This window comes from Procambarus clarkii, chromosome 93, assembly GCF_040958095.1.
Source record: "Procambarus clarkii isolate CNS0578487 chromosome 93, FALCON_Pclarkii_2.0, whole genome shotgun sequence".
NCBI classification, from domain to species: Eukaryota; Metazoa; Arthropoda; class Malacostraca; order Decapoda; family Cambaridae; genus Procambarus; species Procambarus clarkii.
In genome coordinates, this window is record NC_091242.1 from 8429395 (window position 1) to 8657473 (window position 228079).

General features: G+C 42.5%; 4 protein-coding genes and 4 long non-coding RNA genes across 17 annotated transcripts; 5 read left to right on the plus strand and 3 right to left on the minus strand.

The window, feature by feature from the left end:
• The first annotated feature begins 2284 nt into the window (after positions 1–2284).
• LOC123746810 (ileal sodium/bile acid cotransporter) lies at positions 2285–25006 on the plus strand. The gene is made up of 7 exons (XM_045728582.2): positions 2285–3074; positions 6428–6610; positions 9791–9962; positions 15366–15501; positions 17405–17486; positions 17841–18061; positions 21173–25006. Exons 1-7 carry the CDS (start codon positions 2622–2624, stop codon positions 21423–21425), a joined length of 1500 nt encoding a protein of 499 aa, XP_045584538.1. The 5' UTR covers positions 2285–2621; the 3' UTR covers positions 21426–25006.
• A 4149-nt stretch (positions 25007–29155) lies between these two features.
• LOC123746812 (hepatic sodium/bile acid cotransporter) lies at positions 29156–55241 on the minus strand. Its single transcript, XM_045728586.2, has 7 exons — positions 54439–55241; positions 45556–45738; positions 45178–45349; positions 34663–34795; positions 33826–33907; positions 31215–31435; positions 29156–29554 (listed from the first exon to the last, which is right to left on the minus strand). The coding sequence occupies exons 1-7, from the start codon at positions 54853–54855 to the stop codon at positions 29308–29310; spliced, it is 1455 nt and encodes a 484-aa protein (XP_045584542.1). The 5' UTR covers positions 54856–55241; the 3' UTR covers positions 29156–29307.
• Positions 55242–57375: 2134 nt separating this feature from the next.
• LOC123746811 (ileal sodium/bile acid cotransporter) lies at positions 57376–73408 on the minus strand. Its single transcript, XM_045728584.2, has 7 exons — positions 72519–73408; positions 67707–67889; positions 66501–66672; positions 65216–65351; positions 63636–63717; positions 63083–63303; positions 57376–59057 (listed from the first exon to the last, which is right to left on the minus strand). Exons 1-7 carry the CDS (start codon positions 72990–72992, stop codon positions 58619–58621), a joined length of 1707 nt encoding a protein of 568 aa, XP_045584540.2. The 5' UTR covers positions 72993–73408; the 3' UTR covers positions 57376–58618.
• Positions 73409–86538: 13130 nt separating this feature from the next.
• yata (N-terminal kinase-like protein yata) lies at positions 86539–135668 on the plus strand. Of its 3 annotated transcripts, XR_011226089.1 has the most exons (18): positions 86542–86932; positions 88196–88336; positions 90445–90567; positions 90958–91175; positions 93234–93324; positions 95895–96076; positions 99037–99169; positions 99839–100060; positions 102540–102632; positions 104550–104743; positions 110504–110637; positions 113449–113618; positions 113865–114032; positions 117663–117803; positions 120188–120328; positions 122241–122346; positions 123527–127296; positions 128539–135668. XR_011226089.1 is itself a non-coding variant. In XM_045728587.2 (17 exons), exons 1-17 carry the CDS (start codon positions 86819–86821, stop codon positions 123661–123663), a joined length of 2508 nt encoding a protein of 835 aa, XP_045584543.1. In that variant the 5' UTR covers positions 86542–86818; the 3' UTR covers positions 123664–135668. The 3 variants fall into 3 exon arrangements, 2 of the variants coding, with proteins under 2 accessions (XP_045584544.1, XP_045584543.1); XM_045728587.2 differs by having other exon boundaries at positions 123527–135668; XM_045728588.2 differs by lacking the exon at positions 113865–114032 and having other exon boundaries at positions 86539–86932; positions 123527–135668.
• A 3086-nt stretch (positions 135669–138754) lies between these two features.
• On the plus strand, positions 138755–145548 carry LOC138359859 (uncharacterized). Its single transcript, XR_011226090.1, has 3 exons — positions 138755–138998; positions 144487–144637; positions 145260–145548. It is a non-coding gene; the product is annotated as an uncharacterized lncRNA (long non-coding RNA).
• A 550-nt stretch (positions 145549–146098) lies between these two features.
• Positions 146099–154930, plus strand: LOC123746815 (uncharacterized). 3 transcript variants are annotated; one of them, XR_011226092.1, is made up of 12 exons: positions 146099–147198; positions 148676–148799; positions 150013–150131; positions 151774–151862; positions 152014–152232; positions 152407–152512; positions 152945–153036; positions 153201–153302; positions 153683–153831; positions 153985–154078; positions 154529–154624; positions 154795–154930. It is a non-coding gene; the product is annotated as an uncharacterized lncRNA (long non-coding RNA). The 3 variants fall into 3 exon arrangements; XR_011226093.1 differs by having other exon boundaries at positions 146106–147198; positions 152029–152232; positions 153683–153817; XR_011226091.1 differs by having other exon boundaries at positions 146120–147198; positions 153683–153817.
• Positions 154931–155062: 132 nt separating this feature from the next.
• LOC138359861 (uncharacterized) lies at positions 155063–169156 on the plus strand. Of its 2 annotated transcripts, none has more exons than XR_011226094.1 (7): positions 155063–155466; positions 155632–155723; positions 156239–156323; positions 156496–156591; positions 158100–158215; positions 165283–165378; positions 166375–169156. It is a non-coding gene; the product is annotated as an uncharacterized lncRNA (long non-coding RNA). The 2 variants fall into 2 exon arrangements; XR_011226095.1 differs by having other exon boundaries at positions 155632–155669.
• A 725-nt stretch (positions 169157–169881) lies between these two features.
• LOC123746816 (uncharacterized) lies at positions 169882–212568 on the minus strand. 5 transcript variants are annotated; one of them, XR_011226096.1, is made up of 4 exons: positions 212517–212563; positions 199141–199178; positions 187396–187525; positions 169882–170847 (listed from the first exon to the last, which is right to left on the minus strand). It is a non-coding gene; the product is annotated as an uncharacterized lncRNA (long non-coding RNA). The 5 variants fall into 5 exon arrangements; XR_011226098.1 differs by lacking the exons at positions 199141–199178; positions 212517–212563 and adding exons at positions 188859–189024; positions 190811–191264; XR_011226097.1 differs by lacking the exon at positions 199141–199178 and having other exon boundaries at positions 212517–212568.
• Between the last annotated feature and the right edge of the window lie 15511 nt (positions 212569–228079).

The following is a 228079-nucleotide window of genomic DNA, read 5'->3' on the forward strand; positions in this document are numbered from 1 at the left end:
TTATCTTAAACTGGTTGAGAGAGGTAGTCTTTAACATGGTTGGGAAGGTCATTCCACATTCTGGGTCCCTTGATTTGTAGAGCATTTCTAGTTTGATTAAGTCGTACTCTTGGAATATCAAAACTGTATTTGTTTCTGGTGTGGTGCTCATGGGTTCTGTTACAACCTTCAATGAAGCTTTTGAGGTCAGGATTGGCATTAGAGTTCAGCGTTTTATATATGTATAATACACATGAGAGAATGTGCTGTGACTTAATATCTAACATATTCAGAGATTTGAGTAGGGGTACCGAGTGATGTCTGGGCTCAGAGTTGGATATTGTCCTAATAGCAGCTTTGTGTTGAGTAATTAGAGGACGTAGATGATTTTGTGTAGTAGAACCCCAAGCACAAATACCATAATTGAGATAAGGATAGATGAGATAGTAATAGAGCGTTACCAGGGCAGGGCAAGGTACATAATATCTGATCTTAGAACGAATGCCAACAGTTTTAGAATTTTTTTTGCTATATTTTGAATGTGGCCCTTGAAATTTAGCTTGTTATCAATGCGAACACAAAGACATTTACCTTTTTACTTTGTTACTAATTTGGATATTGTTTATTCTTAGATTAATTTGATCTGAGGATTTATTACCATAGCCCGTGCTACTTGCCCCGCTCCTGTGCCAGGTAAGTCCACTACGGGCTCACCATAGCCCGTGCTACTTGCCCCGCTCCTGTGCCAGGTAAGTTACGGGCTCACCATAGCCCGTGCTACTTGGAACCTGTTCCGAGTAGCTGAATCTATAACAACAACAACAACGTCGGCGGATGCACTTCTGGAAGACTATTCGGGGCAGCGTTACAGTGTGCTGGTTTTAGGAAATCGATGGAGATGTTTTCCTGCTGGCCTCAGCGTTCGATGGTGAAGAACTTCGGTGTCCGAGGGAAGTGGTATCAAGGAAAAACGCCAAGCCATTACGACTATATAGCACTTGGAAGGGGTCAGGATAAGGATTTAGGATGGGACGGAAGGAAAGAAGGAAAACCACTTTAAATGGTCCCTCATATGGTGACTGTAGAGTCACATGGGAGACATCTCCCGTCACGCAGGGTGCAGTCGCACCTCCACAGATCCCCAGTATCAGCTCTTGATACTGGTAATGGCTCAAAAGGGCCACCACTTACGGGCTATTCATACCCGTGCCACCTTTTGGGTGGCTTAATGTTTATCAATCAATCAATCAATCGTGACTGTAGAGGGCGGCGGACAGCACCGATTCTTACAAACCCGTGTTCAGCTGTGTGGAGATCATGGGGCACATATGTAGCACGTGTTGTTAGCTGGCGTGGTGGTGTTGGACGAATGGCCGCTCGTAATTTCTGTTTGTTCTTGTTTTAGATTCAGCGACTCGGAACAAAAATGTCCAAGCATCACGGGCTATGGTGAGCCCGTCAGACTTACCTGGCACAGATGTGCATAATTTCTGGATAAAGGTGGGGTCCGGGGGCGTTAAAAGTGGCGTCGGGGTTAAGAGTTCGCCCAGTAGCCGCAGGCTGGACCCGTATATATACTGTATTATAGCAAAAAGAGAAGAGAAATATAAATATTTTCTAAATCGAAGAGTACCCAGTCTCCCAATCTTTATGTACCCAATCTGAACATCTTTACCATTGTGATCATTGATGTCTTATATGTGCTGTCAATCTGCTGTTTGGTGTCTATTAATCTTGTTTAAATTACTAATCAATCTGTCAATGTAATCAATCAGAGCTTTAATATATTTACTAAGCTCTCTCATCTCATTTTTCTCTTGCAATGTATCTTTATCATTTATCAATTCTGATAGAAATTACCTACTTAAAATTATCTGTTAGATTAAGGACCTGCCCGAAACGCTGCGCGTACTAGTGGCTTTACAGGAATGTAAATACTGTACTATCCAATGTATTCTCACAAACCCAATGTACCTTCTTGTATATATATAAATAAATAAATAAGAGTATTTTAGCATAGTACTTAAAGTTTAAAGTCTGGCTATTAAAACATTGCAAGTTTTCAAATGAGTTGCATTATAATCCTATTCTTCATTCTTCAAGATTTAACTAGTATATTACATGAATTTGAATTTGCTTTCGCATGCCTCACCGAGTACCATTAAAGGGCGTAAGTTCGCCGCCCCCTGGCCCTCGAGGTGTACTAGTGTGATGATAGTGTGTGAGGGATGCTGGTAAAGGTGAGCGCTGGCAAGGCTGATGAGATAATGTGCATATCACAGAATTTATCTCGAGCTACGGTGACTTAAGGTCGGCCTATCAGTAGCGTGTGCGGCCTGTGAGCGCTGGGATACGTTTCTACACACATAACATCAAGGATTTGTATTTCCTGTGAACATTTTTAAGCTCATATCTTGCTGCGAATACATTACTAGTTAAAAAGTACCTTGGTGATCTTCTCGTAGTGCAAACCCATATAAAATGTCCCCTATAGCTACTTCATGCTGAAATATATAAATTATTTGCAGAAATAACTAGTTTACATTTCCCTAATAACGTAACGGGATCGATTGCCTAATTAAATATTACGGTGGGTGTCGGTCGAACTACCGTCACTGGCTAGACTTGCAGCACACTCCCAGATGTTGCCATGGTTGATATTGTTGTTGGGGTGTGCGAAATTCGCTATTGGCGACAAGTCCCCGGAAACCTTATGGAGCAACGGGCACCTGGAGACCTTCCAGAGCGATGTTTACCTGGAAACCTTCCATAGCGGCGTATGGAAGGTCCCGGAGGACACGCCTCTCAACCTCACACTGTCTCTCGGGTTCAACGCCAGTGACGCCGTGTGCAGTGATGGACGGGACCTGACAGAGGCGTGGCTGGAGGTGACGGTGGTGCTGGACGAGGACTGGAAGCTGGACATAGTAAACAAGAGCGTGCAGTTCAGGGTGGCGGAGGTGTGTGCCAGAGTCAACAAGAGCCTGGCCTTCTCCGGCTACTACTGGGGACTCACCAAGCTGGCTTTCTTCCTCACCCACAACGACCTCGACCCTTACTTTACTAATGCAACCTTACTGAGGGACGATCTTAGGGTAGGTGACTTTCTTATTTTAAGTGAATATATAATAATAATAATAATAATAATAATAATAATAATAATAGTAATTTATTTACACGAAGGTACAATGGGTTGGTGAGGGAAGGGAGGGAATCATCAGGTGAAAGCGACAAGCCATTACGACTATATAGCACTTGGAAGGGGTCAGGATAAGGATTTGGGATGAGACGGGGGAAAGGAATGGTGCCCAACCACTTGGACGGTCGGGGATTGAACGCCGACCGGCATGGAGGGAAACCATCGCTCTACTGTCCAGCCCAAGTGGCTGGGCAATGGGTTGGTGAGATTACATAAGATTGGTATTTTTACATTTATGCAAAGCCACTAACACGCACAGCGTTTCGGTCAGGTCCTTTAACATATCAGGGAAAATGAAAAGGTACATTGTATCAAGGTTTTATATCAACAAATAACTACAGCGTAAGTTGACAAAGGTGATTACAATGGTACGGATATATGTCTTAAGTACTAATATTGGGGACTCGGGTATTACAAGATACTGTGAGAGTTTGAAGCACAAGGTAGGAAACTATGTGGGTGAAATTAGGTACTTTTTGGTTTTACTTTTGAACCGGGCATAGGTTTGACAATTTTTTAATTCATCAGGGAGTGAGTTCCAAAGACTGGGCCCTTTTATTTGCATGGAGTGTTGGCACAGATTTAGTTTGACTCTGGGGATATTAAAGAGATATTTATTTCTGGTGTGGTGCTCTTGAATTCTGTTTCACCTATCAAGAAAACGTTTCAGACATATATAATAAGCCACACTAACAGAGCATTCACAGCACCGTTCCTGTGCCAGGTAAGTCCACTACGGGCTCACCATAGCCCGTGCTACTGGAACTTCTTGTTCTGAGTAGCTGAATCTAAAACAATAACAACAACAACAACGAGACATTGTCACATAACTGAAGGATACTAAGTGTTTCAAATTCAAATTTTAATTGAATTTTGTCCCATGTTTGTTCTCCTTAGGGAAAGGGTAAGCATATGTAGTTTGGTGTGGTCAGTAATTGGATGAGAAACCGCGTGGATAGCCTCGTTTCTGATTAGGGAGACCTCGTTAAGCTTAAGTTAAGAGACTCCTTTGAAAGTATGCTTCCTAGTTTTTAACTCCTCGTATAATGACATGAAAAATAAGTATTAATTAGTATTAAGTTTTAGTCTTTAATGTTTTTCCTGCCCGAAACCCTTTGCGTAATAGTGGCTTTAGGCATTGTATGTACTAGCTCTATCTATAAATCTATCAATTTTTGTAAAATCTCTTGTATGTATGTACCTTACCTGAATAATACCCGAATGACGAAAAATATCAAGATCATTAATTACAGTCAGACTCGTCATTTAAACTGATTGATAGTTGCATGGTGCGCAGCTAAATTTCAGTTTTGTTAGAAAAAGCACATAGAAGACTAAAAAGGCATATAGTAGAATAAAGGAATAAAAAGGCATATAGTAGAATAAAGGAATAAAAAGGCATATAGAAAGGCAAACGGCATATATTCAGACCCTTCTGAAGATGTATTATTAAATACGAAAGTACTTATGAAAATTCCTGTTTAAATTCTTCCTCTGTGGTCTGACACTGTCACATATAGTAGTATAAAGGAATAGAAATTCATATAGTAGAATAAAGGAATGAAAAGACACTATTATTATTATTCACAAAGAAATCACACTGGAATGATATATAAATGGGACTGTGGCCGCGTGGGTTAAGGCTAGCATCTGGGAGTCACTAGAATACGTGAGTCATCTCAGTGTAGCATTTTTTTAACATGGCTCGCTATTTTTATTGATGCGATGGATCCATCTCCCACGAAAGGCTACCAATCTTATCTAGCATTGAGGTTAAATACGAGAGATAACTGATCAAGGACACACGTCTTTACCTCAGTACTGTAACTAACGTGTAAACATAACTATTATCTATATCAATTTTAAAGATTTCTTGCACAGGTTAGGTTAGCGTCCTTAGTTTCGTTACCATTTGTTTTTGCATATCATTTGAGGTAATCCAGTAATACAAAGCGTGAACTTTTTTTAGGGGGGTTCCGACAGTGGATTTTTTGTACGTTTTACCAAGTAGATGAGAAGGATTTGTTGTCTTTTTGCAGGCGATGAGTCACAATAACGTGGCTGAAGTATGTTGACCAGACCACACACTAGAAATTGAAGGGACGACGACGTTTCGGTCCGTCCTGGACCATTCTCAAGTCGATTGTTGTCTTTTTACTGGAGTTGCTCGTACTGCCTTATAGCAGATTGGCTATAGAGGCCATACTCTATAGTCGAGAGCAAGGCCTTGGATACCATAGTGGTGAAGTTTAAGTAAGAGGTAGCTATGGTTTACAGTATCAAAGGCCTTTAGTAGGTCAATGAAGAGGCCAATTGGGAACTCATTTTTTGTCCAGGGCTGTTGTGTAGATTATATTAAGCAGACTAATAATGGCATCATTGGTACGCTTTTGGGAACGGAAGCCAAGCTGAGACACATTCCATTACACATGGAATGGTATAATGTTATCACTAATCAAATATATTTCCTCATACTATTCTCGAAAAATCTTCCTCAGCTCTATGCCATTCTGCAGAAGAATCCCAAGTCGTTCCTGGTCTCCTCGACGTTCATCCGCACGAAAGCTCTTTGTATCTGTTTTTTACTTTAATTAAGTTTGTAATTTTTTAGACAAAACGGTTAATATAATTGACAGAGCGTAAACGTTGAGTCCTTCATGTTCACAATGATCTCCAGTCTCCACCCTTATATGTTCAGAATATATGCAACATTTCATTATTGTTTTAGATATTTAATTCAAGTGTCTGCTGGAAAATGGGGAGTTTGTCAGGCACGATTGCTAAACTCTCAAGCTTATTCTCAACCTTTAAATGTGTGAGATGCCGAACGCTAAACGCTTGCTTGAACGCTGAAGCTTCAGCGACTATTCTAAGTACTGTATCTAGTGGGCCATTTTTGGTAAGCACAACTAGTGCTGTCAGTTGAACCAAACGTCGAGTTAAAGAGTCCTAAATGTTCACCCCCTCCAAAGTATTTAAATATTTACTTAAATATTTCCTAAGTCAAATAAATATAAACTAAATTGTAAAACTATTATTATTATTAATAATTATAATTAAATAATTATCAATTAATTTAATAAATAATGATTATTAATAAATTATCATTAATTAATAGTCATTAATTTATAATTATTAATTTATTAATAACTAATAATTTATTAATAATTAATATTATCATCACTTATCATATGCATACTCTTATAAATTTTACCTCCCGCACCTCTTGTGTGGCTGTCTCCCCCGAAGATAACAGTGGACCGCAAGACACAGACGGTCGATATCCTCTTCATGTCCTTTGGGACCGTCTTCGTGCTCTTCAACAACATCAACATGGGCGCCCAGCTGGATCTGAAGGTCATCATGGGTGTTCTGAGGCGACCCGTCGGTCCCGTGTGTGGCTTTATCTCCCAATTCACCTGCATGCCCCTGGTGAGTGCATGTATCATGGTTTACCTTCACAAAAAACTAAATTTTTGCGGTATATATGTTCTCGCGTTAGCAACAAGAAACCTGGTTGATACCAGGTTGATGGGGTTCTGGGAGTTCTTCTACTCCCCAAGCCCGGCCCGAGGCCAGGCTTGACTTGTGAGAGTTTGGTCCACCAGGCTGTTGCTTGGAGCGGCCCGCAGGCCCACATACCCACCACAGCCCGGTTGGTCCGGGCTGTGTCAGAAGGTAAACCGGAGCTGCAGTTAAGGCAGGAAATTCTGTAGTTAGTTGGAGATTCTCAGACGGGTGTTCAAGTTTACAAATAGGGATGCGAGTCATTCAGAAGGGTTTGGAACATGCGCTTGCTGAACACCGACAACATGTTATCATACATACAGATTCGAGAATTGCCATTGAAATCTTGCAACAAGAACAAATACTGTGACAGCATCCATCTGATCACAAATGTCATATCATTAATGCAAACACTCAAACGTCAAACCCGTCGGGTACTTATCAACTGGGTGCCAAGTCGTGTGGGAATATTAGGAAATGACATTGCAGGCGAAGCTGCAAAACTTGCAACTAAGAGAAGAACCTTAGACCTTAGACCTGACCAATTCCCGAGCCTCCCTTCTATAGCCAGATGCAGACTACGACCATATGGATTGGACCCCCAAACAAGCTGCTGACCCCAGTCCCCACCAAAACCAGAGACGCCGACATCCATCCAGAACATCTAGGTCATCATTGCCTTAGCGGACAGAGTTGCGAAACAAGATTCCTTGTTCCTCAGAACAGTGAACGGGCTTCTGGAAACAAATAGCATTGCGCCTGTACAGGCACCAGTGACTGAATATGGAATTGCAGCCACCCAGACCGAAGTACCACGGCTGACGACAACTGCGGACACCTAGACGAACGCTCCACAGATGACAACTACGGGTACCCAGACGACACTAAAAACGCTACACAACATAAAGAAAGCAGGAATACTGGCGACACAGGACGAAGAGGACTACGCATCTTCAGGCGAGCATGTGAACAATGAGGATCTCTCCGGCGCAGATGAGTATGGCACCAAAGGTGCAGTCTCGACGTCTCATCGGGTACGAGCGCCCATGTTTGAGGGGTCACGATGCAATTGGCATTTTGGACACAACCACAGGTCGATACACCGCTTTCAGAAATGACCAGGTGATCAACATCGACTTAACGCGGAATATCATCGAGGGTCTCCCACGATACCTTACACTGTCGTCTATGGACACCCATGTACATACACGAAGCCAAAACAAGAAACCGAAGAACAAGAAAAAATAAGAGCCCTGAGGGCCCACTGAGATAGTGATGCTGTAACTAAATATCAAACAAGAACTTCTGGCTGCTACTCGGCCCTCTTGGCACTCCCAGTGCTCTTTGTGGTGTAATTGATTCTGCTATCTGTCCAAAAATCCTCGCCCTTGCTGGGTTGAGCCCTGGCTCTACTCTCTGCGAGGCCGAGGCTTCCTCTCCAGACTATACTTCCGACTGTCCCATTTTCCAGACCTCATTCATCCACAGATCTACAGTATCAGCTACTGATACTGGTAATGGCTTCAAACAGCCTCCACTTACGGGCTATTCATGTCCGTGCCACCTCTACGGGTGGCTTAATCTTTATCAATCAATCAATCGATCTGCATGACGCGAAACCGTCGCTCTACCGCCCTGTCAAAGTGGTTGGGAATGCATTGACAGATCTAAAAACAAGCGTCCTTAGTGCATATGTAGATCGTGCAATACGTACATGCTTTTATGGCAGCTCTGGCACAGTGAACTTGAACAAATCCGCCAAGTTATTGTGAATAACGAATACAGTAATAGAGAATTCAACTAAATCATTAGTACGAAGTTAAGTCGCCACTTGACTGGGAATAATCGGCCCCTATGAGAGGATACTCGGGCCCTGAGGGAAGACATTGTAGTGTATTATAAAAATACATTTACTCAGGCCTTTAAGAAGGATGAAAAGGCTATATGGGATATAATTGACAGGAATTGTAAACCATGCAGTGAAAATGCAAGGATTCGTCCTATCATTTATTATAACAACCTTCCTACAGCGACCCTTATTATGAGAAATAACATTTTTGCCTCCAATGACAAACTGAGCAGTACTAAAGTAATATATCAATGCAAGAGCAATTCTGGAGACTGTGTGCTCCGAAATGTATGCTATCTTGGACATACCACGAATACTCTGAGTAGACGTTTTACACTTTATTTGCAAGAAGAAGGCATTAAACAACATCACTCACAACACCATCCTGAATCGCCAGGACATACTGAAGGACACCACAATAATCACATGTACGTAGGAAGCTCTGTATACTTGATGCTTCGTTCATTCCAGAGCTGACACCAGTAGTCAACATTCAGGTGAATTCGACTTCGAGCATACAGTTATTTGATGGGCCACCAATGATCCCGAGGAAAGATAACAGACCCAGGATGGTTGTTGTTGTTTTAGATTTAGCTACTCAGAACGAAATGTTCATGTAGCACGGGCTATTGTGAACCCGTTAACAGACCCAGGAGATAACTGATATAGCTATCATGGGTTCATGAGTCAATTGTCATGGGTTCGTATCCTGGCCGGGGAGGATTTACTGGGCGCAAATCCTTAACTGCAGCCTCTGTTTAACGCAACAGTAAAATGTGTACTTGGTTGTAACAACGCTTCTTCGCGGCGGGGATCGTATTCCAGGGACCTGCCCGAAACGCTACGCGTACTGGTGGCTGTACAAGAATGTAACAACTCTTGTATATATCTTTAAAAAAAAAAAAAAAAACCTAGGCAACAATTACCTCACCCCATTCATCGACGCACCCTACGATTAAGTAGGCTAGGTGAATCATAGGATGAGGTAAACCCACATTTATAAATGTCTGGGTTTCTGAATGTAAACCCAATGACAACCCAGCTCCTGTGCTAGATAAGTCCACTACGGGCTCACCATAGCCCGTATTACTTGCTACTTTTTGTTCTGAGTAGCTGAATCTAAAACAACAACAGCATGTAATCCTAGTATACCTGTGACTTTAGTACATAGTGTGTACTCCTGAAAATGTCACATTGCTAAAATTATAAGTTTATATTTTATACACAACATAAATATAGATGTTTTTGTTTTGTAGGTGACATATATGATGGGGAATGTGTTGTTCACGGACCCGCTGCAGCGTCTGGGACTCTTCACGCTAGGCTGCAGTCCCGGCGGCACCTCCTCCAACTTCTGGACCCTCATGTTCGACGGGGACATCAACCTCTCCATCACTATGACCATTATCTCTTTGGTCGCTGCCCTGGGTTAGTGTATATAATCTTTTGCACCAAGGACAGAGCAATCGTACTAATATATTGCCGCTCGTCTTCAATTCTTTAAAGCGTTTATAATTAAAGGACCAGAGAACAGGAACTTAGGTGGTCTATATTCTGTTTAGACTAACAAGACACATGGCCATTGAAACACAGTAACAGTGAACAATACGTAGTGTCAAAAATAGAGTATAGAACGATAACTCTGCTATCAGAACTATAGTTTGGCTTCTGATCCCAAAAGAGTACCAACGATGCCATTATTAATCTGCTTGATATAATCTACACAGGCCTTGACAAAAATGAGTTTCCGATTGGATTCTTCATTGACCTAACAAAGGGCTTTCATGCTATTAACTATAACTACCTCATACTTAAACTCCACCATTATGGAATCCGAGGCCTTGCCCTGACCTATTCGATCCTATCTTAGTGACAGACACCAATTTGTAACAATCAATGATATAACCTCTCCCACTTTACCACTAACCGTAGGAGTTCCACGAGGCAGCATCCTAGGACCTCTCCTATTTCTTAAATACATCAATTATCTGCCTAATGTCTCTAACATTCTTAAACCTATATTATTTGCTGACCATACTACCCTCATCTACTCAGACCCCAACCCACACACACACACACACTAAATAATGTAAATAACGAATTAAAAAAGGTCCACTTATCAACCAAATTGGTTGGTTTGTCAACCAACAAACTTACACTAAACATAGAAAAGACCTACTACATCTTATTTGGAAGCAGATTAATAAATGCCATTCAGCTTCAGATAGACAATGTTAACAATAGCAATACAAATGATGGAAAGTTCCTTGACCTATACATAGACAAGAGATTTCAGCACCCACATACACCACATAACCAAGAGAGTATCAAAAACAGTTGGTATACTTTCTAAAATCAGATATTATGTTTCTAACTCTGGTCTCTGCTCATTATACTATGTGCTAATCTATCCCTATCTTACATACGGTATCTGTGCATGGGGTTCAACCACTGCAAACTACCTCAAGCCCATCATCACCCAGCAAAATCTGCTATCAGAACAATAACAAACTCTGTTTTCAGACAACACTCAGTTCCCTCCCCCTGTTTAAATCCCTAAACATGATAAACATAAACTCACTCCACATGTTCTCTTGTGTCATTTACATTTACAAAACCCTGTTCTTAAATTCAGATCCTGATCTGAAACTCTTCCTTGACAGATGTAATAGAACCCATAATCACCACACAAGAAATAAATATCTCCTTGATATCCCCAGAGTCAAACTAAATCTGTGTAAACACACTAGGCAAATAAAGGGACCTAGTGTATGGAACTCACTCACTAACGAATAGAAAAGCTGTCAGACCTACGCCTTATTCAAAAATAAAACCAAAGAGTACCTTATTTCATCCTCATAGTTTCCTACCTAGTGCCTTAAACTCGCACTGTATCTTGTGCTACTCAATCCCCCAATATATGTGCCTAAGCCATTCAACTTCACCATTGTAATCATTGCTATCATCGTATATCATGGTTGTTATATTGAACGCATATTTGACTACATTATATCTAGAAATAATCCTCAAATTATGCTACGTTGTACCTGTTGATAATTCTCAAATTTTTCTATAATGTATCTACTAATCTTCGTCAAATTTTATTACAATGTACCTGTAAACATTTCTCAGTTTTGCTAGAAATTACCTACTTAAAATTATCTGTTAGATTAGCATGATCTAGCATTAGTAGTTAGCATTAGTTAGATTCAGCATGTTTAGGAATTCAAACGGAGGGTCTGTGTGTTGTCTGAAGACAGAGTTTGTTATTTATTTATTTATATTTATAAATATACAAGAAGTTACATTGGGTTTATGAGAGTACAAAGCATTGATGATTTTACATTCTTGTAAAGACTCCACTAACACGCATAGTGTTTCGGGCAGGGCCTTAATCTAACAGATAATTTTAAGTTGGTAATTTCTAACAAAATCATTTTTTTAACACGTACTTTGCAAAAAAATTTGACAAAGATTAGTATGTATATTAAAATGAAATTTAAGGGTTATCAACAGGTACATTGTAGCATAATTTGAGGATTATTTCAAGATATAATGCAGTAAAATATGCCTTTAATATAACAACCATGATGTAAGATGATAGCAGTGATTACAATGGTGACGTCGTATGGCTTAGGTACATATATTCAGATTCTTTATTCAGGTAAAGGTACATACATTGCAGGTAAGTTACAAACATAATGTTGGATTTAAAGAAAGAGCTAGTACATCCAATACCTAAAGCCACTAGTACACATAGCGTTTCGGGCAAACGCTACCCACATATTGGGGGAGTGGGTGGCACTGGATACAGTGCGAGCTTAAAGCAGACTGGTTCAGCACCCCCATGTGGTCTACTAGGCTAGCTAGCTAGTAAGGCTAGCTCCTTCCAACAGATAAGTGGGCTCTCCATAGCCATTTGTGTTCTGAAAAAACTAGTGGTCCATAACTGCAAAAATGGATACAGGACTTCCTGCAACCCCAGAAACCCTCCTAGAGGCCTTCCTACATCGACAGAAACCCCAGGAGAGACCTTCCTGCATCCAGAGAAACCCCAGTAGAGGCCTTCCTGCATCTACAGGAACCCCAGGAGAGACCTTCCTGCATCTACAGAAACCCCAGGAGAGGCCTTCCTGCATCTACAGGAACCCCAGGAGAGACCTTCCTGCATCTACAGAAACCCCAGGAGAGGCCTTCCTGCATCTACAGGAACCCCAGGAGAGACCTTCCTGCATCTACAGAAACCCCAGGAGAGGCCTTCCTGCATCTACAGGAACCCCAGGAGAGACCTTCCTGCATCTACAGAAACCCCAGGAGAGGCCTTCCTGCATCTACAGAAACCCCAGGAGAGACCTTCCTGCATCTACAGAAACCCCAGGAGAGGCCTTCCTGCATCTACAGAAACCCCAGGAGAGGCCTTCCTGCATCTACAGAAACCCCAGGAGAGACCTTCCTACATCGACAGAAACCCCAGGAGAGGCCTTCCTGCATCTACAGAAACCCCAGGAGAGACCTTCCTGCATCTACAGAAACCCCAGGAGAGACCTTCCTACATCGACAGAAACCCCAGGAGAGGCCTTCCTGCATCTACAGAAACCCCAGGAGAGGCCTTCCTGCATCTACAGAAACCCCAGGAGAGACCTTCCTGCATCTACAGAAACCCCAGGAGAGACCTTCCTACATCGACAGAAACCCCAGGAGAGGCCTTCCTGCATCTACAGAAACCCCAGGAGAGACCTTCCTACATCGACAGAAACCCCAGGAGAGGCCTTCCTGCATCTACAGGAACCCCAGGAGAGACCTTCCTACATCGACAGAAACCCCAGGAGAGGCCTTCCTGCATCTACAGAAACCCCAGGAGAGGCCTTCCTGCATCTACAGGAACCCCAGGAGAGGCCTTCCTGCATCTACAGGAACCCCAGGAGAGACCTTCCTGCATCCAGAGAAACCCCAGGAGAGACCTTCCTACATCGACAGAAACCCCAGGAGAGGCCTTCCTGCATCTACAGGAACCCCAGGAGAGACCTTCCTGCATCCAGAGAAACCCCAGGAGAGACCTTCCTGCATCCAGAGAAACCCCAGGAGAGACCTTCCTGCATCTACAGAAACCCCAGGAGAGGCCTTCCTGCATCTACAGAAACCCCAGGAGAGACCTTCCTGCATCTACAGAAACCCCAGGAGAGACCTTCCTGCATCTACAGAAACCCCAGGAGAGGCCTTCCTGCATCTACAGAAACCCCAGGAGAGGCCTTCCTGCATCTACAGAAACCCCAGGAGAGACCTTCCTGCATCTACAGAAACCCCAGGAGAGACCTTCCTGCATCCACAGAAACCCCAGGAGAGGCCTTCCTGCATCTACAGAAACCCCAGGAGAGGCCTTCCTGCATCTACAGAAACCCCAGGAGAGGCCTTCCTGCATCTACAGGAACCCCAGGAGAGACCTTCCTGCATCCAGAGAAACCCCAGGAGAGACCTTCCTGCATCTACAGAAACCCCAAGAGAGGCCTTCCTGCATCTACAGAAACCCCAGGAGAGGCCTTCCTGCATCTACAGAAACCCCAAGAGAGGCCTTCCTGCATCTACAGAAACCCCAAGAGAGGCCTTCCTGCATCTACAGAAACCCCAAGAGAGGCCTTCCTGCATCTACAGAAACCCCAAGAGAGGCCTTCCTGCATCCACAGAAACCCCAAGAGAGGCCTTCCTGCATCCACAGAAACCCCAAGAGAGACCTTCCTGCATCCACAGAAACCCCAAGAGAGGCCTTCCTGCATCCACAGAAACCCCAAGAGAGGCCTTCCTGCATCTACAGAAACCCCAAGAGAGGCCTCCCTGCATCCACAGAAACCCCAAGAGAGGCCTTCCTGCATCCACAGAAACCCAAGGAAATGCCTCCCTGTACCCCCAGAAGCCCGAGAAGTCATACAAACATCATGCAGACACCTGGAGGTGGAGTACCTCACCTGGTGGAGGAGTACCTGATCAACATGCCGATGACGATGGGGGCGGTGAGGCTGACGAGCGCCAGGACCAGGTTTGTAAAGGGTATGTGTAGGTGGGTGTGCTCCTCCGTCAGGTTCTCCCCCAGCGTGAACATCCACAACGGCATCATCCCTGAACCTATTAACCTATTAACACTCTTTACTTTTATCTGTTAGGTTAAGGGCCTTTTTCTGAGAGGAGTAAGTCTGCCTGTCTGTGGTCGCAAGTCTGTGTCTGCTCACTGATGAATAATGAGATTTGCCCTTAAGGATATTAATTAGTAGTTAATTATATTAAGGTGAAGTTCAGCCCTTTGCTATTGTGTTTCAACCAACTCTGCCAGCTTGCTCGGTGAACTGGGTTAATATATATGTATTATATGGAGAAAACTGTAATATTTATTTATTGTGTGGAGCTTATTATCTTGAATTATATGTACCGTGAGGAAATATTTCTCACAGTTGTGAGGTAATTGTTAAAATTTGTTTAATATTACTTGTTTAGCTGGGAGATTCTTTTACCCTAATTAATTACTTTTCCAAAGAAACCTAAATGATTCTTGCATGCTTAAATTCAAATGATAATTAGCTAATTCTTTTAAACTAATACAAAAAAGGTGACATGCTGGCACACTACTGATGGTGGTTAAACCTCATTATTAAATTGTACCAGCAAACGTTAATGAAGAAAAATGTAGAGATTTTGACATCTGTTGATGTCTAAATTTTGATGTCTAAATGTAGACATCCCTCATTAATAAATTTGAATAACAGGCAGTATAACACCTACCACACAATGTCCCTGAATGTGAAGGCAGATGGCAAACTCCTCATGTTTGTGTGTCTGGTTCAGGGATGATGCCGTTGTGGATGTTCACGCTGGGGGAGAACCTGACGGAGGAGCACACCCACCTACACATACCATTTTCAAACCTGGTCCTGGCGCTCGTCAGCCTCACCGTCCCCATCGTCATCGGCATGTTGATCAGGTACTCCGCCACCAGGTGAGGTACTCCACCTCCAGGTGTCTGCATGTTTTGTATGACTTCTCGGGCTTCTGGGGGTACAGGGAGGCATTTCCTTGGGTTTCTGTGGATGCAGGAAGGCCTCTCCTGGGGGTTTCCGGGGATGCAGGGAGGCCTCTTCTTGGGTTTCTGTGGATGCAGGAAGGCTTCTCCCGGGGCTGCAAGAAGGCGTGTCTCTTTTTCTGCAGTTATTTCTATTTCTGCAGTTATGGACCCCCCTACATTTTTCAGAGTACAAATGGTTATGGAGAGCCTACTTATCTGTTGGAAGGAGCCTTATACCTAATAGACCACGAGAGGGCTGCTGAACCAGTCTGCTTCTTAGGCAGTAAGCATAGGAGTAAGAAGTATTGGACCATTCAAAAAGAGGGAACCGCTCCCTCATTATTTAAAGGTTAATAAAGAAGATCAGGTAACACCCATCTCTTATGATGCCTGGAGCCAATGATCTGTGACTGGTTGGTAGGCTCAGGGTATACGATCTTGATCTTGAAATCGGGTCTGGGGCGAGAGGTGCGTGCCATTGTAAGACCTGCGCCTCGGGAAGTGAGTGTAAGAGCAGTGTAATATGGACAGAGGAGGGATAGAAGAGTATGCGCTTGTGTCATAGATGCTAAAGAGCATTCTTTTTAATGGATGGACCATAGACGACTGCAGTATTTCTTTTTTTTGAGATATGTACAAGAGTTGTTACATTCTTGTACAGCCACTAGTACGCGTAGCGTTTCGGTCCCTGGAATACGATCCCCGCCGCGAAGAATCGTTGTTACAACCAAGTACACATTTTACTGTTACGTTAAACAGAGGCTACAGTTAAAGATTTGTGCCCAGTAAATCCTCCCCGGCCAAGATACGAACCCATGACAAAGCGCTCGCGGAACGCCAGGCGAGTGTCTTACCACTACACCACGGAGACTGTATCTGTAACTTATGAATGCTGATCCTATGTTCCAATACCAATAAACATTAAGATTATTTTGCCTAATTAGGAATTATATAGGTAAGATGTTTGCTATATATAAAACATCTATATAAATATTATAGATGTTTTATGTATAAAACATATACTGTATATATTAAGTATATGAGTATTAATTGTAATCCTATCTTGTACACTAGTAGGCTGGTCTTTCAATCGCTTGTTAATCCCCTGTTTTATTGCATGATTCAGTTGTCAAATTACCTTCTCAGAGTCATTTAATATTATCAGAGTATCATTGAGGTGATCATTACACGAATGGTGAAGAACAGGTGAGAGGCCCCCTGGTTCTCGTACGACTCACAAAAGTGACGTACTGTTCCATTTTCTGTTTGAGTCGTCCGACCTACTCGGTAAGGTTAGAAGAGGAAACTTTCACTGAACGTTTTTCATAACGTTTTGAAACTTTATGAGAATTTCCTGCCCATCTAACTAATCAGAGGACCCTTAACTTACTGTTGTTGAAAAAAAAATCCCAAATTTATTTTCATTTTTTTTTCATTTTCAAATTACGTCCACTTTCGGCCATACGGGCAAACGGCCAAAAGCGACGTTATTTTTAAGAGGACAGAGAGAGAGAGAGAGAGAGAGAGAGAGAGAGAGAGAGAGAGAGAGAGAGAGAGAGAGAGAGAGAGAGAGAGAGAGAGAGAGAGAGAGAGAGAGAGAGAGATAATATATATACAAATATATATTATCAGGGTTAGAGTTTTTATATATTAAAACAAATAAAGCAAGTGACAATTTATTTTTAAAGATGAGGAATGTTAATAATAAATACATGCTTAAGAATAATTGTTAAAATATTTAGGAAGAAAACGAAAACTTAATATTTCTCATCCTTAAGAGGTTCAGTGCAACATGTGTAGATTTAACTAAGATTCATTTTAGGTGGAAGCGACGGAGCTGGGCAGAGAAAGGTAGCAAGATTATCAAGCCTTTCACTCTCATGGTTCTCTTCTTCTTCATTACGGTGAGTACAAATATTTTCATGATGCCATTACTTTTGGTTTACAGATAGTAGGCATCCATCCGTCTCAGGAGACTATGGAGTTGCTCTCTGGTTGCCGGTATGGAGTGGCCTCTCCAGGGCGCATAGCCAGGATAGGGTGATATGGGAGAAAAGCTGTCACCCATTCAGCAGGTCCCCCTCTCCACGGCGCCGAAAGCCTTCGAAAAAATATATAGCTGGCATATTTAATAAGTGACGTGTATATATGATAAATATATCTGATATATCACATTGGCGTGATGTTTGGTGAATACAAAATCAATGTTTAGTGTGGCAGTTGGCCTCAGATGTTTCTTACCTACATGTGTGGTGCAGGTGGGAACGTTCAACTCTTACAAAGTGATGGTGCTGATGACGTGGCAGATGGTGGTAGCTAGCCTGATGGTGCTGATCTGCGGCTACTCCTTCGGTGCCACCCTCGCCACGATCATGTGCCTTCCCAGGAAGCAAATTATCGCAGTCAGTATCGAGACAGCCTTCCAGAACGGTGCTGTGGCCTTGATGGTCCTCAAGTTCTCCCTCCCGAGCCCCTACAGGTACCGCAAATTACCCTTTTACTGTAAAAGTTGTAGTTTTTCTTTATCATGATATAATAATTTCCACTGTCAAGGAAATTAGGAAACCTGTACTTTAGGCTTATCAAGGTCCAATTCCTCCCCCCCCCTCCCCAGGCCAACTATTGACCTTCCCTAGGATGCAGCTGTCATGGAACTGTTAGCCTAAAGCAGTACTGATCTCCCGTACACCTTAGCCCCTAATCTACCATATACCGAATAAAACACTATGACTGCCTGCAGTCCAGAGATAAGAGAAAGGAGATTAATACGCTCAGCAAAATGTTAATGACATTAAGTATTTAATATTCATAAAAGAAAACTGGGAATGATTATGTATACAACGAGGTGCCCAGCCAAAACCTCCAGTTCCAATCTGCAGATCCACTCTCTCCAAACTTCAGGAAAAGAAGTAGTTATTCAACTGTATAAATCCATGGTGCTATTTTTTTTACAGTAATCACTTGGATTACTGTACCAAGCATGTAAACCTCACCTTTAAAAAGACATAGCTGCTTTATAGAAAGGCGATCACCGGGCAACAAAAATCATTCCAGAACTAAGTCAACTCTCGTATCAGGAACGATTGAGGGCCACAGGGCTAACAACACTGCAAACCAGGCATGACAGGACAGCTCTCATTGAAACTGTTAAAATACTGAACAATTTGGTGGATGTTGATCTGGACCACTTCTTCAAAATGTCAGATGTATTTAAACAAGGAACAACGGTTTCGAGCTCAACAAGCCACAGTGTAGGACAGAAAACAGATGCTTTCACATATAAGAACGAACCAAATTACCAAATTAATTAATTCATTAATTAATTCAAATTAATTAAGAAGAAAGAACCAAATTAATTAATTCCAATAGATGATCAATATAAATCAAATTTACTTTACTTTAGGTGACCAATATAGATCAATAGTTTACTTTACTAAAGTAATTACACTATAGTAAATTTCTAAAGTTACACTATAAAAAAATGAAGTTGAAAAATAGACAAATTTTTGAATTTTTTGAATTTGAATAAGGGGTAAACCCATGGATCCCTCCCTTTTCTTTGGTTTTACTTCTTATATAGGCATAGAACAACTTTGGAGCTGCCTTTATATTTTGATCAAGTTTTCTTTCATATGCAGGCGATGAGTCACAATAACGTGGCTGAAGTATGTTGACCAGACCACACACTAGAAATTGAAGGGACGACGACGTTTCGGTCCGTCCTGGACCATTCCTGGACCAGAATCGACTTGAGAATGGTCCAGGACGGACCGAAACGTCGTCGTCCCTTCAATTTCTAGTGTGTGGTCTGGTCAACATTTTCTTTCATAGTTTTTTTTGGCTGATCTGATTTCCTAGGTGGCTAAATTTAAGGCCCTTGTGTATATCTCATAGTCTATGTGGTTCTTTGAGAACTGATATACTCCAGAGGTTGTGTTTATTTATTATAGCTCTTTTTACTGCCTGTGTCATCCATCTAGTTTTTTCATCTTCTTTTTATTGGTATTTATTTGTAAATAAATTCAGTGTTGATCTTTTTGAAGTATTCCTAGGATTCTTCCATGCCTTGATCTCCTACTAACTTTCTCCAGGAGGTATTTTGCAAGTCCTCTCTCATTACTTGAGAGTCTCCTCAAGGGTAGTCTAGATATTCATCATCCTGGATCTTTACAAGGCTTTCTATAACTGTAGAAACTTCCATCTTAAAATATTGTGATCTCAAGAAGGGGCGAGTTTTCCTCTGTATTTGATCGATCATGCTCTCCTCAGAAGTTAGCACAATATCAACAATGCTATTACCTCGAGTGGGCATGTTATAAGAAAGGAGTCCTGTACCAGGTCAAGAAATTGTTGTTCATTTGCTTGTGATGTTAGATTCACCTGATCTATTGTCTCGTGATTGAAATTACGGACTACTCATGCCCGTGCCACCTCTTGGGGTGGCTTAATCTTTATCAGTCAATCAAACACTCTCGTGATTGAAGTCCCCATTATAAGGGCTTGAGTTTCCGCTGCTGCATTGATCATCAACTTCCTCTACAGTTGCAGTGTCTATTATAATAATAATAATAATAATAATAATAATAATAATAATAATAATTTACTCACAAGAAGGTACAATGGGTTGGTGAGACTGATATTTGTACATTCTTGCAAAGCCACTAAAACGCATAGCGTTTCGGGCAGGTCCTTAATCTAACATATCAGGTAAGATGAAAAGGTACATTGTAGCAAGGTTTTATATCAATAAATAACTACAATATAAGTTGGCAGAGGTGTTTACTCTGTAGAATACTCCCACTATCAGTTTGCTACCATTGGACTCCGCAGATTTAACGGCAATTAAAAGCTTTAAACCTCTCTCCGTTTTTTAAAATTGGGATTAGAGCGGCCACCCTTCATGTTACTTTTGACAATTCTTAAGCTTAATATGTTTACTGAGTAAATTTGTATATTTTGGTAGCAGTCTTTCTTGTAAACATATGTACTCTGACGCGTTCAAGCGTCGCGACAGACTAGAAATAAAAATGATTTTTGGAGAATTGATTTTTCAATTACCATTGACAGTAAAAAGAAACATAAGAAATATTGAGAAAATTCGTGTTAGAATTATTAATCTTACTTTTTCGGTCATATTTAACAACATATGAGTAAATTTGTTGGAGGACCACTGTGTTTTTTCTTTTACTTGCTTTTAAGACAAATACTTATCCCTTAAATTTCCCCAAAATTACCTGAATTTACCTGAGGGACACCAATACTAGTGGCCTCGTCGAGGACAGGAAGCCGGCGGCTTGTTAAAGGTAACCCCCCCATTTGCCCTGATTATCTTTTCCAGCTGTATTTTGAAACCCAACAGAGTTTGGGCATTTACGGCTTCGGCGGGTAGGTGGTTCCATGGGTTCATATCCCTGTGGGTGAAAAAGCATCTCTTGTTCTTAGTCCTACATTGTGGCTTAATGAGCTTGAAACCATTGTTCCTCGTTCGTGTTACATCAGACCTTTTGAAGAAATTGTCCGGATCAACATCCTCCTTGTTTGGTCTTTACTTTTTTTTATTCAGATTAAAATATTTGTTTTCTATTTACAGTGACCTTGCTTCTGTTCCCATCTTTTCTACTATCCTGCTGGCTGGGCCGCCCCTACTTCTTGCGTATATTATCTACTACCTCTCACAACGCTTCTGCGGGTGTTGTGCTGACAAGGGGCAGCTCGAACACACAAATCAGCCAGGTCAAGAAGTCGTGGATTTAAAGAGATCAGCAGAGGACATTGAGAGCACGTCTGCTAGAGAAACGTCTGAATTCATCTCTGATGCAAACGCAAGAAGTTCGAAGCAATAATATTATTGGGTCAAATTTTATTACTACTGTGTAGTCTGAGGAAATTTGGCTGCTGGTTGTGTAATTTAATTAGCTTCTCCGAGTGACCCAGGGAACTAATATATACTACACAAAGTCTTCATTTGAAATTAACTGTATACAGTACTATTTATTTTTTAAGGTAAGTTGTTAAAATTATTTGCACCAGTCCCATTTCCCAGTGACATTCTGCTGCCGAGAACAGTAGTGTCTTTGTGTACTGTCCTTCGCCTGAAACACTCATAGTTTTCCATCAGTGTTTTCGTAATTAAACGTAATTTTTCTGGGTTCGAAAATCTTGTCAAGGCCTTGAAACTTTTTGATATACAGGTACATGTATTGTTTAATTACGAAAACACTGTTGGAAAACTATTAGTTAGAAAGAGTCCTCGTAGTGTTAATTGTGTAATTTACAAAGAGAGAGGACGGTCACACCCTCCGACGACCGACATGGCGACGACTGGAGGTGCGCACAGCGTCTTTCCTATAAATATTCACGATACCTTTGAGGGTTTTAAGAAACCACTGCTACATGGCACACATTTGGATCATGATCGTCACCCGGTTTTAGAGGAGGATCCAGAGGGAGTTTTCCAGGACAGTAAACATCACAGTAAGGCAAACAGAGTAGAGCGCAACGCTGCCATCGTAGAGAGGTAAACGAGACCATCCCGACCCCACGCCGCCTGAATATCAACATCCACCACTCAACCAATGTAGGACAGGTTCTCTTTGTTTGCAGACTTTCATTATTCCCTTTGATGACGAAGATAGGAGTGTTTTCGGAAATAGCAGGGCACAAAGTATCCTATATAATGCTATTCCCAAAATATTTAAGATCAAAGTGCACGATATTAGACCTAATAAACAAAGGAACTTAATCGCAGTGGACCACTAACACAGCGAGGAGCTAGAATTTTCAGACGTTACTGACATCTGTGGATATAAAGTCAGATGCTACCAACCACTAGGTGACCGATTAGCAAAATATGTAATCCGACATGTTGTAGACATTATTGCAGACGACATCAAGGCAGATGATGCAGGCTTCAGGCACATGACAACCTAGTCTTCGGAGTCAAAAAATGTATGCGTTGAACAAACGGAGAACTGAGTGATATAGGCACTGACCTGCTTACGTTTCTAGACTACTTTCCCCCTAATCTGGTTTGGATTAACGGCTTCCTCCATAAACTAGAGTTGTATGTATCACGTCCCACTCAGTGCTTCAGATGTAAAGGTTTTTAACCATACCTCGAAAATTTGCACCAAAGACATTAAATGTGGGAAATGCTCTGGTTCCCATTACACACAAGAATGTGCATCAAATATACTCACCTGCTCAACCTGTGGTGGCGATCATGACATTACATTCAAACCATGTCCTTCATACATAGCAGCAAGAACTTAGGTTCTCCCCACCAACAACCTGCAACACAGTAGTGCAGTGGTACAACCTAACTCAGTTCATCATCAACTGCAACCTCACACTCAACCAAACCCTTTGCTTGTACCTGATGTGTCTGTCACTGACAATCCTGCACCCTCAGAGTCCAACTCTCTCTCATAAAACGTACAATTGAGTTCTGATCTTGTTGAAAATCTTGTCACTCGCATTGAAAATGCACTAGAAAAGACGCTGGACCGACTCCTAACTAAATTTTTTACACAAGTAAACGAACCCATCCCTGAAGCTGAGTCAACACACCCCATCGACATCTACAGAGAATGACATCCGCCCTAACACAACTACCATTGCTAGAAACACATCGTTTGAACTGATGCTGGAAAACCTCCTAAGTGACATCGTAGCACGCCTTACCAAAATCACTCCCCAGGCTAACTTACCACAAACCCCCAACCACCGGCACAAAGGGTAAGAAACCCCCAGCTGTACAAACCTCCCAGCGACCCGGCATTTTGGCAAAAAAACAACAACACATAAACCACATTCTCCCACGACACATCCTCCAACCACTCCCAGATATTCAACACGGTGTACTACTGGCACGTCCAAGAAGACCGATGTAATCCCATCCTAGACGTTAAGATCCGAAATACGACAACATAACAACCCATCTTCAACCAACTTACCCCAATTTAACCTAACCTTATACACATTAACCCCATGCTACTTAATGTACTCTAACTTACCCTACCATAATCTACCTTAACCTATCTGAATTGCGACTAACTCCCAAACATACCTCGACTCACAATCTCAGTCTCTTGACTAAACCACACACATCGATAACTTCCAATTTCTGCCAAATTATGAACATTGATACGTCACCGTGAGTGCCGCATCTTTCAACCTCACCACTCGTGCAACCATCGGGAGGAAAAATCTTCATGCAAACTGCACATATCATGAAGAAGAAGTCATTTAGAAAATACCTTGTAATAGGGTCTATGTAGGGCAAACATTCAAAGATTTGAAATTTAGAATTTTGCATCATAAATACTCTGTAAGACATTGCCAATTGTCTAATGCTTTGTTCATTTGTCAGAAAGTTTTCACCAAATTGATTGGGAGAAGGCTTCTTTAATAACAAATTGTAAAAGCATTTTCCCCTAAATATATATATATATATATATATATATATATATATATATATATATATATATATATATATATATATATATATATATATATATATATATATATATATATATATAAATTTGTGTGGGGTACCACCAATGGTGCAATTGTGGGGACCCATAGCCTCAGAGAAGAAAATAAAGAGTATTCAGGGAAGACCTTGTGGATTCTCACTGAACACTAATATTTTCTTCTCCTACCACCCCCATTCTTTTGTATACAGTGTATACAAAAGGTATTTGTTTTATTTAAACTTATATATAACCAGGGTTCCATGCACTTTGACGTCTCCAGTACTTTAACCGTAAGGCCACACTGACTGTTCAAAAGAATTGGAAGTCGTCTGATCTTTAACCCAATTCCTGACTTTAACCTAGCGGTTAAAGTACAGGACACGCCAAAGTGCATGGAGCCCTGGCTGTCTGGGTTCGAATCCTTCGGAGGTGAGGAGTTTTCTGTTGCATATTGGCTTGGGGACCGTTCAAGCTTATCACACAAATGTTACTCACATGGCCCCAGCATGATGAAGTGATTTGATGAAATACCTGTGCCCCAAAAGGTCATCGAGTGATGTTGGGAATTGGGTTAAAGGTCAGACGACTTCCAATTCTTTCACTGTAGTTTAGGTATCATGCCACATAGTCGATGTGGGAAGCACGCTGGTCGATGTCTGGCAGAAACGAGACATTGGAGTTACGTTAACTCAGCTGCTCTGTTGGGTTAACATTTAGCTCCTGATGACTTGCTAAGGCAGTTCATTAAGAGTTATGGTGTCAGGTACTGTATCTTGTAGCACGGTAGTCTTATACTAAGTTGTTGTCAGTGTCTGGATCATTGAGTTGAAATTAGTGTTCATAATTTATGTTATTTTGGCTTATAAATTATCTGTAAAAAGACAGTTGTATTGCAGGAGTTTAAATAACTTTTATAATGTTTTATTAAATTTAACTATTGGTTTTAACTCTGGCTTTTGACTTTCTCCTGTTCCCCATATTCACATTGAAGTTTAATGCGTTTTTGTATGCTACGTACGACAAACAATCAGCTGGGTATGATTGCTATCTTCATCATTTGACAGTCTTTTGACCATTTGTGAAGTTCATGTAGATCTCTTTTTAAGGATTCAGTATCATTATCATTTCCCACTTCACCATACATCTTTGTGTCATCTGCAAATTTGAAGATATGGTTTGTAATATTCTCATCTATGTCATTGATGTATATGACAAAAAGGATTGGCCCCAAAATGGACCCCTGTGGCACACCACTTACCACATTTCTCCAATCAGATTCATTCCCATTTAGGTCGACTCTTTGTTTTCTTTCTTCCAACCAATATTTTTATCTATTCTAGTATTCTTCCATTTATTTCATGTGCTTGTAATTTCTTCACCAGTCTTTCATGTGGTACCTTATCAAAGGCTTTAGCAAAATCCATGTATAGTGCATCGACCGTAAGTTCTTTGTCTGAGTAGCTGGTTACTGTTTCCAAAAATGTGGGCAGGTTTTTAAGGATTTATCTGTTTTTAACAAACCCATGTTGTGTCGATTGTATAAGTTTGTTCACTGAAAGATGGTGAATGATTCCCTCCCTTAGGATTCTCTCCATGAGCTTGTAGATGTGTTATGTCAAGCTGATTGGACGGTAGTTCTCCGCTGAGCTCTTTCTGCCTTTTTTGAAAATAGAGGTGACATTTGCATATTTCCAATCTAAGGTAAATCCCTTGGTCAAGAGATTTTGTGGACTTTCCATTGTACCTTCTTGTGAATAAAATTGTTATTATTTTTTTATTATTATTTTAGTTTGTCAATGTTCTTCCTGATTGTGTCGCATGTTGTGGTTATATTCCTAAATTCAGCCTCTTCGCCTCCTTGAAACATTTGTGTGGGTGATGGGATGTCTTCTAACCATTCTAGTGTGAACACTGGTGTAAAATATTTATTTAAAGTGTTTTCTACCATTTTGTCGTCCATTATAGTTTGGTTATTCTTATCTTTTAAGTGTCCGACCGAGTTCTTTGTTTTGATTTGACTTCTTATATAGGTATAGAACGACTTTGGATCTTTCTTTATGTTTTGGGCAAGTTTTCTGTCGTAGTTCCTTTTGGTTGATTTCCTGGGTGGGTGAGTTTAGTGGCCTTTTATGTATATCATAATCAATGATGTCCGTCGTGGATGTTTACGTTCTCTGGAGGTTCCTCTTAGTTATCTATGCTTGTTTTACTGCCTGAGTCATCCATCTTGTTCCTTTTCTTTTCTTCCTCCTTTTTGTCACATATTTTTGAACGAGTTCCGTGATGACCTTAAAATTAAGGTCAATTAAGTTTTGCCATAATGCTTTTATGTTATGTTCACCTAATAGTTCCCTCCAGGAGATATTTTGTCGTTCCTCTCTCATTCATTGATAATCTACTCGATGATAATATAGAAATTCATCATTATGAACCCTTATGTGGGTTTCTGTATTTGTAGTACATCTTAAAATATGGTGATCACATGAGGGGATTACTTTTGTCTCTGCCTGAATTTGATCAATCATGCCTTCTTATGATGTTAGCACAAGATCTAGAATGCTGTTACCCCATGTGGGCTCTACCACCTGCTGTATGAGAAAGGAGTCCAGAACTAGATCTAGACAATGTTCTCCTGCTTGTGATGTTAGATTTACCCATTCTATTGTCTCATGGTTAAAATCCCCCATTATTTGGGTTTAGATGTCTGATGCCGCTTTGATCACATTTTGTAGATCAGTAGCTTCCTTTGCTGCTGCTGTGTCAGCTCTATAATGCCACACTCATTTTTCTACCATCGTGAGCTAGTATCTGAGGATCCCATGGGGTTTACTTCCTCATTGTTGGTTGAATCTAGGTCCTCAAATTTAAGAGTTTTGTTATTGTAAATATTATTCCATTTGCATGACTCGCACTAAAGTAAATAGGTTGGCTGGGATTTCATTCATATGGTTAGGCTAAATATATTGTGTGATCCCAGTAGTAAGTTATTATTGAGTGTTTGCTAGAATAATTCATGTTTATTAGTAAGACAGGACGACCAAATCACACAACAGAAGATCGTGTGTTGCCTTGAACACACCACTTGATAATAGTCCACGACGGACCGAAACGTCCGTCCAGGACCGTTCGTCGTCTCTTCATCTTCTGGAGTGTGGTCTGGTCATCATATCATCGGTCACGATATTGTCTTATTAGTTTTAGTCTTTAATGTTTTTCCTGCCCGAAACGCTTTGCGTAATAGTGGCTTTAGGCATTGTATGTACTAGCTCTATCTATAAAGCTATCAATTTTTGTATAACCTCTTGTATGTATGTACTTTACCTGAATAAACATTTGAATTTGAATTTTTTTTTGAATTGTGACTCATTGTATGCATTAGTAAGACAGCCATTGTTTGAATACTATATATAATAATTACACTATTTTGTTTAAATATTTTGTCGCGTAATAAGTGTTATTTTCTACAATTGTTTACGTCTGCAAAGTATAGAAAATTACCATTAATCTTCTCAAATGTTCATTTGGTCTTTGCCTTAGACTGCTTAGGGAAGCTGCCTTGAAGGTTACCTGAAGGCTGGCGACTCCTTATCAAGAGCTGCGACGATTGATGAAGATTAAACCACCCAAAAGGTGGCACGGGCATGAATAGCCCGTAAGTGGTGGCCCTTTTGAGCCATTACCAGTATCAAGAGCTGATACTGGAGATCTGTGGAGATGCGACTGCGCGCTGCGTGACGGGAGATGTCTCCCGTCAGAGAGCTGCGACGATTGGCTGAAGAAGATTAATAAGCCACCCGAGAGGTGGCACGGGCATGAATACCCCGTGAAAGAGCTGCGATGATTTGGCCTCTCAAATTTTACTTTGACCTTTGTCTCATACAGCTTAAGTAAGATGTTTTGAAGGTCGTCGAGTCCTTATCTAGAACACTGACGATTGGTCACAGCTCTAGATAAGGAGTCGCCAGCCTTCAAGACAACCTCCCGCAAAGTTGTATAAGTCAACGCTGAAAGCAAAGTCTGATGGAAATAGTTATTTTCTATACTTTGGGGGCATAAGCAATTAGAAAATATTACTTGTACCTCATGAACAAAGGTTATTCATGGGCCCATTAAAATGACGAGGAGCCCCGCAATTAATGACACACATTGAGTGGTAGTGTAAGAGTTATGTTACAAGGGAACTTTATATATATATATTATCGATTATACTTTATATAGTATTTATTTTCTCTTGTCATGCAAGTAAAGATTTATATAATTAGGAAAACTGACACATCTTGTTGAACTAGTCTTATCTTTGCCAGCTGAAGACCGGTTGTGGTAAGAGAAAACAACTATCCTTGGGGATAAAATGTTTTTTATCTTAATTTTATCCATGGGGGATAAAATTAAAATCCTGGGGGATTTTAAAATATGTAATAAGTAGAATTACTTTAGAGAGTGTTGATATTATCATAGTTGACCATTGAAAGAGGTACAGTGCTTGCCGGTCGAATAGATTCCTGACCATTCAGGTAAACTGGAGCTAAAGAAGGTTCCAGTAGCCTAGCGTCTGTTCCAACACTGCAGAACCACCAAGTGAATTATAAATAGCGGTGGATATCCAGGTGTATGTTTGCGAAACAGTGAGCTGTTGCTGCTTCTTGTGTGTGGCGAAGTTCCCAACAGGAGGTTCGTGGTGGCCGCCTCGCGTAATAAAGTTTTACATGCCCGAAAACGCTGGGCGTACTAGTGGCTTTACAAGATTGTAAATACTGTACAATGCTATGTATTCTCACAAACCCAATGTACCTTCTTGTATATAAATAAATGAATAAATAACATGAAGCTACACCCACAACCAGAGTAATCAACGTTTATGAAACTGGAGATGTATTCGGTCTGGTTATGTAGTAATAAGCGAGCCAGAAAGCTAGCCAAAGTTCGATATTGAGAGATGTGTGTTGCTGTCTACCGACAATTTTGGTCATAAGTTATTTTCATATTGTTAACATTCAAATGATTTGCTTCTGTAATTTTGGTGGATTTGAACATATGTTTTAACAGGTAATTATCATACATTTGATATAATTTGATTTTTTTTCAAATTTTAGTTGGAATGAAAAAATTTAAGTCGTCTAAATTATTTATAAATACTGTGTATTAATGAATTGCAAATTACAAGGTAACATATAGTACAAACATATACAATGTAACAAATCATAATTACAACAAGGACTTGTATCGGAAGCACACTGATCATTTCCATTTAATGTTCAACGTTTACAAGAAATTTTGTGCCCTCCCCAGCCTTGGTCTGGGCGTCAACTGCCGCTGCTGGTTGCTGCTTCAGTTGGTGGAGTTGGTGCGGCGTGTGGGGCGGGTCCTCGGGAGAGCCGCCGCTGTCGGGACAACAGCCACAGAAGTGCCGCAACACAGAGTAGACGCAGAAGGCGAGAATGAGGGGCGGGCCGGCCATGAAGAGCGTCGAGAAGATAGGCACCGAGGCCAGGTCACTGAAAAGAGGTCAATGTAATTAACATTGACAATCGACTTGAGAATGGTCCAGGACGGACCGGAACGTCGTCGTCCCTTCAACTTCAAGTGTGTGGTCTGGTCAACAATGTAATTAATATTTGTGTACGTTGTTATTCTATTCGCGGTTAATACAGAATCAAAATAATAATTAATTTAATAGCAATGAGGATATAGGACTCACAGTGATATATTTCATGTGTTGACCAGACCACACACTAGAAGGTGAAGGGACGACGACGTTTCGGTCCGTCTTGGATCGTTCTCAATCGACTTTAGAATGGTCCAGGACGGACCGAAACGTCGTCGTCCTTTCACCTTCTAGTGTGTGGTCTGGTCAACATACTTTAGCCACGTTATTGTGACTCATCGCCTGCATATATTTCATGTGTTTCAATATGTAATCAGAAGTCCATTCCAACTACCTCGCAAACAACTACCACTACTCCACCACTCCAACCACTACCACCACTTCAGAAAGTACCAACACTGTAACCACTTCTGATTATACATCATTTACGCTATTTGACTTTTCTAACAGTATCTTTTAAGTTATACTGAACTGTATTATTAATCTGGGTGAGTTATATTACTTATGTAACAATGTATGTCTGGCTTCTTCGGAAGAGATAGATATATTAATTCATATTTACACTTCATAATGGATCAGTGAGGAATCTCATTAATATCGCGTTGAATAAGCAACATTTCGTAACCTGAATAATACCAGTGATAATAACGATTTTAATATTACAAATAATAGACAACAGAAATCACACTAACGTGATATATCAATTAGAAAATCATCTGGAGCAATGAGGGGATTCGAACCATTAATCAGGGTACCTTCAGCCGCGCACCTTACCCCTGCACCCCGATATGGTATAAGTTATACACCACGTGGGATTCAACTCACGGGAGACATCTCCCGTCACGCAGGGTGCAGTCGCACCTCCGCAGATCTCCAGTATTAGCTCTTGATACTGGTAATGGCTCAAAAGGGCCACCACTTACGGGCTATTCATGCCCGTGCCACCTTTTGGGTGGCTTAATCTTCATCAATCATCGGATTCAACTGAATCCACATTGTCTCGATTCAGACGTGGCAGATGGTGATGGCCAGCGGCTACACCTTCGGCGCCATCTTCGCCAAGTGGCGGGTCTTTCTCCAGGAAGTCTGGAGGTCTCTACTGAAGCCCGTCCATGTTTTACACGTAACCCTCAAGCACTCTAGTGTAGGTAAAGTAGTTCATCAACCATACGTTCCAGTTTCAGATACACACACAAAAAAATCATACTAATGTGATACATCCATGAGAAAATTGATATATTATGCGATGGTACAGGGGTAAGGCGCGGGTGGGAGTATATACCTGATCGCTGGTTCCAGTCACCTCATTGCTTCTAATGATAATTATAACCATGATTGACAAGTATTTATCAAGTATAACAGTATTTATCACCATTACAATATAATTATATCATAACAATATAATGATAATAATTGTTGTTATTTATTTTGCTAGCACTAAGATCAGTATCAACGGGGCCAGCTCTCTGAAGCCTTGTGGGTGAGGAGGAAGCCTCGCGAGCTGGATCAACACCCAGGGACAACAACAAAATAATTTAAGTCAACAATACCTATAAGGACTCTCCAGGGAAAGTTTGAGGAGGACGAAAGCGACGCCGGGATTTTGGAGCGCCGTCTCGATGCTGACTGCGATGACCTGCTTCTTGGAGAGGCACATGACCTTGGCGAAGATGGCGCCGAAGGTGTAGCCGCTGGCCATCACCAGCATGCCAGCCAACACCATCTGCCACGTCATCAGCATCATCACCTTGTAGGAGTTCAGCGTTCCCATCTGCAACACAAAGGCAAGTGGTTAGCGCAGAACCCTCATAGCGTTTGGTCCTGGGTTCGACTTCAGGCAACGTTTCCTTACACCTAATGCCTCAGCTCGCCTAGCAGTAATGAGGTGCCTGAGAAGTGAGCAACTGTTGTGGGTTACTTCATAAGAGAGGTCAATTGTTGGCTAGGGAAAGCTTTGACAAGTCTAACAGACTTCTGGCCCGGGTAAAGGAAAACTATATATGCTGATATTGCTATTCAGTAAACTTACGCTCTAGGAACAGATAAGCAATTTACAGGTCATGTGTGTAGCAGCTGTTGACGTTACTGCTTATATAAAACATATCTGAAAACAATTATGATGTACACATTAAATTACATTCACACTAAAATGATGTAAGAACTTAGGTATTATGGTGCCTCATTCTCTTGCACAAGTATGAACACACATTTCTCTGTGTGTGAACAAGCAGAGGTCTTACTAAGACGAAACCCATTCTTACTTATTATAAACTAGTTTCAAGAGGTTTCAGTTGCGATACGTCAATCCATCATTACATCACTTAGTGAATGACTTTGAGAGTCATTCTCGCACCCAGTCAGCATAAGGACTATCAAGGTATATTTACCAATGTTGAAATATATATACAAATGTGTAATGAGATTGAGATTAGTTTGTATCTGTTTTATGTGCACAAAGAAATCATATTAACGTGATATGTCAATGAGAAAATTTGTAGATGCCATGAGGATTCGAACCTATATGCTTTGGGTACTGCCAAGCACACGCCTTAGACCACTACACCATGACATGGTGAAAGCAATGCAATCTGGGAATCAACTGAATCCTCTAGGGCAGCGGTCGCCAACCATTCGGACCTCACGGACCACTAAATTCACAATTTTAAATCCCGAGGACCACTAAAAGGGATTTTGTTAAAAAGATAAATACATTTTTAAAATAATGATCAAAGAACTTCCATTTTCTTTGGTGAATCGGATACTTTTGATATCGATCGCCTAATGCGTTTCTGTTCTCACAATTTTTTTTTTCTTTTTTTGGATATATACAAGAGTTGTTGCATTCTTGTACAGCCACTAGTACGCATAGCGTTTCGGGCAGGTCCCTGGAATACGATCCCCGCCGCGAAGAATCGTTTTTTCATCCAAGTACACATTTTACTGTTGCGTTAAACAGAGGCTACAGTTAAGGAATTGTGCCCAGTAAATCCTCCCCGGCCAGGATACGAACCCATGACATAGCGCTCGCGGAACGCCATGCGAGTGCCTTACCACTACACCACGGAGACTGCGTGGTGTAGGCATCGGTGTGGTGGTCATGTGGTGTACCCACATTGGCATCCTTAACGATATTTAGCGCCCTCTGATTATTCCCAACATTTGATGGTGCTACATAGCCTTCCCGGCTTGGTGCCTTCTGTTGATAATTACTTTTTTAAGTAATTTAATCCCCAGACTGGCATTTTTAAAGATACGTGTTATAGAGTCAATTGTCACACTAGTCCTCCACATATGTCAGTTGCCTAAATTATAAACTGTACTTGTGGTCGGTCTCGAGAGCCCATTGTTGATGTGACGATGTGCATTGAATTTTGAAACTAGTTCATTAAGGTTGTAACTTGCTTAGCTAAATGAATTGTGGCACTCCGTCCCTGAGCCCATTATGTGCCTCTGTAACACTCCAGTACTCACTATAATGAACACTCATGACTCACAATAGTGAACACCCATGACTCACAATAGTGAACACCCATGACTCACAATAGTGAACACCCATGACTCACAATAGTGAACACCCATGACTCACAATAGTGAACACCCATGACTCACAATAATGAACACCCATGACTCACAATAATGAACACCCATGACTCACAATAATGAACACCCATGACTCACAATAATGAACACTCATGACTCACAATAATGAACACCCATGACTCACAATAGTGAACACCCATGACTCACAATAGTGAACACCCATGACTCACAATAATGAACACATATGACTCACAATGATGAACACCCATGACTCACAATAATGAACACCCATGACTCACAATAATGAACACCCATGACTCACAATAATGAACACCCATGACTCACAATAGTGAACACCCATGACTCACAATAATGAACACCCATGACTCACAATAGTGAACACCCATGACTCACAATAATGAACACCCATGACTCACAATAGTGAACACCCATGACTCACAATAGTGAACACCCATGACTCACAATAATGAACACCCATGACTCACAATAATGAACACCCATGACTCACAATAATGAACACCCATGACTCACAATAATGAACACCCATGACTCACAATAGTGAACACCCATGACTCACAATAGTGAACACCCAGTACTCACAGTTATGAAGAACAGTAGTAAGAAGAAGGAGAACGGCTTGATAATCTTGGCTCCCCTCTCAGCCCATGCCGGTCTCTTCAACCTAAAAGAACGTCAAGTTAGCCCCCTCACACTAATGGCACGACACACACACGAACACAAACACTGTCACCCAGATTTGACAAGACTACAAGCTGTGCGTGGCCGTGTGTCGTGTCCTGTTGTGCATTATATGTCGTGTATAATGTTGTATGAGGGATGTATGTCGTCTTTTTACAAGTATCTATTAGACGTTTTAATGCTCTGACTCAACAGAAGTGGAAATACCATACACACACATATATATATATATATATATATATATATATATATATATATATATATATATATATATATATATATATATATATATATATATATATATGCGGAAAATCCACAGAGAAATATGAAATGAGGTGAACGTTTCGGCTTTGTTAAAGCCTTTGTCAATACCAGACTGACTGTCAGTCTGGTGTTGACAAAGGCTTTAACAAAGCCGAAACGTTCACCTCATTTCATATTTCTCTGTGGATATTCCGCATAAAATGATCAGTGTTTTGTGATCGTCAATTGCATATATATATATATATTCTACACGTTCTAATTTCGTTGTACGTCGGTATATATATATATATATATATATATATATATTATGGTCCTTATCGTTACTATAAGTACTACCGAAACAGGAGGAGGGGCTGAATTCTCTGGTCAGTCTCACTGACTAGGGAAGCTGCGAGAGTAGAAAACTTTATGTAAACTATTGACAGATATACGCAAGACTTTCAGACTATTAGGAAGTGATTAAGCTTCGACTACCTGATGATTATGCCGATGGTGATAGGGACGGTGAGGCTGACGAGGGAGATGGCCAGGGTACTGAAGGGTATCTTGATATCAGCGTCCTCCAGCAGCTTCCCGCCCAGCGTGAACATCCACAACGGCATCATCCCTGACATACATATATATATAAGCATTAGGAAGCACAGCATCAGGCCTGTTGACCCATGATAGGCAGTCAATTATGCATTTAAATGAACATGTTGACTGTAAACTTGGATTGTCTATAAAATAGCATGAGAAAAATAATGCACCAAGTACTTCAACGACACCTTATCCACCTGAGACAAAGTGAAGTCTACACAAGCTAATCCATCTATAATAACTCTACCATGCAAAAAGAGCCATTTATCTGTAGATCGAGACTCGCTGCCATTGCTAGCAGGCCGCACATGGTTTTGTTTCCTGGAAAACTTAGATTCTGAGCACCGACCAGCTCAAACCATTGCGGTTTTGTGAGGAAGAGCACCAAGCAAGACCCACAGAATATCTTATTTGGAAGGAAATAATACTGATTTCGTCTACAGTTGATGGACAAAGGACGTTGTTGATTATCTGCCATCCAGCTGACTGGTATTCTATGCAACCCAGTACAGAGGCAACCCAAACTGTCGTACCACACTCGTAGCCCATGACCATTTTTTTTGAGGACCATATTACTGACCAGATTACTTAGAGTTTTACCCTGAAGGGTGAGGCGATACCCTGCGGGCATCGCCACAAGGGGGCACCTTAGAAGGTGTACTGAGCCTTTTCAGGGAAAGGTAGACAAAACAGCTCAATAGGTGTTACGTATATCTGATTCCAACTGTGGAAATCATTTTACGACCTCCGTTGGAGGGAAATGAATTTCTCCAGGCCTAGGAGTGTCTCAGGCATTAGGTAGGGCAGTGAATCGGTCTTCACTACGTAGAGAGTTCATGGGGGAAGTCAAAGAGAGAAGCAGGCAATGGAGGCAGCTTTCAGACGTGGAGGGACAGTGGACCGAGGTGCAGCAGGCACCGAAGAAAACTGCTATCGAGGCTTCTCCACGTGCTTCTGCCAGCAAGGCACCAGACATAATGGATCTAGAGAGGACAACATTAGTCTCACTCCAGCCAGTGTCAGACAATGTACCTCTCTCCACACCCCAGCCACAGAACCACGTTGAGACATTAAAGGACACCACCACTCTCACACCAGATATTGTCAGACTGCACATCTTCCAAAATTCAAGATAATGCAGACAGACCACTTTCCTACAACAGGGAAGGCAATGAACAGGGAAGACAAAGAGGGTTAATCACCCTAGTCAGAAACACCATACCCAGCAAGAAAATAGACCCAGTTTCACGTGGGGATGGAGTAGAGGTATTAGTGAATATAGCTAATATTGAGCTCCTCATATACAACGTTTACAAGCCCCCCTAGACGTAAACTAGAAGCAGAGGCAGTGCTTGCCTTGGCGACGCACGAAAATGTAATTATTGCCGGGGATTTTAATGTTCATCATCAAGCGTTGGGTGCGACTGGGCCAACCAATGCAGATGGGCGCCATTTAGCTGCAGCTCTGCGAGAAGTACCTGAAATTACACTTCTTAACACTGGGGAACCCACTCGCATTTAAAGGGGTTCCCTTGATCTTACATTAATCTCAACAGCGCTCAAGCATCAGGTGAAGTGGGAGGTAGACCCGGTGATCACCAGTGACCACTATGCTACTGTCACAACACTAAACATTGAACGACCTCCTACACCACCTGCACAACCTAGGTGGAATTTGAAAATAAGCCAACTGGAATATATACCAAGAGGAACGTGAAAAATGGTATGCAACATACACGCCACCTGAGGATTTGAACATACACGAGACCAATCTCCAGGAAGCCAATGTAGCTGCTGCAAACAAAGCTATTATAATCATTATCTCAGGAAACAAAACGAAAGAACTATTGGTTCTATAGTAATGAAGTCAAAGAACAAAACCACAGAGTCAACATCTTCAGAAAACATCTAAAGAGGAACCCCACACCAGAAGGAAGAACTTTGCTAAGAGCGGTGATATCTGAAGCAAGACGAGTTTCTAGAGAGATAAAGGAGGCAAAATGGTTTGAGTGGTGTCAAACTCTAAATGAAGATAGTAGTCTTGGCAAGATATAAGGTCAGATTAAAACCATATCAGGTCGACCAGCCCGACCACAGGCATGCCTCAGCCTTTTTTTTTTTTTTTTACCACAAACGTGGCCACACATTTACAGTGCTAACCAGCATATATACATTTTCTTCTGTCCTCCATGGACAGGGTTAGAGATGTGTTAAACATATAGTTCACAGCCATTGCAGGAGGTTGAGAGACTTGCTCTCAAATTTGCAGAAAGAGCACCTTCATATCAGCTTCTTGCAATGGTCAGAAGGCAGCAGGAACAGTTAAAACAAGAGAGGTTGACAGCCATTCGTGAGAGCATAGCTACAAATGGCGAATGTGACTGTCCCTTTACCAAACAAGAACTAATCAGAGCCAAAAAAGGTTGTAAGGACACTGCACCAGGTGCTGATAACATTACATACTCAATGGTCGCACATGCAGGTCCTGCTGGAGAACACGTGATATTGTACGTTATCAATGCATCTTGGCAGCAAGACAAACTACCGACCTCTTGGAAGAAAGCAGACATCATTCAAATTCATAAGTTGAAAGAACCTGGCAATTACAGACCCCATTTTATTAATATCGTGCTGCCGTGGAGTAGAGTACTGTCTACGTGGAGTAGATACTACCAACTGCATCGCAACATTACTAGGAACAGTTAACTCAGGTCCGACTATAGTGATCTTTCTTGATCTAGAAAGAGCATTCGAACTTGCAAGCCCGCAAGCAATTTTACATACCTTAGTTAAAAAAGGTGTAAAGGGAAATATCCTAGAATGTATTCAAGATTACTTAAAGTCACAGGTATGCCAGAGTAAAGTTGCAAGGATAAGCGTTGGACTACCACTTAACTTGCATGAGAATGGGACTCCACAAGGAGGAGTCCTCAGTCCTAGTATATTTTTAACATCTGTTACATAAATAGATGTGGGGCTTCTATGGGGTACTGGTACTATTAAGGGGTAAGGGTAGTTAGAAGACAAGAGTATCAAATATGGGAGAGCTAAAAGGCCCGGCCCCCAAAATAAACTATCCACAGTAGTAATAACTTGCTACAAGACCATATATGTTAGTCTAAGGGTTGATCAATGGGCTCCCACACTGGAAGAAGAGATACTCTGTAATTCATGTACTTATTTATTAACCCCTTAACAACCCCCCATATACACTCACACCAATAACAATAATAATAATAACTTTACCACACTATCTTACGTTAAAAGCCTTGGTCCACATAGGCAGGATACAAGGTTACACTAATAACAAGCTAGGGTAAAGTACTACTGGATAAGCACTGAAGCTGGATGCAGCTTAGGGTAGTGAGACCATGTGGTACCCTAATACAAAACACAACACTTAGGGGTAAACAAAACACTGGCAAATACTAACCCCAGGTCTCACCAATATTTACTACCAGAGTAGGTTCACTTAATAATGCCCCGTACTTAACTTAAGGATACAGGAACTTCAGGTAAGGGAAATAAGTAAGAGGAGAAGGGAGAAGAGTAGGGGTGCAGCCACAGAGTAGGTCTTATCCGCACGACACCAGCCAGAGAAGAGAGAGCTAGCGACCAGCTGCCTCCCTCATGTCGTGGTGCCGGAAGGAGCCTAATTGATCGTGCAGCTAAGCACATTAAAGATCTTCCCCTATGCAACGTATTGTTACTTTATGAGTGATTAGAAAGTATTAGTAAGCAAAGTTGGTGCCTATGTTATTATTTAATAATCAACCCCCAGCTCAGTCTTTAAATGCTCTTTGAGAAACAATAATAGTCTTACGTCTGGCAGGGAAGATACAAACAATTGCCATTCGAGATGCCCAACTGTACTACCAGAAAGTTTAATAGCTCAAGTTTTGACCTCTGGTTTCCACTGGAGAACCCAGGGTCGTAACAACATCTTTATGGAAAACCTCGTTACCATGACATTTGTAGAAGGGGTTAAATTACTGAGCTATGCTGATGATATAGCATTAGGAATTACGGGTCCTTCACTTCTAAATAAAGCACAAGTGGCGTTTGATAAAGTAACATCTGAATGCAGCATTTTAGGGATAAAAATATCTGCACAGAAGTCTAAGGCAATGAGATTAAGAGGCAACACTCCAGACAGTCACCTACGCATTCAAGACATCAACATTCAGTGGGTTACACAGTATCAATATCTCGGAGTGTAGATAGATTCTAAAATGACATTTAACAAGCAAATTTAATATCTGAAGGAGAAAGCAAACTCACGACTGAATATAATGAGAGCAATCACAGGGCCCCGTCTAGGAGTGAGACACAAAGTGTTAAGAATATTTTACATACACGCCGTTCGTTCCCTAATTGATTATGCAGCGCCTGCCTTATTCACTCTTTCTCCTGGTCAGTGGGCAAACGTTGAGATTATTCAAAATGATGCAATGCAAGTCATAAAAGGGGCTCCCAGATGGACTAAAATACTGAACCTAAGACCAGAAACCAAACTAACGTCGATTGAAATAAGGGTAAAAGAGATTGCTGCCTGCATGTTGACCAAGATATTGATATAGATATTTGTATATTGATATAGATATTCTAGTGAACCTAGAATCAGTTCACTTAAAGATATAATCACTGGAGCAATAACTCGGGACAGACGAGCCTCCAATAGCAACAGGTGGACCCACTGTGCGATAAACAGCATCAACACATTCGATATAACAAATACAGTCACAGAGAGAGATGTTGACGAAATACATGGAGACTTTGTTATGCAAGCCCTTTGGGAATCCCTGCCAACAGACTTAAGATTATGGCTCTTGAAAGAAAAAAGAATCAGACTAATCCTCATCTGCTACATAATATTGCACAGATGCATATAGAAGCAAACTTGCCATCTGACAGATTCACATATTTCATATACGGATCAGTAGACCAGCAGGGACAAGAAACCGGAGCTGCAGTTAAGACAGAAAACTGTAAATAGTTGGAGACTCTCAAATGGGTGTTCAACTTTACAAACAGAGATGATAGCCATTCAAAAGGCTTTGGAATATGCTCTTGCTGAACACCAACATGTTATCATACATACAGATTCGAGAACTGCCATTGAAACCTTGCAACATGAACACATACATGATAACATCCATCTAATCACAAATGTCATATCATTAATGCAAACAATCAAACGTCAAGGTCGTTGGGTACTTATCAACTGGATGTCAAGTCATATGGGAATAATAGGAAATGACATTGCAGACGAAGCTGCAAAACTTGCAACTAAGAGAAGAAATCTAGACATTTACGTACCACAGAGTCTATCACAGCTTAAGAAAGTAATTAGAAACAGAGCAATGTAAATGATGTACAGTGACCACAACACAGCAGTTGCAACATCAGGATCTGCGGGTTGGTACAAGAATTCAACCAACTACGAACCACTTATTTTGATGAAAGGGAGCAGTAGAGCAACAGAAGTACATCTACATCGCATCAGGCTTGGATACCCATGTGCATGGGGAAATAGACTTACAGGTTCCAGAAGATGAGAGGAAATGTCAGCACTGTGGAGAAATGCCCGACAGACCACTGGAACATTATCTAACACAGTGCTCAGTTACAAACCCATTAGGATTATAACCGAGATTCAACAGAGCAGAAGAAGTTGTTAAACACATGGGACAAAATCTTACTGAAGCGACCATACGAGTCATAAATATTCATACTCCGCCTAAGCAAAACAGAAACAAGTAACGTTAGTGGGCCAGCCAGAGGTTTAGGACCCGCGCAGGAATATCCCTGCAAACAAAAAAACAAAAAATCTGTAGATCATGTAATAAAATCTACAGATATCTAGATGTTTCTACTGCTCGGCTCCGACTCAGATATAAGTATATCTGGGAGTTTGCATTACCTGCTGATATAGATCTGACTTACAATGTTTGCACACACTTGCATCACTGTGTGATATAATTCATATAAATAAATAAATTTTGAGATAACAAATACAAATGAGCAAGAAATATACATTTAATTCAAAATTATCTACTGCCGTAGATCGGGGGCTTGATGGGGCCTGACGGCTGAGTGGACAGCGTTCGGGATTCGTAGTGCTAAGGTTCCAGGTTTGATCCCCGGCGGAGGCGGAAACAATTGGGCAGTTTCTTTCACCCTGATGCACCTGTTCATCTAGCAGTAAATAGATACCTGGGAGTTAGACAGCTGCTACGGGTCGCTTCCTAGAGGTAACAAAAATGAGGCCTGGTCGAGGAACGGGCCGCGGGGACGATAAGCCCCGAAATCATCTCAAGATAACCTCAAGAGGAAGATAACTGTAGATTTAAGCCAATTATCTCCAGTTTGTCAAGTGTAGATAGTGGTGGCAGGTGATTACAAGCTTTCCACTGCCGCTGACTGAAGTGGTGTGGGTGTGCTTTAATTGCCCCAACTAACAAACACTCACTTTTTTTTTTTTTTTTTTTTGAGATATATACAAGAGTTGTTACATTCTTGTACAGCCACTAGTACGCGTAGCGTTTCGGGCAAGTCCTTAATCCTACGGTCCCTGGAATACGATCCCCTGCCGCGAAGAATCGTTGACAGAGTAACTTTGTAACAGAGTCTCCTGAGGACACGGTGAAGATAGTTTCATAAACTATGAAGATACTCTTAATATATTTGTTAACAAATGATGTGCTCATCGCTGTAACTTGTGTAGTTAAACGAATCTTTGGGCTTAGTTCCTGAACCTCTTCCACTACCGCTCACAGGATTCTATTATGGGTACATAATAAATGAACTAAACTAAGAAAAACAAAACGAGGTGGGACCCATTTAACCCCTTCACCCGTCATTTATTAATCAAACATCTATCCACTTTATTTCTGAAACTTGCTATAACCTGCACTTCCCAGTAATACTGACTGGGTACACATGCCACTTACGTCCACAACCTTTATCTCGTTCACATAATGATGAGCATCACTTGTATTGAGTGTTGTTATCAGTTACGAAACAGTGTACTATATCATCAGACATCACGATAGCCTTTTTTTAAAGTTATCATCTGAAGTACTCTTGGGTTTATCTTTTATGTTTGACAGACATCGGAATTTTGTGTTAAGTTTGACAGACCTCGGAACTTTGTCTTAAGTTTGACAGATCTCGGAACTCTGCCTTAAGTTTGACAGACCTCGGAACTCTGTCTTAAGTTTGACAGACCTCGGAACTTTGTCTTAAGTTTGACAGACCTCGGAACTCTGTCTTAAGTTTGACAGACCTCGGAACTCTGTCTTAAGTTTGACAGACCTCGGAACTCTGTCTTAAGTTTGACAGACCTCGGAACTCTGTCTTAAGTTTGACAGACCTCGAAACTCTGTCTTAAGTTTGTCAGACCTTGGAACTCTGTCTTAAATTTGACAGACCTCGGAACTCTGTCATGTTAGGACATGTACTACATATATGATATGTTTCTAGAATTAAAACAGCCCGTTTTTACTGGCGTTCCCAACGTCAGGAAACTATTGTACTAAAATGCCTTAACCCACTAGAGGACCCACGAACAGAAAACGGGACATTATATCAATTTTGCGAGCCGCTACCATTTTCTCGTAGGTTAATTCTTGACCTTAGGCAAAATATACGTCAAAATGCGACATGCTAACTTGTTAGCCCAACGCGGGTAACTGGTGGCTAGTGAACTATGATGTGGAATACTATAAAACTTATTCTAGTATATTTTAGAACTGATTTAACCATTTACAAAATAACGAAACAAAAAATAGCCTATTGTTGCATATAAAAAAAGTAAAAATATGGAGCAAATACAACTAGAGTAATCTTCAAGAATTTTGTTAAAGGTTTGGTTGAGTTCCTCGCTTAAAAGCAGCTAAGACACTAACAACATTATAGTATTTCAGGTGAGGGAGGGAGGGAATTATCAAGGGAAAGCGCCAATCCATTGCGACAATATAGCACTGGGAAGGGGGTCAGGAAAAGGATTTAGGATGGGACGGGGTTAGGGGGGGGGGAAGGAATGGTGCCCAACAACTTGGACGGTCGGGGATTGAACGCCGACTTGCATGAAGCAAGACCGTCGCTTTACCATCCAGCCCAAGTGGGTGAGATGTCCAGTGTCTGGCCGGAGTTTAACTGCGCATGCGTGACCCATACATCAGCTGGTCTTCCCTGAAACGCCTACACCTCCACACTGGTTACACGCTCCTTCAGACTTTCAGTAAGGCAGTCTTTGATATTTGTAATTTCCTGACGATAACAAACACATCGAATATAAAATAGGTTGACTGGGTCATAAGGCTTCGTACGTTTCTAGTTAGGAAAAAATTTAGTAGTTTTACGGAGTGGCAAATCGAGGAAAATAGGCTGTCGACTGTCATAACAATAGTTTAATAATGTTGACCAAACCACACACTAGAAAGTGAAGGGACGACAGTCGACTTGAGAATGGTCCAGGACGGACCGAAACGTCGTCGTCCCTTCTCTTTCTAGTATGTGGTTTCGTCAACATATTTCAGACCCGTTATTGTGACTCCTCGTTTGCAGCTTAATAATCCTTCCCAGTGAATTTCTCACCATTCACCAATCAGCAAACTCTACAATTTTTCTGCTTCACCTCACACAAGTGATATAACGAGGCAGACTATAGGAGTTACGGAAACCACGAGCTACTGTTATTAAATGTTGTCGAGCTAATACAGTTATTAGGCTCTTAATTACAACTTTCATAGCAATATTCAGTGCAGTTATCCCTCTAATTTCTCGAATTACGTGTTAATGTTTAAAGCTTTAAGAAAAGTGTTCCATAGCGGAATGATGAGTAAGCTCGAGCTATTCACTATAACAGAGACAGGAACAATTAAAAATAAAGCGAACTACAGAATCATATATCGTGAAAAAAGTACCAATGCAATAGCTCCCAGAGCAATTTGCACAGTTAAACATGGGAATTGGAGATTGTTTCCACTGTCAATGTTAGTATACGTATTAATTTAGAAAAAAATCTATGCAAAATTGTCGGTAAATACAATTCAGCAATAGCTCCAATACTCATATTAACAGAGTTACTGAACCAGTATTCGTTGCGACAAAGCAAGGCACCAACGGATTTCCCTGTAGGCACAGCTACCACGTCCTCTTTCTTATTAACAAATACATTTAAGCTCAAGAGTCACATTAAACATGTAAGGATTTACATAAACTTCTTGAGCTCGCATGTACCTCGTCCCTATGTATTACCACAAAGCTCGTGTGAGTTATGCTGTGAGATGACTTGTTTTAGTCTTAGTTTAAAATCACATATGATGCGAAGGATACGTTCATGGCAAATGAAAACATGCAGTAGTCTTCCCTATTAAGAAAATTGGGAAAATTGGTTACTTAACCTGATGGTTTTAGACCCATAAACGTTACTAGTTTTTTACTTAAGGCAATTTTTTATTTTAATATAATATTTGGCATTCAATTAGTTTTGTCTGCAAATACTTATAATATATAATCAACGAACATTTTTCGAGGTATTTATAAAAAGCATTGTCAGTCTCAATCACAATTAAATTTCTGTAAATGTCATAGCACAACTAAATTAATTTTGAATATTGAAATCTATGCTAAATCCTCTTTCATTATACGTAACTCATAAGTGTCAAAACTCAATGACCTTGAGGATACTTAGCGGTACATGGCACTGGCATATTTACCTGAGTTGTAAAGCGGCATCATGTCTTAATTCCTTAAGAATTTCCCACCATACATGGAATTTTAAAGTACAAATTAGAACTGACTTCATGGAGGGAAATCTACTTCATTCTATTTTGCTCTGATGAAGGCGAATTAGCCGAAAACGCATTAAGCCTTTTCTATTTTTCACATGTGGTTTTTCTGCATATCCACTCGACCATCACGACCGGTTATCACCTCTTTTTGTCCGGTCGTGATGGTCGAGTGGATTAAGGTGTCTTGTACAGACCAGTTACATTGCTCCTGGCAGTATGGGTTCGAGTCACTTCTGGGGTGTGAGTTTTCAGTTGCATATAGTCCTGGGGACCATTCAGGCTTGTTCGCATTTGTGTTCCTCACGTGTGCCCCAAAGAATGAGGTGATTTGATAAAATACTATGCCCAAGATTACCATCCGAGTGCCGGCGGAGGGGTGGTTCAAATAACTTCGGTTATCACCTCTTTTTGTCCGGTCGTGATGGTCGAGTGGATTAAGGTGTCTTGTACATACCAGTTGCGTTGCTCCTGGCAGTATGGGTTGGCAGCCTGTCCGCCGACACAATGAATTATAAATAACCTGGCTAACTCGTCTTTTGATAAACCACTTACATGCTAGCATGTTTCGTTTATAGAGCATGGCAATATATTAGGCGCTAAAATAATATACCCATTGCACAGACGGTGGAGACGGCGGTCATAGTGATGGAGAGGTTGATGTCCCCGTCGAACATGAGGGTCCAGAAGTTGGAGGAGGTGCCGCCGGGACTGCAGCCTAGCGTGAAGAGTCCCAGACGCTGCAGCGGGTCCGTGAACAACACACTCCCCATCGTATAGGTTGCCTGCACGGGTAAAGTACACGATTTGTTTCTTCTGAATGTTGCGTGTGTCATATAAATGATTTTCATTGAAGCACTGCACTTCGATTTATTAACATACAAAGCATAATGAACCAACAAAAGTGAGAATGACGGATGGAGATGGAAGGGAAGGTTGAAGAGTGAGAGTGAAATACAAATTTGGTCTTAAGGGTTGAAGCTACACTTACTAGGGGCATAACGGCGAACTGGGAGATGAAACCACACACAGGGCCAATGGGTCGTCTAAATACGTCCCTGATGACCAACAGGTCCAACTGGGCGCCCATGTTAATGTTGTTGATGAGCACAAACACTGACCCGATGCTGATGAAGATGGTGTCCAGAGTCCTGCTCTTGCGATCCACAGTGATCTGAAGAACCAAGTGCAAATGTTGCTTAGGATAATTAACTCGACAAATTAAAAATTGTGTGATTATGTACTTCGGTGTAAGGTCAACCAATTTATCTGTACCCTAAGAGAGAATGCCTGTCTGCCCAAAGTTGTAGTCCAGATTACTAGGGCTAGCCTCAACCAAATTTACGAGGGAAATAATGTCGGGTACAGGGCGGAAATAGGCTGGTCAGGGTAGGCCTATTATTGTTCCCTTCTTCCCTTTGCCACTTTTGGGTTGTTGTTGTTGTTGTTTATTTAGCTACTCAGAACAAGATGTCCATGTAGCACGGACTATAATGAGCCCGTAAGTGAGTTCGGTTATTCGCGATAACCTTGTTACTGTGATATTTGGGTTAAAGTTTGAATTGGAGGTTGGGTTTCCAACTTTTCTCCCGTTTCCACGTTGATGTTTTAGATTCAGCTACTCAGAACAAACAGTTCCAAGTAGCATGGGCTATGGTGAGCCCGTAAGTGGAGGCTCTTTGGAGCCATTATCTATATCAATAGTTGATACTGGAGATGGAGTCCATAAAGGCGCCAATCCAATCCAAGAGCAGGACTGCAGATGATGATTAATAAAGATTAAGCCACCATAAAGGTGGCACGGACATGAATGTAAGTGGAAGCTTTTTCGAGCCTTTACCAGTACCAATAGCTGATACTAGAGATCTGTTGATGGACGGGGGTCTCCATGGTGGTTGCTTACCATGTTGTTGTTTAAGATTAAGCTACTGAAAACAAAAAAATCCAAGTAGCACGGGCTATGGTGAGCCCGTAATGGACTTACCTGGCATAGGAGCTGGGCTGTGACTCCTGTTGCTTACCAGCTTTATGGACCTTTTCACGTTCAAGAACAACACAGTTTACACACCTCTCCACCTCACCTCAAGCCCTTGGGCAGCCCTCTCCAGCCCACCCAACCTACCATGCTGCCTCCCGCCACACAAACAAAAACCAAGATAAATAAAAAAAAACATTTGACCCCAACCCGCGGTGGATAGGCCACTGAACTTTTTAGCCCCCTCATTCTCCATCCACATCCTCTTTCAGAATTTCTATTCTTCATCCTTCTTCCTCCTCCCGACTTATCTATGCCCTTTGGACAGTGAAGCATGCTATACTGTTTTGTCTTTCAAACCTTAGAGCGCTTAGGTGTACTTTTTAGAAGGGAGTCCTAGCGGCCGTAGTCGGGTCTGCCTATCGAAGCATTCAAGCTTGGAATGCGGGGAGGAAAGCTACCGCCACTATCACTGGATCCTCCGACTCAACCATTTCCCCGAGCCTCTTGTTCTCCAGTAGGCAGATTGATGCTGCAAAGTCTGGAATTCCTAGTCCACCATCCTGTACGTTGGCATGAAAGAAGGCATTGGGGGTATCGTGGGGCAGTCGTAGCCAGCCAAGAGTGGCCTGCCACAACAGCCTATCGAGCTGTGCCAATTCAGTTTTAAACAAACGTCTGAGAACAAGTCGGTGGTTCATTTTGGGAATTAGGTGGTGTCTGTTGGGGTTTGAGGGGGCGCCTTGGTGATGTTGGTTAGACCCTCCTCAAACAGGGAACCATAGGATAAGCGTCTGCATCCGGCCCCGATAAGTATGCCCTAGTACTTGTATTCCTCCGCCTCACTCATAGTATCAATGACAGCGGTTCCGACAAAATATTCCCATCTGGTGGGGACTCACCATGTCTTTCGATGCCCAGCCATATTTAATCATAGCGTGCGCAACTTCCCTGCATTCACCTTAAGGCCACAACTATGCAGTGTGCGACAAATACGTAACATAAGAGGTTGTAGTTCGTTAGCCGTTTCTGCTACCAATACCAAATCATTGGCGAACGCCAGGATTGACATCTTTTCATCCCCAAGTTCGATCTCTAGCCCCGTCTCCTTAGCCCTAGTAATTGCCTCATCAATTATTAGGTTCAAGAGAAATGGAGATAGGGGGTCACCCTGTTTCACTCCCCTAGTGATCAGGATGTCCTTCGACTTCTCTCCTTGGCTGGAAATTACGGTTGAGTCCCGATCATAGCCCGACACGATGTATGTCCGTAAAGGCTTCGGAATGCCTTTGCATTTCATGGCCCACTGGATGGCCAGATGTGAGACGCTATCGAAACCCTTCTCCATACCCAGAAACGCTAGGTGCGTGTTGTGCTTTAGCGCAAGAGCCTCAGCTAGGAAGGCATCCAGAATCACCAGGTTTTAAGTACACCCATCCACAGGGACGAAAGCTTTCTGCCACCTGTCGATCCTAACTGCCTGAGAGTCTGCAGCTCAGAATCTTATGGAACAGCCTCACTATTGTAGATGAAATGGTTATTGGGCGATAGTGGGAATTCCGGAGCTTTTGATTTCGGTTTCTTTGGTATCAGCGCTGTCTTATTCTTACAAAATAGTAGCGGTAGGGATTCGTTAACTAACCACAGGTTAAACAGTTTTGCAAACATCTTGACTGAAATGGTCTTAAGGAGATGCATAGTAATACCATCTGGGCCAGGAGCTGAAGTCTTGTTTGCCTTAAAAGCAACAAGGATTTCCTCTGATGTAATAGGGGTACCCTAATTGCTGAATAACTGGATCACGATCACGAATTGGGCGGTGGTCCGGTGATGTGGGCCTAGAGAAGAGTTTCTCCCTAAATGTAAAGAGGCGTCCTGGCTCCACGATACGATACGAAGATCGTATTGTGGCGATATATGACAAGATACCCATTGGGCGAGCTTGAAGTGGGTACAGGTGAAGAGAAGTCGGTGAGAAAAAGCGCTGAAGTTGTAGAAAAAGAGCCAGGGCTAAACCCAGCTGCATGCCTGGAAACGATGCTGGAATAACCACTCAACTGGATAGGCATTAAGTCGAGTCAGGAAAGGGCAGCTGTGTCGGTGCTTCTTCATGCTGGTGATGACAATCTGTCTTCTGTCGGTCTCTTCATTCATGTTTCTTCTTTCTTCTTCATCTTCTACGTCTTCTAATGGTGTCAATCTTGAGTCTTCTTTCTTCTTATTATCTTGAGTCTTCTTTCTTCTTATCTTGAGTCTTCTTTCTTCATCATCCATTTCCTTGCTTTTGTTGGCGTCCACGGGCGACGGCTAATGAGTGGATAGCGCAGCGGTTGTGGTTTGGTTAAATCAGGATCGTCGTCCAGTGCAGGCTGTAGTATGGTTCCTACAGGGAATCTTTGTGGACATTTATCAGATGCCATTTGGAATCTGATAAAGATTAGTAGATATATTAAAGCACATTGATAGCTTTGATTGATAGCATTGATAGCTTGATTGATAATTTGTCAAAGATTAGTAGGCACATTAAAGCATATTGATAGCACATATCAGATGATAGCAATGATCACAGTTGTATGACTTAGGTACATATATATTGGGGGATTGGGTAGCACACAATATGTGTTCAATATAACAACCATGATATCAGATGATATCAATGATTACAATGGTAAAGTTATATGGCTTAGGTACATATATTGGGGGGATTGGGTAGTACAAGATACAGTGCGAGTTTAAAGCACTAGGTAGGAAACTATGAAGATGAAATTAGGTACTTTTTGCTTTTATTTTTGACTAAGGCAAAAGTTGGACAGTTTTCAATTCGTTAGGGAGTGAATTCCATGGACTAGGTCCCTTTATTTGCACAGTGTTTACACAGATTAAGTTTGACTCTGGGGATATCAAAGGGATATTTATTTCTGGTGTGGTGATTATGGATCCTATTACATCTGTCAAGAGAGAGAGTTTCAGAGCAGGGTTTTCATTTAAGAACAGGGTTTTGTAAAGGTAGATGGCACAAGAGAATATGCGGAGTGAGCTTATGTTTAGCATGTTAAGGGATTTAAACAGAGGGGCTGAGTGTTGTCTGAAAGGAGAGTTTGTTATTGTTCTGATAGTAGATTTTTTCTGGGTGATGATGGACTTGAGGTGGTTTGCAGTGGTTGAACCCCATGCACAGATGCCATAAGTAAGATAGGGATAGATTAGTGCATAATGTAGTGAGAGAATATCTGATTTTAGAGAGTATACCAACCGTTTTTGAGACTTTTTTGGTTATGTGGTGTATGTGGGTGCTGAAGTTGAGTCTCTTGTCTAAGTATAGGCCAAGGAACTTTCCATCATTTTTATTATTGATGTTAACATTGTCTATCTGAAACTGGATTGCATTTATTAATTTGGTTCCAAATAAGATGTAGTAGATATTTCTATGTTTAATGTGAGTTTGTTGGTTAACATCCATAAGTGGACTTTTTTTTTAATTCATTATTTACAAAATTATCTAATGTGTGCCCCCCTCCTTGTTAAATCCCTAAACATGCTAAACATAAACTCACTCCACACATTCTCTTGTGTCATTTACATTTTCAAATCCAATTTCTTAAATGCAAATCCTGATCTCAAACGCTTCCTTGATAGATGTAATAGAACCCATATTTACCATAATTATGTAAACACTCTATGCAAATAAAGGGACGTTTTCTATGGAAAACTTCCTAATGAATTGAAAAGTTGTCCAACTTTTGTCTTATTCAAAAATAAAAGCAAAAAGTACCTAATTTTATCTTCATAGTTTCCTACCTAGTGCCTTAAACTCTCACTGTATCTTGTGCTACTCAATCCCCCAATATATGTGCCTAAGCCATTCAACTTCACCATTGTAATCATTGCTATCATCTTATATCATGGTTGTTATATTGAACGCATATTTGACTACATTATATCTAGAAATAATCCTCAAATTATGCTACAACGTACCTGTTGATAACCCTCAAATTCTACTTTATTGTTCCTACTAATCTTTATCAAATTTCTTACATTTTACCTGTTAACATTTCTTCAATTTTGCTAGAAATTACCTACTTAAAATTATCTGTTAGATTAAGGTCCTGCCCGAAACGCTATGCGTGTTGGTGGCTTTACAAAAATGTATCAAGAATAATTTTTAATTTATAAACAATAAGAATTTACAAGAATTAATCAGTGCTTTGTACTCTCATAAACCCAATGTACCTTTTTGTATATACAGTACATAAATAAATAAATAAGATCAGCATAACCAGTACGGTGATATATATATATATATATATATATATATATATATATATATATATATATATATATATATATATATATATATATATATATATATATATATATATATATATATATATATATATGAATGGAGTGGAGTGACTCGAACCCGCATTCTGACGCATCCCAAACACCTACCCTAACCGACCCGACCACAAGTGTCGGGTATCTCATGCCGCAGCCCATTTTCCCTACAAATTTGGGTAAGCTAGCCCCAAGCATCTGGCCTCTATCCTTTGGACAGACTAACAGCCAGATATTCTCTTTTAAAGTATAAATAGATTCAGATTCAGATGTTTATTCAGGTAAGGTATATACATACAAGTGATGTTACATTAATGGATTGATATATAGATAGAGCTAGTACATACAATGCCTAAAGCCACTATTACGCAATGCGTTTCGGGCAAATATATTTATTTCATTCACCTGCGCTCTAGGAGACTCGAACCACAGACCCCACGCATGTGAGGCAGAAGCTCTATCGACTGGGCTATGAGTAGTGTTAATAAGGAAAAATTCAGAAGCAACTATACTGCTGCTATGCTGGAATGTTCAACTTTTCCTGACTACTACTGAAGCTCAGAGGAATTAGTGACCCACGCCCGCGTCTCACACGCATTGGGTCCGTGGTTCGAGTCTCCTAGAGCCCAGGTGCGGGAAATTTGTATTTCCACGGTAGTGTGGAGGACAAGTTATAGTTATTTACTTAAGCCTCCGGCACAATATTTTGGCCAATAACATTTCATTCACTAAACCTTTAGATCGCCGGGAATTCAAACTCAGGCCTAAAAATATGCCGTCCATCCTTCAAGAATGAAAGTGCTTCTTGAGGTTATCTTGTATTTACATTAGTTATTTCTTAATACGTGAAAAATTAGACTGATCCAAAAAATTCACGTTTTGTATTATTGAAAAAGCTCAAATGTTAGATTAAAATTTTTAAAGAAATCTAAGGAACCTAACCGAACCTTTCCAAACAATCCTAGGCCTAAAATTCGCTATCTTTGGTCTAATATAGTACATATATGTGCTATAATATTCCTCATGTCAAAATTCAATCCCCGATAAGCAACATGAATGAAATATATAAAAACCATTTTTCATAACCTAAAAACAAATTGATTCAAAGTTTGCTTTAGGTTCAAATCTTCCAACATCTATGATGACACGAGTCCCAAGACATGTCATGATAAATGTTTTATGTCATTACACAGAAATCACAATTGCGTGATGCATCAAATAAACAAATCCACAAGGGCCGTGACGAGGATTCGAACCTGCGTCCGAGAGCATCCTTTTGACTCCTTTTCAACTCCTTTTGACCATGTCGTAGCTCAGTCGATTAAGGCAGCGTCTGGGATGCTCTCGGACGCAGGTTCGAATCCTCGTCACGGCCCTTGTGAATTTGTTCATTTTATATCATATTCACTGTCATACTCCATGCAACGTGAATTTTTGTTTAACTGAAATCAGGGAAGAGAGGCTTTCTGTTTTCGTAAACAATTAATTGACAAGGAAATGGAGCATGGCTCAAGGTTTATTTACACAAGGTCATATGCGACAGCGATTTTCATGATAAATGATCTCTCCTCCCAATGGGCAGAACCCAGTGGGCAGAACCCAGTGGGCAAAACCCAGTGGGCAGAACCCAGTGGGCAAAACCCAGTGGGCAGAACCCATTGGGCAAAACCCAGTGGGCAGAACCCAGTGGGCAAAACCCAGTGGGCAGAACCCAGTGGGCAAAACCCAGTGGGCAGAACCCAGTGGGCAAAACCCAGTGGGCAGAACCCAGTGGGCAAAACCCAGTGGGCAAAACCCAGTGGGCAAAACCCAGTGGGCAAAACCCAATGGGCAAAACCCAGTGGGCAAAACCCAGTGGGCAGAACCCATTGGGCAAAACCCAGTGGGCAAAACCCAGTGGGCAAAACCCAGTGGGCAGAACCCAGTGGGCAAAACCCAGTGGGCAGAACCCATTGGGCACAGTCCAGTGGACACAACCCAGTGGGCACAACCCAGTGGGCAAAACCCAGTGGGCAAAACCCAATGGGCAAAACCCAGTGGGCAAAACCCAGTGGGCAAAACCCAATGGGCAAAACCCAGTGGGCAAAACCCAGTGGGCAGAACCCAGTGGGCAAAACCCAGTGGGCAGAACCCAGTGGGCAAAACCCAGTGGGCAGAACCCAGTGGGCAAAACCCAGTGGGCAAAACCCAGTGGGCAAAACCCAGTGGGCAAAACCCAGTGGGCAAAACCCAGTGGGCAAAACCCAGTGGGCAAAACCCAGTGGGCAGAACCCATTGGGCACAGTCCAGTGGGCACAACCCAGTGGGCAGAACCCATTGGGCACAGTCCAGTGGGCACAACCTAGTAGGCATAATATCTAAGAGAAGCGTTAACTCAGCACTAACTCACATGTTATCATACATACAGATTACAGAACCGCCATTGAAACTTTACAACAAGAACACATATGTGATAACATACATCTGATTACAAATGTCATATCATTAATGCAAACACTCAAACGACAAGGCCGTCGGGTACTTATCAACTGGGTGCCAAGTTATGTGAGAATAATAGGAAATGACATTGCAGACGAAGCTGCAAAACTTGCAACTAAGATAAGAAATGTAGACATTTACATACCACAAAGTCTATCACAGATTAAGAAAGTAATTAGAAACAGAGCAATGCGAAAGATGTACAGTAACCACAACACAGCAGTTGCAACATCAGGATCTGCGGGTTGGTACAAGAATTCAACCAACTATGAACCACTTAGTTTGATGAAAGGGAGCAGTAGAGCAACAGAAGTACACTTACATCACATTAGGCTTGGATACCCATGTGCATGGGAAATAGGCTTACAGGTTCCGGAAGATGAGAGGAAATGTCAGCACTGTGGAGAAATGCCCGACAGACCACTGGAACATTATCTAACACAGTGCACAGTTACAAACCCATTAAGATTTCAACTTAGATTCAACAAAGGAGAAGTTGTTAAACATATGGTTCAAAATCTTACTGAAGCGACCATACGAGTCATAAATACTCATACTCGGCCCAAGTAAAGCAGAAACAAGCAACACTTAGTGGGCCAGCCAGAGGCTTAGGGCCCGCCCAGTGGGCCAGCCAGAGGCTTAGGGCCCGCCCAGTGGGCCAGCCAGAGGCTTAGGGCCCGCCCAGTGGGCCAGCCAGAGGCTTAGGGCCCGCCCAGTGGGCCAGCCAGAGGCTTAGGGCCCGCGCAGGAATATCCCTGCAAAAAAAAAAAAAACCACTAAATCGACGTTAGTCTAGGATATTGTGTCCACTGGCCTGTGACTTGGTTTTGTAGTATTTTATGGAATTTATGAAAAGTTGTTAATTTAAATTATATTTCGGTAATAGCTGTTAATAGAAGCGCTTTACTAAAGAGTTAATGGAGTTTTCAGTTTGGGCCTTGAGCTCGCTGTTGCCAGGGGCCGGGTGGTTAAACAGTGTTGTCAACGGTGCAGAGAAGCACCAAGAAGAAACCAGACAATAAATTAGCTACGCCCGTGACAGGGACTTTTATTCCTATTTACTGTCACATAAGAAGAATTTCTCACCATTAAATCGTCCCTCAGTAAGGTTGCATTAGTAAAGTAAGGGTCGAGGTCGTTGTGGGTGAGGAAGAAAGCCAGCTTGGTGAGTCCCCAGTAGTAGCCGGAGAAGGCCAGGCTCTTGTTGACTCTGGCACACACCTCCGCCACCCTGAACTGCACGCTCTTGTTTACTATGTCCAGCTTCCAGTCCTCGTCCAGCACCACCGTCACCTCCAGCCACGCCTCTGTCAGGTCCCGTCCATCACTGCACACGGCGTCACTGGCGTTGAACCCGAGAGACAGTGTGAGGTTGAGAGGCGTGTCCTCCGGGACCTTCCATACGCCGCTATGGAAGGTTTCCAGGTACACGGCGCCTCCTGAACTCATGACCCCCATAGTGAGGGCAGCATAGCTCAATACAGTCAACAACCGCAGCAACATTTGGGATGGACTAACACTGAGTGCCGTGAGATGATAAACTGTTGACACTTGACAACACAATACAACGTATTCTCAGTAGTCAGACGCCAAATGCCGTGTCAAAATATTTATAAAAATATACCGCAAAGCAATAATATTTCAGAGTATGAACTTATTTTCTTAAACTTGACAGTTCAAGGCAAATTTAACGTGATATTTGAAGCAACCCAAAACGTGATGTCACAAAGGCAGCACCGCACTGCTCTTAATTAATAAGACAACGTCCTGAATACTGTCACTTGACAAGGCATCTGACCAAACTCTTCCCTCAAGTTGATAACGTCAGGGAAGGAGAAATCACTACCACCTGCATTCCCTAATATACCAACTCTGGTACTGAGGCTCTACTGGGAGAAGTTGTCTGATTATTGCGTTAACCTCCATAGAGATAAGCTTTTCTGTCCGTGAAAGCGTAGTTGTTTACTACTCATGATGAGTGGCAGTGTTTTAATAATATTTATATCTCTATAGTGAGACGATATGATAAAGCCCCAAGATCACATGATCTTGAAGATAATAGGTGACTATAGATAATCATGTATTTGTCAACAGGTTGTGAGTTCTCTTGTCTGTAGTTAACATTTAAATAGTATAAATTTGGTCACAGATTGATGGGCTAATTCAATAACATTAGGTATCACCTTTAGATATGTCATATGGGTTTTGAAATATAATTCATTCAAAGGTCTTTGATCACTTATATAACAGTTGCTCTTATCTAAAGGACATCTTCAGAAAGTCTCTTTGTATTAAGTTTAAACTAAGATTCCTTTTAATGTATGCCAGGGACAAACTATTTCATTGACAATGAATGTCAATGATAACAACTCGTATTTGTTTATTTTATTTATTTATATATACAAGAGTTCTTTCATTCTTGTACCCGACAAGGATTCGAACCACCATCACCGGGGAGGAGAGGACATAGTCCTTCACCCAACCAGGCCAAACTAACTCTTTATATATCGGACAACAAACGGGCACAGAACCATAGCGACAATGAAGGGAACAGAAATGTCCTAAACACAGGAACAATCTCTCAAGGAACGTCAGGAGTTCAAATAGTTTCTACACAAATGCTAGAAGCCTAGTAAATAAATTTGACTCATTATGTGTGTATGCTGAAGCTGAAAATCTCGACATCACTGGCATCAGTGAAACATATGGGCGAGAGAAAATAATAGAAGGGGAATTCCACCTCCCGGGATACCACCCACCATTCAGAAAGGAACGAACAACAAGAGGACCTGGATGCAACCAATGATGAGGAACTGAGCACTATGGGATCCTCAGTCTGTATGGTGCAACAAACTAGCTCAAGATGGTAGCCTAATAACAGTGGGGGTATGCTACAGGGATGACACAGCAGCAGAAGACGTTGCTGATCTGCATAATGGATACCTATGGATACCATCACATGTTGGCATCTCAAGGCATGACACTGTTAATATGCTTACTAAGTCAGCCTGCAGAAAACCAGTGGTAGAAATTGATATGGGTGTTTCATTAGCAGTGACCAAGAGAATACTTAAACAAATATCTAATGAAACTCTCACCGACCTAACAAATTCTCAAAGACCTGAAAGTTGTAGCATTAAATATTATGATAGATATCGTGAGGAGACATTCACATATGGGACTAATAGAACAAGAACCCGGCAATGTGATGTTATAGTGGCCAGAATACGCCTGGGATATAGACGTATCTGGCAGCTTTCTCAAAACCCAAATGTCGAGTACACAATGTGTCAACTTTGTGAAAGAGAAAACATGCACTCTCTTGAACATTATATTGTAGAATGTCCCATACTGACTGACTTTCGCCCTTCTGGGCTAAGGTATGCTGAACTCTGTAATTACTATATGAGTACTGGAACACTTGATGATATATTGGACTTGTATCCAAGATTGACCATGTAATATATCAATCATACAATGTATATATATGATGTAACTATATAACCTGAGCTTGTAAAAGCACCTTCATCACCTTCAGTGATTAAGTGCTTAATTGCACACTAGTTTCTTTATCAGCTATCTCACCCTGTCAGAGTAAATGAGACAAATGTATGTGAATGCATGTGTGTGTGTGTATATATATGTATGTATATGTGTGTGTGTGTATGTATATGTATGGGTATAAAGTATATATGGAAGCTGATCAGAATTACATTTCACCTTTGTGAATGTACATTAATGACACTATGTAAAAGACACATCTAACACTTTATGTAGGGCATACGTAAATTTGTGTATCTATGTATTTACGTATGTAGGTTAGCTTAGCATTTTAAAGCACCGAATCACCTTCTGTGGTTGAGTGTTCAATAAACCCTTGAACTATATGTTTAACACTTCTCTAACCCTGTCCATGGAGGACAGAAGAAAATGTATATATGCTGGTTAGCATTGTAAATGTGTGGCCACGTCTGTGGTAGAAAAAAAAACTGCTTCAGGATAATCCGATAAAATTATAAGCAATTATTTAAAGAATAATTTTATTGAGTTGTTTGTTCGGTATATTATTGCTAAAAATAGCACAATATGAGTAGATTTTTTTGAAGTTAAGGTTTGGTCTTCAAGTGGCCTTACAAAGTTCTAAAGACTCTATACCATAGTCTCTTTGGAACCTCAGAATGGATGGATTCCTTCGCAATTTTAATTTATGAATTATAAAATATTTGACAGCTTTCCCCAGATCTAAATTGCCATGAAATCTTTCAGGCGAGTATCTGAGCTTGTTGAAAAGAAAAGACATTGTTTGAGAGGAGTCTTGTAGAAACTGGTAAGAGTAATTATAATGTAATGTTTCCATGATTCACTGCTTAGCTCTTGTGAAAGTCGTGACATTCTTGTTTAGTCAGAGTTGATTTGTTTTTGAATTGAGGCAGGGTTTTTTTTCTCCCCTTGATTCCATGTATGGCTAACCATCCTGTGAGATGGGAATATGAGATGAACTTATAGCTAGCTTTTGATCTACACTGTGTAATCTTTCATATTGAATAGTGTAGCAGCACACTGCTCTGTATACCTAAGCTTGTTAATAAAAAATACAAATAAAAGGCAAGATATATATGTTGTATAGTTTCCCAGGGAAGGATTTTGTTTTCTATTTTTTTCTATTGCTTGAGCAAAGTACAATAATTGGAGCTGTAAGATATTTGAGGGACAATGCATGTTTTGCTCAGGCTCATATGTATATCAAATCTATTCTAAGGACCGGTTAATTTATTTGGTTAGATATAAAGCATGTCATCTGCATGAGGGTTAGTACACAAGGGCACCACAGTGGGGTACTGACCAGACACTGAATATTCTCTAGTCCTGAACCTATAGTAAATTCTATGTATATTCACCGATAAATTATTAGACCAGAATTTTTAATTCATTTTATCTGACTATAATTTATTTACTACATTTATTAGTCCGGGTATTTAGTTATGCAATTTTACTAGTTCAGCTTCAACTTTGTCTCAGTGTTTCGCTATGGTGATAGGATTTGGGTTTACCAAGGATGACAGAGCTTTCACAACTAAATCATAGCGCACACTGCAAGAGTTTTAGACTAGACGCGATTTTATTTTCAGTCGTATCATTTTCGAACAGTGACGGCTCTACTTTCTTAAACATAGCAAAGATCATTTAACGTTATCTTCATCAAGTGATCCTTACATAATTTAATTTTTGTCGCAATACAATACAATCTATCAAAGATACAGTACACTTACAAATTACTCTGTTTTTCCGTTAATTTTTGTTTAGTTAATCCCAATAAAACAATGACATGGCCACTTTTCTCGTTTTCTGTGTTCGTTGTTACAGAGAGAACATCTTTGTCTTTGGGTAGGAGCTTGACCTCGTACGGGCTCTCCTTGAACGTCTCTGGTAGGAGCTTGACCTCGTACGGGCTCTCCTTGAACGTCTCTGGTAGGAGCTTGACCTCGTACGGGTTCTCCTTGAACGTCTCTGGTAGGAGCTTGACGATCTCGTGCGGCGTCTCCTTGTGTGTCTCGTGCAGTGAGGCGTCCACCAGGAGCACGGGGGAGGGAGGGTCGGGGCAGCAGCCACAGAAGCGGCGGAGAATGGCGTACACGACGTATACGACTATCATGGGCGGACCTGTCATCATCATGGTGGCCATGGCTGGTAACGCTGCCAGATCACTGTAAGACATAAAGTTTGGTATTTTATTACACGGGTTCTCAACCCTATACCCGTCTGCATAATAGAACGTCGCATTTTGACGTATACTCTACCTAAGGTAAACAAAATTGTCGTACTAGAAAATGGTAGCGGCTCGCGAAATTGACATTGTGTCCCGTTTTGGGTCCTCTGGTAGGTTAGGAGAGAGCACTTTAGTACGACAATTTCTTGACGTTGGGAAACCGTAGGAGAACGGGCTGCTCAACCAGGATTTAATTTCAGGCGGGGGCGGGGGGGGATGGGGGGAGGGGAATTGGGACCACATACTCAAAATGTTGGACAAATTATCTTTCTGCAAACTACAATTCTGCTCACATGATCACATCACTCTTTATTATATGTCACATATTAAATTTAAAATCAGTATAAATATTCAACTTTTTATCTGTGGAAATATTCCACTTGTTCTTTTTACTTGTTCACTTTGAGTTCAAATAATTGAGTTTACTTGTTCTTGTTTTTCATTTACGGATTTTGGAGTCCATAATAATAATAATAATAATAATAATAATAATAATAATAATATTAATAATAATAATATTAATAATAATAATAATATTAATAATAATAATAATAATAATAATAGTAATAATAATAATAATAATATTAATAATAATAATAATAATATTAATAATAATAATAATAGTAATAATAATAATAATAATGTTTATTTAGGGAAAGTACATACATACAAAATGAGTTACATGAAGAATGTTGGAGTTGTAGGTGGAGGTAGTACTGTGTATACTATGCTAGGTGGAGGTAGTACTGTGTATACTATGCTAGGTGGAGGTAGTACTGTGTATACTATGCTAGGTGGAGGTAGTACTGTGTATACTATGCTAGGTGGAGGTAGTACTGTGTATACTATGCTAGGTAGAGGTAGTACTGTGTATACTATGCTAGGTAGAGGTAGTACTGTGTATACTATGCTAGGTAGAGGTAGTACTGTGTATACTATGCTAGGTAGAGGTAGTACTGTGTATACTATGCTAGGTAGAGGTAGTACTGTGTATACTATGCTAGGTAGAGGTAGTACTGTGAATACTATGCTAGGTAGAGGTAGTACTGTGTATACTATGCTAGGTAGAGGTAGTACTGTGTATACTATGCTAGGTAGAGGTAGTACTGTGTATACTATGCTAGGTAGAGGTAGTACTGTGTATACTATGCTAGGTAGAGGTAGTACTGTGTATACTATGCTAGGTAGAGGTAGTACTGTGAATACTATGCTAGGTAGAGGTAGTACTGTGTATACTATGCTAGGTAGAGGTAGTACTGTGTATACTATGCTAGGTAGAGGTAGTACTGTGTATACTATGCTAGGTAGAGGTAGTACTGTGTATACTATGCTAGGTAGAGGTAGTACTGTGTATACTATGCTAGGTAGAGGTAGTACTGTGTATACTATGCCTAAAGCCGTAAACCGTTTCGGGCAATATGTGGAAAAATACACTTAAAAACTGCAATAAAAATAAACTAAAATTTAACTTAAAACTAATTGAGATCAAAAGCTAAAACTGAACTGAGTAGAAAAAAAATGACAATAATTACATGTTTTAAGAAACATCAGAAATTGCAACTGAACAACAGAAATGATTTTAATGAAATAAACAGAAGCATATAATTTGTTAAGTTTTTACACGGCAGATAATAGCAGTTTTACAAGTACAGTCATTAATGATTAATGCTCAATAATAGCAAGATATGGTTGCCATTTAGAAGGTAAGGCAGGTCTCATGGAGTTGATCAGGTAGTACTTAGTTTTTCTCTTAAACTGATTGAGAAAGGTACAGCCTTTGACATGATTGGGAAGGTGATCCCACATTCTGGGTCCCTTGATTTGCAGAGCATTTCTACTTTGGATAAGACTCACTCTTGGAATATCAAATAGGTATTTGTTTCTAGTGTGGTGTCCATGGGTTCTGTTACAACCCTTTTAAAGTATGCCCCTTCGGTCTTCCGTAATTCTTGTAGGTACCAGATGCTCCGTTCAGGAGTACATCCTCCTTCATCGCCTCTGCAATAGGTTATCTTAAGACAACACATCGCATTGGACGAGAGGAGACCCGCCGTGACACTTGACTACTTGTGCTTGTGGGAGGTAAGTGCATGTTTGGACTGGCAAATGCCTCTCTGACGTCTACAACAGTGTGCAAGGCTTATATAATATCATGTCGTAATCACTGATGCATTCTCATTCAATAATAGAATATAATAGTAATCTTGTAAACTTGATAGAGAAGGAGGCATTTTAAGGAACCTCACTCGTGAGCTCACTTGGGAACTGGATGTGTTAATCTCTGTGGTCTCTCTCGATACCTCTTCCCCCCCCCCCTCCATGCTGTGAGATAAAGGCACACACACGAAAACCGGGATCCAAGAGTCAATGCTCGATCCTGCAGACACAAATAGGTGAGTACAAATAGGCGAGTACATACACCCCAACACCTCGACCTTCTCACCTCAGTGAGAAGGTGAGGATGTCGCTACAACACCCTCACTCTCGCTTATGTCGTGCTGTGAACGTTACCCCTCCTGTGGGCCCTGTTTCCTTTCACCAACATCCTTTTTCTGTACGGATGTCTCGCTTGCCGATTGTCTTTTAGGTCATGTTACCAATATTAATCCTCGTGCCGTTTCATCCTTGCCCCCATGGAGGATCCCATTTCCGATGTTTTGCAAAACCTTGACCCATGTGGCTAAGGCTTCTACCCCTCCTGCAGTTCTGAAACGCCTTTTTCTTGCACACTTTTCTTCACACTTCCGCTCTATTACCGTCTTCATAGATGCGTTTACGTCTGCCGACAATGTTAGGTACTCCGTGGTATTTCCTGACAAACCTGTATGCGTTGCCTGCCCCCCAGAGACTAACATCTTCACATCAAATCTTTGCGTAATTTTCTATACTCTTCGTCAACTGCTTTCTCGCATTCAACATTCATTCGTCGTTGTAGTTGATTCTCGCAGTGCCCTCATTACCCTGGAGTCATTTAATCCATCCTGTGGTAGTCGAAATTCAACATTGGCTGTTTCTCCAGCAAATTGTGTTATGCTGGATTCCCAGTCATATTCCTAGAAACTTGTAACAGCAACCATGGGCATCACACTTGAAACAAGTATCTATTTGCTATTCCAAGAGTGAATATTTCAATGACATTTCATGTCCTCTTAGAGCCTTGTTCTCCTACAGCCTTCTTTACTAATTTTACTAGACTCCTTTCTCTCTTTCTCGTCTTTGTTTTTCTTACTTTTCCATTTTTACTTTCTGGATGAAGCTTCCTGATGTCTCGGTTCCGATTTCGAATATTCTTTTGTGTGACTTCTTCTGTTCTGATTGAGAGTGAGTTGAGAAGGCACTCTCTTCCTCCCCTAGAACTGGAGTACCTGACGTGTTCGAGTGAGGGTGAAGCTTTTATGTCAAACTCTGCCTTAATTACTGAACCCGATCTTCACAGATCGACTGTTCTTATGGTAACGATTGTGGCGTGTATATCCACGATGCACCTCCCTGGAACGGCCCATTTTGTTGCGTTCCATGTCCCCTAATTCTCCCCTAATTGATGATGTCCCTGTCCTCCATGATGGGTATAGGAACTTAATTGTGCATGAAATTTTATTCTTGTTCGTTCTGTGCCGACTTCTGACCCTCTTTCAACTTCTTAGACTCGTGCGGTGGGCGACCAGACCCCCGAGTCGGACTGTGATGGAAGGATCGGGCTCCAAAACCCCGGTTATGTTGGGGACCAGACCAAGCTAATTCTTCGACTCCCGACTGAGCCTTTCCGCTTCCCTCCCACCTGCATGGCAGGGTTGAGCTCCGAAACCCCAGTGGTGACCACCTCGTCACTTGGAGTGGCTCCATCTCTCATTGTGACAACTGTGCATTTAACCCCTGTACATCAGAATCGATAAACAAATTACTTCGGTAATGGTAATGTCCCATCTATACATATCCCGTATGACGTAAAGTCTCAGTGATCACCTGTCTGGGCTGGGTAGTGAGAGCTTGAGGAGGATGAAGGAGACGCCGGGGTTCTGGAGCGCAGTCTCAATGCTGATGGCGATGACCTTGTCGGTGGAGAGGCACCACAACTTGGCAAAGATGGCGCCGAAGGTGTAGCCGCAGATGGCCACCAGCGTCCCCGCCACCACCATCTGCCATGTCATCATGGTGAACACCTTGTACGAGTTCCAGGTGCCCAACTGTAATATACGATGATGTATATATTAGACGACATATACATATGATTGTATATGTCGATTTGCAGACTATACTGGCATGCAGGTCTATAAATTGAAGTACCAGAAAAAAAATAAGCAACTGTTTCTGCATTCAAAATTTCCATTTTGTTTATGTAAATAACAATTATATATATGATTAATTATGTTATCACTTGATATAAAGGTTGAAAACAATAGTTTTTCAAAATCTGATACAAATGTATATATAACAAATTAAAGATTAAAGTTAATACAAAGAATGAGGTAGATAAGCAAAACAAGAAGGTGACTGAGGAGTCCTGAGGTTAACTCACAATCATGAAGAATAATATTATGACGAAGGTAAATGGTTTGATGATGCGACGACCCATCTCCGCCCACTGGGGCTTCCGGTATCTGTAACAAGTCGGGGGTTACACACACCTCACCTAGGTAAGTTAGGGCACTTTAGCTTACATTGTCTTAACACTGTATATTGCATTTGTGTTGAGCAGGAAATCAGGTGAATGTTACCAGGACTAATGTTGTGACGTTTTCTCATCCTAATTGCGGTCGTCTGACCTCTCCTGTTTGTCAGTCTTTCCTACTCGATTTTTTTCATTATCATGGCTCTATTTTTGTTTGTCTGCCTGTATATCAGTCTGCCTGCATGTTTTTCTATCTGACTACCTGTTTTCCATACAGGTCTGCCTAGTTACCTGGTTTCCTGTCTGCCTAGCTGTCTGCCTAGCTGTCTGCCTGCCTGCCAGTCTGCTTGTACTCAACTACCTTGTGGTTACCGTGTGACAGTTCCGAGGATAAACATCTCCGCAGGCGCTATTTTGTCCAGAATTGGCCCGACGTATGTGATATAAGATCCAAAATGATTTCGTATTTAAATTTCCAAAGACAGCTCTTATGCTGATCAAACTAACATACGCTGCAGACAATGTCTGTTTGCTGTGAGTTTTGGACTACAGTTTAGGTGTCATATCTACCACCTGGTCTTTCTCTGATTTTTGTACTTTCATCTTTTTTTTTTTCTGAGATATATACAAGAGTTTGTTACATTCTTGTACAGCCACTAGTACGCGTAGCGTTTCGGGCAGGTCCCTGGAATACGATCCCCTGCCGCGAAGAATCGTTTTTTCATCCAAGTACACATTTTACTGTTGCGTTAAACAGAGGCTACAGTTAAGGAATTGCGCCCAGTAAATCCTCCCCGGCCAGGATACGAACCCATGACAAAGCGCTCGCTGAACGCCAGGCGAGTGTCTTACCACTACACCACGGAGACTGGTCTACTTTCTTATACTTTGTGTCCAGCCTCCCGTGACCACCAGTAAGTTTTACTACACGTGCTTGAGATTAGTAGCCATTTCTTGTATCATTATGTCAGTTTGTACAGATCATCTTGAGGCTTCATTCTATTTACTTGCTATTTAACCCAAATAATATTTGGTTCATCATCAGCAAAGATTGGGAGGAATGAGTCGCGTCCCTTTGGAGAGACGCGACATGTTCACCTAGCAGTAAATAGGTACCTAGGCGTTAGGCAACTGCTGTGGCGTGTTTGGTCCTCCTGTTTTGGTCATCTTGGCTCTGAATAGTGTATAACGGTAGAGGTGATATAAAGTTATATTAATTCTTATATTTTAAAATGAAATCAGCAGTGATAGTACAGTAGTAGTAATAGTAGTTCTAACATAGGTAACAGTAGTAGTTTTAGTAGCAGTAGTAATAGTAGTCATAGCCAATAATGGAAGAACTAGTAGGAAGCAGTAACAGTAGCAGGAGGGAGCACTAGCTATATGCATGACAATAACAGTCTCAACAATGGTAGCTGATAATATCACCACCAATAAGAGTAATAGCACCAAGGCCACCCAAATCACCAGATTATAATCCGCATTACCTTATGAAGATGCCGATCCCCACAGGCAGCGTGAGACTGATGAGGGAGCCGGCCAGGTTGCCGTAGGGGATGCGCAGGTTGGCGTTCTCCTCCAGCAGCTTCCCGCCCAGCGTGAACATCCACAACGGCATCATCCCTGACACACACACACACACACACACACGGCAAGTTGCCTTAATTCTCACTTCTCTCATCACACGGTACGTGTGTTATCTCGTTCCTGATTTATAATCTTTTATTTTTGAGAGTTTTTTTTTGAGATATATACAAGAGTTGTTACATTCTTGTACAGCCACTAGTACGCGTAGCGTTTCGGGCAAGTCCTTAATCCTATGGTCCCTGGAATACGATCCCCTGCCGCGAAGAATCGTTTTTTCATCCAAGTACACATTTTACTGTTGCGTTAAACAGAGGCTATAGTTAAGGAATTGCGCCCAGTAAATCCTCCCCGGCCAGGATACGAACCCATGACAAAGCGCTCGCGGAACGTAAGTCAATATTGACTTATTAAATATGTGCATAGGTGACATACTTAACATAATAGATACCCTTAAAAAGATTCATAGAAAACACCGACCTTACCTAACCTTGTTAGTATCTTAAGATAAGCATCTTATTGCTTCGTAATTACAATTGTTACCTAACCTATAATAGGTATAGGTTAAGTAATAATTGTAATTACGAAGCAATAAGATGCTTATCTTAAGATACTAACAAGGTTAGGAAAGGTCGGTGTTTTCTATGAATCTTTTTAGGGGTATCTATTATGTTCAGTATATCACCTATGCACGTAGTTAATAAGTCAATATTGACTTTACGAATTTGCGAGAACGGGCGGAACGCCAGGCGAGTGTCTTACCACTACACCACGGAGACTGGTTAAGATTAAGCCGGTTAAAGGCAGGTCCTTAGGATTAAAGACCTGCCCGAAACGCTATGCCTGCTAGTGGCTGTACAAGATTGTAATAACACTTGTATATATAAATAAAATAACAAAAAAACTTATATTTCATGCACAAAATCAGTGATGGGAGAGGGTTTAGTGGGCTAGGAATACGCTAAGGGTGTATCCATTATATATGCTCGGGAATCGCAAGGGGTCCATCCATAATTATAGAAAATAAACAAGTAATATTAAATGTTAGAACCTGGACAAAGGTTACCTGATAAATGTTTCCATTAGTGCAGAAATTTAATATAAAAAATAGGAAATTTAGAAGTAGTTTATAGTCTGTACACCCGCGAACATTTTACCATAATAAGTTGGAAAGTCCCAACAACGCACCCATGGCAGCGACGGTGGAGACGGCGGTCATAGTGATGGAGAGGTTGATGTCCCCGTTGAACATGAGGGTCCAGAAGTTGGACATGGTGCCGCCGGGGCTGCAGCCTAGCGTGAAGAGTCCCAGACGCTGCAGCGGGTCCGTGAAGAATATGCGACCCATGATGAACGTAAACTGCAATAAATGGTAAAAACTTACAACGTGTTCTGTATTATGGAGATAGCTCGCCTTAGAGCTAATGGTGCCTCCTTCCCCATGTTTTTGGTTACTTTTAGAGGTAATATGTCTACAAGTGGCACATGTCTCCGTGGTGTAGTGGTAAGACACTCGCCTGGCGTTCCGCGAGCGCTATGTCATGGGTTCGTATCCTGGCCGGGGAGGATTTACTGGGCACAATTCCTTAACTGTAGCCTCTGTTTAACGCAACAGTAAAATGTGTACTTGGATGAAAAAACGATTCTTCGCGGCAGGGGATCGTATTCCAGGGACCATAGGATTAAGGACTTGCCCGAAACGCTACGCGTACTAGTGGCTGTACAAGAATGTAACAACTCTTGTATATATCTCAAAAAAAAAAAAATAAAAATGTCTAGATCCAGAGACCTTTCGCATTGCATTAGTCCTCCGCCTTGGTGCCCCAGTTCACACTGGGGATTTGCAACCAGGCGGAAGCCGGCATAAATGGCTTGTATGGTCTACACTGCAGAAGCTCCAAGGGTTGACATGCAAGACAAAGTGAAGTTAACGATATCATGAAGAGGAGCCTTGCCATAACCTAGTGCCTGACAATGAGAGAAGCTCATTTTCTAAAGGCCTAAAACCCTGAAGATCCAGCACTTCCTACAGATGGTATCACAATCTGGTTGGGCTCCAATTCAGGGCCTCCAGAAATTCCCAGTGGATTCAGTACAGTTCCGAGTTGGTCGGTGTTACGGGGCGCCCTAAACATTTCACATTTTTTTTCAGGACCCTGAATACATAGTTATATTTTCTCCTTATCAGAACATAACCCTCGTTTTTCAGTACATTAACTAATATGTTGCTAATAACTTAAGCCTATATACACATGGTTAATTGTAGAGAATAAGTCACAGTAACGTGGTTACGAGTTAATAAGGATCCAAGACGGGCTAGAACGTGGTCACTTTCATGTGTGAGTTGGGGCTTTATGATAATATTAGTATAATTGTTAATAAAACCAGACTGACCAGGGGCATGAAGGCAAACTGAGATATGAAGCCGCACACGGGGCCCAGAGGTCGCCGAAGAACATCCTTGATAATCTCCAGGTCGAGCTGGGCGCCCATGTTGACATTGTTGAACAGCATGAAAATTGACCCGAAGATAATGAAGATGAGGTCAAGCACGTGACCCTTCCTGTCTACGATGACCTGCAAGATGGACACGGCTTAGCAGAGTGCACAAATAATTCCCATTATCAAAAATAAATAATTCAATATAATCTACTGACTGGTTATATAGCCTGATATCGCAACACAGGTGTTGCTAAATTGTGTATGATAATATATATATACTTTAAAAGAGAATGTATGATTATTTGTCCAAAGTCAGAGACCAGACGCTTGGGGCTAGCCTCACCCACATTGGCAGGGGAATGGTCTGCAATGCGGGACGGACATAAGCTAGTCGAAGGAGCGTTAAGTTACATGCTTTAAGAAATATAACCTGTTATCCAACCCCCTTCGTGCGATTTTAATGAAGTCTGAAATGAAATCGGGATGTGATTCAGGTATATAAGATGAGACGGGGACAGGGAGGAAGATGAAAGGACAAGATACAGAGAAATAGACAGAGAAAGAACTAGACTTAGAGAGAACTAGAACGGTTTAGATAAAAAAAAAGACAAATATAGATATAGAGATAGAAAGATGGGTAGAGAGAGCTAGTTAGAAAGAAAGATAGGTGGAGCTAGATAGAGGTGGAGATAAACAAAGACAGATATAGATAGAAACTGAGATATAGAAAAATATATTTAAAAAAGATAGATAGATAGAGAGAGAGAAAAAGATAGAGAGGAGGCTAGACAGACAGACCAGGTATCTCCCTAGCATAATTATATGAGAGTTTGTCTATTCAAGGTTGTAGGCCAGATGCTTGGGTCTAGCCTCACCCAGCTTTGCAGGGGGAATGGTCTGGGGTACAAGACGGATATAGGCTGATCATGGATGCCAGAATTCAAGAGGGAACAGCTTGCTACGATCACGCTGTAGCCCCCACTCTGATTTTTGTTACACTGCCCGTCGGCTACACTTAGCTAAATATAATGAAAACAAACATTTCAAAACAAAAAATTCTTATGCTAATATACAACATTGTTAGCTGATCTCGGGAAAATTAAAAATTTTTCTGCTATTCATATTTTTGCCATAGCACCATAAAACATATAAATTCAACATAGTCCCCCCTCCTCGTCTCCCACCCCCTCTAATCGAAAACAGACCCACCACCCTTCCACAGATTCGAAGCCAAATGGGAACTATTTTATTCTTTGGAAATATTTTTAAAACATAAATCAATCAAATCAATTCTTTTACTAATATACAACGTTATTCACTGATCTCTGGAAAATTTCCAGAAATTTGTCGTTATTTATTCTTTGACCTGAGTGGCATAAAAGGTGGGATAGAGCCCTTAAGTCTTGCTCCTTGCCCCTGGTCAACAGAAGCACGTCCCACCTCTCTCCCTCTCACAGATCCGACGCCACCTTCTCTGCCCATCACTACTCTCCATCTCCACCACCACTTTCCCTACCTATCATTCCTTTCCTTACCCTTCATTGCAGTCTATCTTCTTGAGGTTATCTTGAGATGATTTCGGGGCTTTCAGTGTCCCCGCGGCCCGGTCCTCGACAAGGCCTCCACCCCCAGGAAGCAGCCCGGGACAGCTGACTAACACCCAGGCACCTATTTTACTGCTAGGTAACGGGCATTGGGTGAAAGAAACTCTGCCCATTGTTTCTCGCCGGCGCCTGGGATCGAACCCAGGACCACAGGATCACAAGACCAACGTGCTGTCCATTCGGCCGACCGACTCCCTTAACTACCTTCCCAACTCTTCACCGTCTTCCCTTACTGTTCACCATCTGCCCTACACGTCACCGTTTCTACCCCATACCACTTTCCCTACCCCTCCCCTACATCGCTTTCCTTCACCACCTTCCCTAAACTTCACCGTCTTCCTAACACTTCAACATCTTAAGGATCATCTGTTTTATGCTACTACAGCCAAAGTATGGGTAACAGATTTTTTTTAAATTTTCCCGAGATCAATGATAATGGCATATATTTTAATAAGAAAAAATGTTCTGTTTGTTTTTTCAAAACATTCAGCCATATGTAGCCAGCGGGCAGCTCCTAAAATCATTGTGGAGTCACAATGTGACTCCTGACACGCTCTTCACTCTTGAAGTCTGGCGATGGACATAGGCTGGTCGGGGTAGGCCTAAGTTAAATACTTTAAGAAATATCTGTAATAATAAAGACTTATATAGGTCTCAACCTCTATGTAATATACAACCTCCCTCTCTCTCGCCATTTCCATAGACTCTAAGGGGTGGGAGTGAAGTGTCTCAACTCTTTAATGTAATTACTATGCTATGTATCCTCACAATCCCAATGTACTTTCTTGTATATATATCAATAAATAAATAAAGTGTGTAATATGGCGTGTGATAAACGTAGAATTGTTAATAGCCTAAAATAATTTCTTACACCCATTCTCCTGAGACGATAGTAATTATAGCAATTAATTGGTCAAAAGTACCAATATGTAGTGATGTATTTCCAGTAAATCAATTTTTATACGTTTAATTGTATTGAGTCAAGATAAAATAAAGCTAAAAGCCAAACTTAAATATTCTTAGGGCCTAGTATAGCACATATCTGTGCTATATATATAGTAGGTCAAGGCACAGGAGAAATTAGGTTAGGTCTTATATTTATGTTGCGATTAAAAACGTTTCCAGTTTGTTCAGATTCAATAATACAAAAGTTAAGTTACTGGCGGACCACCACTACACATTTGGTACTTTCTGACAAATACTTAATATAAGTACTTTCGTTTTTGGGGGAATGGCTTCAATTTCTTAGGCCCATACTGCTGTTTCAGTGCTTCTTAATAATATATTTTTCTGAAAGAAGGGGAAGGACGAGGGGACGGCCTAAGAGGATGGGGACGAGAGGGGAGCAGGGAAGAGATGGGGGGTGAAGAGGGGGAATGAGCAGGATAGAGTTGAAAGGGTGACCCGGATTCAGCCGGGTCACCCTTCTATATATATGTCAATTAAAATGTCTCTGTTCCATGTTGTATGTGGAAGAGGGGAGAGGGTGGAGCAAGTGGGGAAATGGGGGAGATAAGAGGGAAGAAGGGTAGGAAAGGAGGGAAGAGGAGAAGAAATTGGGATGGAAGAAGGGGACAAAACAAGACAGGTGGAATGGGGGTCAGGAGAGAAATAGACTACCCCGGGTACCGCCGGGTACACCCTCCTGGAGTTCTGAAGCCAGATTCACGAAAGCACTTACGAGCCTATACATCTTTTCTCAATCTTTGGCGGCTTTGTTTACAATTATTAAACAGTTAATGAGCTCCGAAGCACCAGAAGGCTGTTTATAACAATAACAACAGTTGAATGGGAAGTTTTCATGCTTGTAAACTGTTTAGTAAATGTAACCAAAGCCGTCAAAAATTGAGGAAAGATGTACACGTTTGTAAGTGCTTGCGTAACTGCTTTCGTGAATCTGGCCCCTGGTCGAGGACCGGGCCGCAGGGACGCTAAGCCCTGAATCCATCTCAAGGTAACCTCAAGGTAACTTCCTAATACCTATATAGCAACAAGGGGAAAATGTCTATCTGTCTGGCTGGCTAAAGTTGGAAGCCAAACATTTTTGGGGCTAGCCTCACCCACATTTACAGGAGAAATGGTCTGGGTTACGGGACGGACATAGGCTGGCCAGGGTAGGCCTAAGTTAAATTAACAAATATTAGCAGTTATAGACACCCCTCATGCGATTTGGTGTGATCTTCCTAGAATGTTTAGTGATTGTAAAATATATTTTTTTCTGAGATATCCATACAGTTGTGTCAGTACTTCTTAATCATAATTTTTCTGAGAGGGGGTAAGAAGGAGAGGGAGGGGAGGGGAGGACGAGGCGTCGGACGAAGGGGATGTGGAGAAGGGGAGGGGGTCAATGGGGAGATAGGGTGAGGAGTTTGGAGAGGGGAAAAAGGTAGAAAGAGGGACGAAGAAACACTGGGGTAGAGAGGAAGGTGAAAAATACGGGTAGATGAGAGGGAAGATGGGGAAGGAGAGAGGGCGAGGGGGGCGGGATAGATGAAGAGGCTGAAAGTGGAGAGGGGTAAGGAAGAGGGTGGATGTAGGGAGAGAGTTGCAATTACAGTAACTTCATTACTGTAACCATCTTCACCACACACACTCTGAACTCACAGTTATCATCACTGTAACCGTCTTCCCTACACACAACTTGTTACACTGCAACCATCTACACTACACAGACTATCTCATAACCACCTTCATTAAATTACTGCCTTCATCTTTGTGTCCATAGTTAACCTTCATCACTATCCTGGCACCGCTGGGCTCCCTATCTACTAACTCTCCTACCCTTCACCATCTTCTCTTCCGTTTACCACCATCCTTACCCTTCATTACCTTCCATCACCTTCACCACTTTCCTACTCTTCCTCACTTTCCTTACCCTTCAACACCTTCCCTTCTCTTCATAACCTTTGCATATTGCCACAAGTATCTGGCCTTTAACTTAGAACACACAAACATCCATTGCCTTTATATATATATAGTTATAAAGTATAAATAAATATCTTTTAAAATTAATTGTCAGTACATATTAGGGCAAAATTCCCAAAATTCCAGCATTAAATATTTGTGGACTAAAAATAACTGGATCCACCACTATTAATATTATTTTTTTTCTTTCATTATTTCATGACTGTTATTTCGTTACGTATTAAAAGTCACCTACCCTAAGATCGTCCCTCAGTAAGGTTGCATTAGTAAAATAAGGGTCGAGGTCGTTGTGGGTGAGGAAGAAAGCCAGCTTGGTGAGTCCCCAGTAGTAGCCGGAGAAGGCCAGGCTCTTGTTGACTCTGGCACACACCTCCGCCACCCTGAACTGCACGCTCTTGTTTACTATGTCCAGCTTCCAGTCCTCGTCCAGCACCACCGTCACCTCCAGCCACGCCTCTGTCAGGTCCCGTCCATCACTGCACACGGCGTCACTGGCGTTGAACCCGAGAGACAGTGTGAGGTTGAGAGGCGTGTCCTCCGGGACCTTCCATACGCCGCTATGGAAGGTTTCCAGGTAAACATCGCTCTGGAAGGACTCCAGGTAAACATTACTTCGGAAGGTATCTAGGTAGACGTCACTGGAGCTCACGGCGCCTGTGGTGAAGCCTAGACAGCCCAGCACAATCAGCATCACTGGTGGCATCTTCATTCATATAACAATTCCAACGATCGATAAGATTGCTAATGTTTTGTTTGCTAAAGTAAAATCTGAGTAATTGTTTCTTTGCGAGCTACATAAGCCTTCTCTTTACTGATGTATTTGTAACACTCACTGAATAGAAATCCTGGTAGACCTTTGAGAATTGATGATCTGATCAACACATTGAGTTTATTAGATTTTGTCACCGCTTAAACGTCGTTTCCTGTTTAAACTAGCGTTTAGTCTGAGATTTTTCTCTGCACAACATCCAACATTCGTTCGCTTGATGGTTCGTTCACTTGACAGTTGTTGACGGCAGGCTGACCAGGATGGTGGAGGCTGGTGGCACAGGCTGCCCGTACTTGCCCCGGCGCCCTCACTCACCCGAACAACATAGACCCCCAAAGTCAACGGCTGTAATCGCAAGTACTGACTTATCATCGTGACCAATGAGTGATAAAGATTATTTTGCGATAGGATAGTATATAATTCTTAGCAATTACGTAAAAGCTTTTCGTTATAAATCGTACAGTGCCGATTCCAGTGGCTCTGTTATTGGACAAATGAATGGTTGTCATAGCATACTTTGGTTTAAAAGTATACAGTAGGTTCTTTATAATACATCTCATATGGTATATGAATTATAAAGATGTATAATGTATGCATTATACATCTTTATAATTCATCTATACATAATATATTATTATGTTGAGTGACATCCACAGAAACCAGTTAATTGCTGCGTTTCATATTCAGATATTATCTACATCTATTAGAGGAAATGTTTGATTGTCTGTCCAGGGTTGTAGGCCAGATGCTTGGGATTAGCATCACCCAACTTTGTAGGCGGAATGGTCTGTGGTACGGGATGGGCAAAGGCTGGTCAAAGTCGCCATAACTCAAAAGTGAACAGCGTGCCACGGTCACATACTGACCCCCACGACTGATTTTAGCACTGCCCACCGGCTACGCCTATAGCCAAATATTTGAAAAATACAAATTTCACCCAAAATTTCTTTCTTACAATAATATGAAAAATTATGCACTGATCTCGGAAAAAATAACAGAAATAAAACAGACGATTCGTCGTCAACTTCAAAGGTTTTTCTTAAGTCTCGCCTCTTTCTGAAAACCAAAGGAAAATTATTATATATTGTTAATATTTCACGCCGCTCGGCTCCTCCAACCGGAGATTAACTGCATGTCTGTTAGGCGCTATTATATTATTTTTGTATAAATGACAGAGATACCAAAGAGACAGTGACAGGCAGACAAAGACAGAGACAGACAGTTATTGATAGGCAGACACAAAGACAAAGGAAGAAAGGGGGGAGAAAGGGAGGGTAATGTTTGAAGAGAAGGAAGGAGAAAGGGGGAGAGAGGTGAAGAGGGGAGAATGGCAAGAGGTATGAGAAGGGAAGAGAAGAGAGAAGGGAATAAACTTGTAGACGGGGGATATGGGAAGAGAGGAGGGGAAGATAGGAGAAGAGAGATGAAAGAGGGGAGTGGAGGAAGAGGGCAGAGATACCAGGACGCAGCCTCGTGTCCCCACCCCCCACTTAGTTGCATATACTTGACTTCTTTGCCACTATCACGTATTTTATCAGTGCTCCTCAACCAAGCATACTGATGGCTAGCATTATTCTGGGACATGTTCTTATCTGCTTACAGATAATACAATTTAGAAAAACCTTCAAGATGTTATGGACAGCTTAATTGGTCGTATTTTTCAACACAATCAGCATTAACTTCAAGACTTGAACAGTGACTTGTTATTTTAAAAAGCAATTAATTTTGTTTAGTAATTAATTAATTAAAAGCAAATAATTTTGTTTAGTAATTAATTAATTAAAAGCAAATAATTTTGTTTAGTAATTAATTAATTAAAAGCAAATAATTTTTTTAGTAATTAATTAATTAAAAGCAAATAATTTTTTTAGTAATTAATTAATTAAAAGCAAATAATTTTGTTAGTAAATCTTGAATGTTCAATGAAAATTCTATGAATTCATTTTGAGACTGTTTACAAACATATTCTTCTGTGTTCTTCTTGTTCTTTGAATTATTCTTATTCTGAATAGTTATTCGTGTTCTTCTGTTCGTAAATATTCTTCCTCTTCTTCTTCTGAGTGAGCCGGTGGCTGAGCGGACAGAACACTTGACGCGTGATCCTGTGGTCCCGGGTTCGATCCCGGGCGCCGGCTAGAAACAATGGGCAGAACTTCTTTCATCCTGATGCCCCTGTTACCTAGCAGTAAATAGGTACCTGGGAGTCAGTCAGCTGTCCTGGTCGAGGACCGGACCGCGGGGACACTAAGCCCCGAAATCATCTCAAGATAACCTCAATATAACTTCTTTATAATGCTTCAGACTTAGTAATAGTACTAAGTAATAAGGCTCAGACTTGCCCAACGACTTGGACTGGAGGGTAGAGCTAGTCTCGTTTCTTGCAGGTCCGCGTTCAATCCTCGACCATCCAGGTGGTTGGGCAACTTTCCTGCTCTCCGTCCAATCCTAAAACCTTATCCTCTTATCTCTTCTAAGTGCTTGTCCTTGTGTTTCAAGTCCAAGTCCTTGTGTTACCATACAATGTATGGTATGTTACTATACCAAGTCCTTGTGTGTTACCATACAGTTACAGTGTGACATACAAGTCCTTGTGTTACCATACAGTTACAGTGTGACATACAAGTCCTTGTGTTACCATACAGTTACAGTGTGACATACAAGTCCTTGTGTTACCATACAGTTACAGTGTGACATACAAGTCCTTGTGTTACCATACAGTTACAGTGTGACATACAAGTCCTTGTGTGTTACCATACAGTTACAGTGTGACATACAAGTCCTTGTGTTACCATACAGTTACAGTGTGACATACAAGTCCTTGTGTTACCATACAGTTACAGTGTGACATACAAGTCCTTGTGTTACCATACAGTTACAGTGTGACATACAAGTCCTTGTGTTACCATACAGTTACAGTGTGACATACAAGTCCTTGTGTTACCATACAGTTACAGTGTGACATACAAGTCCTTGTGTTACCATACAGTTACAGTGTGACATATGAATCCTTGTGTTACCATGCAGTTACAGTATGACACACGAGTATACTGCTGTATTTAGCTATTCTCAAATAGAGGTTGCTTGTGAAGTGCAGAATTTCCTTGAAGCATTGCCAGGTACAACAAAAATTAAGGCTTGTGTTGCGTCATCTCGACGACTGCTATCGTTTGTGTTATCGTTAGTTCTTTTTAGTTAACTGAATGCAGAAAAATGGGAAATTTCGTTATCCTGTCGGAGATCCAGGCCAAAACGTGAATTTAAATAGATATTTTAGAGTGAAAAGGATGAACGATGCGTTTTATAAAGAGGAAATATTAGCTTACGTCAAAGCTTACGTCAAAGAATATAATTTTGAACTTTCAGTGAAAAGACGTTTTGATAAATTTATGATACAAATTAATAAAATTATATTTCCAACTCATCGAATTTTGGAGTTCATTTCCCGAATTCATTAGATGCTTCTGTAACATTTTACACTCCCAAGATGGGGCTGGAGTGCATGATATTTACCTGAATATACCTGAGGGCCACTAATACTAGTGGCCTCGACATGTACAGGAAGCCAGGGGCTTGTCAAAGCCCCCCCCTCCCCATTTGCCCTGATGATCTTTTCCAGCTGTATTTTGAAACCCAGCAGAGTTTTGGCGTTTACGGCTTCGGCGGGTAGGTGGTTCCACGGGTTTATAACCTTGTGGGTGAAAAAGCATCTCCTGTTTTCTGTCCTACATTGTGGCTCGTTGAGCTTGAACCCGTTGCTCCTCGTTCGTGTTACATCTGACCTTTTGAAGACATTGTCCGGATCTACAGCCTCCAAATTGTTCAGTATTTTAAAAGTTTCGATAAGATGTGCCCTTTCCTGCCTGGTCAGCTGTGTTGTTAGCCTAGTGGCCCTCAACCGTTCCTGATACGAGAGATGACTTAGCTCTGGTATGATTTTTGTTGCCCGGTGTTGCACCTTCTCCAGAGCAACTGTCTTTCTGAAGATGAGGTCTCCATGCCTGGATGCAATAATCCAGGTGGGGGCGCACCAGAGACTTATACAGTTGCACGATTACTTTCTTTTCCTTGAAGGTAAAGGTACGCTTGATTATTCCCAGGGTTTGGTTCGCTTTTTTACTGCCGCTCCCACTTGTGCAACTTTCAGTGATTAATGGATTCTGGTCCTTTTCTTCATCACTCTGTTGTAAGGTGGTGCTGTTAATTTTTTAGGTGTCACGTGGATTTTTATGCCTCACCTGCAAGGTCTGGGACATTAAAAATCATTTGCCAGTCATCTGACCATTTGTGGAGTTCGTGTAGATCTCTTTGTAAGGTCTCATTATCACCTTCACATCCCACTTTACCATAGATCTTAGTGTCATCTGCAAATTTGATGATGTGGTTTGTAATGTTCTCATCTATGTCATTGATGTATATGACAAAAAGGGTCGGCCCCAAAATGGACCCCTGTGGCACACCACTTAACGTTATGTATATATATATATATATATATATATATATATATATATATATATATATATATATATATATATATATATATATATATATATATATATATATATTATATATATGCGTCAATGACCCAGACGCTGGAGTGGCAAATTGTTGCCTATCAGATCAGATCTCTGATATGATTTGTTAAATTGTTTGCCTTATCTTTATATATATATTTATTTCCGTGAATGTAGCCTCGGAGGGCCGAGTGTGTCCTTCATGTCCGTCACTGTACCTCCCTCCAGGGTCACGAGAGCGGTCACGACCAGCTCAACACGTGCATGCCGGGACAAGGGGCCAGATTCACCAAGCAGTTTGGCAAGTACTTACGAACGTGTACATCTTTCCTCAATCTTTGACGGCTTTGGTTACATTTATTAAACAGTTTACAAGCATAAAAACTTCCCAGTCAACTGTTGTTATTGTTATAAACAGCCTCCTGGTGCTTCGGGGCTCATTAACTGTTTAATAATTGTAAACAAAGCCGCCTAAGATTGAGAAAAGATGTACTGATTGCGTAACTGCTTCGTGAATCTGGCCCATGGTGAGGACAGAGGCTACCCGGGAGAGTTATCTGTTGTGGGGAGAGGACCGCTAGTTTTACCTTGGGTAAAATACGATACGACCTCGATATAACCCTATTATATATATATATACACACAGGTTGCCTGTCCCCGCCCAACGCAATTGGAAGGATTATTTGGAGAGGATAGGAGCTGGGGTATGGTGATACGGTGAAGGAACTCATGTGTCTATTGGGAACATGAGAGACCATGCGTTCGCCGCCCTGCAGGAAGCCAGGCCGACGCTCTGTCCACCAGACCTAGTGGATATTGGCAAGTAGGTGTGTGTGATGTTGAGTTACGGGCTCACCATAGCCCGTGCTACATGGACACTTCGTTCTGAGTAGCTAAATCTGAAACAACAACAACGTGTGATGTTGCACAACCTGATGGAATGATGAGGGTGAAGGCTTACTGTGATGATGAAGCATGAGCGAGTGATGATAAAGGGAGATTCTGTTGATGCAGACTTACGGAGAAAATGACTCAAGATGATGGTAAAAAATATATGAAAATATTAATTAAGAAGAAAATAAAATAAAGTAAAATATGAGTTTAGAAGAAAACTTCATAAAACTGGAAGATATTACGAAAACAAGGAGACAGGCCGAGAAGACAACGGAAATATTAAAGACATACACGGATGAATATTAATCAAAATATGGAAAAGCTGCAGAAACTGATGAGTTATATGTGAAACTAATTGAGTGTAGTGAAGAAAATGGAATGATTACCTTGCGGTTACTTTACGGTCACCTTACGGTTACCTTGCGATGATTTCGGGGCTTAACGTCCCCGCGGCCCGGTCCTCGACCAGGCCTCCTGGTTGCTGGACTGGTAAATCAGTGTGTTGGGCGCGCGTGTGATTCACAGCCTGGTTGTACAAATTTGCCAGAAATCATGAGAAAACGGCACTGTGCCAAATCTATAATTATAAGAGAAAATGTGTAGCCATTTGGGGATACACGTTTTCATTTGGGGTTAGCGTTTTCTGATTGCATGACGAGTGTCAAGGGTTCGACTCCCGTGCTGGTAATTATGTAGGATTTGCTCCTGTTACGAAAACCAACGAATCCTATCAAGTAGTTTATCCTCCTACGGTTTCCCAACGTCAAGAAAACGGACAATTTAAAGTGTCCTCTTTTAACCTACCAGAGGAGCCAAAACAGAAAACGGGACAGTACGTCACTTTCGCCAGCCGCTTCAATTTTTCTAGTACGTCAATTTTTGGCCTTATGTAACGCATACGATCGAAATGTGACGTTCTTTGTAGGAGGATTGAATTTTGAATTTGAATTTTTTGAATTTGAGGACAGGTTGTATGAAGACTGAAATATGGGTTTGATTGTCCATAGAGTTTTGGACAATCTTTTGGAAGCCTGTTTACAGACTTCAATTTATTTCGTCTGTTATCAACGCCGATAAAGTTCATTCAACGTCGATAATGTTGAATCAACGTCGATATAGTTTATTCAACGTTGACAATCTTGAATCAACGTTGATAAAGTTCATTCAGCGTCAATACCGTTAATTGAACGTCGATAACGTTAATTCAACAGTCTCCGTGGTGTAGTGGTAAGACACTCGCCTGGCGTTCCGCGAGCGCTTTGTCATGGGTTCGTATCCTGGCCGGGGAGGATTTACTGGGCGCAAATCCTTAACTGTAGCCTCTGTTTAACGCAACAGTAAAATGTGTACTTGGTTGTAACAACGATTCTTCGCGGCGGGGATCGTATTCCAGGGACCTGCCCGAAACGCTACGCGTACTAGTGGCTGTACAAGAATGTAACAACTCTTGTATATATCTAAAAAAAAAAAAATACCGTTGATTGAACGTCGATAACGTTAACTCAAAGTCGATAAAGTTTACTCAACGTTAATACCGCTGAATCAATGTTGAGAACGTTGACTTAACATAACTCGAACATTTGTCCACTGGGAGAGAGAACGGGAGGAATAAGGAAAGGAGGGAAAGGTGGGGGAAGGAAATTATTCGGGGAAAAGCGCCAAGCTATATACGACTGTATAGCACATAGAAAGGGTCAGGATAAGGATTTGGGATGGGTCGGGGGGAGGAATGGAATGGTGCCCAACCACTTGGACGGTCGGAGATTGAACCCTGACCTGCATGAAACGAGACCGTCCAGCCTCAAGTGGTTAGGCAGAAAGATGGGAGGGAAAGATGGTTATGGGAGGGAGGGGGGGAGGGGTGGTAGGGAGGCTGGGAGGGAAGGAGCTGCGACCTTGATAACACGTGGAGTCTCCTTCACGCTGGCAGGGGAATTATTGTGCATGATGACTGGCGGCCCACTGCTGCCCCCGTGAATGTGGCCGTCAATTACTGGCCGAGGTCCACTATGGACCAGGTGCAGGGTCTTGTGGTACAGTGAGTCTCTTCATTTCTTATGCACCCCAGCTTAGAACTGGATAAGCACCTCCAAAGGATACCTGATCAACCAGGCTGTGACTCATACGTCAGGCTGCGAGCAGCCGCGTCCAACAGCCTGGTTGATCAGTCCGGCAACCAGGAGGCCTTGTCGACGACCGGGCCGCGAGGACGCTAAGCCCCGGAAGCACCTCAAGGTAACCTCAAGGTAACTCCATACACATCCCGTGGGCGGTAGTGGACAATGGTTACAGAGACACATATACATCCGAACAATTTTTTCAAAAGGTCAGATGTGACACAAACAAGAAGCAACGGTTTTAAGCTCAACAAGCCACAATGTAGGACTGAGAACACAGGATGCTTTTTCACCCTTAGGGTTATTAACCCATGAACCGCTTACCCGTCGAAGCCGTAAATGCAAAAACTCGGTTAAATTTAAACGTATAACTGGAAAAGATCATCAAGGTAAATGGGGAGACCATCGACAAGCCGCCGGCTTCCTGTCCTCGTCGAGGCCACTAGGGTTAGTGGCCCTCAGGTAAATATAACGAGCTTGGAATCTGTATCACCAAATTCATTCGAAAAGCGCTTAACAATCTTGCGAAGCTAGTTAAAAAAACTTAAGTACATCAGTAATCTTTTACAGCACAAGTGGATCAAGAAGTAACCCACACGTCGCTATACAGAGCAGTTTACATCTGCTCTGTTGAGCTTGTTGAGCTTGCAGCTGCAGAGAGTTTACTGTCATATACATACAGTAAGTAAACTTGGGATGTTTGGTTAAGATTTCTGTGAGTGCATCATTTTGAATCAAGTACTTACACATGTCTTGAACATTTGTAATAATATTCTGTGATTTCTTCACATTCACTTACATAGTAACGTAAGTATGAGAGTGACAAAGTTCACATTTGGTCAGTTTAGCTTCATCAGGTGGTGTAAACTCCCAGAGGTACTTGAAGTCAATCCTAAGCCTAGCAGCGGTAATATCTAGAAGTCTGCTGGCATTAGATATATAATCCGTATATGTATGGTTCTTCCTAGATAATAATATGATTATAGATGGTATAACTGGGTTGAATTTTGTTGTAGTTCCCGGTATTGCTGCCCTTAGGCTGATCAAAAGTATTCCAAGATCGTAATCAATTCTCTCTCTTTGTGAGCAAATGCAGGAACACCCAAGCCATAGATCACTAAGAACTCTAATTGACCCGGCCAGGATTCGAACCCATGCCGTCCAGTATCACCCCTAAACGTACACAGTACCGTGACCACCGCACCAATTATCGTCTATCATTGATCATTGGTGCGGTGGTCATGGTACTGTGTGCATTTAGGGGTGATCCTGGACGGCATGGGTTCGAATCCTGGCCGGGTCAATTAATGGTCTATATATATATATATATATATATATATATATATATATATATATATATATATATATATATATATATATATATGCGAACAAGCCTGAATGGTCCCCAGGACTATATGCGAATGAAAACTCACACCCCAGAAGTGACTCGAACCCATACTCCCAGAAGCAACGCAACTGGTAACTACAGGGCGCCTTAATCCGCTTGACCATAGCATGGTGAAATGCTATGCCCAAGATTACCATCCGAGTTGCCGTCGGGGAAGTGGCTCAAATAGCCTCGGCTATCACTTCCTTTTGACGGCCGTGATGGTCAAGCGGATTAAGGCGCCCTGTAGTTACCAGTTGCGTTGCTTCTGGGAGTATGGGTTCGAGTCACTTCTGGGGTGTGAGTTTTCATTCATATATATATATATATATATATATATATATATATATGCTAGGAGATATCCGGCATTGCCTGGGTCTGTCTATCTCCCATCTGTCCATCCATCCATCCATCCATTTATCCAACCATCCATCCATCCAGCCATCTATTTATCCAACCATCCATCCATGTACTAACATAACTATCATGACAATCACATATAATATAATAGTTCCCTCTTTCCAATTTGTGATTCGTCCGTGTATTGGCGGGCAGTGCAAAAAAATCGTGGTGGGGGTGTGAAAGTGACCCTGGCACACTGTTCCCTTTTGAATTCTGGCGACCCCGACCAGCCTATGTTCATCCCGTACCCCACACCATTCCCTCTGCCAATTTGAGTGAGACTAGTCCCAAGCGTCTGACCTCCAACTGTGGACAGACATCTCTTATATACATCTCTTATAGATGTATTTGAGTAAAGCTTGAATGGTCCCCCAAGCATACACCTTAGCGACCCCTTAGAGGAATCGAACCCAGCTCTCCCCACCAACAACACTGGAACGATGACCACTGCACCAGCGGTTGATTGATTGATAAAGATTAAGCCACCCAAGAGGTGGTGGCACGGGCATGAATAGCCCATAAATGTACCAGCGATCGTCTACCAACACTTATAGACGATCGCGGGCGCAGGGGTTCAACTAGTGTTGCTGGTGTGGTGTCCTTGAAGACACGGCAGCTGCCCCAAGACGAGAAGGCCAGTAGAGCGTCGTCGCCGTCTCCCCACGACCGCCCTGGAGGCCCGCCGCCGCGCGCTGATAAGTATGAAACAGGCAAGGAAAGGAGACGAGAACAAACAAACCTTTAAGAGGGCGATAAGTGCACCAACACAGAGCCTTGTGCCGAGGGAGAAGATCTTCCAGCCCTTTTGCCTCGAGACGACAGTATGAGACTGGAGTTCTCACCAGGAACAAAACACATACTAAGAAATTCACACGGTATAAGGAACCCTCTACTGCTTATGTCAAGAACTGTTCCCCAATTGACGTAGTTTGCTCTAGCATAGCTGTTGTTCTTGTTTTTAGATTCAGCTACTCTGAATAAAAGTGCCTAAGGAGCACGGGCTATGGTGAGCCCGTAGTGGACTTAACTGGCACAGTTGCGGGCCTTTACGTTCTGTCTCTCTAGCATGGCTGTTGTTGTTGTTATAGATTCAGCTACTCGGAACAAGTTCCAAATAGCACGGGCTATGGTGAGCCCGTAACTTACCTGGCACAGGAGCGGGGGAAGTAGCACGGGCTATGGTGAGCCAGTAGTGGACTTACCTGGCACAGGAGCAGGTCTACCATGGCGTCATCTTACATATTTATAGGGAGAAGTCATGAAACACTAATCGACGACCTCCTCAAGGGTCAGGTGGGAGACATCCCTCTCACCAAGCCAACCATGACAGCGCTAGTAGAATCCGCAAGTATAAGGAGTATCTTGTCACTAATTACCCCAACACTTTCCCTCTGCCCATTGTTGAAAACCTGCCGAGAGTATAAAAAACTCAGCGCATCACCGAGAATTTTACGGGCTATTATTCATGCCTGTGCCACCTCTTGTGGTGGCTTAATCTTCATCACTCAGCCAACCGAGTGATCATCATATGGAACGGTGAGCAGATGATCCATCACCAACATTCAGGTTTCCTATATTGTCCACTTAGTGCTTTATGCCACTGGGTGTCCGGAGCAGTAATGTTCTTCAATTGCCAGCAAAATGGACATATGAAACGGTATCATGCATCATCGCTGTGTTCTGGCCCCACAACCTAGCAAGTTGCTCTCGAAAATGACACGAGTTAAGCAAGGAAACAAATGACGGGGAGGCTAACAAAACTCCAATGAAATGCACAAGATAGGGCGAGGAGGGTGTTAATGCTCGGCATAGTGGTTGGAGCCGAGGACCACGCAAACACTCACTGGGCTCAAGCTCAGCTGGGACTGGCCCCACCTGCTCAGTGCAGCCCGCTGCAAGAACACCAGCTGGGCCCGACACGACGCTTAATTGATGAGATGACCGTGACGACAACCCCTCCCCACAGTGGTGCCACAGTGGTGCTACAGCACCACTGTGGGACGGCGGCCACACTAACAGGAGGAAACCAGTTACTACCAGTCTCCCTCGAGATAACATCGCTGAATATGAAACGAGAATGCAAATGACGGAAAACTATTTCAAGAAAATGAGTGAAAAAAAATACAAAATATTGACAGCACTTTCCGGGAGAATCTTGAGCAACTTACGGGAAATGTTTCAGAAAAAGTTTCCAATGATTACAATTATTTTGTGATTACTTAAGGCGCCAGATGCACGCCCTCGCCCCTTCTCCTGTCAGTAAAAGCATGTTGTTGTTGTTTTAGATTCAGCTACTTAGAACAAAAGTTCCAAAGCAGCACGGGTTATGATGAGCCCGTACTGGACTTACCTGGCACAGGAGCGGGGCTGTAACTGATGGGCCAGTAAAAGCTGTTCCGCCGGACTTAAAGACTAAGCCACCCGTGCAGGCCAGGAGTTGGACTTGGTTGTCAGAGGATATTGGAGACGCATGCCGTATAGGAGCATTTTATAGGTCATGGGAGCTCGTCCCCCATTACCACCCCCTGGCTATGACAACCCCTTGAAATACTACAAATACAAATAATCCCCATCAGAACCTAAACACCTAACCTAACCAGTGTCTAAATATGCACAATATTCTAATAAATCATAATATTCATTTATATTTGAGAAAAGTTTTGTTTTGAATGAACAGAATATTAATAAAATTGATGAAGGCGTCTTTGGGGTCGACCGCTGGATAGAATAGACTTGGTCTGAGGACGGGTTGGCCAGAGTGTATTCATACCCATTTGGCTTTTATCGACGTCTCCCCCACCAAGGCCGAATTACTGACCCCGCCCAGGAGCAACCCCCTAACAAACTGACTAACTCCCGAGTACCTACTCACTGCTAGGTGAAAGGAAATGTGCTCAACCATTTCTGCCCCGCCCGGGATTGCTAGTGCTAGTTTTATTTTGTTTAAGATGTTGAAAACCTTGGTGTATTATTGTAATCAGGTTGCTTATAGGCATCCAAAGTTATAATCAACTCTGTTCAAAGCAGATCCTTTAGTTAATTCAGCACTTCTGTACTGCACTCGGAGACCAACATGAGATGGAATCCACGTGAAATGGACCCTGTACCATCTTCAGTAATTACCCTGTTATCAGTGATTTCAGACCAAATGGTATGAGGTACATTGAGCGCTGCAATTACTTCACACACTCAGGAATATTGGAAGATATTCTTGTGCTGTACCAAGAGTTTGCTAGTGGAGACTAATAGATCAGTCTTACATTTCATGTTCTCTCCTGATTCCAAGTATGACTGACCGTCCTGTGAGATGGGGATGTTGGATGAGCTTGTAGCTGCTTTTTGATCTACCACTGTATAATCCTTCATATAGAATAGGGTAGCAGCACATTGCTGTGTATACCTAAGCTTGTTAATAACAAAAAAAAATATAATAATAATTTTGTCATCTTTGTGTCTAGCTGCGGACACGAACATGTTACAATCGTGTCTTAAAAGAGTGAGCGCATTTTACGGATGACGTAGAATCACTTGCAATTATAAATCAATAATTAATTACAGTAATTTTTTTTTTTTTTTTTTTTTTTTTTTTTTTTGAGATATATACAAGAGTTGTTACATTCTTGTACAGCCACTAGTACGCGTAGCGTTTCGGGCAAGTCCTTAATCCTATAGTCCCTGGAATACGATCCCCTGCCGCGAAGAATCGTTTTTCATCCAAGTACACATTTTACTGTTGCGTTAAACAGGCTACAGTTTTTAGACATGTATGCATTGGAGTGCAAGATGTATAGCACATATGTGGCTGCATTGTGGAGAGGGTCAGTAGTTCGTCACAGCTTATTATATACTCAGGCTTCCTATCCCGACAAAACGAATTACTTTAGACCCATGGAACTGCCTACTCGCCGAAGCTGTAATTAAAATTGCAAAGACAACACATTCTTCACTTCAACCTGCAGTTAGAAAATAGTCCTTAGGAACAATCGGGTAACATTTGACAATCAGCCGGCTTTCTGTTCCCGTTAGGGCCACAAAAGAGGTAATATGTGATTGTTCAGGTAATTCCTATAATGAAGGTTATCCAATATGGCCGCCGATTCCGCAACAAAATTCCGTTTTCTCTACATTGTAGCTCTGTTTTACCCTCAGCTGTGACAGCTGATTCTTTCATAGACTCGTTTTGATTACGTCAAACTCATAATATATTGAAATAACTACTTTTTACAAATTGTCAGTATATGATATACTTCGCGCAGTATACATGAAACAGAATCCATATTTTGCTTGGAAAAATATGAATGAAAAAGCTATATTTAAGTAAACTGGGCCACAACTTTGTGTCTGCAGCTAGTAAGCGAACTTACAAACTTTGTTTTGTGTGTGTTGGCAATTTACAGCAGGGCGGTCGTGGGGACTCTTGGTGCTTCAACAAATATTTTGCAAAAATCGTGAAAGATGTGGTCAATATTTTCCCGTGACCCAGCGAGCAACTTTCCCTACGAAGTTGGAGAAGAAATCGTGTGTGATGATAACAGAACAGTGTGGAAGCTTCACCGAGGAAAGAAACGGGTGATTGTTTACAAACACATTTGAAATGACTTTGTATATACATTTTAACATATTCTTAATGTGTGTGTATGTCAGCATTTGACCTAAATTATATGTAGCATGTAGAAAATGTGGCCACCAGTGGTATATTCATAAGAGATTTTTTTTTTTAATTTAGGATTTTGACGTGCTATATAGTCAATTATTTATATAAAAATAATAATATATTTACAAGAAGGTACAATGGGTTGGTGAGGTTACATTAGAGGGATATTTTTATATTCTTGCAAAGCCACTAACATGCATAACGTTTCGGGCAGACTTAATTATAATGTTTCGCATTACTTGTGTATTGTGTAGCCCAGAGGTCACAGGAAGGGTCAGCTTTGTAAGGGCATTTAAGGCATTCTGACATGGAAGAGTTGTCCCTTGCCAGTTGCTGCAAGCTGTACTTTTTTTTTTTTAGTGGATTATCCTCTGTTAGGTCAGGTTACATTTGCCATGTTTGACCTGGGGGTGACTTAAGCCAGACTAGATGCCCCAACTAACTATGTGCCGTTTGACACTTGACAATGCCAGATAAGTATGTCTAAAGTGCATACTTTGTGAAATAAGCAGAGAAAAAAGTAATACTGTATAATTTAGCACTGCTTAAAACCCTCTACCCTTTCCTAGGCCTAGCATGCGTCTCAAAATGATGTAAGAAACAGCCAGAAACTGCTGCCTTCTTGTTAAGGGAAGACAGGTACTGTGCGTGTTCAAATCACAGAACCTGATCAACTGATCTACATTGTTCTTACACTGATATTGTTTTGTAAATATCATCCAAGTTAGAGATGAGTATGTCTCGTCGAGACGAGAAAATATAGTACATTATGTGTGTGATCTGAATCTAGCAAACTAGAAATGACATTAGACATTATTTCACTTATTGAAGACTTGCAATGATGAGTGAACTAATGTGATTGATGAACACTTTCTAGTGGAGGACTAAAGAATTAAAAAAGTTAAATTCTTGGAGTGATGCATCAAGTAATAATTATGCTATGCACACGCCATAGATCACTAAAAACTTTAAATGACCAGGCCAAGATCAACCCCTCCCTCCCCTCCTCCCCCCCCAAAAAAAAAAAAAAATATATATATATATATATATATATATATATATATATATATATATATATATATATATATATATATATATATATATATATATATATATATATATATATATATATATATAGTATATTTATAAATATAAATAATTTTTCATAATTTCTACAGCAAAATGGAGAGGAAGTAAGTGTGTTCATATGTGATATAAGAGATGGCAATACATCGTACTTGGATGTGGCAAAGGCAGCCGTCAAGAAACTTAAAACACTTCGTCATCCCTGCATCCTAACCTACATTGATAGTTTAGAGGTATGTGTTTTTATCTTTAATGAATTACAGTATATTTTCTCTCTTTAACACAGTACTTAAACAAAGAAGGCTTAACATTGCACCACTTAAGCTTTATTATAGTACCAGTATGTGGAACTGTGTTATATCAGGTCTTCAGTTGTAAATATCAAGTCGTCTTTATAAAAATATCAGGTACTCTTTGTAGTAATATCTAGACTTTCTTTAATAATATCAAGCAGCCTTCATTAGAATATCAAGCTTTCTTTGTAATAATATCAAACCTTCTTTGTAATAATATCAATCCTTTATGTAATAATATCAGGTACTCTGATATAATAGATCACAATTATAGTATCAAGCATCTTGTGGTATATCATTAGGCCCTTTCTTAAAATACCAGCCATCTGCTATAATATCAAGTCAGTATTGATATAAATTCCTCAAATTCTTTGTATGTTTTCTGATAGTGGGAGATTAAAATAACTATGCCAATTTGTTATTAAATACTGTATGGACATAAAATATTTTTATTTCAGCTGATAGGATACATATATCTAACTTAATATGATACAACAGCTTTCATTTAATGCCTTTTTTCAAGTGTATTTGACGAGTATAAAATAATTTAAAAAAGCACATTAAAATAGGTGTTTTAAAAGTAAAAAAATTGGCCAAGAATAGACATAGTGTAGATCAGTGGTATTCAGTTAGCAGCAAGTGTGCCAAATCTCACCCTTGAGTCATTTTGAATTGTCCTGGTATTGCTGTTAATATTCATATTTACTTAATGCTATATTTAACCTATTTACGGCCATGCCTTGGGAGGAGGTAGGGTTAGGAAATTCTTTTGAGGGTGCCTCTACCCCCCTCATCTCTCCTTTTCCTTGGATTCAGATGTAGTTTTGGGCATCATCCCAAGTCTGTCTATTCTTGGGGAGGAGAGTTCCAGGAGTTAGGGGTATGTAGCTAGACAATGGGTACTATTTGACCCATGTTGGACAAATGTGTGTCATATGCCTGTGGAATGTCTTGCCATCTGGAAACTGGTGCTAGGATGTCTGGAGACATTGATATGCAACAAAACTCGAGATGATGCATTCATTGCGATGAAACTCGACAAAGACTGCAGAAAATACTGTACCTGATAAGCTGGTCAGGGATGACAATGGGATCGGATATTTGCATTTGTCCAATAGTAAATAAAAAAAAGGCATGCGAGAAATATTATAAGGTATACATGGCACTCGTGGACTTGGAGCATGCATGTGATATAAGAGAGGGACTGCACGATGTTGATGAAATGTTGTTGGATGCGGCAAAAAGTCTTCTCTTATAAATTAGATCAAGTGAAGGAGAAAATATCAAAATGTAACTGATTTAATAAATATGTCGGTAATACATATATGCTAGGGGAGGGGGACCCGTATGTATGCCCCGTCCCCAGGAAGCCTGGCCTTGGGACAAGGCCGTGGGAACGTTGAGCCCCAAAATCATCGCAAGGTTAAGAAAGGTTGTGTAGTGCATTTTGGATTGGATCGTGAGGGAAGTGTCAAGGTTAGAATTTTAGAGGACACAAACTTAATGTATGATAGAAATAAAAGGAGTATATAAGATGTGTTGAATACAGATGATGCCATTCTTCTCGCACATTATGATAAATGTATATGTAGATTACTTTAAGTAATTTTTTATATTTGAGGGATGACTGTCAAAGCAAATGTGGACCAAAGTATAATATGGCAAGAAAGTGTTGGCTGTGTGTGGGGTGAGGACAAGACATGGAGGGAACAAGGCTATCTTGAGGTTATCTTGAAGCTAAGTGGAAGTAGCTCATACATGACAACTCATAAGAAGGGCTTTACATCTAGCTTCTTAAAAGTGTTGGATATGATGATGAGGATAATTTGTTGGTGTACATTGATGTTTGTTGTTCTTGTTGCTATTGAATGTCAAGGTACTTTATGTTGAATATCTTAAACAAATAATTTAATGTATTGTTTTCCTGTATTTTTGGCAAATGCCTTCCAACCTCATACAAATAAAGATGAGATAATGATAAATATTGTAATTTTAAATTTGCTCAGTTATTCTCTTCTTATGTTTGAATTTGTTTATTTTCCTACAAGAGTGACAAGTTGGTGTACCTAGTAACCGAGCCTGTAACACCCTTGTTAACGTGGTTGAATGACGACTCTCTTACGGCGGCACATCGAGCCACAGCTGTTTCGTGGGGGCTCCTACAGGTCACTGTGAGTTTACACTTCTCTTGTTGCTAAGTGGTCAAATATATTTTTATTTTGGGCATCGTTTTTATAATTAAGCTCTTAGTGATGCCATTCTGCTTCCTTGCAGTGATACTTCATTGCATAGTTATGAAGTCAGTTATTGTGGAAGAATCTGGTCAGAGGGATTGGCTACAGTATCTGAAAATAAGGATATACTGTAATGACAGGAGAGGCTAAATATTTGTAATGTCTGATGCTTATTTCATGATGGGAAATATGCTGGTTGATGGGTAAACAGATTTTATAGTTAGTACCATCGTGTATGTGTGTATAATTATTGTAATATGTGCTTCAATCATGTGATATACTATTTGTGTTATTTGTATGTTAGAATATTTGTACATTTATTCACAGAAAGGACTGAGCTTCTTAAACAATGATGGAAATTTGATTCACTACAATGTATGTGCCAGTAGTGTATTCGTTACTCGTGCTGGAGAGTGGAAGTTAGGTGGCGTGGAGTATTCCAGCAGCGACTCATCCACGTTTCCTTTAAAAGTTATCCCAAAATTAGATGTGTACAACTCGCCAGAAAAGATTGATTCGTCTAAAATCTCCAGTAAAACTAAATGGTGAGGACTTACTCAAAGTTTTTTATACATGATATCCCTCCTTTCTCCTCTCTCTACCCAAGCACTTGTATAACATTATGTACTATGCAAAATGTCATCCAGAAGTCATATACAGTATACTTGCATATTATTGGCACTGCTTCATATATATATTCTCTTTGTAATTTTCCATAACCCTTCCATTGCATTACACAGCTGGGGTTGATCTTTCTAATTATCCATAAACTGTGTGACACAATTGGGAAAGTTTTTTAGTACCACATAAGATTTAAAACATCTACAAGAACATGGGGCTCACCTCTGCTTTCTCAGGCTTCCAGTAAACATGTCATCATGGAAAAAAATTGTGGACACCTCTCCTGGGTGTGAGGGCGTCAGTAGTGAGAGGTTGACCGTGAGTAGTGCATGCAGTAGTAGCAGCTCATAGCACTGCCATGCAGCTCTTGCCTACATCTTAACTAAATAATGATGGAATAAATAAGTAACTGAAATTATTTAGCAATGATAGTGTAGTAAAAGATCCCTGTGATTGATAACTATCTTGAGTTATCTTGAGATGATTTTGGGGCTTAGTGTCCCTGCGGCCCGGTCCTCGACCAGGCCTTCACCCCCAGAAACCAGCCCGTGACAGCTGACTAACTCCCAGGTATCTATTTATTTCTAGGTATCAGGGTGAAAGAAACTCTGCCCATTGTTTCTCGCCGGCGCCTGTGATCGAACCCGGGACCACAGGATCATGTGTCTAGTGTTCTGTCCGCTATGTACAAAGCTCAGATATTAGTGAACCCACACTGGTTATGATGTCCACAGCACAAAGCAGATATCCACACACACGGTCACAGTTTGGTGTATCTACTCCTCATGAAATGGCACCTCATGTTCCTTTAGAAAATAAACTTATGGAAAATGGTTCATATTCAGGATTTAGTGACCAGGAATCTAATAATAATAATAATAGCAGTGTTGTGGCTTGAATTAGCAATGTGTGCAGTTTACTTGGAGGGATTTTCCTGTGTCAGATGCCATCTGCAGCTGACTAACATGTGGCACTATGTTCTGCTTAGGTTACGAAATGACTACATGTAACGTGATGGTTCATTATGGTGCATACAAATTGAAATAGTTACATATAACATTTGTATACAGTGTAATAACAGAAAATGCAGTATGTTTTATGGTTCAAAGAATACAATATTATGCACATATTAGTGGCACAAATGTATCTGTGCATACCTTTGTTCTACATGTTCTGTGATATAAATAATGCTATTGATTGCCCATTGTATCATTGCACTCGAGAAAATAATGTTACCAGTACTGTAAAGAAAAAAAGGGAAAAAGAAGTCAGTGACATTGAAATAAATATATAAAAATATCATCATGGCAACTCCCATTCAGTGCCTAGTCAGGAATGACCACCATTGAAAAATTGCTCCATTAATGCTTGTGAATTGTGATTTCAAGATTTCTTCACTGAAGTGGCCAAAATAAGACACACAAATGTTTTTTCTGTGGGGAGCCCCTTCGGCTCCTGGAGCTATTGGACTAATATGCGATACATCAGACCAGGGCATTAATCAATGGAGTTCAGCCTACCGGAGACCATAAGCCAGAACCTGGCCCCCTCAGAGAGGCTCAGGGAGCAATGGCCTCTGAAAAACCTCCCCCTGTGGTTGAAGGTTTCTCTTATGTTATCGATTGGGATTAGGCACCAAGAAAGGTAGGCATAACAAAACAGACCCACATGGTTAGAAGAACATGTTACCCCCTCAATGTTCATGAAGACATTGAGTGACGGAGCTGGAAGATGCCATGGAGCCAAACCCCGAAAAGCCTTGAAACCCTGACACATGATAGGAGTCCTTGGAGCATCTAAGGTTCATGTTCAGAAGGGAAAATGTTACTAGGACTAATTTTCTAGTTTTTGCAGCTTCTTCCACTTGCTGAATTTTCTTGAGATTTTGATTCAGTATATCTCCCAGGTTTTTTCTTAAAGAGAGCAGGGCAAGACTTTTAAATAAGTATTTTTGGAATGTTTATATAATTTATTTTTTCCAGGGCAGCAGATGTGTGGGGACTTGGCTGTCTTATATGGGAAGTATTTAATGGGTATCTCGATCAATCCATATCTCTCAGAAATACTAGTAAGGTTAGTACATAATTGAATTATTCTCCCCAAAAATATATAATTTTAACCCATCCTCCTGTTTAGATAGTACTGTACCTATTGTGATGTTCGTCAATAGTCACGAATCTGTACTGTACATACTGTACTTAACTTTTAGACTAGACTATTTTGATTAGTAAGGAATTATTTTAAAATAAAAGAAAATTAAAAACAAACTTAAATATTCCTAGCGATATATTCCAGAGATCTTTTACTGCTAGAATCCACTCAGTAAAACATCTAAACTACTGGGACCGACTAAAGAGCCTAAATCTGTATTCCCTTGAGCGCAGGTGGGAGAGATACATAGTAATCTATACGTGGAAAATAATTAAATAAATAAATAAATAAATAGATATGTTTATTCAGGAAAGGTACATACATACAAGTGATGTTACATTAATGGATCGATATATAGATAGAGCTAGTACATACAATGCCTAAAGCCACTATTGAGGGGCTGGTCCCAAACCTGCACACAGAAAGAACATCACATGAGACCAGAAGACATGGCAGGATGTGCAGAATACCCCCGTTGAAAAGCAGAGGTGAGCAGGTACTCTGAGAGACAACTCTATCAACATCAGAGGCCTGAGACTGTTCAACACTCTTCCACTACACATAAGGGGCATAACTGGCAGACCCCTCACAGTGTTAAAAAGAGAACTTGACAAACACCTCCAAAGGATACCTGATCAAACAGGCTGTGACTCATACGTCAGGCTGCAAGCAGCCGAGTCCAACAGCCTGGTTGATCAGTCCAGCAACCAGGAGGCCTGGTCGACGACCGGGCCGCGGGGACGCTAAGCCCCGGAAGCACCTCAAGGTAACCTCAAGGTAGCCCAAGTATAACACACACATGTACTATATTATGCCTCAGATATTGTGTATTAGGCCTAGGAAGGTTAGGTTTGTTTAGTATTGCAATATAAGTAAAAAATAGTTTTCCAATTTGTCCAACTCAATTGTTCAGTTCAGATTTCTACTTTCTAATTTTGTTGTAAGTCGGTATATATACTATGGTTACTCATCCTACCAAAATAGGAGGATGGGCTGAAATATTGAACTTTGTTTTTCAGATATATCTAATTCTTTTGCTCTCAAAAGTGCATTTTTAGTGTCTAAGGAGGAACTGTAACATGCAGTTAGACAGCCACTTTGTGGTACTTGCTTTGTGGGGATCTTTTCAAATACTGTACTCCTCACAGGGTCATAATGGTATAAGGAAATACTGGAGGATAGCATCTTCCTGGAATGATCACTAGAAGGTCCAAATCATATAAACCCAAACCTCTTCCATGTCCTCCTTAACTAACTAGAAACCATCTGGCCAGCCTTCAATCTATCTTAGCTACCATCAAATGGTAGTTTAAATTAATGAGTTTTGGTGGATATAAACAGGAACTGCTTCATATGGCTAAATATGCTTTATGCACTATCCTTTATTCTTATGTTCTTATTTTTCTTGGCTGTTTGTGGAGATAGCTGAGTCATCTATTTCCCTTTTCTCCATTGTTTCTTTGAAATATCCCTGAAATTAGATGTACCGGGTCTGGGGACTTGTTTTGCATTTGCTTGCTCACATCCATTTCCTTCTCAGGTATTTGGAGAAAGTTGTTGGCTCTATCCTGGGGTGTTCTCCTCTGGGGAAGGAGGTGCACTAGAGCATTAGGATGTCAGAGGTTGATTCCGGGTTATCCTTTGTCCCTCAATTGTGTTTGGGACCGGGGCCCAAAGGATTTGATGCTCCGGATGCAAAAGATTTGAGTTGTTTTTGTTGTCCATCTCAATTCGATACATTTTGGCAGGTCCCCATCTATCCAATGATTAGGTTTGAGTGGGTCTGTGTGGGGCTCTTTTGTACCACTTTCAGGTTCTGCTGGTGTGGCTGAAGGTGGCACATGAAATCTTCACAAGATTGTCTTGAATTGTCCGAGTCATTTTTGATGGGAAATATGAGATCTACCCTACCACAACAACTAGCTGGTTTGGGCTAAGTGGTAGTTGGCTTGCCTGCTCATCAGGGTTCAGGTTTTTCCCAGTTGAAACAGTTTAGGTTTTTTGTGAACTGGAGAAAGTTGTCATGGGTGTTTTGAATTTAGACAGTTGTGCCTGAGCAGCCTCGCTTCTTTTCCCGACGGTGTCTGTTACGGTGGAGCATTCCTCTGTGTTGGATTTTGTGGGATGCCCTCCTCTCCTGTTACACTTTTAAGAATAGATTAGGTTGCCTGTTCTTTGGATATTAATCCCTCTGAGCTGGTTTTTACTGAAGATTCTGTATTGATTTTTTGATGGGTATTGTTTCTCTGCAGTCAGGCGTGTTGGGTGTGGAGTCCAGCGGGTTGTAATGGATTTTGCTTTGACATTTTCCTCTTCAGGATTTGTAGAGTTTAGTTCCGTAGTATCCTCGACCTCCTCCACTCCAGTTATTTACCGTTGATCGGCAGTGTTGGGGGTGGTACTATATTGTTTTGAATAAGATTTTTTGTTTGGAATAAGATATTTATTGCCACTAAATTTTATTTTAATTTTATTAATGGCTTTTTATTCAGATACCCAAGTCATTAGTAACGACATACACCCGACTTGTTGGGGCCAATCCTGCTGCCCGGCCGAACCCACGAGATGTTGTCAGTAATCTTCATCAGCCCGGGCAATTTTTCCACAACGATCTCATAGAGACTTTACTGTTCCTGGAAGAAATACAAATCAAGGATGCCAATGAAAAACACAGGTATGTTTTGGTAAGCCTACTTTACTGTTCATACATATGTACATGTGCAGTTAAACATTTAACCAAAATGATACAGTTGATTGATGTAATATATTGAGTGTTCATCATATCTATCTGGTAGACTAGATGTACTGTATTTCACATCTAGTTTTGAAAATAATGATTCTGATAGGTACTTTTTAAACTGTACTGTAGTGTAAATTTTTTAAGATAGTATATTGTAGACTTGTACAAGTCATTATCTTAAAGGGCTTACTTTTACAAACTAAAATAAATCAAACTTTTACTAACTGAAATATTGTCTAGGTAAATGTTTTGTTTTATACAGGTTTGCTTGGCAATGCAGGTCATCTGTAGCAACTCTGAGAATCAAAATTAAACAGTTGATAATTTTACTTAGGCAGATTTCCTTAAATATTAATTTTTTTACTTAAATTCTGGATTTCCAAGCTTGTAAAATTTGTCAAATTCGCTAATACTCATTCTAGTTGAAAAGGATTGATAAATTGTTTAAAGCCAGTCTAGTTTATTATTATTTTATTAAAAACTTTATTTCTGAGCATAGGCAATACTCCACTACCCCTGGGACATTTTGAATACGAGCCTGATCTAGTGTGACTTAATCATTATCCAAAACTGGAAATCTTTTCTAAATGCCTGTGTTAAGCCCTAGTGGAGGAAAGGGAATTTCTTTAGACACTGAAAAATTCTCAGACCTACCCTGAATGACCACCAGAAAGTATATTCTTGTACACCAAAGGTGCTCCTTCCAGCAATACTGTACTGGAAATCAGAGAAACCACAAAATGTTACTTATAATGACCAGTAACTAGTTGGTTACCTGGCCACCAGTTACCAGTGAGATTTAACAGTGCAGAAGTTGAAAACATTGGACATAACCGTACTGAAGCTGACTTGTGAGTCATAAATACTCAAACACAACCAAAGTAAGACAAAAATGAGTGACACTTAGTGGGTCAGACAGAGGTTTAGGGGCCTGTGCAGGGATCTCCCTGAAAAACACAAAATAAAAAAAACACTGTCAAGTATGCAGAAGCTGCTAGCAATCCAATCTTACTTCTTGGAGAGTTTTTCCTGTGAGTAGGGACCTGTTAGTGGCTGGTCATTCATCCTGAAATGATTTTGTCTTGTGTGCAATTGACCTGTACAGTACTTTAGTTAATGCTTCATGTGTGTATTCACTATCAGTGCTGGTCTCTTGATCTTGAGTGAACTAATGCAGGCAGTTTTGTTTTCTGTGCCATTCTGATAGTGCATTCATCAGGGATTTCTCCTCTTGAATGAGCCTTTCCTCTCAAAAGTACCCAGGAATCTGGTTCTATGATTAGGTGTATGCGCTCCATGTAAACTTTACAGGTTCCATTCTGTTTCAGCATCATTTGTGTATGTTCATGATTTGTATATCTCTCATCTCTCTCTTATAAGTGCTGTGGGACTTTTTTATTTTCCTGGCATTAAGAGATGGTATTATTCCTACCTGTACTACCACTCATTGGGATCTCGAAACCTCTATGCCAGTTCAACTTTGACTGCATCCTATATTTGATGGACTGAGTCTGTAGTGTTGAATTGTTTCTTTCCACTTTTAAGCTTGTGATTTGTTTCAGGATATTTCCCTTAGCATGGAAAAAATGTCATGGTATTGATTTCTTCAAGCTTGGGAGAGGGGGGAAGGAAGAGTTTGTCCCTTGAAGACCTCTTTATTCATCTTTTGAGCTGTTTAATGTGCTTTTAACCTTCATCATGCTATTCAAAGGCATTGATCTCCAAGGTCTGTGAAATATCACATCATTTTGGAAAATGGTGATATTTTCTGGGGGGAGCCCCTTCAGCTCCCTATAGCTATCCAGGCTGATATGTATATCATTAGACTTTAGCATTAGTCAGAGTGGATGGAGTTCTAGGCCTACCGGGGACCTCGAGCCAGAACCTGGCCCCCATCAGAGAAGCACAAGGAGCAATGGCCTATAGAAATGCACATGGGATTTGGAACATTCTATGTCTTCCATCCACTGGGCCAGGCACCCAGAAAGGTAAGCGCCTCAAAACAAACCCCTATTCTGGTTAAAATGACTAAAATAGACAAACGAGTGGACAGAACTCCCCAATGAAAACGAGCAGACAAGCATGACGTCACACGAGCTGTGCTGCATGTCTGTGCAGCTCCCCCCTTTCCTGGGAGGGGGAAGGGGGAGCCTCAGACCCACCGCGCTGGCGATCAACTTCGATCCCACCCTTCAGTTCTCGGCTGATGTTGGGGAGGTTCCCTGCCTGGATTTTCTAACCCTCGGAACGGGGCTTTCTGTTACAAGGAGTGGGGTTTTCCCTTTCCCCCTCCCCTCTGTGTATGAGTTGGATTTGGGTTCGGCTCCTCTCTGGGTTCGATTCCAGGTTTGGTTCATCCTTCCCCAGGTTCGTCGATGGCAGACATAGATTGCTCCAAACCCAATGTGCATTTGTATAGGCCATTGCTCCTCGTGCCACTCTGAGAGGTGGGGTGGGTGGGGGGGGTCCAGGTTCTGGCTTGTAGTCCCCTGTTGGCTTACAACTCCATGCACACTGACTGATGCCAAAGTCTAATGATATACAATACATATCAACCTGGATAGCTCTGGGGAGCCTCCGGGTCTCGCCCAGAAAATGGTGTTTCATTACATTCAACACTGGTTTTTTAAGTATATTGGCACTGTTGGATACTAATAAAGCCTTTAGTGTCATAAGCAATTAGATTTTAAGAATACAGTTTATTTTATTCAGAAATATAAAAGATTTTTGCTCATTTATATCATTAGAAATCTTTAAAGAGGAAAGAATAACATGGTATAGGAAAGAAATATTATTAAAGTACTGGAAAGTGGCAGTCATAGCAAGCATTATGCAATTTAAGATTGTTTGGCATCTAAATGGTACAGTAAGTTGTATCATGTTTCATCTTCTAGATTCTTTTCCGAGTTGACGCCCAAGCTGGATAACATTCCCGAGTATGTTGCCAAGAATAAAGTTCTGCCTGCTCTGCTAGCTGCCCATGAGTTCTCCAATGTGGGGTCTGTTGTGCTTAGTCCTCTTTTTAAGGTAAGGATCCAATATTGTGTAGTAAATATTATAGGACCTGTTGGGCTTGGTCGTCCATAAAAGTATTGTCATGAGGGAACAATGTGGTATGACCGGAGTTGCTGAATTAAAATATACAACAGTACTGTTTTACAGTATGCAGCTGTACAGTGCCTGTAAAATACTTTATATAACTTTGAGAAAGGTATTCTCTTTGCTTATCAGTCATAACCTTTGAGTGTCACTCAAGACCCTGAGTTAGGGTTTGACTCAGTCAACCCTGACTCCAAAAATGATATAGTAGTACATATAGCAACAGTTGATAAACATACAAAATTGAACTGTTGTACCCACACACAAAAAAATCACATTTTGTACTTTTGGAATACTGCAAATGGTAAGTTTAAAACTAGAACAGTAACTATAGAACCTATCTGAATTTGTTCTAGACATAATTAAGCAATTCTAGGCATAATATATGTAATCTTAAGCCTAATTTAGTACATATGTGCTATACAAGGCTTAGGAAGTTTAAGCTTGAATGTTGTCTTCTTTCTTATGTTCTCTGTGAAATTTATTGTACAAAGCTTTTTTTTTTTATATATACTGTATATAGCAACCCCTAGTTGCTATAAGTACTATCCTTATTGGGTAAGTGATTGTTTACTGTACATTTCTCCCTTTTAATAGATTGGCAAGTTGCTCAGTGAAGCAGAATATCAGCAGAGCATTCTTCCGTGTGTAGTTAAACTGTTTTCATCAAGTGATCGAGCAACTCGACTGAAGCTCCTACAGCAGATTGAATTCCTTGTAGAGCACATGAATCTCTCAACAGTTAATGACCAAGTCTTCCCTCAGCTGGCCACGGGGTTTTTGGACACTAATCCAACTATTCGAGAACACACAGTGAAGGTTAGTACAGTGTGTGAAGATGGTTAGCAACTGACCCAAGCCTTAAGATATTACCAAATCATTTTTAAGACACATTTTCATGAGAACTCATTTATTTGAAGACATTTACTTAAAATTTTCTTGATCACTGTTGAAATTTAATACTGGTGGTAGTTTAATTATGAGATTAATTTTCAGTGTACTGTGGCCTCTGACCTAAATTTGACTGTGGTACAGTAAAGATGTACCAGCTTTACAGATTTACAGATGTTTTGGCTCTTTTGGTTGCGAGTCTTAACTTTCCTTCACCTTATGCCTCACTGGGCTTCTTTCATTTTCTTCACCTGCTGGTCCATGCATTTCCTTTCTGCACCCTAGGATATTTTGTATTATATATTTGTCCTGTTTTCCTGGGGTCTCTTGGGGTGCTAGAGCAAACTCTCTCTCTCCCTTCTGTGTTATTTTTAAGAGCAGTTTTGTAGAGTTCTTGAGATTTGTTTCGGACAAATTTCACCTACATAGCCTAACTTCGGGGATTGAGGTTGGATCAGTTTCTTTGGCAGCGACCACTCAGTGACTTTAAATGTTATATGGACTGAATATGGGTTATATGGACTATATATGGGTGGACTGAAAAAAACATGCCTCATCCTTTCATTTATTGACAACAAAAACCACACTCACAAGTATTAGTTCCAGGTATTAACATAAGGTAATTGAAAACCAATGAACATCAACATATGAACCTAAGTAATATTTAATACTACAAATCACACTCAATCCTAACACCAGGGGGCACATGTTGGCTTGGAGAAGGTTTGAATGTAGTGAAATAATCTTCTGTGGGTCTTTTCGAACTGGATTGAAAATTATGTCCCTGAGGGAGCAGGAGCTAATATATGGGAGAAAGCTGATGACCAGCTCACTCAATGCCTTACTTTTTTATATTTTGTTTCAAGATTTTTTGCCATAGAATTCCAGTCTTGTAAATATGTTAACTTGCTTCTGTCACCCTCCCCTTCCTCTCCCCCAAGTTTTTTCTTAAATATTTTATATTTTTTCCAGTATAGTTTATTGGAATGTTGTTATGACCGGAATGAATCTTCTTTAGAATCTCAACTTCCAGTGGACTCAAGCTCAGTTCTTCTGTATTGTTATGAAATATTATATGAGCTGTTTCAGCTATAGAGGTACAGTAATATTTTGAAGAATAAAATTATTACTTTATAGAGTTTTTGTGAAAACTGGAAGAAAGTCATATAGCATTTATAGATTGGCAAATACTTGCAAATATGTTTGTTGAGATGGGCTGCTTGGCCAATGTATGTGTGTGTGTGTGTGTGTGTGTGTGTGTGTGTGTGTGTGTGTGTGTGTGTGTGTGTGTGTGTGTGTGTGTGTGTGTGTGTGTGTGTGTAATTACCTAAGTGTGGTTACAGGATGAGAGCTACGCTCGTGTGTGTGTGTAAAGTGAGAGTAAAGCTGGTAAAACGAAGAATTAAGAAGAGATTCGTATAGGAAGTGCGGGGTATAGCAGGGCATGTCCACCCATCTGGCTGGACAGCGCTTCGGATTTGTAGTCCTGAGGTTCCAGATTCGATCCCCGGTGGAGGCGGAGACAAATGGGCAAAATGTTTCTTTCACCCTGATGTACCTGTTACCTGGCAGTAAATAGGTACCTGGGAGTTAGACAGCTGCCACGGGCTGCTTCCTGGGGGGGTGTAACAAAAAGGAGGCCTGGTTGAGGACAGGGCCGCAGGGACACTAAGCCCCGAAATCATCTCAAGATAACTTCAAGCTATATGTTGCATTTGACTCTTAAGAGGTTTGTACTGTACTCTTTGCATATAATTGTCATTGAATTTACCATGAGATCTTACTAAAGACTAATAATTGAGGTACTGTATAAAAGGATTTTTGAACAGATCGAAAGGAGATGAAATATTGGAGTACCGTACAGTACATTTGTGAAATTGCAAACTGCAAAAATATGTAATAAGAGTATCAAGTTGTAAATAAATTTAATTTAAAAGACAATAAATAGGGCATTTGTGTCTTATGTAAAAGGATTGAAATGATGCCCTGAAAGTAGTTACAGAGGATTTATCAGAAATCTTACAAATTGTTATGTTAGGAATATTGGGGAGTTGTGGGAACATTTGAGAGTTGAGAGGCAAGCAGTTAACAATTCCTCAGAAGAGAGCGATGAGGGTTAAAGTTGATGTGAGGCACAATCTGTTGGAGAACATAGTACATCCAACTGTATTATATGAGAGTAAAGCATTGGTGTGGAACACAAAATTGACAGGAATACATACCTTGCCCACACACATTGTAGCATCATGGGAAACTAAGTGTCATAACTTAATGAATTGAGCTATATAGGTACCAAACAGTTTATAGCAAATTTACAGTCTGGAGTTTTATGGAGCCAGATAAACAAATTTGCAAGAAATTACCAAAGAATCTATTCAAACCTTTATAATTTGTTGCCATCTTGCAGTCAATTATGTTCCTGGCCCCTAAGCTCAACTACAATAACCTCAACGTGGAAGTCTTGAAGCATTTTGCACGACTTCAGTCAAAAGATGATCAAGTAAGTACTGTTGTGTTTTTCAAGTATGATTACATACAGTAATGTGTAGTATGTAATTTTCATGTTTATTCTCAATATATTTATTTGTTACTTTGATGTTGTCTTAAAATATTTTAATACTTAAATACTTACTCTCTGACTAGGCAATTTAAGTACTGTAGTGAAAATGTGCAAAACCCAAACCAGATTGGTTAGAGTTTGGGTATTTGTAAACTTTAGGAATATGTTCACAAGGAATTTGTAAACTTTAATGACTGTTTTCTTGTCCTTACAGTCAAGGGTTTGCTTGATTACAGTATTCTTAGTGTTTAATTTTTGTACCATTGGGGATTATCAATGACTGATGAGTTATTCTGGGGGCCCTTGTCAATCTGTAGCAAGCTTTTGTAATTAATATGATAAATATGATATATTTTATTGTCCCACATGTAAGGTTTTACATTTTTTAATGTTAAAATGAATTTGCGAATTCTTTGCTCATGCATTGATATATCATATACCTATGATATTGATATAGGTAATTTTGCATGGACACAGTATTTTCTTTCTGACTTACTGTTTTGTATAGAGCCTTGTTTCAACCATGATAATTATTCTTCAATTGTTTGAGAATAATTATTATTTATATCACTTATGTACATTACTATAAGGAAAACAAAAATGGCACATTTCAGATGATGGGATGTTCCAGACATGTTCCTTCTGGCCAAAATCTGTTTGTCTTCCAACCATCATATATGGCAGCACAGCATGTGTTGTTGTGAGAATGTCTTTGTCCACAACATGCTGGGAGATGCTCTCATTTTTCCATCAACATGGACAGAAAAACTGTCAGGTTTACTGCATCATCCATACAAAAGTGCAGTGGATCCTTGACTTGTCATGGTTCTAAATATTTGTGGAAGAGTTTTGAGTTTTTACTCCATTTTGCCCTATAATTTCTCATCTCAGACATCTCTGATGTCTTATGACACCCACAACTCCCTCACATCTGTGAGAGCGCAGGAGTCTGGTTCTGGTTCTCAGTTGGTCATGAAATGGTCATAGGCTCCTAGCAAGATGTTACCATTGCTGGAGTACCAGTGCATAAATTATGGGGAGCCACTGAAGAGCCCTCAGAAAGGGGTATTTCATTAAACTCAATGCTCAGTTTCATGGGTTCTCATGTTAATTTAATTGTATTTCTCCTTTATGCTAGGATTGCTTGAATAGCTTTGATAGATTCTTTTGATGTGAATGCTCCATGTCACACATTTGCTGAAACTTCAAACATTCATTAGCAATCCTTACATCACTACCGCTCCCCACACTGCCATTTCCCACACCTACTGGGCACTTTCCACCTGCTTTCACTTACCATGCACTACTCATTATTTATGGGGTGCAGCAAAGCAAGCCAACACAGACCAAAGAAACACACTGAACTGGTGTGAATCATAAAGGGTGTGTATTAGCAGTGTTCAGCTTTCGGCAAACACTCCCTACCAATGAAGACCAAACCACAACTCATAAAATGGAGTAATGATGACGTTTCGGTCCGTCCTGGACCATTATCAAATCTCTCACAACTTGATTATGGTCCAGGACGGACCAAAACATCGTCACTTCTCCGTCTTCCGAGTTGTAGTTTGGTCATCATTTCTTCAGCTACGTTATTGTGACATCGTCTCCACTCCCTACCAATATTGGATTGTCCACAAATGGATTTTACTTGGTTGTACAGAATTTATGGTATAATGACATCCAAATTAATGACAGCTGTTCATACAGAAAGAATATTTAATGGCAAAGATTAATAGAAGTTCTCATTTGATGAGCAAAGAGTTCATGTTGAACCTTCAGAGTGACAAGTGTTGTTTTAGGGACAGTATCTGCAACTTGTAAATTGTTTAATCTTAAATCTTTGTTAAATTTCAGGGAGGAATCCGAACCAACACTACAGTCTGCCTGGGAAAGATAACTGGCTACCTCCATCCAGATGTAAGACAAAAGTGTCTAACCTCAGCATTCACCCGAGCCATGAGGGATCCCTTTCCTCCTGCACGCACAGCTGGTGTAATGGCCATAGCAGCTACTCAGCAGTATTACCCTTTACATGAAGTTGCTTCAAAGTAGGTATTCTTTTTTTATTTATTCTAAAATTTATTTGTGCTATTTTAAGCATATAGTTGTACGTAGTTCTCTTGGTTATCTGAAGACCTCAGATAAACAGATAAATCTTTATCCTGTACATGTCAGAGTACACTGATGGATGATTAAATCTTTCAGTTCCCCAAGTGCACAAATAAACCTATATATTTTGGATATGTTGGAATCCTACATGTCACCACCTCTAAAGTCATAAGGATAACTACAGTAAGTCAAAAATATTGGTTGGAAGTAATACTTGATCCTAAACCAGTACGTTTCCTCACTGCATTTAGACCCCTTGCACTGATGTTATGCAAGTAGCTATTGTATGAAAATATAACAGCTGTGAGGGTAAATCCCCATTGGCCCTGCAACCCAGTTGTCGGACGAAGTGCCACGAGGGTCGGCCGTCTTGGTGTGCAGATTGTATGCTCCTGGCTGGACTTTCATTCCTCACCTCATCCGGAGCTCATCTTTGAACTCAGCTGGCTTCTTTGGGCCAGTGCGCCATGGACGTTGACAGCAAGTCCCAGAGAGGCAAACGTCTGTTGGAAAATGAGTCGGCTGATGCTTCCCCAGAGCAAGATGATAAGAGGATGTTTTCGCCTTCAGAAGACCCTCCTCTTGTGGTACCTCATTCCTCGTTTGCAGTTGTCTTAATCCAGTCAGCAACAGGCCAGTGCGTCTTTGCGAATCCTTGTACCTTAAGTGCAGCAATTGAGGCTTCGGTACATGTATTGTGGCCATATTGCCTGCCTGAGACCGTGCGTACCCTGGGTAGGGGTGCAGTACTGATGCTACATATCAGAAAGGAGGCTCTGTTGCACATCCGTGTATCCCCCAAACAAGTTGGGGGACTGGCCTGTCAGGTGCCGACAGGTATTGTCTCACGAGGAGTCTCAGGCCCGATATGGGAAGATTGGCCCAATTGACCCGAATGTTGAAGTGGATGACATCCAGGCCGCTCTGCAGGTGTTAGGGGGTGCATCAGCAGGATTATTGGAAGTTACCAGGATTCACGGAGCAGCAGGGCTGACATCCATGGTCCGTGTAATGTTCGATGGGCCCCTCCCAGACCGGGTGGCACACTACTCAGGACCTCATATGATGTCCAGCCCTACAACTTTTCTGTGTTACGATGCAATGCTTGTCATCTATTGGGCCACAGTCACCTCACCTGCCATAATGCAGCTCGCTGTACAAACTGATGCAAAACAGGCCATACAGACAGAGAAAACAGTGGGGTGCTCTGCCGCACGTCGCTGCCTTTTATGCCATGGCCATCACAAGGTTACGTCCAAGAGTTGCCATGTATATCTTGGGGTTCTCCAGTTGGATATCGATCATAAAACAGCAGGGACCCCTCGACATGAGCTGGTCCAGAGGTTGCGTGCCCTCAATCAGCCTATCGTTCCTTCTCGCCCCCAGGTTTCCCCAGGTAGGCCCTCCTCGCAAGTATGATCTAGCAGTCACTCTTGCCTGTCCCAGCCACATGCCTCATAAGCCCAGGCTGCTAATCGATTTTCCCTCCTGAGTCGCCTTGAAATGGAAGAAAACTCATCCACGGATACAGACATGGACGCTCAGTCTCGGCAGGAGCCCGGCACTTGTCACCCCTGTGCCTCTCCCCCAGAGAAGCCAACACTGACGTCATCGACACACCCATCGATCAGGAGGTTGTGCTCCATTGGATAGCTCTTATGATCCTCTGGTCCCCCAGGCACTTTCCCAGGTAATTGTGACACCGATGGAACATGAGGCCCAGAGTGAAGCCCCCGACCAGTCGCAGGCGCCGTCAAGAAGGTTCGCAAGCCGATCACCGCTTCTGTCAGGCTGAGAGAAGCATTGCTCAACAGCCTTTGGACTGGCTGTCATTGATACCACACATTTTACTTAATTTGTATGAGGGTTTTATGGCTTTTTCTGGTGGTTCCTCCTTTGGAGACGTGCATAGGTGGTCAGAAAGTTAGCTGCTGTATTTCAGGCATAATGGTGCCCCATCCTGAGAATACTGTGGTACAGTATTTTGGAATGCCCATACCTTTTTTAAGAAGACGCAATTCGTTCGTAATTTTATCGCCAGCGCTCCACCGTTGATCGTGGAACTCTGTGAAACTTGGCTTACTAACGATCTTTCCTTCACGGTGCCGGAGTATTCGGTCTATAGACAGGATCAGCTGGTACGGGGTGGAGGGGTACTTGCCCTCTTGGTCGGGGATTCAGTTCCAAGCTTCTTGCTCTGAATTCACTCCTTCCTGGGCGGGCATTTGGAGTTCATGGCAGTGAAAGTAAAACTCTCCCATGGGTGGGGCACCTTTGGAGTTCTGTATAACCCTTGCCTACCGGTAACGAAGAAGGAAGTAGAACACTATTTTGGTCAGATCACAGACACCTGCCTCATCATGGGTGACTTTAACACTCGGCACTCATCATGGCAACCCATGCTATTGGGCCGCCACCACAACACGGCTGTCCGAGCCTTGTTTCAGTTTCTCCTTGACTCCCCAGACCTCTCCATACTGACGCCGCCAGGTTTAGGATCCTGGATAGACCCGCTCAATGAGCATACTTCAACACTTGATCTCTGCATTGGAAGAGGCCCCAGAAACATTTTATTAAGATCTAATGAAGGAGGTAAATGTATTTAACACGACATTGAACAAAAGAACATCCAGTATAAAATGGCATCCCCCAAAAAAGAAAATCATAAGCAGGTCAAGATGCTAACATTACTAACAAGGGGTGGACATTAACAATTAGAAAAGCTCACAAAGATTGGAATAGGAAAGGTAGGACTGAGAAAGGGAAGAATGCTTTGCTGGCAGTTGCTAGGCTGTGTGGGGGAGAAGGAAATCTGGCAGGATGTAAATAAAGTAAGGGGTAAAAAGCATAATTTTGATGCACATCTTGACCTGCAAGGTACTGCAAACTGTCTCATAGATAAATGGGCGGAAGCTGCCAAAGTTAGCTCATTGCTCGCTATAATGAGCAAGTCGTTTTCTTGGAAAGATCTCAGAGAGGACTTTATATTCACAACAAGTAATAAAGTAATAATGACGATGTCACATACACAGATATTACCAGATATGAACTAATAATGGTGATTAAAATTGAGAAATCTACCACCCCTGGGGAGGATGGAGTAACTTATGAAATACTTAATGAGCTTGCTGTTATAAAAGAAATACTTTTAGACCTATATAATATTAGTTATAAAGAGGGCAGTATTCCTAGTAAATGGAAAAAGCTATGATCATTCCTATCCCAAAGGCCAATGGCGAATACAGACCTGTGTTCTTAACCTTGTGTTTTTTGTAAAATGATGAAGAAGATCATTTTAAATAGACTTTTATATTTGATAGGCAATCAGCTGTCTAGTAATTTATTTAGGTTCCTCAGAGGCAAAAGTATCTGACTGTATTCTTAAATGTCTGTCTAATGGTAATGATTACTATAGAATTGTTATTGATTTACAAGGAGCCTTTGATAAAGCTAACAAAGCAGTTATCTTATATGAACTAGCTGGTCTTGGAGTTAAAGGGAGATTATTGCACTAGATAGGGCATTATCTTCATGAAAGAAAGGCTCAGGTGTGGTATTAAGGCTGTATGTCAGTTGTAAGATCTTTTGAACTCGGCACACCTTGGGTAGGCGTGTTGAGTCCCACCCATTTTAATATTCTAATGAATAGGATAGCATCTAAGAGATACTCAATGGGGGTAACTCCAATCATATATGCTGATGATATTTTGTTTCAGGGCATAGATATTTCAAATGTTCAAACGGTGTTGGATAATTTCGGAAACCTGTGTCACCATATGGGACTGGTGGTTAATGAAGTCAAGACTAAGTTTGAATGTAGAAGTCAGAGGCCTATTATGTTGAAAATAAATGGTAAAAATATAGACTGAGTTAACATTTATCAATATTTAGGCACATATGTTGAATATACCCATGAGAGTTTGGAAGCTGAGATGAACAGACTGTCGGGTAAATGTCAGAAGAGATTACAAGCTTGAAGGCCTTGGCAAGCTGTGGAAAGGGAGTGGGAGTCCCTGTGCTACGCATGATATACTTGAGTACTGGTAGATCCCTTATTGATTATGCTGCACCTGTCATTTCTTATTTTGGTAAAGGTAGACTAAACAAGTTGGAGAAGGTACAAAATGAAGCCATGAGAATAATTTTAGGATCCTTAAGAAATGCTATAATTGTGATAATGAGGATGGAATTGAAGCTACAGAGTACTGTATTGGAGATAGAATATCGAAGATAAATGTAACCTCTGCGTTTAGATTATTGAGAGGCGGGGGAGCTAATGAATTAATCCTCTCAGTTCAAAATGTGGGAAGTAATGAACAGTGTATGTTAAAGTATAATAAGAGAACATATATGAGTACCTTAAGTTATAATCTTACAAAGTACAGTATGATGTTAATCCAGAATGTATTGCTTTGCCTAAGAGACAATTAACACCACCATGGGAGGATTGTAACGTAGATTTCGTAATTACTGTACAGTATATGTAAAAAAAAAAAATCATTATTTCCCACTTTCAGAAGTTATGACCCTCTAAAATGCCAATAAGGATGCCACAGAATACTGTTTTCTGACATGCTGTTTTCCTACTTTGGGCAAATTTGATTGTGTTTTGTACACTGTATTATGTTTCAGATGCTCATTTTTGCCGTACCTGAGTACCTGGAATTTATCACTGTTAAACATCATGTTATTTTCTGCTGCCCAATTGAAAACTTTGTTACAGGGTGCCTGACCCATTGGCCGGGTCAGGCACCCAGAAAGGTAGGCACCCCAAAATAATAATACTGTTTAGTATTATTCCATTATTTACTGTGGATTCAAAGGATTTTGCTAGTTATTCTGTGCAAGGTTTAAATGTAAAGTTAATGAGAATAACACTTTACTGATGAGTGAAAAAAAAGAAGAGTGATGAAGGCCAGGTGGATGGAAAAATCAACTTGTAATTCAGTGATTGTTATTTTTTTAATAGGAATTAAAAATAAGTTTTGCATTATCTTTTCTAAAATTTGACTTATGACACTGACTGGCTAAAGGGATAGCCTTGTCATCTCAGACACCAAGAGCTAGGCAAGAAATGGTCTTCCTTTTTCCTTGTTAAGGCTGGCTGGGTTTAACTGAACGAGGATGGCTGGGCTCGCTTGCTACTGAGGTCTTCGTTATTGTCTGTCTACCCAGACTGCTTTAGTAACAGATAATTTACATGTTTTCTTTCTATGAGTGGATTTGATTGTGTATTGTACCCTGTATTTCATTTTTTATTTTGCCATAACTAAGTACAGTACCTGGAATTTATCACTGTATTTGGTATAAATACTGTTGTAAATGAAATGTGCTAATTTGACATTTGTAATGTGGCATTCCTGGTGGTGCTTAGCGAAGCACCACCAAGGATTACAAATGAATTATTAATTATTAAATTAATAATAAAATTAATTTATTTAATTATTTTTAATATTAATTATTAAAACAATCAAACTGGTGCTAAATTCCAATAAATGGTGAAAAGCTTGGAAAGTCAGGACAGGCCTTGTCTTAATTTGTCTGTTCTAGCAATGCTAGGCAATATATACAGTGTGTAAATTCATAATTATAATGGTACTTTTAAGGTTGTACTTTTATTTTACAGTTAAATTTATGTGGTATGTGATTTATATGTGGTAAAATTATAATTTGTACTAAAATTGCAATATCTTCCACAGGATCCTTCCAAGCCTTTGTCAACTAACATTAGACCCAGAAAAGTCAGTTCGCGACTCTGTTTTCCGTGTCTTAAAAGGATTTCTCAGCAAATTGGAGAAGGTGTCTGATGATCCAACACTAAGAGAACAAATAGGTGAGATATGTGTATGTATATATATATACATATATACTGTATTTATATATATATTCTGTGGAGCAACCCCTGTCGGTTCCCTGGAGTTATTGGACTGATATTAGCTAATATTAGTACAGGGCTTCAGTCATATGGAGTTGTCATGCCTACTGGGGACCAGATACCCACACCCACGTACAGACTGGCGAAGCGACTCAACGGCCTGCTGACTCCTTATGTTCCTTGCGCCTTCAGCCTGAAGTCTCCAAAGGAATTTGTTGACTTACTGCGGGGCACACGGGCCACAGGGATAAGAGCCTCGTTGGACGTAGAATCGCTGTTTACCAACGTACCTGTGGACGAGACAATCGGGATGATAGCCGACAGAGTGTATCGTGATCCAGCCTGTACTCCTCTTGACATACCAGAAAATATTCTGAGGAAACTACTCCAAGCTTGTACTAAAGAGGCACCCTTCTTGAGCCTGGATGGGCACATGTACAGTATAAGCAAGTAGATGGGGTCGCCATGGGTTCTCCCCTAGGTGTCCTGTTTGCAAACTTCTACATGGGTACCATCGAGCAAAAAGTCTTAGTCGACATGAACTTGAAACTGGCCATATACTGCAGGTATGTTGACGACATTTTTACACAGGTACCTGATGTCAGACATCTGCAGGAGCTGAAGGAGGCATTTGAGCAGAGTTCCGTGCTGCGTTTCACTTACGAGATGGAAAAGGATGGGAAGCTGCCCTTTCTAGATGTAACAGTCATGGAAAAGAGCGGAGGTTTCCACACTGCAGTCTACACTAAGGAAACGAACATAGGAATGTGCCTAAATGCCAACAGCGACTGCCCAGACAGGTACAAGAGGAGTGTTGTTAACGCATATGTCGACCGTGCTCTCAGCCACAGCTCAGAATGGAAGCAAGTCGACGAAGAACTCTGTAGGGTAAGGCAGGTCCTAGTCAACAACGGCTTCTCCAATGGTTTCGTCGAAGACATCATTAGAAGGAAAGTGAAACGCCATGCAACCTCTGAAGAGACAACTAACCCAACACCTATACCCCCTATTAGACTATTTTACAGGAACTTCTTTTCCACAGCTCATAAAACGGAGGAAAGGGTCCTGAAAGATATTGTTAATAGAAACGTTATCCCTACAGACAAAAATCAGAGGATACAACTGACGATTTACTATAAAACCAGAAAAACGGCCAGCCTACTCATGAGAAACTCTCCAGACACAAAGCAGAACGCTTTAAAAGAGACCAACGTCGTCTATGCCTTCAAATGCCCACTTGGGGACTGTAAGCTCCAAAAAACCCAATATATAGGCAAGACAACAACATCTCTTTCTAGGCGTTTAACGATGCATAAGCAACAGGGCTCCATTAAGGAACATATAATCTCTTCCCACAACCAAACCATCGCCAGAGAAATCCTAGTAAACAACACAGAAATCATCGATAGATACAGCGATAGCAGACGGCTTGACGTTTGCGAGGCACTGCACATTAAGAAGTCAACACCAGCAATCAACAGCCAATTAATGCACAACTATATTCTACCCACCTCAAGACTCCGCTCCAATATAGAAGCATCAAGAAATATGGACCAATAGGCTTTCTACAATCACTTCCATTTCAATACCCATTGTTTCGTGTTCTGTCTTGTGTTGATGAAATTAATACCCTATTAAATACCACCTCACCCCATCCACCTCACTCAAATGTAGATATAAACAAATCGGAGATATGTAAGTTCTATTCAGTTGTGTATGTGTAAAGTCTTTGAAAATGTAATAAGTTTTACGAAACGCGCTCAAGTGTCGCGTCAGACTAGAAATAAAAATGAATTTTGGAGAATTGATTTTTGAATTACCTTCAACAGTGAAAAGAAATGTACGAAAGATTGAGAAAATTCGTGTTAGAATTATTAATCTTACTTTTGCGGTCATATTTAATAATATATGTCTACAGGAAAGATTGCTACCAAAATATACTAATATATATATATATATATATATATATATATATATATATATATATATATATATATATATATATAACAAGGACTTGTATATATATATATATATATATATATATACATATATATATATATATATATATATATATATATATATATATATATATATATATGTATATATATATATATATATATATATATATAAATATATATATATATTTATAATTATAATTATAATTATATTTATTGCATTAGGGTAGTAATATTCCATTGTCTTAAGTCTTAACACAAGGTTTAAATAGCACTTAAGCCTGTTTATGGTTATTGTATGGGGTACACAATGTTGCTTCACCAAGTTGAATCACAGAGACTAATGTAGACAATATGGTATAATAATGCCTTTACTCAATGTTTGGTCAGGGGCTCAAGAGTAACACAAGGTGTGTTCATTTCATTCTGTCATGAAGGTGACACAATGGAGATTTTGTGATAGCTTTGTTAGTAGGAATATATGATGACTAAACCACAACTCAGAAGACGGAGAAGCGGCAATGTTTCGGTCCGTCCTTGACCATTGTCAAGTTGTGTGGTGGGAATATACTCTTTTTCTTGCAAGTTATTGTTATTTTGATGATGGTGATGACTTATGCTCACCCTTATTACAGTATTGAAGATTGTTACTCTTAGGATTACCCTAATGTTCACCATCATTATGACACTGAAGGCTCTTGAGGTTACCTTTATTGCATGTCTGTGTACAGTATAAGAATTTTTATGTCTGTTTCATTTCAAAACCTTGTGAAATTTTCAGGCAATACCCTGAATTACATTTATCTTCCTTCAGAGGCTGAAGTGAAAAGTTTCAACTCTGGTAGCACACAGACAGCATCCTGGGCAGGTTGGGCAGTAGGTGCTATCACATCCAAGTTCTACAAGAGTAACATAAGCGTAAACACACAACAGCACCAACAACAGCAACAGCAGCAGGAGACGCAGCTTCAACAACAACCAAAAGTGACTTGAATTTGTTTTTATTAAGTAGAATTATCACATTGACTTCAAATCTTAATTTCAGTGTTTAAAGAGCAAGGACTTTTCAAGCCATCTCAGTTATATATTATTTCAACAACTGTCTTTACATTTTATTTAGTTATGAATTTGTTTGTTTTTATTCATAAAGTATTCCTTTATAATCCTAAACACACATGCTCTCTAGAGTTGTCATGGTTAACTCTGATAAGAAACACCTTTACCCCACAGCCGTCCACTTCCTCCAGGTCTGTTACTCCTTCCACTAAGTCCACTAGCCTTGCTTCCACACCTTCCCAAGATCAGAGCAGATCCTCTAGCAGAACAGCAACTAAACTACCTAATGATAATGATGAATCTGATTATGAAGAGTGGGAGAACTCAAATTGGATGTCTGTGGTTAGTCCAGTAATTTGATTAGATCATATTGTTTTGATTTGTATCGAAACATTTTTGTGCTGTTTATTTATATGTAGTTATAAATTTGAATTAGATTGTATCGTTTATGCCAGGGTTCTTCAAACTTTTTCTCGCGACCCAGTTCAATAATATCAAATACTGTCACGACCCTAGTCTGACACAGTCACGACCCTAGTCTGACACAGTCACGACCCTAGTCTGACACAGTCACGACCCTAGTCTGACACTGTCACGACCCTAGTCTGACACTGTCACGACCCTAGTCTAACACTGTCACGACCCTAGTCTGACACTGTCACGACCCTAGTCTGACACTGTCACGACCCTAGTCTGACACTGTCACGACCCTAGTCTGACACTGTCACGACCCTAGTCTGACACTGTCACGACCCTAGTCTGACACTGTCACGACCCTAGTCTGACACTGTCACGACCCTAGTCTGACACTGTCACGACCCTAGTCTAACACTGTCACGACCCTAGTCTGACACTGTCTGACATGTAATATAAAACAAGGTAACAGGAAAGCTAATTTTGGGCTTTTAACTCATTAGTGATGTTGTACAGTATTAATTTGAGATAATTCATTATACTGTACATGTAATTAAACAAATACAGTATACAATAAATAAATTTAAAATTTGTGTGTGGAGTGTGTGACTGATTGTTTTGTTACTTGGTATTTTGTTACGTCCAGTTACTTGCTGTTATGGACCAATCCGGTTCACATGATGACAGGTGACGGGTGGACCACATCTGGGGCTAGACTCGTCAAACATATATGTGACCACTTACGAAATTTATCAATCCTTCCTCAATCATAGTAGCTTTGTTTACATTTAGTAAACAGTTTATTAACTCCAAATCTCTATGAGGCTGTTTATAATGATACTAATCTTGGGCTGTGGAATTTAGAAGATTGTAAATTGTTTATTAAATGTAAACAAAGCTGGCATGATGGAGGAAAGATGTAGATGTTTTGTAAGTTATTGTATAAATGCTTGATCAGTGCTGGCTCTGGTTCACATGATGTTTGCTCCACTCATATCAGCTCCATTAATTCTTAAGTTTGATTCAGTTTTTGGGTCTTAACCTCGTCAAAGTGGAAATTATAACTTGACTCTTGTAACTGATCATAAAAGGAAGCAAAGAAAAAATATTTAACTTGAGATGGATTGGTTCTTTTTCCTGATCAGGTGTTGTGTTTAACCCAACAACACACACTTGTGATTTCAAATGCAAATGGGTCTTTCATCCAGTGTTTTTGTTTCAAATATACCATCCCCTTTTCTGGAAAATACTGCTCAAAACTCACTCACATAGACTGAAGATGCAGCTGTATGTCTTGTTGTTGTCCTCAATGTGTTGCAAAAGTGTTGGGAAGAATGTAGCAATCAGGTTGTCCTACTTTAAGCCTGGCTTGCCAAACCATTGTACTGATCTCTTGAATCTTTATCTCATTACTGTGTATGCATACGTAATTTTTCCCCTCTCACGCAGTTTTAGATTACGTTCATTGAGCTTTGAGAAACAACTGCTAAATATGATAGCTTTACTATCCAATCATCATTGGAAAATAGCTCTGTCATTGGAGATTTTTTTTAGTTGGAAAATATGAATCTCCATTGCTGTCACAGGAAAGCCACTTAATTAATGAATAATACAATAGGTGTGATTGGTCAGCTCCAATTTCTAAACAAAGTTGTTCAAACAAATAGTTATTCAGTGAATTTCCTTTGATAGACAACTTCTACTAACTCATTTAGAACATTTCTCAAACAGTCAGGGATGCCTTTAGCAACCAGAGCTTCACAGTGAATGAAGCAATGATTCCAAGATGTCGCATTACCTGCTTCCATTGATAGTTTACTCACAACCCCACTGTTTCTTTACCTGTTACATTTGCTGCTTCATCAGTTGTAACCCCCCTTGCCACTAGCCCAGCTCAGTTTATATTTTACTACTTCATAGTCATTCATCACTGAATATCTCTGACCCACTTGTGTGTGTAGTCAAGCAATACAGTTCAGCAAATCCTGTAAGAAGTCCTCTTTCCATGAACATGTGAGTACTCTCGTCTAGTTGGATAGCAAAATCTCCAACAAACTGGAGATGTGAAACCAGCTGAAATTCTAAGGCTTCTGCAATATCACTATTTTACAGAGAAACTGTAAATTTTGAGAAAATGTGTTCCTCATCGATAGGGACACATTTGATCTTATCTGCCGACTTTTAAGCAAGAACTATAGTCACTATATCCACAGTAGCTGGAAGAATTACCCTAGGTATATGGCCCTTTCCATTTTGCTTTTTGATTAGTAACTAGACAGGGTACCAACTGCACTTTATCATTAACAGTACTTGATTTACTAGGAATTTTCACTAATACAGTACAGTAAATCCATTTGGACCTTCATCTCTGAAAGTATTCCACTGGTTTTCCAATAAGCTCAGCACACTTTGTCTCGAGGTGATTCTTTGATTTTGATGGTTTGAAGCTTTCATTTACAAGAACTTCACTGCAAATAATACACTGTGACCTAAGTTCTCATTTTTCCTTTCCACAATTAATGAAGTGATACCACACTTCAAAAATTCATTGGTGCATTGTCTTATCCATGGCTTTTGTCTTCTTGGTAGGCAGTTCAGAGAAGGATGCAGATCCATCTCCCTTTCTCATCACATTTTCACTCTGTGTATCTGTCTGTTTATCTTTCCTCATTTGTACCAGGAGGCTTTAATGCCTCCTGGTACAATGCCTCCTCCTTAATGAGTGGAGCAGCAGCTCCACTCATTATATTAACAAAACAATCCATTTTATCTCAGGATTAGGGCATAAACTTAATATAAGTAAACAAAAAGAACCATTTTACACACTTGAAGATCAAATGCAACTAAACTTGTGTTTGTTTCAAAGGCACAGATGGGGTAGAACGTACTCGTTGTAATGTATGCGTATGAATCATGTCTGCCTACCTTCCCCTCTCCTCTCTGCTTCATTTATCCTCTGTTGTCATTTTTCAACCATGCCAAAGCTACTATTAGTGTTATGATTTAATAGTTTAATAAATAAATTATTAATGACAAAGGTTATAATAAGATTATTATGTATTTATTCATATTTCAAATTCCTAACTATTTCATTGTCGCCAATATTTTTCCACTTTTTATTTATTAATTTATTTATCTATTGTGAACCTGCAAACCAGTCAGTAGGTGGTTACGACCCAGTAATGGGTCGAGACCCGGACTTGAAGAACCCAGTATTATGCAGCATTTCGTGTTAGTTGTAGTTGTATGTATTTGCTTCAATGAATCATTTGTTATTTTTAATTGTAATGAAGGTTTAAAGATAATGTGGAAATTGGGTGAAGTATCAGAATATTTGTAATTTTCCTATTAAACAGAGTTTGTTTACATTTTGTCCTCAGTAGTAGGATGATTATACATGTCATGTAAAAGCAGAATTTACTATCATTAAATTTGTAAATTCTTGCAAATGTATGACAGTAGTTGTGTTGTCTAGTAATGTTTATTTCATGTGTATATTTTACCTTGTTCCTGCCAGAATTTCAGCACAGACCATGATTCTTTTTTACCTCTTATCAGAATGACTCTCCAGCGGTAAAGAAAAACAATGTTATTGATAAGCCTACTACAGTGTCTTCAGCTCTGGCTGCTGCTGATGACAGCATGGATGGTGGAGATGGGTGGGGAGATGAGGAAGAATGGGGAAGCTTAGAAGATGGGGTGAGGACAACTTTATTCATTTTGCAATGTCTTCAACTCTTCATGTTGATTCTTAGCTAAATATTGTTGTATGATTGTCATACTGGCTTAGTTTTCACATTTTCAGTGTTTGAGATTCCTACATTATATTTTGTTTGCCATTTAACGTTGTTTCTTAATCTTTAAATGGCTTGCTAAATAAAAAAAAAGCCCTACATTGTGGTGAATATTATAATTTGTTCACAAATCTAATGTAAAATAACTTGCATTTGGCAGTTTGAGCACAGAAAGTAAATGCAGATAGCAATTGGAGCCATTTAAGGATTAAGTTGCATATCACAATTTTTATTATTATAATATGAGACATGATCAACATGTTTGCAGGCTGAATAGTTGCAATGAACATTTAACACTTTCTGGTCTGCCTATGGACAAAACCAATTAGACCGAGTGTATATAAAAAGTTCCTTTATGAGCAGGACACTTGAACTATCCCTTTGGCGAGATGAGGAAGTCCAGCCCAGGGTGACCACATAAAGTTCTCATAAACACTCGAAGACTTTCCAAGCATCACATGGCACCAGAGAGACCACCAAGAAGAGTTCTTGCAGACTGCCAATTGGGACACTTGGGTGATGACCCTAACTGACAAAAGATTTCAGCACCCAGTCTAATAAACAGTTCCCTGTCTTGAACCCAATCGCATTCTGACTGATGTAGAGAACAAACTCTGTACACTTGGTTTGAGACCTTGGTGGGTGGGATGAAATATGAGCATCTGAATATGAAGTTTTTCATATTTATTAAATTGTGATATTTTTAGGCAGATGCTCCCTGAGCTATGTGTAATTTGGGAATGAGAAAATAGAAAAAAAAAACTGAAAAAACTAGTTTTGGGTAGACTCCTGAACTTTGTATAGTAGTGGGATCCCAAAAGTTGCAGTAGGACACCCAGGAGAGAAGCAACTTACCTGGAGGAGAGGCAGCCAGGTGGGACACACTGATGCTGCAGGTGAGGAAATCTGGCCAAGTTGTGAGTGATGAAAGATCCAGTTGTAACTGCAGAAGCCCTGAGCATGAATTTCGGAAATGTTCATCAAAATGGCCAAAACTTTGAAGGTATCAAACATCGGAAGCTCATGTGGCCAAGGATACTACAAAGGGTGACTCCACCACTTCCATCCACAAAATCAAAGGATGTGTTTGGTGCCATATGGGGTGCCATAAGCACAATCAGAGAACACTATAAACATCAAAGGTTCATGGTTGTTCAACATCCTCCCAGCGAGTATAAGAAATATTGCCGGAACAACCGTGAACATCTTCAAGAAAAAACTAGATAGGTTTCTCCAAGGAGTGCCGGACCAACCAGGCTGTGGTGGGTATGTGGGCCTGCAGGCTGCTCCAAGCAACAGCCTGTTGGGCCAAGCTCTCACATTTACACCTACTTTGCATTTATCTTTTCAAAATTCATTTATTATTCTTTACAATCACTGTATTTCCAAGATGCTGTGTTCAGATATTTATTGCTGAAATGCAATGCATAATTAGTGGTTTTTAAAATACTGTATACATATAATGTACTGATCTTACTAAATAACCACTGAAGTTTGATCCTGGTTTATGATTATTATTATTAATATTATTATTATTTTATCATTATTATCATTATTATCATTATCATCATTATCATCATCATCATCATTATTATCATCATTATTTTCAAATCCTCAAAGTAATGTGTTGTACCTACTTGCCACCACAGTTATTCACTTACCATAACTTCAGTTTTATTTAACATCTTCAGTTGTCATTATAGTTGCCAAATTGTGAAAGTTAAATAGTTTGATATTTAATATACGTTTATGATTTAATCTTGACAGTTATGTACCTATTAATGATTGACAGATAATGCTTTGATAGAATTGTTTATGAAAGTTGTCAACCTTCATTTGCACATCGATGCAAATCCCAGCACTTGGGCTTGGACCTAAGTTACATAATTTTACATAGTTACTAAGTTACTTGGGCTTGGACCTAAGTTACATAGTTACACAGGCAAAATTTTCAAAAACAAACATTTATATATGGACTGTATATGAACCCCTCTATAACTGGTTATATTTTAATAATATAATAATAATGTTTATCCCAAAGAGTGTGTGTACAAAGAACACAAAGTAATGTACAATTGTAGTAACTGGAGTTACACATACTACTGAAGCCACTATAAGGTAAAGTGTTTTGGCCAACCTGTTGATATGTGTTACGGGAGAGTTGTAGAGAAAAACATTACTGTTTCTTAAATTCATCTTCATATGCATTACCCTCATAACTCATAATAGGCATTCACACCATCAGTGTCTTGAGTTAGGCAAGTATTTACAAGTCTTGTTTGTCGTTAGACTCAGCTGGGTGGTAATATTGAGGATAACAAACTTGGAGCTGCTGTCAACGCAGAGAGCAAATCACCATTGTCAAGCAGCTTCAGCGCTTCACTACCAGAGGACAGTGATGACTTTTTTAATTCTCTTATCAGTGACCAGGTATGTCAGTGTGTATGTTGTATGTTAGGGGAGGGGCTGGGGTTGGTGTGTTGGAGAGAGATGGGGAGGAGGCTGGGGTTAGTATAGGAGGGGTGGGGGGAAAGTGGCTGGGGTTTGTGTGGGAGGAGGCTGGGGTTAGTGTAAGGGGGAGGAAGAGACTGCCACTTGGCTGGCCAGAGTTCGATGCTTCATAGGACAAGTAGTCGGTTTGTTTAAATATAACCTGCGTGTTCTGGCAAGTGTGTGCTACATTGTGGCTCGTGTTTTCTCAAGTTAATTTGATTGCTTTGAAGAGAACGTGTCTAATATCTCTATATTAGTGTCTAATATAGAACGTGTATTTAGTTCTTAGTAAAATGTGTCTAATTAGATATCTAATATCTAATAAAAGAGTACCTGGTTTCTTTGGGGACGGAGTGTCGTGGATTAGCCGCCCGATGCACCATCCTTTTTAAAGATCTGGTGATGGTGTATTGGTTAGCATGCTGGACTGCTAACCAATACACCATCATAGTCACCATCCCCCAGAGCTTGATGTTTCATAGGAGAAGCAGTCAGTTTGTTATATATATATATATATATATATATATATATATATATATATATATATATATATATATATATATATATATATAATATTATATTATATTATATTATATTATATTTTAGTATGAATAAATACATGGGGTGCATGTATTTAATGTATTTATGCACATATATCTGTATATATATATATTTTCAAAGTTATACATAATGAACTCCATCTTTGCCACAAACAACTTACTAAAGCAAAAAATAAAAAATAAAGTTAGAAACATTGAAAATAGATCAACAAAGTTATTCCCATGCGGCAAATCTCCTAAGTTTTACCCAAAAATGCAACTTCTCCAGGCAACTATGGCTAAACTACAAGAGATAGAGACTGTACTTGGCTTTTGTTGCTTCCTGGGTGCTAATTAACAATACCAAAAGAACAAATACTGTTTTTGGAGCACTTTAATTTCTTTGCTCAGCCAGAGTGTCACAATAAATCTGGTGCATCACAGTGGTTAAGAAGATCAAAAATGCTACTTTTGCTACTGCCATATTCAGCGCACATAACACTTCTTGGGACTCCACTCTCCACCTTCTTAATTATTTCAACTTTCTTCTCAAGTTGAGAAGAAAGTCATCACTGACCTCTTTATTTGACGTATCCTGCTTGTTGATACTTTCACTGACACAATAGGTGCATTTGGAGATGACTTGGTGCAGATGTTTTTAGATTTTGGTGATACTGTACAGTATATCCAACAAAGTCATGGAATGAATGCTCCAGTCTCATGACAAATTAAAACAATGGGCCGTGAATCTGTGATGTCAGAGGGTAGATGGCACTAGAGTGGTGCCTGACACGGTAAGTGAGCAAACTAGGGCATCTAACACCCACCACCCGGGTCGCGAGGCTTAGCGGACACTTGCCCTATGAGGTTACCGAACTATTTTATGCAAACCTAGCACTTCCCGAACTTAAGTAACCGAACCAACCCCAATTGGGAAACTGGAAGTTTTGAATACATGGCGTTCGCAAAGCACGTGGCTGTCTGTACCTAGACAGTGTTTACTTTGTGGTTTGTGTAATTTTTATTAGGCTATGAACCACTATATTTATTCCATTTGGTTAAGACAGAATTTCAAACACCTCATATTGGGAAAAAACACTAGCTAAACATGACAGTTTTCAGTCTTATAATTTATAGTTCAATATTGCAATGAAACTAGCTGTTTTAATGTATGTTATATTATGCTTTGCTTTAATTGTCTCTATAAATGATGTTCTATATGGGATATTTTTATCGACATCATAAACATGTGAAATGATTATATTTGTGTAACAATTTAAGGCAAACTAACATTACTTCCTTTTCTCAAGGGTGCCAGTAGAGGAGTTGTGTCACGCACTTCTTCACAAGTCGTCTCCCCCACCAAGACTTCTGTGAAGGCTGACTGGGATGAATGGGGTGAGCAGGACACACTAGGTAAGATTGAATTATGTTTATTTTATATATTTATATATGTAAGAGATTCTTGTAAAACCACTAGCACGCATAGTGTCTGGGCAAGTCCTTCGGCTGTTTTTTGAGGGTGAACCCAGGTCACACGGCGGTTGCTCGAGCAGCTGTGCAGGAGCCTGAACTTTGCTCTGGTGGTTTTTCCACTGGGTAGGGTTTGATTTTGGAGGCTGTTTTAGTATCTTCATGGCAGCCTCTTTCGCCGCTCTCGTGATCATTAGGTTCGATCCCAGTGTCCTTGCGTTGCTGGCTTCCTCTTCGGGTTTTTCAGGGTTCGGTGCCATGGTGCCTTCCTCTTCCCTCATTCGATGTGTTCACGGATGCCTCATCTCTTGATTGGAGCTTTGTGACCAGCACTCACCAATCCGGCCAGGGTCGTTGGGGGCTGTCCTTTTGTCGGGCTCACAGCAGGTTCAGAAGTTTGCGATGGTGTGGCAGGCACTGTGCTGGATTCCGCTTCCTTCGGGCATTTTGTTTGTTAGCAGCCTTCTCTTTCTTTTCTGGCGAAGTATGAGACGGCGGGCTTCTGAAAGGGTTCGTTGGTTGTGGATGCTTGGGTGGTTAGGCCGGTGGTGCATCACCTGTTGTGTCCAGTGGTAGCTTTACCTCACTATCTGGGCCCACTGGTTCTGTGACGGTGGATCCGGTTTCCCTGGTTCCCTGTTCCAGGGCTCGTGTGTGTCAGGTTGTCCACAGTGTCATCAAGTCCAGCCAGCTTGTGTTCTACCCTCATGCCCATGACGTTCAGATGTATGCCGCACTGGTGGCTGTTTTTGGCAACATTTCTTGGGAAGACATTCGGACACGGGGGTTTTGGAGGTCGAACAGGGTCCAAGCCGTCAGGTATTTAGTGAACGGTTCCTTCCTGGCCATGTGTGGCTTTGGTGCACCTGTCACTGCCATCTGTCTCTTTTTCGTCTTGAAACCTGCAGTACTGTCGCCTCCCTGGTAAGTCCCTCCTTTTACTTATCTTTGCGTAGTTAGGTAGTGAAGTTTCAGATAGCTTCAGGGAGGTGACGGGGTTTCCCACAGAAAATGGCATTTCATTACATTTAACTCTGCTTCGTTGTCATTTGAAATTGTTCTTTCTGCATGCATTGTTGTAACAATTATTATAGTGAATTATGTAAATGTTTTTTATTTTCAGTGCTTAATAATTCCGGCATGAAGGGAGATGAGCAGCGTAGGCAGCGGGAAGAGAAAAAACAACAGAGGCAGAGAGAGATAGAGGCCAAGCGAGCAGCTCGTGCTGGACCTATGAAACTGGGTGCAAAGAAAATCTGAAATACATCTCAAGGAAATTGTTACGTTTGGGCATTTGTTAAGTCTAATAACAAGTCTAGATGATACTTGCAGTCGAGTTTTAAAGAGCACATTAAATAACTTGAAAATTTTGATTTATTTGTAAATATGTACTTTTTATGTATTGCCTTATTGATCAATTATATAATCTTTAAACTTTCACAGTGATATTATTGTATAGTTTTCTGTATTTTTGTAGCACTTTATTTGTTATATACTTTACCCAGTAGACCAATTATTATATTTAGAATGTGAATTTGTTTGCAGAATAATCTTCCAAAGTTTTGTGTAAAATGCTGTATTGTTTGTTATACATTCCTCTTTTTAAATCCTAAATGCAGTGCTTGGAAGCTGCTGTTAAATTTATAATTTTTCATTATCATCCAGCTTATGAAATTAAGCTTTTAGAATGTGGCAAACATGGTGATAGGTTCAGCAAGTGCAATAACCCAAATATTTAGATAATTGGGAGAACATGTAAAAGGTAAGGACACTACTTACCTGTTGATTACTTGTTGAAGGTTCCGGGGATCAGTGTCCCTGCGGCCTGGTGTTTGACCAGGCCTCCTGGTTGCTGGTCTGATCCACCGGGCTATTTGATGTGGGTGTTCACAGCCTGATGCATGAGTCACAGTCTGGTTAATTAGGTATCCTTTGAAGGTGTTTGTCTAGTTCTCTTTTGAACACTGCGAGAGGTTGGCCAGTTATGCCCCATGATTGTAGGGGAAAGAGTGCTGAAAAGTCTTGGGCCTTTGATGTTGATAGAGTTCCCTCTCGGTATGCCTATTGCGCCTCTGCTCTTCACTGGAGCTATTTTGCACATCCTGCCATGCCTTCTGGTCTCATTTGGAATTTGGAACCAGTCCTAATATTTTTCAAGTTGTTTCCCTAAAAAGAAAAACAAAAAAAACGTGCATAGCAGTGAATGAAAGATTACCTCAAATGAGCACTAAAACAGCAGGCTTGCAGTACAAGTGTGTAAGAGCTGCAGACTACCATTAACAGAAATGAGGCCTTTAATTTAGATACTACATCTGTGTGCATGTTCCTAAGTAATCCCGACATGGTAACTACCCTATTATGGTAGTAGACCTTGATTGCTCTGAGTCCAGCACACACTGTTGCTGAGTTCTTTTGGGTTGCTGCTGAAAGAGCAGCAAAACCAAGGCTGCCTGTGGCTTCGCTACCCATGTGTTTGACATATATAGAAACCCATATATAAATATTTCTTGTTTCCCTTCATCTTGAGAATCAACCTACTCAATGGGTGGTGCTGCTTCTACAGGGCAACCATGCTTCTTTGATAAAGAGATGGGGTAAAATAGGAGATTCTGTGGGACCCAACTAAACAAATCTGTTTTTCTAGCTAGTGGGCCCTAGCTGGATTTGAATCAAGTGGGCATTGTAGGGTTGGTTTTTTCACAGGTGGGCAGGACATTGTTCCAAAAGGATAAAATTTTGGGAACTTGGTCCATTATGACTGGAAATGTTGGTGACCATTCCAGACAAGACTGAAAGGGGAACCAACAACCCTGCCAAAGTCCATTGGTCCATTTTGAGGCAAGGACTGAGACCAGGACATCTGTTGATTTTGAGGAATAGGTGGCCACCTTTGGCTTTCCTATTGGTCTCTGGGTTGCCATGCAGACTCCTCTGGTTACCTGTGTATACTTGTACTGTTACTTCATTACACACAGAGATCGCACTAACGTGATGCATCAAATGAACAGTCAAGGCAGTGTCTGGGATGCTCCTGGACGCATGTTCAAATCTTCGTCACGGCCCTTGTGGATTTGTTCTTGTACTGTTACCCCTGGCATTGCCTTTGGTACTTATGCCTCCCCTTGTTGGGCTCTGTGGTGGGTGGAGATGCAAGAAAATGAACTGTAATACAGTATACTTTTTATTTAATGCATTCTCTTTCCTCAACCTGTAAGACTCATGTGGCGGGCAACCAGGACAAGTCAGGCCTTTCTGGAAAGTGTGCTCCTGTCTATCTTAGAGAGGAGCCATCTGACTTTGTTATGCCCCTATTAGTCCTTTTCCAGCCCTTTTCTGCTGTGTGTGTGTTGTTATAGCTAGTATTCTGTAACCTGGTGTGCCAAGCTCTTAGTTACCGATCAGTTCTTCAATGAAGGTTCTGACACTTCAGTATATTTGTTTCACTAGTCCTGTCAGGTGGTGGTGTCTTCCTCACCCTCAGTTCTGCTCTCTCACCTCTCACCCTCATTTGATGGTATGTTTGGTCCACCTACTTGGACCAAATAGTTTTGTCTCAATTTTACTGGTGAGCATACAGTTGTTCATCTACTACATGTAATTACCTAAGTGAGGAGATGAGAGGATGAGAGATATGCTCATGGTGTCCCTTCTTCCTAATACTCTTCATAATATAACATTTTGAAACTACCAACGGTTTTGGTCTCCATCATCTCACTTATTCCAGCTGCCTACCACTGCGAAAGTGAACATTTTAATGTTTTTTCGTCAGCTTTGCTTCCTTAGATTCAACCTATGTCCTCTTGTTCTATAAATTGCAGTTTTCAAAAATTCTTCATTGTCAATTTTGTTGAATTTTGTTGAATGTTATTATTTTGTACATAATGATCATATTGCCTCTTTTTCTTCTATATTCTGGCTTTGGTACATTTAATGCCTCTAACCTCTCCTCGTAGCTCTTGTTTTTCAGTTCCAGAAGCCATGTAGTTGCACGTCTTGCACCTTTTCTAGTTTAATGATCTTCAGTCTGGGGGCTGTAATGTTATCTTCATTCCCAAACAGTGTGGCATACATGTTATGGAAAATCATTCTCAGTAATAGGGATTTTTTTGTTGCCCTGCTTTGTGTTACAGACGTAGTGATTACGGCCACCAAGAATGCGTGACTGTGCACATATAGGTTCCATCATTTTCACACCCCAATCTTTCTGTTCGTGGCAGGGGAATTTTAAAGACCTTGCTTGTATTCAGACTATCTTAGAATGTCAGGGACATTCCATTTTCCTTGTACATACATTCACCCATTTCCTCATGGTAAGCATACTCACCCCTCCATATTGCAAAAAAATCCAGTGTTGAATGTACGAAAAGGCTGGCTCCTGGTGGGCTCCTCAATCTCTTCGTGGAGAGCCAAAGTCATTAACGTTGATTCAACAGCAAACTAATGCCACTTTTGCATATTGTGCCTGCTTGATTGAAGCATTTGACAGTGGAAAAGATTGCAACATTATGTCCTTTGACTTTAGCAGAACTTTTGACACCGTTCCTTATGAAAGAATGATTAGAGAGGTAGAGGCTCATAAAATTGGGTGTGCTATCTTAACCCCTGTATTGTGCATATTACCTTAAGATGCTGAACTGGTGATGCACATAGCACCTCAATGTGTTTTTAGGTATTGTGAACGATTCAAAATTCCCTCGAGTACACGAGGCTCGTATCTTATTCCTCAGGACTCCAGTAAACAGACACCATCTTGAAAAAAAATGGTCTGCCTCCTTCCTGGCTGTGAGTGTCTCAATACTGCCGGAGCGACCCAGGCTAGTATATGCAGCAGGAGCTCACAGCACAACTACACAAGTTGGGGGCCACAGAACCACTTAATAATGAATAAAATTGGTAACAGCAATTATTTTATGAGTTTTTTTTTCTCTCTCTCTCTCTTTCTTTATTTTTAGGGATATTCCTGCACGGGCCCTAAGCCTCTGGCTGGCCCACTAAGTGTTGCTTGTTTCTGTTTTACTTGGGCGGTGTATGAGTATTTATGACTCGTGTGGGTGCCTCAGTAAGATTTTGTCCCATGTGTTTAACAACTTCTGCTCTGTTGAATCAAAATTGAAATCTTAGTGGGTTTGTAAGTCTGTACTGTGTTAGATATTGTTCCAGTGGTCTGTTGGACATTTCTCCACAGTGCTGACGTTTCCTCTCATCTTCCGGAACCTGTAAGCCTATTTCCCATGCACATGGGTATCCAAGCCTGATGCGATGTAAGTGTACTTCTGTTGTTCTACTGTTCCCTTTCATCAAACTAAGTGGTTCGTAGTTGGTTGAATTCTTGTACCAACCCACAGATCCTAATGTTGCAACTGTTGTGTTGTGGTCACTGTACATCTTTTGCATTGCTCTGTTTCTAACTACACTGTACTTTCTTAATCTGTGATAGACTCTGTGGTATGTAAATGTCTACATTTCTTCTCTTAGTTGCAAGTTTTGCAGCTTCATCTGCAATGTCATTTCCTGTTATTCCTACATGACTTGGCATGGATGTCATAGATGATCTTGACTGTAATAAAAATTATGTACAAGGTTCAGATATCATTGAACACATTGATAATTTTGATGTTCACAGCAGGAGGCATACATTCACAGTAAGCAGCTGAGGTTTCATGAATTTACGCATCATGCAACGTGACCTCATGTTCCATTGGAAAGTTATTCATATTCATGATTTAGTAACAGGAATCTTATGATAATAGCAGTGTTGTAGTAATAATAGCAGTGTGTGTAGTTTCAGGGTAATTTGGTCTGTCAGATGATGTCTGACAATGAGAGCTTCTGTAAACTGCTGGAGTCAGTTGGTCGTAGCACCCAGCTCTGTACTGTGTTAAGATTTCATTACCACACACACCAGAATTACTTGGTGGTTCGTTATGCTTTATAAAAATATACATAAGTATATGTGTATATATAGAGTAATAACAGCAAAAACACTGTTTTATTGATCTAAGAATATAATATATGTATCACTAGATATAAGCACCATATTTTTGAGGTTGTGGTAAAAGGTGGGGTAAATAAGTACTAGTAGTAGTAGTACACTAGAGCTGTAGTGCACTCTCACTTTAGCATTCTCACCTCCAGGTCTTCCTTCCACTCTCTCAATGCCACTGTCCACCCAGGGGGAGCACCTTAGTTGCCCTCGGAGTTATAGTTCCTTGTTCCCGTGATGAGTAAGGTAAGCCAGCCGTTCTCTATATTTTTTATCCAGTGTGCTTACAGTCACAAAGAACTAGGCTCTGCTAGGCCGACTTGCCCGCTAGAAAGGTAAAAACCGCCTAAGGTCGCTAATCTGCCCTTTGCTCATTTAAGGCCAGATAAGTTCCTCTAATCACAGTGGTATAAACGTTCCAGCCTCCTACTTGCTCAGTTTCACCTCAGACAAACATAATGGAGAATGGAGGAGTTGATACGAACACCACAATAAATTATTTTAACCATTTACTAGAATTAAAGATACACAGTTATGGCCTGCAAATAACGCAAATATTTTATAGATGGCAACACACCTTCACAAAAGTCAATGATACTCTGGCAACACTCCAACCGTCGCTTTTTAGGCGACTATTTGCTAGGCTCTCTCCTCCTCTTTAAATGTTTATTCATGCATCAGGCCACTTGTCACTTTACTTAACTAATATATGTACACTGTAACTCCTCACAAATAATGAACAAATAGCCTAGATCCTCAGTCTTGAAGAATAATGCACAAAGTTTACTCTTAGTCCAATATCACCATAACAGGGCCTTTCACCTAAAAATAAATCTTACCTCATATTCTTATAATACTGTATTTAATAAATGCTTTTTAACAGCAAGCAGGTAAATGATCTACCTTAATGACAGAGCCTGGACTCTGCAGACTTTATAGCACATTGTGGTGGGTTGAATATCCGTCCAGAACTCTGCGCATATGAAATAGGCCTCTTCTTCTGTTGGTGTCTCTTCTATAATTCCTCGGTAGGTCTCTTCTCAAGTCAGGTATGCTACTCCTGACCACTGATTTCCTCCGTTGATTGCACCAGGAGGTAGCAAATGTTACCCAACCTCCACTAGTTGCTCCATGCTGGGATACTAGTCTTTCTCTCTTCTACTGTAGAGACTTGTAATATAATTGCTTGCTTCCCTGGAGTCGTTATTACTGCTACACCCAGACCAAGACTTTCCATCGAGTCTCCCAATGCAGTTCCACCTCTTGGAACAGCCCACGTGTTGAGCCTCGACCACTAGCGTTGCCTCTCGAGACAAACTGGAGCTCTGCCGTTGTTGAGCCTCTTGTGAACTCCTATCATTGACCAGCTCCTCTACACTTCCTCAGAAGCTGACCTGTATCTCCTCCTCTTTGCCTCTCGAGCACTGCTTTTGATTACGTTCTGGAGGCTTACCTCACTCCAAATCAAAGGACCATCAAGTGACACACCTGGTCACTGTCTCTCCTGGTGGCAAGTGAGTATGGCTTTCTCACCTCCAACGCAGGGGCACCTGACATCATGCCACTACACGCCTGAGGCGCTTACTTGATTAATCAACCTGGCTATGCCCCTGCAACTGACCAGTCACATCTTTTGCAAGCAAGCACCATGACACATACCCCTAGTATCTCTTGGCAGGAAAATGACCTCCCACCTTGAGCTGCTCCATGATCTTGTGGATGAGCCGCTCTCTCGCCTACTCTCATTCGGATCTAAAATGGAAATATATTTATTCTGTGGGCTCTCGCCTCCTTTTAAGTGACATAAAATATAACTTTGCTTCTTGTAGATATTTAACAGATGGGAGAGGAGAATACTAGCTAGCCTCAGTATATATTGCACTATGTACTGAGCCTATATATCAGTATATAGTATAATAACAGCAAAAATACTGTTTTATTGATACAAGAATATAATATATGTAACACTAGATATGAGCACCATATTTTTTAGCATAGCGATGTTCTACACATTTAGCTATACAGGCATACCTCAGAATAAGAGTTTAATCCGTTCCTGGAGACGCCTCGCCTTCCGAAAACTCGCATTCCGAAGTTAATTTCCCCATAAGAAATAAAGGGAAATGAATTAATCCGTTCCTGACTACCCCAAAAACCCCACATCAAACTAAATTTTTATACCTAATTTACCTAATTCATCTAAATAAACCTACAAAACTGTGTTCCAGTTATTACTTACCTTGCTGTCGAGTGCTGTAGGCGTATGGAAGATGGTGAGGAGGGGGGAGGAGGAGAGGAGTTACTGTTTGGAAGGGGAGTCCCCTTCCATAATCACATCACATAACCCCATGCCTTGTAACACTATGGATACCACTTCTCTTTCTAAATTTTTCAAACCAGCCCCTGCTTGCCTTAAACTCTTTCTTATCTGCATCACTCGTTGCAGGGGTATTCTTTAGAAGGTCTTCGTGCAACACCCTGGCTTTCTCACAAATAATGGCCTCCGAAACACTATCACCCCTCAACTCCTTGTCGTGTATCCAAATTAATAACAACTTTTCCACTTCAAGAATTTGTGGTCTTTGTGCCGTTAATGTTCTTACTCCTTTTGCCACTTTAGCACCCATAATGTTATTTTTCTTCTTAAGTATAGTGCATATTGTTGATGTGGCTTTGTTGTACTGCCTACAAAGTTCAACAACACGTGTACCGTTCTCATGCTTCCGAATGATCTCTTGTTTCTCCTCTATTGTCATCCTCACATGAGCTTTCTGGCCTTTATCCTTACCACTGGCTTTCTTGGGACCCATGGTGAGATATATAATAACAAATTGTATAGACAAATCACCAAAAATCCAACAAAACACTGAAAATCCGCGAGAAGAATTGATGTGGGGGTAGTCACTGAGCGCGAGACAATAATAAACTGAGGGGCGGAGGGGCGACGATCGCCGAACCACCACGCGCTAGGTCGGCTGTACGCGTATCAACAAACTCGCGTCCAAACTCGCCTCCCAAAGTAACCATCGCCTTCCGAGACAAATTTTTGGAGTAAATACACCTCGCCTTCCGAAAACCTCGCATACAGGGACAATCGCATTCCGAGGTACCACTGTATAATATTCTCAAATTACACAGTAATGAATAATATTACTGCCAAAAAATAGATAAAAAAAACATTCAAAGACATTGAAATACAGTAATTACGTACAAATGTACAGTATTTGTGTCAACCCGTCGCACTGCTGGGCTGAAGCACACCGCTGCTGGTGAATATTCTCTCAACGCCTGAATATTGCCAAACTTCCTCACCCCATCGTGGCCAAATTGTCACGTGCAATACTTTTTTCAGTTTCCTTTGATCAGAGAATGCATGTTAACAATATTAGAATGAAAAATATTTTTGTGAATTGTTTTTTATGGACATAATGGGATTGTCAATTTAAATTAAAGCGCAATTCAATGGTTAGGTTGAATAAGCATTTTGACCATAACTTAAATCAATTTAATTATTTATTGATTTTATTACTGAATGAGAAGTAAGCTAGCATATAGTACAGTATATGGATTGTTCAAGAAATGTAGCAAATAATATACCAATTTTAAGTGATACATAGAAATATGACAAAGTTAATCCCAAGAATTAGAAACCTCCCTTTTAAAGAGAGGGATTAAAAAGGCTTAATTTACATTCTCTAGAAAAACAAAGAGTAAGGGGTGAAAGGATTGAAGTATATGTACTGTATGTATGAAATTGTATAACAGTAAGTATAAATAAGGTTTTAAGTATACCTACACAAAATAGTATGCGAAACAATGGATAAAAATTGTATGAGTTTAGATTCAGGAAAGACTGGTAAATACTGATTTGGAAATAAGGTAGTTGATGTATGGAACAAATTACCAGATAACAAAATAGATGTAGGGATCACTAGATCCTTTCGAGCATAGGTTATGCATACTGTATATATAGGAATGAGTTTGGGTTGATATAAATAGAAACTGCTTCATGTGGACCAATAAGCCCTTTACAATTACCTTCATTCTTATGTTCTTATGAAGAACAAATCACATGCATTTAAATGTGACCTAACGCTGTGGCCTTCCTCTTATCACCGTAAAAAATCATGGTAACTGTCTATGGCGAGGCTACATATTTGGCCACACATGAATAACTCGTGGCCACCTTATGGAACAGAGACCTGCATGTTAATGTCAAAACTGCATTTTTTCATTAACAGACTCTCATTTCCTCAGTTTGCTGATTTTCTAGATGACTGTAATCTTGTTTCCCCAATATTCTTTGATAAAATCCTCGGAGAATATGATGACTGTGACATCACTCACCTCGTGTCTTTTTGCTTTTGTATTGGCATTTTAGGAATTGTGATTATCCTGTAACACAGACAGCACTAGATAGTCTTCCAGGCTTGGTGTCTTCTTTTGATAATTACGTTCTTCCCAAGTTATATTCCATAGGTGATATTCACGTAAATTGAACAGTTAAAGTATGAAGATGGAGTGGTTTCCAGCAGGCAAGTCTGTGTACTAGCATGAAAGTGTTTTGTAATTATTATTGTAATATTGTTTTCCTTGACTTCTCAAGTAAAATAATGGGAATGGAATCGATATTGTTGTTAAGCCTTGGTTACATAAGCATACTATAATGAGAATTGATAACTGAAATATAATGTAACCACAATATCAGTGTTAAGGGTAAAATTAAGATGTATAAAGTGTGTGTGATTTTTGTATCATTAAAATTTTTAATAAATAACTTTTAATTACATACATAACCTGGTAATCACATAAGCATAGATTAGTTTTATATCTTAATAGTGACATAATTACTTATTTTGCTCTTGAAATATTAATGTTTTTGTCTTGATTATTCAGATCAATTTTGACCTGACCCCATGTGTCACTGAGGATCTGGGTAAACAACTATGTTTTCTCGAGTAGGGTGCATTTTTTAGTAGCACAAACAATAGACCAGGTGTTTCACAGTATATTATGCATACCATTCCAGGCAGCACCCTTTTATCACAAATATTTTTTTTTATTGGGGCACTGGTGGCTGTGTGGATAGCACGCTGGACACGTAATCTTCTGGCCCGGGTTCGATTCCCGATACCAGCGAGAGACAATGGGCAGAGTTTCTTTCACCCTGATGCCCCTGTTACCTAGCAGCAAATAGGTACCTGGGAGTTAGACAGCTGTTATGGGCTGCTTCCTGGGGATGTGTGTGTGTGTGGAAAAAAAAAAAAAATATTTAATAGTTAGTAAGAGTTCATTGATTGAGGCGGTCTGAAAGAGCAGAGCTTAACCCCCGCAAGCACATCTAGGTGAATACAAGACAAGCTTGGCCACATGCTGGGAGTATATCAACTTCAAGGTATTCTCCAGGTATATAGCATTTGTAGCACTTTATGAGCATCAAGGGTGATGCTCACTCTCCTCGAGTAGCCAACTACCTGGGATTTATTTCCCAATTTACCTCGGATATCCGTCATGTCAAAGGAACTAATAATGTCATAGCCGATGCACTGTCTCGACCCACCATAAACCACGTCATGACAAACCCAGCTCAGGTGGACTATTGTGTAATCAGTAAGGCCCAACGGGAAGACCCTGATCTGCAGCGATTACGAACATGTGACACCTCACGGACGGGAGCACTTAGGCCCTACATTCCTGCCCAGTTTCGCTGGAAAACGTTCTCAGTATTTCACTCCCTAGCACACCCAGGAGTACGTGCTTCCTAGAAACTACTAACGGAGCGTGTTGTATGGCCAGGAATCAATGCCGATGTTCGACGATGGACTCGCTCATGTCTCCAGTGCCAGCGAGCGAAAACACATCATCACACAAAGATCCCTCTTCAACAGTTTCCATTACCTTCTGACCGTTTTGAGGTGGTGCATGTAGACATCGTTGGACCATTACCGTCGGCAAGAGGATATTCTTATCTACTCACCTGCATCGATCGATTCTCCAGATGGCCGGAAGCAATCCCATTAATCAACGTCTCAGCTGAGTCAGTGGTCCAGGCTTTCCTCTCTGGATGGGTCACCCGTTTTGGCAGCCCCTCTGTCATCATCACCGACCAAGGACGACAGTTCGAATCATATCTATGGAAGGAACTTATGGAATTCCTCGGCACCACACATAACCGAACCACAGCATACCACCCTGAGTCGAACGGAATGGTAGAACGCTTTCATAGACAACTAAAAGCTGCCCTAAGAGCTCAAGCACGCCCTGATGATTGGATCGACAACCTTCCATTAGTCTTGCTTGGCATCCGTTCGGCCACGAAGGAGGGCAGTGGATTCTCGGCAGCAGACTTAGTATACGGATCTAGCCTGCGGCTTCCGGGCGAATTCTTAACCCCAACGCCACTTATCACACCCCCAGACCCCACTTTTGTCCAGAAATTACGGGCGGCCATGACAAACATTCGGCCTACACCACCACGCCAACCGACAACTCGTGCTACATATGTGCCTCATGAGCTCCACACAACTGAACACGTGTTTGTAAGAGTCGACGCTGTTCGACGCCCTCTACAGTCACCTTACGAAGGACCATTTAAAGTGGTTTCTCGAACATCGAAGTTCTTCACCATTGAACGACGAGGACAGCGGGTAAACATCTCCATCGATCGCCTTAAACCAGCACACTGTGACGCTGCCCCAGACATCCCTCCAGAGACACATCCGCCGACTACGCAGTTCACTTTTCGACCACAGTTACCAGCAGCACCGCCACCTACGACAACGGACGATCCTGTACGACCTCCCACCCTACAACCCCAGTTACCAGCCGCACCACAACCTGATCCTACGACGACGGACGATCCTGTGCGACCTCCCACCCTACGACCCCAGTTAGATGACATCAGCGAAGAGGAGGAAGTTAACTTTGATGGTTATGTAACGCGAACAGGGCGTACAATTCACCGACCAGCTAAGTTCCTTGATCAAGTATTTTTCCTTTCATCCCCTGGGAGGGGGAGTTCTGTAGTGAGTAGATTATCCCAATAATATACTCGCTCCAAATGCATTGTTAATATTCCTGTCAACCTTTGGAGATGAATGAGGTGAGGCGTTGCCCGGGCATATAAGCAGCAGAATAGCAAACATTAACTAGTCTACTTTCAAGTGTGGTCTAGAGCAGACACTTGCGAGATACTGTACCGACGCTCAGTGGGCTCAACTCACACCAAAGTATCACCTGTGTACTTCTGTATATTCGACCAAATATATATATAGTATCTTAGTGTCTGTGTTTATTTGTCACTATACTTTACGTAACAATAGAACCGTTACAGATCTTTCTCTAGGGGGGCTAGGGTTTTTATAAAAATAAAATATTTATTATATACCCCATATCCATCCTTTGGGTGGTAGTGGAAAAGGTTAGAGGCACATAAAGGGCTTAGGGAGTAAGCCCCAAATTCATTTTAGCTAAGCGAGTTAGTCCTAATACGCTAGTTACAGAGTCCAATGCATGTTGTAGTAGTATCAAGGATGGGTTCGAAAACGACCATATTTATAGTCTAAGTCAAGCAGCTTACAGTTGTGGTGGTTTAATAAATTTTATTATTATTTTTTTTTAGATATATACAAGAGTTGTTACATTCTTGTACAGCCACTAGAAAGCGTAGCGTTTCGGGCAGGTCCCTGCAATACGATCCCCGCCGCGAAGAATCGTTTTTGCAACCAAGTACACATTTTACTATTGACTTAAGGCTACAGTTAAGGATTTGCGCCCAGTAAATCCTCCCCGGTCAGGATACGAACCCATGACAGCGCTTGCGGAACGCCAGGCAAGTGTCTTACCACTGCACCATGGGGACTGGTTAATTGATTTGGTTAACATTCATACCACCAATGGAAGGCTGTCTAATATTGATTTATTCCAGTGCTTTGACAGATTTTTTTCTCGAAGACAAATTTGTTGATGCTATGAGTTTAAAGGCATGGAAATTAATCAAATTTGTATTATGCATATTTATTACATTAATGAAGCTTGAGCATAAAGCATAAGTCATTTACCATGAATACAAGTTATCGTTGTGTATATAGTGCAAAGTGCTTTAGCACTTAGTAGTACATCTCATCTCAAGATATACATCTGTAGCGAGTACAAACAATATGTACTCCCTACAATCTCATTATCTTAATGGCGTAACTAATTAGCACTAATTACACAAGCTATAATCCTATTCCTATTTACAGGTAACATTCTTTCCATTCTGGTTGGAGGAAGCTGAGGTGCAGTCACCGAATATAAGCAAGCAAAAAGTGAATAGCGCACAGTGCAATTTCCACAGTCAAGAATGTAGCACTCGGCGTATGCAGTTCTAATCGACCCCAAGACGCTACAGCTTCGACACAGAACAGACAACAGACTAGGACCGCATCGAGCTACAAAGCTCTCCCACATAGAGCGGGCGCGACTCCGGCCACACTCAGCTCTCTGCTCTGCTCCAAGCTCCGTCTCAACGTCCACGATACTGCTGTATCCAAGACTACTAAATAAATATGAAAACCCACTAAACACTGTATATCTAATCTACTCAACAACGTAACATAAGCGTACGTTACGCATTAGTAACAGCAACAGGCAGCACCTCGTCTAAACTCTTCAAAATTAATCGTTATTACCAGCAGTGTTAACGTTCATTATCTTTATGGTGGGAATTATCATCGTATGTGGTTTTTAAACCTTACATTCTGCACACACGTTATCTATACCTCGATATAAACCTAATGTATATACACTCTGGCTGCCTGTCCCCAAAAAAAGTGAATTATTCAAGTTATGCGATCTATTAGATCTAGTTATAAATTAGTTATATGATTTTAATGAAAGACTCATTTTGGCACTATATCAATGCTTAGATTTTCTGAGGTTGGAAGAAAACGTGCTCAGATTGGGGAGCAGCTTTTGATTTTTAAGTGAACAGCTGCTTGCTTGTCAAGAACAGGGGGCCACCCAGTCTGCAGGCAGAGCTTATATAACCTCGGCTCGTTGCGCGCGCAGCTTGGCCGGTTAGACTCGGCTTCCAGACATACGTTTTCTTTTCCTCAGAAAACCCACCTCTTTATTTTTTTTGAGAAAAGCAGTGTTCTTTTATCGTCCTTCAGTGACCAACACGTCTATACCCCTCTCCTATGCGTCATGAGAGCAGTATAGTACTCCTCTTGGCTCATATTCAACCCCATTTCAGCCTTAACTTTTCACTCGTGGAGATATAGTAATATAACTGTGACTGGTTTGATAATTAACACAATATGGCAACGATGAAATTTGTTGTAGATGGTTATAGTGATAGTTGAGGCATGGTACGACAGCGTCATGACAAGACGAGCAGTGAGGTGCGGTTAAAAGTGCTGGTGGGACGGAGGTTGGACAGAGGTACTGATTGTGGTGGATGCTGTGTTGCCAGACTGTCGGTTGAGGTGGATAAGAGTAAGTGTGATGAAACTACTGATGCTGTGGTCAAATGGTCTTATATCCCCGTCGTCCACCTGAATCAGTTTAAAGCAAGGCTGCTCGTTAATTAGTTGATTGGAAACTGATGTCGTTTGTAGTACGTGGAATACCTGGAACGTTTAAGCTGTTACATTATTTTTAAAGTACAGTACTTCCCTCCTCGGCGGCAAAAGATATCTGCGGAGACATATAAATATGTGGTTATCGTTCCCCAGGTCACTGGTGAAGCAGTTTGATCTGGTGTGAAGATGAAAGCTGGGACGTGCAGATTGACTCTTGCATCAGGCACCTCGGAGGTGATATGGGCGAGAAATTGGCGTGGTCGTTGCTTCCTGGATCGGTGGTGGACCAAATGGGTTCCAAGATGCAGGCAGCGTGCGATTGACTCGTGCACCACGACCATGGGAGGTGCGCTGTAGGAGAGAAAAGGATCTGTGGTCGTTGCTTCCTGGATAGCTACAGTGGGTGTAGCAATTACATTAAGGAGTAATACAATTGCTCCAAAATCTCATTAGTTCCAATGCAGATAATTAAATGTGGCCCCCGTGGCGCTGTGGTAAAGCATTTGCCTGGCACTTCGGGAGCGCTTTGGCCTGGGTTTCTGTTCTGTCGGGAAGGATTGACTAGGCGCCAGTCCTTAACAGTACGCTTCTGTTCACCCAGCAATGAATAGGTACCACAGGTTTGGCAGGTCGTTATCCAGTAGGGACCTGGCCGAAAGGTTATGTGTGTTAGTGGCTTTACAAGAGTGTAAGAACTCTTGTATATATAAATAAAACAAAATGGTCCTCTTAATTCCACATAACTTATCCCTGAGAATTCCATTTTCCAGAAGTTTGTGTTTGTGTTTTTAAAGAAAGCGAGTAATGTGCAAAGCGTTTTTCATGTTTTCACCAACAGATGGTAGGAAAACCGACGGCGTCGTCCGTGCTGCCATCTAGTGGTGTGATGTGAGGTCGGACAGTTGTATACATTCTGTTGTGAATCACTTACCTTTCCTTGTCGGTGTAGGAAGTTGTTTTCATGCTCCTTGGTGGCGAGTGGTTGTGTAGTGTCTGACGTGAGGTGATCTGGTGAAGTAGTTCCCTGACGTTTGTTCCTACGGCTGGTATTAGTTTGTACATTTATGGTTATCGTTTTTATTTGTTATAATGGTGTTTGTTTGTGTGATGGAAAGAATTGGTGCAGTGTGATAATATAACGGTACGGTCAATTTAGGAAGGTTTTAGTTTAGTTCATTTATTATGCACCCCATACCCATCTTGTGGGCGGTAGTGGAAAGGGTTAGAGGCATATAATGGGCTCGGGGACTGAACCCCACAATTAATTTAGTTAGGGAACTTTAATATTTTTTTCTTTTCACTTGGTCTTGGTAAGACCTCGGTTTCCTTGAGGATAAGGGGGCGTTATACTTTGGTGGTGGCAGGATTAAGGTTCTTGACTTGTGGTGTTGCTGTTTCTGGTGGTGGAAGCATAGTGTGGTTGGAAAAACAGGGGGAGGGGGGTTAGGATTTTCTTTTCTCGGGGGTGAGGGGGGAGGGGTTAATATTGGTGGGTTTCTTGCAGGGAAGTGATAAGTCCTTGGGAAAGGGGGGGGGGGGGTGTTTAAAAGAAAATCCATTCTTCAATAATTTGCACTATACATCTCGGTTCACTAAAATTCCTGTGAATATTTACCAAATGGTTTGGAATCGCCTTGCCAAATGGCAGTAGTGGCAACCTACTTAATGAGTTAGTGCTACTGACGTGTGTTGTCAACTTTCATCCAAATGTTGCACAGGTGAGATCTGTAGTGATCCACAGGTGATGGTCAATAGTTTTTGGGGTTCCCCACACCTTCAACATTTTAATTATAATAATCTTGGGTGTAGAGAATGGTGGGAGGAGGTGGAAATAAGTGTTGTAGTTTTTGTATTTAAGCTGCGTTAAAGTACACTAAAGTAGTGTACTTACGTACGTCCTAAAATATATATTATATATATATATATATATATATATATATATATATATATATTATTTTTTTTTTTTTTTTTTTTTTTTTTTTTGGGGGGGGGGGGGGTAATTGGCTGGGGAAGTTAAATATTGACAGTAAATTTTTTTTTTATTATACTTGATCTTGGATCGGGTATCTGGAAAACGGTTCTAATGGGTTTTTTTCTTAAGCGGCTGTCACGTTTGGCAAACACTTCAGGCGAAATTAGCTGTCCAATTTTATTGGAGGAAAGCCTCGCAATTTTGTCCTAAGTTTGCATTTACGAGGAAGGGGGGGGGGGAGAGTAGCCTTGGTCAATATATAATTAGCTCGGAGGTTTGTTCGGACATTGTTCCAGGGCTTGATTAGCATACTGTTAATTACACAGGTGGCTTATATTGGTGTTTGAGACTAGCCGGACAAAGTCTCCTAGATAGTGTACCAGCGACACACGTTGGTGTGGTGGCAGCAATGCCTCTTTTTAGACTAGAGGAGCGTAACGTGAGACTTCACAAATAATCAGAGTAATGAACTGAAAGATTAACGTGAATGTTGTAGAATTCTCATACCAGCATTGTGCTTGCGGGGGTTGAGCCTAGGTTTTGGTCCCGCTCCTAGATTGCCTCGTGGTAGTGTTGAAATTGTCACTAAATTTAAGTGCACTTACACTAATGTACACTTTGAAAGTTTTCAGTACTTTTAAATGTCCAGAAAAGTATATGGCATAGTTTTGACGCTTGAACGATGCTTTGGTTATAAGTATGGTAGAGTAAGTGCATATTGGGAAAATTTGGCAAATGGTAAAGATTTGATTGACATTAGAACGGTACGTATGGCATCTACATCAGTTAATGCACAATGTTCGTGTGTAGAACTAATTGTTTGTGTTAGAGGGGGGGGGGGGGAAGAACGGAGAGCTTTATCTGCATATGCGCACAGAACTTAGACATTGGCCATTCAGTTGTTGGTTTTTGAGGCGTTTGAAGTTTCTTTGACGGTTACTTTTTTCTTGTACGCTAGAACGTTCTCACGGGATCCCTATTTTGTAGCCGCACATGATTTTATGCAGCGTTTGTAAAGTCTTAAAATTGGGTACTTGGTTTCTAAAACTTGCTCAATTACTTTTAGTTTGTTGAAGCTGTAGATCCCCTCTTCCACTAGCATTCATGAAGTTTTTCCTAAACAGGGTTAGGGGTACTGCTTAACACGGCTCGTGCTAGTTTATTTATTTCTTGGTTGGAGGGGGGGGGGGGCGGCGGGTTCTGCCCAATGAGTAGAAAGTAATTGACACTTCAAACGTATCGGGGTTTGGAATGGGAAGGAATGGTGGCCCAACAGTTTAGAAGGTAGGATTAAAAGCAGACATGCACAAGTCCCTCTACCGTCCAGCCCAAGTGGTTGTTAATAGTTTAACCTTCCTCTAGCCCATAATGTGGTTTGATTATCGAATATTTTCTCTACAGAATAAGGCGTGTATTTAGATCTACATCTCTATAGTCCCATGTATATTACAACACTAGTTTCACGGATTTGTTGTTTTTGTAACCCCCTTCCCCCCCTCGTGGCGTTTCGTGAGTGGGTCAGCTGCTGGTAAGTTGGGGGGAGGGAGGACGGCTCCTGATCTCTCTCCTCCCTCATGCGATCTGACTATATATTCCTGGAAGAATAAAAAATGGGAGGGTGGAGAGAAAGTGGTGACGCGAAAGGCAGGGAAGAGGTGGTGGTTTTGCGAATAGATCTTGGTTGTGGCGCAAAAAGGGGGGGGGGGGAGAAAGAGGTAGTGGTGTAATTCGTAGAGGTACTCGTACCTCTTGGGGTGAAGAGGCGTAGATTCCTTGCCTGCGTTTCGGGGTGGCGGAAGATGGGTTGCAGTCTGAGGGTAGTGACCAGTAATTTAGCTTTTTATTGACTTGTAGCTCATTACTAATAATAAAATAGCAATAATCGTACATGTATATCAAAGAGCAGTTGTGACGGCCTTGGGGGGAGGGAAGGGCCGCGGTAGTTTCTCGTAATGTCTTCTTGGGCGAGACTGGCTGCCGGTCACGTTTATCGCAAGCAAGTTCACTATTTGGAGTATTTCGTTTACCAGTGGGAAGGAGAGGGGGGGGGGGGGAATTGTAGCAACTTAAAGTTGTGGGTAGGCGAATGGCCTTGAGGCCACTGAAAGTTTTGAAGTCAGTGTCGCGCACGGGAAAGTCTAGCTTGTTCTGTGAGGTTTAGACTAGATATTTTGGTGGTTCACACGGGTGCAACAGTTTCTAGTCTTCAGTTTTTATGTTCACAAGTGACTTAAGGTTTGTGAATGGCTCATAACCGGTCTACTAGTGTTTATCAGTGCCTCACGTGACTGTATGCTAGTGGCGGGGACACGATGCCGGTTTTTGTTTACCAAACCCCACACTAGGTGACGAGATGCCAAGGTTTCGGTCCATCCTGGACCCTTCTAAAGTAGATTGTCTACCGGTTTTTCCTCGGGCCAACAAGAAACTCGGGGGGGGGGAAAGTAATAATCGTTAATAAAGAAATGCAGAAGGATCCACGAAAAACGAAGTGATCGTGGCCAATGTACTATGATTCTTTAAACAAGTTTTAGCGTACTTGTTGTACGGCTTAAAGGTTTTATGTAGCTTAAATTCCAGTAATGTTGGCTGTGAATGAAATTTGAAATTAAATGTATGTATGAATAAGGTAGAAAAGTAATTTATGGAAAATTTGAAAGTATTCGGTTTTAGAATTTAGAAAAAGCGGTCATTGCTGTATATTACGGAAAGTTATAGAACCCAACTAGTGTTGCTTATATTTTTATACTTGAACAAACCATAATTGATTCTTCAATATAAAGCTGTAAAATGTATTTAATTTTATACAAATCTAGGATACCTTATCAGAGGCTGGTACCTTGATGTGGTGAGCACCCTCGTCTCTAGTGCCCCAGCTGCGGGTATGTTTGGGTAGTATAGGGCCTTCCTCTTGTCCTCAATTAAGATTCTTGATGTAGGTACTCGAAGAGGACGGGGGGGGGGGTAGTTTAAAGTGGTTGTCGGGAAGTTTAGAATCATAGTTTGGGATCATGAGCGTGCAGGTTCGTGTGGTGGGTAGTTGTGGTGATGACGGGTTGTTAGGAACAGGTGGTGTCTTTGTTTGGAAGAAAGGAAACTGCTGGAATTTCTATACAGGCAGTGTTGGAACTCTTTGTGGGTGGGGGGGGGGGGGGAAATAATTGTCGTGGGAGTGACGCCCCCTTCTCCCCTTCTGACCTCCATCATTAAAAGATGGAGGTGCGTCTTCGGGCGGAGGAAAGAGGTGTTTAGATTTATTATGGGTGGCTAGATTGTGCAACGTTTCTTGCCGGAAAAGTGGTGTTGGAGTGAAAGGGGGCGAGGTAAGGTGGCGGCTTTTGAGGAAAAGGTCTGATGGTAAAATGGCAAGTAATGTTGATTTATCTTTTATTGCAAATAATTGCCATGATTGTACAATCTAATATCCGGAAAGCGGTTATGGCAGGTTTGGAAATTCAGAGTGCAGTAAAGTCTAGTGTTTGGCAAACCAGTTTCTTGATATTGGCTGACGGTTGAGTTCATCTAGAGTAAGGTCAATATTTGACGATCTTGTGAATGTGCCACATCGCGAGGGGGAGACGAGGTAGCAGATAAGATGTAGATAGGCGAAATAGCTTTGAGGTTAATATAACTAGCATGAGGTAGATGTCGTTGACGGTCATGATTGTTCCAGAGCTCTATTTCAGTTAATATCTTGGCTATTCACTAGTGACTTGTTAATGTTTGTTACTGGCCAGACGACGACCAGTCCGCTCTTGTGTACCAGTGTCACACGTGGCGGCGGCAACCCATGTGCTTCTAGAGTAACAGAAACGTAGATTTTGTCACAAATATGTAATGGACAGAAAAATCCACGTGACTGTAAAAAAGTGACCCACGTATTCTATTAAAATTGCTAAAATTCTAGGGAAATTGTAGTGATGAACAGTAAAGATTTTCAGTAGCATGTCCAGAAAGTGTTTTGAAATGATTTACATAAACGTTGCTTTGGTTCTGAATATGGTAGTAATGAGTGCTTAGGAGGGAAGCGGGTTCTGTGCTAGAAACTTAATTATGCTAGAAACTTGGCTGTTCAGTTATAGGGTTTTTGGTACATGTTTTGATGGCAGTTTCTTCAGGGGTGGAGTTTGTGCATTAGTCTACTTCATCCTGCATAAAATATTTTAGCATAGACTCTTCTAGCCGCAAGTCGGGTAATGTCTAATACATGGTTTCTATCGTTTAATGTTAAAATTGGGAACTTGGCTAACGCAATTTGCTCAATTAGGTTTTATCACAAACGTGTCATGTTAAAGGTATAAATGCTTTCTATTGGTATTCATTGAGGGAAGTGTGTGTTTAAAATTTAAACAAACTCTTTAAATTTCGTTAGGCATTTTGACTAAAACTTAGTTGGTAGAGAGGGGTGGGATGGTGGTGGTAGTTTATAGGGCTTTGCATGTTCGCTTAACTTCCTCCTTTTTTAAAGGAAAGTGTAGTTTGATTGCTAGCTTTTAATTTTATCGTTTAAAAAATTCTGGCATATTTAGATCTGCTTCTCTGTAGCCTTTTGTCTATTACAGGGCTGGTTGTGCGCGACGTCACTCCTGGGTTCTTGATGTCGCACGACTCTTGGCAGGGACTTCCTCTTCACCTGCCTGCTCTACAGTCGTAATGGCTTGGCGCTTTTCACTGAAAATTCTCTCCTTCCCTCCGTGGAGGAACAATAATTTGGTGAGAATTGAACATGGGTTGTGCACCATCCTCCTGTTCAGATAATCTGTTGTGACGGTCCTCAATATTCACATTCTTAGATTCTTTAGTTTTAAATACTAGTATACTGACAAGTAAGGAAGCCCTTTAAAATTAATGAAGCTGAAAAGCAAACTTAAATATTCGTAGGCCTAGTACAGTACACATACGCAGAAATATTTAGTTTGTCAGAGTATAAAAATGTTTTGTCAAATTCAATAGTTCAGATTTAAAATTTGGTTGTAGGTCAGTGTATATATACGTACTATAGTCGTCATCGGTACTAAAAGTACTACCAAAATAGGAGGATGGACTGAAATTTTAAATGGATTCAAACAAGCATACACTGTTAATGTTGATCATAGTGTGCCTATTGACGTAGACTTGTTTGCATGAACATACTATTCTCATTGTAGGTGATAATATACGTCGCGGGTGGGGTCGAGGTTAGCCTGGGTCAGAAAAGGAACTTAAAGCTTGAAATGGTAGACATCTTGTACACAAATCGATCTGCTTCCCGTCTATTGGCTAAAAAGTGCCGTTATTAGTTTTCCCTGGCTATATTCATGTGCATTTTTTATTAATGTTCTTTTTTGTTCTCGAGCGTGACGGCAGAACACGGACCATGGACCTTCACGTAAGAGCTGGAGCCATTGTCTACAAACTGCATGGACGTGTTCTCGAGCACATCAGGCAAGCTAAACATTTAAATTTATCATTGCACGTTTTCACGAAAAATTAGATGGTGGCCCAAAAAAGCTGCTATAATACTAAAGCTGTAATTGGGCAATATATAAAGTTGTGCAGAAAGTGGCAGATTTCACGTGGTGAGCGCCATGACCTCTTCTGCGGCAGCTGTGCTGGCTCTGCTCCCCTCTCTCACCTTCCCTCCCTTCCTTCCATGCATCCATCCGTCCTCTTGTAAGATCCCTGGTGGGAAATACGTGGTTGTTTGGTAGTCTTGGAGAGGTGGGGGAGTTGCGAACCAGAATCTTGGTTGTGTGGATGGGGGGGGAGGGGGAATTTTGTTGTGGAAAAGTTAGTGATTTGGGGGGGGGGGGGGTTAATGGATCGGTTTCGTGGAGGGCGAAAGATATTTGTGGGAGGCGGGGGATATTTATAGTGTTTCGGTTGGCGGTGGGGGGGAAGGGCCATGAGAAATATACGGTGGGGTAGAGATGTTGTGGAGGGAGGACAGTGGTATCAGAGGAGGGGGAAAGTCGGACCGTGAAGTGACTAGTAATATTGGATATAAATTCAGGTAAAAATAATTGCTGTGATCATACAAATTTGATATCCGGGAAGTTGTTGCGCTATGATGGCTTTGTGGACTGCAGTGAGGTCTCGTTGTGTGGCAATATTGGTTTTTCTCAGTCTGGCTGAAGGTCGCGTTTACCAGAGAAGTTTACCATTATTTGGAGTTTTTACATTTTCTTGAGGGGGCGGGGGCATGGCCAATAGACTGTCTGTAGAAGCTCGATGGCATTGAGGTAAATGTAACTAGCTTGACATTGATGTCTTACTCGCGAGAAAGTCTTGCTTGTTCCAGAGCTTTATTTTAATGAACATGTTGGTTATTCACACAGGTTGTATATGTAGGCCCCCGCGGGTCCTTCTTTTGATAACTACTTATTTACAGGTGACTAGTGATAACGCTTGTGACTGGCCAGACGACCCTGCAGTCGGTTCCAGTGCCACACTTGCCGGAAGGCTGGTCCAGATAACCTGTGCTGACTGAGAAACGGGAACTTGAGACACTTAAAATCGTACATGATAAAAGTAAGTTAGAGGCGCTCTACGTGAATTTAATTGATCGTGGTTCATATAAAGTACTGAACGTTCAAGTTTTGATGCACTTGTACAGATAGTCTCAAGGTTTTTAGTAGCTTAAATGTGTAGTATCGGCTGTGAGATAATAGCGTGTACGATGCTCAAAGTGTATAGGGGAATTTTTTTTTTTTTTTTTTTTTTTAATTGTGGTATTAACGTCGTAGCCATCTACAGCAGATGTAGCGGGTGTAAATGCTGCTAATGTGTTCGAAAAATAATGTATGTAAATCTGGCTTGTGCACTTGCACAATTCCTAAAGATTAATGTAATTTCCTCTAACATAATTCAAATGCTAAGTAAGAAACTTGTGCCAGTTACTCTGCTTCCCAACACTTTCATAGTGGCAGTTCTGAGGACGATAAACACGGAATACAACTTATAATTTTTTCTCGTTCTTCTCTCATTCTCGGTGTGACGGCTGAATACGGACCATGGACGTTCCTTCTCTCGGCGTGACGGCTGAACACGGACCATGGACGTTCCTTCTCTCGGCGTGACGGCTGAACACGGACCATGGACGTTCCTTCTCTCGGCGTGACGGCTGAACACGGACCATGGACGTTCCTTCTCTCGGCGTGACGGCTGAACACGGACCATGGACGTTCCTTCTCTCGGCGTGACGGCTGAACACGGACCATGGACGTTCTCGTGATCTTCCTGTAGGAGTTGGAGCCATGTTCCCCCACCACCTGCATGGCAGTGTTCTCAGGCATGTGAGTAATGTTGAATATTTGTATTTTTTTTTTTTAAACCAGTGTAACGGTAAGCCAGAGCATCAACCTGAAGGCCTGGTTAGAGACCGGGGCCCACGGGGACATTAATCCCCGGCGTCAACGCGAAGTAACTGTCAAATTTTACTTAAAGCGGCAAAATGCTGATTGAAATGTTAATCATAATTCAGCAATGAGGAACATTACATAAGTAGCAAAACTGGTAATTAAAAATGTTTTACTTTCCAAAGTTTCTTTCGGGTATACCCCCCCCCCCCTCTCCCTACACTTCTTGAGTGATTCGTTGATGTGGTGAGGGGGTGGATGGCTCGTGTACGTTTGGGGGGGGGGAGTTAATCGTGGTCCCCCCCTCCTGTGTTATCACTTGAGATTCGTGGCGGTTGCGGGGGTAGTTGTGAAATCGTGAGGTTAGGGAGGTATTTTTCTAATTCGTTACGCACGAGGAAGTGGTATATTTGAAGTTAGTGGTTTGGGAAGTGTTGCGGTTGATGATTGGGGAAGGAGATGGTGTTGCTGTTTATTGGATTTTGAGGGGGGGAGGGGTTCTGGTATTCGTTGTGGTTGGGGAAGGGGGAGGGGCGAAGTAGTGGTGTGATTGTTCATGGTGACAAGGGGGAGGGGTGGTGGTAATAAAGTAGGGTTGAGCTTGTAGCGAGTAAACCTTGTACTCGCTCCATTATCTAGTCTTAATGGCGTAACTAATTAGCACTAATTGCAGAAGCTATAGTCTCTTGCAGGCGATGAGTCACAACGTGGCTAAAGTTGACCAGACAACACACTAGAAGGTGAAGGGACGACGTTTCGGTCCGTCCTGGACTATTCTAAAGTCAGACTTGAGAAACGTCCAGGACGGACCGAAACGTCGTCGTCCCTTCACCTTCTAGTGTGGTCTGGTCAACCTAGTCTCTTGCCTAATTACAGGTAACGGTTCTTCAATCCTCCTTTCCTAGTGGAGGAAGGTGAGGTAGTCACCGAATACAAGTGAGAATAGACGACGGTACAATTTCCAGTCCAGGATGTAGCACGCGGTGTATGCCGTTCTAATAGTCTCAAAGACGCTACAGCTTCGACACAGAACAGACAACAGGCTAGGACTGCATCCAGCTACAACGCTCTCCCACACAGAGCTCCGTGACTCGGGCCTCATGCACTCGGCTCTCTGCTCTGCTCCAAGCTCTCTCAACGTCCACGACACTGCTGCATCAAAGACTACTGAAAACATATGAAAACCCACTAAACACTGTATCTAATCTATTCAACAACGTAACGTAATCGTACGTTACACGCTTAGTGGGGGGGGGGGGGTTGATGGACGGGGAAGAAATGCTAGATTTGTTTCTAGTTGTAAAAGTGCGCGCGTGTGTGTGTGTGGGGGGGGGGGGGGTTGGCGAGGATGAAGTCTGAATATAAAATTAACATGGTCATAATAGCCATTTTGTAATAATAATTTATCGTACAGAGCTGATGTCGAAGTGGTGGCGCAGTGACGGGGTTGAAGACTGAGGCGTTCTGAGGTCTTGTTGCTGGTAACATTGTTTTCCGGCGAGAATGGCAGAAAAGCGGATCGAGGTGGCAACAATGAGGTGAGTTGCCATTATTTAATTTAATTCCCTCCCTCCCCCCCCCCCCCACCCCCATTTACCCGGGTGGGTGGTGGGGTCAAAATTGCTGAAAAATCTTTATTTGTGGATGGAAGATTGCTCAAGAGGTCAATATTAGAGCTAAATGTATAGCTTACAGGTTGGTGTGTCTTGTTTCAGAGCTCGAGTAGACCTGACATCCAGGTAATTCACATAGGCGACCTACTGATGTTTGTGACTAGAGCAGACTAGTTGTCTTACCAGTGGCACACACACACGGCGTGCTGGTGGTCGCAGCAGCGTGTGTGCTTACCGAGAAAAAGGTCAAATTGTAAAAGCTAGGAATAATAACTCTAAATTGTAAAGTGATCGTGACTCGTATAGTAGTAGGCATCCCTCAGTCTCGGGAGACTGTGGTGTGCTCTGGAGTGGCCTTACTAGGGCACAAAGCCAGGGTAGGTTGATACAAGAGTTTTACATTCTTGTAAAGCCACTAGTACGCGTAGCGTTTCGGGCAGGTCCTTAACCCTAATTTCCCCGGAATACGACCCCGCCGAATCGTTTAACAACCAGGTACCCATTCACTGCTGGGTGAACAGAGGCTACAGTTAAGGATTGGCGCCCGGTCAATCCTCCCCGGCCAGGATTCGAACCCAAGGCAAGGCGCTTGCGAAACGCCAGGCGAGTATCTTACCACTGCGCCACGGAGACTGCATATGGAGAAGCTATTACCTAGGCAGCAGGTTCTCCCTCTCCACGGCGCCGAAAGTCCCCAATAGAAAGGCGAACGCCAATTGGTTCCAGCGCCGTCGCAGGAACTGAAATTCACTCGGTGACAATTTCAATACTGCTCGTATACCGTATTGAAACTGTCACCGAGGAAGTTTTAGTGCACTGTAACGCATAAAAGGTTTTCAAGTTTGTATTATTTATTAAGCTCTATGGTAAATAAATGTGCTCAAAAGGCGTATTTGGGAAAATCATGCTTTCTGAGACTTGTTACATAAAACGGTCGTTGCCATCTATATGTACGACTAAATAGTGTACGAGTGAGCAACTAAATGCTTCTAATGGTTTGGAAGAACGATTATATATTTAAATTGGCCTTGTGTACGTGCACAAGGCCTTGGGATATAAGAGGTAATAACAAAGTAATCCATTGATATAATAGAAGGCTTGCGTGAAAGTTAATCTTTGATTTCCACCCGTTTTCCAGTAAGAAAATGGCCGTGGCAACTGTGAGAATTTTTTCTTGGCGGGTCAACACTGACCATGGACGCTTCCGTGATCTTCCTTGGAGCTAGAGCCATTTTCAAGTGTTCTCAAACATGTGAGGTAAGTTACAAGTGAGGCGGTAAATAATGCAAGAAGTGTAAGTAAATTTAAAGTGCCAACAGAAGTAAAATAAAATACTTGAGCCATAATTGAATTGGCAGTTAAAAATTTTTGTAACTACAATGATTGGTAGGTATCATTTTTTCTAATTTATGCAAACGTGTCCGCTACCTCCTCGGAGAATGGTGCCCTGACCTTTTGCTCGCCGACAGGGGGGGGGGGGGGCTTTTTCCCCTATGTTCTCTCCCTTGCGATTCTTGGCGTCTCGTAAGTGTGGGGCGTCTCGTAAGGGTGTGGACGATTCGTAAGTGTAGGGCGTCTCGTAAAGGGTGTGGACGATTCGTAAGTGTGGGGCGTCTCGTAAGGGTGTGGACGATTCGTAAGGGTGTGGACGATTCGTAAGGGTGTGGACGATTCGTAAGTGTGGGGCGTCTCGTAAAGGGTGTGGACGATTCGTAAGTGTGGGGCGTCTCGTAAAGGGTGTGGACGATTCGTAAGTGTGGGGCGTCTCGTAAAGGGTGTGGACGATTCGTAAGTGTGGGGCGTCTCGTAAGGGTGTGGACGATTCGTAAGTGTGGGGCGTCTCGTAAAGGGTGTGGACGATTCGTAAGTGTGGGGCGTCTCGTAAGGGTGTGGACGATTCGTAAGTGTGGGGCGTCTCGTAAGGGTGTGGACGATTCGTAAGGGTGTGGACGATTCGTAAGTGGGGGGGCGTCTCGTAAGGGTGTAGACGATTCGTAAGGGTGTGGACGATTCGTAAGTGTGGGGCGTCTCGTAAAGGGGTGGACGTCTCGTAAGTGTGGGGCGTCTCGTAAGGGTGTGGACGATTCGTAAGTGGGGCGTCTCGTAAAGGGTGTGGACGATTCGTAAGTGTGGGGCGTCTCGTAAAGGGTGTGGACGATTCGTAAGTGTGGGGCGTCTCGTAAGGGTGTGGACGATTCGTAAGTGTGGGGCGTTTCGTAAAGGGTGTGGACGATTCGTAAGTGTGGGGCGTCTCGTAAGGGTGTGGACGATTCGTAAGTGTGGGGCGTCTCGTAAGGGTGTGGACGATTCGTAAGTGTGGGGCGTCTCGTAAAGGGGTGGACGATTCGTAAGTGTGGGGCGTCTCGTAAGGGTATGGACGATTCGTAAGTGTGGGGCCTTTCGTAAGGGGGGGTGGACGATTCGTAAGTGTGGGGGGCGTATTGTAAGGGTGTGGAAGATTCATAAGGGTGTGGGCAATTCGCAAAGATGTGGGGGAGGGGGGGTATCGTAAGGGTTTGGAAGCGTCTCGTAAGTGGGGAGGGGGGGGGCGACTAGTAAGAGTATGTGGGAGTCTTGGAAAATGAGACTCTTAAGGGTATGGACGAATCGTGGGAGTGTGGGGCGACTCGTCTCGTAAGGGCATGGTGCTAATCTCGTAGAGATTGTGCCTATTGACGAGGATATGTTCACACAATTTGCTAGTGTACAAAGTAATGTAAAAATATCGACCCGGAAGGGGGGGGACGATAATTTGAGGGAAGGGAAGAGATTGTTGGCTACAAAAAATATAAAAATGGTAGTTTCTGTAGAAAGTAGTGTACTTGCAGAAAGGAAGTGCCCTTGGCAATTCGCAGGAAAATGAAGCGGGGGAAACTATTAATGATTTTCAATTTTCCAGGGTGACGGCTGACCATGGAAGTTCCCGTGATATTTAGGTAGAACCAGGAGCCCTTTCCTCCCCACCTGCATGGACGTGTTCTCAGGCATGTGAGTTTTATTGACCACTTCACCTAGTTGCATACAAATAAACTATAAATTATGAGGGGATAGTAAATGGCATAATATATTCTGAAATGTAAAAAAATTATCCACTAAACTAGCATAATTGGGAGGTACCAATATTTTTAAACTTTTGTAGGATTCCTCCTTCAAGGATACATGGTGCCTTGACGTGGTAAGTGGCGTCACCACCTCTGGCTCCTGTTCTCTCCCGTCCTGATTTGGGATTCTTGGTGGTTGGTTCCCTCTGAGCGTGACGGCTGAACATGAACGTTCCTCCCCCCAGCGTGACGGCTGAACAAGGACTTTCCTGTGATGTTCCCATAGGAGCTGAAGCCACTTCTCTCCCAACATGCATGTAAGTTTTCTCAGGCATGCACGTTATTTTATTGAACACTGCACCATGTCCCATAGAATGAAACTATACATTGGGGGGGGGGGTGACTAGTAAATAGCACATAATCAAACATAAAAATCAGGAAAGTAGCATGAGTGGGAGGTTCTAATATTTGTAATTTTCACTTTTTTCTAGGATTCTCCCTCTGAGGATGGTGCCTTGACGTGGTGAGCGGCCTGACCTCTTGTGTGGCGGTGGCTCCTGCTCTCTTCCCTACAGTCCTCGCTTTGGATTCTTGGCGGTTGGTGGGGGGCGGCAAGGAAGGTGTTGGGCGTGGTTGGGTGGTGGTGCGACCGATTGGGGTATTTTTGGAGTGGTGTTGGGAATGGTTGCGTTGTTTTGGGGGAAGCATTGGGACTGGTTATGGGTGGTTTCGGTACTGGTTGGGAGGTATTGGGACTGGTTGGGTGTTGGGAATGGTTTGGGAGGTGTTGGGGAAGCGTTGGGTGGGTTTGAGACTGGGTGGGGTGGTTTTGGGGGTGTTGGGACTGGGTGGGGTGGTTTAAATGGGCATTGTGGACGCACAGGAACCTTATTTAATTCGCAATTACCTCGTGTAACCTTGGTAATTTGTAAATGGAAAGCTTTTTGTAAAAGTTCCTCTGCTTCCCCACCCATTTTCGTGTCCTTGGCAAATCGGAAAATGCAATATTGTTTTTTAATGCATTTCCAGCGTGGCGACTGAACACGGACCATGGACGTTCTCGTGATCCCGTAGGACCTGGAGCCACTTCGGCCCCGCCACCTGCATGGACGTGTTCCGAGGTGAGAAAGTTCTTATTTTATTGAACACTGCACTGTCACATTTAATGAAACTATAAATTGAGGGGGGGGGGGGACTAGTAAATGGCATATATTCGGAAATATACAGAATTCTCCAGTAAAATAGCATGATTGGGTACCAATGTTTGTAAATTTATCTTTTCTAGGATTCCCTCTGAGGATGGTGCCTGGACGTGGTGAGCAGCCTGACCTCGTGTGGCGGTGGCTCCTGTTCTCCTCCTTACAATCCTCGCTTTGGATTCTTGGCGGTTGGTTGGTTTGGGTGGAGGGGTGATGGGGGGGGGGGCGCGGCGGCGGCGGCAAGAAAGGTGTTGGGCTTGGTTGGGTTGCTTTTGGGAGGTTTTGGGACTGGTTGGGAGGTTTTGGGACTGGTTGGGAGGTTTTGGGACTGGTTGGGAGGTTTTGGGACTGGTTGGGAGGTTTTGGGACTGGTTGGGAGGTTTTGGGACTGGTTGGGAGGTTTTGGGACTGGTTGGGAGGTTTTGGGACTGGTTGGGGAGGTTTTGTGGGAGCGTTGGGTGGTTGGGGTGGTTTTTGTAGAAGTTACTCTCTGCTTCCCACCCATTTTCCAGTGTTCTTCGCAAATCGGAAACTAAATGCAAAATTATTCCTGTTCGATTTTTTCCAGTGTGACGGTTGGACGTGGGCCATGGCTTTTCCCTCTCGGCGTGAGGGCTGAACACGGACCATGGACGTTCCCGTGATCTTCCCGTAGGACGTGGAGCCACTTTCCTCCCCGCCACCTGCATGGACGTGTTCCGAGGCAAGCGAGTTAAGGTGCATATTCAATGAAATAAAACCTTGTCACATATTAAACTATACATTGTGGGGGAGGAAAAAAAACTAGGGTAATATATTTAGAAATATAAAGATATCGAGTAAACGAGCATGATTGGGAGGTACCAATGTTTGTAATTTTATCTTTTCTAGGATTCCCCCTCGGAGGATGTCGGCCCGCTTACCACGTCAAGGCACCATCTTGTGTGGCGGTGGCTCCTGCTCTCCTCCCTCCAGATTCTTGGCGGTTTGTAGGGGGGGGGGCTGGGTTTGGGGGTATGACTGGGTTTGGGAGGTGACTGGTTTTTTTTGGGGGGACTGGTTTTGGGGGGGGACTGTTTTTTTGGGGGGGACTGGTTTGGGGGGGGGGGGGACTGGTTGGGGGGGACTGGTTTTGGGGGGGGGGACTGGTTTTGGGGGGGGGGACTGGTTTTGGGAGGTTTGGGGGGGGGGGACTGGTTTTGGGATGTTTGGGGGGCGGACTGGTTTTGGGAGGTTTGGGGGGGGGGGCTGTTTAGGTGGTTTAAATGGGCATTGTGGACGCACAGGAACCTTATTTAATTTGCAATTACCTCGTGTAACCTTAGTAAATTTGTAAATAGAAAGCCTTTTGTAAAAGTTCCTCTGCTTCCCCATCCATTTTCCACCAAGCGTCCTTGGCAATTTGGAATATTAAATATTTTTAAAATATTTCCAGCGTGACGGCTGAACACGGACCATGGACATTCCAGTGATGTTCCCGTAGGAGCTGGAGCCACTTTCCTTCCCGCCACCTGCATGGACGTGTTCTCAGGCAAGCGAGACGGCTTATTTTTTTGAATACTGCATCTTGTCAATGAAACAATAAATTTGGAGGGGGGGGGGGACTAGTAAATAGCATATATTCAGACATGTATACGATTATTCGGTAATCTAGCATGAGTGGGAGGTATTAATATTTGTAATTTTTTTTATCTTTTCTAGGTTCCCCTCGGAGGATGGTGCCTTGACATGGTGATAGAACGGTTTAACTTGTGGTGGTTCCTGCTCTCGTCCCTACAGTCCTCACTTTGGAGTCTTGGCGGTTGGTGTAGGGCTGGGGGGGGGGGGCAAGAAAGTTGTTGGTTTTAGGTTTTGGGACTGGTTGGGTGGTTTTGGGGTGTTGGGACTGGTTGGGTGTGTTGGGACTGGTTGGGGAAGCGTTGGGTGGGTTTGGGATGTTGGGACTGGTTGGGGAAGCGTTGGGTGGGTTTGGGATGTTGGGACTGGTTGGGTGGTTTTGGGGTGTGGACTGGTTGGGTGGCATTGGGACTGGTTGGGAGGCGTTGGGACTGGTTGGGGAAGCGTTGGGTGGGTTTGGGATGTTGGGACTGGTTCGGGTGGTTTAAATGGGCATTGTGGATGCACAGGTAACTTGATATTCTTTGCAATACCTCCTGTAACCTAATTAAACTAGTAAATAGTTTTTGTAGAAGTTCCTCTCTGGTTCCTACCCATTTTCCAGTGTTCTTGGCAAACTAAATGCAAAATTGTATTCCCTGTTCTGTTGTATTTATTTTTCCAGCGTGATGGCTGAACATGGGCCATGGACGTTCCCGTGATCTTCCCGTAGGAGCTAGAGCCACTTTCCTCCCATCTGCATGGACGTGTTCTCAGGCAAGTGAGAGCTTATTTTATTGAACACTGCACTTTGTCACATATAAAACAATAAATTAAGGGGGGGGGGGGGACTATTTCTGAATATATGCTAGTTACTATACAAAATTGTGCAGTAAGGTAGCACGATTCGGAGGTCACAATGTTTGTAATTTTCTTTTCTAGGTTCCCCTCTCCCCCTCGGAGGATGGTGCCTGGACGTGGTGAGCTGCCTGACATCTGCTCTCATCCTTACTCCTCGCTTTGGATTCTTGGCGGTTGGTGTAGGGGGGGAGGGGGCAAGAAATGTTGGTTTTGGGGGGTGTTGGGACTGGTTTTGGGGGTGTTGGGACTGGTTTTGGGGGGTGTTGGGACTGGTTTTGGGGGGTGTTGGGACTGGTTTTGGGGGGTGTTGGGACTGGTTTTGGGGGGTGTTGGGAGTGGTTTTGGGGGGTGTTGGGAGTGGTTTTGGGGGGTGTTGGGACTGGTTTTGGGGGGTGTTGGGACTGGTTTTGGGGGGTGTTGGGACTGGTTTTGGGGGGTGTTGGGACTGGTTTTGGGGGGTGTTGGGACTCTTTTTGGGGGTGAGAGAAAGGGGGGACTGGTTCTGGGACTGGTTGGGTGGTTTAAATGGGCATTGTGGACGCACAGGTAACTTTATTAAATTAACAATTAACTCGTGTAACCTCATAGTAAATTAAGCTTTGGTAAAAGTTTGTTTCTGATCCATTTTCCACACAAGTTTGGCAAATCAGAAAAATGCAAAATTGTTTTTAATGTTCTATTTTTCCAGCGTGTTGGCTGACCACGGACCATGGATGTTCCCGTAGGAGCTGGAGCCACTTTACTCCCCGCCACCTGCATTGACGTGTTCCGAGGCAAGTGAGAAAGTTCTTATTCTATTGAACACTACATCTTGTCGCATACAATGAAACTATAAAATGGGAGGTTGGGGGGACTAGTAAATGGTATATATTCAGAAATATAAAAATCTTCGGTAAACTAGCCTGATTGGGAGGTATTAATATTTGTAATTGTTACTTTTTCTAGGATTCACCACTCGGAGGATGGTGCCTTGACACGGTGAGCGATCTGACCTCTTGTGGCTCCTGCTCTCCCTCCCGTCCTCACTTTGGATACATGGTGGTTGGTATGGTAAAGTGTCGAGACTCGGGGAGGGGGAAGGAGAGAGTTGGGATTGGGCTAGTGTCTGGATTTGTTGGGTGGTTTTGGGGATGTTGGGACTGGTTTGGTGGATTTTGGTGTTGGGACTGGTTGGGTGGTTTTTTTTTTTTTTGGGGGGGGGGGGGGGAAGTGTAGTGGTTGGGGTGGTTAAAATGGGGATTGTGGACGCACAGGGAACTTCTTTTACGTTTGCAATTACCTCGTGTAACTTACTTCAAATGGTAAATAGCATTTACAAGTTGCCCTTTACTTCCCACCCATTTTCCACAAGTGTCCTTGGGAAATCGGAAAATAATTGGAAAAGTGTCACTACTCCGTTCTAATTTTTTATTTCCCCCCCCCCCCCCAGTGTGACCATGGACGTTCCCCCCTCTCGGCGTGACGACTGAACACAAGCCATGGACGTTCCTGTGATGTTCCTGCTGGAGCCACTTGTATGGACGTGTTCTCAGGCAAGCGAGAATGTTCGTTTTATTGAACACTGCACTTTGTCACATACAATTAAACTATAAATTTGGGTTTGGGGGGGGGGGGGGTGACTAGTAAATGGCATATATTCAGAAATGTAAAAAATTATCCAGTGAACTAGCATGATTGGCAGGTACCAATGTTTGTAATTTTATCTTTTTCAGGATTCTTCCCCCCCCCCCCCCCAACGGAGGATGGTGCCTGGATGTGGTGAGCTGCCTGACATGTGGCGATGGCTCCTGCTCTCCTCCCTCCTGTCCTCTCTCCGGACTTTTGGTGGCGGCAAGAAGGGTGTCGGGACTTGTTGGGGAGGTGTCGGGACTTGTTGGGGAGGTGTCGGGACTTGTTGGGGAGGTGTCGGGACTTGTTGGGGAGGTGTCGGGACTTGTTGGGGAGGTGTCGGGACTTGTTGGGGAGGTGTCGGGACTTGTTGGGGAGGTGTCGGGACTTGTTGGGGAGGTGTCGGGACTTGTTGGGGAGGTGTCGGGACTTGTTGGGGGAGGTGTCGGGACTTGGTGGGGGAGGTGTCGGGACTTGGTGGGGGAGGTGTCGGGACTTGGTGGGGGAGGTGTCGGGACTTGGTGGGGGAGGTGTCGGGACTTGGTGGGGGAGGTGTCGGGACTTGGTGGGGGAGGTGTCGGGCGTTGGTGGGGGAGGTGTCGGGCGTTGGTGGGGGAGGTGTCGGGCGTTGGTGGGGGAGGTGTCGGGCGTTGGTGGGGGAGGTGTCGGGACTTGGTGGGGGAGGTGTCGGGACTTGGTGGGGGAGGTGTCGGGACTTGGTGGGGGAGGTGTCGGGACTTGGTGGGGGAGGTGTCGGGACTTGGTGGGGGAGGTGTCGGGACTTGGTGGGGAGGTGTCGGGACTTGGTGGGGAGGTGTCGGGACTTGGTGGGGAGGTGTCGGGACTTGGTGGGGAGGTGTCAGGGCGCAGAGGGCCACAAGTGTCCCCGGCAAATCGGATTATAAATGCAAAATTTTCCCCTGTTATATTTATTTTTTCAGGGTGACCCTGGACGTTCCCTCTGAGCGTGATGGCTGAACACGGACCATGGACATTTCCGTTGGAGCCATGTTCCCCCAGCGCCTGCGTGGCCTTCTTCTTAATTGAAGAAAATGAGGCGAGTAAGATTTTTTAGCACTGCCCTTTGTTAGGTAGACATGTCAAACTGCAGTTAATATTGAATAAAATGAGAATTGATAATATACATTGCATATTTGGTAGGTACAAATAGTGATCTTTTGTAGTCTACAATCTTCAGTAGGTGAAGGTAGGCTACCCTGACGTGATGAGGGTAGTGTTGTTCTCTGGGTGTGGGTTGCAGGGCGGGTTCTAAAACTGTCGTCCCGTCTTGTTCCTTGGGGTTCGTGGCAGTCGAGAAGTTTTAATTTACTTTGGGGGGGGGGGGGGAAGAGAGAGAGCGGGTAGTTTTGGAGAGTTTGGTCGGGAGTGGGAAGGTGGCATCTGAGGGTGAAATCTCGTCGTAAAAGGGCAAGTAATGATGGGAATAATGACTCGCATCATACAGATGTGATGTATGGAAAGTGGTTGCGCTGTACCAGTGTTGAAGGAAAGACTGCGATGAAGTCTCGGGTTTGTGGACTTTGTTTTCGGGCGAGACTGGCTGAAAGTTTCAGATCGTCTATAGAGACGAGTTGGAAATTAATCGATGGGGCAATGTTGCATTTTTAAGGGAGTGACAAGGGTAGCAGAGGGGAACTTTGTAATTGAGGATGGGCGAATAGGTGTGCAACAGACCTGAAAGCTAGTTACATTGACCTTTCACAGTAAGGTTTAGATTGTTAGTGAGGGGGGGGGGGGGAGGGGTTGTCTACCCCACGAGTCTGTGCCGGTAGGCTGGGCTCTAGTCCCTGCTTTACTTGGGCTCCCTGATAATGCTATTTCAGATTGAGTCTGATTCTCTTCCCCTCCCCCACTGGGGATGAGCCCCAATCCCCCTAAGTTGTGACGTAGTCACCTGGCGAGGTTGTCTCGTCACAACTGTGCCTTTTGGGGCCTCTTACCAGGGGTGCTTGGCGTCGTCACCTCTGCACTAGCAAGATTCCTTCCCCAATGTCCTCATTTACAGGCTTTGGTCCTGCTACGTGGACAAAATATTTTGATCTTAGTCATGTTGACCCTACTCGTCCTGATTTATTCCTCCATAAGCACCATGTTGAATAAGTTTCTCATTTAACATAAACTGTACTGGTACTAATGTTGTTGGTGCCCTCTCGGGAAGAGGCTGTCGGCTTCGCTTCGTTGTCCTGCATTGGGGAGACCCTTTTTCAGATCTCTAAAGATGTCGAGTTGAATGGCACAATTCTTCTCCCATACAATGTTGACAGGGAACGTGTACTTGATATCCTCGTGGCAGTCTATCCTCGAGGCCCAAGGCTATTCTATTTTCAAGGTAGTTCGCACGATCTCCCCTTCGTGGTCCTCGTGATCCTATTCGCATTGTGAAGGTCTAGTGATAGTTTCTTTCCCTCTTCAGTCATTGTGGCTGGTGCCAGATGCTCCGTTCAGGAGTACATCCGCTCTCCTCGCCTCTGTAGCAGGTGCTAGAGATTTTGGTATGGTCCCTTCAGGTGTAAAAGTACTCTTGTGATCGTTTTGTAGAGATTTGGGTCATTCTAAGTGTTCTTCCCAAGCTGACTGAATAAATTGCGGTGATGGCCATCCTGCTCTTTGCCACACATGTATGCACTCTTCACATTTGAGGAAACCATCCTCCAATTGAAACGGTGATGTCCTTTCCCGAGGTAAGATGGGAGCTTCACCATCTTGCTTTTTTCTGGTATGTCTTGTGCTGGTGTCACACTCCCTTTCTTGGCGCGCCCCCCCCCCCCTCCTCCCACTCTCAGTTTGAAGGGTTTTTGACCTAGACACCACTACCTTGTCTGCTCCTTGCCTTCTGGGCCAGAAGGCGGTCTTTCTGGTTCTGTGTTGCGTTTTCTTCCTTCCCGGTCTTCATCTGTGCCCCTGTTCCATTTTGCCCCACTACTTTTTCAGCCCTCCTCCCTTCTTGCCTGTCTGGGCCATTGTGCATTCTCCTCTGCAGTGTTCATGTTGACCTTTCCCGTTCTCTTGTTGACTGTTGCGGCAGTTGCCCAGTACATTGCTGATGGTATGTCTGTTTGTGAGAAACGTAAATGTAGCTTTTAAAGTTCTTCCTTCCCGGCAGGTAAGGCTAGCTTCAATGTATTAAAGTTCCTACTTGGACACTATCCCTGCTTCCCCTCGCATTTCAGTGGCAGTTTGCAGTTCTTTGGTCCTTGGATCCTCTTGGATGTTGCCCTTCATCCGGTGCCCTCTCCTGTTTGTCGTTCCTGCAGATTACCTTGACCGCTCCTGTCTCCTACTCTGGAATCTGTCCATTCACCTCTGATATGTCCACCCATTCCCGTCTCCATTATGTTTGCTAGCTTTGGCTATCCATCATGGTGATTTCTCTGGTCGTGATCTTCCTTGGTCTACTGTGTTCCCTTGTTTTCAGTTATGTCTTTGTTCTTGTTTTTTATAATTGAATTTTCGTAGTTTTTATGGCAATTTGCTTAAACTCGCACTTCTGATCGTGCAGTTTCCCCCGCTTTGTTTGTCTAGAAGCCGGTGCTTGGTGCTGCTCATGGTCGCTTTTGTGGTTCTTCTTTTCTCTTCCTCTTAAGCTTTTGGTGGTGTCCATAATTCTGCCGCTCTTGAATCGTACTGATATTACCTTTTCTTTCGTCCTAATTTTTCAGTAGCCCATTCAGTGTGCTGCAACCCGTATCATTGTGCGTAAATGGTATCCAGTCTGTTTAAATTTTCTCCCCCAGATGTCCTAGTTACGATCTTAAACACCTGTTGGACTCTTATTGGCGCCTGTGCTACTTTCGGGTGATTTATTTTTTGTAACTGTCGGCATACACTATAGGGGCGATGCTTTGACCAACACCCGGGGCCGCCTTATCGAATCATTTGTCCTGTTCTAAATTGTGGCGAGGCAACTCGTGTTGACTCCTGCACTCGCACTCTTTCCCATGTGCTTGTCTTACCTTCATTTTGACTTCACCTGGCAAGTTCTTAATGACCTACACAAATGACCATTTCCCAATGCTAGTCACATTTTCATTTCACTCTCTCCTTTCCTAGGTTGAAGTTTGCCAAGGCTGACTGGAAGCAGTTCTTAACCTTGGGTGCTATTCTTACCAAGCTGATCTGCCTCTTCCCACGAACCCTCCTCATTCATGATGGGTTTTTGATGTTGCCCTCTGTTACTCGCTCTTCCCTCCCGGGGCACGTAGCGGTGCATTCCCTGTTGGAATGCAGATTTTTCTGTCTGTTTGCTGTAAGCATGCAGGCTGGAAACACCGTCGCAGAGTGACGGGCTAATTTTTTTTTTTTTTTTTTCTCTTCCCCCCCCCCCCCCCCCGGAAGGATAGTGCGGTGGACTGTGGCCATCGGTATGGCCAAGCATGAGGGTTTGAGAACTTTAGTTTCCACCATTATGTCTGACACTTCTGTGCCCCAGATCTTTAAGAAATTTGCAAGATAGTGGGCAAATTTGTTAGATGTTTCGCTAGTCCTTCACCGCCATGTTTCTATTTTAGATTCGGTGTTGGTTGCGATCAAACTGTGTTCCAACTTTTATATAGTTGGCTCCTGTTCTCGTCTTCCACTGTCCTTCCTTGCTTGTAAGCTCAGTCGTCCTTTAGATATTTACACTAGTCTTCAGCTTCCCTATAACGATCCTCTCAGAACTGCAGTCTACCCTGGCCCTGTGCGTTTTTACGGTTTCGGGCTCGGATAATATTGAGATGCTTTGCAATCTCCCTCCATGGGCATTTCGGTATTTAAGTGTCTGAGAATCGTTCAGTCCCGGAGCACCGAATTGAGGCGGTTGTTCTTTGTATTTGGAAATATGGTTCTCTAGTAATTTCCTAAAGACTTCCACACCATTGCTCTACAGAGTTGCATTTGTAGTCTTTGAGCATATGGACAATGTTCATATGTGATTCTTTGAACCCTAGCACTTGTCCTTCATAATTTGGCTTTCGCGAGTATCGCAGAGATCCTCGTGAACTTGGTGTACATTCTTACTGCCTTTGCTGGGAAAATCTGTAGTTGCTGTAGTTCTTGACCTGGGAAAGGTATGACGACACCTGGAGGAAACCTATTGTCCAAACTCGGTTCTTTTGACCTTTGTGGTAATGTTCCTCCAGAGCTTCCTCTCTCGTCGTTCGTTTAGTACTGCTTGGTACTGGTCTCTTTTCAGGAATACGAAGGTGTATCCCAAAGTAGTGTTCAGAGCTACTTTCCCAAGTTGCCCTCAATGGTCTTTTCTTCCTTCCCTGTGACATTTTAAACTGTTGACGATCTTGCCCTCTGCTGTCAAGGTGATGACTAGACTTGCCTTTCCTCCACTGGCGGCTTCAATTTGAGACTGACGGTGTTGTCCTGGGCCATCAATCATGGCTTGGTTCTCCACAGCCAAGACTTGTGCCGAGACCTCTACTAGGAAGTGGGTCGTTCTTTGACCCTGTGTCGCTTGATGATCATAATCATTTGTATAAAGATTCGGCTGAACTTCTGGGGTTAATCTTTAACACTAGTTTGTATTGGTCATGCCATATCTCTTACCTCAGTTGAATGCTCAAAGACCCTTAACTTGGTGGTGTCCCATGCTTCCAGGGAAGTTGATAGGGTTAGGTTCCTCTAGTGCTGTCTAAACTGTTATGACTGTCCTGCTTACTCGTCTGCCTCGCTCAACTTTTCGTCATGTTGCTCTTTGCCATACTAAACTATGCCTGGGGTCTGGTGCCTTTTGTTAGACTCCTAGCCAGAGGCTGTATGTTGAAATCGGCGTAATGTCTCGACAGGATCGCCGTGATGTCTACTTCATGCGGTTTCTCCAATACCCTCACTATCGCTTATGTTGTACTTTGACCATTACCCATCCTGTGGGGGGGGGGGGCCCCATGTTCCCTTTCGGCATTCCCATTTGTATGGTTTTAGCTTGCAAGGTTCTTTGGGGCCCCCTCCCCTCTGGAGGGTCTAGAGTTTTGTAGAACCTTAACCCGCATGACAAAAGCTTTTACCCCCTGCTACAGTTCTGAAATCCCTTTTTTTTCCTTCCACAGGTTTCTTCACACTAGCTCCATCTCGGTCTTCACAGATGGGGGTCCAAGTCTGCTGGCAGTGTAGGCTACTGTTGTCTTGACAGCACTTGTTGCCCGTCTGCAGAGACTAGCATGTTCACGGGCGAACTGTGCAATTTGTATGCTTTTAAAAAGGGTTTATTGCTGTAATTGTTAGTTTGCTTTTGTTGACTGTGCCCTCATGGCCAGAGTCGTTTAATCCTGTCGTCGTCAAAATTAAATATTGGCTATTGCTAATCTGAAACAGGTTGAACGGTGAAGTTTTGCCGGGTTCGCAGCCATATTGTTTCCTTTAATGACGGGTGCGGTTGGTGCTGCGAAGGCGGACATCTGCACTTGTCCCGTTTCTAATAAACTAGTTAATATAACGTGTACCCTGTTAATCATTCCTAAACTCGTGCCTGTTCAGGCCGTTCTCTTAAAAATTGTACGGCTTTTGGCTTGTGCACTACAGGCAAAAATTGGTGTATATGAATTTGGAAAAATTTCAATGAAATTGATCAATAGGAGCAAGTTTTGAGTGCTTGTAGGTTAGGAGCAGCAAGTTCTCGAAAGTTTTAAAAATAACTAAAATGTTCTACCACCATAACCGGCGTTGGGAAATGACTCGGAAGTTAAGTATTCGGCGTACACATTAAACCGATGGGCACTTAATGTTGCGCAAAACTGAATTGTCCCTCCTACAGTAGAGCATATCCTTGTTGAATGTCCTGACTTGTAGGATGTGTGCGCATCTTACTTCCTGACAGTCCCTCGCGGTCGCTTGTCCCCCCTCTAGTATTGTTGAACTGAATACCTTGTTCACCTTGTGTGCTTTAATGATATTGGCATCCCCTAGTGATATTTAGCGTCTTTTGAATATTCCCTAACATTTGGTGCTACATGGACTCCCTGGCTTGATGGCTTCTTTTGGTAATGAGTTGCTCAGTTTGAAAAGAAATGTGAATTATTATAGTATCGGGTTTGTGCATGGAGACACAACTTGGATTGGCTGTCGAGATATTTTTGTTGGTGGGTAAGCGACCAGCCCCCACACTAGGTTAAGTGACGACGAGGTATTGGTCCGTCCTGGACCATTAAAGAGTCGTTATTGTGACTCGTCACCTGCAAGTGTTTATTATTTTTGTGCCAGTTTAACAAGTTTCTCTTGAATATTTTGTTCCTACCAGAGTTTCAGGTCTTGGAATAACTTCCAGCCACCGATCATGTAATGCAATGTGTCCAATGCTGTATCGGTTTTAAACTTGGATTTTGGCTTGTACATATTTGTTTCCATCTGTAATAGTTTGTATGTTTAAGCTATAAATGTTCTTTGTCCGTTAGTATTAAAGCTTTTCGTGCACTCTGAAAATATTTAGAGTATTGAATATCTCAAAGCCTCGGGTGGCTGTAGTTTGATAAGTTGTGGAAATAATGCCCATATTTCTCTAGTTTAGTGCACATTAGAACAGTGGTTGCGTGGGTATGTTAATAGTGGTTTTTATTGGAACAATACTTGGCAGTTTTTTCCCTTCATCTCTGTGAAGGCATAACAGGTCAGTGAAGAAATGCGTTAAATACGCGTTAGAATTAGTGGACAATTAGGAGCCGAGCGGACAGCGCGCTGGACTTTTGATCCTGTGGTCCCGGGTTCGATCCCGGGCGCCGGCGAGAAACAATGGGCAGAGTTTCACCCTATGCCCCTGTTACCTAGCAGTAAAATAGGTACCTGGGTGTTAGTCGGCTGTCACGGGGTGCTTCCTGGGGGTGGAGGCCAGGTAGAGAACCTGGCCGCGGGGACACTAAAACCCCGAAATCTCGAGATAACCTGACACAATGTGAATATAATAGATTGTGGTTATTGACAGAGTTGCTCGCATAAATTTATAATTGTTGCTGTTGGAGGTAATGTAAATCTAATGGTGGGTGGAAAAATAGTTGGGTTTAGAAATGGTAAATAAAACTATAAAATTTAAAGTTCCTCAAATTCCCATCCATCCATTGTCAGTAAAGTAATAAATGACAAATGGAAGGACAAAGAATATTAAAAAAAATCTCATTTCCTCAGGTGTGACGGTATACCACAAGGACCGGTGACGTTCGTGTGATGTTTCCATTGGAGGTGGTGTCGGCCAGCACCTGAACAGACGTGTAATTGAGGCAAGTTAAATTTAAGACCATGTTGTGTAAAAATAGCTAATAAAAAAAAAAATAGAATGAGCCATATTTGAACAGTAAAGTAGCATAGTGGGTAGATAAATAATTGATAAACCATTAACCCACCCCCTCGTGCAGTTGGTCGTTAATGTGTTGAAAGGCCTTGTGTGACTTGGTGGGGGGGAAGGGTCTCATTCTGCAAGCTTTGTCTCAGTGTTCTGAATTGCATTGAGCAGTTCTTCTCCTGCCATAGTTCCTTGGTTCAAAAGTGACACTTTTCCCCAATTTTTGTAATCTGTTTCTTTTGGTTGTTTCCGTTGGTTACTTCCTAAAAGATGGAAGTGTTCACTCTCTGGTTTCCAATATTGTTAGATGCTGCCCTCTAGGAGCTAGTTATGGTCGTGACACCTCGTGTGGTTGCTTTATCTTCACCAACGCTGCCCTTAGTTCTTCCTCGCTATGCTTCCTGCGAAAAGTGGTGTTTTAAGAGGACGGGTTGCATAGTTAGATTCTAAAGTTGGCTGTGTTTGTATTCTTTACCAGTATGGTGTTGGGCAAAGGACAAGGTAGCTTCCTGAATGCAAATGAATTCAGGTAGTTTCCTTCAGGTTCCTGTAAGGTTTCTTGTTGTCTCGGGTCGTTTGTTAGTTGTTTACGTTCATCTCTAGCTGTGCTGTGGCTCTTAAATAAGAAATTTAAATGAAAAGTAATATCCCCCACCCTAACTTTATCACTGCTTAAAATTTAGAATTAAGAATGTGCTGGTTGATTTTGTTTTTATTTTATTTTTGTACATTTAAAAAAGAAAAGGTAATGGAAGTATGTAGTGGTCACCGGTGCTAGTAGTGTTATATAGGTTGACAAGCGTGTAGGTAGAAGAATAGGTAAATTTCCATGGTAGTTAAAGGTAATAGTTGTACAGGGAGCGTATTTATATTAGTAGGTGGAGGCATTTTGCAATGCACTAGTCATGGAATGTAATATTTTATTTCATTTCAGGGAGGAAATGGCGTGTAGAAGGTCGCCACACTGCCGATAAGATGACGTAGAATTGACTTCAGTGGAGCTGTTAACCCCAACAAAGTGTGTAATGTAGAGAAGAGATGACCTGGCTGCCGCAGACATGTCTCCTGCATCGGCAAGATTCGTAGACTAGACATGTGGACGTAAATGTAAATATTGTTGGTCTTGTACCAAAAAAAAAAAGATGAGAAGAAATTTGTAGTTATCATAAGTGCCTTTAATTTATATAAATGATAATCCTACAGTGAAGTTTAAACTTGAAAAATGTTAATTACTAAATGTTTAAAATAAAAGTACAGTATATAAAGTTTGTTGACATAACCAAATACCATTTAAATATTGCTGGTAAACTTCTCTCCTTTCTCCCCCACCCCGCAAGTGAGAAGTGGCAGTTATCTTAACTAGAAAGTGTTTGATACAGAGTAGAAAACTTTGGCACTTAAAAGTGAAAGATCTGTACTTGGATTTGAATGCTCAGATTGACTTTGGTTGTGATAAAAATAATATTAGTTCAAATGGTTTATATGGTTAATAGTGACCGAATAAGTGTCTAATATCGTAATGAACATAAATTGGAAATGTCTTAAACTTTAGGCTTAGAGGAAGTTGGATCATGTTAATGAGAGAGGAACCTAAAGTGCGGAGAAGTCTGATAGTTAATATGAATAATTCGAAACGTAAGGATACTTGTGACAATTAACACTTAAACTAATATAACAATCAATCTGCTTGTACAGACACCCTAGGGGGCCACATGGAGACGAGCTGGCCTCTTGATTAGTGAGAGCATAATGCAGTCGTGTTGCGTCAAGCTTATGAAAAAGATGGCAATGCAGGGTTTCGGAAGTAGTGCCACGTGTAATAAAAATCATTGGAAATTGGCCCAGTGTTAGTTTCACTTAACAGTCGTTTCTAAAAGTTTTCAGTTGGTACCACTCCTGATATTAACTTTTTCTGGCTGACCAGTGTGACACCTTTACTATGTTCCATAACCAAAGAATAAGTTTTGTTAATGTCCTTGAAATTATCATAATTGGTATAAAGATTTGGCCCTTCTGGTTTAAAAACATTTTAGGTGCTATAACTTCATAGTTTTGACGTGAACCGAGACACGTCCCCGAAAGTTATAGATGCAGAGGATGGCTGGATTACCAGCATTTAAAATGTAAGCAATTATTAGTAATCTTAGGTAGGAAATTAAAGATTTTGTAACATTTTCAGAAATAATGTTTTAACCTGAGAAATGCCTTTTGATACTGTTTAATCAGAACTAACTGTTACGTAAACTCCATTATGGCATCAGAGGCCATGCACTGGACTACATAGAATCCTAATCTTAGTGATACACCAATGTGTAGCCATCAATGATATAACCTCTCCCACTCTACCAATAACAGTTGGAGTGCCACAGGGCAGCACCTTGGGACCTCTCCTATTTCTTAAAAAAAATAGGCAGATCATTGATGTATATAACATTCTGAAACCTATATTGTTTGCCGATATTACCCTTGTCTACTTTAACCGCAACCCACATACACTAAATAATGTAGTTAATAATGAACTGAACTGAAGTCCACCTACGGATGTCAACCAACCAACACTTAAGATGTAGTAGGTCTTCATGTTATTTGGAAGCAAATATACAAATTGAAATCGGCTTCAGATAGACAATGTAAACATTAGTAATAAAAAAGATGTAAATTTTCTTGGCTTATTCCTAGACAAGTCAACTTCAGCACCCACATGCAACACATAACTAAGAGTTGGTATACTCTGCAAAATCATATATGTACCCAACTGTGCTCTCATCTTGTGCACTAATCTATCCCTATCTTAATGATTGTATCTGTGCATGGGGTTCAACCACTGCAAACCACCTAAAGTCCATCACCCTGCAAAAATCTGTTATCGGAATAGTAATCTGGCTTCAGACAGCACTAAGCCCCCTTGTTTAACTCCCTAAACATGCTAAACATACTCTTACTCCACACTGTTGTCAACTACATTTACAGAACCCTGTTAAATGCAAATCCTGCTCTGAAACTCTCCCTGGACAGATGTAATAGGGCCCATTATCACCACACCAGAAATAAATCTTTATCCCAGAGTACAATTGACTCTGGGGATAAACACACTATGCAAATAAAGGGACCTAGTCTATGGAAGGAACTCCCTAATGAATTGAAAAGGTGTTCAACCTGTGCATCATTAAACAAAAACTAATATACCAAACGTTATCATGTGTGTGTTTTATTACCTTGTTGCTTTAAAATTAGCACTAGATAGTGCTACCTTAATGTCCCCATCTTTATGTACCCAATGAGAACAACTTTACCAGTGTTATCATTGTTGTCTTGTGTGCTATCAATTTGCTGTATGGTAATTTAATCAAAGATTAATAGGCACCAATCAAGCTGTCAGAGCTTTACTTTGTTGAATATACCAATGTGCTTTAATATACTTGCTAATCTCTCACATTGCAAGAGAAAAGTATTATATAATCATTTTATTTATTCTGCTAGAATTTACCTACTTAAAATTGTTAGATTAAGGACCCGGCCCGAAACGCTGTGCGTACTAGTGGCTTTAAGAGATTGAGACTACATGGCATGGTATTTACAAACCCAATGTACCCTCTTGTCTATAACTAAAATGTGGTTATGATGCTTTGTGGCTGGAAGTTTAATAACTGCAGTCTATTTTAATGCATTTTGTATTAAACTTGTAAAATATATATGGTAAGAAATAAAGCATCCAGATGTCGGTGTATTTTATTTTCCATTTCACAATACGAATTAAAGTAGATCGTACACACATTTTGGCTGATCTACTTTTGGAGCATGTCTGATAGTTTACCTACACCCTAAATAAGAACAAATAAACGCTTGCATTATGTTAACCTTATTTACTACTGTGACGTGTTATAACTACCGTCATAAAGTATCATTTCATACACTGACGAGGTTATTAACATTTCCATTACCAATGACAGGGAATTGTTTATCACAGGAGATCGTGCAATTGTTATGGCAAGCACTGCTTGAGCGTACACTCGCAACTTTTGTGAAAGAGGCCAGGTGTGGGTAGTCAGTACCATGCAAATTTAGAATTGTAGTTCTGCCTTTATTAGTTATGTACAATATTCTGTTGCTTACATGAACAGCAATCCTGGTAGGTTGTAAAATAAATTTCCTGGAAATAAAGCACCTAAATAGCTTATGACTTCATTTAACAACGTAAGGTATGCAGGAGTTGACCTTAAAATGACAGGAATACCATATGCCAGGGTTAAAGGGCACAGACTCTCTACATACAAACTTGAAGGCCTAGGGTTGAGGCTAATTGAAACATAGCCTGCATGTCCCGTTAACATTTTTCTAAGCGATATCGACAATAATGGGTGACTTGCATAAAAACACTATGTTCATGGTCAAAGACATTTGGGATCCATTACACTCCCAATAATTTCAATCGTCTCAGAGGACGATTGAAACTGAGTCTTCTCCCTTTCTGTCTGGAGCAAGACTGTTTTAACACAGAGACAACATAGGAAAAAGACCTCTCTAACCAGTTTGCTCTTCTAGCGTCCAGCCCGTCTCGCTTCATGTAGCTAATCGTTCAATCCCCCCACAATTAAAATTGGATTGGACAGCATTGTTTTTCATCTGTAATCCCATTCCATCCCTAGTCTGACCCCTGCGAGTGCTACTGGTGCTTTCGCTGGGTGTTTTCTCCTGATACATTTCATTCCACCTCCCCTCTTGCATTTGGAAAAATATCGTTGCCTAAATAAAATGAATAGAGGAAAGGTACAGTTCCCTAAGACAATTCAATAACATGTTTAAAGCGTGTTAGGTATGAAAGTGTGCACGTGTTTTGAAATAATATAAAATATTTAAATTGGAGGGCTAGTTTTAATAATAATAAGCTCTTTAAAAAACAGGCTAGTACCGTTTGTAATACGAACATTTGAATGCTCCAGACAAACGTAAGTCATGTAATGTGAGCAATCAACATACCCACACACTTACCCTTTCACGCCTCTCCTGCCATGTCTGGGTGAATGATTTCTACCCTACATACCCGTTTCCTTCTTAGGTGTACCTTCGTAAACTGGAGCCAATCCTCTTAGCCAGTCATCATGGGCTTGCACACTTCCCTCAATCATCCATGTATAAAACAACTGGTCAGTTCTCGTGGCAGTCATCCTCGGCACATTTATAAATCAAATGTATATAAATGTCCTAATTGAGGTTCACTGAGCCAGCTCCGGTTTCTGCGCCTTGGCATGTTCCCATTATTTCCAATCTGCTGCCATCGTCTGGGGTTCCTCTTCGTTTGATGTGGTTGCCATCAGCGTTCCCAAGTACCATGTTTCCTAACGTACAAAGTCAGCATGAGCGTGATTCATATATTCCTGCTGATGCTTGCACTGCCCATTTGTACCGCAGACCTGTTAAGGTAAAAAAGAATGAAATTTAATTGATTAAATGTAAACATACAATGCATTTAATGCCTATTAGACTACAATAAGTTTCATTACTGGACCAAATTTTACTGGATGTTCTGTGGGGAACTTGTTGAAAATCTTCCCAGTTTTGCATTCGTTTCATTCCTAAACAAAACTACTACACACTTTTGGTTGGGCCAGCATTACCGATCATCAGCTCTTGGGCGGGGGCCCTGCCAAGAGGTTCTCGACTCTCCAATTTACATCATAACTTTGGATCCAATATCAATCCCATCATACGGATTTCTTTCCTCAATACTATGAAGTTTTGCTGCAGAACGTTCCATCAACACAATCATATGAAACCAGAGGGCAGAGTGACCCATTGGGTGTGACTTGTTAATGACTCGTGAAGTACCTCATCTCTGGATGTGACTTCCTCATGTATAATACGTATTTTGTCCCTACTCTCTCCCCGCTACCATGACTACAACCACCCATCAGGCAAACATTTGCAAAAATGCATATACACTATTTCTGATCGAACTGAAAAGCCCTATGGTAATATTGTAAAGAATACTTGTGCTTTTATGCATTGGGATAACACATCTTCCATTATTTCGTGCGGGGATATTGACCATTTTGTGTGACTTGCAAAGATAGATCTTGCTTTTCGGGAAAGTGTCAGAGCCCTCACTCTTGAGAGAACACCATCACATCTTATTATTTGTTTTAGCCTCTAAGTGGGTGCATCTATGGTGAGCCATATTTGAATTAGGTTATCACAGTAACAAGGTTATCGTGCATATGTGACAGTTTTAAAGGAAGGTGCAAAAATAAGGAAACCCGACCTATTTACTCTTTTGCTTTAATAACGTGATCTCTTGTTGGTGGAATGTTGAGTTTGATGTTCCGGCCTTCAGTTGCTTCACATTCCAGTAGGTAATGCAACGGCGGCATTTCTACATCTGTTCCTAAGATATGATGTTACATATTGAATTTATTACCTTCCAGCAGCACTTGCAGTCAAGTTTGAGTCTGTTTCTGGCTACTGCAATGTCTCTGGATAGCTTTTCCCAGGCTTGAACGAGGAGTACCCAGTGGTTTGGGTCTCCCCTACTTTGCCTGTGTGGCTACTTTCCATACATGGGAGTATTTCCTCCTTGATTTGCTTCTTAATCTGTGAGAAGCTTTGAGGTATTTTTACCTGTACAGCAGTTAAAGAAGTGGCACTTTTTGCTAGCGCGTCTAACTTTTCATTACCATCTATGCCAATGTGACTTGGTATCCAATTTAGGGTGATTGACAGTCCTAGATTATGCGCTTGTTTTCCTGTATGTAAAATTTCGGTAACGAGTTTCATATTATCTCCATGCTGCCTAGATAATAATGCTTGGAGCGAAATATTTAGAGGCGGTATGAATGATGACATGTTGTAAATTAATCTCAAATGCATAATTTATAGCCTATTTCAGGGCACATAATTCTGTTTGCAATGTCGTGCACCCACTGTTCATGTTCCAGTAAGTTTCATGGTTGTTGCTGTAAACTGCTGCCCCGGTGGAATCTTTCTTGATCAACTGATCCATTTGTGATGATGTCAGTGGTTGTCGGTCTTGAAATATTTTTCATTTGTTGTTCTATGATTGCTTTGATCCTCTGGGAGTCACATGCTGATTTTCTAGCTGGTAATCCATTAATGATTATCTTTAGTCTCGGCAGCCTTCTCCGTGGGAGCAATCGAAAGTATGATATGGACTGTCTTGTGCTTTGTTTCTATTGGTCCTTGTCAAGTCCACTTTCTCTAGAATCTTGACTAGATTATCCGTCCATGTACTCGGTCTATTTTGAAGGTTTCTGTGAAGCGATCTGTGTATCCTATCTTTGATTGACAGTCTGGTTGTGGTTCCAACAAGTTTTGCTGTTATTGAGGCTATACTTTGAGTCTGTTTTCTAAGGCTGGCAAGCTCGTTTAAGTTCTTAAATTTTTCTCGCCGCGTCCAATTAGGTGGTCCCAGCATTGTTCTGAGGGCATCATTTTGTGACACTTGGAGTCTTTCCCATTGGTTATTACTAAGAAATGTGAGAGCAGGAGCAGCATAATCAATGAGTGACTTAACTGCTTGAACGTATTTACATTGTGAGTACTGGTAGGGTTGCTCCATCTCTAAGACTTGTGAGGGAGCACAAAGTTAAGTTACTGGCTTTGCAACGTTGCCGAAGAGAATCAATTTCCTGAGTGAATTTCAACTGGCTGTCTTTTATGACTCCAAGCTGTTGAAAAGACGTGACCCACTCAATTTCGTGTCCTTGTTTTGCGAGTTTGATGTCATTTGAATGGTCAGTGCTTTGGTTTCATTGCTGTTTATTTTCAGTGGTATGCGTTCCTCTTCTCTGATGATGTCTAGGCATTTTTGTGGCTGATTCCTGGCCTTTGCTTGATGCCTTTGGTATTGAATGACCACAAAATCGCCTGCATAGTTAAGCAGTTTAGCTTTTGGTAACGTAATCTTCATGAATTGTTCCATGAGATAGCAGGGAGGAATACTAAGCCCCTTCCTCTTCAATTGAGTCCCATTTTCCAGCCCCTTTGAGGATATATTTGTTTGAAAAAGGACTATAGCTTCTCTCTTGAGTAGACTTTGGCAAAGGCGTGTTGGTTGATTTCCTTAGCCACCAGGCAGCACACAGTATAGCAGGATTATTAGCTATCTCAAAAGCGTTTTCAAGGTGAAGACAAATAAGGATTCCGATTTGTCATTGAGTTGATGTAGGAGGGAGGAAAGGCAGTCTGTGGTATCCACACGTTTTGTGAAAATAAACATATTTCGGTAAAGTGGTTTGCATTCAATTCGACTAAATGCCATTCTTTGCACAGTTTTGGCCAGACAGGTTGTTAATAAGATAGAGCTTGGATTTCCTGGGTCTTTGCAAATATAGTTCCCATTCCCAAGTTAGTTTCCATTCTACCAAGAGAGTGGTCGAGTTCTTGTCACCCAAACTTTGTTGATGAGATTCAAGAAGGCTTCTTCACCTCTTTCCTTTATCTTAGCAGCATGTTGTATGTGATTTTGTCCTCGCCTGGAGGTGTGTTTTTAGTTTTCTTTGCAGCTCTTTTGAATTCATTCAGATGAAAAGGTTGGTCTACTTCAAGTAAGGTTAAAACATCGTCCATTTGTTTCCATGTTTCATTCTTTGTTGGTACGTCAGAGTTGCTTGAGTGGAACTGGCTCTTGAAGCAAATAAATTTGCTAGTCATTCTGCTTCTTGCTCTCGATGTTCATGATAGGATGGAGCAGGCGGCGATTTTCCTTTGGCCCTGTTGATCTGCCTCCAGATGTCGCCCAAGAATGTATGCTGATTTAGCTCGGCACACCATTCGAGCCATTTTTCGTCATTGATTTTTGCTGTTTCTTCATGCACATGATCTTGGACAGCTCTAAGAATCCCTAAAATAGCTTCGGTTCTGTCTCATCTGAAATTCTTTCATGCACAATTTAGTCTTGTATAGTTGTTTCATGTTATCACAGTAATACCACTGGTGCTTATGTTTTTAGGTAATTGTTTTCTTGTGGATGGCATTATTTGCTGCTCTATGTATTGCACTGACAATCTTTTTCCATTTCTTCGGTGTCATCACGAGAAGTGTAGTTTTGGTGCTTAGTTTCGTGACATTCCTAAAATTTCTTCCATTCTGCTTTGATAAAATCCCATCCTTGCTCGGGAGTTGGAGGTCTGGGAGGTAGTGCTATATTACTAACTGCTGTTTTTGTAGCAAAGTGGTCACTAGTCAGTACATGGTCAACTGACCAATGACACAACTCATAAATACTGGTGGAGACAAACGCATGGTCTACATTCCTCCACCAATGTGGGTTGGTTCCGTCGAGTTAAGCAGACTGACTTCAGGCAATTTATCCCAAAGGTGTTCAATGTCTTCCATTGGCTTCGATTCTTGGCGAGTCAAGTAGCAAATAACTATGAGTGTTTAAGTCACCCGAGATGATAGGTGTGGTGACTGCTATTTCAAAGATTGCAGAGAGCTATATCGTGTTCTCTATGGCTCCTGTATACGTTGAAGATGGACAACATTGAGTTCCTCATTGTGAGATTAACACATAATTTCGACGTCCTCACCACCGTTAGGCATGTCTGTGATTGTCGTGGCATTGATACAATTTTTTACTAGTATTAAAGTGCCTCTGGTACCACCTTGTGCAATTGGGGAGTGTTAACCTTGATATTCAGGAATACTGATATTAGATTCAGTCCTAGTAAGTGTTTTTTGAAGTAAAACAATGTCAATGTTGTTCTCGAGAAGCACTGCTCTGAGTGTTTGAACTTTTTTAATCTGCGGATATTTCATTGTATAATCTTGAGATTGTCCATTATTCTGTTAGAGTTGAATCCATCGAGTCCATTGTGGTTTGTATTGTGCTAATTTCCCTGATGGTTTGTGTCTTGTTTGCTGGAGTGGAGACTGTCATTGGGAGCTGAAACAAATAGGTTTCGCTTACTTTTTCGAGTTTGACTTCCTTGACGTTTTGAGGTAGGGCTTGTAGACGTGTGGTAGAAATAAGTTTAGAAATGTGTTTTTTTTACATCTTAACATTTCCTCCATCGACTGTGGGTTGCTGTGTTCCAGTGCTTGGAATGCTTTGTCGAGCATCTCGCTGAAGATCTCTGTTAGGGAGGCAATGAGCATTGGAACAGTGATAACTTGATACGCCTTTGGCTGCCTTTGTTTTTATCTTGGTAGATGGTTGGGTGGTGGTGTCTGCTATATCCAACTACTGGGCCATTTGATGATGTGTGTCGTCATTTGTGCTTGTAATGTGTATTGCAGGCAATAGCAGATGTGTTACTTTTGATAACCTGATCTGTTGTGTTGTTGCCTTGTGGGGTAGTGGTTTGTTTTCTCTAGTTAATCGAGGTCGTGTTCTTGTTTAGACGAAGAAATTCAACTAAATATTAGCTACAGTCTAGAGTATGGACTCGTTGAGGAGTGTTCTGTTGGGTTTTGTCTTGGAGTTGTCGCTTTGGGTTGCTGGGTACATCTCAATGCATGGATTCTTTTTGACTCTTTTGGACATCGTTTCTTGCAGGCGTGATATTTGTCGCCGCAGTTTGAACATTAGCGTTTGTTGGTTTGCCGTGTTTGTGCATATTTTTGCATTTGTCATTGTTGTGTAGCTCACTGCATACTCCACATTGTTCCAGGCCTCTTCAGGCATCTTTATGGTGTGCGAAGTGCTGTAACAGAGCATGGCCTGTGGGTTGTATAGTCTTAGCCTGAATTGTCCATAAATTCCTACAGTCAACGTTTTGATGTGAGGTTCTTGTATTGTTACAAGCAACAGTCTTGTTTCTACATTGACATGCCTAAACCTTTCTGCTGTTGTGACATTGGGACATTCTAAGAGCCTGTTTGCATCGACTTGAACCAGGGAAATGTTGCACTGTCATCTCGGTGGCTTGTTCCTCTGGTTTCACTTCAACTAGGTCTTCCATATTCCCGAGGTTTGCAAATGTATGTTGGTTAGCTGTGGATATGCTCTGTATGTGCCACTTATGTCAGGTTTGGCTCTGAGATCTGAACGTGGGTGATCTTTTTCTAGTACGTCAATGTAAGCATAAGTGGGAGCATGTAGTGCCTTCTTAGTTTTGAAGATGTTCCTTGGCATTGGTTTGGGGGCTGCTCTTGGGTTCTGGCTGGCTTCTAAATCAAATTTTTCGGCCGTTTCTTAGGTACTTTTTCGTTTCTTTGCCTTTTGTTTCATACAATTCTCCAAGACGGCTCATTGTGAGTGGGGTTATCCTCTGGTTCATTATTCGTGTCATCTTCAGCCAGTTGCCTTGCTCTAGCCACGAGATTACTGTGTCCTTCTCATTACAATAATTTCAGATGGGTGGTCAGGAGAATCAGTTCCTGGGGGGAGGGGGAAGGGAGGGACACGGTGTCGCTTCTGCTGACTTTGGAGTAATGTGATCTACGATCATGCACGAGAGTGCTAGACGTGCATCTTTTCCACGTGAGACCACCTCACGTGTGGACTCTGTGGCACTTACAACCTCACCGTGCTCCGCTTCCGCCTGTTGCCTTCGGCTCCACTAATACAGCTAATAATTTTCTGCCAGTGTCATCATCACATTCTCCCTCCTCCTCACAGTGGCTGGACGGTGTAGCTTCATGCAGGTCTGCATTCAATCACAGACTAAGTGTTTGGGCACTATTCCTTCCCCTCCTTCCCATCCCAAATGTTTATCCTGATCCCTTCCAAGTGCTATATAGTAATGGCTTGGCTATTTTCCCTGATAATTCCATCCTGAGCTGAGTTAGTTATCTTTAATTGCAATAGGCAACACATGTAGGTTACCTCTTGCAAGAAGAGACGACTAACAGAGCTGAGGGTAGTCGTAATAGCCAAGCTATTACTATATAGCGCTTGGAAGGGATGAGGATAAACATTAGGGATGGGAAGGAGGGGAAGGAATAGTGCCCAACCACTTAGTCTGGGATTCAATGCAGACCTGCATGAAGCTACACCGTCCAGCCACTGTGAGGAGGAGGGAGAATGTGATGATGACATTGGCAGAAAATTATTAGCTGTATTAGTGGAGCCGAAGGCAACAGGCGGAAGCGGAGCACGGTGAGGTTGTAAGTGCCACAGAGTCCACACGTGAGGTGGTCTCACGTGGAAAAGAAGAGCGTTTAGCACTCTCGTGCATCATCGTAGATCACATTACTCCAAAGTCAGCAGGTGACACCGTGTCCCTCCCTTCCCCCTCCCCCCAGGAACTGACTCTCCCGACCACCCATCTGGAATTATTGTAATCAGATGGACACAGTAATCTCGTGGCTAGAGCAAGGCAACTGGCTGAAGATGACAAATAATGAACCAGAGGATAACCCCACTCACAATGAGCCGTTGTCGAGAATTGTATGAAACAAAAGGCAAAGAAACGAAAGAGAACCGAAGAAACATGCGAAAAATTTGATTTAGAAGCCAGCCAGAACCCAAGAGCAGCCCCCAAACCAATGCCAAGGAACATCTTCAAAACCAACAAGCCACTACATGCTCCCACTTATGCTTACATTGACGTACTAGAAAAAGATCACCCACGTTCAGATCTCAGAGCCAAACCTGACATAAGTGGCACATACAGAGCATATCCACAGCTAACCAACATACATTTGCAAACCTCGGGAATATGGAAGACCTAGTTGAAGTGAAACCAGAGGAACAAGCCACCGAGATGACAGTGCAACATTTCCCTGGTTCAAGTCGATGCAAACAGGCTCTTAGAATGTCCCAATGTCACAACAGCAGAAAGGTTTAGGCATGTCAATGTAGAAACAAGACTGTTGCTTGTAACAATACAAGAACCTCACATCAAAACGTTGACTGTAGGAATTTATGGACAATTCAGGCTAAGACTATACAACCCACAGGCCATGCTCTGTTACAGATGTTACAGCACTTCTCACACCATAAAGATGCCTGAAGAGGCCTGGAACAATGTGGAGTATGCAGTGAGCTACACAACAATGACAAATGCAAAAATATGCACAAACAAGGCAAACCAACAAACGCTAAATGTTCAAACTGCGGCGACAAATATCACGCCTGCAAGAAACGATGTCCAAAAGAGTCAAAAAGAATCCATGCATTGAGATGTACCCAGCAACCCAAAGCGACAACTCCAAGACCAAACCCTCATTTAAAACCCAACAGAACACTCCTCAACGAGTCCATACTCTAGACTGTAGCTAATATTTAGTTGAATTTCTTCCAGTCTAAACAAGAACACGACCTCGATTAACTAGAGAAAACAAACCACTACCCCACAAGGCAACAACACAACAGATCAGGTTATCAAATGTAACACATCTGCTATTGCCTGCAATACACATCCCAAGCACAAATGACGACACACTTCATCAAATGGCCCAGTAGTTGGATATAGCAGACACCACCACCCAACCATCTACCAAGATAAAAACAAAGGCAGCCAAAGGCGTATCAAGTTATCACTGTTCCAATGCTCATTGCCTCCCTAACAGAGATCTTCAGCGCGATGCTCGACAAAGCATTCCAAGCACTGGAACAAAGCAACCTACAGTCGATGGAGGAAATGTTAAGCTGTAACAAAAACACAATTCTAAACGTATTTCTACCACACTTCTACAAGCCCTACCTCAAAACGTCAAGGAAGTAAAACTCGAAAAAGTAAGCGAAACCTATTTGTTTCAGCTCCCAATGACAGTCTCCACTCCAGCAAAGAAGACACAAACCATCAGGGAAATTAGCACAATACAAATACAAACACAATACAATTAGCACAAACCACAATGGACTCGATGGATTCAACTCTAACACAATAATGGACAATCTCAAGATTATACAATGAAATATCCGCAGATTAAAAAAGTTCAAACACTCAGAGCAGTGCTTCTCAAGAACAACATTGACATTGTTTTACTCCAAAAAACACTTACTAGGACTGAATCTAATATCAGTATTCCTGAATATCAAGGTTAACACTCCCCAATTGCACAAGGTGGTACCAGAGGCACTTTAATACTAGTAAGAAATTGTATCAATGCCACGACAATCACACACATGCCTAACGGTGGTGAAGACGTCGAAATTATGAGTGTTAATCTCACAATGAGGAACTCAATGTTGTCCATCTTCAACGTATACAGAAGCCATAGAGAACACGATATAGCTCTCTGCAATCTTTGAAATAGCAGTCACCAAACCTACTATCATCTCGGGTGACTTAAACACTTAGTTATTTGCTACTTGACTCACCAAGAATCCAAGCCAATGGAAGACATATTGAACCCCTTTGGGATAAAGTGCCTGAAGTCAGTCTGCTTAACTCGACGGAATCAACCAACATTGGAGGAGGAATCTAGACCATGCGTTTGTCTCCACCATTATTTATGAGTTGTGTCATTGGTCAGTTGACCATGTACTGACTAGTGACCACTTTGCTACAAAAACAGCAGTTAGTAATGTAGCACTACCTCCCACACCTCCAACTCCCGAGCAAGGATGGGATTTTATCAAAGCAGAATGGAAGAAATTTTAGGAATCTCTCGAAACTTCGCACCAAAACTACACTTCTCGTGATGACACCGAAGAAATGGAAAAAGATTGTCAGTGCAATACATAGAGCAGCAAATAATGCCATCCACAAGAAAACAATTACCTAAAAACATAAGCACCAGTGGTATTACTGTGATAACATGAAACAAGTATACAAGACTAAATTGTGCATGAAAGAATTTCAGATGAGACAGAACCGAAGCTATTCTAGGGATTCTTAGAGCTGTCCAAGATCATGTGCATGAAGAAACAGCAAAAATCAATGACGAAAAATGGCTCGAATGGTGTGCCAAGCTAAATCAGCATACATTCTTGGGCGACATCTGGAGGCAGATCAACAGGGCCAAAGGAAAATCGCCGCCTGCTCCATCCTATCATGAACATCGAGAGCAAGAAGCAGAATGACTAGCAAATTTATTTGCTTCAAGAGCCAGTTCCACTCAAGCAACTCTGACGTACCAACAAAGAATGAAACATGGAAACAAATGGACGATGTTTTAACCTTTCTTGAAGTAGATCAACCTTTTCATCTGAATGAATTCAAAAGAGCTACAAAGAAAACTAAAAACACAGCTCCAGGCGAGGACAAAATCACATACAACATGCTGCTAAGATAGAGGAAAGAGGTGAAGAAGCCTTCTTGAATCTCATCAACAAAGTTTGGGTGACAAGAACTCGACCACTCTCTTGGTAGAATGGAAACTAACTTGGGAATGACTTGGGAATGGGAACTATATTTGCAAAGACCCAGGAAATCCAAGCTCTATCTTATTAACAACCTGTCTGGCCAAAACTGTGGAAAGAATGGCATTTAGTCGAACTGAATGCAAAGCCAAACCACTTTACCGAAAACTGTTTATTTTCACAAAACGTGTGGAAACCACAGACTGCCTTTCCTCCCTCCTACATCAACTCAATGACAAATCGGAATCCTTATTTTTCTGCACCTTGAAAACGCCTTCGAGATAGCTAATAATCCAGCTATACTGTGTGTTGCCTGGTGGCTAAGGAAATCAACCAACACGCCTTTGCCAAAGTCTACTCAACAGACAAGCTATACTCCTTTTTCAAAGAAATATATCCTCCTCAAAGAGGCTGGGGAAATGGGACTCAATTAAAGAGGAAGGGGCTTAGTATTCCTCCCTGCTATCTCATGGAACAATTCATGAAGATTAAGTTACCAAAAGCTAAACTGCTTAACTATGCACGCGAATTTGTCGTCATTCAATACCAAAGGCATCATGCAAAGGCCAGGAATCATGCACAAAAATGCCTAGACATCATCAGGGAAGCGGAACGCATACCACTGAAAATAAACAGCAATGAAACCAAAGCAATGACCATTAAAATGACATCAAACTCGCAAAACAAGGACACGAAATTGAGTGGGTCACGTCTTTTCAACACCTTGGAGTCATAATAGACAGCCAGTTGAAATTCACTCAGGAAATTGATTATCTTCGGCAACGTTGCAAAGCCAGTAACTTAATTTTGTGCTCCGTGACAAGTCTTAGAGATGGAGCAACTCTACCAGTAGTCACAATGTAATACGTTCAACCAGTTAGGTCACTCATTGACTATGCTCCTCCTGCTATCACATTTCTTAGTGATAATCAATGGGAAAAACTCCGTGTCACAAAATGATGCCCTCAGAACAATGCTGGGACCACCTAATTGGACACAGCGAGAAAATTCTAAGAATGGAAACGAGCTTGCCAGCCTTAGAAAAAATATTGAAACAAAGAATAGCCACAATAACAGCAAAACTTGTTGGAACCACAACCAGACTGTCAATCAAATATAGGATACACAGATCGCTTCACAAAAACCTTCAAAATAGAACGAGTACATGGACGGATAATCTAGTCAAGATTCTAGAGAAACTGGACTTGACAGGGACCAATAGAAACAAAGGACAAGACAGGCCATATCATACTTTCGATTGCTCCAACAGAGAAGGCTGCCGAGACTAAAGATAATCATTGATGGATTACCAGCTAGAAAATCAGCATGTGACTCGCAGAGGATCAAAGCAATCATAGAACAACAAATGAAAAATATCTCACGACTGACGACCACTGACATCGTCACAGATGGATCAGTTGATCAACAAAGATTCCACCGGGGCAGCAGTTTACAGCAACAACCATGAAACTTACTGGAACATGAACAGTGGGTGCACAACATTGCAAATAGAATTATGTGCCCTGAAATAGGCTATAAATTATGCATTTGAGATTAATTTACAACAACATGTCATCATTCATACCGCCTCTAAATATTTCGCTCCAAGCATTATTATCTAGGCAGCATGGAGATAATATGAAACTCGTTACCGAAATTTTACATACAGGAAAACAAGCGCATAATCTAGGACTGTCAATCACCCTAAATTGGATACCAAGTCACATTGGCATAGATGGTAATGAAAAGTTAGACTCGCTAGCAAAAAGTGCCACTTCTTTAACTGCTGTACAGGTAAAAATACCTCAAAGCTTCTCACAGATTAAGAAGCAAATCAAGGAGGAAATACTCCCATGTATCGAAAGCAGCCACACAGCCAAAGTAGTGGAAGACCCACTAGGATGTGGCACGAAAACCACTGGGTAATCCTTGTTCAAGCCTGGGAAAACCTATCCAGAGACATTGCAGTAGCCACACAGACTCAAAGTTGACTGCAAGTGCTGCTGGGACATAATAAACCCAATATGTAACGTGTCATATCTGTGGAACAGATGTATTAATGCCGCTATTGCATTACCTACTGGAATGTGAAGCAACTGAAGGCCTGAACATCAAACTCAACATTCCACCAACAAGAGCTGCATTAAAACCAAAATCCACAGCGACTACAATGGTTAAAAATGCAGTGGAATAATGGGACACACGACTAAACATTGTGCATCTATATGCACCAACAAGATCACGTTATTAAAACAAAAGATTAAACAAGTGCAAAAAGAAGCAAACCCAACCTTCATTTAAAACTTTGACACATATCACAGTAACAAGGGTATTGTGCATAACCTAACTCAATTATGGGCTCACCATAGTCCGTGCTACGTGGACATTTAGTTCCGAGTAGCTGATTCTAAAACACCACCACCACCACCCTCGTACATCTTGTTATTTATCTCGTCAAGAGTGAGGCCTCTGACACTTTCCCGAAAAGTAAGACTAGATCTTTGCAACTCACAAAAAATAGTAAATATCTCCGCACGAAATATAACAAAGCACATCATCTTCCAGTACTTTGTCCAGAATGCATTGGGATAACAAAAGTACTCTTTACAATATTACCATAAGGCTTTTACGTTCAATCGGGCCCCGGACACCACGAATGTTGACCCCACTGACCCTTTGCCATCTACCCACGTGACTTTCTTCCACTCAACCCACTCATCTTAAGCCTAATGCATGTTATTTACAACAATCCAATGCTCCACACAATATTTCTAGTGTACATGCAATTTTGCAAATGTTGCCCTGATAAAGGGTGGGGGGAAGGTTGGTTGTAGTCATCTTTTTCCCTACTAACAAGGTGATCATAAGTATTGTACAAGTGAAGTACCTCCTCATCTCTGGGTTGGGTTCCTCACTTCACCTTGACTCACTAGAGTCACACCCAATGCAATTGGTCACTGTCCATCAACAGATTCATATGAAACCAGAGAGAGCAAAATTCCACGCACCAAAACATCTTAGTCCTAATACCTAAGGGGGGAAAGAAATCCTTATGATGTCCGTGGGAACGAGATTGGATCAAAAGTTATGATGTAAAGTAGGAGAGTCGAGAGTTTATGTATTGTACGATCACCTCTCGGCAAGGTAGGGGCCCAAGAGCTGATGATCAGTAATGCTGGCCCAACTAAAAGTGTGTACTAGTTTTGTTTATGAATGAAATGACGGAAAATTGGGAACCCTTTCAAAGGCTCCCCACAGAACATCCAGTACATGACAATCTTAATATATGACAACCCCATGACGTGTAGAATGTGCAAAATATTCCACATAATTATGATACACGTGTCACTAATGTGTCCACTACAAATATTTATTTTCACAATATTATTCGTTCAATTTTCACTCTAACACCATATTATGTAAGTGTGTGTGATGTAATGCATAAAATACAGTGTGTGATATTCAATGAAGCAGTCAACGACACACAAGCTAACGTTGCACTCTATACATCATGTGTACACACACATTTTCACTGCTTGCCTCTCCTGTTTGTGCTTCCAAACCTCATGCACGTTTACAGATTTTCCATGTATTCCCGTGCATGTTGTGTAACCAAGATTGTGTAGCACAAAGCCATCTCTGTAACCAAGTGTGTCATGAGCAGCTCTAGGCATTGTTGGTATAAAAAATCTCTTCACAATATTAGGTTTCTACTAATCACGATTTGGAAACTATTGACTAAGATCATGGAAAAAAGAACTTAACTCACGCGATAGTCAAATAGTGAAGGCAAAATGAATAAAGAGCATCGCTACGTATATTAAAAGTTCATGGGAAGAAAACACCACAGACTGTACAAGACCGCATGTGGAATCTAAACTGAAAATATACAAAAAATCAATACTCAAAAACGGATGCAGCAAGTGGATAGACGACATTTCATTTAATATTAATAATGGGGAATTTCAAATTTAACTGATATTAGTTGGAAAGAATTTGAGGCTCGGATGAAGATTCTTAACCTTAATGCATAAATCATATATACATTGACTTGTAAGATAACAAGACACATGATGAAATAGCCCCCAAGATCTGGTACACTTACAAGGAAACAAGATCTCTCAAACACTTACAACAGCTCAGTAGCCACATGTACAGTAGCATGTAATAAAGAATGATGGGATGATTATAGACACTCACAAGAGAACACAAGACAACATAAGAAACCTATAAAACATTCTAAAAACCATGACACTTGGTTATCTTGAGATCTTGAGGTTATCTTGAGATGATTTCGGGGCTTTTAGTGTCCCGCGGCCCAGTCCTCGACCAGGCCTCCACCCCAGGAAGCAGCCCGTGACAGCTGACTAACACCCAGGTACCTATTTTACTGCTAGGTAACAGGGGCATAGGGTGAAAGAAACTCTGCCCATTGTTTCTCGCCGGCGCCCGGGATCGAACCCGGGACCACAGGATCACAAGTCCAGCGTGCTGTCCGCTCAGCCGACCGGCTCCCTAGCAGGTAGATTGACAGGGTAGATAAACTGTTTAACATGGGGTGGTATGCAAACCAGGGGGACACGGGTCGAGACTGAGTACCCAAATGAGCCACAGGGACGTTAGAAATAACTTTTTTAGTGTCAGAGTAGTTAACAGATGCAATGCATTAGGCAGTGATGTGGTGGAGGCAGACTCCATACACAGTTTCAAATGTAGATATGACAAAGCCCAGTAGGCTCAGGAATCTGTACTCCAGTTGATTGACATTTGAGAGGCGGGACCAAAGAGCCAGAGCTAAACCCCCACAAACATAACTAGGTGAGTACTAGTCATCTTGGGTGGTGCTTGCTGGTAAATTTCTCTCCAGCCATTACACGGGAGATTAGAGCTCAAGTCACCTGTAATAGTCGACTCGAAGGACCAGTGACATGACATCACGTGACCACGGATGAGCCCAAGACATGCCAATATGTTCTAGATGCTGCCAAAGAGATCATCACCGAATGCCTAATCTCATAGACAAAGGCTGGAGCTGGATAAAGCCTGCCTACTTCCATGACTGGGCCAAGCACTTCCAGACAAACACTTCCAGCCATAAGAAACATGGTTTTCTTACTGGCCACTAACAGAAACACATTATCCAAGTCCTTAGGCAAAGTTACAGAGATACCACCAGGATACATCCAGGTGCAAAAGGCCTGTGAGAAGTGAGAATCGTACAGTGTCTAAGTTAATGATATAGTTAAATATACAGAAAGGTGACAAAGGGAAGGGAACTATCAGGAGAAAGCACCCAGCCATTACGACCATATAGCAGTGGGAAGGGATAAAGATTTTGGATGGGACAGGGGGAAAAGAAATGGTGCCCAACCAACCACTTGGCCAGTCGGGGATTGAACGCCGACCTGCAGAAGCAAGACAATCACTCTACCGTCGTGCATGATATACTAGTTACCCCATGCGGCCGTTGAACAATTTCTACAAGACAAACTATTGTAAGGACCAAACGATCAGCCCTGCAAGCTGTATGAATGAGTCAAGATGTGAGTGGACGAGGCCGGCAATTCTCTAAGTGCTATATTCAAACAATGCCACAATAATCAATCTTCATGTGATCGTTGATCAGCTAGAGATTTACTCACCTCGCAACACACCGGCAAAAGGAGAATGACGACTTTACAGACACAGTCATGGTAAACTACTGATAATCTGTGTGGCATCACATCATTCAACCCCGAGTGAATGTGTATTTTACACACACATCTAGATACATATGCAAGATGGCGGTCAGCTTGACAAGTCATTATTGTTGCTGGTTGTGCCTTATAACAACTGCTAAATCTAAATACTCTGCAATCAAGCTTCCCAAGAAATACAACATTAAAATACACACAGCAGTTTGCAAGAGTAAATATGGAACACAAGACACCACCTTGACAAGACATCAAAGAAAGCTCACATTTAGCATACAAAAATAACTCAATTTGTTGTATAGTTTCCCTGTCAATCTGTAAACGCGAATATGATGGAACGCTTCTCTAAATAGGGAAAACAAATATCAGGCAAATGAAATATTATAGAACAAACACCAATCAAAATGGAAAACAAAACAACATTGAAATGGAAAACTGAATGAACAAAACACGTAAAAAAAAGGTATAGAGAAAATAACAAAAGCAAAAAAATGATTTTTATATAAAAGGGAACAAATAAACTGCAAAATAAAATGCCAATCAACAACAGACGCAATGTAAATCAAATGTAACACAAGAGCTCATAACCCCTCTCAACCATAATCCGACAAGCTAATCACCCACAAAATCCAGACGCAATGGAACATTACCGAGTCCAAGCAAATCGATCTCATCTGCATATTCACTGACCCTAATTAGTACCAACACTAATGGTAAGAATTACTACCAACACTAATCCCTGACTAATGCGCGTCTAGGAACAACCAGCACATAGGTTCCAAACCTCATTGAACCATCGAACCCATTTCCAAGAGAGTTGGATTAGGAGTCACAGTTTCCTGTTCAGCTCTCCCTTCCTGACAGACACCTGCACGGTGTTACTAAAGCAGGTACGCAACATCATCAACTGCACGCAACTGCAGCAGGTACGGAACATCATCAACTGCACGCAACTGCAGCAGGTACGGAACAGCACCTTACATAATCCTAATGTGTGCTTAGCCAACCTAACAGCTAACCCAAATGGACAACAATGTCAAATTACATATACTCACTATGTCTTCACGGATGAGAAGAAGAACTGATAAACAACTTGGTCACTAAAGTCTCGACGCTTGACTACTCGCTGAGTCTGAGGAGTACTTGAGACACGGAGTCACATCAAGATGTTCTTCATGCACGCATCTGTGAGGAAGAAAGACGAGTTACAACTCACATACTAAATATTGAATACAGAAACTGTATAAAACATGAACTATATGCAATGATTGAACAAGCGAGAATTGACCTCTTTCGAATACCGAAAAAGGGTAAAATATATATAATAATTATCTTGAATGGCATCAAATAGATATAAAAATATACAGAGGAAATATAATTTAGCTGGAAACAAGCAGAGTCAGAGAACATGAACTTAGCAAACACAAATACTCTATAACATACTCTACACAAATTTGCAGGAGGAATATGAGGGCTTCCTTTTCTAGCAGAGTTGCGGCTGTTTGGAACTCTACAGAGCGAAGTGGTGTGGGCGAAGAGCATAGAGATATTCAAGAGTAGATGCGAGAAATAACCAAAGAACAAATCATGACCTTCACCTCAATCCTTCAAATCTCGTATGTTTCACATACACACACACACACACACACACACACACACACACACACACACACACACACACACACACCACACGCACACTACACACACAGACTGTGGTGGAGGCAGACTCCATAAAACACTTTCAGATGTAAATATGACAGACCCCAGTTGCCTCAGGAACCGGACCACCCGTTGACTGACAGATAATAACCGGGACCAAGACCTGAAGCTCAACAAGACGAGTAACAACTGAACACCCCCCTCCCCCCCCCACCACCCCTGACCTCCATCTACAATTACCAAAATTAATATAGCAATTTTCGCAAAACAATTTCGGGTTGTTACATAAACTGCAGTAATTAACATTGTAATGCAAGCGTAATGGGCTGGCTGGCATCCCACGCTAACCCAACTTCACGCAAATTGTCCAAGATTATCCAGAGTTTTATCCTGTTTACTGGGAATTAAATTCGCGTAATCTAAGCCAAGTTAACAGTCCTGGGAAACACTGGAGGGAAGGTGACTGGCTCTTTACCGGGCAGTTGGGTAATGCCAGGCCCACCACTGGTGCCTGGGCCCCACCACTGGTGCCCGGGGCCCCACCACTGGTGTCTGGGGCCCACCACTGGTGCCTGGGGGCCCAGACACCAGTGGTGTCTGGGCCCACCAAAATCAATTTGGTGAGCTTTTTGATTGGGAGAGTGCTTCTTCAATAACAAATTGTAAAAGCACCTATAACAGAAACATAATTGAATCTGCTTTGATACAGATCACCAAAGTAATTTGAATATTAGCAGTGGTCTATATAACTTAGATCCATTTCTAATAGATCAGCTATAGGGCGATTTAAGTAGGATCATTGAAAAACATTTGTCTCACTAATCCATTGTATATATTTACCTCTTTATGTTATAATTACCTATGTATTATGCTTGTATGTCTGTTGTATCAGATGGGCCATTGGGCTACATCGGATGGGCCAATTCGGTGCATCTGTTGGGCCAATGGGCCGTCTGCGTTGTCCAAGTATTGTACCTCACCTCACTTCACCACTCTCTCCTGCCTATTTATACCCATCACTCGATCTGTAAAATCATTCCTTCTGAAGATGTATTTAATATACGAAAGTACTTAAGGAAATTCCTGTTTCATTTTCCTCCGTGGTCTGACATTGTCACATTCTTAATCACGTGTTTATTTTCGTGATATACACACACACACACACATATATATATATATATATATATATATATATATATATATATATATATATATATATATATATATATAAAAGGGACATCTTGCTGTATATTTATGTATTCATTCAAATTTTGCATTGAGCCTTTTTTTTAAGGTGACTGTTCCTCATATGGGCTGCATATTCTACGATGGGTCTCACGTAGGTTGCATGCAGCCAACTGAATGCTTTTCTGGTGCCAAGTATGAGATCAATGCTGCTTATGTTCCAGTGGTCCTTTCTCTCTCGCGTTATTTCAACGAGTTTGCAGTTTCCTTGTATCTACCAATCTATGCTATACCTTGCAAGATTAGTAAGTTATTCCTAATCACTGCATGACGGGGGGGGGGGGGGGCGTTTTCCTCGTGCCAGCCAATCACCATCGAGATTTTCGCAATGTGGGGGCCCAATCAGCATACAGTTGGAAACCCGTTCAAAAGATTGGTAAGTGGTTATAGGTTTACTGTCCAATTAAACTGTCGTCAGCGATATGTTGCCATTTTTATATGCAAATTTTATTGTCCTGATGTAATGTTATTGGTTTATGAGTTTAATTAATAGAATATTTATGTCCAAGTTATTACGAGGGACAAAAACAGCCGTACCACAAATAACAAGAACATGAACAACAGCAAACATGAACAAAGACAGCCCCAGCAACACAAACATGAACAAAGACAGCCCCAGCAACACAAACAAGAACAAAGACAGCCCCAGCAACACAAACATGAACAAAGACAGCCCCAGCAACACAAACATGAACAAAGACAGCCCCAGCAACACAAACATGAACAAAGACAGCCCCAGCAACACAAACAAGAACAAAGACAGCCCCAGCAACACAAAAAGGAACAAATACAACCCCAGCAACACAAACAAGAACAAATACAACCCCATCAACACAAACATGAACAAAGACAGCCCCAGCAACACCCACCTTGGAGAACAACAGCAAGAAACACACCACCACCAACAGAAGCAGTTTTACATACCAAAAATGGAACCAACACAATCAACAGTAACTGAGCCAGCAACAGAAGCAGCTCTAACAACGGTAACAGCTGGGTTAGCAGGGGGGTTAGGGAAGAGGGAGTGGGAGGGGGGGTTAGGGAAGAGGGAGTGGGAGGGGGTTAGGGAAGAGGGAGTGGGAGGGGGGTTAGGGAAGAGGGAGTGGGAGGGGGGTTAGGGAAGAGAGAGAGGGGGGGTTAGGGAAGAGAGAGAAGGGGGGTTAGGGAAGACGGAGTGGGGGGTTTAGGGAAGACGGAGTGGGGGGGTGGGTTAGGGAAGAGGGAGTGGGGGGGTTAGGGAAGAGGAAGTGGGGGGGTTAGGGAAGAGAGAGAGGGGGGGTTAGGGAAGAGGGAGTGGGGGGGTTAGGGAAGAGGGAGTGGGGGGGGTTAGGGAAGAGGGAGTGAGGGGGTTAGGGAAGGAGTGGGGGGGTTAGGGAAGAGAGAGAGGGAGGATGAGGGAGGTCGTGAGTAATGGTCAACCACGTATCCATGTTCATATCAGAACCCCAAGACTCGTGCTGTCATTGGCGGGAAGACCCACCAATGAATGCGAGAGCGCGCGCGAGAGAGAAAGAGAGAGACACACTCGGGTGAGACACTCACTCCACTCAGGTGTAACACACTCACCTAGATGTGCTTGAAGGATCGAGCTCCAGCTCTTAAGCCTTAAAAATAAATCATCAATCGCTTAAGGTGGGCAACGCCATTCTTGAATGTCACAATATAGTGTTTTCATTTCAGCGCGAGGAGAAGGAAGGGAGGAGGAGGAGGGCGAGGAGGAGGAAGGGGAGGAAGCAGAGGAAGGAAAGGAAGGAGGAAGCAGGAGGGGGAGGAGGAAGGAAGAGGGGGAGGAGGAAGGAAGAGAGGGAGGAGGAAGGAAGAGGGGGAGGAGGAAGGAAGAGGGGGAGGAGGGGGAGGAAGGAAGAGGGGGAGGAGGAAGGAGGGGGGGAAGAGGAGAGGGGGAAGAGTGGAGGCTTAAGAGAAGGAAGGGGGAAGAGGGGAAGGGCAAGAGAAGGAAGGAGCAGAGGGAGAAGTAGAGGGTGTGTCACTACCCGCGGGTATCAACACTGACCCACCACGGTGGTGGTCAGCTGGGTACTGACCCTCGCCTGGTCAGCGCCTCACGACAACCCTCGCTGCCTCCACCAACCACTGATCACTTTATAATATTAATTCAGTAGTAAAATCAGAGATAAAGTTATTTAAAACATTATTATCTGATTCTTCATTTTTCTTGCTGTATTTTATGAAGATGAACACACCATCTACCAAGGACATGCCTGTATGATCCAGCGTCCTAACACGTCATGGCAACTCTGTAGGTCTAAGTGTATATACATTAGGCCTCACACAGGTCCCGCTACACTCCCTCCCCACCCCTCTTCCCCCCTCCTCTTACCCCTCCCCTTCTCTTCCCTGTCCTACTCATTCCCCTTCTCTTACCCCTCCCCCTTCCTTTTCCCCTTTTTCCTCATCCCCCTTCTCTTACCCCTCCCCTCTCCCCCTTCTCTTTCCCCTCCTCTTCCTCTTCTCTTACCCCTCCCCTCTTTCCCTTCCCTCCCTCTTCACCCGCCTCCTCGTCCACCATTCTCTTACCCTTCCCCCACTCCTTACCCCTCCGGTTCCCTGTCTTGAGACACTATCTGGAGACAGTTACAGAGTGTCTTTCAACCAATCCAAGAACATCAACGCATTGTCATCACAACAATTTTGTACCCCGTTCCACATCCAACGCATGGACTGATCTATCCTAACACCATCCTCACTATTCCCCATTCTCTCAAGATTTCCCGTTTTCAGTGGAAAAAAGCAAACACAGTTCTGAGTGAGGCAAGAAATAGTTCTGAATGGACAAGGCAGTACCTTTCTGAGTGGGCAATTGTGTGCTGTGCATTAACTTATTAAAACATACACACACACACTATCACCCTGGTAACTCTAATGCATTAAGTGCCAAGTTAATTCCCACGCGAAAGAAAAATGACCTAATGAGTTGCATTTAAAATAATTACACAGATGGAACTCAGGAAGGCTAAACTGGGTGCAAGTTAATTATAGAGCTACTGGAGGAAGCGGGCTTAACACGGTCCATATGTTACCTGGAGGCCGGGGTGTGTGTCCGGGGGGGGCGTGTGTGTCCGGGGGGGGGCGTGTGTGTCCGGGGGGGGCGCGTGTGTGTCCGGGGGGGGCGCGTGTGTGTCCGGGGGGGGGCGCGTGTGTGTCCGGGGGGGGCGTGTGTGTCCGGGGGGGGCGTGTGTGTCCGGGGGGGGCGTGTGTGTCCGGGGGGGCGTGTGTGTCCGGGGGGCGCGTGTGTGTCCGGGGGGCGCGTGTGTGTCCGGGGGGCGCGTGTGTGTCCGGGGGGCGCGTGTGTGTCCGGGGGGCGCGTGTGTGTCCGGGGGGCGCGTGTGTGTCCGGGGGGCGCGTGTGTGTCCGGGGGGCGCGTGTGTGTCCGGGGGCGCGTGTGTGTCCGGGGGGCGCGTGTGTGTCCGGGGGGCGCGTGTGTGTCCGGGGGGCGCGTGTGTGTCCGGGGGGCGCGTGTGTGTCCGGGGGGGGCGTGTGTGTCCGGGGGGGGCGTGTGTGTCCGGGGGGCGTGTGTGTCCGGGGGGGCGTGTGTGTCCGGGGGGGCGTGTGTGTCCGGGGGGGCGTGTGTGTCCGGGGGGGCGTGTGTGTCCGGGGGGGCGTGTGTGTCCGGGGGGGGCGTGTGTGTCCGGGGGGGCGTGTGTGTCCGGGGGGGCGTGTGTGTCCGGGGGGGCGTGTGTGTCCGGGGGGGGGGGTCAAGTTAGGTAATACTTTTGTTATGTTCGTGTCCAACTTTACTTTAGGAAAGTTTGGGAGGGTAAATGATACATAAAAAAAAATATGAGAGAGTGTACTTGCCTATTAGTGTTTGCAGGATCAAGCTCTTGGATTCCGCCTTCCAAGCCATTGGTTGCCTAACAGAATGACTCTTGCCCTATTCCTCTATCATACCGACTTTTGGAGTTATGAATAAAGTTTCTACAAGTTGCTCATTTAGTTCAATATATTTTCGAACTTCTCTTACGATAAAAGAAACCTTTTGGTACATTTCCCTGACCCGGTCCGGCAACCAGGAGGCCTGGTCGACGATCGGGCCGCGGGGACGCTAAGCCCCGGAAGCACCTCAAGGTATCCTCAAGGTAAGGTAAGATAACATTCTGGAATAACCTGCACCCATTCCCTGCAAGGTGCAATGGGCCGGGCCCGACCCGTCCGTGACAGTTCCCTACCACACATTAATCACCCTGCAAAGTTATGTGAGGCTAGCCCAAAGCGTGACAGACCTGCATCCTTCTACATCACACACACTGGCGGGACCAAAGAGCCAGAGCTCAACCCCCGCAAGCACAACTAGGCGAGAAGACACACATACACACACCCTCCCACTCTCCCCCTCCCCACACACACGCACAACCCCCCCCCCACTCCTCCCCCACACACGACCCCCCCACTCCCCCCCACACACACGCACGACCCCCCCCCACTCCCCCCCCACACACACGCACAACCCCCCCCCCATTCCTCCCCCACACACGACCCCCCCCCCACTCCTCCCCCCACACACGCAATATTCTGCTTCATTATACACGAGAAAATATTTTCCCACTAAAGACTGGAGGTAAATTGGTTAAGGCGCAATCAATCATGTATTTTACAGAGCCAATGGTGTGGTACTCCAGGTGGCGGGGAGGAGAGGTGGCGGGGAGGAGAGGTGGCGGGGGAGGAGAGGTGGCGGGGGAGGAGGGGTGGCGGGGGAGGAGAGGTGGCGGGGGAGGAGGGGTGGCGGGGGAGGAGAGGTGGCGGGGGAGGAGAGGTGGCGGGGAGGAGAGGTGGCGGGGAGGAGAGGTGGCGGGGGAGGAGAGGTGGCGGGGGAGGAGAGGTGGCGGGGGAGGAAAGAATGTTAGAATGTCTCTCTTTCCCCCGCAGTGGGGGGAAAACACACACACACACACACACACACACACACACACACACACACACACACACACACACACACACACACAAACCCATAAAAGAACACTATCTATCTTCCAACACACTAACTGATATGACATTATTCACTGTCTCAAAAAATAATTGCGTTACTTAGCAACACAAGAAGTCAATTAATCACCTCACCCCGTGACAAAAGAATGATTAATTTTTACTCTTTTCTTAACCAGACTTAAATCACTAGCAGAATTATTAATCCAATTACACCATTACTCTATACAGGGGATTACCGACTGCTAGAGTAATCACCCTCCTTTCCCCCAATAGTGTCCATCTATCGGACACTATCGGACGCTAAAGTTAGCTGAAAATGGCGTCCAGGATGTAATACTCCCACATTTATCCTAATACTCCATCATAATACTCCCACATTTATCCTAATACTCCTCCATAATACTCCCACATTTATCCTAATACTCCTCCATAATACTCCCACATTTATCCTAATACTCCTCCATAATACTCCCACATTTATCCTAAAACTCCTCCATAATACTCCCACATTTATCCTAATACTCCTCCATAATACTCCCACATTTATCCTAATACTCCTCCATAATACTCCCACATTTATCCTAATACTCCTCCATAATACTCCCACATTTATCCTAATACTCCTCCATAATACTCCCACATTTATCCTAATACTCCTCCATAATACTCCCACATTTATCCTAATACTCCTCCATAATACTCCCACATTTATCCTAATACTCCTCCGTAATAATAGAGAGAAGAGAGGAGAGAAGAGAGGAGAGGAGAGAGAGAGGAAAGAGGAGAGAGGAAAGAGGTGAGAGGAGAGAGAGATAGAGGAGAGAGAGAGAGAGGCGAGAGAGAGGCGAGAGAGAGAGAGGCGAGAGAGAGAGAGGAGAGAGAGAGAGGCGAGAGAGAGAGGCGAGAGAGAGAGAGAGGAGAGAGAGAGAGGCGAGAGAGAGAGAGGCGAGAGAGAGAGAGGCGAGAGAGAGAGACAGTAAATAGGGAGAAGAAAAAACAAGGAGTCGGAGGCTGTAAGAGTGTGCCATCAGCGCCTCTCCCCTCAGTACCCGCGCGACCCTCGGCCGGGCCGGACGTCTGTGTGCGCGCGCTGGAGGGCCAAGCTCCCTCCCTCACGCCTATGTGTGCGGCGCGCTAGTGCATGTGTCTGTGTTCTGGTCGTGTGAAACAAGTCGTATCCCGCTCTCACCTGTGCGCACGCCACCCTCTCTTATTAAGGTGGTAGTACGACTGTCGTCGGGTCGTCGTCCAATCAAGTCGTGACACTTCCCAAAATGCTCTAGACGACTCAAATCGTCCCAGATTAGTTTGTAAGTGTTAAATTTAACCTCTCTCCTATTTGTTAGCATTTAACCCACGTAGAAATATATAATTGAATAAGATATTAATGCCGATTTCGAGTGGAGTGATTGACAAGGTGACAGTTGAGGACGGTTGTTTGTGAAGGATTGACAGGTGACAGTTGCTTTGTGAGTGACAGGTTACAGTTCTAAATGACGACCAGCTGTCATACGAAATAACTGCCCACCAGTGAGCAATACCTGCTCGGGCAACGTTTAATAAACGTAGGGTCAAGGTTACTAACGTTCAATAAACGTAGGGTCAAGGTTACTAACGTTTAGTTAACGCTGGATCAATGTTAATAACCTTTCGTTAACCATGGTCTAGGACGGACCGAAACGTCGTCGTCCCTTCAATTTCTAGTGTGTGGTCTGGTCAACACCTTTCGTTAACTTTAATACTGTTTAATCTACATTAAAAATATTTGACCAACGTTACTAATGTTTAACGTTTAATGAACGTAGGATTCAACGTTATTTACGTTTAATAAACGAAAGATAAACGTCAGCAACAGTCAATTTTCGTGCGATTAGCCTAAGTAACGAAAATTTATTGCTGCCTAAACGTTTTTTTTTTCCCCCACACTTGACCCGGTTGTAATGACCCTCATTGTAATACCTCGCCTTGTATCTATCTCGACCGCGCACTCCGCTACTACCACTGAGCTAACCGTGCAATCTCCGCTCTTTCTATGGTAATAACAGATGCTATACCGATCATATAAGATGTTAACACTCGGGCCGTCATACGAAGACGTAAACCAGTACACAGAGGAAGGAGAGAGAGAGGAAGAGGGAGGCAGAGCGAGAGGAGAGAGAGAGGAGAGCGAGAACGAGAGCAAGGGAGGGAGAACGAGAGCGAGTGAGGGCGAGGGAGAGTGAGACACTAGTGAGGGAGAGTGAGACAGAAAGATAGAGATAATCGTAGTCACAACCTATCGTATGAGTTACCGAGTGACGCTGCCACCACCCTGAGTTACCGGACAGGGGACCGGAGTGAGAGTCGTAGGTCTTGCAGATGGAGTAACCTACCAGGACAGGTGTAGGGGACAATTGAACGGTACAAGGATCCTGGCCTGACACTCGAATAATCCTGACCACTTGGGAACTATAGTGTACACAAGAATAAGGCGGGACACACCAACACTAATACCTCAACACGGAAGACGAACGGGGGGAGGAGTACTGAATAATTAAGAGCACTAGGTCACTAGGGCAAAGGGGACGGTAGGCCCAATATCACTAAAGCAAGGAACCATTAATACACATTTAATAACACTTAATATCTGACTTTATTTGAAATAATTAAATAAGACACTCCCTAACTATATTCCCTACTAGAGGCCAAGGGTACTGAATGAGGTGCTTTAGTACAAGAGAGCCGTACTTACTCGTATGTTGTTCCACAGTTTCCCTGGAGATGATGTTCTTTCCCAGAGTCCACACACACCTCCCTACTGGGCTGTGCCCACTCAACTGACTCTCCTGATCTACTGCTCCTCAGCTGAACATGAGGGTTTTGCATTTGTTGTTTAGGGGTTAATCCCTGAAGATTACCATGACGGCATCAATTCTGACCTCTTTGTGATTCGATGACCGTTGACCTGACTCTATGGCTAACTTATACAGAGGTGTAACTTTTACATTGTCTGCCGTCGCCTGACTGGCGCCTGTGGGTTGTTCATCCTCCACGTGGCCTGTTCATGCTGTTATGATGTTCATGTACTATGTACTGCTCTCTTGTTACACGGTGAGGGGTGGTGGTGGTTAGGGGGGTAGGAGGGGGGAAAGGGGTAGGAGGGGGGAAAGGGTTAGGGGGGGTAGGAGGGGGGAAAGGGTTAGGGGGGTAGGAGGGGGGAAAGGGTTAGGGGGGGTAGGAGGGGGGAAAGGGTTGGGGGGGGTAGGAGGGGGGAAAGGGTTGGGGGGGGGTAGGAGGGGGGAAGAGGGAAGGGAAGAAGAGGGGGTGGCTTGAAACTTTGGTTGATTACTGGCCAAAATTAATCCACCACAGACCAGAACAATTTGCTTCTCAACGGTCTAAGAGTCCAGTGCCAGCCCTGAGCCTACTGCTCCAGCAGGTGTGCACCCAATTCCGAAACCTGTTCATCTTTCCCTAAATTCCGGCCACTGGCGTGAACAAGGCGCCGAAGAACAAATCCACAGGAGCCCTGATGAGGGATCGAACCTATGAGAGTCCCCAGATGCGCTTTATTCGACCTCTAGTCAACCTCTAGTCGCGGTGGTACGTCAGTCGTCCTTGTATCACCATCAATACCAACCGGGATCGAGCCCCTGTACAAGGTGGGAGGGGGGAATGTATTATTCCAAGGTAAACATCTAAGAGATATATATCCTATGATAAGCTTAGTGAAGGGAAAGCTCTAAGCTTGCCAACAAGAGTCTGAAGCAGGGTTGCCAGATTGGGCAAATTTTAACCCAATTGGGCTACTTGTAAACCCAAATGAAAAGCCAGCTATGTTTGTCACTACTTACTACCCTATTCGGCTACTGTTAAGCTGGCCTGTGTACTCTGAAAAGGGACTCAATCGTTAAAAATAATATTCTGGCTAGTTTTATAGTCAAATCTGTGACACTTTATTTCTACAACTCGCTACTTCCAGCAACCCAAATCTGGGGCCAGATTCACGAAGCAGTTACGCAAGCACTTAATAACCTATACATCTTTTCTCAATCTTGGACGGCTTTGTTTACAATTATTAAACAGTTAATGAACTCCGAAGCACCAGGAGGCTGTTTATACCAATAATAACAGTCGATTGGCAAGTTTTCATGCGTGTAAACTGTTTAATAAACGTAACCAAAGCCGTCAAAGATTGAGGAAAGACGTACACGTTCGTAAGTACATCTGGACTTACGAAGCAGGAACCTGGTTCGTAAGTCCAAGTTCCTCGACTTACAAATCAAGTCCATTGGAACCTCGTGTTATAAATGTTCACCAATAATATTATTAGTTCTGCTACATACAATATTGTTTTCCCCTTTGAAAGGACTTTGGGTTTGTTCACTATGGCTTAAAGGTCATTGTAAGGGGGGTCGGATGTCGTCGTAAGGGGGGTCAGATGTCGTCGTAAAGGGGGGTCAGATGTCGTCGTAAAGGGGGGTCAGATGTCGTCGTAAGGGGGGTCAGATGTCGTCGTAAGAGGGCCGGATGTCGTCGTAAGAGGGCCGGATGTCGTCGTAAGAGGGCCGGATGTCGTCGTAAGAGGGCCGGATGTCGTCGTAAGAGGGCCGGATGTCGTCGTAAGAGGGCCAGATGTCGTCGTAAGAGGGCCAGATGTCGTCGTAAGAGGGCCAGATGTCGTTGTAAGAGGGCTAAAGTTCTCAAAGAAGAACTTTCTCCCAACAAGAACTACTCAAAGAAGAACTTTCTCCCAACTAGAACTTCTCAAAGAAGAACTTTCTCCCAACAAGAACTACTCAAAGAAGAACTTTCTTCCAACAAGAACTTCTCAAAGAAGAACTTTCTCCCAACAAGAACTTCTCAAAGAAGAACTTTCTCCCAACAAGAACTTCTCAAAGAAGAACTTTCTCCCAACAAGAACTACTCAAAGAACCAACTTTCAACAAGAAAAGAACCTCATATTAACATACCTGATTGAATGGCCTCATGAACCATAAATCCAGAGAACCTAAAAATGGAAAAAAAGTAGAAACGATAATTAAAATATTCCTGAAAATACTTTATGTTTACTCCCCCCCCCCCCCCCCCGGGGTAATGTTATGTGTGTGTGTGAAATTCTTGGGGCAAACACTGTCAGGTGTACACATCTGACAGTTTTTCACCCGAGATGGGAATTATTCCCGAGCAAACACACACACGTAAACACACAACATAACTAAAACGTTGCAAAAATGCACCGTAAAACTTTCCGTTGTTGTTACGTTGTTTGCTGGGATATAATACACATGAACAAGGCAATTCACCCCCTTGGTCCCTTAACCATCTAGAATTTGACCTCAACGCACCTGTAGGGTCAATTAACATTCTAGATTCTTATAAAACAAACAATTCCCCAGCAGACTCTTTAATATTCCTGCCACACACAATAGCTCACCCTGGGTCTCTTAACCCTCAAGAGATCTAGCTTGGAAACACAGCTTCATGAGACCCTTATCCTTCATGTCCCAAACCTGAAAACACGGCTCCAGGGGCCCCTTAATCTTTCAGGTCCTAACCTGGGGCCAGATTCACGAAGCAGTTACGCAAGCACTTACGAACCTATACATCTTTTCTCAATCTTGGACGGCTTTGTTTACAATTATTAAACAGTTAATGAACTCCGAAGCACCAGGAGGCTGTTTATACCAATAATAACAGTCGATTGGCAAGTTTTCATGCGTGTAAACTGTTTAATAAATGTAATCAAAGCCGTCAAAGATTGAGGAAAGATGTACAGGTTTGTAAGTACTTGCGTAACTGCTTCATCAATCTGGCCCCTGGAAACCTCATTTCCCGGGGCACGTAACCTTCCAGTCCACAAACTGTAAACAGCGTCCCCTGGGGCCTCTAACCTCCCAGTTCCAAAACCTGGAAACTGCCCCCCCCCTTCTTCCCCCCCACTCACCCCGGGGCTCTTAAGATCCGTCACTAGCGTGGAAGCTCGGCCCCCAGTGCCAGGTGAGGCCAATGGCACTCCTACCAGTTTTAATCTCACTTGCATTCGTTGCTGAACTGCGTGTTTGCCAAGCACCGGTGCAAGGATGATTGTTGAACACAAGCACACATATACTGACAGAAACAGACGGACAGACGGATGAACACTCGTTAACACACATAAAAAAAGCAGGTTCTGAAGACAGGCAAACAGAAATAAACAAGCGAATGCAAAACAAGAATAATGTCCGAAACCTGATGCAATAAAAACAACCAAAAAAGTAAACAGTATTTGCATTCGTGGTCAGAGGCTTTCCTTTACAAAAAAAATGTTTGCTTTCAAGAGTTAATAATAAAGTTATTTGGCTTAATTTGCTACAGTAAAGTTGCTGCTGCGTGTTGCAGGCTGCCCGAGATTGCAATATTGTAATTACCTAGTTGTACTTGCGGGGGTTGAGCTCTGGCTCTTTGGTCCCGCCTCTCAAGCGTCAATCAACTGGTGTACAGATTCCTGAGCCTATTGGGCTCTATCATACCTACATTTGAAACTGTGTATGGAGTCAGTCTCCACCACATCACTGCCTAAGGCATTCCACTTGTTAACTACTGTCACTGAAAAAAATTCTAATGTCTCTGTGGCTCATCTGGGTACCAAGTTTCCACCTGTGTCCCTCTGTTTGTGTTCCACCCGTGCTAAAGAGTTTGTCTTTGTCCACCCTGTCAATTCCCCTGAGAATTTTGTAGGTAGTTATCATGTCTCCCCTTACTCTTCTGTTTTCTAGGGACGTGAGATTCAGCTGATGCGTTGTGATGCATTGTGATAGAATATGAATTTACAGTGAACATATGGGGATCATGACAGAGAACATGTAAGAAAAGCTGATGAACACAGTGAACATGCGGGGAACATGATAATGAACATAGGGAATACAAAGAATGAACACTGAATATGTGAAGAACATGAAGGATATTTGTAGAGAACATTATGCGAATATGACAATGAACATAGAAAATGGTCTTCCACACTGTTCTCCTATTTTTCTGGTTAGTTTGTCCCAAACTCTGTTAATCCCCTTCTCAAGTTCACCATAACTTTCCTCTATTGTTCTCCACCTTTCGTCCCTTACTGGTGGTCCCATTACAAAGGAGAGGCCTTTATTTAGTAATTCCTTTTCTGCTTTGGTTAGAGGGACTTTTGACACTATCGTGCTCCTCAGGTGTTCCTGCATCTGTCGTTGAATCTCCCGTTGTTGTTGCGATTCCCTTCGTTGAATCGTCCTTCGTCTCGGTACTGCCAGTCTCGATTGTTTCTGTTGTAGTAATTGTTGCTGTTCCAGCCTCTGTTGTTTTTGCGATTGTTCCACCTGTTGTTGTTGCTCCTGCCTCCTCTGTCGTTGTTGCTCCTGCCTCCTCTTGTCGTTGTGAGCAATTTTCCTCCAGTTGTTCTCATAGTATCCGTTGTTGGCGCTGCCTCTGCATGGCGCCTGTTCTGTCTTGTTCATAGGGTGCCTCTGTGCCTACACCGCATGCTCTGTTGTTCTCCAGATTCTGGGGAAAATTACAGTTATTACTGTTACCATATCTATCGTAGTTATTCTCCTGTTGATTCCACTTCGGTCTGATATGTGACCTTCCTCTGCTCGTTCCTGGCCTGCTATCTGAGCGACTTCTATTGTGTCTTCACTGGTTGTTCCAGTCGTTGTAATTGGCCGGGCCCTCCTTGTCGCTGCGGTAGTTGCTGCTGCGGTCTGTTCCTTCTGTTTCGTCTACCTGCAAGAGCACTGATCTAGCTAGGCCTTGTTGGCTGCTGTTGTGGCAGTGGTCTAGTTTCCTGGTTCTGGTCAGGGCTGCCTTCCACGTTGCTTGTTATCACGTTGGATATACTGGCTATCGTCCAGCATCGTCCAACTTCGATACGAAGTTGTCAAATCTATGGCTCGCTTGCCAGGAACGGATCTCTTGGCTGCTATCATAGTTCTTGTGGTATCCTCGTACCTTGGGGTGAGATCTATGTCTATAACTTTCCCATACAAGTTTCCCACTTCCCCTTGCCAGGAGTTGGGCAACGATGAGCTCTATTTTTTTATATCGCCCTCGTATGGGATGCTTTCAAAGAGTAGAGTGTACGATACCATCGCTCTTCTGGCAAGTCCAAGGTTTATATCACAGATGAACTCGTCCAGGCCTGGCAGCGAGGGTAGACTTGTGGAAAAGAATGGAAAGATAATGTATACCCCTAGTTAGTGTAGCAGTCTCCAGACATACTGCCTGTTGAATGTGTAGGAGCTTTTTATTCAGGTGTTCTATAGTGGTGAAGATTGGTTTCAAAATACTGTCACTATGGCGGTGTGTTCACTCACAGGATGAGTGACGCTGCCCAATACTGTCACTATGGCGGTGTGTCCACTCACAGGATGAGTGACGCTGCCCAATACTGTCACTATGGCGGTGTGTCCACTCACAGGATGAGTGACGCTGCCCAATACTGTCACTATGGCGGTGTGTCCACTCACAGGATGAGTGGCGCTGCCCAATACTGTCACTATGGCGGTGTGTTCACTCACAGGATGAGTGACGCTGCCCAATACTGTCACTATGGCGGTGTGTCCACTCACAGGATGAGTGGCGCTGCCCAATACTGTCACTATGGCGGTGTGTTCACTCACAGGATGAGTGACGCTGCCCAATACTGTCACTATGGCGGTGTGTCCACTCACAGGATGAGTGGCGCTGCCCAATACTGTCACTATGGCGGTGTGTCCACTCACAGGATGAGTGGCGCTGCCCAATACTGTCACTATGGCGGTGTGTCCACTCACAGGATGAGTGGCGCTGCCCAATACTGTCACTATGGCGGTGTGTCCACTCACAGGATGAGTGGCGCTGCCCAATACTGTCACTATGAGGGTATGTTCACTCATAGGATGAGTGGCGCTGCCCAATACTGTCACTATGGGGGTATGTTCACTCACAGGATGAGTGACGCTGCTCAATACTGTCACTATGGGGGTATGTTCACTCATAGGATGAGTGACGCTGCCCAATGGCAGCCAATTGCGAAACCATTGCATCTTTCCTCAATCATGGCGACTTTATTTACATTTATTAAACAGCTTATATGAACTCCGAAGCACTTAACATATTGTTTTGAACTATAACATTAGGATCTGAAGGTTCAACGTTAGCAAACTATTTAATAAATCTGAACTCTAAGGAAGTCTCGATTAAGGCAAGATGTAGAGGTTTCGTAAATTTAATGTTTCAAGATGTCTGTATACAATAGTCAGTTATATGTTTTGAGATCTCAACCTGTATAACTTCATCTCTTCTCTCATCTTTTCGGTAACGAGTTTAACTCTTATACTTTCTGCTACAGTATACATAATGTTATATATATATATACCTATGTACATATTTGTACGTACTTGTATGTATGTACTCCTGTGTATCTTGTGACACGTGCTCTGGCGCTCTCTCTGTCTCTCACTCTCTCTCTCTCTGTCTCTCACTCTCTCTCTCTCTGTCTCTCACTCTCTCTCTCACTCACTCACTCTGAATTCACATTATTCACGTGGTCCAGGGGGTAGGTCACTTGCGTGGCTCGGGAGTTTACCCAGGTCGAAGCTTCGCATTATCAACCACTTGGACTGGACGGTAGAGCGACGGTCTACCTACCTTGAGGTGCTTCCGGGGCTTAGTGTCCCCGCGGCCCGGTCGTCGACCAGGCCTCCTGGTTGCTGGACTGATCAACCAGGCTGTTAGACGCGGCTGCACGCAGCCTGACGTATGAGTCACAGCCTGGTTGATCAGGTATCCTTTGGAGGTGCTTGATCAACCAGGCTGTGACTCATACGTCAGGCTGCGAGCAGCCGCGTCTAACAGCCTGGTTGATCAGTCCAGCAACCAGGAGGCCTGGTCGACGACCGGGCCGCGGGGACACTAAGCCCCGGAAGCACCTCAAGGTAGGTAGACCGTCGCTCTACCGTCCAGTCCAAGTGGTTGATAATGCGAAGCTTCGACCTGGGTAAACTCCCGAGCCACGCAAGTGGCTCGGTCTCGCTTTATGCAGGTCGGCGTTCAATCCCCGACCGTCCAAAGTGTATGGGCACCATTCCACCCCTCCGTCCCATCCCAAATCCTTATCCTGACTCCTTCCCAGTGCTATATAGTCGTAACAGCTTGGCACTTTCCCCCTGATAATTCCCTCGCTCCAACCTATGCCTTGTTCATAAGTAAAACCAATATTGACGCAAATTGAGTGTCGTAATTTCCTCAGCGTATGCAAATTTTCGTCTACAATTGGATAAAAATGTATTCCCTAATTCCACCGTTTTTGTATCGTCCTTCCCCCTGCTTCCCCTTGCCACTTCCAAGATCATCCTCCATTCCCTGCTCCTTGGATTCATGTCGTCCCGCCCGAGTACATCAAACCAACCATTCCCCCTTCACCATTTCCAGCTCCCTTCATTCTTCCGTTATCCCTCTCATATTGCGCCCAGATCCCACGCTGCCCGATCCTTTGATGCTGAAAATATTGAGGCAATGGTTGCCAGCCCAATCTCCTCCCCTTTATCGTACTGGATGTGAGTGTGTGTGTGTGTGTTTACTAGTTGTGTTTTGCGGGGGTTGAGCTTTGCTCTTTGGACCCGCCTCTCAACTATCAATCAACTGTTTACTAACTACTTTTTTTTCCACACCATACACACACACACACCCCAGGAAGCAGCCCGTGACAGCTGGCTAACTCCCAGGTACCTATTTACTGCTAGGTAACAGGGGCACAGAATTACGAATCCTGCGCGCTATCCACCAGGCTACGAGGCCCTGTGTGTGTGTGTGTGTGTGTGTGTGTGTGTGTGTGTGTGTGTGTGTGTGTGTGTGTGTGTGTGTGTGTGTATCTGAGGGAGGGTTGTGTGTCTAGGGGAGGAGGAGGGAGTTGTGTGTTGTTTGTGTGTAAAGGGTTTTGAGTAAGTCAAAGAAGCTTCATATCTACTTAATCGACCTTACCCATACCCTCTCTTGAACGGTCCTGCCAGTGTTCGGTGCCATGCCCGAGATGGCAATGGTATCCCAGACATGGTATCATGCCCCGAGATGAGGCATGATACCATGTCTGGTATCATGCCTTGGGACTTACGCTGACTTCTCTCTCTCTTCTCTCAGAATGTTTGGTAATATGTTTATTGTTTGTGATGTGTACACGATGTACTGAACGGGGTGAGAATAGCTTGAGCTACCTCATCCCTTTGTGTGTATTTTACCTCAATAAACTTATTTCAATTTCTCTCTCTATTCTGCTCGAACACATTTTGACACAACGGGAGACCCTCAACCTCTTTGATGCCGTAACACGTGAAAATTTTAGCCAATCAGCAGCAAGCTGTCACATGGACGATTCTTATTGGCTGTGATATCATGACACCCTTCCCCAGTCAATCAGAGAGGAAGGGTCGGGAAGACTTAGATCTTTACTTAGATCTAAGTACAATTTTACTTAAGATCTTTCCGGAATCTAAACTTATTCAATTTATATCCATTGTCACTATATCCAATTGTCATTATATCCAATCTCTATGACCCGACCAGGGGGTTCGAAGCTTCATAACCTGGGTTCGCGAAGATAATGAGATAAGGGTTCGCACCAGAGATACCATATTTCATGTTCTATTGTATAATGATATATTTAAAACCCTTATTTATATCCTCTCTGTTGTATCCTCCTGCAACACTTTGTATAAAGGTCAGTGGGTTTGTTGTTGTTGTTGAAGATTCGCTACCTGGAACAAAAAGTTCCAAGCAGCACGGGCTATGGTGAGCCCGTAGACTGTTGGTTTGTTGTTGTATATTCACGTAAAAACAGTTATTTATAGAGCTCTCTCATTGCAAATTGCAAGTAATGACCATTGCAGTACCGCCTGTGCACGAGAGCAAGTATTTTTTAAACTGGGAGAATCAGATCTATGAAATTAATGAAGCTTCAGCTCCAGGCCCCGGCTCACAAACCGTAGGTCCACCACTGGCCTGGGATATAAATGATTCAGAGGTGAAGATAAACTTTTACCCACAGAAACTGGCAGCTTTCATGGAGTCTCTAGTCGCCTCTGTGAACGAAGCGGTGGTTAAAGTTAGAAAAATCCAATTGAAACTCTGAGAGGAACCTGCAATGATGCAGTCGTCAGTGGACGGTAGCAACTGCATGCAACCTCACTGTGTCCACCTAGTTGTGCTTGCGGGGGTTGAGCTCTGCTCTTTGGGCCCGCCTCTCAACTTTCAATCAATTAACTGAGTGCCCAAATGAGCCACAGAGATATTAGAAAGAACTTTTTTAGTGTCAGAGTGGTTGACAAATGGAATGCATTAGGCAGTGATGTGGTGGAGGCTGACTCCATACACAGTTTCAAGTGTAGATACGATAGAGCCCAATAGGCTCTGGAACCTGTACACCTGTTGACTGACAGTTGAGAGGCGGGACCAAAGAGCCAGAGCTCAACCGCCGCAAGCACAATTAGGTGAGTACACGCACACACACGCACGCACACACACGCACGCACACACACACACACACACACACACACACACACACACACACACACACACACACACAGAGGAAGCAGCCTGTAGCAGCTGTCTAACTCCCAGGTACCAATTTACTGCCTGGTGAACAAACACATCACGGTGAAAGAAACTTTGCCAATTTGTTTCCGCCTCCGCCGGGGATCGAACCCGGACCCTTGGGACTACGAATCCCGAGCGCCATTCACTCAGCCGTCCACACTCAGTCCACTGATCATTTGCGTTAATCCGTAAACAATTCTATTGGCGAGGTTAACATTTTTCTTGCCCCCAAAATCTTAGTATCTGGGAAGATTTGTGGATTAAGGTCATTGTTGATAAGGTCATTGTTGATAAGGTTATCATTGACTCTCGTTCCTTCACATTTCTTGGTCCTTCTCTTTAGTGTGAAATTTGTTCCATTTATTATTATTATTGGTTACGAAATTTTGCGTAATTGTCGAAATTTTTATGATGGATATTAAACAAAAATCTATGTTAAATCTTTCAGTGTCCAAATATACGTACGAATTTATAGTGTAATCTTTGCTACAGTGTCGGTAGCGCGACGGTCTGGCTCCATGCAGGTCGGCGTTCAATCCCCGACCGTCCAAGTGGTTGGGCACCATTCCTTCCCCCCCGTCCCATCCCAAATCCTTATCGTGACCCGTTCAAAGAGCTATATAGTCGTAATGGCTTGGCACTTTTCACTAGTAAATTTCATAATTAACATTGGAGAGACAAGTGTTCAACTTCCCCATTAGGGAAAGAACATAACAAAAATAATAAAATACAAAATCCTTCTATATATATATATATATATATATATATATATATATATATATATATATATATATATATATATATATATATATATATATATATATATATATATATATATATATATATATATATATATATATATATATATATATATATATATATATATATATATATATATATATATATATAAGAGACGAAAAAGTTAATGATGCAATAGGCTCTTCAGTCTGCAACTTGGGGACTCTTTGAACAACAAGAGTTTCTAATCCCTTCCAAAAGTTCTCTAAATCCCACGGGAAAAATCCGTGACTCTTAATCCCTCGCAAATGACCAATCACTGTCTAACAAGCACCCCCCCCCCCTGGTAAATGACCAACCAGTCCTTGCCCTGGAGTACAAGGCCATTAAAGGCCAACTCATTTGATAACTCAAGAACAAAGGGGTAAGATAACTTGTGCCACAGGGGGGGATAACTTGTGCCGCAGGGGGGGGATAACTTGTGCCGCAAGGGGGGATAACTTGTGCCGCAGGGGGGGGATAACTTGTGCCGCAGGGGGGGATAACTTGTACCGCAGAGAAGATAACTTGTACCGCAGAGAAGATAACTTGTGCCACAGAAAAGATAACTTGTGCCACAGAAAAGATAACTTGTGCCACAGAAAAGATAACTTGTGCCACAGAAAAGATAACTTGTGCCGCAGAAAAGATAACTTGTGCCGCAGAGGAGAGAAAAGTTTGTCTTTAATTTCGTAACGAGATTTTGACCCTATAAAAGGTTACTTAGTGTCAAGGTACTTTTAACTAGATAATCACCCCCCCCCCCTCTCTCTCTCTCCCCCCCCTTCCCCTCTCTTCTCCCCCCCCTCCCCTCTCTCTCACGTCAGCTCACCTGAAGACTGTCTCAAGAAACTCATTTGATGGTCTGTGTTAATTTCAGATCAACACAATGTTATGCAAAGTAAGAGTTCAGTATGGAACACTAAAATGAACCGGGATCCAAGATGAACCGGGAGCCAAGATGAACCGGGAACCAAGATGAACCGGGAGCCAAGATGAACCGGGAGCCAAGATGAACCAGGAGATAACCAGGAGATAAATTCTTACAACGTCTCCATATAATTCTCTCCATCCCTCTATCTCTCTACCTACTACTCTCTATTCTATCCTCTTACACCTTCACTCTTTCCTTCCATTCTCCCTTTCGTATCACTGTTTTTATAAAAAAAATTCTCTCAGTTTCCCTTGATGTGGTCGAAGGTGAAGGGGGGGGGGGTGTTGAGAGGGTGTAGCGGGGAGGGGGGGGGGTGTTGAGAGGGTGTAGGAGGGGCTTGAGAGGGTGTAGGAGGGGCTTGAGAGGGTGTAGGGGGGCTTGAGAGGGTGTAGGGGGGCTTGAGAGGGTGTAGGAGGTGCTTGAGAGGGTGTAGGAGGGGCTTGAGAGGGTGTCGAGGGGCCTTGAGAGGGTGTCGAGGGGCCTTGAGAGGGTGTAGAGGAGCTTGAGAGGGTGTAGGAGGGGCTTGAGAGGGTGTAGGAGGGGCTTGAGAGGGTGTCGAGGGGCCTTGAGAGGGTGTAGAGGAGCTTGAGAGGGTGTAGAGGGGGCCTTGAGAGGGTGTAGAGGAGCTTGAGAGGGTGTAGACTAGCTTGAGAGGGTGTAGAGGAGCTTGAGAGGGTGTAGACTAGCTTGAGAGGGTGTAAAAGAGCCTTGAGAGGGTGTAGAGGGGGCTTGAGAGGGTGTAGGGAGGCTTGAGAGGGTGTAGGGGAGCTTGAGAGGGTGTAGAGGGGGGCTTGAGAGGGTGTAGAGGGGGGCTTGAGAGGGTGTAGAGGGGGGCCTTGAGAGGGTGTAGAGGGGGGCTTGAGAGGGTGTAGAGGGGGCCTTGAGAGGGTGTAGAGGGGGCCTTGAGAGGGTGTAGAGGGGGCCTTGAGAGGGTGTAGAGGAGCTTGAGAGGGTGTAGGGGTGGATGGGGTGTAGGAGATGGCGGGGTAGTCCCGCTGGAAGCCTCCCCAGCTTGTCAGCGGGTTGACAAGCAAGACCAATTAGCAGGGAAATTAACACAAGTGTTGCAACATGTTGAGGCCCGGAGCCAGGCGGACCATTCCTGTGACTGACACTACTTAATCAAGGGCATGTATGACCGCTCCAGTAAGGCGACTTGTCAGCACTGGGGGAGGGGGACTCGTCAGCACTGGGGGAGGGGAAGGGGGAGGACTCGTCAGCACTGGGGGAAAGGGGGAAGTCAATTGCGTCACCCTCTATTGATGAGTAGAGAGGATGTCTATTGAGAGCTTAGTCTGTCAATAGACAATCTATCCTAGTCAGCCAAACCACACTATCAGGATAGTGTATCCTTTATACTAGGAACATTTAATGTCATTTTTTCCTACTCTAGGAGTTCTATAATGACGTCGTTGTCATCTAGGGATTTCTAAAGATATATCCCCTCTTATCATAAGATATCAGAACATCCTTCCTATTAATGGGATAACTAATGGAATCTTTCTTATCGAGGGATATCTATTGGCTCTCCTCATATCAGGGAATCGTAATGCCATTAGCGCCGTGATAATGTTAATTAAACGTTCAAAAACCATTAACAACCAGCAAGTAAACAACGAGTTGTAAATCAAGTCATTTACAATGAATCCACAAGTTGTAAATTCCATCTGCCATGTGTTTTATCTTACTTTGTAAACGCTATCAGCCTATGTAATTAATTGTATATTGTTATCACTTTTAATGAAAATTCAATTCACTTTACAAAAAAAAAATAGTATGAACAATTTATGTTTGGGAATTAAAAGGCATATAGGAGAAAAAAAAATCTAATTAAATTTGAACCCGAGGCAATTTTAAACCAGCTATTCCAATCCATTACACACTAATACATAGGTGTGTGTATGTGTTATCATGCTGATGTTTTAGTTAATACACCCTCAGTGTGTATGTACTCACCTATTTGTGCTTGCGGGGGTTGAGCTTTGGCTCTTTGGTCCCGGTCACTGTATATGCTATTGGCATTGTTCCCATCGAGGTTTGAGGCCCAATGGTATATATTCTCATTCCTCCTTGTATGTTAGGTTGACGGTCTCTCGTGTGTTGATGACTTGTGGTGTGGTAGCATTGATGTCGTAACACGGGACGGGACCAAAGAGCCAGAGCTCAACCCTCGCAAGCACAATTAGGTGAGTACATGCATGCTGATGTCCTACTGTGTGCATTGATGCTGTATTGTATATGATGATGATCGATTGTATGTATGTTGAAGTGTGTGTGTGTGTGTGTGTGTGTGTGTGTGTGTGTGTGTGTGTGTGTGTGTGTGTGTGTGTGTGTGTGTGTGTATAATTTTATTTACAATTTAATTACACAAAAAGGGTTACAATATTGGTTACATGCAGGGTACAGGGTACAAGGCTACTTGTCACAGGTAGTAGAGTTCCTCCAGCTCCTCAGATGATGGGCAGAAACCATGGATGCAGTGAGCATTTCCTCTCTAGATCGCCACGGTGATGCACTGGACATATATACATGCAAACAAGCTTTAATGGTCCCCCAAGCCATTATACAACAGAAAACTCCTCACCCCTTGATGGATTCGAACCCAGACAGCCAGGGTTCCATGCACCTTAACTTATCCAGTACTTTAACCTCTAGACCACTACTGACTGTTCACAAAAGGACAAAAAGTCGTTAGATCCTTTAATCCTTCGATGGACATGTAATCACAAAATTTTACCTGCGTGGTTGAGCTTCAGCTCTTGGCCCAGATTCTGGGTATTTTGCGTTGCACCATAGCTACATTTAAAGCTGTAATGTCCTACTGAACACGTGGATGCAATATTGAACGTGCTGATTTAGGGATGTGTTGATATTGCACTTCATGTTTATTGGCCCGATATCCCCCCCCCCCCTGCACCAAAGTAAATTGTTGTTATCAGGGTTCAGTGTATATAAGAGTGCCACGGGGCTCGCTCAAGGCACTCTTGGTGCTGGGGCCAGGCAGTGCCTTTATACCAGCGAATTTTCTTCTAATTTGAATAATGTCGCAAGTCGCACTAATGTTAATTTTATAAATAATGATAATTAGTTTTATCGGCGTTATATATATATATATATATATATATATATATATATATATATATATATATATATATATATATATATTATATATATATGACTTATATAGTTTGTTTGAGTTTTCAGTCGCATATAGTCCTGGGGACCATTCAGGCTTGTTTGCATATATATATATATATATATATATATATATATATATATATATATATATATATATATATATATATATATATATATATATATATATATTTTTTTTTTTTTCAGTGGTTCTTTCTCCATAGTCGGAGGCCAGACGCTTGGGGCTAGTGATACCCAAATTTGTAGGGTAATTGGTCCGGGGTATAGGATGATCATAGGCTGATCGAGATAGGCCTAAGTTAAATCCTTTAAGAAATATTTGTAATTATTCATCCCCCCCCCCCCCCAACCATCCAATTTTCGCTGATTTAAGTCTGAACAATTGTGAAATATTGGTTGAGATGCCCCAAGAGTTTTTACCAAATTATTTCCTTAAACCCATAGAATAGTTTCATTACTCTTAACATATATTATGAAGGGGAAGAGGAGTTAAGCAAAGGGGGGGGGGAAGGCGGGATGAGAAGGAGGGGGGAGTGGGGAAGGGTCGGATCGTGAGTTGGGGGGGAGGTCGTGGGGGTGGGAAAGGCGGAAGGGGGGGGGGGGGAGTAAAGGTCGGGTGCGGGAGAGGGAAGGGTTGGGATAACGAGGGGACAGAGAGCACACTCACCCGGGCACCGCCGGGTCCTTTCTGACCCCCCCCCCCTGCCTCCCCCCCCCCCCATCCTTTCTCTTCTACCCCCCTCTCTCGACCCATCTCATGACCCCTCCTTTCTCTCCGTTCCCTCCCTGAACACCCTCCTCCCCCCCACAAGATCTCTCCCACCACTTACAAATGCTTTACCCTTCCATTTCCTCTCTGTCAATTACTGTCAATTCAGCTCCTTTACTTACCGTGTTCCTCCGTCCACTGGGACCTCTCTACCGTCATCTGAAGCCTGGAAGAGACAGACACAAAGTTATCACTTTAGTCTTCCTTTTCTTGTACATATGTAAATGTACACATGTACACATGTAAATTTCATACACAAGAAATGTCGTACACATGTAAATGCATAATGTTGGTATCTGGGAATAGCTTTCGTCCTGACGTGGCTTAATGGGTTAAGGTGGCGTCTGGCATTCGCCGGGACCCTGGATCGAATCTCCACCTCCCCCCCCCCCCAACACACACACACACACACACACACACACACACACACACACACACACACACACACACACACACACACACTGCTTTAACAAATTTTATCGTTGGTATTTCACGTCATTGTGAGTTTTAGTATTGTGTCGATATGTAAGTCTAGGTTGATTTGTATCATCCTCTTCTCCCTTTCCATCTGTCTCAGAGATAGATGAAAAGGGAGGTATAGATGGAAACTGATCTACCCGCGTCTAACAGCCTGGTTGATCAGTCCAGCAACCAGGAGGCCTGGTCGACGACCGGGCCGCGGGGACGCTAAGCCCCGGAAGCACCTCAAGGTAACCTCAAGGTACCCTCCTAATATTCTGTATAGGGAGGTAGAGCAATAATCGATAAATGGAGGAGATCTCGGAACTCCTGGCTACCCAGCATCAATCACAAGGGCAAAATATGACGAAAAACTTCAAAAAACAGAGAATTAAGAAAAAGACTTTTGTTAAATAAGAGAAAGTTGTTGATAATGTTAAAATATTCTGTGTGAATATTGGAGTGAAATTCGAACAAAAAATAAACTCAGGAAAATAGGTTAAGGAAGTTGTGATTCTCTGGGATGAGTTTGGGAGGTCAGTTGCATGCGAAACTATGTCAGGTGATGGGCCAATAAGAACTCGGGTGAGTGTAGTTGGAATGGAGTTTAGGGCAGTAATGTCGTCATTAGCTTCTTGGTCTTTAGGTAGGTAGGTCGGTCGGTCGGTCGGTCTCTGGGTCTGTCTGTCTGTCTGTCTGTCTGTCTGTCTGTCTGTCTGTCTGTCTGTCTGTCTGTATGTCTGTCTGTCTGTCTCTGTCTCTGTCTCTGTCTCTGTCTCTCTCTCTCTCTCTCTCTCTCTCTCTCTCTCTCTCTCTCTCTCTGTCTCTGTCTCTCTCTCTCTGTCTCTCTCTCTCTGTCTCTCTCTCTCTGTCTCTCTCTCTCTGTCTCTCTCTCTCTGTCTCTCTCTCTCTGTCTCTCTCTCTCTCTGTCTCTCTCTCTCTGTCTCTCTCTCTGTCTCTCTCTCTCTGTCTCTCTCTCTCTCTGTCTCTCTCTCTGTCTCTCTCTCTGTCTCTCTCTCTCTGTCTCTCTCTCTCTGTCTCTCTCTCTGTCTCTCTCTCTCTGTCTCTCTCTGTCTCTCTCTCTCTGTCTCTCTCTCTCTGTCTCTCTCTCTCTGTCTCTCTCTCTCTGTGTCTCTCTCTCTGTGTCTCTCTCTCTCTCTCTCTCTCTCTCTCTCTCTCTCTGTCTCTGTCTCTCTCTCTCTCTCTCTCTCTCTCTCTCTCTCTCTCATATTCACTATGCATTGTGGATATATAATATGATCTTACTGGAGGCGCTGCAGCTATTGTTGTTTAAGATTCGCTACCTGGAACAAAAAGTTCCAAGTAGCACGGGCTATGGTGAGCCCGCAGGAGAGGCACTGCAGGTTAGGTTCAAGGTCGGGGATTATACCATTGGTTCAGGTGGTATTTATGTTAGTGGTAATCTTGTTACAAAAGCCATTGTTCACCTGAATGTGTGTTACCCTGTCGAGCTCCCTACTCACGTTCAACTCTTCAGAGCTATGGGTAAGGATGACATTCAACTCTTCAGAGCTATGGGTAAGGATGACATTCAACTCTTCAGAGCTATGGGTAAGGATGACATTCAACTCTTCAGAGCTATGGGTAAGGATGACATTCAACTCTTCAGAGCTATGGGTAAGGATGCCCACACCACAAGATGGAGAAACGTGCCCGAAACGCATTGCGTAATGGTGGCTTTAGGCATTGTATGTACTAGCTCTATCTATATATCAATCCATTAATGTAACATCACTTGTATGTATGTATGTATGTATGTATGTATGTATGTATGTATGTATGTATGTATGAATGTATGTATGTATGTATGTATGTATGTATGTATGTATGTATGTATGTATGTACCTTACCTGAATAAACATATTTATTTATTTATATAAAGGACAACGTTTCGGTCCATCCTGTACCACTATCAAGTCCCTATGTGACCGAAACGTACGTCGTTTCTTTCTGGTGTGTGGTTTGGTCATTATATCTTCAGCCATCATCTGGGGAGCCGGTCGGCCGAACGGACAGCACGCTGGACTTGTGATCCTGGGTTCGATCCCAGGCGCCGGCGAGAAACAATTGGCAGAGTTCCTTTCACCCTATGCCCCCTGTTACCTAGCAGTAAAATAGGTACCTGGGTGTTAGTCAGCTGTCACGGGCTGCTTCCTAGGGGTGGAGGCCTGGTCGAGGACCGGGCCGCGGGGACACTAAAGCCCCGAAATCATCTCAAGATAGCCACGTTACTAGGACTCGTCAATGTGTTTAAGAACATGAATATAAGCGTTGAGAACACAGGTTTTTATATCTTAGAGGGCATTCACTCCAACCATTTAGGCATAAAACTTGTTTATGGCCTTTGTGTATACAACTGTGTTTAGTTGTGTCTTTGTTGTGGTTATTAATGCGTCCAGGGTGCTGTAGACTGCTATTGATCCTGGTTGATGGGGTTCTGGGAGTTCTTCTACTCCCCAAGCCCGGCCCGAGGCCAGGCTCGACTTGTGAGAGTTTGGTCCACCAGGCTGTTGCTTGGAGCGGCCCGCAGGCCCACATACCCACCACAGCCCGGTTGGTCCATTTCTCGCCAGTGAATCATGGGTACTACATAACTCCGATGGTACAATCCTTCACCCGGAGCATATACTGATGCTGAGGGATTACTGTCAAGAGGAGATAACTGGCTGAAGAGCAATCGGAAACCTGTCACAGGCAGGATACCCTGGTGTGCAATGCCTGATCACACATACAGTCATCCAGGCTAGCAACTGAGTCAACTCTGATGGAGAACTGGGGACATGTATTTGTAATGTTTTCATGAAAGTGCTTTTTAAATATTCGTGCGTTTCTCCATCTCTTTACTTGTCCTCGCTTTTCCTCACTCCCTACTTCCCTCTCCCTCCCTCCCTCCTTCCCTACTTCCCTCTCCCTCCCTCTTTGCCTCTACCCTGGGGAAACCGAGTCAGTAGGCACGGTAGTCCATCACTCACTATTCACACATTTAGATACTCTTGTTAGCGAAGAGTGAGACTATCTGTTATCTCCCTTCGAACGAGCAGTAATCCAATTGGTCTCCATGTGATGACAAGACAAATGGTAGTTAACAAGTTAATGATTTCGGGGCTTTAGTGTCCCTGCGGCCCGGTCCTCGACCAGGCCTCCACCCCCAGGAAGCAGCCCGTGACAGCGAAACTCTGCCCATTGTTTCTCGCCGGCGCCTGGTATCGAACCCAGGACCACAGGATCACAAGCCCAGCGTGCTGTCCGCTCGGCCGACCGGCTCCCTCAACGTTTGTGAGGGTAAATTACCTCATTGGTGTGGTTGTAACAATTACAACAAGACTCACAACTTCAGCGATTGGCGGATGTGTTTAATACCGACGAAGGAAGAGGCTAATCTTCCACAATGTCTCTCTCTCTCTACAGAGATTCATTAATGACTCCACTACTGGCTTGAGGAACACAACAAGAACGGTAGTTCAGAGTACAAAGTGAGGTTGAACAACGAGATTCGCGTCCCTAAGTAGTCATATGGGAAGCATCTTACTGATGGAGTAATTCAAGACAGAAAACGTTATCGTTTCTCTATCTTCCAGTGTGTTATTTGGTCATCAAATTCCAGGATATTAACCACCACGGCCTCACAAAACTCACGCTTGGAGGAGGAACAGCCCAGCATAGTGGCCAGGGGAGCCGGTCGGCCGAGCGGACAGCACGCTGGACTTGTGATCCTGTGGTCCCGGGTTCGATCCCGGACGCCGGTGATGAAACAATGGGCAAAGTTTATTTCACCCTATGCCCCTGTTACCTAGCAGTAAAATAGGTACCTGGGTGTTTGTCAGCTGTCACGGGCTGCTTCCTGGAGGTGGAGGCCTGGTCGAGGACCGGGCCGCGGGGACACTAAAGCCCCGAAATCATCTCAAGATAACCTCAAGATAACCACCGTAAACTGAACTCTCTTGGTACTATAGACGTGTACATGCGCGTGCGTGTGTGTCCGTGTAATTACCTAAGTGTAGTTACAGGATGAGAGCTACGCTCGTGGTGTCCCGTCTTCCCAGCACTCTTTGTCATATAACGCTTTGAAACTACTAACGGTTTCACGTGTGCGCGTACGTTCGTGCGCGTGAGAGCCTATGTCTGATAACAAATCACCTAGTGTGACCTCGATATGCACAACAGGCTGACTGTCCCCCGGGGCAATGAGAGGTCACAAGATGACCCACATCAGGAGTGGACTACTGGCATGCTAAACTACCACCATCACCACCTATTATATACCTCACGTCAAACTACAAGCTCCTCACAACTTCATCTGCAATGCTTTGATAACACATCAGATTGCAGTAAAATGCAGGTTTCAATATGCAACAATCATCCAGATCTTATTTTTAACGAGTCTCTGGTTTGAAGGTGTTCAGTGAAGCGCATCGCACAGCAAGGGAAAAAGGGCCACCAAAGCGGCCAAGTAGTATTGGAATGCGATCCATACCAGCGCAGTATATATGCCCCCCACCTCCCTGGGGGGAAGATATACCAATATATCACAATATGGCGGGTATACCGACTTGAAGGTGCTGTTCGGAAGAGCGCTTCACTCCCTTCACGTGTTTGAAAGCGACCGAGACTCGTCGGGTTTCGTGTAGGTATGTGGGAGACATGTGAGGTACGTGGGAGATACCCAGTAGCACACCCACCACCTACCACCACAACTACTACCGCTACACCCAGCAGCACAACCACCACCTACCACCACACCCAATACAGCCACCACCACCACCTTCCACCACACCCAACAGCACCACATTTTCACAACCAACATTGAAACCAGGCTCGTTAAAACGGCTGCCAGCCGTATTAACGCTTCGTTTTAACGTGTTGCTTCTTCAGCAACAGCTGAAGAAGGAACACATGCTGAACCTCTTCAGGCAGGGGCAGCTACAGGCCTCTTTCAGCACGGAGGCGCCTTTGAAACTCCCTCGACAGCAGCGGCTTCAAAACTGTATTTAAATAACTAGTTCGCCTGCGTCGCCAATCTCATAAATGGCTTCCACTATCCGAACAAAACATCGAACCTTACATGGAGACATTTGAATCCTCTCCGTCTTGTTTGATAGAGGGAATGACACTATTATTCTAAATTTAATTTTCAACCACTTTTTCCAGCTCCAGGAAAGATGTCGAGGACCTCAATCTTCACGAACATGATCGTCAAAGATCCACCTAGCCCAAACGTCGCGGAAAACCAGGAGACGCATATTCTAACACAATGCTGCTGTCAGCTCACTCTAGCGTCCCCCATTCACGACACCCTCACTGCATCGGCGATCAGGTACTGCTCGGCTGGCTCACTGCACGTGTTCACTCAACGGACTGATATTCCTGAAATCAATTCAACAGACAATATGAAAGCTCTGGGATCCTGGTGGCCCCGGTCCACACATGACTCCGGTCCACACATGACTCCGGTCCACATATGACTCCGGTCCACACATGACTCCGGTCCACACATGACTCCGGTCCACATATGACTCCGGTCCACATATGGCTCCGGTCCACATATGGCTCCGGTCCACACATGCCTCCGGCCCACACATGACACCGGTCCACACCTGACTCCGGTCCACACCTGACACAGCCTCCACTCTGTATCTAATATCGAAATCGTCATAATAGCACGTCGCATTTTGACGTGTACTCCCCAGCTAAGGCCAAAAATCCTCGTTACTAGAAAATGCTCACTAAATTGACCCACTGTCCCGTTTTCTGTTATGGCTCCTCTGGTGGGTAAGGACAAGGACCACCTTAGTACGACCGTTTCTTGACGTTGGGGCAACCTTAGGAGCACGGGCTGGAATATCACTCAATAAGAAGCAAAATATACAGAAATTAGAAACTGTCGGTCGACGTGCCCTCGTTTGATGACGAAATAAGATAACATGATGACGACGAAGTAAGATAGCAGCTTTTAGATTGCACAACCCTCAAATAAACGGCAGTGAGCGAGAGAAAACGGGAGAACAAGAGAGAGACCAAGACAAACAAGAGATAGTGTTGTATCTTACGTTCTTTCCTGCACTAACAATACATCCGGAGAACAAGGGAACCAGAGAACGATTAAACAAGGGAACCAGAGAACGCTTAAACAAGGGAACCAGAGAACGCTTAAACAAGAGAACCAGAGAACGCTTAAACAAGAGAACCAGAGAACGCTTAAACAAGAGAACCAGAGAACGATTAAACAAGGGAACCAGAGAACGCTTAAACAAGAGAGCCAGCAAGAGCAACAATCAGACAATGTCAAGTAACGAGCAACAATCACCGTTGCCAGTAATGTGCTCACCTTCACAATCACGGGTAGTGCTTCTAGAGGCGATTGTAAAGTCATTTTGCTAAGCGAAACTCGAGATTAAAATTGTGTTCATGCTGCTTTCTCAGAGGTGTATAGCCGAGAGGTGTATTATTGTGTGTGTACTTAGCTAGTTGTGCTTGTGGGGGTTGAGCTCTGGCTCTTTGGTCCCGCCTCTCAACTGTCAATCTACTGGTGTACAGGTTCCTGAGCCTACTATGCTCTATCATATCTACATTTGAAACTGTGTATGGAGTCAGCCTCCACCACAACACTACTTAATGCATTCCATTTACTAACTACTCTGACACTGAAAAAGTTCTTTCTAATGTCTCTGTGGCTCATTTGGGTACTCAGCTTCCACCTATGTTCCCTTTGTGCGTATTCCATCCGTGTTAAATAGTCCATCCTTGTCTAGGCTGTCAATTCCCCTGAGAATTTTGAATGTGGTGATCATGTCTCCCCGAGCTCTTAACTAGGTAAATACACAGGTCCTCGCAGCCGAGTGAACAACGCTCTGGGATCGTAGTCCTAAGGACCCGGGTTCGATTCCCGGTCGAGGCGGAAACAAGGAGCAGTAAACCTAGCAGTAAATAGTTACCCGGAAGTTACATAGCTATTTTGTATTGTAATCTAGGGAATAGGTGTGCGAGAGACAGATAAATATATAGTAGACATGATAGAGGAAAACAGGTCGCAAGTCGGTATATTAGAGAATTAGAAAGGCGGTGTCCAGGAGCTAACAGCTCGATCCTGCAGGCAAACATAGTAAATATAAACAGTAAGCAAACACACACACACACATGGCAATCCATAAACATACAAAGCAACGCATTGCAAGTGTTCATATTGTAGCTACACACACACACACACACACACACACACACACACACACGGGTGGTACACGAACAAGGGGACACAGGTGGAAACTGAGTACCCAAATAAGCCACAGGGACGTTAGAAAGAACTTTTTCAGTGTCAGAGTAGTTAACAGAACGAATGCATTAGGCAGTGATATGGTGGAGGCTGACTCCATACACAGTTTCAAATGTAGATATGATAAGAGCCCAGTAGGCTCAGGAACCTGTACACCAGTAGATTGACAGTTGAGAGGCGGGACCAAAGAGCCAGAGCTCAACCCCCGCAAGCACAAATAAAAAAGTACATTACCCCGTCTCGTACTGCAACACCAACATACACATTGCAAGCCACACATTGCAAGCTGCACATTGCAAGGCACACATTGCAAGCCACCCATTGCAAGCCACACATTGCAAGCCACACATTGCAAGCCACACATTGCAAGCCACACATTGCAAGCCGCACATTGCAAGCCACACATTGCAAGCCACACATTGCAAGCCACACATTGCAAGCCGCCGTCTGCATGACGCCTATTGACACAACCATCTTTGAGAGATATTAGAGGGAGAAGAAATTAAAACTCTGTCTCAGCTGCGGATAAGTCGCTGGCGACCAGGCAGTTCCCGCCAATCTCGAATGCATTGTCGTCTGGACCGCAGCGCCGACGAACATGCAACGGGAAATTGCAACTTCATCCTCTTCCCAAAGGGAAAAAATAAATCACACGACTCAGGCTACTCTCGGTGACGAGACAGGTGCTTGGGAAGGGAGGAGAGAGGGAAGGAGAAGGAAGGGGAGAGGGAAGGGAGAGAGAGAGAGGAAGGGGAGAGGGAAGGGAGAGAGAGAGGAAGACAGATGAGGGCTTCCGCCACTAGTGTTGCCAGATGAACCAGCACCCTTAAAGGGAGAGGACTGTGAAGGCTGTTGAAAGGAGGTGACTCTTTTAGGTGGCAGGGACTGATGAGAAATGAGGGGTTGCTGAGGGAGGGGGTTGACCCATTTATGAGGGAAGGGGGGGGGGGGAGAATGAAGTTGAAGGACTCTTGGGTTGCAGAGGAAGGGTTGATGATAGGTAAATAGTGGTGGTGGTGGTGCAGAAGAGACTTGTAAGAAGAAGGGCATGTTGGTGTGTAGTTAAGTAAATATTTATCTGATGGTGTGGGGGTAGGGGAGGGGTGTTGATGGGGGACACGGTGATGAGTCGGGAGGTAAAAAAAAAACAGTAAAATAATAGGACTGGATGAATGGGTTTGTTGGGTGTAAATAATGAGATATTTGGTACACAAGTGTACCAACCCATCCAAAGACCCATTCGTCGATGTCATCATCTTGTGTAACCAAACTATTATTTTGTCGAATATATATATATATATATATATATATATATATATATATATATATATATATATATATATATATATATATATATATATATATATATATATCGTCATAAGCAGGGTGGGGGGGTCGTCTTGATTAACGAGCGGATTAGCGACTCAATGGGCGTCTAATCAGCGGATTAACGACTCAATGGGCGTCTAATCAGCGGATTAACGACTCAATGGGCGTCTAATCAGCGGATTAACGACTCAATGGGCGTCTAATCAGCGGATTAACGACTCAAAGGCAGTCTAACGAGCGGATTAACGACTCAATGGGAGTTCACTGTTGATAAGAACGGGCTGTAACTGTAATTCTCCACTGCCTATATTCGAACTTTTCTTGAAGTCCATTCCTCAATTTCTATTTTCTAATCGCACATTTCTAAGCCCTTCACTCACGTACGACAAATACAAATAATTTACAAAACAAAAAAGACAATAATAATCTAACCTACCCTGGCCCAAAATCTCTTCACATAATTAAACAAACTATTAATTTACAGTTAAGCGAAATATTATTTTGTTGATTACAGAGTGCATTCAAATTGCCCAATGTCTTTGCAAGCTGTTTGGAAGACCATTGTGTGAGGGTGTGTTGGGGTAGGGCACCGCTTGGACAAGCTTAGCCTGAGGGCCAAGCGATACCAGGCACCCACACACAGGGTGTCAGGAGAGGGGGGGGGGGAGCCTGGCACCAACTAAGAGGTCAGACCAACTTAGTAATTGGGAGAGTTGTGTGGACTACTGCAGGGACCACTATTACAACAATTCCAAGTGTGTGTTGTTGTTGTGGTGGTGAGTGTGGTGGTGGTGAGATGGTGGTGGAGAGGTGTTGAGCTAAGGAGATTTCTAGAACTTCTATGGTTCTGTGAGGTTGTTCAAAGAAATATTCTAGAGGTTCTAGAACATTTCTTTGAACCTTTTCTTTAATACGTCCTCCTCTTTCATTCTCTTTTTATATTTACATTTTCTATTCTTGGCCAACCCTCCAATCTGGGTTAATTAATGTCCTGGTTCATGCAAGGACATTCTCCTCCTGTTGTGGGTCTAAGACAGACTTTCTTGACGGCCTCGATGGTGGTTCTGTGTTTGATTCTGTTTTATCCCTGTTGTCTTCCCATGGCTCATCTGCTCTTTCTTTCTTGCTTGGAGACGTTGTACAACCATGGGGTAGACCTCGTACTTTCCTTCCCTGGCTCCTTATAGTCTTGTTATGAAGCTACTGAACGTTTCTGCTCTACTGCACTCCTCTGTATAGATCTTTAAGATTTGCACTTCTAAACCCCTTTACTGATAATCAGATCCTCTACACCCCTATGCTAGAAGTGCTGTCATTTCCACCTACGCGAAGTGCATTCATTTCCACTTACGCGAAGTGCTTTCATTTCCACTTAAGCGAAGTGCTTTCATTTCCACTTACGCGAAGCGCTTTCATTTCCACTTACGCAAAGTGCTTTCATTTCCACTTACGGGAAGTGCTTTCATTTCCACTTACGCGAAGCGCTTTCATTTCCACTTATGCGAAGTGCTTTCATTTCCACTTACGCGAAGTGCTTTCATTTCCACTTACGCGAAGTGCATTCATGTCCACATTACCTCGAACGCAATATACAGGTATAGAGTCATCTAGAGCGGTTGGTCTGTCCTTGTGTACAGGCTTCCCTCTCTTGACACATTTCGACAGGAAGTTTGCTTCTATGGCGTTCATGAGTCTCTCCCTCCATGGATCAAATCCTCTGAATGGATAGCAACAGAAGAGAACGAACCAGAGAGAGTGAGAGGAGGAAAATACGTTAATAGAGAGGGGGAGAAGAGGGTAAGAGAGGAGTAGGGGAGGGGAAATCGGTAGGGAAACTGGTGAGGAAGGGGATAGATGGGAAGAATTGTTGTTGTTTAAGATTTGCTACTTGGAACAAAAAGTTTCAAGTAGCACGGGCTATGGAGAGCCCGTAGTTCAACAATTCTGGTGCCGGTGTTTGGTTCCAAGTGGCCATAACTGTGTAGGGCAGGAGGCGGTGCTCCACACCAGCTGCAGCGCTGCGGCTGTCACCAGCTGCGTTTTACGCTTATTTAACTTTCCGAAACATTTCGTCTCTGAGGACGAAATGTCTTGCTATCACTGTCATACGCCTGGCAGCCACACACGTCACCTGTGGTGGTGGGAGTGTTGTTGTTGTTGTGGTGGTGGTGTTGTTGTCGTGGTGGTGGTGTTGTGGTGGTGGTGGTGTTGTTGTGGTGGTGGTGGGAGTGTTGTTGTGGTGTTGTGGTGGTGGTGGTGGTGGTGGTGTTGTTGTGGTGGTGGTGGTGTTGTTGTGGTGGTGGTGGTGTTGTTGTGGTGGTGGTGGTGGTGGTGGTGTTGTTGTGGTGGTGGTGGTGTTGTTGTGGTGGTGGTGTTGTTGTGGTGGTGGTGGGAGTGTTGTTGTGGTGTTGTGGTGGTGGTGGTGTTGTTGTGGTGGTGGTGGTGTTGTTGTGGTGGTGGTGGGAGTGTTGTTGTGGTGTTGTGGTGGTGGTGGTGGTGTTGTTGTGGTGGTGGTGTTGTTGTGGTGGTGGTGGGAGTGTTGTTGTGGTGTTGTGGTGGTGGTGGTGTTGTTGTGGTGGTGGTGGTGTTGTTGTGGTGGTGGTGGGAGTGTTGTTGTGGTGTTGTGGTGGTGGTGGTGGTGTTGTTGTGGTGGTGGTGGTGTTGTTGTGGTGGTGGTGTTGTGGTGGTGGTGGTGGTGTTGTTGTGGTGGTGGTGGTGGGAGTGTTGTTGTGGTGGTGGGAGTGTTGTTGTGGTGGTGGTATTGTGGTGGTGGTGTTGTTGTTGTGGTGGTGGTGTTGTGGTGGTGGGAGTGTTGTTGTGGTGGTGGAAGTGTTGTTGTGGTGGTGGTATTGTGGTGGTGGTGTTGTTGTGGTGGTGGTGGTGGGAGTGTTGTTGTTGTGGTGGTGGTGGTGTTGTTGTTGTGGTGGTGGTGTTGTGGTGGTGGTGTTGTGGTGGTGGTGTTGTTGTGGTGTTGGTGGTGGTAGTGTTGTTGTTGTTGTGGTGGTGAGCGTTGTTGTGGTGGTAGGAGTGTTGTTGTTGTGGTGGTGGTGGTGGTATTGTTGTTGTTGTGGTGGTGAGCGTTGTTGTGGTGGTGGTGGTGGGAGTGTTGTGGTGGTGTCTAGTTTCTCTAGACCATCCTGAAGTTCTCAACTGTCTTCTTACATGTTTATTATTAACTTCTGAATCGTCTGAAAATATTGACATGAGAAATTTCCGTTTGTTAAGTATGTGTGTCCAGGAACATGTCCCTGTGGCACTCCGCTTGTTACCACACTCAAGCTGTTTCCTCCAAGCTGCCAAGAGATCCAATCTCTCAACCAGTTAGGCTCTTTTTTTCCCCATTTCTCCCTGCCTACTTTTCCAGTTTGTATTACGGCTTAATTCCTGATACAGTGTCAAAGGCCTTTAGATAGTCTGGGAAAATGCAGTCAATCTTTTTTTACTGTTTCCTTCGAATTTGACTGTGATCATCACATCAAAGCATCTTAGGAGATTAGGAAGGCGTGACTTACCCTTCATTAAACCCACCCTGGCTCTTAATAACCCAAATTGCCTCGTTTGAAGATTCATCGTTTGATCATTTAATTCATCGTTTAATTCATCGATTAAACGTAGTCATCGTTTAATCCTTCTCAGCAGGATCTTGCAGGGTATGAATTCTCATCTCAAGTACATGTTTCTTAGATAATGATGACGATGATTCTCAAGCAAACTTATATGTCAACTTGGGTGAAAGAGGCGGGGCTCAAGAGCTTAAGTTCAACACCAGCAAGTCCAGGTACACGAATTCACAGATACACTATCAAAGGACAAGCCGAGTACGTACTGTATTCCACATATTACACTTCACGTATATGTATTCCACGTATTCCACTTAACGTATATACGTATTCCACTTAACGTATATACGTATTCCACTTAACGTATATACGTATTCCACTTAACGTATATACGTATTCCACTTAACGTATATACGTATTCCACTTAACAGATATACGTATTCCACTTAACGTATATACGTATTCCACTTAACGTATATACGTATTCCACTTAACGTATATACGTATTCCACTTAACGTATATACGTATTACACTTAACGTATATACGTATTCCACTTAACGTATATACGTATTCCACTTAACGTATATACGTATTACACTTAACGTATATACGTATTACACTTAACGTATATACGTATTACACTTAACGTATATACGTATTACACTTAACATATATACGTATTTCACGTATTACACTTCACGTATATACGTATTTCACATATTACACTTTACCGTCCGGCCCGACTGAGGGAAACTCCCCGGCACTGGTGGGGAAACTCCCCGGCACTGGTGGGAAAACTCCCCGGCACTGTTGGGGAAACGCCCCGGCACTGTTGGGGAAACGCCCCGGCACTGTTGGGGAAACGCCCCGGCACTGTTGGGGAAACGCCCCGGCACTGTTGGGGAAACGCCCCAGCACTGTTGGGGAAACGCCCCGGCACTGTTGGGGAAACGCCCCGGCACTGTTGGGGAAAGGCCCCGGCACTGTTGGGAAAGGCCCCGGCACTGTTGGGGAAACGCCCCGGCACTGTTGGGGAAAATAATCAGGACTTTTTTTTGGTTGAAAAATAATCATAGGCACTTTTATAGGGAAAAATCTAAACTTTTCCGATAATGAGAAATAATGAGGTTTAGAGATAATGAGAGAGAGAAACAATGGAAATCTGAAAATGCAAATTCCATTAATTTTCCATTACTTTAGTAATGATGCAAATTAATATAATTAAGGAAAACAGCTCCCCCTCCCCCCCTCCCCCCCAAAAAAAAAAGTGTTCGGCACAACGATGAAAAATATTTAATCAGATCAAAAGAAAGACTAATTAAGTCAACTCGTCCTTAAACCAAGTCTATTCCATCCAGCGGTCGACCCCTAAGACGCATTCATCAATTTTAACTTGCTGTTCATTCAAAATAAAAATTTTCTCAAATATAAATTAGTATTATAATATATTGGCATATTGTGCATATATAGGCATAGGTTAGGTTAGGTCAGGTGTTTAGGTTCTGTTGGCGATTATTTGTATTTGTAGTACGTGGGTGAAGCATTTGTAGCGTTGTGATTCGAACAAAAGTCGTCAGTGAAGCATTTGTTCCGGAAGTGTTCGAACGTCATCAGTTATGAGCAGTGTGTAAACCGTTTTTCATTCATAAACAGCGGGTTTGGCGGGTGGATGGAATGGACATTTGCCTCTGTTGATGAATCGAATCGCAATTTAATAAATTCTTCAGTCTTGTATTATAAAACACACATTATTGCAGGACCTATTCACTGACCTACTCGAAGCCTAACTTCAAGAGAAACTTCACCAATATTTTACTTTAGATGAAAATCTATTTTGAATAAACAGTATATGTCATATGTGTCACATATGATAATGTCATATGTGACTGTCTTCGGGGAGGGCGCCAGCTTGGACCAGGAGGGGACGTAGAGGGCAAGACTTCCGGATTGGGGATTGGGAGGGGGGGATTGGGAGGGGCGGTTGGGAGGGGGATTAAGAGGGGCGGTTGGGAGGGGGGATTAGGAAGGGGGGTTGGTAGGGGGTTAATAGTGACGTAAGCCTCTCACAACAATAACGGGGACCTGCAGGCGGCCCAAGTGTTTCGGCAACGTTTATACTGTATGTTTATACTGAAGCTCCTTAAGGCGGCCGACGGTGTTGCTGGCCAGGGTTGTGTGTGTGTAGGGGGGGGGGGGTGACGGGGAAGGGGGGAAGGGGTGATGGGGAAGGGGGGGGTGTTTGGGGGGGCACGCAAACAGGTGCTCTCAAACAAGGCGTCACAAGAACTGTCAAACAGGAGCTTACAACACAATGATTTTCCAGCACGAGAGCAGCACACGGCATTAAGGTACATGTAAGTGAAGGAACTGTCTTGTTATCACCAGAAATTGCTAAGCCAATATAACTCTTACGCACCTCGAAGATACGAGGATGGGGGGGGGGAGGATGGGGGAGGAGAGGGAGGGGAAGGAGAGGTGGGGGAGGGGTGGCTGGGAAGGGGTGGGAAGGGGGGGGAGGGGGGAGGGAGGGGGGAGGGAGGAGAGGAGAGAGGAGGGAGGGAGAGAGAGAGAGAGAGAGAGAGAGAGAGAGAGAGAGAGAGAGAGAGAGAGAGAGAGAGAGAGAGAGAGAGAGAGAGAGAGACAGAGAGAGAGACAGAGAGAGAGACAGAGAGAGAGACAGAGAGAGACAGAGAGAGAGAGAGAGAGAGAGAGAGAGAGAGAGAGAGAGAGAGAGAGAGAGAGAGAGAGAGAGAGAGAGAGAGAGAGAGAGAGAGAGAGAGAGAGAGAGACAGAGAGAGAGAGAGAGAGAGAGAGAGAGAGAGAGAGAGAGAGAGAGAGAGAGAGAGAGAGAGAGAGAGAGAGAGAGAGAGAGAGAGAGAGAGAGAGAGACAGAGAGAGAGACAGAGAGAGAGACAGAGAGAGAGACAGAGAGAGACAGAGAGAGAGAGAGAGAGAGAGAGAGAGAGAGAGAGAGAGAGAGAGAGAGAGAGAGAGAGAGAGACAGAGAGAGAGACAGAGAGAGAGACAGAGAGAGAGACAGGAGAAGA

What these genes read in the sequence shown, in the direction of transcription:
- LOC123746810 (XM_045728582.2), top strand. Translation starts at nt 2,622, where the DNA reads ATGTTGCCATGGTTGATATTGTTGTTGGGGTGTGCGAAATTCGCTATT. An exon ending in TACTGAGGGACGATCTTAGG is followed by an intron (nt 3,075 to 6,427) that starts GTAGGTGACTTT and finishes TCTCCCCCGAAG; the next exon opens with ATAACAGTGGACCGCAAGAC. An exon ending in TCCCTCCCGAGCCCCTACAG is followed by an intron (nt 18,062 to 21,172) that starts GTACCGCAAATT and finishes TTCTATTTACAG; the next exon opens with TGACCTTGCTTCTGTTCCCA.
- LOC123746812 (XM_045728586.2), bottom strand. Translation starts at nt 54,855, where the DNA reads ATGTTGCTGCGGTTGTTGACTGTATTGAGCTATGCTGCCCTCACTATG. An exon ending in AGTTCGCCGTTATGCCCCTA is followed by an intron (nt 45,350 to 45,555) that starts GTAAGTGTAGCT and finishes TTACCCGTGCAG; the next exon opens with GCAACCTATACGATGGGGAG. An exon ending in TCCCTGGAGAGTCCTTATAG is followed by an intron (nt 29,555 to 31,214) that starts GTATTGTTGACT and finishes ACCTCTTTTCAG; the next exon opens with TGACCTGGCCTCGGTGCCTA.
- LOC123746811 (XM_045728584.2), bottom strand. Translation starts at nt 72,992, where the DNA reads ATGAAGATGCCACCAGTGATGCTGATTGTGCTGGGCTGTCTAGGCTTC. An exon ending in TAATATTATTCTTCATGATT is followed by an intron (nt 63,304 to 63,635) that starts GTGAGTTAACCT and finishes CGTATATTACAG; the next exon opens with TTGGGCACCTGGAACTCGTA. An exon ending in TCACTACCCAGCCCAGACAG is followed by an intron (nt 59,058 to 63,082) that starts GTGATCACTGAG and finishes TATGTCTTACAG; the next exon opens with TGATCTGGCAGCGTTACCAG.
- yata (XM_045728587.2), top strand. Translation starts at nt 86,819, where the DNA reads ATGTGGTCAATATTTTCCCGTGACCCAGCGAGCAACTTTCCCTACGAA. An exon ending in TTCACCGAGGAAAGAAACGG is followed by an intron (nt 86,933 to 88,195) that starts GTGATTGTTTAC and finishes TAATTTCTACAG; the next exon opens with CAAAATGGAGAGGAAGTAAG. An exon ending in GGGGAAGCTTAGAAGATGGG is followed by an intron (nt 117,804 to 120,187) that starts GTGAGGACAACT and finishes GTTTGTCGTTAG; the next exon opens with ACTCAGCTGGGTGGTAATAT.